Here is a 288,358-nt window from a genome sequence, read left to right as displayed (position 1 = left end):
AACGCGCCATTTGAAAGCAGACATCGCGCTGAACTGACAGAGACTGTTCATGGATCCGTAGCTGCCTGGGAAGGGTGTTGGCGATGACGTCAAAGTAGACCCAACATTTCCATTGTTGACAGAGTGTTTGGGAGAATGGCTCTCCTGAGACTTCTGCTTTACATACAGACATAATTTAAACGGTTTTAGAAACTTTAGAGTTTTCTATTCAATAATAATTTTTATATGCATATATTAGCAATTTTGGGTAAAAATATTTTCAGTTTACTATGGGTACGCACTTTCTCCAACAGGAGCAGTATAGAGCAGGAGTTCTAAGAGGTTATTAAGGACTGCCGCTCACCATTCTCAGTTCGAGTTAAGGGAGAAGGAAAAATGTTGCTTTTGAAACTTTAACTAAGATATAACCACAAGTCAGGCCTGACATTTTAGATTGCATGAAAAATATGCAATCTCGAAAGCTGCACTGAAGTCTAACAAAACAGCCTCCACAATATTTGTATCGGTAATTTCTGTAAGTACTGTGCTTGTTGAATGTCCTCCCCTATAAGCGTGCTGAAAGTCTGTTGTCAATTTGATACTGCAAAATAGCATTGTATCTGGTCAAACACAATTTTTTCCAAAAGTTTACATAGGGTTGGTAACATGCTGATTGGTAGGTTATTTGAGCCAGTAAATGGGGCTTTACTATTCTTAGGTAGGGGAATAACGTTTGCTTCCCTCCAGGCCTGAGGGCACACCCTTTCTAGTAGGCTTAAATTGAAGAAATGGCAAATAGGAGTGGAAATATCATCTGCTATTATCCTCAGTAATTTTCCATCCAAGTTCCACACTCACTTTACAGAATTCAAAATCACAATTTTTATCTTTCATAATTTGATCAGTTAAACTTGTATATGTAGTGTTAGCTTTTGTTGCTGGCATATCATGCATACATTTGCTAATCTTGCCAAAGATTCATTAAAGTCATTGGCCATGTCAGTGGGTTTTGTAATGAATGAGCCATGTGATTCAATGAAGCATGGAGCTGAGTTTGCCTTGTTGACAAACATTTCATTTAAGGTGCTCCAAAGCTTTTTACTATCATTCTTTATCGGTTGTGCAGCCAGACTTATTTGCCATTCCTTTAGCCTCATCCTTCTCAACCATGCAATTTTTCAATTCCTCATCAATCCATAGCGATTTAAATATTTTTGCAATCCTTTTCTTAATGGGTGCATGCTTATTAGTAACTGGAATAAGCAATTTCATAAATGTGTCACGTGCAGCGTCTGGTTCCTCCTTATTACACACTAGGGACCAACAAATATTATTTACATCAACAACATAGGAATCACTACAAAATGTATTGTATGAGCTCTTATACACAGCCTTTGGAACTTTGGTTTTCCTAGAAATGGCTACTATATTGTGATCACTGCACCCAATGGATTTGGATACTGCTTTCAAGCAAATTTCTGCAGCATTAGTAAAGATGTGATCAATACATGTTGATGATTTAATTCCTGTGCTGTTTGTAACTACCCTGGTAGGTTGACTAATATCCTAAACCAGGTTGCAGGCACTGCTTAAAGTTTGAAGCTTTTTCTTGAGTGGGCAGCTTGATGAAAACCAGTCAATATTTAATTTGTCCAGAAAATCTAACTCTCTGTTGATATCACATACCAAGTATTTCACACGTTATCCATATACTGACTGTTTGCACTTGGTGGGGTATAGCAGCCTCCCACAGGAATGGGCTTTAGGTGAGTAAGATAAACCTTTAGCCATATTACTTCAACAGTATTTAACATGACATCCTCTCTAAGCTTTACAGGAATGCCGTTTTGAATATAAAACAGCAACACCTCTACCATTGGCATTTCTGTATTTTCTGTAGATGTTATAACCATGTATTGCTACCACTGTATCAAAGGTATTATCTAAGTGAGTTTCAGAGATGAATGAATGTAATCTATTAATAGCAAGTTATTGATTTCATGAACCTTGTTTCTTAAGCTACAGATGTTAACGTGGGCTATTGTATGCAGTAATCATGTGCCTATGAACCAGAGTTATACTGTTAGCACTGAAGCGGTGAGCCCTACAAGGAAGAATCGAGAATCTGTGGAAAGAACTGAAAACTGCTGTTCACAAATGCTCTCCATCCAACCTCACTGAGCTCGAGCTGTTTTGCAAGGAGGAATGGGAAAAAAAATCAGTCTCTCGATGTGCAAAACTTGGGCGTGCAAAAGGTACCCCAAGCGACTTACAGCTGTAATCGCAGCAAAAGGTGGCGCTACAAAGTATTAACTTAAGGGGGCTGAATAATTTTGCACGCCCAATTTTTCAGTTTTTGATTTGTTAAAAAAGTTTGAAATATCCAATAAATGTTGTTCCACTTCATGATTGTGTCCCACTTGTTGTTGATTCTTCACAAAAAATACAGTTTTATATCTTTATGTTTGAAGCCTGAAATGTGGCAAAAGGTCGCAAAGTTCAAGGGTGCCGAATACTTTCGCAATGCACTGTATGTTAGTGCAGGGTGAGTTGTACACAGTGGTCTTCCTTGTAGGGCTCACCGCTTCAGTGCTAACAGTATAACTCTGGTTCATAGGCACATGATTACTGCATACAATAGCTTTCTGATCAGCATAGGCATTCAGGGCAGTTAGAGGGACATAAATTAGGTTACTTACAGTGGGGCTAAAAAGTATTTAGTCAGCCATCAATTGTGCAAGTTCTCCTGCTTAAAAAGATGAGAGGCCTGTAATTTTCATCATAGGTACACTTCAACTATGACAGACAAAATGAGAAAAAAAAATCCAGAAAATCACATTGTAGGATTTTTAATTTATTTATTTGCAAATTATGGTGGAAAATAAGTCTTTGGTCAATAACAAAAGTTTATCTCAATACTTTGTTAAATACCCTTGACAGAGGTCAAACGTTTTCTGTAAGTCTTCACAAGGTTTTCACACACTGTTGCTGGTATTTTGGCCCATTCCTCCATGCAGATCTCCTCTAGAGCAGTGATGTTTTGGGGCTGTTGCTGGGCAACACGGACTTTCAACTCCCTCCAAAGATTTTCTATGGGGTTGAGATCTGGAGACTGGTTAGATTTGATGCAGAATCCGCTTGCCTGACCACTCTGCCTGTTCTGACCTCGAGCCTGCCTATCCCCTGGTACTGTTTGGACCTGTTTTATGAACTCTGTCCCCGACCTGCCTTTTGCCTACCCCTTTTGGTGTAATAAATATCGGAGCTCAACCATCTGCCTCCTGTGTCTGCATTTGGGTCTCACCTCTATGCCCTTATAGTTTACCCCCTGCATATAGCATTGCTATTGTTATTTTACTGCTGCTCTTAATTATTTGTTACTATATTTCAAAAATATTATTTTTTAAACTGTTTTTATTGATATTGAAATTTTGTAATGTTTTTTTCATTTGTATGGGGGGTGTTTTTCTTAACTGCATTGTTGATTAAGGGCTTGTAAAAGTAAGCATTTGGCGCATGTGACATTTTTTTTTTTTGATAGGCTGACGCTTAACTTTGTTCCAGGACATAATCACTGTCATCTGGTGATGTTAGCATAGGGCTAACGTGTGCCAGGTTATCTGATGGGACCAACTACAACGTTCTATTACATGCAAGCATATTGACGATTTTCATTTGCTGATGTGCATTTTGAGCCAGAGCAACTGTTTGAATTAAAACTGATTCTTATGTTCGCAAGTATGGCCCTACAGTATTTAATGAGGAACCTGTAAGACCTAACCAACTCTGCAGATGAGTTTCATGTGAATGCTGAATGGCCTTAGTGTCTCTCTGGTGCTCCTGAGTGGAAACAAAAATAATGTGTCATCGCTTCACCGTCGGTTGGGACATGTTGACATTCAGACAGCTTCCCGTTTATTTTCCGTGTCAGAACACTACCCCCCCTCCACTTGCTTTGAACCCCAAGAGTTCACCTCAATGGAACCTCAATACTGTAACCCAAGCCCTGTCGCCCACAGTTTACTCTCACGGAAATAAATACATATAACTTTTTTTTTTTACTTTTTTTTTTTTTTTTACATCTACTCAGCGGCAGTGAGCATCTCCCACTGGAAAGACTTGGCTAGTGCAGTGCAACATTCTGTAATGAACAAGGCCATGTTTTCATAGACAAAAGGTTTTCTTTCCTCTCCAAACTCATAAAACCAACAGACCTTCAGCGAGCCATTCATTCTCTGAAATTAGGAATATTTGTTGACAGAGCAATCACAGCATTTAGGGCCTTCCACTGGAGCTGAGTCATAGCATCAAAAAATGTGTTTAATGTACACCCATTTGTTTTTTCAATGGTGAAAGAGGCTATAAAACCAACATTCAGTTGGGGGAGTTTCATAAACAGACAAAAATTCACACCAACCACTTTGTTTCAAATTAAACACTAATACTGTTTTGTACAGCTTTTCTCCCCTCCTGATGTATTTCTTGATATTGATTAAGTTGTGCTGATTTTTCTTAGCTAAGAAAAGAAACATTGGAAATCTTAGGCGTTTGCGATGAAAATCAGTTGAAGGAAGCTTTTTCATGCTTGCTTAAGTTTTTTTCAATCACCTTGGTGCATATTTCACAAGTATGTGGTACATTTTCTCAACTCTTAGTAAAAAACTCAAAACTGGTCAAAAAGGCAGGTTTTTCAAGTCTAGGCACATTTTCAAGTGACAATTACAACACACCTACTCATTCAAGGGTATTTCTTAATTTTGTACTATTTTTCTAAATTGTAGAGTAATATTGAATAGATCAAAACTACGGAATAATGTAGTAATCAAAAAAGTTTTAAACAAATCAAAATGTGAGATACTTCAAAGTAGCCACCCTTTGCCTTGATGGCAGCTTTGCACACTTTGGCATTCTCTCAACCAGCTTCATGAGGTAGTCACCTGGAATGCATTTTAATTAACAGGTGTGCCTTGTTAAAAGTTCATTTGTGGAAGTTCTTTCCTTCTTACTGCATTTGAGCCAATCAGTTGTGTTGTGACAAGGTATGGGTGGTATACAGATTATAACCCTATTTGGTGAAAGACCAAGTCCATATTATGGCAAGAACAGCTCAAAAAGAGAACTGACAGTCCATCATTACTTTAAGACATGAAGGTCAGTCAATGCGAAACATTTCAAGAACCATCAAGCTCTATGATGAAACTGCCTCTCATGAGGACCGCCACAGGAAAGGAAGACCCAAAGTTACCTCTGCTGCACCTCAGATTGCAGTCAAAATAAATGCTTCACAGAGTTCAAGTAACCGACACATCTCAACATCAACTGCTCAGAAGAGACTGTGTGAATCAGGCCTTCATGGTTGAATTGCTACGAAGAAACCACTACTAAAGGACACCAATAATAAGAAGATACTTGCCTGGGCCAAGAAATATGAGCAATGGACATTAGACCGGTGGAAATCTGTCCTTTGGTCTGATGAGTCCAAATTTGAGATTTTTGGTTCCTACCGCCGTGTCTTTGTGAGACGCAGACTAGATGAACGGATGATCTCCGCATGTGTGGTTCCCACCCTGAGGCATGGAAGATGAGGTGTGATGGTGTGGGGGTGCGTTGCTGGTGACACTGTCTGTGATTTATTTAGAATTCAAGGCACATTTAACCAGCATGGCTACAACAGCATTCTGCAACGATACACCATCCCATCTGGGTTGTGCTTAGTGGGGCTATCATTTGTTTTTCAACAGGACAATGACCCAGCACACCTCCAGGCTGTGTAAGGGCTATTTGACTAAGAAGGAGAGTGATGGAGTGCTGCATCAGATGACCTGACCTCAACCCAATTCAGATGGTTTGGGATGAGTTGGACCACAGAGTGACGGAAAAGCAGCCATCAAGTAAGTGCTCAGCATATGTGGGAACTCCTTCAAGACTGTTGGAAAAGCATTCCAGGTGATTCTGGTTAAGAGAATGCCAAGTGTGTGCAAAGCTGTCATCAAGGCAAAGGGTGGCTACTTTGAAGAATCTAAAATCTAAAATGATTACATGTGTTTTGATGTCTTCACTATTATTCTACAATGTAGAAAATAGTAAAAAATAAAGAAAAAAACTTGAATGAGTAGGTGTGTCCAAACTTTTGACTGGTACTGATTGATTGCATTTCAAATAAATAAAAATAAATCATGTTGACAAGATCAAATCAATTGGTCGTGTACACAGATTAGCAGATGTTACAATAGCTGCGCCGAAATGCTTGTGTTTCTAGCTCCTACAGTGCAGTAATATAATATTAATACAATAACAATACCCAAATGATCCAGAAAGTCCAAGAAACATCTAAGAAATCCATCCCCTATACAGTAAACATGTATCCAAAATGAAGTTGCCGGGCTGTTTTTGATGGGGTGGGGAGTCACACTTCTTTACTTAAAATGTATTGGCCAATAAAGTACTGTAATATATGCTATTTACGTAGCCGACTCTTTCATCCAAATGAACAACAGCGAGTCCACACATTTGTGTGACTAAAACTCTGGTGTTGCTCGTGCTTAAGAAACGAGCCACGTACAGGACCACTACAATACACAAGTACAATACTACACTGTAAAATACAATACATTGTATGATTGCCATCCCCATGAGAGTACCACCCTCCTTCAAGCCATTGATAAGGAATGCAATGACATGAATCCGGATTCGCCATGCCAAAAGGTTTTTCCCGAGGTGCATGAACAATGAGGACATTTACTGCGATGTTGATGAGAACATATGACCAAATGTGACTTGTTTCAGGAAACTAGGAGTATGTCGCATGTAACTACTTCAGAGGAGTGGCATTTGAACATAAAAAATAAATGTTTATCAAAATGCGCTTTTGGCAGAAATACCTTCTGGAACATGTGAACTTTCATGTTACTTAAAACCTTTTGTAACTAGGGGGCAGTATTTTCATTTTTGGATAAAAAACGTTCCCGTTTTAAACGGGATATTTTGTCATGACAAGATGCTCGACAGCTTTGGATAGAAAACACTCTGACGTTTCCAAAACTGCAAAGATATTGTCTGTGAGTGTAACAGAACTGATGTTACAGGCGAAACCCAGATAAAAATCCAACCAGGAAGTGCCCCATATTTTGAAAGCCCTGCATGCCAATGACTCCTTCTATGGCTGTGAATGGGCTACTAATGAGCTTACACTTTCTACGTATTCCCCAGGGTGTCTACAGCATTGTGACGTCTTTTTACGCATTTATGTTGAAGAATAGCCGTAAGGGACCACATTGAGCAAGTGGTCACATGATGGCTCCCACAGAAAATCTTGCGTAAAGTACCCAAGTAGCCATTTTTCCAATCGCTTCTTATGAGAAACCAATTGTCCCGGTGGATATTTTATCGAATAGATATGTGAAAAACACCTTGAGGATTGATTCTAAACAACGTTTGCCATGTTTCTGTCGATATTATGGTGCTAATTTGGAAAAAGATTTGGCATTGTAGTGACCGCATTTTCCGGTTGATTTCTCAGCCAAACGTGAAGAACAAACGGAGCTATTTCGCATACAAAAATAATATTTTTGGAAAAAAGGAACATTTGCTATCTAACTGGGAGTCTCCTGAGTGAAAACATCCGATGTTCTTCAAAGGTAAATGATTTAATTTGATTGCTTTTCTTATTTTCGTGAAAATGTTGCCTGCTGGTAGCAGAGCCTAGAATAGCATTATGCCATGATAAACTTACACAAATGCTTGTCTAGCGTTGTCTGTAAAGCATATTTTGAAAATCTGAGATGACAGTGTGATTAACAAAAGGCTAAGCTGTGTCTCAATATATTTAATTTGTGATTTTCATGAATAGGAAAATTTTCTTGGGATATATATGGCATGTCTAAACAAAAGACTCCACTTTCACTGGATTATTACATGACCCGTCAAATTAGCCAGGTGTGTCTGGGGGGGGATTATGGCCATCTATTCTATTTCATGAACATATGTACATGTCTAAACAATAGTGATCCATCCACTTAGCTAGATGTTTATAAATATTTCTAAAATATTTTTATCTGGACACTTTCTGTTTTTGATATTGCTACAATCAAGTAACCATTTACACATTCAGTATCCTGTGCATGTGACAAATAAACGGCCTCACATGTGAATCCTTAAAGAGATGGGTGGGGCTAAGGCTTAAGAGGGTGTGAACGATGTTGAATGGGTGTTGATAAAGAATTGCTCTCCAGTAGGAATACTTAATGGCTGGTAAAAGTGTATTGCCTAATGTGAAAACAGTGTAATGTACTGTAATTTACAGTACATAGGCATATGAAATTCAAAAGGCAATTTTGAAACATGTATCTTGCAGTTTTTGCTATTGGATTAACTAGTCGTTAAAATAACTACATTGAGAAGATATCATTATTTTGTGGTTTGGTGATTAAACCAATGTACCAATGGTGATTCAATATTTCACAGTAAACGTATACACTGAGTGTAAAAAAAAACATTTGGATCACCTTCCGAATATTGAGTTGCACCCCGTTTTGCCTTCAGAACAGCCTCAATTCGTCAGGGCATGGACACCACAAGTTGAGGAAAGCCTTCCACACAGACAGGTTGAATTGGCCTGCTTGACAGAGCTGCTAACCTTAGATAGCTAGCTAGCTAAGATGCTAGCCATCAAGCTAATGAAGTTACTACCAGATGAGTTTTGCAATGGAGCCCTCTTTGTCTGGAGAAGTAAATAAATGGTTCCAGCGCTGTAGGAGCTGTATCTATTAGGCATTGTTTTGGGACCAACTGGATCACTCAGAGTTCCAAAGCGGCAATTGTTTGCTTGCCGAGGATTATAGGATTGATGTGGCTTCCTTGATCAAGCGGGTCGCAAGCCTACGTAAGAAACTGGGGAAAACGTAATGGAATGTTTTCCTTTTCTACGCCGGTGGCTGGACGCTTGTTGGATGTATCTCCATCTTGTCATTTGTCACTGTCCGACTGGCCGGTGTTTCCCGGAGTTTGTTCGCCAGGGGAGCCATCTCCTGCCTCTCCTCCCCCATCTGATAGCGGAGTCAAAGGAGCACAGCAAGAGGAGCATGCAAATCAACGACGGTCGCAATTCACGAGCCATGGAAGCTGAAGACTGTGGCCTCCTGCAAAGCAGGCTACACTCCCAACGAGAGGCCCGGAGCGGATACAAACAATGAATAGTTTTGCCGCCCTGGACCCTAATCTTCCTGCACCTTCGTCGCTGGGGGTACCTTTTGTCTGCGGCCGCTGTTCCTACTCCTTCCCCTACAATTTCGAAGTTGGTGTCGGCAACTTTCCGTCCCTGCTCTGGATCAAGCAAGGCTTCTCCATCTGTCGGAGGCCTGCACCAGGCCTACACGGGCTCAAGTTATCATGCCTCTTGTCCACCCTTAAAAGTTTCCCCGAAGTGTGGAAGTGGGCAGATTTCCTCATCCTTCTCGCCAGCAGTGATTTTCGGCAGCTCCATGATAAGAAATGTGACTGTTCCTGGTGGTGCAAAAACAATGTCCTATCTTGAATAAATTATATTACTAAGCTGCTCCCGAATGTTCTAAACCAGGATATGGAAATTGATTCTATTGTAGTCCATGTGGGTTTAATGACATTCTGAAGGGCAGCTCTGAACAGTTGAAACATAATTTTAAAGAGCTGATTGATTCTCTACTAGACACTAATAAAATAACCATATCTGACCCTGTGCCCTCTCTGAATCCTGGCATTGAATGCTTTAGCAGGATTATTTCTCTTCAAACCTGGCTACGTGATTATTGTAGCTCAATGGTTGTAACTTTTGTTGACAATTTTGACACCTTTTGGAAACAAAACACGTTTTATAAGGAGGATGGGATCCACCCAAATAATTTGGGTTCCTGGATCCTTTTCACAACATTATAAGGCTATGTTGAGACAATGACTTATCAATGACTCAAGCCCAGCTCGGTTAATTCCTACCATTGTGTCGCTGAGTTGTCATAATGCTTCAGCAAATGGGTGTTGGTAGACACAATATACAGTGGGGTAAAAAAGAATTCAGTCAGCCACCAATTGTGCAAGTTCTCCCACTTAAAAAGATGAGAGAGGCCTGTAATTTTCATCATAGGTACACTTCGACTATGACGGACAAAATGAGAAGAAAAATTCCAGAAAATCACATTGTAGGATTTTTAATGAATTTATTTGCAAATTATGGTGGAAAATACGTATTTGGTCACCTACAAACAAGCAAGATTTCTGGCTCTCACAGACCTGTAACTTCTTCTTTAATGTGTTTGAGCCAATCAGTTGTGTTGTGACAAGGTAGGGTTGGTATACAGAAGATAGCCCTATTTAGTAAAATACCAAGTCCATTTTATGGCAAGAAAAGCTCAAATAAGCAAAGAGAAACGACAGTCCAGTCAGTCAATGCGGAACTTTTCAAGAACTTTGAATGTTGAAACTGGCTCTCATGAGGACCGCCACAGGAAAGGAAGACCCAGAGTTACCTCTGCTGCAGAGGATAAGTTCATTAGAGTTAACTGCACCTCAGACTGCAGCCCAAATAAATGCTTCAGAGATTAAGTCAACAGTTCAGGGGACACTGCGTGAATCAGGCCTTCATGGTCGAATTGTTGCAAAGAAACCACTACTAAAAGGACACCAACAAGAAGAAGAGAATACAAGATTTAAGAGGAATAGCCGAGGCAGCGGAGAGGCCAGGTGCGTAATTACGCAACAAAACAATGAAGACAGACAGGCTCGAGACGTGTAGCCTAAGTTAAAAGACTAAGTATTTTAGTCCATATTTCATTAGCTCAATTTTAGGCTTAATACTGAGGTGAATATATATCCAGTGAAATTACACCTCAAAATAACAAAACTTAGAGACATCACAAAATCACCGGTAGCCTACAAAAAGCAATATTACCTAGATGTTTAGGCTATACTTATGTACAAAGTTGTATATCCATTTTTATAATCATCTACTTTGTCACGTTTTTCTTAAAATAAAAACCTTGCCCTGAGGGAGATTAGAAATCCCGGCCATCATACCTTGCCGTCTTAGTGGAACACGCCACCAATTAGTGATAGCAGTAAGGGTACATTACAGCTACAGTGGGGCAAAAAAAGTATTTAGTCAGCCACCAATTGTGCATGTTCTCCCACTTAAAAAGATGAGAGGCCTGTAATTTTCATCATAGGTACACTTCAACTATGACAGACAAAATGAGAAAAAAAATCCAGAAAATCACATTGTAGGATTTTTTATGAATTTATTTGCAAATTTATGGTGGAAAATAAGCATTTAGTCAATAACAAAAGTTTCTCAATACTGTTATATAAGTTTTGTTGGCAATGACAGAGGTCAAACATTTTCTGTAAGTCTTCACAAGATTTTCACACACTGTTGCTGGTATTTTGGCCCATTCCTCCATGCAGATCTCCTCTAGAGCAGTGATGTTTTGGGGCTGTTGCTGGGCAACACGGACTATCAACTCCCTCCAAAGATTTTCTATGGGGTTGAGATCTGGAGACTGGCTAGGCCACTCCAGGACCTTGAAATGCTTCTTACGAAGCCACTCCTTCGTTGCCCGGGCGGTGTGTTTGGGATCATTGTCATGCTGAAAGACCCAGCCACGTTTCATCTTCAATGCCTTTGCTGATGGTAGGCTTTGTTACTTTGGTCCCAGCTCTCTGCAGGTCATTCACTAGGTCCCCCCGTGTGGTTCTGGGATTTTTGCTCACCGCTCTTGTGATCATTTTGACCCCACGGGGTGAGATCTTGCGTGGAGCCCCAGATCGAGGGGGATTATAAGTGGTCTTGTATGTCTTCCATTTCCTAATAATTGCTCCCACAGTTGATTTCTTCAAACCAAGCTGCTTACCTATTGCAGATTCAGTCTTACCAGCCTGGTGCAGGTCTACAATTTTGTTTCTGGTATCCTTTGACAGCTCTTTGGTCTTGGCCATAGTGGAGTTTGGAGTGTGACTGTTTGAGGTTGTGGACAGGTGTCTTTTATACTGATAACAAGTTCAAACAGGTGCCATTAATACAGGTAACGAGTGGAGGACAGAGGAGCCTCTTAATAAGAAGGAAAGAACTTCCACAAAATAACTTTTAACAAGGCACAACTGTTAATTGAAATGCTTTCCAGGTGAATAACAAGTGTGCAAAGCTGTCATCAAGGCGAAGGGTGAATACTTTTTTGTTGTTGTTACTACATGATCCCATTTGCATTATTTCATAGTGTTGATGTCTTCACTGAATGCACAGCTCTGAAATGTCACAATCTTTTATTTTTGCACTTTGACAGGTAAATATTTTCAGCCCTAATATTTACCTTCTTACTTACTGGCTTTCTTTGTGTTGTGCTGTATTTTAAATTGTATCTGATTGATTTTGTCCTATTAATTGTATATGCAGGTCTCCCCTGTGAAAGAGACGGGGAGTCTCAATGGTGACTCCCTGTTTATATAGAGGAAGCCTAGCTTGATTTTTAGCCCTTTACAAAGTTCGTCAATATGCATTTTAAAAGACAGCTCATCATCCAATCATATCCCTAAGTATTAATATGCAGAGACCTGATTAATTCGAGAACCATCTAAGCTCATAAGTGCAAGTGTATTTTCAACCAACTTTTTGAACCTATTAAAAACATAAAATGTGTTTTCTTTACATTTAAAACAAGTTTCAGCTGGATAAAAGACCCTTGTAATATCTTAATCTGTCTCCAATAGTGATAATGCTTGGTCAGCCATTGAAGCGATAGAGTACATGACAGTGTCATCAGCATATAAATGAATTTGACACTTTCTTATCTCATCACCGATATTGTTTATGTAGAGAGTGAACAGTAATGGACCAAATATAGAACCTTGTGGGATCCCTTATATAAAAATGTAATATAAAGAGTGGCAATATTCAATATTATCCTCAGTCATTTTCCATCCAAGTTGGCTCGTCATTGTTCTTCCACACACACTTTACAAAATTCAAAAGTACAGTGCTGGTCTTTCATAATTTGGTCAGATATACTTGAATGTGTAGTGTCAGTGTTTGTTGCTGGCATGTCATATGCGTAAGGTTGCTCATCTTGCCAATTAAAAAAAATCATATCAGTCCGCTTTGAGAGCTGAGTTTGCCTTTTTTCCCCAAAATGTAATTTAAGGTGCTCCAAATCTTTTTACTATTAATCTTTAACTTCATATGGCTGCAGGGTCAGTATTGAGTAGCTTGGATGAAAAGGTGCGCATTGTAAATGGCCAGCTCCTCAGTCTCAGTTGCTAATATATGCATATTATTAGTATTGCATAGAAAACACTCTAAAGTTTCCAAAACTGTCAAAATATTGCCTGTGAGTATAACAGAACTGATATTGCAGGCGAAACCCTGAGGAAAATCAAAACAGGAAGTGGCTTCTATTTTGAAAACTCCATGTTCCATAGCCTCCCTTTGCTGGATTTAAAGGGATATTAACCAGATTCCTTTTTCTATCGCTTCCTCAAGGTGTCAACAGTCTTCAGACATAGTTTCAGGCTTTTATTTTGAAAAATGAGCCAGAACGATGACATCGCGTCAAGTGGTCACATGAGTTTTGCTTGCGCAACAGAATTTGGACAGCCATTGTTTTCCCCTCTCCTACTGTGAAAGACATTTGCGGTTGATATATTATCGATTATATATTTTAAAAACAACCTGAGGATTGATAAAAAAACGTTTGACATGTTTCTGTGGACATTATGGAAACTATTTGGAATTTTCGTCTGCGTTGTCGTGACCGCTCTTTCCTGTGATTTTCTGAACATAACGCGACAAACAAACTAAGGTATTTTGGATATAAAAATCATCCTTATCATCAACAGTAATATAAAAAATCATCTTTATCATCAAACGGAACATTTGTTGTGTAACTGGGAGACACGTGAGTGAAAACATCCGAAGATCATCAAAGGTAAAGGATTAATTTGATTGCTTTTCTGATTTTCGTGACCGAGCTACCTGATGCTAAGAGTACTTAATGTTTTATCGTGCGATCGATAAACTTACACAAACGTTTGGATTGCTTTTGCTGTAAAGCATCATTTCAAAATCTGACACGACAGGTGGATTAACAAAAGGCTAAGCAGTGTTTTCCTATATTGCACTTGTGATTTCATGAATATACATATTTATTGTATGATGTATTGTATCATGTCCAGAAAACTCGATTGAACACTGTCTTCTGTCCTTTAAATAACTTTCAAACCAGTCTGTTCCAGGCCAATTGATTAAAGCCTCTGAAAAAGTGATCCACTGTGTCAAAGGCTTTTGACAGGTCAATAAAAGGTTCTGCACAATGTTTCCTTTTCTCCAAACAATTTAGAACATCATTTAAAACCAAAGACGTAGCAAAGCTAAGACCACACTCAACAAGCTGTATAAGGCCATAAGCAAACAAGAAAATGCTCACCCAGATGTGACGCTCCTAGTGGCCAACGATTTTAATGCAGGGAAACTGAAATCTGTTTTACCTCATTTCCGCCAGCACATCTCCTGTGCAACTAGAAAAAAACTCTAGATCACCTCTATTCTAAATGCATGGATGCATACAAAGCTCTCCCTCACCCTCCATTTGGCAAATCTAACCATAACTCCATCCTGTTAATTACTGGTTACAAGCAAAAACTCAAACGGGAAGTACCAGTGATGCGCTCAATATGGAACTGGTCCAATGAAGTGGACGCTAAGCTACAGGACTGTTTCACTAGCACAGATTGGAACATGTTCCGGGATCATCCGATGGCATTGAGAAGTTTCCCACATCAGTCACCAGCTTCAGTAAAAGTGCATTGGCGATATAGTCACCACGAACATATCCTAACCAGAAAGTATGGATTACAGGCAACTCCTTTCAAGGAGCGGGACACAAATCATCAAACAGGCGGCAAAGCGTCAATACGGGACTAAAATGGAATCCTACTACACCGTCTCAGATGCTCGTCGGATACGGCACGGCTTACAAACTATCGCGAGCCTACCAGACGAGCTAAATGCCTTCTATGCTCGTTTCGAGGCAAGCAACACTGAAACATGCATGAGAGCACCAGCTGTTCTGAACGGCTGTGTGATTACACTCTCCGTAGTCGATGTGAGTAAGACCTTTAAATAGGTTCACATTCACAAGGCTGCAGGGCCGTACGGATTACCAGGACGCGTACTCAGGACATGCACTGACCAGCTAGAAAGTGTATTTTACTGACATTGTTCAACCTCTCACTGCCCAAGTCTGTAATACCCACATGCTTCAATTAGACCTGTCTACATGACTACTGCCCTGTAGCACTCACATCTGCAGCCATGAAATACTTTGAAAGGCTGGTCATGGCTCACATCAACACCTTCATTCCAGACATCCTGGACCCACTCCAATTAGCATATCGCCCCAACAGATATCTCTTGCAATCCACACTGGACAAAAGTAACCACTTAAGTGAGAATGCTGTTCATTGACTAAAGCTCAGCGTTCAACACCATAGTGCCCTCAAAGCTCATTTCTAAGCTAAGAACCCTGGGACTGAACACCTCCCTCTGCAACTGGATCCTGGACTTCTTGACGGGCCACCCCCTGGTGGTGAGGGCAGGCAACAACACATCCGCCATGCTGACTCTCAACACGGTGGCCCCTCAGGGGTGTGCTCTTAGTCCCCTCCTGTACACCCTGTTCACCGACAACAATGACACTGCCTATAGGGAGTTCACTGCCAGGACAACAACAACCTTTCCCTCAATGTCAGCAAGACTATGGGGCTGATCGTGGACGACAGGAAATGGAGGCCGAGCACACCCCCATTCACATCGACGGGGCTGTAGGAGATGGTCGAGAGCTTCAAGTTCCTCAGTGTCCACATCACTAAGGACCATTCGTGGTCCAAACACACCAACAGAGTCGTGAAGAGGGCATGACACTGCCACTTTCCCCACAAGGAGGCTGAAAAGATTTGGCATGGGCCCTCGGATAATCAAAATGTTATATAGCTTCACCATTGAGGGCTTCTTGACTGACTGCATCACCACTTGGTATGGCAACTGCATGGCATCCGAGCTCAAGGCACAACAGAGGGTACTGTGTGTGACCCAGTACATCACTGGGGCCGAGCTCCTTGCCATGCAGGACCTCGAAACCAGGCGGTGTCAGAGGAAGGCCCGAAAAATTGGCAATGACTCCAGCCACCCAAGTCACAGTCTATAAAACTCTGCTACTGTACGGCAAGCGGTACCGAAGTGCCAAGTCTGGGACAAAAAGGCTCTTGAATAGTTTCCACCCCAAAGCCATAAGACTGCTGAACAAGGAATACACAGACTTTCTGCTTTTCAACCCCTACCTACGTGTACATAGTACTTCAATCAATCAATCAATCAATCACCTAACCAAACCTACATGTACATATTACCTCAATTAATCACCCCAACTATCTCGTATCCCAGTACACTAACTCGGTACCGTTACTCCTTGTACTTGTATATGTGACCAACCGCCTTTATTCGGTCTTATGTTGCAAAATTTGAAATTGTGTTTTTTACATTGGATAAAATCAGAGACACAGAGCTACACTGCATTTGAGGAACAATGGGAAAGTAAATCTGATTTGAAAGTTGATAAACTTGAAACCTCACTTTTGAGAAAATGGCCTTTGAAAGTTTTGGTACCTACTGGAGAGCTCTTTTTTGTCTACACCCATTCAGCATTGTTCACACCCTCTTATGCTATAGCCCGACCCATCTCTTTAAGGGTTGATCCAAGCGTTCTCCCCAAACAGCAGTCAAGCACCCAAGCTAACTGGCTAATGTTGTCCAGACACAAATGAGAGAACAGCTCACTGAACATTTTCCCCACCCTAGCAGAGGGTATTAGGCTGTTTTTATGTTATCCAGAGCGTTGGTGACTGCAACTGTGCTGCTGGCAACAATTTGTGCTTTTCGCCAACGTTTACTGACACCGGCCATATTCAACGGGTGTTGAACATTCATAGATTCATCAGTTGTTTTGCGCTCTGGCACAGTCAGATGAGAGTTCTCTGAAATCAGAATGGAAAGCCAGTGCGAATTTACCAGCTTACGTCTATCAACAGTTGTCGCAGTGACATTCTATTGAAATGGTTACTTGCATAGTGGAGTCTTATGCTAAGACGTCTAGCTAGCTAAACAATTAACCATGATCCCTACTAATGACGTTAGTAGCCTGCATGAATCTGCAGGTAGTTAACCAACCAGGTTCAATGTTAGCTAGATAACATCAGGCTTTAAAGCTAGCAAAGCAAATGGCTCTAAGATACGAATAATAAGATCATACAAGTAACGTTAGCTAGCGAGCCAGACAGCTAATGTTTGCTAGCTAGCTAACAGTACACTTTAACTTTAAATGAAAACGACTTTCTGACAAAATTAGAAACATGTAACATCTGAAAATGTAGCTAGCTAGACTATCTTACCCATATACAGTACCAGTCCAAAGTTTGGACACACCTACTTATTCAAGGATTTTGTTTATTATATTTTTTTACTATTTTCTACGTTGTAGAATAATAGTGAAGACATAAACTATGGAATCATGTAGTAACCAAAAAAGTGTTAAACAAATCAAACTATATTTTATATTTGAAATTCTTCAAATTAGCCACCCTTTGCCTCGATGACAGCTTTGCACACTCTTGGCATTCTCTCAACCAGCTTCATGAAGCTGGAATGAATTTAAATTAACAGGTGTGCCTTGTTTAAAGGTAATTACTTTTATTGGCCAGTCTGAGATAAGGCTTTTTCTTTGCAACTCTGCCTTGAAGGCCAGCATCCCAGAGTCACCTCTTCACTGTTGACGTTGAGACTGGTGTTTTGCGGGTACTATTTAATGAAGCTGCCAGTTGAGGACTTGTGAGGCATCTGTTTCTTAAACTAGACACTCTAATGTACTTGTCCTCTTGCTCAGTTGTACACCGGGGCCTCCCACTCAACTTTCTATTCTGGTTAGAGCCAGTTTGTGCTGTTCTGTGAAGGGAGTAGTACACAGCATTGTACAAGAGCTTCAGTTTCTTGGCAATTTCTCACATGGAATAGCCTTAATTTCTCAGAACAAGAATAGAATGACGAGTTTCAGAAGAAAGTTCTTTGTTTGAGCCTGTAATCGAACCCACAAATGCGGATGCTCCAGATACTCAACTAAAGAAGAACAGTTTTATTGCTTTAATCAGAACAACAGTTTTCAGCTGTGCTAACATAATTGTAAAAGGGTTTTCTAATGATCAATTAGCTAATCCAAGATTATCATTTTAAAAAGCTAACACAACCATTGGAAAACAGGAGCAATGGTTGCTGATAATGGGCCTTTGTACGATATTCAATTAAAAACCATCCGTTTCCAGCTAAAATAGTCATTTACAACATTAACAATGTCTACACTGTATTTCTGATCAATTTAATGTTATTTTAATGGACCAAAAAGTGCTTTTCTTTCAAAAACAAGGACATTTCTAAGTGACCCCAAACTTTTGAACGGTAGTGTATATGAAATGAGTAAAGCAGTATGTAAACATTAAAGTGACTAGTGTTCCATTATGAATGTGACCAGTAATTCCATGTCTATGTATATTTTGCAGCACCCTCTAAGGTGCAGGGTTGAGTAACCTGGTGGTAGCCGGCTAGTGGTGGCTACTTAACAGTCTGATGGCCTTGAGATAGAATCTGTTTTTCAGTCTCTTGGTCCCAGCTTTGATCCACCTGTACTGACCTCACCTTCTGGACGGCAGCGGGGTGAACAGGCCGTGGCTCGGGTGGGTGATGTCCTTGATGATCTTTATCGCCCCTAGTGATGAAGGACGTGTTGGAAGTTGGGGATCACGTGTCTTAATGACGCATAATTCAAATCATCGGCAACGATAAAAGCAGGGTGTTCGTTAAGTGCCAGTTTATTGTTGCATGGCGTGTTTGTGGACACACAATTGGGTGAAAATCACATACAGCATGTAGTTTGTACATTGACACACACACAAGCTGTGTGAGCGGGGAAATCGATCAGTTGGTTTAATACACTGGTTGTTACGAATCCCTTTTTTCCCGACAGTCTAGGGGGGATGGTAATGAGACCCGTAACATAACTCATGCAAATGATTATTGTGACAAAGTAAAAGTGTGCACGAAATAACCACAACAACAGAAATCTACCGTCAAACTCTAGGTTTATTTATAAACACACGGTAATGGGGGGAGCAGGAAAAGGGGCTGAGCTGGACCCAAGGAAAGAAACAATAAGCATCCAAAACACCCCTAAGCTAGACTAGCCTACTTTAACAACAGCTAACTAACTAACCAAAAAAATACAGTGGGTGGTCCGCCCAGTTCTAACTAGTGTATTTAACAAAGTTCACCTACGGGTAGTGTATGCCCATGGGCGACTTGTCTTGGTTTACCCCTTTTCCCACCAGCAACAAACAAACACCATAACCAAAAACAATACTCACAGGTGATGACAAAGTGCTATGAGGTGCTTAAACAAAAGAGAGGTTAAGACACAAAGCGAGAGTGAAACACAGAGACCTACAGACATGGCATTTACAGAGAGATTGAGCTAGAGATTGCTCTAGAGCAAACAAATGATGGGGTTTTTAAACCATGGGGAAGGAACTGTGATAGGGTAGGAAATAGGAGGAGGTGTGTCTTCTGATTGATGATTGATTGTTGACTGATTGGGGAGTGATGGTTTTCACCTGTGAGGGGAGAAGGAGAGAAAAGAAACACACACAGGATACACACACACACAGGATAACTGTATCCGTAACACTCCCACCCTTAAAAGAAGCAACCCTAGGGATTGCGACCACAGTATTACAATGAATACTCACAACAATAAAGTCAACCTTGCCAAAACATACAACAATCATTACACACGAGACAAAGCATCTGCCAATACATTCTCGTCTCCTGTACACAACTCTTGGGACAAGAACTGTTCTTTAAGGATTTTCATTGGTCCTCTCACTGTGTGACCAAACACTAGTTCAGCCGGGCTGAAACCTAGGGACTCCTGCACAGTTTCACGAGCAGCAAACAAAACTAGAGGAACTCCCTCATCCCAATCTTTCTCAGATTCCAAACAATATTTACGTAGCATAGACTTCAGTGTCTGATGCCATCTTTCAAGTGCACCCTGAGTGATAGGCGCTTGACACACGGTGCGTAATTGACAAGGATTTTAACACCTGCCTGAAGAGCTTGGATAGGAAATTGGTACCTTGATCGCTTTGTACCACCCTAGGTAACCCGAATGTCGTGAAGAATTTTATTAAGGCTTTACTCACTACCGGGGCTGTAATCCTTCTCAGAGGAATGGCCTCGGGGTATCTTGTAGCCATACACATTATCGTTAACAAAAACTGGTTACCCGATTTTGTCTTCGGTAACGGTCCGACACAATCAACCACCACATGCTCGAATGGTTCACCTATGGCAGGTATGGGACAAAGAGGAGCGGGAGGAATAACCTGATTTGGTTTTCCTGTTATCTGACAGGTGTGGCATGTCCGACAGAACTGAGCCACATCTTGTTTTAAACCCGGCCAAAAGAAATGTCGAAGGATCCGATCATAAGTTTTTGTGATTCCTAAATGACCAGACCACTGGTGATCATGAGCAAGGGATAACACATTTTGTCGAAAGGCTGTAGGAATCACTATTTGGTAAACAGCATTCCAATCTCCATCCGCGTCAACATGGGATTTCCATTTACGCATGAGGAGATTACCATCAATGAAGTAAGCCACGTTCTTCTTCTTCACATCTTCCAATGAGACAACACTAGAAAAACATTTAGCAAGCTTGTTGTCAACCTTTTGGTTAGTAATCAGCTGCTCATGAGTGACTGGTAACTGTATTGCATCAGCAATAAGTTCAACGTTCTTTGATTCTTTCCTGGGCTGTTTGTCAGAGGTGATCAGCTTCTCAGAGGTATCACACAATCCATCTTCTTGATCAACCTCTTTGAACAGAACAGTGTTTGACAAATCTATCACGTCACCCTCTTGTCGTGCCTGAGCACGAGTGACAGCACAAGCGGGGAACACATGTGGATAACTCTGTGCCAGCTCATTCGAGAGAGAGTGGTCACTTTTATCCAATACTTCCAATACGGGTACTACCTTTCCTCCGGCAATATCGTTACCCATTATAAAGGTCACACCTTTCACTGGCAACATAGGACGTACCCCCACTCTGAATATTCCACTGATTAACTCAGAGTGTACTTTCACAAAGTGCAATAGCACTGGGACAAAACCCATTTCAATACCCTGCACTAACACACTGGAACCACAGTATGTATCGTCAGATAAGGGCAACACATCAGACAATATAAATGACTGCGCCGCACCAGTATCTCTAAGGATTTTAACCGGTCGTTGAGACGCTTCGTCATTCGTTAGGGACACAAACCCCTCGAAAATGAATGGTTCATAACTGCGGTCGGGGACTGAGACTTTCAAACTACAGTTACCCTGAGGCACCTGTTTTGTTGCAGACCTCACAACCGTACGAATTAGAGCAACACCTGTTGGTGGCTTGGCACGAAGAGGCATCCCTTGTTTGCGTTTAAGCAGGAAGCAATCATTAATCATATGTCCTACTTTATGACAATAGAAACAGGGACGCTCATTCTTCTGGCGTGCTTGATATACTACTGCTGGCCGACTAGGGCTAAAGGTAGGAAACTCAGTAGCTCTACTCTCAGTTTGAGCCGAAAACACGCTTGTGCGTCAACACAAACTCGTCTGCCAACACAGACGCTTCTGCCAGGGAGGATACTTTCTGTTCGTTTAGGTAAACTACAATGCGTTCGGGTAAGCAATTTTTAAACTCTTCCAACAAGATTAACTCCCGGAGAGAGTTGAAATCAGTTACCTTACTAGCAGCATGCCATTTATCAAACAGATTTCCCTTGTCTCTAGCAAATTCCACATAAGTCTTACTAGAAGACTTTCTATGAGACCTAAATCTCTGTCGGTATGCCTCAGGCACAAGCTCATAGGCACGAAGAACAGTAGCTTTGACCACTTCGTAATTCAAACTGTCCTCCAGAGGTAGCGCTGACAAAACCTCTTGGGCTTTACCAGTTAATTTACACTGAAGTAATAGGCACCATACCTCTTCAGGCCATTTCAATGCTACGGCTATACGCTCAAATACACAAAAATAGGAGTCAACCTCTGACTCTCTGAACAAAGGTACTAAGGCAATCTGCCTACTAATGTCAAACGTGTTTGAGGACACAGCAGATGAGGACGCCTCACAAACAGGCACAGTAGGACCGGAGGCTAGCCTCGCTGTCTGCCTCCAGTTCCATCTGGCGCATTTTGAACTCCAACTGCCTTTGTTCTCTGTCTGCCTCAATTTTACACATCTCCAAATGCCGTTGTTCTCGTTCTTTTTCTGCCTCTATTTTGCACATCTCCAACTGGAGAGTCTCGCCTAATTTGGGCTCGCTCTTCCACCTCCAGTTGGAACTGTGCTAAATGGACATCCCTCCTGGCATCACCATTTGACAGTGGGGAGAGTGGATCAAAACGGGACAATGTGGCTGGTGTTTTAGCCTCTCCCTCATTATCAGACACCAATGGGCTCACAGGAGCAGCAACATCCCCTACAGGGGTAGTAGACTCAGGCAGCGGTAACACAAGCACCTGCTCTTCCAACAATACATTTAATACTAGTTGTTTAACCTCCGCCTTAACTAAACTCTGCTGAATCGATACTGAATAATGGTCAGCCAAGGTCACTAAATCAACTCTACGACATTTGTCAAAAACCTCCCACGAAGGGTTATCCAAAAAGGATCTCAAATCAAAAGTAGTCATTTTACACTACTTCACAAGTGCCAAAGAAAATAGCAAACACTAATGCTACTTCAGCTATGACGCTCAACACTGAACTATACCACTACAACAATCTACATGAGCGGCATGGGTGTCAGTTATGACAGATCCCGGATGAGCCCCCACTTATGTTACGAATCCCTTTTGGCCCGACAGTCTAGGGGGGATGGTAATGAGACCCGTAACATAACTCATGCAAATTATTATTGTGACAAAGTAAAAGTGTGCACGAAATAACCACAACAGAAATCTACCGTCAAACTCTAGGTTTATTTATAAACACACGGTAATGGGGGGAGCAGGAAAAGGGGCTGAGCTGGACCCAAGGAAAGAAACAATAAGCATCCAAAACACCCCTAAGCTAGACTAGCCTACTTTAACAACAGCTAACTAACTAACCAAAAAAATACAGTGGGTGGTCCGCCCAGTTCTAACTAGTGTATTTAACAAAGTTCACCTACGGGTAGTGTATGCCCATGGGCGACTTGTCTTGGTTTACCCCTTTTCCCACCAGCAACAAACAAACACCATAACCAAAAACAATACTCACAGGTGATGACAAAGTGCTATGAGGTGCTTAAACAAAAGAGAGGTTAAGACACAAAGCGAGAGTGAAACACAGAGACCTACAGACATGGCATTTACAGAGAGATTGAGCTAGAGATTGAGCTAGAGATTGCTCTAGAGCAAACAAATGATGGGGTTTTTAAACCATGGGGAAGGAACTGTGATAGGGTAGGAAATAGGAGGAGGTGTGTCTTCTGATTGTTGACTGATTGGGGAGTGATGGTTTTCACCTGTGAGGGGAGAAGGAGAGAAAAGAAACACACACAGGATACACACACACACACAGGATAACTGTATCCGTAACACTGGTGCTGTTGCACTAATCCCGCTCTCTTTCCAGGCTAAGACAACAGGCCTCCTGGCCCAATCTGTCAGTGTTGATGAGGGGTCAGGGAGGGGAGACTTCCCATGTGTCAGCTGGACAATTACATTAGCTCTGGGTTGATTTAACATACAGGACCATTATTTTATGCTCAGCTGAACTGCAGAAAAAAACAGCATTTTCCCAACATCCATCAAGTCTATGTCTAACAGAGCGCTGGTGGCTCATGGTGTGGGTATTCCGTTTGGGTATTTAGGGGGTGGGGGGTTTAGTGTCAATGTTTTCCAAGTTGTTGGAATGACACTTGGATGATAATGAAGTGTGAGGAAAGAATATAGTGTTGCATCCAGTGAGTAATTTAAATAGCTTTACTTGCAGTCCTACATCCAGGCACATTGCTGATCCAAAAGTCCTACCCATACTGTGATAAGGCCATCACAGGCCATTTGAAGTTGGATTAGTGCAAGTAAAACTTGTGCATTGCAGCTTCTACATTACAACAGTAATTTGTGAAAGTGAGTGAAATGAAAAATGTCCCTTCCTAAACCCTATGGCCTGCCCCCCTGATACCCCCCTTCTCCTCTTGCCCCCCCTCCCCCAAGGCCTCTCATGTTTTATTTTCCTGTTGACGAGGGGGTATCTGTGACATAACAGCCTGTACCAGTTACCCTGGCGTGTCTAGGCCATAGGGGGAATAAACCTGTAGGGAACAAGCAACACTAGAGTGCTGGCTGATAAATGTGGATATACTGAAACTCAAGCCCTGGGGCAGGGGGTCGTATATAGAAGGGGAAATGATTACGATCATAGCCCCATAGCACGGCTCAAAGAGGATGTAAATTATAGCCTGTGCATCATTTTCAGGGTCAAAGCGAAGGGATGCACACAGCATGTGATAATTGTGCTTTCTTTAGAGTATATGGTTGAAGTCAAGTCTTGTGGAAGGCGACCAGGGATGTTGCTTGAGTAAGTGGGTGGACTCCGGGGCCTGTATTCATAAAGTAGGATTCTCATAGTAGGAGTGCTGATCTGGGAGCAGGTCCTCTATGTCCATTCATTATAAAATAGAAGGCATTAGGGCGGTCTAGTGCCTAGTTTTTTGAGCGTTGGGCCAGTAACCGAACGGTCGAATCCCCAAGCTGACAAGGTAAAAATCTGTCGTTCTGCCCCTGAACAAGTCAATTAACCTACTGTTCCTAGGCCGTCATTGTAAATGAGAATTTGTTCTTAACTGACTTTAAATTTAAACACATGTGTTTGTCTGATTTGAAGTACCTTGGGCTTTCTGAGTTGGGGTTTTGTTTGTCCATGTCTGAAATGAAATTCATGGAACATATGTATTAAACATGTTGTATTTAACATTTTATTTAAGAGGTTTGCTGGGGGGGGCTGATGTCAAGTTCTACAGCGACAGATTATCCCAGTGCAGAAAAAAAGACTGGCACCTTGCAATTCTCTCCACCTACTACGGAAGTTGGTCGAAGCCTGTTGACATATCAGTGTACAAAGTTTAATGAAAAGATGTTGATATCTGGGTGCATTTAAAAATATAAAGGAGTGCCGCACACTCGAGGAGCTCAGATGCAAAAATATTTATGTCCAACGTTTCGACAGACAAGCTGTCTTCATCAGGGTATAATTACATTTATATAGGGTCAAAAGACACACACACACACAGGTGTCTGTAATCATTGCCAGTTGTGGTTAATTATCATTCAGATCAAAGTCTACGTTGAGACCGAAGGGAGCAAGGGTCTTTAAATTAAAGATCCAGGCAGCCTCTCGTTTTAACAATAAATTGTCGAGGTCACCCCCTCTCCTAGGGAGGGTGACATGTTCGATGCCAATATAAAGTAGAGACGAAATCGAGTGGTTTTCTTCCAAAACGTGGGCCGCGACTGGGTAAGTCATGTTTTTGCACCTAATGGTGCAACGATGCTCCGAGGTACGTAATTTTAATTTGCGCTTTGTTTTACCCACATCATTTTTTACCACAAGGACAAGTTATAAGATAAATAACTTAGTGGAGCATGTGATAACATCTTTGATTGGGATCTGTTTCCCTGTTTGGGGGTGTTTTAAGGATCTACATTTATAAGTGTCATTGCATTGAGCACAGCTGTTACATTTGTAGTTTCGATCCAGTAGGGGCACAAATAGACGTTGTCCAGGGATACGTTGGGGTGGTAAATCAGAGTTTACCGATTGATCTATGAGGTTTGTGCCCCGCAAGATATCTGGGTGCATGACACGCGCCTGGATATTTTGGTTCTCACAGAGAATTTGCTCGATCCCGGATAAGGACATTGATATTGCTGATTACAACATATTCAAGTGTGACCGACTGAAATCAACTGTTGTGGCATCATGTTCTCTAAATAGCACTAAGTCCCAAAGATAAATGTGTATTTTGGCATATGGCCACAATACAAATGTATCTGTTGTAGGGATTTACCACACTGGCGCAAGCTGTCGGTACGGAGTATTTTAAACCTTTGTCATCTGAATGAGTTGTTTTAGGGGATTTTGACTTACATTGGCTTACCCCGGCCTCAGACCATTTGAAAGAAATTTGTCTTGACTTCACCTGAATCACTTTATTGTAAAACCCCCACCGATTAATGTAAAATAAATCCAGCAAACTCCTCACTGACTGTAACGAGTGCACTGAGAGTTGGGAAGCAAGGTCAGGGAGTGAGTGTTTTAATAAATAAACAGAAAACTGACCATGACACACAAGCACCGACATGAAAACAGAATAAATAACACCTGAGGAAAGAGCCATGGGGAGTGACAGATATAGGTAAGATAATCAAGGAGGTAATGGAGTCCAGGTGAGTGTCATGAGGCGCAGGTGCACTAGACGATGGTGACAGGTGTGCAGGATAATACGTGACACTGACAAGTAGTCCTGCGGTGTCTTTGCTTATGATGTATTGCATGTATTAGAGATACCAAACATATTAACACTGATCCTCGTATCATTGTGAAGAGATTTTTTTTTTATCCCCCAGAAGCTTGTCTTCATGACAGTGCCTTCAGAAAGTATTCATACCCATTGTCTTATTCCACATTTTGCTGTGTTACAGCCTGAATTCAAAATTGATTAAATATACAGTACCAGTCAAAAGTTAGGACACACCTATTCATTCAAGGGTTTTTCTTTATTTTTACTATTTTCTACATTGTGAAATATTAGTGAAGACATAAAAAATATGAAATAGCACATCATGTAGTAACCAAGAAAAACAAATCAAAATATGTTTTAGATTTTAGATTAGTAGCCACCCTTTGCATTGACGACAGCTTTGCACACTCTTGGTATTCTCTTAACCAGTTTCACCTGTAATGCTTTTCCAACAGCCTTGAAGGAGCTCTCACATATGCTGAGCACTTGTTGGCTGCTTTTCCTTTACTCTGCGATCCAACTCATCCCAAACCATCTCAATTGGGTTGAGGTCCGGTGACTGTGGCCAGGTTATCTGATGCAGCACTCCATCACTCTCCTTGGTCAAATAGCCCTTACACAGCATGCAGGTGTGTTTTAGGTCATTGCCTTGCTGAAAGACAAATGATAGTCCCACTAAGCACTAACCAGATGGGATGGTGTATCCCTGCAGAATGCTGTTGTAGCCATGCTGGTCAAGTGTGCCTTGAATTCTAAATAAATCACTGACAGTGTCACCATCACACCTCCTCCTCTATGCTTTATGGTGGGAAGAAAGTCTCTTCTTATTGGTGTCCTTTAATAGTGGTTTATTCGCAGCAATTTGACCATGAAAGCCTGATTCACACAGTCTCCTCTGAACAGATGATGTTGAGATGTGTCTGTTGCTTGAACTCTGTGAAGCATTTATTTGGACTGCAATTTCTGAGGCTGGTAAACTCTAATGAACTTACCTTCTGCAGCAGAGGTAAACCTGGGTCTTCCTTTCCCGTGGCGGTCCTCATGAGAGCCAGTTTCATCATAGCTCTTGATGATTTTTGAGAGTTCTTGAAATTTCCCGTATTGACTAACCTTAATGTCTTTAAGTAATGATGGACTGTCATTTCTCTGTGTTTATTTGAGCTGTTCTTGCCATAATATGGACTTGCCAAATATGGCTATGGTCTGTGTACCACACAACTGATTGGCTGAAACGCATTAAGAAAGAAAGAAATTCCACAAATTAACTTTTAAGATGGCACACCTGTTAATTGAAATGCATTCCAGGTGACTACCTCGTGAAGCTGGTTGTGAGAATGCCAAGAGTGTGCAAAGCTGCCATCAAGGCAAAGGGTAGCTACTTTGAATAATTTGCTTTACACTTTTAGTACATCATTCCATATGTGTAATTTCGTAGTTTTGATGTATTCACTATTATTCTAAAAAGTATATATTCAGACATATCTCATTTACATCAGTATTCACACCCCTGAGTCAACACATGTTAGAATCACCTGGCAGTGATTACACTGGTGAGTTATTTTGGGTACGTCTGTAAGAGCTTTGCACACCTGAATTGTACAATATTTGCCCAATATTCTTTTTTTTTAATTCTTCAAGCTCTGTCAAGTTGGTTGGTGATCATTGCCAGACAGCCATTTTCAAGTCAAGCCATAGATTTAAGACAATTTAAGTCAAAGCTGTAACTAAGCCACTCCTGAACATTCAATGTCACCCTTGGTGAACAACTCCAGTATATATTTGGCCTTGTATTTTAGGTTATTGTCCTGCTGAAAGGTGAATTTGTCTCCCAATGTCTGGAAAGCAGACTGAACCATTTTTTTCATGTAGGATTTTGCCTGTGCTTTTCTCTATTCTGTTTCTTTTTATTAAAAAAACACCCTGATCCTTGGCGAAGACAAGCATACCAATAACATGATGCAGTCACCGCCATGTATGAAAATGTAAAGAGTTGTACTCAGTGATGTGTTTTTGGATTTGCCACAAACATAACGCTTTGTATTCAGGACATTGAGTAAACATTTTTACCGCAGGGTCAAAGGGTGTGATTACTTTGAATATTTTTCATCTCTGTGGCAGACAAATATAGAACAAATCAGGCTTGGGTCAAGGTTGGAAATGTGCAGCTCTTCGGGCAATTGAAAAATAGATGGAAAATCTCGCTCCTTTCTAAGTTCTTAGACTGCTGGTGATCTGTAGACATTTTGGGAAACAGTTAATGCACCCTGGCGTGGAAATTCCTTTCCTTCCCTGTCTACGCAAGTTGTTGCTTTTAATAAGCATTTTACCTATGCAGGCTTTTTATTTGAAAGAAACGGTGGTTTAATTTACCCTGGTCTGCCAGTCGACTGCTTGCCCCTCTCCCAGCCTCTAAATGACTTGATGGAAATTGTCAACTTCTAGTGAATCTTTATTTTTCCTGTAATACAACTAGCCGGTTTTATGAAGTTGGCTTTAGGTTCCCAATCTGAGCTAGCTATCTACCAAAAATCTATTTCAGGTTATCATGTTAGAGTATCTAGCTTGATTTGCCATCTTAGCTGGCTTGCCTACTGGCAAGGTTGGTAGAAAAGCAAGCAATAACTAAATAAGACTCACATTCCGTTCAATCTTTTCCCCAGATTTTAGCAGAGATGGAGAGTAGCAAATGTAGTTTATAAATAAAAAAAAACACCAATCAGGAGGATACAGACAAGGAGTATGCTTAGATATGCAGAAAAATAGACTCAATTTTTTTTATATAGAATTAAGCATAATGATTATTACTCTAGAATGCAGGAAAAAACTGTTTTGGGTGTTATAAAAATTCCAAATTCACAAATTTACAGACAATGGGTTTACAGATAATGGCTGATTTGCTTGAAGATCAAGATGTCGTTGAGACAAAGAAAAATGAACCGATTCAACATATCCCTCCCTCAGGATGTCACTGACCAATGCTTGAAAGACTGCCGGTGAGCTCGATAATCCAAAGGACATGACTAAATATTCATAGTGGCCACTAGGGGTGTTAAAGGCAGTCTTCCACTCATCTCCCTCTCAGATTCTCACCAGATTGTAAGCATTTCGTAGGTCCAGTTAGGTGAAGAATTGGGCCCCTTGGACCCACTCCAAAGTGGAGGACATCAGGGGTAGGGGGTAACCCTACCCTTTCCCACCTGGACAAAAGGAACACCTACGTGAGAATGCTATTCATTGACTACAGCTCAGTGTTCAACACCATAGTGCCCTCAAAGATCATCAATAAGCTAAGGACCCTGGGACTAAACACCTCCCTCTGCTACTGGATCCTGGACTTCCGGACGGGCCGCCCCCAGGATGTTGAAGATAGGTAGCAACACATCTGCCACGCTGATCCTCATCACTGGAGCCCCTCAGGGGTGCGTGCTCAGTTCCCTCCTGTACTCCCTGTTCACCCACAACTGCATGGCCTGGCATGACTCCAACACCATCATTAAGTTGTCAGACGACACAACAGTAGTATGCCTGATCACGAACAACGATGATACAGCCTATAGGGAGGAGGTCAGTGACCTGGATGGGTGGTGCCAGAACAACAACCTATCCCTCAGTGTAATCAAGAGAAAGGAGATGATTGTGAACTATAGCAAAAAGAGGACTGAGCACGCTCCCATTCTCATCGACAGTGGAGCAGGTTGAGAGCTTCAAGTTCCTTGGTGTTCACATCACCAACAAACTAACATGGTCCAAGTACACCATGACAGTCATGAAGTGGGCACGACAAAACCTACTCCCCCTCGGGAGACTGACATTTTGGCATGGGTCCTCAAACGGTTCTACAGCTGCCTGCCATCCAGGACCTTTAAACCAGGCTTTGTCAGAGGAAGGCCCTAAAAATTGTCAAAGACCCCAGCCACCCCTGTCATAGACTGTTCTACCTGCTACCGCATGGCTAGCGGCCAAGTCTAGGAACAAAAGGCTTCTCAACAGCTTTTACCCCCAAGCCATAAGACTCCTGAACATGTGATCAAATGGCTACCCAGACTATTTGAAGTGTGCATGTTAATTTGTTGAATGGGTACTTCGGGAATATGAACTGAACATGGCCATAAAAGGTTATCATAACCATTGCAGAAAAAAATGAATTATTGGCTACTCGAGAAATTTGTTGTTTTGAACAAAGCTAATTATTTGCTGCAACGTAATTACATATTTTCTTACCATACACTTTCTTGAAAAGGCAGCAAATGTGTGAGTATAAGTCGGCTCATTCCAACGGATATTTGAGATACTGCAATGGTTGTTGATGGCTTCACACCATCTCTTCCACAACTAGGGTTGCAAATTCCAGGAACTTTCAATAAATTCTCTTGTTTTCCAGTAATCCTGGTTGAAGGATTCTGGATTTCTGCTTATTCTCCATTGATTCTGGGATACGTCCAACTGGGATTTCGGGGAAATCTGGATTTCTTTTTGTTTTTACCTGGTCACAACATATTACTGTCACAGAAATTAATACAATGGCTCCCTTATTGCAGTTTTGTCTCTCATGGTAATTATTTACATTGACCTGAATACAAATGACCGCCTCTGTTATTAATGAAGTTGTTTGACATTGGCTCAAGTTCACTCTACTCCATTTACCAGTAGTTGTCCTGCACATGCAATTCATGGTAGATATTGAAATCGTGGATGTCATACTAACAGTAAGTATTTTAAACAGGTTGGTCATTCATGCTTTTTTCATACTTTTACCCCCTTTTTCTCCCTGATTTGGTAGTTACAGTCTTGTCCCATCGCTGCAACTCCTGTACGGACTCGGAAGAGGCGAAGGTCGAGAGCCATGCATCCTCCGAAACACGACCCTGCCAAGCCGCACCCGGGAAGCCAGCCGCACCAATTTTTATCAGAGTAAACACCATCTGGCAACCAGTCAGCTTACAGGTCCCCGGCCCGCCACAAGAAGTCGCTAGAGCGCAATGGGACAAGGAAATCCTGGCCGGCCAAACCCTCCCCTAACCCGGACAACGCTGGGACAATTGTGTGCCGCCTCATGGGTCTCCCAGTCCCGGCCGGCTGTGACACAGCCTGGGATCGAACCAGGGGCTGTAGTGATGCCTCAAGCACTGCGATACAGTGCCTTAGACCGCTGCGCAACTCAGGAGGCCTTATAAAACACTGTGTTTGTCAGAACAGTGCTCAAAAGGGAATTTACAATACTGTTTCACACTGTTGCTGTCTGAAAGTACACTACATAGCCAAAAGTATGTGGACACCTGCTCATCGAACATTTCTTTCCAAAATCATTGGCATTAATGTGGAGTTGGTCCCCCCTTTGCTGCTATAACAGCCTCCGCTCTTCCAGGAAGGCTTTCCACTAGATGTTGGAACATTGCTGTGGGGACTTGCTTCCATTCAACCACAAGTGTATGAGTGAGTTCGTGCACTGATGTTGGGCGATTAGGCCTCTCGCAGTCGGCGTTACAATTCATCCCAAAGGTGTTCAATTGGGTTGAGGCCGGGCTCTGTGCAGGCCAGTCAAGATCTTCCACACCGATCTCGATAAACCATTTCTGTATGGACCTCGTTTTATGCATGGGGGCGTTGTCATGCTGAAACAGGAAACTGTTGTCACAAAGTTGGAAGCACAGAATCGTCTAGAATGTCATTGTATGCTGTAAAGTTAAGATAACCCTTCACTGGAACTAAGGAGCCTTGCCCAAACCATGGTAAACATCCTCAGACCATTAATCCTCCTCAACAAAACTTTACAGTTGGCACTATGCATTCAGACAGGTAGTGTTCTCCTGGCATCCGCCAAACCTAGTCTGTCAGACTGCCAGGTGGTGAAGCGTGATTCATCACTCCAGAGAACGCGTTTCCACTGCTCCAGAGTCGAATGGCGGCATGCTTTACACCTCTCCAGCCGGCGCTTGGTTTTGCGCATGGTATATCTTAGGCTTGTGTGTGGCTGCTCGGCCATGGAAACCCATTACATGAAGCTCCCAATGAACAGTTCTTGTGCTGACGTTGCTTCCGGAGGACGTTTGGAACTCAGTAGTGAGTGTTGCAACTGAGGACACACGATGTACGCGCTTCAGCACTCAGCGATTCCGTTCTGTTAGCTTGTGTGGCTGTTGTTGCTCCTAGACATTTCCATGTCACAATAACATCAATGACAGTTCACCGGGGCAGCTCCATCCGGGCAGATATTTGACGAACTGACTTGTTGGAAAGGTGGCATCCTATGACGGTGCCACGTTGAAAGTCATTGAGCTCTTCAGTGAGGCCATTCTACTGCTAATGTTTGTCTATATAGGTTTCGTGGCTGTGTGCTCGATTTTATATACCTGTCAGCAACGGGTGTGGCTGAAATAGCCGAATCCAGTAATTTGAAGGCGTGTCCACATATGTTTGTATATAAAGTATAGATCTGGATAGAAATCTGTAGTGAAAACTGAGCGGTGAGGTTTGTCTTGCTTGGTTCGTTTAGATTTGACCTCCTCAGATGATGATGGATTATGGCAGGCCCGTTTTAGTTCTGTGTTGAAAAGTCAATTACGTTTCAAGACATGTATTTAAATACTGTAACAACCATAAGCCTTCCAGAGTATCCTTGAGATAAACCTGGTTTTGACATCCAGCCCCCCATAGCAAAGCATGTTCATTTCCCCCATGAAGAAGCTACATTTTGGGCAAGCGGCTCTAACATCCCCAGAGGTCATCCGGAAAGCACTGCAGTCGAGTTCCCAGCATGTCAAACTTAGCAATGCGTGTAATTGTTTTACTCTTCCGGCTGAGCATTAACAAATTGATGCTGTTCACGAAAGGCGCAAGAGAAGACAGAATCTGAAAATGACTGTTGCAAAAACAAATTAGGGCATCCAAGCTAATAATAACACCACGAAAAAGAAACAGATGAAACCAAAAGGATCACTTTTTCAGCAAGAGAGTATGTCCCCATTTCCAGTTGAGTTTGCTTCTAAATTGTGTCTAAATGCTTAATGAACCTTGGGATCCTTGAGGTGCATAGAAGATCCAAACACAATATTTTGACACGGTCTCCTCCTCACCCTATTGGGGTTGTTTGAACCGGAGGGCATTTAAATGCAAATTGCAAATTATAGAATAGAAAACTGAAGAAAGAATGGAAGCCCTGACCAGAAATATGTTGTGCTTCCCTCTATGCAGGCCCGCCAGGAAAGCGGGGAAGAAGAGGCCGGAATGGCGAACCTGGTAAGTGTGTGCACTCACAGATCTATTCCAAGTTGGCTGGACCTCCAAGTGAGATTTTTTTCTCTCTCCTGAGCTGACTCACCAACCTCAGAGCAGCCCAGGCCCAGCCTATTTGGGAGGAAACGTGTTTGTGTTGACACTCCTACAGATATGAAGTGCTAGGAAAGGATACTATTTTGAATTAGCAGGGGGAATATATAAATGATAGGCGTACATCCTCACCGCAACGCACAGGGCTAAAAGCAATAAAGGACATTGAAGCCTTGCACATTGCTATGTTGCGACTTCATGTTGGCCATGCATTGGACCAAAGGTATTGCTCTCAAAAGCAATTTGAATGGGAGGACAAAATGAGGTCCCTGTTTTTAGTAAGGTAGTGTTTAAGGTTTAGCATAAGAACCACAGAAATCTAAGGAAGACATTGGACCACAGATGCTGGTTCAATAATTCAGCCGAGTTCAATTGTAGACGATACTTCGGCATTGTTTAATGCAACCCTTCCAATAAACATCTATTAATGTCAATTTAAAATGTCAATATTGTGTGAAAGTACAACACCAACACTTTTCAGGCAAATGCTGAGAGTAACTTCCTGCAGCTAAATCTACCAGAAACAAGCTAACACGTGTAGCGCATGGTGTCCTCAGTGGCACAGCGGTCTCTAAAGAGCAGACAATGCAAAACAGGACGACAATCACTCCCATTAGGTTATGATAATAGCCTAATCCCAAAATTGCCTGTGGAGCTTGTTGTTAGGGCAGCGGGAACAAGCCAAATCTACAACACGTGGGTCACCTATGGGCAGGTTAGAGAGGACACGTTTCATTTTGCTTCCTCATCTCATCAACCACAGATGACCTCGGGGGACTGTCATTCTCTTCCAGAATCTCTGTAATGCCCACAAACCTCTAGACAGCTCGATCATCAGGGAACATTCCCATATGTCACATCTGTTTTAAGGGATTAAAGGGAATAAAGCATGTGTACTTCTCATAGATTGCTGGGATAAATCCAGGGTAAAGTAGTTCCTTGGTACAGATGTCAGAGACCTATACTGTACTGCATTATTGCCACCGAATGTAAAGCTCTGTACCACCTACTTTTTAGAACTAAATATTCCCCAGTATCAAATAACTTTCATTATTTAATCTGTGTGCACTATGCCTTATGGGGGTTGTAGAAGAAAGTAGGTATCTAAAAGCATGTTTAAGGTGTAGTTCTCCCCCCACAAATTAAATATGTGTATTTTATTTAACTAGGCAAGTCAGTTAAAGAACAAATTCTTATTTTCAATGACGGCCTAGGAACAGTGGGTTAACTGCCTGTTCAGGGGCAGAACGACAGATTTGTACCTTGTCAGCTCAGGGATTCGAACTTGCAACCTTTCGGTTACTAGTCCAACGCTCTAACCACTAGGCTACCCTGCCGTATGCATTGAAGTCAGTGATCTACAGTATCTTGACAAGTGGAACGAGCTTTCCCCCTGTTGTGTTTTTCCTAGAGATACAAGTCCATTGAATTGGGAGAACAAATTTAAAAAACGAAATTGTGTTTTGCCAAACATTACTACTAAAAGGGACACTTCGTTAGGACTTGACTGTTTGTTTATAGTGAACCTATGGAAAGGAAACTTAGACAGTTTGTGTCAAGAACTCCATGTCATTTACCAGTTTGAGACTGCAGGCAGACCTAGTGGGTGGTCAACATTGGACTGCGTTATTTAGAAGGTTTCCTTTTTTTTGTCTGTAAAATGTCACAGCTCTTTGAGAAGTTTCATAATTTATAACATTATACCTGCCCACACAGAACACTTTTTTTTTTATCACTTTGGTGCATTTTGCTATATAGTATGTGGTATATTTTCACAACTCTTCGTATAAAAATCTAAACAGGTCATCAAAATAGCTATGTTTCTAAACTCTAAGTACCTTTACCTTTAAAAACATTCACAAAGTCAATTGTTTACAGCACCAAGTCACACTTTCAATTTGCATACATATTCAATCGAATGATCTGTGTTTCACAATGCAATATTCACATTACTTTTGATATGATTTTCTTGTAATACGTTAACAATCCATTTAACTATCACTTAAATCATACTGCTCAAAACTGATAACTACTGAATCAAAATAATTCTGTAACCAATAATAGATGGATGTGGCTGTAAATACTACATAATCTTCCCCCATCAGCTAGTGTGCATCAATACAATAAGACAAAGTGTAGAGTCACTTACTCTATGTAATACCATTTGAAATTATGGAGTAGTGTACAATGCACTGCTGAAATACTTTGGTAAATTACAGTATATTCCACTCTCTGAATTTCATTGATATACTGTAAACTGATTGTTTTAGCTGATGATACTTAAACAGTTAGTCACAAGTCACATAGAAAAGTTTATCTTGTTCACTGTTGCATGGGGCAGAAATGGAAATACATACTGTACACCAGGATACACCAATACCTTTTTACTATAAGCTTCTGCTTTACAATACATGCCGCAATATCCCTATATCGGACAATTTCTTCTACGTATGTACTATATACGGATACTGAAACGGTAAGACTGACATTTTTCTCAACGTGCTCCAAACTTTACATTGGATACAAACAAATCTGTAAATAAAATTGGGTTGATGTAAACTTTAAAAAAAGGTTCATACTGGTACATAGTTAAATATTGTATGGATGATATTTATCATCTATTCCTTCTATTCAGCACTTCAAAAATATAATTGGATTAAATTGTCCTCATGCATTTTCCCAAAAAATGTATATTTTGCATGAATGTGATGTGTTCTACTCCAATGAATACTAAATCAAAGGTTCTGAACATAAGACATGGGGCATTAGAACTGTTATCAGTTTGACCTTTGTACTAGGAGTTTTGAAAATATACCACTTCTGGAAAATGTCATAAATTATTCCCCCCCCCCCCAAAAATCAAGTTTGAACAAGTTATAGAAATTAAATTATTCATCATCAATAAAAAAAAAGTGTACATTTAAATATGTTTAAAGTGGGCTAGGCCCATGCAGCTGTCATTGTAACACACTATAACCTCAGTCACTTCAGAGAGTAATAACAAATTCCCCTGTCATGTGCATAACAATGAAGCCAGCGACTGTCACATGGTGAAATACCGTTGTCAATTACAGTGTGGGGAAACACATAGAAACAAATGACAAGCATTGCCAGTTTGGAAGTGTGTGATAACAAATGGTGAATAATCATGCTGGATTGAATTGCTTTCATGATGGATTGTTTTAAGTGTTCTTAGCACCCTTGGAATATCACATGCTTCTTATGGGTTATGTATCAGTGTTCATGTGCAGGCAGATATATATATATATAGAATATATATATATATAATTTATATAGAAGCATATACAGGGGACCATAGTTAATTTGTGGTTAGTAAATGAGAGGGAATTAACCCTTCCCTTATGTTCGATTTGGCTGACATGTTACTGGTTAATTTGACCAGTACAGTAAGTACATCAATATCATAAATATATGATTTCATCCTCCCAACATGTATTTTCCAGTAGCTGAGAATGATGACTTTCATATGGAGATTACTGTACAAAAGTCATAAATATATTGAGCAAAAATATAAACGCAATGTGCAATAATTGTACAATTCATATAAGGAAATTTGTCAATTTAAATAAATTCATTAGGCCCTAATCTATGGATTTCACATAACTAGGAATACAGATACAGTGGGGCAAAAAAGTATTTAGTCAGCCACCAATTGTGCATGTTCTCCCACTTAAAAAGATGAGAGAGGCCTGTAATTTCATCATAGGTACACTTCAACTATGACAGACAAAATTAGGAAAAGAATCCAGAAAATCACATTGTAGGATTTTTTTATGAATTTATTTGCAAATTATGGTGGAAAAAAAGTATTTGGTCACCTACAAACAAGCAAGATTTCTGGCTCTCACAGACCTGTAACTTCTTCTTTAAGAAGCTCCTCTGTCCTCCACTCGTTACCTGTATTAATGGCACCTGTTTGAACTTGTTATCAGTATAAAAGACACCTGTACACAACCTCAAACAGTCACACTCCAAACTCCACTATGGCCAAGACAAAAGAGCTGTCAAAGGACACCAGAAACAAAATTGTAGACCTGCACCAGGCTGGGAAGACTGAATCTGCATTAGGTAAGCAGCTTGGTTTAACTGTGGGAGCAATTATTAGGAAATTGAAGACATACAAGACCACTGATAATCTCCCTCAATCTGGGGCTCTACGCAAGATCTCACCCTGTGGGGTCAAAATGATCACAAGAACGGTGAGCAAAAATCCCAGAACTAAATGGGGGGACCTAGTGAATGACCTGCAGAGAGCTGGGACCAAAGTAACAAAGCCTACCATCAGTAACACACTACGCCGCCAGGGACTCAAATCCTGCAGTGCCAAACGTGTCCTCCTGCTTAAGCCAGTACATGTCCAGACCCGTCTGAAGTTTGCTAGAGAGCATTTGGATGATACAGAAGAAGATTGGGAGAATGTCATATGGTCAGATGAAACCAAAATATAACTTTTTGGTAAAAACTCAACTCGTCGTGTTTGGAGGACAAAGAATGCTGAGTTGCATCCAAAGAACACCATACCTACTGTGAAGCATGGGGGTGGAAACATCATGCTTTGGGGCTGTTTTTCTGCAAAGGGACCAGGACGACTGATCCGTGTAAAGGAAAGAATGAATGGGGCCATGTATCGTGAGATTTTGAGTGAAAACCTCCTTCCTTCAGCAAGGGCATTGAAGATTAAACGTGGCTGGGTCTTTCAGCATGACAATGATCCCAAACACACCGCCCGGGCAACGAAGGAGTGGCTTCGTAAGAAGCATTTCAAGGTCCTGGAGTGGCCTAGCTAGTCTCCAGATCTCAACCCCATAGAAAATCTTTGGAGGGAGTTGAAAGTCCGTGTAGCCCAGCAACAGCCCCAAAACATCACTGCTCTAGAGGAGATCTGTATGGAGGAATGGGCCAAAATACCAGCAACAGTGTGTGAAAACCTTGTGAAGACTTACAGAAAACGTTTGACCTCTGTCATTGCCAACAAAGGGTATATAACAAAGTATTGAGATAAACTCTTGTTATTGACCAAATACTTATTTTCCACCGTAATTTGAAAATAAATTCATTAAAAATCCTACAATGTGATTTTCTGGATTTGTTTTCTCATTTTGTCTGTCATAGTTGAAGTGTACCTATGATGAAAATTACAGGCCTCATCTTTTTAAGTGGGATAACTTTCACAATTGGTGACTGACTAAATACTTTTTTGCCCCGATGTGTGTATATATATATATATATCTGTTGTTTACAGATACCTTTAAAAAAAAGATAGGGGTGTGGATCAGAAAACCATTCCGTGACCACCATTTGCCTTATGCAGCGCGACACATCTCCTTCGCATAGAGTTGATCAGGCTGTTGATTGTGGTCTGTGGAATGTTTCCAATACAGTGGCCGTAATAGTACTGTGTTTAGGTCTGAAGCCAGATTGATTACTAGAAAGAGTATTGTTAACAGTTAAAAAAGTTTGTAGTTGCCTCTAGAATATTAGCCAAATAGGAGAGCTTAGAGTTGGGCCGATAATTATCCAATTCACTACCATCACCTCCCTTGAGGAGTAGTAAAACAAAAGCTGTTTTCCAAGATTTAGGAATCTTTCCTACAACAAATGTTTGATTAAAAATATGCGTCACTACACCAGCAATAATAGGTGCCGCACACTTGAGTAAATATGGATCCAGATTGTCAGCGCCTAATGATTTCTTAGAATCTATAGCAGATAGTGCAGATAAGACCTCATCTTCTATGACTTTTTGAAAATTAAAAACCTGCTTACTGTTTTCCACATCAGCTGAAGGCCGAGGGACTGAAACAATAGACCGCTTAGTACCATGTTGGCCATTTTTTCTTTCAAAAAGAAACCCAGCAGAAATAAAATGCTTAAGTGTTATTTCAAGCATTCGTTTGGCTACAAGTCAATAGTAATCTTGTGCACATGTACCTGAATTCTTATATTAGCTCTGTAACTTTGAATCCAATCAGGAAGCCTTTTGTGGCTAACTCATCCAGTTTTATTGACTCTTGTGTGACACATTGATACTCCTACTGTTTTCAAATCTCACAGAGAGCTTGGATTGTTACATATAAATAAATGTGTGAAGCCTGATGTCTAAACTTGACTTTCTGGATGTCTGGGTGCATGACACTAACCCCGACATTCTGGTCATCTCAGAGACCTGTCTAAATAATTTGATTATGGATAAGGTTATTGCCATTTTTTGATGTTTCGAAAAAAAGGGGGAGGGCTGTCTATTTATGTAAGCTCTTCTCTTATGGCTTCATGCACTCTTCGCATCTATGTCCCCAAAATATGTGAGCTTTTGGTTATTAAAGTGGTCATTTGGGGTCACTTGAGAGGTGTCACTACAGACCCTGGTTTGATTCCAGGCTGTATCATAACCGACCGTGATTGCGAGTCCCATAGGACGGTGCACAATTGGCCCAGCATCGTTAGGGTTTGGCTGGGGTGCCATGTGAAATGCATTTTTTTTTAAATACATTTAAATCAACCTTCAGTTATATAAAGGGTTTGATACTCAGCCCACTACTGTTTACAATCTATACATATAACATTGTTAATGCTGTACAAAAATCGATATTTTCATTTGTATGCAGATGATACAGCGTTGTATTCCACGGCTCCATTAGTTGGCCAAGCTTCTTCACATTTGAAGTCAGATTTTCAAGCAATGCAGAGGTCACTATTAAATCTAAAGTTAATGCCAAATGCAAACCAATAAATATGCATGCTTTTTTCTAGGTCCTATAATCCAGATTTAAATGCATTTGTAATGACTAGTATGACGATTAGTACGACTAGTATGACGGGACAATTTTTTTCTGGAGCGGATGGTCGGTGGGCCAGAACATAATTTCAAATGATTTGTAGACTGAAAATTGACTGCAAGAAGCCCAAACAGATATAATATTTGACTAAAACATAATCATTTCAAACCTTGCTTACATTTCTATATGATCACGTGTCTCTCTATTATGCATGGGAATACTTGGAAACAGATGTATTAAATTAAAATCACTTGGAGCAGATTTCCTGGTGTTTTTACAGTCTTTTATGTTAAACAAATGAAAATTCCACACAAAATGTTTTTTGCTCAGAAAACCACCCGCGGGCCGACAGTTGGGGAACCCTGCACTAGATGCTGTTTTCCATTGTTTTCCATTACTGGTGATGCTTATAGAGCTCACCATTGTGTTTTGTATCAAAAAGTGCGTTGGACCTCTTTGAATGTAAGGAGGGAGCAGCATTTTCTTGTCTTTATCTACAAAGCATGTATGGAGACAATTCCTGTCTCTATCATCATTGATACTTTTAGACATACAAATTACCAAACCCGGTCTCAGGCTTTTTACATTTTATTTTATTTAACCTTTATTTAATCAGGTAGGCTGGTTGAGAACAAGTTCTCATTTGCAACTGCGACCTGGCCAAGATAAAGCATAGCAATTCTTGGAGAACCCTTCTGTTTCCACAGAGTTGTGTACACCATACAGAGCTCTCTGAAATTAGATGGTCCCCCTGGGTCAGTTCAGAGTCATGATCAGAGACCTCTATATGTTGATAAATGTGTATGCTTTTCTTAATATATTTTTATATTAACTTAAGGGGGCTGAATAATTTTGCACGCCCAATTTTTCAGTTTTTGATTTGTTAAAAAAGTTTGAAATATCCAATAAATGTCGTTCCACTTCATGATTGTGTCCCACTTGTTGTTGATTCTTCACAAAAAAAATCAGTTTTATATCTTTATGTTTGAAGCCTGAAATGTGGCAAAAGGTCGCAAAGTTCAAGGGGGCCGAATACTTTAGCAAGGCACTGTATATATATATATATATATATATATTAATAATTGCAGTGGTCAAAAATTGACTCCGAATATTAATGTCACAATTCCGGTATCAGGTATTACATTACGTGTTTTACAAGTTTGAGACCCACACTTGGGAAAGTAGATGGGTCATGGTGGAAAAATGACGTAAAATTGTATTTTAGTGATTTCAATCTCAGTTCCGAGTGAAATTGAATTATGTACAGCCATTGATTCATGTAGAATATGGTTATGTTTCTCATGTTCATCCCTCATTGTTGTTTGAACTGCAGACTGAACATTAATGCTGGAATTACAACCAAGAACCAAGTCAACAACTGTCACGCCCTGGTTGAAGTATAGTATGTTTGTCTTCATTTATTTGGTCAGGCCAGGGTGTGACATGGGTTTTTGTAGTGCGTTTTTGTTTTTGGGGTTTTGTGGGGTGTCTAGCATAGTCTAGCATAGCCTGAGGCAGGTCTCAATCAGAGTCAGGTGATTATCGTTGTCTCTGATTGGGAACCATATTTATGGCAGCCATATTCTTTGAGAATTTCGTGGGTGATTGTTCCTGTCTCTGTGTTTGTTTGCACCAGATAGGCTCAGTCACTTGGTTTTTTTCTTTTCAATTGTTTTGGAAGAGAAGAGAACGAGCGCCATTCTCCTTGCGGAGATGGTGCTAAATACATCAACAAGGTCGGTCCCTGGGATTGGGCTGGCCAACACGATTCGGTTTGCTTGGAAGGAAAAGGAGTTTGAGCCTTTAGGACGGGAATCCTTTGGAAGGATAATATTGATGGGGATTCTAAAGCTGACGGTGAAGGACGTGTTTTGTTTCCAAGGCAACTCGTTGGAGGGAGCATACGACGTTGCACTATATACAGAGGAAAAACACGATGATATCCTGAGAAGGGCAAGAGCAGTGGGAGGTGAGAGGCCGATGTGCCACTACGAAATAACAAGCCTGGCGAAGAATAACTTTAGGGTTGTAACTGTAAACATTTACAACCCTTACGTTAAGGACGAAGAGGTGAGGGCTTTTCTGGGGAGATACATGGATAACGTCTCCTCAGCAAGGCACCTCAAAGACTCCCTTGGGTTTTGGAATGGGAGGAGAGGCTTCCAGGCCCTCCTCAGAGAGGACCCAAGGGGACATGGTGGCTACCTCCATCCTCCTGCTATGTTCTCCCTAGGGGCTGACAGGGGACGTTTTATTATGCACGTCAGCCCCCATTTTGCAGACGCTGTATGGCCTATGGTCACATATTCGCCTCATGCAGTGCAAGAAAATGCAGATTTTGTGCATCTGAGGATCACGAGGCGAGGGATTGTGACAAGCCTAAGACGTGCCATGGGTGTGGCTCGTCAGCACACCTGTGGAGGGGGTGCCCGGCCCGTCAGAGGTCATATGCGTCTGCTGCTGGGGGAGCAGGAGCGGGGGATGGGGGAAGAAGAGGAGGGGAAGGAAGCACGCCTCATGACCAGAGATCAGGTCCAGAGGGGAAGGCCACAAGGAAGGAGGAGGAGCCAGAAGCGGCGGATGGAAGAGAGAAGGAAACGGAAGGCACGGGAGTAGGAGAACCAGAAAAAGCGGCGGAAGAAGGCAACCGAGTGGAGGAGCATGAGAGAGAAGAAAGCGAGGGAGGAGTGGTGGAGAAGGAGACGGTGGAAGAGAAAGTGGACTGGGGGAAAGTGCCATGGTGGAAGAGATGAGGGGTATGGTGGAGGAGCTGGCAGGGGGAGGGTGGTATCTCTTCACTGCCGCCATCACCAAAGAAGAGTATGAAGAGGAGGGGGCGATTGGCCGACAGTGAGGGGGAAGGGATGGCCAAGAGAGTGATGGGGGCGGGAGAAACCTCTGGGTTGCTGCTGGTTTCCCCAGGCCCTCAACTTCTGTTGGGTGGGGACACACATAACAAGACTCAGGACTGGGTACAAGAGGAGGTGGGGAGTTTTTGTTTGGGGACTCAGCCTCCCCAATTTTTTTCCAAACCAGCTGCAACACTGGGGAGGGGAGGATTGTGGGGGTAGACCCAGGGTGCAGGGCACTCCGGAGCCAAACACTATTCCTGCATCCTGGGAGGGTGTGATGGAGGAAGAGGGGGAATGTCGGGATTACGGATGGTGTTCTCACCGGTAGATATGGAGCAGGGGAGCATCGGGTGAGTCTCCTGTTTTATGTTTTTTTCTGTCTGGGTTTAGAATTTGAGTGTATTACATGTATTTATTTTTCATGGAGTCTAATTTTACTTTTGTTAGTTTAAATGTAAGGGGTTTAAGGGATTTTGTTAAGAGGAGGGCGGTTTTTAGTTATTTGGAGGGTGTGGGGTTTGATTTTGTTTTTACAGGAGGTTCACCTGAGGGATGGAGGGGATGTTATTAGGTTTAAGAGGGAGTGGGACAAGGGGGAGTCGGTTTGGGGTGTTGGGGGTGCACTCATCGGGGTAGGGATTTTGTGTGGGCACAGGGAGGTAAAAGTGGAGGATTCTTTCGTGGTAATGCAGGGGAGGGTTATAGGGGTGGATGTCACGATAAGGGATTGTAAATTTAGATTAGTGGTGGTGTATGGGCCACAGGTGGTGGCAGACAGAAGGGAGATGGTGGACTGTCTGACGCCCCTGTGTGTCACAAATAGGAAATTAGTGATAGGGGGATTTTAATACAGATTTAGGAAGAGGGGGATAGCAGTGCGGGCGCCATTGCCAGGCTAATGGCTTGCCATGGTCTGGTAGATGGTGGTCTGCACACTACTCCGAAAATGGACGGTCCTACATGGCGTAACTCCAGGGGGTTGAGCGGAGGCTCGACTATATTTTTGTACCCAGGTCTTTGGGTAAGTTGTCTGGGCGGCTGTTGCCTGTTTTCTTTTCGGATCACGACGGGGTGCTCCTGCAGGTGGGGTCGCCAGTCTGCCTCTTTGGTAGAGGGTACTGGAAGCTAGATCGGGATGTGCTGGAGGAGCAGGCTTTTGTTGACGGGTTTTATGGTTTCTTTTGGAGGCTTGAGGGCCTCCGGTCCATGTGCGAGGGGGTGTTAGAGTGGTGGGAATTAGTTAAGGTGAGGATTAGGGCTTTTATAATAGGGTATTGCAAGAGGAAAAAAAGGGAGGAGAGGAGGGAGGTGGATCGTATCCAGAGGTTAATTGAACTCGAATACGAGGCAGGCAACCTCGGCGGGTCGTTTGACTGGGAGAGATCCGCAACCCTAAAGGCGCAGCTCAGGGAGTTGCAGGAGCGGAAGGCTCGAGCTTTCCTTGAGCGAGCGCATAGTGGCTTTCTAGAACATAATGAGACTTGTTCTGCTATGTTCTTTAAGTTGGTTAGGGCAAGACAGAGTAGGAAGGTAATGCATGGTGTTATGGAAGAAAATGGTAGTATAGTTAGAGAACCAGAGGATATGGTCAGGGTGACAACTGATCATTTCAAGGTTTATTTAAGGAAAGGGAAATAGATGTAGAGCAGGGAAATGTGTTTTTAGAACACTTGTCCAGGCGGTTGCCGGAGGACATTAGAGAAGTGATGGAGGCCCAGATCTCACTAGAAGAGGTTGAGAGCGCTCTTAGGAGGATGGGAAAAGGGAAGGTGCCTGGGATAGATGGGCTGCCGGCTGAGTTTTATCTCAAGTTTTGGGGTATACTTGGACCAGTGGTCCTCGAAGTCTTGAAGGCCATCCTTGAGACGGGGGTCCCGGGGGGATCAATGGCTGTTGGTGTGCTGTCACTTTTATATAAGAAGGGGAAGTAACAGACCTTGGCAACTGGCGGCCGTTGACCATGCTGTGTGTAGATTACAAGCTACTTGCAAAGGTTTTAGCAGACCGGTTGCGCACAGCCCTTCCCTACGTCGTTCATGAGGATCAGACGTGCGGGGTAGAGGGCCGCTCTATTCGATGGAACCTACAGTTAATCAGGGACTCCATCGCTTGGGTTGAAGATAGAGGTCTGCCTTTAATGGTAGCAGCGCTAGATCAGGCGAAAGCCTTCGATCGCGTGAATAGATCCTTTTTATTCAGAGTGTTAGGTCGATTAGGATTTGGGGAGAAGTTTATAGGATGGATTCGTACATTATATGTCGGAGCGGGGTGCCGAGTTAGTGTAAATAGTCACTTGGGTGATGTTTTTGACCTCTCGTCTGGGGTCAGGCAGGGTGCCCACTCTCGGCTCTCCTCTTCGTTCTGTACATGGAGCCTCTGGGGGCTGCCATTAGGGCAGACACAGGGGTGGAAGGTTTGCTGATCCCTGGAAGTGGTGGGCTGCGTGTTAAGATGACGCAGTACGCCGACGACACTTCCTTGCTGTTGTGCAAGGACTCGTGCCTGACAAGGTCCCTTGCCATCTTTGGGGATTTCACCCGAGCGTCGGGAGCAGTTCTGAACCATGCAAAGTCTTCAGTCAAGTTTTTCGGAAGATGGCGCGGTAGAACGGATGTGCCTGGGGGGTTATCTCTCTGTGAGGGGGCCCTGAGGATTCTCGGGGTCCATTTTGAGACCTCCGGCTCAGCGACGCTAAACTGGAACATGCGTATCGCAGTGGTACAGAGGAAGCTAGCAATGTGGAAAGCTAGGTATTTGTCTTTTATGGGCAAAGTCCTGGTCCTAAAGGTGGATGTGTTGCCGTCTCTTTTGTATTTGGCATACATCTACCCATTGCCAGCTTGTCTGAGGAGGCCTCTAGTGAGGCTTGTGTTTCAGTTTATGTGGAGTGGCAGGTGCGAGTGGGTCGCCAGGGCACGCATGATCTGTCCCATCGGGGAGGGAGGTAGGGGGGTACCACATTTCCCCCTCAAGCTGGACTCAATTTTTGTTTCCTTCTTGTTAACGGAGCTTGCTCAGCCAGTGATACACCCGTCCGGTTACCTCCTGCGGGTGTTTTTCTCGTATCAGGCGAGAAGCATAATGGTGTGGTCTAACACGGGTCCTCGGGCGGAACAGCTGCCGTGGCACTTTGGTCATGTGGCCAAGTGGCTGCGTGCGCACCCTGAGGTTGAAGTTGCCCGAGTAGGTTTAGATCACAGGCACCTGTACGAGGAGGTCAGAAGGGCAGGGAGTCCGGCGCCTGTAGTGGGCATCTCGGAAGTGGTCTGGGAGGGAGTGCAGGCGCGGGGTCTGGATAACAGGCTCAAGGACCTGAATTGGTTGAGCCTTCATAAGTGTTTGCCGGTACGTTCCATCTTGTACCGGTATAATTTGGTGCAATCCCCCACCTGTCTAAGATCCTCTTGTGGCAGGGAGGAGACTGTGCGCCATGTCTTTTGGGACTGTGCCTTTGCCGGAGTAGTATGGGCTAGGGCACGGGTGTTGTTAGGTTTGGTAAAGGGGATTTTGTATTGACGTGGGCCAGGTTAGAGAGGGGGTGTAGGGAGAGCGAGAGGGACGGATAGGGACAGGTTTCTGCTCTGGCTTCTCATGAGTCTCTTTAAACGGGGGCTGTGGGAAGCAAGGCAGAACATGGTGAAGACAGGGAGAGATTGGGGGTGGAAGGGATAGTGAGGAGGGTGGAAGGAGATTTGAGGGGGAGGATGAAGAGGGAGGAGAGGAAGTGGGGGCAGCATGCTGCTCGGGAGAGGTGGAAGGGGGGTTTAGGGCTGGGTGTCATTTAGATTTGTAAGAGGATAGATTAGGGACGGGGAGATAGGGAGAGGTATTTTTGTAGGGTAACGGGGAGGGAAGATGCTCCCCTGAGGTTTTGTTTGTGGTTTATGTTTTAGTTTAATTAGTTTAAAATACCATTATTTGTGTATGTATGTAAATTATGAGTTGTAAAGAATGAATGGTATTGAAGATAATAAACTATTTTTATAAAAAAAAAAAAAAAAAAAAAAGATAGGCTGTATAGGTTTTCACATTCCGTTTGTTGTTTTTGTATTGTTCGTGTTTTTTCTTCATTAAAGATGTATCGAACTAACCACGCTGCATTTTGGTTCGACTCTCTTTCGACGGAAGAAAACCGTAACAGAATCACCCAACACACCAGGACCAAGCAGCGTGGTGACAGGCAGCGACAGCAGAAGCAGCGAAAGGAGGAATGGACATGGGAAGACGTTTTCGATGGCAAGGGTTGTTACACTTGGGAGGAGATACTGGCTGGAAGAGATCGCCTCCCATGGGAACAGGTGGAGGCACTTAGGAGAGAAGAGGCAGCCGGAGAGAGGAGCCGACGATACGAGGGAACACAGTTGGCAAGGAAGCCCGAAAGCCAGCCCCAAAAATGTATTGGGGGGTGGTTCAGGGAGAGTGTGGCAGAGTCAGGGTTCAGACCTGAGCCAACTCCCCCTGTTTATCGTGAGGAGCAGCGATCACAGGACTTCTGGACTTGGGAGGAGATATTGGACGGAAAAGGACCCTGGGCACAGCCTGGTGAATATCGACGCCCCAAAGAAGAACTGGAGGCGGCGAAAGCGGAGAGGCGCTGGTATGAAGAGGCAGCACGGCGACGTGGATGGAAGCCCGAGAGTCAGCCCCAAATATTTATTGGGGGGGGGCTCACAGGGAGTATGGCTACGCCAGGTAGGAGACCTGCGCAAACTTCCTGTGCTTACCGGGGGGCTAAAGAGACCGGGCAGGCACCGTGTTATGCTATGGAGCGCACGGTGTCTCCAGTGCGGGTGCATAGCCCGGTGCGGTACATACCAGCTCTTCGTATTGGCCGGGCTAGAGTGGGCATCGAGCCAGGTAAGGTTGGGCAGGCTCGGTGCTCAAGAGCTCCAGTTCGCCTGCACGGTCCGGTCTATCCAGTGCCACCTCCACACACCAGTCCTCCGGTGGCAGCTCCCCGCACCAGGCTTCCTGTGCGTGTCCTCGGCCCAGTACCACCAGTGCCAGCACCACGCACCAGGCCTTCAGTGCGCCTCACCTGTCTAGCGCTATCAGAGCCTTCCTCCTCTCCAGCGCTGCCGGAGTCTCCCGCCTGTTCAGCGCAGCCAGAGCCTTCCTCCTCTACAGCGCTGCTGGAGTCTCCCGCCTGTTTAGCGCAGCCAGAGCCTTCCTCCTCTCCTGTGCTGCCGGAGTCTCCCGCCTGTTCAGCGCTGCCAGAGCCTTCCTCCTCTACAGCGCTGCTGGAGTCTCCTGCCTGTTCAGCGCAGCCAGAGCTGCCAGCCTGCATGGAGCAGCCTGAGCTGCCAGCCTGCATGGAGCAGCCTGAGCTGCCAGTCTGCATGGAGCAGCCTGAGCTGTCAGTCTGCATGGAGCAGCCTGAGCTGCCAGTCTGCATGGAGCAGCCAGAGCTGCCAGTCTGCATGGAGCAGCCAAAGCTGCCAGTCTGCATGGAGCAGCCAGAGCTGCCAGTCTGCATGGAGCAGCCAGAGCTGCCAGTCTGCATGAAGCAGCCAGAGCTGCCAGTCTGCATGGAGCAGCCAGAGCAGCTAGATCCGCCAGTCAGCCAGACTCTTCCAGATCTGCCAGTCAGCCAGACTCTTCCAGATCTGCCAGTCAACCAGACTCTTCCAGATCTGCCAGTCGACCAGATTCTTCCAGATACGCCAGTCAACCAGACTCTTCCAGATCCGCCAGCCAGCCAGGATTTGCCGGATCCAACTACCTGCCTGAGCATCCTCTCAGTGCTGAGCTTCCTCTCAGTGCTGGGCTTCCTCTCAGTGCTGAGCTTCCCCTCAGTGTTGAGCTTCCCCTCAGTGTTGAGCTTCCCCTCAGTGTTGAGCTTCCCCTCAGTGCCGAGCTTCCCCTCAGTGCCGAGCTTCCCCTCAGTGCCGAGCTTCCCCTCAGTGCCGAGCTTCCCCTCAGTCCCGAGCTTCCCCTCCCTATTGTTTTGATGTACGTCCGGGAGTCCGCACCTTAGGGGGGAGGTTCTGTCACGCCCTGGTCGAAGTATAGTAGGTTTGTCTTCATTTATTTAGTCAGGCCAGGGTGTGACATGGGTTTTTGTGGTGCGTTTTTGTCTTGGGGTTTTGTGGGGTGTCTAGCATAGTCTATGGCTGCCTGAGGCGGTTCTCAATCAGAGTCAGGTGATTATCGTTGTCTCTGATTGGGAACCATATTTAGGCAGCCATATTCTTTGAGTATTTCGTGGGTGATGGTTCCTGTCTCTGTGTTAGTTGTCACCAGATAGGCTGTATAGGTTTTCACATTTCGTTTGTTGTTTTTGTATTGTTCGTGTTTTTTCTTCATTAAAGATGTATCTAACTAACCACGCTGCATTTTGGTCCGACTCTCTTTCGACGGAAGAAAACCGTAACAACAACATACCGCCTTTTACAAAAAAAGCCATAACATAAGTCGATCGATAAAACAATGTCATTGAATTGCAGCCGGAACGCTTTATACTTAACCTCAGTCACAAGGAAGACCAGTGAAAAAAGGCTTATAAAAAAAAATCCCACCGTTTTTTTTAGCTGGGCTCCCCTAATAAGAGCCGAAGACCAATAATGATTTGTAGGGTTCTGAAGTGAAGCCTGAAGTGCTATAGTGCAGATCCCTTTGAGAAGAAGTGATTTGAGAAATAAAGTATCACCTCGCAAAAAGGGGGACATTTAACAAGCTTACAAACGCTTGAAGCAATGAAATCATGAGACACCTCCAAAAGTAAGTCATGTGACCACCCAAGCCCCTGTCATTGTTGGCCCACAGTGTTGAAAGTAGATACTACGGATAAGTATTTTGTCACAGGGTTATATGCCTCGGGGAAAAATAAAGCTATGATTTTGCAGTTATGCAGAAATATAATGCCTTGATGTAGTGGGTATTGAAACTGGGTATGTCTTGTCTGTCTTTTATATTTCAACTTCCGGTATGCAGAACTTAAATTAATGTGTATATTTAAGCTATTTTGGGTTATCTGTGGAAGTGTTTCCTGTACATCTGCTTATGTACTGAGGGGATATTGCCTGGCTACCCACACTCCTTGCTCTGGCCAAACGCTATGCCATGCCCACAGACGTTAGTTTCTTAATGAGTCTGTATCTGAGTACCTCCCCGACCCTTCACTGAATGCGAACACATTCAGGGATGTCTGATTGGTCCAGAAACCGATGGGTTGAGCCAGAGCTAGAACACACATGGCGGTTTGAAAATCCGTCATTGGTTTTGATACTTTGATTGGTTAAAGACGACCCAATTGCTGATGACTTTGTTTTGTACAACGTCCCTCGTGCCCCTCTTCACCACAAACTACTTCAATGATGGCAGTCTCAGACAAAAGTATGTAGCGAACAACAGAGCAGCGGAATTTTTTTTTTTAATCGTCATGCTAGAGGGGATATGAATCTGAGTGACATTTGAATATACTGTTTATGTTGGACCTCTGAAAAATTGTATTAACTTTAGCCCTTTTGTGTTTATTCTTTTTCAGGACCTCCTGTAAGTATACATGACTTCACAGCCTCTCTGGGTTTGGTATGTATGGCTCAAAGGTACAAAACCTCTCAACAGATGCAGATCAATTGATCAAGGGAAACCATGCACTATTGCAACCTACTGTCTGTACCGTAACGCCTAAAAAACACCAGATCATTCTGGTAATGTTGATATAGTGTGTGCTATCAGAAATGCCAAATTAGAGCGAAGTACTTACATTTTATTTTCCAAGTAAAGTTATTTTGTGTTGTACCCACTGAATGGCAAATCTGACAAATCCAGCAAATTCAACCACAATTAGTGTGCGCTGTATATCAACCTTTCAGTTTTCCCAACTTATCTGACTGTATGATTAAAATCAGATTTTCATCCATACATTCCTCTAATAGGGGACATCTTGGGAAGCATGGTTTGCAATACCCCACTACCAACCCCTCTTGCTGCTAGCCCCCTGCACCCAAAATAAGTGTCTCACTTCATAATGTGCCAAGTGATCACAGAATCACTCGACCTCCACAGAAGGAAAACTCTTGTTTCTGAAGATTAAGACAATCAAATCAAACTTCATTGGTTGTGCACACAGTTTAGCAGATGTTATAGCGGGTGCAGCGAAATGCTTGTGTTACTAGTTTCTAACAATGCAGTAAAATGTCAAACAAGTACACACACAAAACAAATCAAGAAATGTCAGAACGAATCCAATTAACAACCCAAATACCACAGTAACAGTAATCCAAATGCAATCTATACGTACATACACCGGATTAATTTACACAAGATATATTAAGAATGATATGTACAGCAGTAGATATATTACAGTGAGCTATGTCAAGAATCCAGTCTATAAATAAACATGTGGTGTGTGTATAAATAGTGTAACTAAAATGCAATGTACAGTAGTAGAAATATTAGAATGAGCTATGTCGAGAACACAGTATTTAAATACACAGTACAAAATACCATGGCAAAATGGATAGAATTGCAGGAAATGAGTTAAACAGTATGAACAGTATATTAATAGAAAAGGTGTGTACAGCAGTAGTTATGTAGGATGAGCCATGACCAGAATACAGTATATACATATGAAGTGAATAAAATAGTATTTAAACATTATAAAAGTAACCAGTGTTCAATGACTATGTACATAGGGCAGCAGTCTCTAAGGTGTAGAGTACTACAGTAGTTATCCCTTTAAAAGTTGCGTCATACTGCAGCACAGCTTGCGGGGTGAGAAGGCATCTTTGAGAAGCTAAGTTATTGACATGACATGGAGCTGTAGGCCTAAGAGACTTGTTTTCTGTAGCTGTTTTAGAGGAACGTACTTATTGGCATACAGGCCAACTTCAATATACAGTATATCAATCAATCATTCATTCATTTGTGCATGTCATCACACAGCATACAAGTCATCCATGTCTTTAAATACATAAAAGTATTTTAGTTATAAAATGAAATAACAAAGAGAACCTTGAATATTTAAACAATGAATGAACCTCAACATGTCAGCTAAAGCGATTGAATTCAGGAGTGCATTTGGCTGTTTTTAATATGGGCTGTACTAGAGACTGTAAAACCTTCTTTTGTTAGAACAGACTATATGATATATATATTTTAAAAATTTGATTCATTAATTTCAATAATATTATGGTGATTCTGTTCCACGAAAAAATTAAAATGCATTTTACAGTAGCCTATGTAGTCCTCAGGGTTTCCACTAGGACAATATGGCGCTGTACGGCGTGAATGGTCGGGAGTGACTGCAAGTGAAGAGCAAAATTATCCTAACATTTCCACACCCTAATGGACCAACACCCAAATGGAGATTCAGTGAAAATAAAAATCTCATTGATTTATCAAGACCAGTTCCCATGATTGTCTCAGAGCAGCACAAAACAGTGCTGAAATAGTTGACCACACACGGGTAGGCTATTGCTTCTAATCATATTATAACAATTGGATGACTTTGGGAGTTTCAGTGAACAACAATTTGTTGCCTTCATTAGCCTACTTTATTCCAATATTTCTGTTATAGAGTGATATTTAGTCCCATAGTAATTCGTAATGGATCCATCCAGATGTGGTTAGAAAACAGTGTATTTGGTGGGCTATGCAAAAGAGATGGGAGAAGTGACATGCCTCGCAAACCCCATGAATACATTTATCGCAAACACCCATGAATACATTTAAAGTCCCTAAACCCAGCAACGGTCTATTATCCTGCTATAGCCCATCAAAGGTGAAAGGCTTATTTTGTATTCTTAAAAGAACTCCAGCACAGAGAAGGGAAAGGAGCCTTAAATAATTAAACAATGAATAAATAAACATGTCAGCTAAAGCGATTGAATTTGTGAATACATTTGACTGTTTTTAATATTGGCCATCAACCAAAAACACAGCATCTACCGTGTTAGAAATATGTTATTGAATTTGATTAAAAAAAGGCATGTTTATTAGGCTACTGTGCAGTGTATTTAAATACAATAATCCCCCTACCCTCCTTTACCCTCCTTCTTGATCTCCTTCTTGGCAAGAGTCTATTGTGCTGCTAATAGCCCATCATGGGTGGATGGCTTCTTTTGTATTCCAACGTATTGAATGAATGCAGAGTTCACACTTGTGAAAAACAATTGTTTGAAAACATGTTTTCAAAATGCCTCCAGCTGTCCATCACTACTGTAAACCAAGAACAATGAGAATAGGCAATAGAAGCAGGAACAGCATAGGGCTGAGTGACTTACTCCTTCCAGGCTTTCGTTCAAAATAAGTTACATTATTTAAATGGAGTCTGGTGCTCTCTAATGTGTGGATAGGCCACTGGGAGTAAACAGATACCAGACTGCACTCTGGTCAAAGAGTGATGACAGACACAGAAGCCCAGTCTAGGAGTTTAATGATGAACCAGAGTATACATGTCATCTGTGTACAGAGGGAAACAGGATAAAAGAAACAGAAAATGACTACAATGTAAATCCAACAAACAATATTACATTAATTAAACACTAATGTCAACAATCTCTATACACAATTGACTATAAGAGAAAAATAACACATCATAATTGCTCTCAACAGAATTAACATTACAGTTACACCAACTGGTAGGCTATTCACACAATTGTACAAAATGGTAAGAGAACTGGTGAAGAAAGTTACCCCTCTACATACACATTTACCCCTCTACCTTTACCCCTCAGTTACCCCTCTACATACACATTTACCCCTCTACAGTTACCCCTCTACATACACATTTACCCCTCTGCATTTACCACTCAGTTACCCCTCTACATTTACCCCTCAGTTACTCCTCTACATACACATTTCTTGTATTTACATATAACAATAGCAACAAGAATATTATAAAAGTGAAATAAGTATTTGTTCTGACTTACATCTGGTCAAAAACGCACAAATATCCCTGCCAATGAAAACGGTCTGATCTCCACAAAAGCCAACCCTAAGAAATACGTTTTGTTGGTTGCCATGGTGAATAATCCAATAATAATTGGTAGGACACAAAGGAAACATCAAAGAGTTTACGTTTTATTAAAGATGATCAGAAAGGATGTTGGTACTTATTTTGATGCAAAGCCACCAATGAGTGAATCATTTAGCTTTATGCTGACAAATCTTCATTGAACTCTCTTTCATTCCGTTTCTTCTTCACATCAGAAAAGGACTATGTGTTTCAGGGGCTATCACTCTTTCACACTGTGGTAAATAAAGACTGTTTGTTAATTTGAGTTATTTATTTATGTTTTTAGAGGGAGAGAAACCAAAAGACAGACATGTCTATTTTTTGAAAATCATCAGACCACAGGTCAAGTGTAATATTACCCAAGTTCTCTCTTAACTCCAGGGGCACTGCCAGCTATTTTTTGGTTGTTGCCTGATGCAGGACTCCAGTGCCAGAGAAGAGACTCTCGGACTGAAACATTCACACCTCCATTGATTTAGGAAAATATAGCAATTTGTGCAACAGTTTAGACTACCGATAGAGCAGCGTTCTAACTCCCCCTTGTGATAGTGTGGTGCAATGAATGACACAATTTACCACAATCTGCCACCATACACTACAAACGGTCACTGTAGGTGGTAGCTGGCTAGTGACAGTGTCTAAGGTTCATAGATGCTGTTTATCAGTCTCTCAGTCCTAACTTTGACTTTGATGCACCGGTACTCTCTCCGGCTTCTAGATGGTAGCGGAGTGAATAGGCCGTCGCTCGTCTGACTGAGATTCTTGAAGATCTTCTTGATCACCAGGTGCTGTAGATCACCCTCTGGAGAGCCCTGTGGTTAATGTCATCTGACAGTACAGGGGCAGAAGTGGTAATAGGGTCAAACAGGCGTGTGCTCTGTTAAAATAATTTATGGAGTTGGGAGGGAAAGGCGATTTGAATAGGTAAAATAACATGTGCCGAACAAGCCATAAAAGTAGTAAGTTAATCCGCTGGGAAATTGACTGAGAACATATTCTAATTTACAGCAACAACCTGGGGAATTGTTACAGAGGAGAGGAGGAAGGATGATTGAGCCAATTGTAAGCTGGGGATGATTAGGTGACCATGATGGTATGAGGGCCAGATTGGGAACTTAGTCAGGACACCGGGGTTAACACCCCTACTCTTACTATAAGTGCCATGGGATCTTTAGTGACCACACAGAGTCAGGATACCCGTTTAACATCACATCCGAAAGACGGCACCCTACACAATCACTGCCCTGGGACATTATCTTTCGATTAGAGGAAATGGTGCCTCCTACTGGCCCTCCAACACCACTTCCAGCAGAATCTGGTGTCCCATCCAGGGACTGACCAGGACCAACCCTGCTTAGCTTCAGAAGCAAGCCAGCAGTGGGATGCAGGGTAGTATGCTGCTGTCAAATGTTGACAAAGTCACTATGGACAGCCGGGATTCCAGTATGGAATGGCTGGTGTCTTTGCAGTCCCATGTTTAAAGGGGATGAAAGGAGATATTTAAATTGATTTAACTTTTATTTAGACAGAAAAAGGATCTTGATGGTAAAAATCCTGCTTAGAAAATAAATATAAGTAGCAGGTTTTAAAATAATGTCATTCAGGGATCTCACGTGGTTTCTCATTCATTATGCCTACCCCTGGCTTGCAGAGAACACATCTTTATGCATATTTGATAAGCTCCCTTGAAACATTGGTTAATATGTACCCAGTGTTCTGAACAAAATGGACCCTGATGCATTCATTGCAAACCCTTCTGCCTAGCTTAAGTGTAAATCAGCACTGAATAATAGTAAGGGACCTGTAGTTTCAAATGGGTCTGTTTACTCAGAAATTGTTAGGACAGATTTCATTTATGCTGATATAAAGCATTAAAACATTGAAAAGAGATTCACTATGCTTCCCCCACTCCTCTCCTTGATTATCTACATACTGTAGATCTTGTAAGTAGATCATGGTTTATTAGGTGGTGATAGTTTATTATAGGGAATGCAAAGTAGGACATATGTTCTTGTCTTTAAGAGAGATTAGAAAAGCATTTTCTGACTCGCTCAGACAAGGAAAGAGTAGTTTGGCAGCAACCAGTTGAAACAATTGACAGAGGTTTTTGTATATAATTTTGGATGGAAGGAAACAACACCTTCACTTCGCTGATCCTCAACACAGGGGCCCCACAAGAGTGCTCAGCCCCCTCCTGTACTCCCTGTTCACCCATGCCTCCAACACATTGATAAAGTTTGCAGACGAAACAACCAACAATGATTACCAACAATGACGAGAGTCTACAGGGAGGAGGTGAGGGCTCTGGTGGAGTGGTGCCAGGAAAATAACCTCTCCCTCAATGTCAACAAAACGAAGGAGCTGATCGTGGACTTCAGGGGACAGCAGAGGGAGCACGCCCCCATCCACATCGACGGGACTGCAGTGGAGAAGGTGCTCCTCTGTGTACAAGTTCCTCTGCATACACATCACTGACAATCAAATGGTCCACCCACACAGGCAGTGTGGTGAAGAAGGCGCAACAGTGCCTTTTCAACCTTATGATGCTGAAGAAATTAGTCTTGGACTCTTAAGACCCTCACAACGTTTTACAGATGCACAATCGAGAGCATCCAGTCAGGCTGTATCATCACCTGATACGGCAACTGCACTGCCCGCAACCGCAGGGCTCTCCAGAGGGGGGTGTGGTCTGCCCAACGCATCACCGGGGCCCACTGCCTGCCCTCCAGGACACCTACAGCACTCAATGTCACAGGAAGGCCAAAAAGATAATCAAGGACATTAACCACCCGAGCCATGGCTTGTCCACCCCACTATCATCCAGAAGGCAAGGTCAGTACAGGTGCATCAAAGCTGGGACCAAGAGAAAAAGAGCTTCTGTCTCAAAGCCATCAGACTGTTAAATAGCCAACACAAGGTGGTCTCCACCCAATACCTTGCCCTGAACTTAATCACTGTCACTAGCCGGTTACTCAATCTTGCACCTTAGAGGCTACTGCCCTATGTACATAGACATGGAATCACTGGTCACTTTAATAATGTTTACATACTGTTTTACTCATTTCATAAAGATCAAATCAAATTGTATTCGTCACATGGACCAAATACAACAGCTTACTTACGAGCCCCTAACCGAGATAAAAGTAGCAAGTAATTAAAAATAACAATATATACAGGGGAGTTCCGGGACAGAGTCAATGTGCGGGGACACCGGTTAGTTGAGGTAGTATGTACATGTAGGTAGAGTTAATTAAAGTGACTATGCAAAGATGACAACAGAGAGTGGCAGTGGTGTGGAGAGGGGAGGGGGGCAATGCGAATAGTCTGGGTAGCCATTTGACTAGATGTTCAGGAGTTTTATGGCTTGGGGGTAGAAGCTGTTTAGAAGCCTCTTGGACCTAGACTTGGCACCCCGGTACCGCTTGCCGTGTGGTGGTAGCAGGAAGAACAGTCTATGACTAGGGTGGCTGGAGTCTGACCATTTTTAGGGCCTTCCTCTGACACCACCTGGTATAGAGGTCCTGGATGGCAGGAAGCTTGGCCCCAGTGACGTACTGGGCCATTCGCAGTGATGTTCTCGATGGTGCAGTTGTAGAACCTTTTGAGGATCTGAGTACCAATGACAAATCTTTTCAGTCTCCCGACGGGGAATAGGTTTTGCCCACTTTACGACTATCATGGTGTGCTTGGACCATGTTAGTTTGTTGGTGATGTGGACACCAACGAACTTGAAGTTCTCAAGCTTTTGGCAAACTCCAAGTGGGCTGTCATGTGCCTTTTACTGAGGAGTGGCTTCCATCTGGCCACTCTGCCATAAAGGCCTGTTTGGTGGAGTCCTGCAGATATGCTTGTCCTTCTGGAAGGTTCTCTCATCTCCACAGAGGAACTCTGGAGTTCTGTCAGTGACTATCGGGTTCTTGGTCACCTCCCTGACCAAGGCCCTTCTTCCCTGATTGCTCAGTTTTGCCAGGTGGCCAGCTCTAGAACATTTTCCATTTAAGAATGAAAGAAGCCACTGGGTTCTTAGGGACCTTCAATGCTGCAGAAATGTTTTGGTACCCTTCCCCAGATCTGTGCCGCGACACAAATGCTGTCTTGGAGCTCTACCGACAATTCCTTCGACCTTATGGTTTGGTTTTTGCTTTGACATGCACTGTCAACTGTGGGACCTTATATAGACAGGTGTGCCTTTACAAATCATGTCCAATCAATTGAATTTACCACAGATGGACTCAAACAGTAGAAACATCTCAAGGATGATCAATGGAAACAGGATGCACCTGAGCTCAATTTCGAGTCTCATAGTAAATGGTTTGAATACTTCTGTTTTTAATTTTATTATATATTTGCATGTTTTTTTTTTCTTTTCGCTTTCTCATTATGGGGTATTGTGTGTAAATTGTTTAAGATTGTATGTTATTTAATCCATTTTAGAATAAGGCTGTAATGTCACAAAATGTAGAAAATGTCAAGGGGTCTGAATACTTTCCGAATGCACTGTATATATACTATATTCTACTGTATTCCAGTCTAGGACACTCCGACATTGCTCGTCATTGCTAATATTTATATATTTCTTAATTCCATTATTTTACTTTGAGATATGTGTGTATTGTTGTGAATTGTTAGATACTGTTGGAGCTAGGAATGCAAGCTTTTCGTTACACCCGCTATAACATCTGCGACATATGTGACCAATTGTAACGATGTGTGTTCAGGGAGTGAGTGTTTTAATAAATAAATGAAACCAACATGTAACACAAACAACGCACAGACATGATCCAAGAACACAAACAATAACGCCTGGGGAAGGAACCAAAGGGAGTGACATATATAAGGAAGGTAATCAGGGAAGTGATGGAGTCCACGTGAGTCTGTTGATGCGCAGGTGACAGTTGTGGGCCATAACGAGCAGCCTGGTGACCTAGAGGTCGGAGAGGGAGCACACGTGACACCAATAAAATGTGCTAACATTTTTTATTTGATTTGATTGAAGTGGGTTTATCAATAAGGAATCACAGCTTTCACTTTGATTCATTTGGTCAGTCTATGTCATGGAAAGAGCAAGGTTCTTAATTTGTTGTACACTCAGTGTAATTAAGTCAACATTCAGATGGATATGGACAAAGACAGACTATGGAATAAGATTGTGAAAGGGTTTACTTAATGTGTTACTAATGTTGGATCATACATTGGGGCACTGTATCACTGTAGATCTGAGAAAAATCCTTGCAAACACATGCTGTTAAATGGTCCAACAATGTTTCTTAAAGTGAAGCCAGTAATGTCCAATCTGCTGATGAAAAGGCAGTTTTTGGGGTGGGACCAAGTCACTATTATTAGACTCACAATCTAATCACAAGGTCTGAGTCTCAAGTCGAGTCCCAAGTAGAACTGGTCGGGTCTCCAAGTCGTGCAAGTCAAGTTTTTTCAAGTCAAGTCAAGTAAAAAAAAATTTATAAATGCAATGATAAATTGTCTATTTATTGAGGCTACCAGACAGTCCTTACATTTTTTTGCCTACAACATATCTACAACATATTTTGATGATGTAGTAATTGATTTTAACAACAAATTCCAAATGCATGATTCATAAGTATGTAATTTTGATATACCACAAGCCCAGTAGGCCTATGCTAGTAATTGTTGCTAGTTGCCACATTGCTGGTGAGTTTACAAATTATTTGGAGCTGCATATTTATTTATGGCAATCCTCTCTCCTTACAATCTTATAGCCTCTCTGCACCCAATCCTATAGCTGTACAGCAAATCAGCAATCTGTTGGCTAGCTCACCAAAACTGTGTTTATGTACAGTTTGATGGTCCAATCAGAGGGCAGCGTGTGCGTTTCTCTAGCCAATCTGTTGCAAAAGAAAATTGTGCAAGTGCAATGCTGCGGCTACTGTCTCTGGATGCATGGACATTGCCACAAAATGAGTGGACAAAATGTTACTTGTTATTTAAAGTCATCAGTCTCAAGTCAAAGTCGAGTCCCGAGTCTTGATGCTCCAAGTCCAAGTCAAGTCTGAAGTCAACAAACAATTGGTCACTGACTTGAGTCAGACTCGAGTCTAAGTCATGTGACTTGATTCCAGACCTCTGTAGGTAACTCTCCAGGGTTGTTCACTGTGTTTGTACCCTTCCTGATTTTTTAAATGGTAATCTTAGAGCATCTTAAAGCATTTTAAAAGCTCACGTCACGAAGTGTGCACACCATTTAACCTATAGGCCTTGGGTTTCAAGCTTTGGTTGATTTCAAATGTAATCTTCAAGTTAATCATTAATATGTATTAAAGAATAGGACTAAATAAAGTCAAACATTATTTAAAGTGCATTTAAAATTAGATTAGATGTAGTCCTATTCTTTAACTACCATTTTTGGTTGAGATGGAGACTTCAATCCAACATATCAACTTTTAGACAAACTCAATATTGAATTGTGTTTGGTTGTCAACACAACCAAATATCAACATTTGAAGAGATGACTCTTGTATTTCGATCTGTGCCACTGACTTGGTCTGGCTTTAATTCCAGGTTTTCTATAAATTAATAATCGATATGTTGGATTCACGTCTCTATCGCAACCAAGAATCAAAGTTAAAGAATATAACTAAATCAAATCGAACTTTAAATGTACTTGAAGTAAAGTTTCATTTGATTTAGTCCTATTCTTTGACTTTGATTCTTGGTTGAGATGGAGACATGAATCCAACATATGAATTATCAATTTGTAGACAAACTGTAATTAAAGTCAGACTAAGTTACACAAATCTCCTTCAAATGTTGGTATTTGGTTGTGTTGACAACCAAACACAATTCAAGATCACTTTTGTAATACTGTAAATAGTGTAACAAGTTAACACATTATATGTTGGCGTGGCAAATAAGGGGGTCGAGTGATAAATGGCAGATATGTGAGAGCAGACCTAATAAACGGGCTCTGCCCGATCACTAAAATGGCCACCCCTGTCAGAACTACAGATCACAAAATGGCAGACCGCCAAAACTACAAGTCCCAGAAGCAAGGGGAACCCTCAGAAGGTGGAGCCGACCCACCGATAAAGGGTCAAGAAAACCCAGGAAGAGGGAGAGAGAGTGCTGGAAGGATCTATGAACAATAGAGAAAGAGACAATAGAGATTGGCTGGATTTATCGTGTATGAACTGGATTGTTTTGTACTTACCTGTTGGTGTTTGGACCTGGACCTACCGAGAACCCGATTCGTGTACTGAACCCTGCTATCCTTGACCTCGCCTACGGCCTGGGTGGACCAGGATGGAGAAACAAACACACAGGTACTGTCCTGTTCGAAAGAACTCTCATTCTTGGGTGATTTGGTGACAGTTTACCACTTAATTTGTGACAAACGCTCCTAACCTTGAAGAAGTTATGCCACAGTTGGATTCACATCTCCAAATAAACCAAAAATAAAAATTCAAGTATAGGATTAAGCCAATGGCTAAAATGAAACTATCCATGTGTTATATCCTATATGTTGATATTTGGTATTTAGTAATACAGTAAATAGCCTAAAGTTAAGGCTATCTTACAAATGATTGTAACAGTATTTATTCAACCTCAAAATGAAATGGCCACATTTTCAGGTTTGTATACTGTAACTATAAATGTCTTATGTACAATTGAAGTCGGAAGTTTACATACACTTAGGTTGGAGTCATTAAAACTCATTTCAACCACGCCAAAAATATAGTTTGTTAACAAGAAATTTGTGGAAAGTTGGTTAGGACATCTATTGTGTGCATGACAAGTAATTTTCCCAACAATTGTTTACAGACAGATTATTTCACTTATAATTCATTGTATCACAATTCCAGTGGGTCAGAAGTTTATATACACTGAGTTGACTGTGCCTTTAAACAGCTTTGACAATTCCAGAAAATTATGTCATGGCTTTAGAAGCTACTGATAGGCTAATTGACATCCTTTGAGTCAATTGGAAGTGTACCTGTGGATGTATTTCAAGGCCGACCTTCAGACTCAGTGCCTCTTTGCTTGACATCATAGGAAAATCAAAAGAAATCAGCCAAGACCACAGAAAGAAAATTGTAGACTTCCACAAGTCTGGTTCATCCTTGGGAGCAATTTCCAAACACCTGAAGGTACCATGTCCAACTGTACAAACCATAGTGCGCAAGTATAAACACCATGGGACCACGCAGCCGTCATACCACTCAGGAAGAAGACTTGTTCTGTCTCCTAGAGATGAACGTACTTTGGTGCAAAAAGTGCAAATCAATCCCAGAACAACAGCAAAGGACCTTGTGAAGATGCTGGAGGAAACCAGTACAAAAGTATCTATATCCACAGTAAAACCAGTCCTATATCAATATAACCTGAAAGGCTGCTCAGCAAGGAAAACCACTGCTCCAAAACTGCCATAGAAAAAGCCAGACTACGGTTTGCAACTGCATATGGGGACAAAGATCGTACTTTTTGGAGAAATGTCCTCTGGTCTGATGAAACAAGAATAGAACTGTTTGGCCATAATGCCCATCGTTATGTTTGGAAGAAAAGGGGGGGGGACTTGCAAGCCTAAGAACACCATCCCAACTGTGAAGCACGGGGTGGCATCATCATGTTGTGGGGGTGCTTTGCTGCAGGAAGGACTGGTGTACTTCACAAAATAGATGACATTATGAGGAAGGACAATTATGTGGATATATTGAAGCAACATCTCAAGACATCAGTCAGGAAGTTAGGTCGCAAATGGGTCTTCCAAATGGACAATGACCCCAAGCATACTTCCAAAGTTGTGGCAAAATGGCTTAAGGACAACAAAGTCAAGGTATTGGAGTAGCCATCACAAAGCCCTGACCTTAATCCTACAGGAAATTTGTGGGCAGAACTGAAAAAGCGTGTGCGAGCACGGTGGCCTACAAACCTGACTCAGTTATACCAGTTCTGTCAGGAGGAATGGGCCATGATGTCACAACGAGCCCATTTGGTAATCCATGTATGTAAAATATATTTGTAGTGTGAGGGTTAAAAGTTCAATAAATTAATGAAAATAAATGAATGTGCCACAAAACAATAATTATGTGGATTTCAACTCATCCCATTACATGTGACGTATAAATTTACGCACAGGAGATGAGGAAGTGCATCCTACTCTCAGTGCATCCAACTCTCCCTCCTCTGTGAAATTAAATTTGACTGTAGTCAACCACAGCGCACAAAATACCATGGGTACTGATAGGTGGGACAGACGGCAGACTGACAAACCATCAGTGCTTCCCCTCATCGCTCACTTTGTGATATGCATCTTCTAGTGATCTCTCGTTCATTCTAGCGAGAAAAGGCTATACAGAATTTTCTGACTAGCAAATTTGAACTTTTAATCGAAATGAAATTCAAAATATAATGTTATTCGTCACGTAAACAAAAGGTGTAGACTAACAGTGAAATGCTTACTTATAGGCCCTTCCCAGTAATGCAGAGAGAAAAATAGAGAAATAATAGAAAAGTAACAACTCATAATATTACAAGTAATAATAAATACACAATGAGTAATGATAACTTGGTAGTGTGAGGGGTACCGAGTTGATGTCCAGGGTATGAGGTAATTGAGGTAGATATACAGTATGTACATATAACTAGGAATAAATAATAAACAGTAGCAGCAGTGTATGTGATGAGTCAAAAACGTTAGTGCAAAAGGGTCAATGCAGATTGTCTGGGTTTGGTTAACACTTTTTGCATTTTTTTTGTTGCATTTTCCAATTAAGAACATTCAAAACAAAAGTGAAAAGATATTAGACAACAATTTGACAAAGTGACTAACAGACAAGCGTAATAAATTTAAAAAATACAAATAATATATACAAATGTACATAAAAGTTATGATAAGTTAAATAAAAAATGAGACATTGGATCATATGGTCATCTGCCGTAGGCTACATATTATACATTACGTGTGAAACATTATGTGAAGATTATATTGAGATTCAATCAATGTGATGTGAGTGGAGATTCTCCACATAGTTGTCACGTTCGTCGTATGGAGGATACCAAGGCGCAGCGTAAGATAAATACATAATTTTAATAAAGACGAAGAACACTTAACAAACTATACAAAACAACAACCCAACCGCTATAATAATACTAGTGCAGACACAGGCAACTAGACATAGACAATAACCCACAAAATACCCAAAGAGGATGGCTGCCTAAATATGGCTCCCAATTAGAGACAACGATAAACAGCTGCCTCTAATTGAGAACCAATCTAGGCAACCATAGACATGCATAAACACCTAGATAGTAAACGACCCCATAAACCTACAAAACCCCTAGACAGTACGAAAACACATACATCACTCACACCCTGCTCTAACCAAAACAATAAAGAAAACAAAGAATACTAAGGTCAGGGTGTGACAATAGTCAATAAAAGGTTGCCAAATTCTGTAAAATGTCTAACCTATTCCTCAAGCAGTAAGTGATTTTCTCCAGTGGGAAACAACTTAACTTTCAATAGCCACATTGCAACTGGCAGGGGGAATCCGATTTCCATTTCAAGGCAATACATTTCTTGGCAATCGCTAGCAATATTTCTGTTAGCTTTATAGTATGGCTTTGCCTGAGATTGGAGTTTTAAAAAGTTACCCAGTAGACAGACCTCCGGGTCTAAAGGGAATGCAACCCCGTGAATTGAGAATATGGTATCACGTACCCCTTCCAGAAACCGTGTAGTTTTGAACACTGCCAAGTGGAATGGTGGAATGCTCCTTCATCTGAGCCACATCTAAAACATAGGGAGGAGATATCAGGGTTGAACTTGTGCAGTCGACATGGGGTGATTTTGAGCTGATGGAGGAAATTAAACTGGATCAGTCTGTATCTGGAGTTCAATGTGGAAGTAACACCATAGGTCTTACTTCCATAGACCCTCATCAAGATTAATACCCAGATCGTTTTCCCATCTAAGTCGGGGTTTATCTAGCTCAGGCAGTGTTAGTCGTGACATAAGATCATCGTAAACAAGGGAAATGGTCTTGAACAGTGGTTCGTCTGCGTGGCAAAGTTGTTCAATAGGTGACATCTTAGGTAGGTTCCATTGTCCCTTGAGAGTCACCCTAATAAATTGTAGTAGTTGTAGGTAGCTAAAGAAGTCCCTGTTAGGCAAGTGGTATTTCTGTTTCAGCTGATCAAAAGACATAACTCCCTCCTCATAACATTTACATTTTACATTTAAGTCATTTAGCAGACGCTCTTATCCAGAGCGACTTATGTTCCAGAAGAGCGATACCCTTATCGGTCTAAAGTTACTATTCTGGAAAAACATAGGAATCAATATATTGTTCCATAAAGGAGTTTTAGGGGAAATAAATCCCTCTCGTCTGAACAGCTCATGTAGTTTGCACCATGCCAGGACAGAATGTATGATTAAAGGGTTGTCTGTGATGGTTTTTATACAATTTCTGTCCAATTTTTTAAAACAATTCTGCCCCAGTGTCATCATTTACCTCAAACTTTTCAATGTTCAACCATGAGGGAGAGGGACCATTGTCAAACCTCTGAGCCAGAAACCTAGACTCTGCAGCCCAGTAGTACATTCTAAAATTGGGGAGGTTTAAGCCCCCTTGACCGTAATCGAGGGTCAGTTTAGCCAGGCCAACCCTAGGGGTTTTGCCGTGCCAGATAAACCATCTGGTCAGCTTGTCAAGAGAGGAAAATAATCCTGCGGGCACAGAGATAGGGAGAGATTGAAACAAATATAGAAATCTGGGCAGGACATTCATTTTAATGACATTATTCTACCCAGTAGAGTGAGAGGCATGTCCATTCATTTACACAGGTCACCCTCCACCTTTTGCAACAAGCTGGCCAGATTGAGTTTACAGAGGTTCTTCAGGTTACCATCCACCATTATGCCCAAATATGTGAAGCCCATAGGCAACCATCTGAAAGGAAACTTGTGCTTGATGGTATGGTGGTCAAAGACGGACAACGGTAAGATTTCGCTTATCAAAATTGACCTTATATCCAGAGAAAGAACTATAACACTGTAGTAGGATCTGCAAGTGAGAGAGGGAATGTTCTGTGTTCGTTAGAAATAAGATAGTCCTCCACAAAGAGTGATAATTTATGGGAATGGGGGCCCACCTAAAAGCCTATGTATGTCAGGGCACGTTCTAATAGCCTCAGCCAACTGTTCGATGGCGAGGGCAAAGAGGTGGTGGCTAATTGGGCAACCTTGTCTGTTCCCCCTATAGAGAAGGAAAGGGGAGGAAGTAATCCCATTGGTAGCAATCATAGCTTTAGGAGATTTGTTGAGTGATTTTATCAAATTTACAAACACGGTACCTAAACCAAACTTTTCCAAGACGCGAAAGAGGTATGGCCATTCAACCCTATCAAAGGGCTTTTCAGCGTCGAGGGAGACTGCGACACTAGGTATTTTGTTTTTGTTAGCAAGGTGAATTATATCAAAGAACCTTCTGAGATTATTGGAGGACAATCTATTAATTATGAAGCCAATCTGATCTGGTTTGACCATGACTCCATGACTCCAGTCTCTTAGATAGCATCTTGGTGACCAGTTTACAATCTGTGTTAAGGAGAGAGATTGGTCTATAGAAGGCGCACTTTAGCTGGTTTTTCCCTTTCTTGTGGATTACAGAAATCACTGCTTGAGAGAAAGACTCTGGAAAGCAGTTGTCCTCCCCGGCTTTTTTAAGTACCTCCAACCGCTCCCTAAATTCTTTATAGAACTGGAGGGAAGCCATCCTCCCCAGGAGATTTATTAGAAGGTAGGGATTTAATGGCCTCCAACAATTCAGGAACTGAGAACTGTTCACTCAGGTGCTCTCTGTCTTCCTCTGACTGAGAAAGGAGTTGATCTCTGATAGATCATCGCCTGATTGGGAAGTGTAGAGGTCTTCGTAGTATTTCTTAAAAGTATCATTAATTTCAGTAGGGTTGAAAGATAGCTCATTAGTAAGAGTTTCTATAGCATTAATTGTCTTCTTACTTTCCTGTGCTTTCAGTTGCCATGCCAATACTTTGTGTGCTTTCTCTCCAAGCTCATAGTAACACTGTTTTGATTTAGTGATGGACCTCTCAGCTTGATATGTGTTCAGAGTATTATATTTCAGTTTTTTATTTACCAAAAGCCTGTATAGATCTTTAGTCTGGCCTTTTGTCGAGATTTCAGATTCATCGACATTCAGTTCCGCACCGTGCTTTCTCTTCAACCCTTTAGTATAGGAAATGATCTGTCCCCTCAGATAGGCTTTCAATGTGTCCCAAAGAATGAAACTGTCAGGAGCGGAGGGTTTGTTTGTCAAAGTAAAAATGTTGATCTGCTCTTTGATGAATTCACAAAATTCAGGTTGCTTCAGGAGTGTAGAATTTCGTTCTTATCTATATGCTCCATTTACCTTGGTAGGAATGGAGATTGATAATACCAGAGGAGAATGGTCACTAAGCAATCTGGGGAGATACTCGATATCTAACACTCTATGAAACAGTTGGGTCGATAGTAAAAAGTTATCTATGCGTGTGTGTGTGTGTTGTGTGGGTCTGAATAAAAAGAGTAGTCCCTATCCTGTGGGTGTACCTGTCTCCAGATGTCTAGCAAATTAAGATCTTTCATGAATGACATGGTGAGCTTACCGGCTTTGGTAAGAAGTGAGGGTTTATCAGAAGACCTATCAAGAACTGTTTCTAAACAAACGTTTAAATCTCCTCCAGCCAGTAGCCATCCTGGTGGTGCTTGAGTGACCTGATGGAAGATATTCGGGAATAAACATATGGTCATCGAAGTTAGGAGCATAAATATTCAATAGGGTCCAAGACTCCAAAAACATATGCCCCTGCACCAAAACAAACCTGCCCGAGGGATCAGAGATGGCGTTGTTGACGCAGAAGGGGATGTGTTATCAAAATTGCAGTTCCTCTTGCTTTGGAGTTAAAAGAGGACACAAAAACTTGTCCTACCCATTCTCTCTTCAATTTCTTGTGGTCACTGGCTGTAAAATCAGAAAAAAAAGTCAGCCTTTCATTTCTTAAGGCATGTTTAGACTTTTCCTCTTAATCGGGCTGTTAAGACCTTAACGTTGAATGTGACATATTTGAGTGAATTAAGCATAGGTTTGGTTTCAAATATATAACTGAAGGGAAATCTCTCATATGTAAATAGTCAGGTAATGTTTCAACTTTAGTTTGAACACTGAAGTGACCTATGTGTCTCTTTAGGAAGGAAACAACAATAAACATAGAAAAAACAATCTCAACAATCAAACATGAATACACTTGTAGAGATACGTTGTTGCTTGCTTTCCATCTTGCTCTTACTAGTTAAACCTTGGCGTAAAACTAAAACCTTTGAGCTCTCTAAGTTGAAAACAAATGTTCTGAATAGACATTTATGGCTGAATATTTACTGCCCACAGTAAGGGCTGCTTGAGTCTCTTTTCAGTAGAGGAAAAACATACATTGGGGGGAAAGCAGTGGGTCTAAGCCCAATAATTTGCTTCGCCCAGTGGATATTGACTAAACCAAAATATACTCTCCTGTAAATGTAATAGAACTCATCCCTGGGAAAAAACGGTTCGTTGAAAATGTACAAATCAATTATAGCGACCGGATAGCAGGGTAAACGGATCCAAATTCCAAGAAGATATCAGCCGTTCAGTCCCAGGACAGCACGGATAAGAAAAAACGAAACAAACTTCATCTTATCCCCCAGAGAGACCATCCTGATTCAGACGCTGTTCAGTTCTTTGAGAAAAGTGAACACTTCTCCCGGTGTGTTGAAGAGATGGCTTCGGCCTTTGTACTGAACTTTCATCCGTGCAGGGTGGATGAGGTAGCCGGTGATGTTCTTCTCCTTCAGTGCTTTGGCGGCAGGTCTGAACTGCTTGCGACGTCTCGCGAGATCCGCGCTCATATCCGGGAAAAGGCTGACCCTCTTGCCATCGATGGTGATGTCCCCTTTGACTCTTGCGAGTTGCAGTATCTTCTCTTTGTCCTGGAAACGGGGGAGCCTGATCAGGACGGCCCGTGGGGGCCCATCTGGCCGGGGTTTCAGGTGCTGATGTTCTGTGGGCGTGTTCGATTTCCAACGGCTTAGTGAAGTTAATTATGCCTAGGTCATCCGGGATCCATTGAGTGAAGAATCCATTGAGTGAAGAAACGGACCGGGTCACGCTGTCCTCTTTCAATCCCACCACACGGATATTGCTACGTCTGCTCTGGTTCTCCATCTGGACTACCTAGATTTTGAGGTTGGCATTGTCTTTCTGCAGTTGCATCAGAACCTGGTCATGTCGAGTGATGGTATCTTCAACTGTGCTAATGTGCAACTCAGCCCCAGTCGTTCTCAAAAGGAGATCATTCATCGTCAATGGAAGAATGGAGTTCAGACGATTTCTTCTCAATTTTCAGAGAAAGACCTTTATTACCATCCTGAATTTCCCAGAGGAGAGTAGCAAGCATGTCTGGAACTGTTGTCTTAGTTATGAGGGCTAATGCTAATCTAACTGTTGTGGATTACACAACAGTTAGAACAAATCTAACTGCTAACTGTAGCATTATCGTTATCTTGGGAAGCAACAACGTTTTGGTTGTCCTTCTTGCCTCTCGGCCGGAGGTCCATGGCTCTTTGGGAAGGTAAGTACTTGACAATTTATCAGCCGATGTTGGAATATTGTTTCAATGTTGTTATTTAGGTAATAATGGAATAACTTTGAAGAGCTCTGTTTGTCAACGTCTGCTCAGCTCCACGGCATCACATACTCCCCCTTGGTTAACTATGTAACTAACTATTTACCAGTCTTATGGCTTGGGGGTAGAAGTTGTTCCGGTTCCTGTTGGTTCCAGACTTATGGTACTTACGGCACTGCTTGCCGTGCAGTAGCAGAGAGAACAGTCTATGACTTGGGTGGCTGGAGTCTTTGACAATTTATAGGGCCTTCCTCTGACACCGTCTGGTATAGAGTTCTTGTGGTGTACTGGGCCGTACGCAATAGCCTCTGTAGCCCCTTGCAGACGGATGCGCAGCAGTTACCGTATCAAGTCGTGATGCAGCCAGTCAAGCTGCTCCGAATGGTGCAGCTGTAGAACATTGAGAATCTGAGGGCCCATGCTAAATCTTTTCAGCCTCCTGAGGGGGAAGAGGCATTGTCATGCCCTCTTCACGACTGTTGATGTGTGTGGACTATGATAGATCCTTAGTGATGTGGACACCGAGGAACCTGAAGCTCGACCTACTCCACTACAGCCCCGTCAATGGGAATGGCAGCATGCTTGGCCCTCTGTTTCCTGTAGTCTACGATCAACTCCTTTGTCTTGCTGACTTTGAGGGGGAGATTGCTGTCCTGTCACCACAATGTCAGGTCTCTGACCTCCTCCATAGGCTTTCTCATTGTTGTCGGTGATCAAGCCTACCATGCAGTTGTGAGTGAACAGGTGTACAGGAGGGGACTAAGCATGCACCCCTGAGGGGCCCCTGTGTTGAGGGTCAGCGTGGTGGATGTGTTGTTGCCTAACCTCACCATCTGAAGGAGGCCCATCAGGAAGTCAACGACCCAGTTGCAGAGGGAAGTGTTCAGTCCCAGGTTCCTTAGCAGAATGCAGTAACAATTGCGTCATCTGTGCATCTGTTGGGGCGGTGTGTGAATTGAAGTGGGTCCAGGGTGTCTGGGATGATGGTTGATGTGAGCCATGACCAGCCTTTCAAAGCATTTCATGGCTATGGGACAGTAGTCATTTAGACAGGTTACCTTGGCGTTCTGGGACACAGGAACTATGGTGGTCTGCTTGAAACATATATGTATTACAGACTCGGACAGGGAGACGTTTAAAATGTCAGTGAAGACACTTGCTAGTTGGTCAGCGCATGCTCGGAGTACACGTCCTGGTAATCCGTCTGGCCCTGCGACCTTGTGAATGTTGACCTGTTTAAAGGTCTTATTCACATTGGCTGCGGAGAGTGTGATCACACAGTTGTCCGGATTAGCTGGTGCTCTCATGCAATTTTCAGTGTTACTTGCCTCGAAGCTAGCATTGAATTAATTTAGCTCGTCTGGTAGGTTCGTGTCACTGGGCAGCTCTTGGCTGTGCTTGCCTTTGTAGTCTGCAATGGTTTGCAAGCCCTGCCACACCCAACGAGTGTTGGAGCCGGTGTAGTATGATGCGATCTTAGTCATGTATTGACGCTTTGCCTGTTTGATGGTTCATCGGCGGGAATAGTGGGGGTTCTTATAAGCTTCCTTGTTTGAGTTCCGCTCCTTGAAAGCGGCAGCTCTACACTTTAGCTCAGTGCGGATGTTGGGGTATTTACGTACAGTCACTGTGGAGACTATGTCATCGATGCAGTTACTGATGAAGCCAGTGACTGATGTGGTGTACTCCTCAATGCCATCAGGAAAGAATCCCAGAACATATTCCAGTCTTTGCTAGCAAAACAGTCCTGTAGCTTAGAATCTGCTTCATCTGACCACTTTTTTATTTATCTAGTCACTGGTGCTTCCAGCTTTAATTTTTGCTTGTAAGCAGGAATCAGGAGGATAGAAATTTCCTTTGCCAAATGGAGGGCGAGGGAGAGATTTGTAAGCACCTCTGTGTGTGTTTTTTCCCTCTGGTTGCACATTTTAACATGCTGGTAGAAATTAGTTAAAACAGATTTAAGTTTCCCTGCAATGAAGTCCCCGGGCCACTAGGAGCGCCGCCTCTGAATGAGCGTTTTCCTTTTTGCTTATGGCGGTATACAACTCATTGAGTGCGGTCTTAGTGCCAGCATCGGTCTGTGGTGGTATGTAGACAGCTAAAAAAAAATACAGATGAAAACTCTCTTGGTAGATAGTGTGGTCTACAGCTTATCATGAGATACTCTACCTCAGGTGAGCAAAACCTTAGATATCGTGCACCAGCTGATGTTTACAGATATACGTAGACCGTCACCCCTTGTCTTACCAGAGGCTGCTGTTCTATCCTGCCAATGCAGTGTATAACCCAACAGCTGTATGTTATTCATGTCGTCGTTCAGCCACATAAGATATTACAGTTTTTAATGTCCCGTTGGGAGGATACACATGCTTTTAGGTCGTCCAATTTATTTTCCTAGCGATTGTACGTTGGCCAGTAGTACGGATGGCAAGGGCAGATTAGCCACTCGTCGGCGGATCCTCACAAGGCACCCCGATCTCTTTCCGCAATATTTTTTCCATCTCTTTCTCCTGCGAATGACGGGGATGAGGGCCTGTTTGGGTGTCTGGAGTAAGTCCCTCTCATCTGACTCATTAAAGAGAAATTATTTGTCCAGTTCAAGGTGAGTAATCGCTGTTATTTTTGGTCATAAGAGACGGAAGCAGCAACATTATGTACAAAATAAGTTTTAAAAAATGCAAAAAAACGAAGAAAATAGCACGGTTGGTTAAAAGCCCTTGAAACGGCAGCCATTCTCTCCGGCACCATCTTATTAATGGAGTAGTCTACGGCTGCTTTTCTATGTTTCACACTTACTTCATTCTTCAATCATTCCCGTGTCTACTCATGCGTGCCTGAACATTTTAGCGTTTTTTTTAAACACATTTCCTGCAATAATTTTTTATTAGGTTTTTGACACAATAAACTAAATTGAAAGAGTAGACTAGACTAGTTTTTCGGACTAGATTACTAATCTACCACCTTCCCTCAAATTCCAACCCACAGTGATTGATTGACAGGTCTGAAACCCTACCAACTCTGTGACTCCCTGACAATCCCACCCACAGTGATTGATTGACAGGCTAAACTGTTAAAGGGCTCTGTGCAGGCCAGTCACATTCACCCAAATTACAAAATGACCCAAAGTATTCCTTACCCTTAGTGTACACAGCCACAGAGCCAATAAAATACAGAATTTGAAGAACAAACATCAACGTGGCATATTAATATCTTGCAGTAAAACTGCAAATGTGACTTTAATCTCAAGAGAAGACAGGTTTAATGTTAAAAAGGTGTGTGTATGAGGCCTGTTTGCATGTGTGTATTGTATATGTCACAAATAATACATTTGTGGGTGTCTGTGTGTGAAAGCAGGAATATTTAGTAAATATTCTAATCACTCTAGTGTAATAAACAGTCACAAACAGACTCGCATGCCTAACAATGTATGTCCTCTGGCTGTGCTTGTCAAAATAAAGTAAACCTGTATTTGACATGACAGCATTTATTTCTGTTCACAAAGGAAGCTCTGACTTAGGAAAGCTCCCGGCAGTGTGACAACATTAAGTTTGGCCTTTAAGATGTCTGTCTGTTCTTCCCGTTGTGCCCCATAGCAGCTCTTGTTGTTCAGCAAATAATTTAATATCGACTTTGACACCATCATGCGGTTCAACCATTTGATTAGTATGGAATGGACAACCTTAATATAACACTTTACAGACCTGAAAAAGTCTCTGCGCCACTTGCCATTTCTGATATCTCAGCATGATATGGCTGAGTCTACATAATTGCATACAGTTAACACCGTATCCGTATGTATGTGGACAGTGAAGCTAACATTTTAATTTGGCTCTATTTTCCAGCATTTTGGATTTGAGACCAATGTTTCATATGAAATTACAATAGTTTCTATAGGGCAGAACATAATCCAAAACACAACCAAACCTATTTACAATTGCAAACTGCAAATGCAACAAGTTTAGAGTGACATTCTTGATGTAGTAATTGTGTGCAAGGTAAATTGGACCAAATACTAAACTTTTGGCTACTTTAATAATTGTACAAAACATTAGGAGCACCTTCCTAATATTGAGATGCACCCCCCTTTTGCCCTCAGAACAGCCTCAATTCGTTGGGGCATGGACTCTACAAGGTGTAAAAAGCATTCCACAGGGATGCTGGCCCATGTTTACTCCAATGCTTCCCACAGTTGTGTCAAGTTGGCTGGATGTCCTTTGGGTGGTGGACCATTTTTTTCACTAGATGTTGGAACATTGCTGCGGGGACTTTCTTCTGTTCAGCCACAAGAGCTTTAGAGAGGTTGGGCACTGATATTGGACGAATAGGCCTGGCTTGTTCGATGGGGTTGAGGTCAGGGCTCTCTGCAGGCCAGTCAAGTTCTTCCACAACGATCTCAAAAAACCATTTCTGTATGGACCTCGCTTTGTACACGGGGGCATTGTAATGCTGAAACAGGCAAGGGCCTTTCCAAAACTGTTTGGGGAAGGCCCTGCACAGAATTGTCTCGAATGTCATTGTATGCTGTAGCGTTAAGATTTCTAAGGGGCCTAGCCCAAACTATGAAAACTGTCCCAGACCAATATTTGTCCTCCACCAAACTTTATAGTTGGCACTATGCAGTCGGGCAGGTAGCATTCTCCTGGCATCTGCCAAACCCAGATTTGTCAGTCGGACTGTCAGCACTCAGTGGCCCCTTTCTGTGAGCTTGTGTGGCCTACCACTTCCAAGCTGAGCCTTTGTTATCTTCACAACTTACTCATCAACATGATTTTTGATGGAAAGCCTATTATCAATACAAATGCCGAGATCTTTGTAAGGGCACCATTCAATATGCATAAATCATCAGATACATTGTTTTTGTGGTTTGGAAAATTACATATACTTGGTTTTACCTGCATTAAGTACTATTTTCAGTTCAACAAAGGCAATAAATGCAGATTTAAGCTCCGAAATAGCCTGATCAGCTGTGGGGCAATAGCATACACAACAGTGCTATAATCGTGCCGGAGTAGATGGGTGTCGTTTTATGGCCTCCTAACCAACTGTGTTATTTTGCATTTTTTTTGCATTTTTTATAACTTATTTTGTACATAGTGTTGCTGCTACCATCTCTTATGACCACAAAGAGCTTCTGGATATCAGAACAGCGATTACTCAACTCGAACTGGACAAAAAAAATAATTATGAGTCAGACGCGAAGGATATACTGCTTCTCCGAGACCAGGCCCAAATCGCCGTCTCTGACAATTTTATGGGCTAGCCTCTGACACCGCATATTATAAAGGTCCTGAATGCCAGGAAGCATTACTGGGCCGTACGCACTACCCTCTGTAGCGCCTTACGGTCAGATGCCGAGCAGTTGCCATACCAGGCGGTGATGCAACCGGTCAGGATGCTCTCGATGGTGCAGCTGTAGAAGCTTTTGAGGATCTGGGGACCCATGCAAAATCTTTTCAGGCTCCTGAGGGGGAAAAGGTTTTGTCGTGCCCTCTTCACAACTGTCTTGGTATGTTTGGACCATGATCGTTCGTTGGTGATGTGGACACCAAGGAACTTGAAACTCTCGACCCTCTCCACTACAGCCCGTCGATGTTAATGGGGGCCCTGTTCGGCCTGCCTTTTCCTGTAGTCCACAATCATCTCCTTTGTCTTGCTCACATTGAGGGAGAGGTTGTTGTCCTGGCACACACGGCCAGTTCTCTGACCTCCTCCCCAAAGGCTGTCTCATCGTTGTCGGGGCGCGTCAGTAAACTTAATGATGGTGTTGGAGTCGTGTTTGGCCATGCAGTCATGGGTGAACAGGGAGTACAGGAGGGGACTAAGTATACACCCCTGAGAGGCCCCAGTGTTAAGGATCAGCATGACAGACGTGTTGTTGCCTACTTTTACCACCTGGGGGCGGCCTTTCAGGAAGTCCACAAACCAGTTGCAGAGGGAGGTGTTTAACTCCCGATTCAACTCTCTTTGTATATGTGTATTGACATGTTGCACCGAGCTGTCTGTCTAAACTACAGGTACACAGCTAGGTCACCCATGCATACCCCACAAGACATGCCAGAAGAGGTCTCTTCACAGTCCCCAAGTCCAGCACAGACTATGGGAGGCACACAATACTACATAGAGCCATGACTACATGGAACTCTATTCCACATCAAGTAATTGATGCAAGCAGTAAAATTACATTTTATAAAATCGATTATAAAACACCTTATGGAACACAAACATAGGCACAGACACATGCATACACACACACACACGATAACATATGCACTATACACATGGATTTAGTACTGTAAATATGTGGTAGGGGTGCAGTCGGGGCCTGAGGGCACAGTGTGTTGTGAAATCTGTGAATGATTGTAATGTTTTTAAAATGATATAAACTGCCTTAATTTTGCTGCACCCCAGGAAGAGTAGTTGCTGCCTTGGCAGCAGCTAATGGGGATCCATAATAAATACAAATTTAAAGGACCCTGAGCACCTGGAAAAGTGCTACATCCAGTTTATTATCATTATTACCTTTATTAGAAAAGCACATAATAATGGCAATTGTTACGCTTGTACAATTCCTGTAGCTACAGTGAACAACAATAGGCAGAAGTTGAATTGAGCCCATCCACTTAATATTTCTATAGAATATTTGCTCTTAAATATGATACTGTATAATGCTGTAAAATGAGTACCGACACTTCAAGCACCAGCAGAGGCGGTCGAATTGAAATTAAAAGGCAAATATTATACACAGGGGCTGATTAACACTCATGAGTAAAGGCATAATCAGATCATGAGAGTACAGAAATTGTTGATCAGATAATATCTGAGGTGAGCTGGTCATGTGTGGCTCAGTTGGTAGAGCATGGTCCTTGCAATGCCAAGGTTGTGGGTTTGATTCCCACTTGGGTCAGTATGAAAAAAATATGAATATCTATGCACTCTAAAATGAGAATTGCATTTTGAGCCTCAATGCAAGGCTTTCAATGTACCCCCAGAGCTGACTGGAACAACTCCAGTGGATGTCTGCCTGTCCAAGCGATGTGCAAAGCAGTGCAGTATAAGGTGCTGACCGTGTCAGCAGAACCATTTCAACATGCGTTGCTTCTAAATGGAAGTCAACTATTCACACTCAACATCAACAAAACTAAGGAGATGATTGTGGACTTCAGGAAACAGCAGAGGGAGCACCCCCCTATCCACGTCGATGGGACAGTAGTGGCGAGGGTAGTAAGTTTTAAGTTCCTCGGCGTACACATCACAGACAAACTGAATTGGTCCACCCACACAGACCGCATCGTGAAGAAGGCGCAGCAGGAGCTGAAGAAATTCGGCTTGTCACCAAAAGCACTCACAAAGTTCTACAGATGCACAATCGAGAGCATCCTGTCGGGCTGTATCACCGCCTGGTACGGCAACACCTCCACCCACAACCGTAAGGCTCTCCAGAGGGTAGTGAGGTCTGCACAACACATCACCGGGGGCAAACTACCTGCCCTCCAAGACACCTACACCACCCGACGTCACAGGAAGGCCATAAAGATCATCAAGGACAACAACCACCCGAGCCACTGCCTGTTCACCCCGCTATCTCCCAGAAGGCGAGGTCAGTACAGGTGCATCAAAGCAGGGACCGAGAGACTGAAAAACAGCTTCTATCTCAAGGCCATCAGACTGTTAAACAGCCACCACTAACGTTGAGTGGCTGCTGCCAACACACTGACTCAACTCCAGCCACTTTAATAATGGGAATTGATGTAAAATATATCACTAGCCACTTCAAACAATGCTACTTAATATAATGTTTACATACCCTACATTATTCATCTCATATGTATATGTATATACTGTACTCTATCATCTACTGCATCTTTATGTAATACATGTATCACTAGCCACTTTAAACTATGCCACTTTGTTTACATACCCTACATTACTCATCTCATATATATATATATATACTGTACTTGTACCATCTACTGCATCTTGCCTATGCCGTTCTGTACCATCACTCATTCATATCTTTATTTACATATTCTTTATCACTTTACACTTGTGTGTATAAGGTAGTAGTTTTGGAATTGTTAGGTTAGATTACTCGTTGGTTATTACTGCATTGTCGGAACTAGAAGCACAAGCATTTCGCTACACTCGCATTAACATCTGCTAACCAAGTGTATGTGACAAATACATTTGATTTGATTTGTAATGCTTGAAAGTGTGTGACACGTATCACCATATGATGTGATTCAACATAGTTTAGAGAGAAATTAACATCCATGAATGGGCAACTTTTGATAAGCTTAGAAGGCTCCTATGATAGCAGATAAAGTAAATCTCTATTTTAGAGAACTAATGAATGGCACTAAAAGCAGAAATGAAATTAATTGCTCAATATTATATATTTTTTTCATTCTGTCAAATTCAATCAGTTAGATATTTGTCTATTAAGCATTACTGTAAATGCAGAGTTCCCTTACTACATTTACTATAAAACATTTAATCTTGTGGGTTGTTTCATGTGTGTTACTATTGTAAAACATTCATGTTAGGTTGTGTAATCCACAAAGACTATTAGGCTTGTCAAGGCGTTTAAAGATTGCTGTCTTAGTGTGAATGTGTTCAGACTGAAAACTGCCAGTGACCTAACCAAAGCCAGCAGGTGTGTGGCCAACAATGCTGAAAAAAATGATTTACTAACACATTCACTACATTAAAAAAGGATGTGGACAACTGCTCTTCGAACATCTCATTCCAAAATCATAGGCATTAATATGGAGTTGGTCCCCCCTTTGCTGCTATAACAGCCTCAACTCTTCTGGGAAGGCTGTCCAGTAGATAATGGAACATTGCTGAGGGGACTTTTTTTCATTCAGCTACAAGAACATTAGTGAGGTTGGGCACTGATGTTGGGCTATTAGGCCTGGCTCACATTCGGTGTTCCAATTCATCCCAAAGGTGTTTGATGGGGTTGAGGTCAGGCCTCTGGGCAGGCCATGTTCTTCCACACTGATCTCGACAAACCATTTCTGTATGGATCTCACTTTGTGCACGGGGGCATTGTCATGCTGAAACAGGAAAGGGCCTTCCCCAAACGGTTGCCACAAAATTGGAATCACAGAATTATCTAGAATCTCATTGTATGCTGTAGCGGTAAAATATCCCTTCACTAGAACTAAGGGGGTCTTAGCCCGAACCATGAAAAACATCCCCAGACCATTATTCCTCCTCCACCAAACTTTACAATTTGCACTATGCATTCGGGCATGCTCCTGGCATCCGTTAACCCAGATTCATCTGTCGGACCTCCAGAGAACACATTTCCACTGCTCCAGAGTCCAGTTGCCGAGAGCTTCACCACTCCAGCCGACGCTTGGCATTGCACATGGTGATCTTAATCTTGTGTGGCTGGAAACCCACTTCATAAAAATCCAGACAAACAATTATTGTGCTGACGTTGCTTCCAGAGGCAGTTTGGAACTCGGTAGTGAGTGTTGTAGCCGAGGACAGACTATTTTTATGCGCTATGCGCTTCAGCATTTAGCTGTCATCTGCTGTGAGCTTGTGTGGCTTACCACTTTGCGACTGAGGTGTTGTTGCTCCAAGACATTTCCACTTCACAATAACAGGGGCAGAAATGTATTGTATGTCTGGCTTGAGGGTCTACAGTACACCAGTGTTTCCCACTGTTTCCCCAGGGGATAAACGTGCTCGATGTTGCAATGGCAATTATTTTAATTGAGCACATAGACCATCTGCATTATTCTGCCTTGAGATTTGAATACTGAATGTTGTATTTTCTTAAATCTGACATCAATAAATGACTGAATTACTCATAGTTGGATGCACAGATCTCACGTCAGAATACCTACCCATGTTCCCTGTATATTATGCCTCTTTGAGGGGCCAGAAAAGGAAGCATGAATGTATAATTGCAGTGCTTGTCAGTGGCCAACAACTTGACTTTGAGCCAGCAGAGAGCATGAACCCCCATGTAGAGGAGCCAACAAAAAAGGCGGGCATTTTCTCTGTACATCCATAGATGAACCAGTCACACTTCATATGCAATGTAGGCTATTGTATGGTAGCTAGCTAAGTGTAACGTAAACTCACCCCATTCCGTACAAATGTGCGCAACCGCGACGTTCAAACAAGGCTGCAAATAAAACTAATGGGACTGAAGCAACTGTGTTGACTTCAAAATCTAGGGTGTGAACTATGTTTCTATTCAAGCGTTGATCGACATGGTAATGGCTCTATAGTTTTGGAGAAAAGTAGAGAACTGACCCTCCGTTACATCGTGACGTGTCATGCCGTAACGTACAGCACGCGTAAAGCAACTATTTCTGTCTTACAATCTCTCCACCAGGTGTAGCACTCCTCTCATCGTTTAAAAACAAGAAATGGACAGTGACTGGGTCATTTTTTTGCGTCGTCACTGCAAGCGATCATCACTCTCAAAAGACAATTTTTACTTCTGAAGATCACTTTAGCACCGCCCTAAAAACCCGATTCAAATTCAACACAAACCTTCAAATAGGTATGTAATGACACATTATATAAACTTTTTTTTTAGGCAATAATGTGATAAGTTGGACAGATCAAGTGAAAAAAAGCAATGCTTCCACATGATATCTCTCCTTCTCACTATCACGCATTAGTTTCTCTTCCCCACCCGCCATTTAAAAAAAGACCAGACAGGGCTCATTGCCTTGAATCATACAGAAACGGGCAGCTTGGAGGGCATGTCATTGACTTTGTTGGAAAGGGGAGAAATTGCGCTTTACAATGGTATTGACATTACAGTTGATCTGAAAGTATTACGTTTTTGGGGTGCTAAAATAAGGTCAATTGTACGGACCAAGGCGATGTACAAAAGTGAGTGAGTTTACGTTACAGACACAATGCATGAAACACTAAATAGTTATTCCAAGCTAGCTAACCACTCTAGCTAGTATTGACATAATTAAATCACAATGTATTATCTAATTTCCATGAAACAGCTGCCTGTGTTAGCTGCCGAGTTAGTGCATGTCCTTAGCTAGCTAACTAGATAGCTGCGTTGTGCTAGCTTGTGAATATGCTAACGTTAGCTAGTATGGGATAATGGAGAGTGAATTAAATTGTTTCTTTGTAATCTCGTTAGATAGTAATTTCACTGTCACCCTTCTGGTTAGTATTAACCTCTAGCGTCGAGCAATCCCGTATCCGGGAGCGTAATCATAGCCTCAAGCTCATTACCATAACGCAACGTTTCCTATTCATGAAAATCGCAAATGAAATAAATATATTCAAACACAAGCTTAGCATTTTGTTAACAACACTGTCATCTCAGATTTTCAAAATATGCTTTTCAACCAAAGCTACAGAAGCATTTGTGTAAGAGTATTGATAGCCTAGCATAGCATTAAGCCTAGCATTCAGCAGGCAACATTTTCACAAAAACAAGAAAAGCATTCAAATAAAATTAACCTTTGAAGAACTTCGGATGTTTTCAATGACGAGATTCTTAGTTAGATAGCAAATGTTCATTTTTTCCAAAAAGATTATTTGTGTAGACGAAATAGCTCTGTTTTGTTCATCACGTTTGGCTAAGAAAAAGACCGGAAAATGCAGTCACTTACAACGCCGAACTTTTTTCCAAATTAGCTCCATAATATCGACAGAAACATGGCAAACGTTGTTTAGAATCAATCCTCAAGGTGTTTTTCACATATCTATTCGATAATCTATCAGTGGTGGCAGTTGGCTTCTCATCAGAAGCAAACGGAAAAATACTGCAGCTGGAGATTACGCAATAATTCCAGGACACCAAGCGACCACCTGGTAGATGTAGTCTCTTATGGTCAATCTTCCAATGATATGCCTACAAATACGTCACAATGCTGTAGACACCTTGGGGGAAACGTGGAAAACGTAAGCTGACTCCTAGCTCCTTCACAGCCATATAAGGAGTCATTGGGATGAGGCAGTTTAAAAAAAATGCGGCACTTCCTGATTGGATTTTTATCTGGGTTTCGCCTGTAACATCAGTTCTGTGGCACTCACAGACAATATCTTTGCAGTTTTGGAAACGTCAGTGTTTTCTTTCCAAAGCTGTCATTTATATGCATAGTCGAGCATCTTTTCGTGACAAAATATCTTGTTTAAAACGGGAACGTTTTTCATCCAAAAATTAAAATAGCGCCCCCTATATCCAAGAAGTTTTAACAAGGGCTTTCTACAAATAGCAACATAAGTGCAGATAGCTTGGAATCGAGACCATAAGCAATACACACATTACATCTGCATTGCCAAACAACGCTACTGCCACCTTTTGGTTAGGAGTAGCTGACGACTTCCATGGTTTTTGCTGTGTGAACACAAAAAGAGTGACTGCCGACATTCTGTTCAGAGGTGCCAAGTAAACATTTGACAATCCTACTGGTGTGTCTTAGCTATAAAGTTTTGGGCTAGGAAAACTACAGGTGAGAAAAACTACAGTTCCCCTGAGCCGGCACCTCCCTCTCAATACCATTGGGGATTAATCCGATTGGTGCTGCCACTAACCCAAAATGACTGGGACGACTGTACTCAAAGAGTGGGCCCTGCATACAACAGAACGGTGTGGAAGGGCTGAAAGGGTGAAGACCCTGTTTGAGCTCTATTTCCTTAGCACAGTGTTGGTTGAAGAGAAAGGCTGCTGATATATCTCTGGATCACTTTCATTCCAGACTGTTTGATTGGTGCGATTAATGTACCACCACAAAGTCTGTGTCTGTTGGCTTGCTATTCTGGGCCAGTGAGAACACAAACACAGGTCAACATTTTTATACAATCAATCTACAGATTATTACAGTCAGTGCACAACCAGTCATATTTTTTCGGAAGTTTATACTTAAGCTGAAGATCTTGCCATGTCTGGACAAAATCCATTAGTGCTTGCGAACATGCAGCTTTGATGATTTGGTATTATGGAACAGTTCACTGGTCATGATTTTCTTGAAGCTGCCTTAATTTTAAACCACAAACATACTTATTTGACGACAAAATCACATCAATCCTTTAACTCAACCAATGTTCTTGAGCCAGATAAAATGTTCAACATGTGCATTCCACTACAACAGTCAGCCGACCTGGGTTCAAATACTTTTGAAAATTATAAATTCCACCCATCTTGTGGAAGGCTAGATCAAACAATAAAAGTACTTATAGTGTTTGATCTAGCCTTCCATCAGAAGGGTGGGATTTATCATTTTGGGACTATTCTATTAGTCCATTAAGCCACACAAGCTCAATCAAGCACTGACCAATGGGCTGACGATAAATGACATGGACTGCATTAGAACAGTGTTTCTCAACCTCCGGTAGGTACAATGTTGCTGACCGGTTGGTCAGTTAGTGAGCTGACACTGATTTTATTAGAGTTTAAATGCCAGTTTTACTGTACGTGGTGCTCAAAGGAGGGAAACCCCAGCATGCCAGTTCCTGGAAACAAAACCGGTTGAAAAACACTGGGTGACCTCATTAGGTCTATTCCTGAGAATACGAAGGCATCCTGTTCACCCATTACCTTTTACAGGGCCCACCCAGGAGCTTTTCATACATTGAATGACTGACTTTGGAATGTAGAACTTACCTTTCAAAGCAATTGTGTAAAAAGTAAGTGTTCCCATTGTGAAGAGCATATATAGTTTCTCTATACCACTTGTCAGAACTTTGTTGGATATTGCTGGATTTATGCACATTGCCTTGTTCTGCATTGAGGTTGCATGCTTTGGCTGTACATTTTTGTAATGCTATGAATATGTATGTATAAAATGTTTTACTTTTTTAATTTAATGTTTTTCTGCCCAATAGGGTCCTCCTGGTCTTCAGGGTGACAAGGTAGGTAAACAAATGTGTATAGCTATGTTTTATTCATATGTTAAATGCATAATTAATGTATTAATTCCCAAGGGCTAACTTTCTTTGATTTCTCTGGCAGTGGATGGACATGATCTAAATTCCTTGGCTTCCCACCCTTTTACAATACATTTTGGGGTCAAAAGCATTAACGTATGACTTTACTTTATTCCCTAATCAAATGTGTCCATAAATAATGTAGTTTTGTATGGTATTCTAAAGTTCCCATTAAAAATTGAAGTCCTACCTACCTCAAGTCTTAGTTGTGAATATTTAAATATTCACATCGTTTACAAATCCACTGACTTAATTACTTAACACCAGGGCCCGAACTGAAGTGCTTAAATGCTTCGCTGAACATCCCTCCATAAAATGGCAGCCGACCATGAGAAATAACCACACTATCTTTATAAGTCTGTTGAACTTGGGGACCAATATGTACCCATGCGCCTTGTTTTGGAATATTAAAGCCATGAAAATGGTTGAGGTTCCATGCTTAATTCACACACAATGGAAATAGGCTGCTCTGGTTTTCCTCTGTCTTACTCGATTAGCAGGCATTGCAAAGCATCCGTGTGGCTCTAACAGGGCGTATATATTATTTTCTTTTTTGAGATAGTTAACTGACAGTTGCTGGTATTCATGTTTAGTGAAAGTTCTGTTTACTATCAATCCTTTCTGTTCAGTCAGACCCCTCTAATAACTCAATGTACCTCATCAACAAATAGTTTGTCGATCATTTTTATTTAAGCTTTATTTAACTAGGCAAGTCAGTTAAGAACAAATACTTATTTACAATGATGGCCTACCCCGGCCAAACCCTCCCCTAAGCCGGACGACGCTGAGCCAATTGTGCGCCGCCCTATGGGATCAGGGCACAACACTTACAGTAAATAACAGAAATGCAGAATGGGTCATTCAAAAGTTGAGGTTTATACTAGTGTAGCTAACTGACAGTTGGTAATTGGATACACTTGCATTTTGTTTGGCCTCGTTCAACTTCAGCCTATTTCTGTTCAATGTTGAAACAGCAACTGTGTTAAATCACCCACCCAAGTTGAATTAAAGTACACCGTCTGAGGATGTGCCAGTCAAAAATTTGACTAAGAATTGGCAACGTCTTAAATGTGTGGTGAGGTATAAAGAGATTGGTCATGTATTAATTTTACTCTATGATCAATGAACACTCCCCCTTCCCCTATTCACGTCAGTCTGTGTTATCATAAGTGATTTTACTATCAACCATAATATTTGAGGCTGACTATATTATTTTTTCTTTGTGTGTGTGTCTGGTTGATGTATTTCAAGACCAATTCTTTCTGCCCCTTTGCAGGGGGATCAAGGCGACCAAGGACCGCGGGTATGTGGTTTGCTCCTTCTTGTCATTTTCTGATTGGCTGTTGAATGTGACTTTGTGTTGAATGTGACTTTGTGTGACTGTATTTCTCCCTCGCCGAAGTAGTGGGCAAAATATATGAGATTCCAGGAATACGGTTTTTGCATGGGATTCCAAGGGTAGTTTTAACACTTTTTTTGCAAAGACAACCAGAGCAACATACTGTATACTGTAGCAGGGAGTTCCAATATGATCAAAACCAAAGACGGGTTATGTTATATAGGTTGCTGAAAACGACTGTCCATCATTTTTTGTATTATTCATCTCAGGGAGCCTACTTGAAAACATGACAGAGAAGCAATTTCCCATTTTGCTCATCACTAAACAGTCAATAGACATTAAGTCATAGAATTACACTAAAACTGTGTAGGACACCACTTAATTCTTCAAAATAACAACCCAAATGTTAAAAGTGGTGGAGTTGTCCTTTAACACATGTTTAACCTGAAGGTGGTTTCTGGTTCCATCCATAGGGTCTAGAATGCGGCCCATATACTCCCCCTTCATAAAGGTGGTGACCTAAATAATTATCGCCACATTTTCAAACTCTTGCTAAAATCTTAGAATTATTGGTAAATACTCAACTTAGATCATTTTTAAAAACTAAATTTAGTCTAACTGTTCATCATGGTCATAGCACCATGTCTGCTACCTCTATGGATTTAAACAACATTATTAATTGTATGGAAAGGAATAAATACTGTGCTGCCCTTTTTTATAAAGCTGTCTAAGGCTATTGACACTGTGGAAAACTCATCACTTATTCAGTGGCTTTCTTCAATTGGCGTGTAGCTGATTTGAAAATGATTTAACGGACAGAGTGCAGTGTGTATTTACTGATGGTGTTAAATCATTTTTTTTGGACACCCTTTGATACAGTGATTGATTCTTTGTCTGGATCTTTTTACGTTAACAATATTGTTTTATCTGTAAAAAAAAAAGTAACTTTCACTTGTACTGTTGCAGATGGTACTACTGTGTATGCTATTGCCCCCACAGCTGACCAGGCTATTTCAAAGCTTCAGTCTGGCTTTATTGCCTTGCAGAAAGCCTTTGTTGAACTGACATTGGTAGTTAATGCAGGTAAAACCAAGTATATGTTATTTTGCAAATCACATACAAATGTATCTGATGATTTATGCATACATACATTGGATGGTGTCCACAGTGATCATTTCCCAGCTTATAAATATCTAGGATTCTGGATTGATGATAGGCTTTCCTTCAAAAAGCATGTTGATAAGTTAAGATGTTAATAATTAAAATTGGCTTATGTTACAGGAATAGGTCATGCCTTTCATTAAATAGCAGAAAACAAATCATTCAGTTGATATTCATTCTGGTCTTCGACTATGATATCCAGGGGTGTCATGCACCCCAAAAATCTGAGGGGCACAAAGTACATGAGGATTACTGGGGGGTTGGAGAATTTTGAATTTTTCAAAGACCTGAAACAGTTTTTTAATGCAATCTAGAGCCATAATGATTGCTTAATTCTATGTAAAAAAAAAAAATTGAAGCATAACTCTTAAGCTGCCTGTATCCTCCTGACTGGTGGTTCTTGTTTTAAAGAAACAAAATATGGTTATCTGCATCTCTGCTATAATCTGGGTAAAAGATTGAAAGGAATTTGAGTCTTATTTCGTTTCTGCTTGCTTTTCTAAAGTCTACCAACCTTGCCAGCTGACATGCCAGCTAAGATAATTAGACAATCTAGCTACTTGATTGATAGCCTGAAATGGTTTATTTTTTTGTTAGTTATGAGGGTGGGAGATTGGGAACCTATCTGGGCTAGCTAAAGCCTACTTCATCAAATTGCTAGGTGGTAGTAGTATTATAGAGAAAAAATATATATTTTTACTTTCAACGTGGCAGTCATAGGATGCCACCTTTCCAACAAGTCAGTTCATCAAATGTCTGCCCTGCTAGAGCTGCCCCAGTTAACTGTGCTGTTATTGTGAAGTGGAAATGTCTAGGAGCAACAACGGCTCAGCTGCGAAGTGGTAGGCCACACAAGCGCACAGAATTGACCGCTGTCCCATTTGCAACACACTCAAACTGCCTCCAGAAGCAACGTCAGCACAACTGTTCACGTAAGAACACCGTGCGCAATTCCAAGCGTCGGCTGGAGTGGTGTTTCCATCCTAGTGATCTTAGGTTTGTGTGTGGTTGCATTTCATGGAGTTTCCAACAAACAGTTATTGTGCTGATGTTGCTTCCAGAGGCAGTTTGAAACTCGGTAGATTCAGATTCAAGAGAGGAGTCCGTAATTTGCTTCCAGTAGACAGCTGGAAGTTGTTGAGGCTATTTTGGGAATGTGTCTAGAGATACGGGATTAAAAAACTTGAGTGTCTCCATTGATCCTAAATCCTGGCAGTTGTGTGCAGACTTAGGACAACTGAGTTTTGGATAAATAATTTGTGGTAATTTGCTTTCTAATGATAATGACCTTTTCGGCGAAGAAGTTCATGAATTCATCACTGCTGAGGTGAAGGCCATCCTCACTTGGGGAATGCTGCTTTGCAACAATATCAAAAATACATTTTTTTATTTTTTATTCTCCTCAATCAGGTTTAAAAAGTAGGCTGATCGAGCAGCAGTGAGGGCACTTCGATACTGCACTGCCCTGTCTTTCCAAGCTAGTTGGAAGACTTTCAGGTTGGTGGAGGGCCATTTCCGTTCCAATTTCACTGGAAGCTTGCTTCAGGGCTCGGGTATTTTCTGTAAATAAATATTTTCAATATTTATTCTATGGGACCAAACTAGATCCAGGCTATGACCGTGGCAATGCGTAGGTCAGGAGACATGTTTGTTCAAAAGCCACTGAGTCAATGATGCCTTCGAAAGCCTTTTTGAGTGGTCTGTGGACTTTTCCATGTGAATATTGAAGTCACCAGAAATGTTAAAATTATCTGCCATGACTACGAGGTCCGATAGGAATTCAGGGAAATCATTGAGGAACTCTGTATAAGGGCCTGGAGGCCTGTAAACAGTATCTATAAAAAGTGATTGATTAGGCTGCATTGATTTCATGACTAGATGCTCCAAAGACAAAAATGCTGTCATTTCTTTCGTTAATTGAAATTTGCTGTCCTAAATCTTATCAACACCTCCACCTTTGTGGGATGCGCAAGGGATATGGACACTAGTCTAACCAAGAGGAGAGGCCTCATTTAACACAGTACATTTCCAGTCAGGCCAATTACATCAAGGTTATAATCAGTGATTAGTTCATTGAATATGACTACCTTGGAAGTAGAGGGATCTAACATTACGTCGTCTTATTTTGAGATGTGAGATATTATGACAGTTTCTTTCAATAATGACAGGAATGGAGGAGGTCTTTTATTCCAGTGAGATTGCTAAGGTGAACACCGCTATGTTTAGTTTTGCCTGACCTAGATCGAGGCACAGACATGGTCTGAATAGGGATAGCTGAGCTGACTACACTGACTGTCATAGTGGCAGACACCTCTAAACTAGCAGGCTGGCTAACAGCCTGCTGTCTGCACCCATCTCATTGTGGAGATAATTCTCTCCATATCAGTTATTTTGCTTACTACAACTGCAATCATCCTGCTGTAGGCAAATACATGGTAATGTTACTCTACGAAATATTCAACATCCTATTCAGAGAGAAATACAAAAAGTGATTAGCAAATGGTTGGGAATATCAGTCAACCACCAATGTCATTACCATTGTCACAAATATCCATGAATGCAGTCACAGTACAATGTGGCGAGTGCACTGTCCCACATATAATGTGAGTGGATTTGATGCATTGAAGAAAATTGCAGTTTTTGGCTGACTCTGAAGTCAGATGATGATTTATTGTCCCACAACAAGGAGACTTGGTTTGAACACAGATAGTGTCAATGAGCTTGACAGTGCTAGACTCTGGCCAAGTCAGCAGTGTATAATGAGAGCTTACACAGACCTTTGGCATCACGTAAAAGGTGGGGGATCAATGCTAAGTCCCACTGTCTCCCGGCAAATGTATCGAATCATTCATGAATCTAAGATACTCTAGCCCAAAGAGGCAGCACAAGTGAAGCATGTCATATCTTCATTGTTCACTTTTCAAGATTGTGTCAGAGCTGTTATGAAGCAAAGCAATTTGGTTTGAATATTTGATTGAATTTCCATAGAAAGTATTTTTTCCCCTTTGATACAAACACTCTTAACAACTTAATGTTTTGCTTTGCTGGCATTCCCAACCTATGTCTTAGGTGTGTTACTGATCCAACTAGAGAAAGAGAAACAAGCCACATTGAACCCTTTGCGTACATTTGGAATCAAGTGATTATATAGGTTACATTTGGATTCCATGATATGGTAAATAAAAATTAAATATGGTATAATTAAAAAAGGTTCAATATGGTAAAATAAAAAATATTTGGTTTGAAAAAAGACCTGGACTTTGTCCATTGACAAATCATTTTGGGTGGCAATTGCATTGACAGGTGTTTGGCACTCAATAAAGACAATCATTAAAGTTAATTGCTTCAAAATAACATTTGATGTTGTTGGCATGTAGTACAAATCCTTACAGTGTAATTAAAATATCCTCAAACTGGTTTTCAGTGTCTTACAGAGATAAATGAAACATTTAAGTCCATTATTACATTTTTTTAAATATTGGGGAGACAAAACAATTAGCCATTAACTTTTTCATGGTCTGTTGAAGTCAGTGAAATGTGGAACAGATAACTTGACTACTCCGCTGTTATGGATGTTTTCATAACTTTGATTGTGTTGTGTCTGGAGCTCTATGTTTTGTCTGTGTTGAGCAATCTTGTGCTGTATGTCCTTTTAGGGATTGCCTGGTCTCCGTACACTGGCTGCTTTGCACAGCAATCAGATCCTGACTGTCAAGGTTTGTTGGTGTGGCCTAGCTGCTCAGTCTGACCCCTGGATGACACACACTGAGAAAGAATGAGCCTTTACTTCTGGCCCCAATGACAGACCAGGGCCAGGCACAGTAGTTAATCAGGGCCATAATCGTCCACTCAGTGCCACCAAGTCCCGAGGGGATTCTTTTTCATGCAAAATGCCAGGGCCCCATTTGAAATCCAAGGTAGCTTTTTATAACCCAGTAATGTGTAGTTGATTACGACCAGAATTGTACTTTTTCTAACCAAGACATGGTCTTGCTAATGTCCATTGATGCTGAATGAATGGAAGGAACTTAGCAAGGAACATTCAACAATAAACCAAAGTGGCAAAATGTTTTTAAATCCCATACCCATGGTTCACCCCAAATCTCTAAATGCAAGGTATAATTTTCAGTGGGCTATTTAGTGCTTAATATACTGTATCTCCTCAACTGTATGATTTCCATATTTCAATCACACAAGTTCAACTCCAATATATTTAGGTATTTCTAGTAATGGATCATTTGAGATAATACCAATGGACAGCGCCAGAGATACTTGCCCAACTTAAAAAACACTGCGTAAAAAATGTACCTTCAGAAGGTCAACCATGCAGCTTTTCGGTGTGTCCACCTCCGGGGGTCTGGCTTGGCACTGAGCACTACTGTCAGCACCTCCGCAGAGGAGGAATCCCCATTTTTCCAGGATCTGCGAGCCCAGTGTGGCGTCCCAGCATCCCTGAGGTGGTAATTATGTGCTCTGGCTCCAAAATTAAGTCCAGACTTCCAAAGCCACTGTGGTGGAAAAGTGTGGATTTCTCCCCATTTATGAAGGCGCTTAGTTGGGTCTTGTGACGCAACATCTAATCAAAATCTATGTTTTGCCCTTTGACTCTTTCCTCTTTTTCTTCTGGGACCTCATCCTCCTCCAACCTCACTTACCTCTGAACTTCGACTTCTTGACCTCACACACCTGCTCGCTCAGATGGTCTTCCCTAAGATCAATCATGGCTTTCTTTCTGCTGACCAGCAGCTCATAAAGCGGCGGCTTATTAAGGTAGTGGCTGTCCTTGCTCGTCTTTATCTTTCCTCCGAAGGGGTTTATCACCTGACAACTTCTCCTTGTTCATTCCTCAGTTTGCATGCCAGCATTTAGTTGGACCTATCAGAAGCACCCATTCTGTCATATTAGAGGAAATTCTAGAAGCATACATTTAGTAATGATCTTCATACATTGCCACTTGTAACTAAAGAATGAATTTTCAGAATGTTTTAGATTCATCTTAATGAAAATTTGACACTTACTATTGCTGTTTGTCAAAGCTTAGTGTAGTCAAATGTGTTAATTGAACTGGGAAATTCTAATTGGGAATACTCCAAGTAGCAATTATTTTAAACAACATTTCAGATATAGACCAGTTAGAAAATGTTAGTACATTTATTTATTAATTTCTAAAGTACTACTCCAGTGTTATTAACTTAACATCTGATACACTAAAGTAAGAGTTTCAAACTTCCCTTCATGTTCCCTATGGAGGTTTTCCATGTCCAACCGACTACTCATTTCACTATTATTTCTAATGATTGCTCTACTGATGTCTTCATTTTTTATCTAAAGGTTTGAAGCCATTTAATGTAATGATTTGACTTGTTGCATTGCTCTATAGGGAGATCAGGGTTCGGCAGGTCCACCAGGGCCTCCTGGACCCCCAGGTCCCCCTGGCCCCCGAGGGCCACCAGGGGACACAGGCAAGGATGGGCCCCGGGGAGTGCCAGGTCTGCCGGTGAGTACAGTATTGTATGGGTACAGTACAGTACAGTCCTTGGCCTGTGAAATGGCATAAAGGGGAAACCCCTTTAATGAATGTAACACAAACGAAATTGCTTCTGATTGCCCATATATCAGAGGAAAGTGGAAGATGCATTTTTAAAACAAAATGATGAATGAAAAACAATAAGCAGTCTTTTTATTAATAACTTCATGTTTCTTAACGGGCTTTCTACAGTCACTGACATGTTTTATTCAATGGGCATCGCACATAATCTTTCACAGAAGCTGGACAAAAAATTATCCAATATAAATGTTGACTGTTTTGCTGCTCCAAAAGTTTATATTTGAATAAAACATTGGTGATAGGCTACTGATTTGGCTACTGTGCTCTTCCGCTGGCAAAAGCAATGCCATAACCAACTGCCTTGCCACTAAGATCAGCTTTTGGTTGGTCTTAAATATGAAATTGACATGTCTTTAAAGGGATAGTTAGCCAAAATTACAGACTTACATTTTGTTTTCCTTACCGTGTAAGCAGTCTATGGGCAAGGTATGACAGTAATCCATGCTTTGGTTTAGTTTCCCTGACACTGTTCCCAAATAGTAATATTTTAGAATTTGTGGCACAAATCCCATTCAAGTCATGTGACCGAAATTTGCATTTTTCACACGCTACCGCATAATTCTGTAGCACGTCATTAAATTCTCAGCCATTTTTTCTGTTACTGCAAGTTATTGCTAGTTTGACCACCAGAGGGCATCTTTGAGAAGCATTTGATAGTATTCCGTATTGGCATTACCAGAGAATTTTTAAAACCTTTTTTGTAATAACATAGTATATGGGATTGATTTTAAGAAATTTGGCTTAATTAAGTTGATTCATATTATGGTGTTTCTATTCAGAGAAAAACAAAATACAAAACCCTTAGCGTTTCCGTTAGGATGGATTGGAAAAGATGGCAATGTACAACATGATTGTTGGGAGTAGGCTACAGGATCCGAAGATTCTAAATTGTTTGCCTTCATTAGACAACTTTGTTCCAATATTTCTGTAAATCAGTGATATTTATTCCCATAGTAATTCGTTATGAATCCATAACTAAATCAACTTCTGCATTTTTAAAGAGTATTTTTTTATCATAATTTTATTAACTAAATGTGTTTATTTGTTTATTAGGCTACTGTGCAGTCTACAATACATACTGTAATAAACATGGGAAAGTGCCTAATTCCTTACATAAGGGAGAGCAGGCCATGTCTGTACGACAGAATGCGGGGCACGCGGGAGACTGGGTTCAAATCCTCATTGGGAAGGAAGAAGTAGGCTGTCCTTGTGAATAGGAATTTGTTCTTAACTGATGTTTTCACTATTGTTCTACAATATAGAAAATAGTAAAAATATAGAAAAATCTTCGAATGAGTAGGTGTGTCCAAACTTTTGACTGGTACTTGCTTAATTCATTTGATTAATATTATGGTGTTTCTATTCCATGAAAAACAAAAAACCCTTCCTAAATAAAACATGCCAGTGTTTCTTGACCGCATCTCCCACTTTTCGCTAGTTCAAAATATATATAGTTGTAAACATTAGAGAGTGTTTTTTAGCTTTAGCGGATATTTTTTTGTAGCAGTTCATATTTTCCCCAGTGCCAATTTAAGAACTTCATCCACACATTGGATGAATAGCCTCTTTTTAGAAACCTATTGCGCATTTCGGCTGCTTTTTATGGATAGTCCTGAAAATGGGGGGGTCACACCTAGCTCGGCTATTAGACAATTCTTTAGTAAAGGTTGAATAGTCTATTGTTCAGCTAATAGCCATCCTGCTATGCTGGTGAAAAACTAATAATAATACTTTTCCCCCTTTCCACGTTGAAGATCCCAATTGATAAAGTGTTTTTAGCCACAATCGGCCCCAACCCAAATTAATAGATTTGGGCACAGTCGATAGCGTGTTGGACTTCGGGCTAGAATTTGAGGGTTCGAAACCTGCTCCCTGCTTGCTACAATGAATTAGTTTGATACACCTGGTATTGGATATGGCTGAAGTATCGATTTTCATAAATTAACTTTATGACAAAAAAAAAAGCACAATCGTTTGTCTCTACATGAACTAACATATTCCTCTAACATATTCCTCTTCCCCGTAATGTTTTGTCAGCCATCTTTGCTGAAGTCACTAGGGACGGATGGCCAGCGTCAAATTGGTCATTGGAACCACTCAAAATGATTGGTCATATAAAAACCTTGGGACCCAAATGCATAATGGGTGCTCTAACTACCCCTTGTGGTGGTCTGGAGCAATGACCTCTAAGTCTGGGTACCTGTTATCCCGCGGTGTAAGCTCGCAACTTTTATAGGAGGAACCACTGTAATATCGGTCCCATGACTGGAATGAGATTTGCCCCACAAATGCCAATTCATCAACTAACTCCATAGATATGTACCACAAAACCTACCATTTCAGATGGGCCTTGGGTTGGTCTATAGCGCCCCCTAAAGTTTAATGGTGAAGATACATTTTACCTGCATGTATGTTTTAGGTAATGGCTTCCCCTGTGTTGGGTCTACATGGCCAAAACCATATGGCCTTTGTTTATTGCCTTTATGATCGCAACAATTATGAAAAACCAAATCAAATGTATTTATATAGCCCTTCGTACATCAGCTGATATCTCAAAGTGCTGTACAGAAACCCAGCCTAAAACCCCAAACAGCAAGCAATGCAGGTGTAGAAGCACGGTGGCTAGGAAAAACTCCCTAGAAAGGCCAAAACCTAGGAAGAATGTTCATAAATGACCAGTATGGTCGAATAATAATAAGGCAGAACAGTTGAAACTGGAGCAGCAGCACAGTCAGGTGGAAGTTGAAACTAGAGCAGCAGCATGGACAGGTGGACTGGGGACAGCAAGGAGTCATCATGTCAGGTAGTCCTGGGGCATGGTCCTAGGGCTCAGGTCAGTTGAAACTGGAACAGCAGCATGGCCAGGTGGACTGGGGACAGCAAGGAGTCATCATGTCAGGTAGTCCTGGGGCATGGTCCTAGGGCTCAGGTCCTCCGAGAGAGAGAAAGAACGAGAGAAGGAGAGAATTAGAGAACGCACACTTAGATTCACACAGGACACCGAATAGGACAGGAGAAGTACTCCAGATATAACAAACTGACCCCAGCTCCCGACACATAAACTACTGCAGCATAAATACTGGAGGCTGAGACAGGGGGGGTCAGGAGACACTGTGGCCCCATCCGAGGACACCCCCGGACAGGGCCAAACAGGAAGGATATCAGAAACCATCAGAAATCGAGAAATTGTGATATTTTATTCAGTGGTGTTTTAAATATAAAGTTATCTTTTACACTCTAAAAAGTTATGTAAGTTCTACCTGAAGTCTACTGATTCCAATGATATATATATACTATGACATTTTATACTTTGTCACTTTTAAGAACTTTTACAAAAATCCAGAATATGTCTAAATAAAGATGTTTAGCTGTAGTGCCATTGCAGATTGAACCTATTACACTCTAGGGCACCAGTTTTCCACAATGGCCACCAACCAGCTACATAGGGCCGAATCGGACAGATGTCACATGGCCGTACCTACATAAAGCCCAGAACTGCACCAATAAAGAACTATTCATTTGAATCAATTGCTATTCACAGTAGAGTCCACCAGATGCAAAAGGAAGAATGGACACCTAATTAGGATGTGGATTGTTTATTTTTATCTAGAAACTGTATCATTGATAAACTGATGAATTTGCCTCTGTATTGAACACTAACATCCATCTGCATAACCCACATTTCAAATCCAAATCTTCATAACCAAATGTCTTAAAATGTATTAAAAAAATATAAATAATTTAATGTTCCAAATCCAATCCAATTATTTATCACCAACTGTAATTTCAAGTCATTGAAGTAGAACAAATCTCCCCATTTATCTGTGCTTTACTAATTGGGCATTTTATATTTGTACAGGGAGATCCTGGGACCCCAGGAGAGCTAGGACTAATGGTAAGTAGGTCATTATGTTATGACATCCACTTCTTCCAATGCTGTTTACCCAATACCTCAATACCTTGTGTTGTGCTTATTTAGAGTTTAGCCTACATTGAACTGATTCTGTGAAATGGACCCGGAGATGCTAAAATTATTCCTATTGCCACAGCGTTTTTGTGACTAATTGTTAAATAATGATGTTGAGGTTATATTTAAGTTTCTGTTTCCAAAATAATAATATAAAATATTGCCATGTTGAGGATCTAGTTGACGGAGTAGCTGTGTTGATTTCTTCAGGAAATTGTACCAAGACGACATGTTGCCCCTTGGGAAAATTATGCCTCTTTACGTTACTGTGCTAAAATGGTTTGCCAGTTAGATTCATAGGCCCAGCACTGTGGCATATTTGAAGCCTATTTTATTAATAGACTTTTCTCGCTCACAATTTTTTTTGGTCTAAGCACAGATGCAACCACTTAAGGAAGCTGCATCTTATTTAGAACATCCATACTTGCATTACATTTTTACCATAATTTAAATAACTGATTTTGTTGATCCATGGTGAATGGCTACAGCATTTTTATGAAACCCTGTTAAAATATATGTATATATTTTCACACAAGAAAGTCATTATAGAGGCAAACTGTTCAAATGAACAGCAATCACATACTGTTTTTAATAATTTAGCTATTTAATGAAAGGTCCCTCATAAAAATGCATAGAATAAGTCAACCCAGCCTGTATCGTCTGATGACAAAGAAGTGAGGACAGAAAATGGGACAAACAAGCACACTGTGTGATTGGAATGTTCACAAGTTCATGAGGTGCCAGAGAAACAGAGTTCTCTCCAGTGATGTTCTCTCTGATTCCATCATCACTAGCTTTTTGTTGCAGTGGAAAGAAAGGGTCAGGCATTTGAAGGAGAAAAAGATAGGGTGGGATGGGATGGTGCAATGGAGAAAAAGATTGAAAGAGAAAGAGAGAGAGAGAGGAAGGAATGGAGAAATAAATAGAGAAATAGAATATGGGTACAAATGTACTATTTAACCCACCCTTTTGCTGTCTTTTCACCTTTCTTTAACCAGGTAAGCAAGTTGAGAACAAGTTCTCATTTACAATTACGACCTGGCCAAGATAAAGCAAAGCAGTTCGACACATACAACGACACAGAGTTACACATGGAGTAAAACAAACATACAGTCAATAATACAGTATAAACAAGTCTATATATGATGTGAGCAAATGAGGTGAGATAAGGGAAGTAAAGGCAAAAAAAAGGCCATGGTGGCAAAGTAAATACAATATAGCAAGTAAAACACTGGAATGGTAGATTTGCAGTGGAAGAATGTGCAAAGTAGAAATAAAAATAATGGGGTGCAAAGGAGCAAAATAAACAAATTAAATACAGTAGGGAAAGAGGTAGTTGTTTGGGCTAATTTATATGTGGGCTATGTACAGGTGCAGTAATTTGTGAGCTGCTCTGACAGTTGGTGCTTAAAGCTAGTGAGGGAGATAAGTGTTTCCATTTTCAGCGATTTTTGTAGTTCGTTCCAGTCATTGGTAGCAGAGAACTGGAAGGAGAGGCGGCCAAAGAAATAATTGGTTTTGGGGGTGACTAGAGAGATATACCTGCTGGAGCGTGTGCTACAGGTGGGAGATGCTATGGTGACCAGCGAGCTGAGATAGGGGGGACTTTACCTAGCAGGGTCTTGTAGATGACATGGAGCCAGTGGGTTTGGCGACGAGTATGAAGCGAGGGCCAGCCAACGAGAGCGTACAGGTCGCAATGGTGGGTAGTATATGGGGCTTTGGTGACAAAACGGATTGCACTGTGATAGACTGCATCCAATTTGTTGAGTAGGGTATTGGAGGCTATTTTGTAAATGACATCGCCAAAGTCGAGGATTGGTAGGATGGTCAGTTTTACAAGGGTATGTTTGGCAGCATGAGTGAAGGATGCTTTGTTGCGAAATAGGAAGCCAATTCTAGATTTAACTTTGGATTGGAGATGTTTGATATGGGTCTGGAAGGAGAGTTTACAGTCTAACCAGACACCTAAGTATTTGTAGTTGTCCACATATTCTAAGTCAGAGCCGTCCAGAGTAGTGATGTTGGACAGGCGGGTAGGTGCAGGTAGCGATCGGTTGAAGAGCATGCATTTAGTTTTACTTGTATTTAAGAGCAATTGGAGGCCACGGAAGGAGAGTTGTATGGCATTGAAGCTAGCCTGGAGGGTTGTTAACACAGTGTCCAAAGAAGGGCCGGAAGTATACAGAATGGTGTTGTCTGCGTAGAGGTGGATCAGAGACTCACCAGCAGCAAGAGCGACCTCATTGATGTATACAGAGAAGAGAGTCGGTCCAAGAATTGAACCCTGTGGCACCCCCATAGAGACTGCCAGAGGTCCGGACAGCAGACCCTCCGATTTGACACACTGAACTCTATCAGAGAAGTAGTTGGTGAACCAGGCGAGGCAATCATTTGAGAAACCAAGGCTGCCGAGTCTGCCGATGAGGATGTGGTGATTGACAGAGTCGAAAGCCTTGGCCAGATCAATGAATACGGCTGCACAGTAATGTTTCTTATCGATGGCGGTTAAGATATCGTTTAGGACCTTGAGCGTGGCTGAGGTGCACCCATGACCAGCTCTGAAACCAGATTGCATAGCAGAGAAGGTATGGTGAGATTCGAAATGGTTGGTAATCTGTTTGTTGACTTGGCTTTCGAAGACCTTAGAAAGGCATGGTAGGATAGATATAGGTCTGTAGCAGTTTGGGTCAAGAGTGTCCCCCCCTTTGAAGAGGGGGATGACCGCAGCTGCTTTCCAATCTTTGGGAATCTCAGACGACACGAAAGAGAGGTTGAACAGGCTAGTAATAGGGGTGGCAACCATTTCGGCAGATAATTTTAGAAAGAAAGGGTCCAGATTGTCTAGCCCGGCTGATTTGTAGGGGTCCAGATTTTGCAGCTCTTTCAGAACATCAGCTGAATGGATTTGGGAGAAGGAGAAATGGGTAAGGCTTGGGCGAGTTGCTGTTGGGGGTGCAGTGCTGTTGACCGGGGTAGGAGTAGCCAGGTGGAAAGCATGGCCAGCCGTAGAAAAATGCTTATTGAAATTCTCAATTATGGTGGATTTATCAGTGGTGACAGTGTTTCCTATCTTCAGTGCAGTGGGCAGCTGGGAGGAGATGTTCTTATTCTCCATGGACTTTACAGTGTCCCAGAACTTTTTTGAGTTAGTGTTGCAGGAAGCAAATTTCTGCTTGAAAAAGCTAGCCTTGGCTTTTCTAACTGCCTGTGTATAATGGTTTCTAGCTTCCCTGAACAGCTGCATATCACGGGGGCTGTTCGATGCTAATGCAGAACGCCATATGATGTTTTTGTGTTGGTTAAGGGCAGTCAGGTCTGGGGAGAACCAAGGGCTATATCTGTTCCTGGTTCTAAATTTCTTAAATGGGGCATGTTTATTTAAGATGGTTAGGAAGGCATTTTTTTTAAATATCCAGGCATCCTCTACTGACGGGATGAGATCAATATCCTTCCAGGATACCCCGGCCAGGTCGATTAGAAAGGCCTGCTCGCTGAAGTGTTTCAGGGAGCGTTTTACAGTGATGAGTGGAGGTCGTTTGACCGCTGACCCATTACGGATGCAGGCAATGAGGCAGTGATCGCTGAGATCTTGGTTGAAGACAGCAGAGGTGTATTTAGAGAGGAAGTTGGTTAGGATGATATCTATGAGGGTGCCCGTGTTTAAGGCTTTGGGGTGGTACCTGGTAGGTTCATTGATCATTTGTGTGAGATTGAGGGCATCAAGTTTAGATTGTAGGATGGCTGGGGTGTTAAGCATGTTCCAGTTTAGGTCGCCTAGCAGCACGAGCTCTGAAGATAGATGGGGGGCAATCAGTTCACATATGGTGTCCAGAGCACAGCTGGAGGCAGAGGGTGGTCTATAGCAGGCGGCAACGGTGAGAGACTTGTTTTTAGAGGTGGATTTTTAAAAGTAGAAGTTCAAATTGTTTGGGTACAGACCTGGATAGTAGGACAGAACTCTGCAGGCTATCTTTGCAGTAGATTGCAACACCGCCCCCTTTGGCAGTTCTGTCTTGTCTGAAAATGTTGTAGTTTGGAATTAAAATTTCTGAATTTTTGGTGGTCTTCCTAAGCCAGGATTCAGACACAGCTAGAACATCCGGGTTGGCAGAGTGTGCTAAAGCAGTGAATAGAACAAACTTAGGGAGGAGGCTTCTAATGTTAACATGCATGAAACCAAGGCTATTACGGTTACAGAAGTCGTCAAAAGAGAGTGCCTTGGGAATAGGAGTGGAGCTAGGCACTGCAGGGCCTGGATTCACCTCTACATCGCCAGAGGAACATAGGAGGAGTAGAATAAGGGTGCGGCTAAAAGCAATAAGAATTGGTCGTCTAGAACGTCTGGAACAGAGAGTAAAAGGAGGTTTCTGGGGGCGATAAAATAGCATCAAGGTTTAATGTACAGACAAAGGTATGGTAGGATGTGAATACAGTGGAGGTAAACCTAGGTATTGAGTGATGAAGAGAGAGATATTGTCTCTAGAAACATCATTGAAACCAGGAGATGTCATTGCATGTGTGGGTGGTGGAACTAATAGGTTGGATAAGGTATAGTGAGCAGGACTAGAGGCTCTACAATGAAATAAGCCAATAAACACTAACCAGAACAGCAATGGACAAGACATATTGACATTAAGGAGAGGCATGCTTAGTCGATTGATCAAAAGGGTCCAGTGAGTGGCAAGGTTGGTTGGGGGTCACGGCGATTTAGACAGCTAGCCAGGCCATCGGTAGCAAGCTAGCATAGGATGGAGGTCTGTTGTTAGCCACCTCTTGCATTCCGTCAGTAGATTAGTGGGGTTCCGTGTGGTAGAAGGGATTAATCCAAATCACACAACAACAACAAAAACAAAAACAATAGATATAGTTATAGAGGCCCAAGAAGAAAACATAATAATAAAAATAAATAAATTGTCCGATTGTCTATTCAGATTGCAGCCGGTAAGACAGCTAATGGTTAGCAGGCCGCAGATGGGCGTTCAGGTAACGTCGCGACGGAGGAGCCAGCCGGATCTCCTTCGGGTAGATAACGTCGGCAGTCCAGTTGTGAAGGCCCGGTGGGGGCTCTGCGTAGGCAGTAAAAGGGGTCCGGATAGGTGACTGCAGCCTAGGAGTGATTGATGGAACTCAGGAGTGATTGGACGGAGCTGGCTAGCTCCGGAATAATTGATGTTTGCTCCGGAATCGACGAAAGCCGATAGTCACACGGATAGCAGCTAGCTAGCTGTGAGATCCGGGTATGAATGTCCAGAGAGCAGTTGAAATCCAGGGACATGGAGAGAAAAATTGGTCCGGTATGTTCCGTTCCGAGCCGCGCTGCGCCGTACAAAACTGGCGATAGATTTTCGAGCTAAAGGATAGCTGATGACCACAAACCGTGGTTAGCTGAATACTAACGATTTGCCAGTAAAGAAGCTAACTAGCTTCTGGATTAGCTTCTGGGCTAGCTCCTGGCTAGCTCCTGGCTAGCTTCTGGCTAGTTTCTGGCTAGCTTCTTGGAGGATTACAGATTTGAGGTAAATAATACTTTTTTATAAATATAAATTGGTGAGGCGGGTTGCAGGAGAGTGTTTTGAAGATGAGTTGATGGAAAATAAAATAAAATGTATGTGAAAAAAGTTGTAAATATATATATATATATATAAATATAAACAGGACACGACAAGACGAGGACAAAAGACGTCTGAACTGCTATGCCATCTTGGTTTAACCAAATGAAGATATACTTTAAAAAATTTGGTAGCCTTGATATTAAGTTTCCTTTAATCGGTAAATAGCAAAAGAGTTATCCTATGCCTCTTACGCGGGATATTTGGTAAAATACTGTAGCTTTTTCCTTTAAAAAATATATCTGGTGATTTGCTGAATAAGCACATTAGCTCTTTGGCATTGAGCTGAAGCAGTGCACTGCCAAGAAAATGCCTTTTTAAATGCAATTTCCCTGATGTTTGCAGATAGCTTTCACGGTAAAGGCTACGGATGTCAACTCAAGTGTTAATTGTCTTTACAAGTCAAGTGCTGTGGACTTGTCGACAATGCGCCTTTGATTTAATCCTGGCCACAGTTTCCCAGGGCTGTACTCTGACGAAGCTTTTCAACTTCTTCTACAGTTGGCATAGGTTCTACTCTAGAGTGTGGGAATAAAGACAGTTCACTGGCAATGGAGTCAGTCATTTCCTAGTCATGAATTTAATGCATGACCCAGTCATTGTAGATTGTGTATTTGTAGATGGAAGCAAACTCACATAATCACAATGGACATTTTTCTGGTAATTTTTTTTATTTTATTTTTTTACACCTTATTTTCTCCCCAATTTCATGGTATCCAATTGGTAGTAGTTTCAGTGAAACGTCAGAATAATAGTAGAGAGAATGATTTATTTCAGCTTTTATTTCTTTCATCACATTTCCAGTGGGTCAGAAGTTTACATACACTTAATTAGTATTTGGTAGCATTGGCTTTAAATTGTTTAACTTGGGTCAAACGTTTCAGGAGGTCTTCCACAAGCTTCACACAATAAGTTGGGTGAATTTTGGCCCATTCCTCCTGACATAGCTGGTGTAATTGATTCAGGTTTGTTGGCCTCCTTGCTCGCACACGCTTTTTCAGTTCTGCCACAAATGTTATATGGGATTGAGGTCAGGGCTTTGTGATGACCACTCCAATACCTTGACTTTGTTGTCCTTATGCCACAACTTTGGAAGTATGCTTGTGGTCATTGTCCATTTGGAAGACCCATTTGCGATAATTGTCCTGCCTCATGATGCCATCTATTTCGTGAAGTGCACCAGTCCCTCCTGCAGCAAAGCACCCCCACAACATGATGCTTCCACCCCCGTGCTTCACAGTTGGGATGGTGTTCTTCAGCTTGCAAGCCTCCCCCTTTTTCCTCCAAACTTAATGATGGTCATTATGGCCAAACAGTTCTATTTTTGTTTCATCAAACCAGAAGACATTTCTCCAAAAAGTACAGTCTTTGTCCCCATATGCAGTTGCAAACCGTAGTCTGGCTTTTTTATGGCGGTTTTGGAGCAGTGGCTTCTTCCTTGCTGAGCGGCCTTTCTGGTTATGTCGACATAGGACTCTTTTTACTGTACCTGTGTCCTCCAGGGATTTATAAGTGAAATAATCTGTCTGTAAACCATTCTTGGAAAAATGACTGGGGATTGATCTGAAGAGCCTCCTGGCTACATCCCAATTTGGAGGACAGTACAATGAGGCAAATCACAGCTTCCAGGGAACCAACTGTGCAATAATTTTTGGCAAACAATAAGTGTCACAACTAATGGCCACCCAGACTATTTACATTGACCCCCCCCCCCTGTTATGTTTTCATACTGGTGCTATTTGCTGTTTATTGTCTATGCGTAGTGTCTTTACAAATTACCATGACCAACCTGTACCCCTGCACATTGACTACCGTATATTTCATTTAACATTTAAGTCATTTAGCAGACGCTCTTATCCAGAGCGACTTACAAATTGGTGCATTCACCTTATGACCTCCAGTGGAACAGTAGTGCATCTAAATCTTTTCAGGGGGAGGGGGGGTGAGAGGGATTACTTTATCCTATCCTAGGTATTCCTTAAAGAGGTGGGGTTTCAGGTGTCTCCGGAAGGTGGTGATTGACTCCGCTGTCCTGGCGTCGTGAGGGAGTTTGTTCCACCATTGGGGGGCCAGAGCAGCGAACAGTTTTGACTGGGCTGAGCGGGAACTGTACTTCCTCAGTGGTAGGGAGGCGAGCAGGCCAGAGGTGGATGAACGCAGTGCCCTTGTTTGGGTGTAGGGCCTGATCAGAGCCTGGAGGTACTGAGGTGCCGTTCCCCTCACAGCTCCGTAGGCAAGCACCATGGTCTTGTAGCGGATGCGAGCTTCAACTGGAAGCCAGTGGAGGGAGCGGAGGAGCGGGGTGACGTGAGAGAACTTGGGAAGGTTGAACACCAGACGGGCTGCGGCGTTCTGGATGAGTTGTAGGGGTTTAATGGCACAGGCAGGGAGCCCAGCCAACAGCGAGTTGCAGTAATCCAGACGGGAGATGACAAGTGCCTGGTTTAGGACCTGCGCCGCTTCCTGTGTGAGGCAGGGTCGTACTCTGCGGATGTTGTAGAGCATGAACCTACAGGAACGGGCCACCGCCTTGATGTTAGTTGAGAACGACAGGGTGTTGTCCAGGATCACGCCAAGGTTCTTAGCGCTCTGGGAGGAGGACACAATGGAGTTGTCAACCGTGATGGCGAGATCATGGAACGGGCAGTCCTTCCCGGGAGGAAGAGCAGCTCCGTCTTGCCGAGGTTCAGCTTGAGGTGGTGATCCGTCATCCACACGGATATGTCTGCCAGACATGCAGAGATGCGATTCGCCACCTGGTCATCAGAAGGGGAAAGGAGAAGATTAATTGTGTGTCGTCTGCATAGCAATGATAGGAGAGACCATGTGAGGCTATGACAGAGCCAAGTGACTTGGTGTATAGCGAGAATAGGAGAGGGCCTAGAACAGAGCCCTGGGGACACCAGTGGTGAGAGCACGTGGTGTGGAGACGGATTCTCGCCACGCCACCTGGTAGGAGCGACCTGTCAGGTAGGACGCAATCCAAGCGTGGGCCGCGCCGGAGATGCCCAACTCGGAGAGGGTGGAGAGGAGGATCTGATGGTTCACAGTATCGAAGGCAGCCGATAGGTCTAGAAGGATGAGAGCAGAGGAGAGAGAGTTAGCTTTAGCAGTGCGGAGCGCCTCCGTGATACAGAGAAGAGCAGTCTCAGTTGAATGACTAGTCTTGAAACCTGACTGATTTGGATCAAGAAGGTCATTCTGAGAGAGATAGCGGGAGAGCTGGCCAAGGACGGCACGTTCAAGAGTTTTGGAGAGAAAAGAAAGAAGGGATACTGGTCTGTAGTTGTTGACATCGGAGGGATCGAGTGTAGGTTTTTTCAGAAGGGGTGCAACTCTCGCTCTCTTGAAGACGGAAGGGACGTAGCCAGCGGTCAGGGATGAGTTGATGAGCGAGGTGAGGTAAGGGAGGAGGTCTCCGGAAATGGTCTGGAGAAGAGAGGAGGGGATAGGGTCAAGCGGGCAGGTTGTAGGGCGGCCGGCCGTCACAAGACGCGAGATTTCATCTGGAGAGAGAGGGAGAAAGAGGTCAGAGCACAGGGTAGGGCAGTGTGAGCAGAACCAGCGGTGTCGTTTGACTTAGCAAACGAGGATCGGATGTCGTCGACCTTCTTTTCAAAATGGTTGACGAAGTCATCTGCAGAGAGGGAGGAGGGGGGGAGGGGGAGGAGGATTCAGGAGGGAGGAGAAGGTTGCAAAGAGCTTCCTAGGGTTAGAGGCAGATGCTTGGAATTTAGAGTGGTAGAAAGTGGCTTTAGCAGCAGAGAGAGAAGAGGAAAATGTAGAGAGGAGGGAGTGAAAGGATGTCAGGTCCGCAGGGAGGCGAGTTTTCCTCCATTTCCGCTCGGCTGCCCGGAGCCCTGTTCTGTGAGCTCGCAATGAGTCGTCGAGCCACGGAGCGGGAGGGGAGGACCGAGCCGGCCTGGAGGATAGGGGACATAGAGAGTCAAAGGATGCAGAAAGGGAGGAGAGGAGGGTTGAGGAGGCAGAATCAGGAGATAGGTTGGAGAAGGTTTGAGCAGAGGGAAGAGATGATAGGATGGAAGAGGAGAGAGTAGCGGGGGAGAGAGAGCGAAGGTTGGGACGGCGCGATACCATCCGAGTAGGGGCAGTGTGGGAAGTGTTGGATGAGAGCGAGAGGGAAAAGGATACAAGGTAGTGGTCGGAGACTTGGAGGGGAGTTGCAACGAGGTTAGTGGAAGAACATCATCTAGTAAAGATGAGGTCGAGCGTATTTCCTGCCTTGTGAGTAGGGGGAAGGTGAGAGGGTGAGGTCAAAAGAGGAGAGGAGTGGAAAGAAGGAGGCAGAGAGGAATGAGTCAAAGGTAGGCGTGGGGAGGTTAAAGTCGCCCAGAACTGTGAGAGGTGAGCCGTCCTCAGGAAAGGAGCTTATCAAGGCATCAAGCTCATTGATGAACTCTCCGAGGGAACCTGGAGGGCGATAAATGATAAGGATGTTAAGCTTGAAAGGGCTGGTAACTGTGACAGCATGGAATTCAAAGGAGGCGATAGACAGATGGGTAAGGGGAGAAAGAGAGAATGACCACTTGGGAGAGATAAGGATCCCGGTGCCACCACCCCGCTGACCAGAAGCTCTCGGGGTGTGCGAGAACACGTGGGCAGACGAAGAGAGAGCAGTAGGAGTAGCAGTGTTGTCTGTGGTGATCCATGTTTCCGTCAGTGCCAAGAAGTCGAGGGACTGGAGGGAGACATAGGCGGAGATGAACTCTGCCTTGTTGGCCGCAGATCGGCAGTTCCAGAGGCTACCGGAGACCTGGAACTCCACGTGGGTCGTGCGCGCTGGGACCACCAGATTAGGGTGGCCGCGGCCACGCGGTGTGGAGCGTTTGTATGGTCTGTGCAGAGAGGAGAGAACAGGGATAGACAGACACATAGTTGACAGGCTACACAAGAGGCTACGCTAATGCAAAGGAGATTGGAATGACAAGTGGACTACACGTCACGAGTGTTCAGAGAGTTAAGCTTACGTAGCAAGAATCTTATTGACTAAAATGATTAAAATGATACAGTACTGCTGAAGTAGGCTAGCTGGCAGAGGCTGCGTTGTTGACTAAGTAGGCTAGTTGGCATTGGCTGCGTTGTTGACACTACACTAATCAAGTCGTTCCGTTGAGTGTAATAGTTTCTACTGTGCTGCTATTCGGGGCTAGCTGGCTAGCTAGCAGTGTTGATTACGTTACGTTGCGTTGAAAGAACGACAATAGCTGGCTAGCTAACCTAGGAAATCGCTCTAGACTACACAATTATCTTTGATACAAAGACGGCTATGTAGCTAGCTATGTAGCTAGCTACGATCAAACAAATCAAGCCGTTGTACTGTAATGAAATGAAATGAAAAATGTGATACTACCTGTGGAGCGAAGCGAAATGCGACCGGATTGTTGAGTGCAGAAGTTCTGTTCGGTAGACGTTGGCTAGCTGTTGGCTAGCTAGCAGAGTCTCCTATGTTAAGGACGACATAAAACTACACACTCTAAACTACACAATTATCTTGGGTACGAAGACAGCAAAGACAACTATGTAGCTAGCTAACACTACACTAATCAAGTCGTTCAGTTGAGTGTAATAGTTGTGCTGCTAATCGGTAGACGGTGGACTAGCTAACGGTGGACGTTAGCTAGCTGGCTAGCTGCAGGGCAGTGTAGACTGCGTTAGGACGACGAAATACGATAATTACGCAATTATCTATGATACAAAGACGGCTGTGTAGCTAGCTAAGAAGAAATTGCTAAGATTAGACAAATCAAACCGTTGTACTATAATGAAATGTAATGAAATGTAATACTACCTGCGGACCGAGTGCAGATGCGACCGCTCGCTCCAACCCGGAAGTGCGTCAATTTCCTCATTATTGTTATGTAATTATAAAAAATAAAAATAAATGTTATTTTGTAAATGTTTTCTTAACTCTGTTTCTGAACTGCATTGTTGGTTAAGGGCTTGTAAGTAAGCATTTCACGGTAAGGTCTGTCTGTAAACAATTGTTGGAACAATTACTTGTGTCATGCAAAAAGTAGATGTCCTAACCAACTTGCCAAAACTATAGTTTGTTAACAAGACATTTGTGGAGTGGTTGAAAAACAAGTTTTGAATGAAATGGGGCTTTTAAGGTAAGTAGGACGATGTTCAGCTATAATTATTTCGAAAATCTGTAAATAGATGACAACATAAACATAAATGACACAATCGACATGATCACTTTCATAGTATTGCCTTTTCAATATGACCCCACCCGTGATTTGAACTCACAATCTCTGGATTTGGAAGTTATGATCTTCCTGCTACCCCACAAAGCCTGTAGATTTCCCTGAAGGCCCCTACACGTTTTCCCTATAATACATCTCTGCGCTTTGCAAAAGGCATGCCATCGGCACAGCTATTTCAGTTATAAAATAATCTGACTATTCTCTCATTATTTATTTGATTTACTTATTTGAGGGTTTTCTGTATAGTTGTCTAATGTTGGTGGGGCTTACTAATCTGTTGATGTTACTCCTGAATCACTATGATAAATAAAATAGTTTAGTAGAACTGAGATTTACTTTGAAGTGCAAAGTGTTGCAATGAAGAAGTCATTGACACAGACATTGTGGTGTTGCAGGAATATCGGAATGTCGTGAACCAAAATATTGAGTTCAATTCCCAGGTGAGGACTTGTTGAATAATAATGACTGCATAAATGAACATGCACAATGTAATCATGTACTGTGTCAAATATGTAAGTTGAAATCACTGTGGGCTCTATTTTAAAAAAAATAACGCAATGGTAAATCACAGCGGTAACAATAAAAATGTTATTTTATTTAACTAGGCAAGTCAGTTAAGAACAAATTCTTATTTCCAATGACAGCCTAGAAATAGTGGGTTAACTACCTTGTTCAGGGGCAGAACAACAGATCTTTATCGTGTCAGCTCGGGGATTCGATCTAGCAACCTTTCTGTTACTGGCGCAATGCTCTAACCGCCTGCCACCCCATAATAACAATAATAATAATAAATGGGATTAATATAGCGCTTTTCAAGAACCCAAAGTTGCTTTACAATTGTAGAAATGAAAAGAAAAACAAAACAGTAGTCAACACATCAGACTAAACAAAAACATGAATAAAGAGAGGGGTGGACTCAAAGAAGGGGAAGAGCGTGATGTATCAGTGTGTGGTGAGAGTAGGGTTGGCATTTGGATACGAACCCGGTTTAGGGTAAGGGGCGGGATTGGGGTTAGGATACGAACCGGTTAGGTAAGGGTTTGGGTTTGGGTTAGGTGCTGCTCCGTATGGCGAAGAGAGGTGTGTCTTTGTAGTGCATTTCTTTGCTTGTATGTACATTATACTGTATATACAAAATATGTGGACGCCCCTTCAAATGAGTGGTTTCAACTATTTCAGCCACACCCGTTGCTGACAGGTGTATAAAATTGAGCACACAGCCATGCAATCTCCATAGACAAACATTGGCAGTAGAATGGCCTTACTGAAGAGCTCAGTGACTTTCAACTTGGCACCGTCATAGGATGGTATCTTTCCAACAAGTCATTCAACTGTAAGTGTTGGTATTGTGAAGTGGAAACGTCTAGGAGCAACAACGGCTCAGAAGCTCACAGAACGGGATCGGCAAGTGCTGAAGTGTGAAGCGTGCAACACTCACTACCGAGTTCCAAACAGCCTTTGGTAGCAACGTCAGCACAATAAGTGTTCGTCAGGAGCTTCATGAAATGGGTTTCCATGGCCAAGCAGCCGCACACAAGCCCAAGATCAACATGCACAATGCCAAGCGTCAGATGGAGTGGTGTGAAGCTCGCCACCATTGGACTCTGGAGCAGTGGAAATGGGTTCTCTGGAGTGATGAATCACGTTTCACCATCTGGCAGTGTGACGGATGAGTTTGGCGGACGCCAGGAGAACGCTACTTGCCCCAATGCCTAGTGCCAAATGTAAAGTTTGGTGGAGGAGGAATGATGGTCTGGGGCTGTTTTTCATGGGTCGGGCTAGGCCCCTTAGTTCAAGTGAAGGGAAATATTAACACTACAGCATACTCTGACTTTCTAGACGATTCTGTGTTTCCAACTTTGTGGCAACAGTTTGGGGAAGTCCCTTTCCTGTTTCAGCATGACAATGCCCCTGTGCAAAGTGAGGTCCGTACAGAAATGGCTTGTCGAGATCGGTGTGGAAGAACATGACTGGTCGACTGCGAGTCAGGCTTAATCGCCCAACATCAGTGCCCGACCTCACTAATACTCTTGTGGCTGAATGGAAACAAGTCCCCATAGCAATGTTTCCAGAAGAGTGAGGGGGAGGTAAAAACTCCATATTAATGCCCATGATTTTGGAATGAGATATTTGACGAGCAGGTGTCAACATACACTACATTACCAAGAGTGTGTGTGTGTGTGTGTGTGTGGAGGGGGGAGGCTTATGGGTAGGCCATCAGAGTAACGGATGGCTGGAGGGAGGGAGTTCCAGAGCCTAGAAGCAACCCTGGAGAAGGCCCTATCGCTGAAGCGCTGGAGCTTCGACCTGGGGATGACAAGGTGGCCTGCTGTGGTGTAACGTAGTGCACGTGTGGGTTGGTAGGGGAGAAGAAGGTCTGAGAGGTAAGGGGGCAAGGTGGTGAAGGGCTTTGTAGGTCAGAAGGAGGATCTTGTAATTAATGTGTTGGGAGACAGGGAGAGTGTGGAGTTCAGAGGATGGGGGGGGGGGTGCTGCTAGGACTTATTGTGGGTGAAGAGTCAGGCTACAGAGTTTTGAACTATTTGGAGCTTATGAAGAGAACTTGAGTTGATGCCGGAGAGTAGTGAGTTGTAGTAGTCGAGACGGGAGGAGATGAATGCATGTATGAGGGTTTCAGGACGGGAGAGGGAGGACCTGACTTTGGCAATGTTGCGGAGGTGGAAGAAGGAGGATTTGACTGTCTGTTTTATGTGGTGGTCAAAGGAGAGGGTGGAATCGAGTATGACCCAAAGGTTGCATGCATGAAGGGAGGGTGAGACGGTGGTGTCATCAATGGTGAGGGTGAGGTTGCCAGCTTTGGTGAGGGGGGAATTTGGTACCTATGAGGAATGGTTCCATTTTATCACTGTTGAGTTTGAGGAAGTTTTGTTGCATCCATGTTTTTATTGCAGAGGGGTCAGAATTCAATGTGGGTCAGAGGTGGGATTTGGTGCTGAGGTAGATCTGGGTGTCATCATCATAGCAGTGGGAGGTATGGCAGAATATATTTAACCACACCTTTGTTTTATCACAAAACCGGAGAGCAACATCTATCCGGTGAAGTCCACAAAACGTATTGAATATAACAAACAGTTACATGACCTACAGCATGTTCAAGCAAGTTAATGTTTCCGAACATTTCAGACTACTAAACAACTATTGACGTAGAACCACGAAGAGTTACCGCAAGTTGCAAAGAAAACAAGCACTGCCCTCCACTATTCCAGCACCATTTCAACATCTAATCACTTCCGCACCTAAAAGATACAAAAAAAATACTGGTCCAATCAACCTAAGCTAAAGATGATGTGGCTGTCCATGGTACTGATTTGTGTGTGTGTGTGTGTGTGTGTGTGTAAAAAACATGTTGACTCAGCATACTTGTAGAGAAGTGCCAATTGCCATCCTCTTTCATGTTGCCTAAATGGTCTATGACTCTGTCATGCTTGCTTTTAGTTTGTTGTCCAAGGCTACGTGGAGAAAATGCTTGCTCGCTAGCCTAACTTCCTTTCTTGGGCAACAATATGCCAGGCCAGCTAGTTAACATTAGATTAAGGTTACTACATCTAGCAACAGGTTGAACTTCCATCCTCTCAGGGTCAGAGGCACAATGTATTAATTTATGGTTGGATCAGAATCGCTGTTATAATCATTGGCCAGTACAGAGAATTAGGTAAAACCACAAGTCCCTATCGCCATCTATTACTAATTTAGGAAAGGTATAATTTTAGCTAGCTAACCACCGGAGGACAACGACACAACGAGATGCAACAATTCAAGTTCTGTCAATGATGTTTGGCTTCTAATGTGATTGGTGTGAAACCAAATCCAAACTGGCTTCCCTTAACACTTTTTTTGGTGCACCAGGAGCATTCACAGCTGAGCACACTTAGCTCATTTAAAATAAAAAAAGAGTCAGATCTCAAAACATTTATATTATGGACTGTTTTTATCAAGGGAGGCCCAATGCTTGCTGGCTTTCCTTGCATTCAATGCTACGGGCAGCAACAATGTCATACTCTTTTTCACCAGACAGCATAGATGGGCTACACATATATTGAAGGAAATTAATTAAACACAGAGAGACAAAAGATGAATAATTTTGTATGTAAAAAAAATATCTTGGTCATTTTTTGGGGAAAGCCTGTCTTCCCTTGGCATCCATGAATACACTCCACTGCCAACAGATACTTTCACCCCCGGAAATGGCATCACAATGATCGCAAAAGGTCTTGGGTTTTGATGAATAAATGGTTGTATGTATGGGATGTGCATGGTGTACATCGTCCAACTAAATGCTTACTTGCAGGTTCTTTCGACAATAAGAAATAATAATACGAACATAAAGTAAATGGCTCACCAGAATGGAATAAACATTTCAGTATAAGTATAATACACTGAAGGCACATTTTATAGTGCAATATTTACAATTGTATTGTGGGATGGGGCAGTGTATAAACTGAGCAGTATAATAAGAGTCTGGTAGCAAGTAGTTGTGATGTGTGTGTTTAGCATGAATATGTGTTTGGGAGTGAGTAAGTGCATGTGTGCTAAGGTACAGAGAATCAGAGCAGGTGGTCAAGTCCAGTTCAATTGTTCTGTTCAGCAGTCTGATGGCTTGTAGATATAAACTGTCTCTGAGCCTGTTGATATCAGACCTCATGTTCAGACCCAGGTCTCTGAGCTTGGTGTTGAGCTTGGAGGGAACAATAATGTTGAATGTAGTCGATGAACAGCATTCTCACATAGTTGTTCCTCTTGTTCAGATGTGTTACGGCCGTGTAGATAGCGATGTAAATGGCATCTTCCGTGGATCTGTTGGAGCGGTAGGCAAATTGGAGTGGTCCAGTGTACCTGGCATGCTGGCCTTGATGTTGACCATGACCAGCCTCTTGAAGCACTTCATGATGACCGAAGTGAGCGTGACGGTACGATAGTAATTTGGGCATGTCACCTTGTTTTTCCTGGGCAATGGGATGATGATGGTCTCCTTGAAGCAGGTGGGGACTACAGCCTGGGGCAGGTTGAAGATGTCCGAGAGATGCCCGCCAGCTGATCAGCAAACACTCAGAGGACGCTGCTGGGGATGCCATCTGGGCCTGCGGCTTTATGAGTATTCCACACGTCAGCCTCAGAGAGCGAAAGCACCTGGTCGCCCGGAGCTGTGAGAGTCTTCCTGAATGGCTCAGTATTGTCTGCCTCGAAGTGAACATAGAATGTGTTTAGCTCGTCTGGGGGTTGAAGAGTCGGTGGGCACCGCACAGCTGGATTTGCCTTTGTAGTCTGTGATAGTATGTAGTCCTTGCCACGTGCAAGTCTGAGTTGTCGAACATCAATTCAAGTTCAATTCGAATGTTAGTCCGTTATAGCCTAGATTTTTAAATAGCCTACAGAATCAAAAGAAAATATAGGCCTATCCCACATTTGCTAAATATGTTGAACATGTTTTCAGTCCACATTGTTCTAAGAAATTGCATGGCTTCAATGTGGTAATATATTGTTAAACATAGCATTAGCACTGATAAATACCTACTGTAAAGTGCATTATGTCAGCCATGGACATGCCAAATGTTGTCAATACGCAATATTAAAATTTCACAAGACTGAATAATTCTAATCAAATGAAACAAAATGTTTTAAATACCCTGTCTAAATACAGTTACGGGCACCATAGTCACTCCCTGTGTGTCACGCCCTGGCCATAGAGAGGCTTTTTATTCTCTATTTTGGTTAGGCCAGGGTGTGATTAGGGTGGGCGTTCTATGTTCTTTTTTTCTATGTTTTTGTATTTCTGTGTATTTGGCCGGGTATGGTTCTCAATCAGGGACAGCTGTCTGTCGTTGATTGAGAATACTTAGGCAGCCTGTTTTCCCAGTATGGTTTGTGGGTAGTTGTTTTCTGTTTTGTGTTGCTGCACCTTACAGGACTGTTTTGTTTTCTCTTTATTATTTTGTTTAGTGTTTCTGTTCTAATAAATATAACATGAACACTCACCACGCTGCACCTTGGTCCTCACCTTCTTCCACCAACGGCCAATACAGAACTACCCACCACCAAAGGACCAAACAGCGTGGTAACCAGGAGAAGAGGATTCTGGACTCCTGGACTTGGTGAAGCGCACGGTGTCGCCAGTGCGCACTCATAGCCCGGAGCGCTATAGGCTAGCCCCCCGCAAGTGCCATGCGAGAGTGTGCATCCAGCCAGGGTGTGTTGTGCTAGCTCAGCGTGTTTGGTCTCCGGCACGCCATTTCGGCCCAGGGTAGCTGGTGCTGCGTGCTGTGTCTCCGGGGCGCTGGGAGGGTACAGTTCTCCCTATGCCTGCGCTCCGCCCGTGCCAGGCGAATGTGGGCATGGAGCCTAAGGGAGAGGTGCGAGTTTTCCAGTGCTCCCCCACAGCCCCGTTCAACCTGTGCCTGCACTCTGGAGGGTCCGGGCTAAAGTTGTCATCCAGCCTGGAGGAGTGGTGCCAACACACCAGGCGGTCTCTCCATCTCCTACCTCCAGGTTCTCCCTCCTGTCCGGAGCCGCCAGAGTCTCCCTCCTGTCCGGAGCCGCCAGAGTCTCCCTTCACTCCAGAGCCGCCAGAATCGCAGCCCCTCAGTCCAGAGGCGCCCTCTACGAGGGTCTTCAGTCCGGGGCCCGCTGCGAGGGTCTATCTTATGAAAACCCAAATCTCACATTTTAGAAGCTAAAATCACATTTCATCCCATCACAAATAATTTCATATTCAAACATTTAAATTGAACAACAATTCCATGTGAACATGATAACTCTGTGTAGACTTTCCACTGTAGAGTTTGTCATCTTATCGTTGATGAGAATGTCTCCGATGACAACTGAACTGACATCATATTCATTAAGGCAGATATATAAAAACATTGAATTGTGGAAAAACCTTTTGGAACGCAAATGGCTAATGCTGTAAAGCAGGGGTGAGGGACATCTGGCCTCCAGATGACCTACGAGATGACATACGGATGACATACGGCCTACAAGACCATTTGATCAGGCCCCCGAGCCAATTCATAAATAAAAAAGCTCTAGACATTGTTTTCCACAAAAATAACATTTAAAATCCATGAATGAGTTGCAAGGACAACTCGTGTGGATAAAGTAATTGCTCTTCAGCGGGGTTTGGGTGCCCAACAAGCCGCCTTTAACCTCTTGCTTCTACTCGGGACGCTTGCGTCCCAACTAGAGCTCTGGAAATGCAAATGCGCTACGCTAAATGCTATAGTATTAGTTAAAACTCAAACGTTCATTAAAATACACATGCAGGGTATTGAATTAAAGCTACACTTGTTGTGAATCCAGGCAACAAGTCAGATTTTTAAAATGCTTTTCGGCGAAAGCATGAGAAGCTATTATCTGATAGCATGTAACACCACAAAAGACCCGCAGGGGACGTAAACAAAATAATTAGCATATTCGGCGCTACACAAAAACCGCACAATAAAATAGAAAACATTCATTACCTTTGACCATCTTCTTTGTTGGCACTCCTAGATGTCCCATAAACACTATTGGGTCTTTTTTTCGATTAAATCGGTCCATATATAGCCTAGATATCGTTCTATGTAGACTGTGTGATAAACGAAAAAAACAGCGTTTCATAACGTAACGTCATTTTTTTTAAATTCAAAAAGTCGACGATAAACTTTCACAAAACACTTCGAAATACTTTTGTAATGCAACTTTAGGTATTAGTAAACGTTAATAAGCGATAAAATTCATCAGGAGGCGATGTAAAAATCATTAGCTGTCCGTCTGGAAAAATGTCCGGCTAGAAACTCAACCAAAATATCCGGTCCTAGACCTGAAGAAATGCGCTGCCTTGCATGTGTTTGACCAAGAAACAACTCGTAGGCAAATGACAAGACTCTAGACACCGTGTGGAAGCTGTAGGTACTGCAACCTCAGCCTCATTAATTGTGGTTCACCTTTATCAATGGGTTCAAGTAGCGCAGCAATATATTTTTCCATTTTCAGTGATCAGTTTTTCCTGCGCTTTCCGATGAAACGCACGTTATGTTATAGCCACAGCCGTGATTTAACCAGTTTTATAAACGTCTGAGTGTTTTCTATCCACACATACTAATCATATGCAAATACTATATTCCTGGCATGAGTAGCAGGAATGTTGCGCGATTTTTAACAGAATGTTCAAAAAAGTAGAGGGTAGAAGCAAGAGGTTAAGAAACCTCGTTTGGATGGGGAAAATGTTATGCAAGCAAGTTTTTGTGGTGAGCGAGTTTATCGCAAAGAAACTGAAGCCTCATTTGGAAGGAGAATTTGTAAAAGCGTGTCTTCTTGCCACTGCAGAGTAGCTAGCACCAGACAAAGTTAAATTGTTCCACAAAGTGTCAGTATGTCTCGGAAAATTGTCACGGAGCAGATAACTGACATGGCACAAGATAACGAAAAAAATGGAAGGACTCCACAATAAATGTTTAGTTTTTCTCTTTGTCATGTGATGAAACAACTGACATAACAAATACCGCCCAATAAGCCATTTTTGTGCGTGGGATTACCGCTGAGTTTGACACAAGGAATTGCTGTTTTTTGAAGCCATACATGGCACCACCAGAGGTGAGTACTTGTTTGGGAGACTTGTCTTGAGTATGAGTAAATTTGAGCTACTGTTTGAAAAATGAAGTGGCCTTACTACAGATGGAGCCCCGGCCATGGTTGGCTCGAAAAAGGGTTTAACCGCATTAGTGAAAAAAGAAATTAGTTGTCTCAGTCTTGATCCAAGTGATTTAATTGTATGCAACTGCATCATACATCAAGAAAGTGTGTGTGAACAGTCCCTGACTTGAACGTCAAGCTCCAAGGGGCAAACCAGGATCTCAGCGATTTGCTGTCAAATGTGAAATCGCTCAAAGCAGAATTAAAGCTGTGGCAAGTCCAACTAGAAAGGGGTAACGTTAACACAGTGCATTTTCATACTCTACAAGGACAAGAGCCTGAGATTATGTTGGAATATGCCAGTGAGTGTGGAAAGCTCGCGAAATACATTTTGTGAGCGGTTTAAGGATGTGAAAAGTAAACAACTGGAGTTGAACATATTTGCAACCCCATTTAACATCGAACCAGCGGATGTGGCGGATGGCCTAGAACACGAAGTTATTGAGCTGCAAAGTAACGACAAGCTCAAAGCCAGGTACAACAACCTCCCTCTCCTTGAGTTCTACAAATGTACAGTTGAAGTCGGAAGTTTACATACACTTAGGTTGGAGTCATTAAAAGTAATTTTTCAACCGCTGCACACATTTCTTATTAACAAACTATAGTTTTGGCAAGAACGGTTAGGACATCTACTTTGTCATTTTTCAAACATTTGTTTTATAGACAGATTATTTCACTTATAATTCACTGTATCACAATTCCAGTGGGTCAGAAGTTTACATGCACGAAGTTGACTGTGCTTTTAAACAGCTGGGAAAATTCAAAAAAATATGTCATGGCTTTAGAAGCTTCTGTTAGGCTAATTGACATCATTTCAGTCAATCTGAGGTGTACCTGTGGATGTATTGCAACGCCTACCTTCAAACTCAGTGTCTCTTTGCTTGAAATCATGGGGGGAAAAACACCAAAGACCTCAGATAAACATTTGTAGACCTCCACAAGTCTGGATCATCCTTGGGAGCAATTTCCAAATGCCTGAAGGTACCACGTTCATCTGTACAAACAATAGTACCAAGTATAAACACCATGGGACCATGCAGCTGTCATACCACTCAGGAAGGAGACACATTCTGGCTCCTAGAGATGAAAGTACTTTGGTGTGAAAAGTGCAAATCAATACCAGAACAGCAAAGGACCTTGTGAAGATGCTGGAGGAAACAGGTACAAAAGTATCTATATCCACAGTAAAACCAGTCTTATATTGACATAACCTGAAAGGCCGCTCCGCAAGGAAGAAGCCAAAACCAAAACCAAAAAAAAGCCAAAACCGCCATAAAAAAACTCAGGCTACGATTTGCAACTGCAGAAAGATCCTACGTTTTGGAGAAATGTCCTCTGGTCTGAAAAAACAAAAATAGAACTGTTTGGCCATAATGACCATCGTTATGTTTGGATGAAAAGGGGGAGGCTTGCAAGCCGAAGAACACCATCCCAACAGTGAAGCACGGGGGTGGCAGCATCATGTTGTGGGGGTGCTTTGCTGCAGGAAGGACTGGTGTACTTCACGAAATAAATGGCATCATGAGGCAGGACAATTATGTGGATATATTGAAGCAACATCTCAAGACATCAGTCAGGAAGTTAAAGCTTGGTCTCAAACGGGTCTTCCAAATGGACAATGACCCCAAGCATATTTCCAAAGTTGTGGCTAATTGGCTTAAGGACAACAAAGTCAGGGTAATGGAGTGGCCATCACGAAGCCCTGACCTCAATCCTATAGACAATTTGTGGGCAGAACTGAAAAAGCGCGTGCGAGCAAGGACGCCTACAAACCTGACTCAGTTACACCAGCTCTGTCAGGAGGGATGGGACAAAATTCACCCAACTTATTGTGGGAAGCTTGTGGAATGCTACCTGAAACATTTGACCCAAGTTAAACAATTTAAAGGCAATGTTACCGAATACTAATTGAGTGTATGTAAACTTCTGACCCACTGGGAATGTAATGAAAGATATAAAAGCTGAAATAATTCATTCTCTCTACTATTATTCTGACATTTCACATTCTTAAAATAAAGTGGTGATCCTAACTGACCTAAAACAGGGATTTTTTCCCAGGGATTAAATGTCAGGAATTGTGAAAAACTGAGTTTAAATGTATTTGGCTAAGGTGTATGTAAACTTCTGACTTCAACCTTACGTTAGCGCTGAGCATTTTCCTGTTCTGAGGAGACATGCACTTCAATTTGCATCGGAGTTCGGGATGACCTACTGCTGTGAGCAGTTTTTTTCCAAACTGACTCTTGGAAAGACTTGATTCCGCTCAAGACTGTCTAACACAACCTGGAAAACCAGCTGCGAGTAGCTCCATCTTCACTGCCAGCAGACATCAAACGGCTCGTCAAAGATAAGCAGTTTCAGCCATGAGCATTAGATGTGATTTTGAACAAGTAATCATAATAACAACAACAACATTATTTACAATAGTAATATTTATTGAAATAGGACTAGCACTATTTTTAAATACTCAAGAACACAAGAAACATCATAAAAGTCATATTTAAACTATACAACCAATGCCGGTGATTAACGTCACATTAACACAGGAATAAAGTAGAAAATAGCTCATTTTAATAATATGGCCCCCGAATTCATTTATAAATATTCAAATGTCCCTTGACAGCAAAAAGGTTCCCCTCCCCTGCTGCGAAGAGATGACAATGAAAGACTTTTAGTTATCAAAATTCTTAATTTAATTTGGTGAACAGTAGCATATCTTTTTGGCACCAGTGGAGAACATCCGCCATATCCCCTGGGAGTGTGCAAATTCACTGTCTTTATCATTGGGTCAGTGCCACTTTTGCTTGTTTTTGGACAATCATTTCCTCTTCCAGGTTAGATGGACGTCATATTGTATTTGTGCCTCCCCTTTTCGTAGGCCGATTAAATGGACCAGACAACATCGTTTTTATTGATCTGTTTGTCAGTGTCAGCAGAGTAGGCCGCCCTGTTATTTTTGTTGTATTAAAAAAAATTGGGTGTCCCGTACCGGTAAGAAATTTAATTTACTTTCACCCCTGATTAAAATGTATGCATGTGTAGAGTGCGTGTGCTAGCTTGTGTGTGATTATGCTTGTGTGTGTGTGTGTGTAACTCTTCACAGTCCATGTTGTTCCATAAGGTGTCGTTTCATCTGTTTTGTAAATCTGGTTATACTGCTTACATTATTTACTTGATGTGGAATAGAGTTCCATGTAGTGATTGCTTTGTGTAGTACTGTGCGTTTCTCTGAGTCTGTTCTGTACATGGGAACTGTGAAGAGACCCCTGGTGGCATGTCTTGTGGGGTATGCATGGGTTGCTGATCTGTGTGCTAGTCATTTGAACAGCTTGGTGCTTTCAACATTTCAATACCACTCACAAAGTCATCAGCATACATAGACACACAGGCTCATGCCAGTGGCAGGTCATTAGTAAAGATTGAAGAAAGTAAGGGGCCTAGACAACTGCCTTGGGAAATGCCCGAACCTACCTGGATTATGTTGGAGAGGCTTTCATTGAAGCCCCTCCCTATATTCATGCTGAAAGTCTGTTGTTAATTTCTTTACTGTGAAATAGCATTGTATCTGGTCAAACACAATGTTTTCCAAAAGTTTACTAAGAGTTTGTAGCAGGTCGACTGTTTGAGGCAGTAAAGGGTGATTTGCTATTCTTGGGTAGCGGAATGACTTTTGCTTCCCTCAACGCCCTCACTTTCTTGTAGGCTTAGATTGAAGAGATGGCAAATAGGAGTGGCAATATAGTCGGCTATCATCCTCAATATTCTTCATCCAAGTTGTCAGAACCAGGTGGCTTGTCATCAACCTCTTCACCTCTTCCAACCCACTTTTTGGAATTCCAAATTGCAAAGCTTGTCTTTCATAATTCGGTCCGTTATGAATGGATGTGTAGATTTGGAGTTTGTTTTTGGTTTAGAGTTTGCTTATCTTGTCAATGAAAAAATAATGTAATTAGCCATATCAGTCGGTTTTGTGATGAATTAGCCATCTGACTCAATGAAGGAGCTGAGTTCACCTTTTTGCCCAAGATTTCATTTAATGCCCAAGCATTTTACTATCTTTCTTTATATAATATTTGTTTCACAGTACTGTTTATTCTTCTTTTTGTTTAGTCACATGATTTCTCAGTTTATAGTAAGTTTACAGTAGGTTTAACAGCTGATCAGCTGTGCAGCCAGACTTATTTGCCATTTATTTTGCCTCGTCCGTCTCAACCATAAAATGTTTCAATCCCTCATCAATCCACAGGGATTTAACAGTTTTAACAGTACTTTTCTTAATGGGTGCATGCTTATTAGAAACTGTAATAAACCATTTCAGAAATGTGTCAACTGCAGTGTCTGGTTGCTCCTCATTACACACTACAGAGCAGCAAATAGTATTTACATGTTCAACATAGGAATCACAGCAAAATCTTTGGAACTTTGGTTTTCCTAGATATTGCTAAAATATCATGATCACTACATCTGATGGATGTGGATGCTACAGATTTCTGCAGCATTAGTAAAGATGTGAAAAAAGATGTTGTAACCATGTATTGCTCCAACTGTATAATTGAAGGTATTATTGGTAACACTTTACATTAAGGTTCCATTTGTAAATGCATTATAATCCTTAATAAAAGGTTATATCACATTGGCCAAAATAGTGCAATAACTGGTAAATGTTTGCCAAATAGTGAGCCAATATTTACCTCCAGTAATTAACCATTTATAAATGCACTTACAAACGCTTATAAGATGACCCCTTATGTTTCATCGTTCAACCTTATTTTCAATAGTTGCACAGTTGAATAATAATACATTTCTCACTTTTGGGTGTGATGCATTGGTGCTCTGTCCCAGGAAGATAAGAGGCTGGTTTTCATGATGTGTCTTGACGCACCTTTGAAACCCTGATGGCCTGGCCAAATTTACATCCAGGACATTATTCAATCATCATTCCTAACATATTACCCGTTACCAGATGATATCACCACACTTACCACTTCTGTGTGATAGTCCAAGTATGGTGAACGCTCTGGTGTTAAATGTTAACCATAATACCCTTGCTTGGTGAAACCGTGGAGGAGGTATCCTCTCACAACATGTTGGTCTTCATACCCACCCTTCATTGACTGAAAATGTTTAACAAAGTGTTGAATCTGCTCTCATGATTGTAGTGATGAGTACCCAATACTGCCTGTAAGTATGTCTAAAGTCTGAGTGAACTCTCAAATCATCTGTAATTGATTTACCCACGTGTATAACTCCTAAAAGTATACCTTATTTTAAAGTGACAGACCGATAAACATTTAAAACTGAGATATCATAATTTATAAAACAGCTAAAAGTATACCTTATTTTAAAATGACAGGCACTATGGACATTTATAAGCGAGTTATCTACATTTATAACTGCTAAAATGATAGCTTATTTTAAAGTGGCAATCCACTGAACATTAACAAATGAGTTACCAAAATGTATAATTTATAGCTTAAAATAAAGTGGAACCCTTCTGGCCATTTATTAATGAGTTGCAAATACTTAGAAGAGCATATAATCTCCTCAAACATGCAATACATAGTCAGAACAAAATTTAATATAAGTATACATTGGGGAAAAACTTTAATTGCAGTGACTAAAATCTAAATCTGTAGCCTATAATTGGTATAGCTAATTCAAATAAACATGGTGTGTCTTTTTCTGCCCTTTTTAATATTACAAGTCAGAATAGAAATTGACAACAGATTAACTATTTAAAATACAACAGGGTCTCATGGTCCCCATCTGAATCTTCATCTGTTTCTTTCTTGTTAAGCATTTCCCATCCTGGAGTCTGAGACCTTATGGGAATATGTGGGAGAGAAGATGAATTTAGCATAGACACTATAGCCATAACTCTACTATCATCATTATCATGATTTATACCATTTAGGCTTCACTAGTTATGTTATGCTCTGCTATCTAAAAATAGCAGCTAGCTATTCTTTAACATTACTTGCTAACACTAATAGCTACCTACCATAGATTAAAGGGTTATATAGTTATCAACATTTTTGCTAATACACAATGTAGCTAGCTAGATTGTAAGGTAGTCTTAAAATTGGAACCACTAGTGTGCTGACAAAGGATGCTAACTAGCTAACTTACCAGCTACCTAGCTACAGACAGTACCTGAGTTCAAAGTTTAAATAACTAGCTAGTGTGCTAATCCAAAAAAGCTAGCTAAACAAATTGCATGGAAATTCTGTCATGTGGCAATCCACTGACCATTAACAAATTAGTTACCAAAATGTATAATTTATAGTTTATTTGTGTGAAAAATAGTCATTTTCCCACACATCTCTCCTTCTCACTATCACGCATTAGTTTAATTTCCCCACCCGCCCTTTTTAAAAAGACCCGACGTAGCTCATCGCCTTCTTGAATTATGCAGAAACGGGCAGCATGGATGTCATGTCATTCATTTTGTTGGAAAGGGGAGAAATTGTGCTTTACAATGGTATTGACATTACAGTTGATTACAGTTGATTATTATTACGTTTTTGGGGTGCTAAAATAAGGTGAAAAGACCCCTGGTGGCATGTCTGGCGACTATACAAAATATTTGGAATTTCCAGCAGATTGTTTCTTATAAAAACAAGAAGTGATGCTGTCGGTTAGTATATGAAAGTTATATATTACTAGTGTTAGGTTCTAATTCTCAGAGTAAAAAACTCAACGGACATTTATGAAAGCTTAACCAAGTTATTCTACCCAGAGGGTCAATACAGCTGCATTCAGACAAAACATGTTTCCACACCACTGTATATATACTCCAATTTAGGCAATCCTCCTTCTCTCCAATCCTTACATATATTATGGTTCGACAGGAAGACGAAGTAATAGGGTAATTAACCATAATTTCTCCCTTAAGGGGATCTGACCTGACCTCAACCCCTCATTTGCCTAATCCACAGATGTCCACCCGTATCCCCCATAGCAATCCTGTGACTTTCTCCCGTCCACCCAGCACATTCCAAAGCCATCTGGATCCTACTGATAACCATGAACTTCTGATGTAAAAATCTGTCTCTATCACTCCTTAGATACTGTACTTCTGAGTATAACAATGTTCCAAGTTTAACCCAGAATCTAACACTAGCAAGTTATTAATTTCATGAACCTTGTTTATATGTTCATGTGGACAATTTTTTTGCGCTCTTCTGTGATTCTTGATTGTTTCAAAGTGAAAGTTAAACAAACAAACAAACCTGATAAAGTACGACTAGAATTTATATACTGTATAAATGCCTGAAATATTTCAATTTTGGAGAATCTCTTATAAAAGTTAAAGTTACGTAAAGGTGTAAAACAGTAAATAATGGCTACTTCTCAGAAAGTATTAAACTACCAAGAAGAGTAAAACAAGGTTGTTCACTCTTGGCATATCTATTTATTATGGCTAACGAAATGTTAGCAATTAAAATCAGATCAAATAATCATATCAAGGGGCTAGATATCCTGGGCTTAAAAATTAAGGTGTCATTGTATGCTGTTGATTCATGTTCTATTTTAAGCCCATAATTTGGATCACTTCACAGCTAATTGTTGAAGATAATTGTTCTAACCTCTCTGGATTCCAACCAAATTAGTTGTGTACTATACTACGTATTGGATAACTTTACTTTTACATTACCGTGTAGTTAACCAATAAAATGGTCTGATGGTGAATTAGATATAATTGGTATTCATATCCCGAAATAAAGAAATGATCTCACTTCAATACATTTTAATAGAAAGTTAGCAAAAGTAGATAAGATATCGCTACCTTGGAAAGAAAGATACCCGTCTATTTGTTGAAAAATCACCCTGATTAACTCTTAAGTCATATCCCAGTTTACCTATATGCTTATGGCCTTGCCTACACCTAACTTGTTTTTTAAATTATATGAGCAAAAAATATTCAATTTCATTTGGAACGGTAAGCCAGACAAAATTAAATGGGCCTATTTATATAATGATATGAATTTGGTGGGCAGAATAATTAAATAAGTATTAGGCCTCTCATTAAAGGCTTCAGTCATACAAAAGTTATACTTAAATCTAAACCGGTTCTCTAGCAGATTAGTAGAAATGGCTCAACCCAAATTCAAGAATGGTCTTTTTCTTTTTATTCAGATTACAAGCTCATTATATTATATGAAAATGAAATATGGTTAACAAAATTGAAGATTTCTGCCCATATCAGATATGTCTATGTCCTGGGAAATGTTCTGTTCTGTCGGTATCGACAATCTAAGAGTTTAACCACGTGGGATGGTTAAAAGATTCAGCAGTCTGGTCTGCAACCTTTGTCCTCTCGTAATTGAGGGAAACATGGTCTGTTGAGAAATTCTCAAAGTGGGGGTTTTATTCGGGAGTTGCAGAAAAGGGCCTGTCCCAGGATCCTCTGATTTAGTTCATCTTCATTAAACAGTCCAAAATCCCATTACACAATTGTACAAATAGTATCATCCTCACTCATTCATCGTATACAACAATTAGATGAAAACCTCATATCTGAGGCTATTATATAAACAGCCTTATGGTAATGTGGTCGTATTGTCTCCCATGAGTTTCACAAAATTGTACCAAACGGGCCAGATCGTAGCTGGATTCTTCACTGATCTTTTATACCTTCTCCAGAACATAAATGTTGTTCGGACCTCAAGTTCTGTGTGGTGGAAGAAATTCCTTTGTTCTCTATGAAAATTCACTCTTGTCTCTATACTGTGGCCATGAGTAGATGATCTCCTCCAGGAATTTACGACCTCTCTCTGACCACAGCAGCCTGTGTGTAGGAGACATGGAGAGGGGGATTGGGCTTGCTGTACCCAAAGAGGGCAACGTCATGACAATATCCTTGCTTCATTCAGGTCTTGAGCTACAGGCAATTAGATTTGGGTGTCATTTTTAGCTAAAATTTAGAAAATAAATTGTCAGATCTTTTAAACTCAAATATTCTAATTGATTAAAAAAAGTATTCTTTGGGGGAAAAAAATGCTAAAAACAATATAGTCTTTGTAAATGATATAAGTCGGACTGGTGGAGTTATGTCACACATGCTGCTAACAAAAAAATATGTGGAATTGTCTGCTCTACTCAAAATTACAAACAACTAATTGCAGCATCACCGCAAAAATTGAAGAGGGGAGAAAGTAGGCACTTCTTCAGGCCCTGCATGAAGAAAATTGTGATAAATAAAAAAAGTATACCAGTTTCATTTAAGGACCAAAAAATGTACAGCAGTGCCATATAGATTGCAAAATAGATGGGAAGAGATGTTCGATGTACCGATTGATTGGCACATGGTTTATGAACCAATACACAAAACAATGCTGGATTCAAAACTTTGAGTTTTTCAATGTAAATTGTTATACAGAATTCTGGCAACCAATATAATGTTATACATATGGGGGATACATCCATCCCAGCTCTGCAGATTTTGCAGTGAAGAGACAGAATCATTATATAATTTGTTTTGGTACTGTCCATGTGTAGCTTGGTTTTGGCCGCAGGTTCCGGAATGGCTGAAGAATTGCAACATATACCTGGAGCTAACTCTGCAAATAGCACTGTTCGGTGATTTGGAAAAGTCTTAGTCAATCGATCAATAATACACTGCTCAAAAAAATAAAGGGAACACTAAAATAACACATCCTAGATCTGAATGAATGAAATATTCTTATGAAATACTTTTTTCTTTACATAGGTGAATCTGCTGACAACAAAATCACACAAAAATTATCAATGGAAATCAAATGTATCAACCCATGGAGGTCTGGATTTGGAGTCACACTCAAAATTAAAGTGGAAAACCACACTACAGCCTGATCCAACTTTGATGTAATGTCCTTAAAACAAGTCACAATGAGGCTCAGTAGTGTGTGTGGCCTCCACGTGCCTGTATGACCTCCCTACAACGCCTGGGCATGCTCCTGATGAGGTGGCGGATGGTCTCCTGAGGGATCTTCTCCCAGACCTGGACTAAAGCATCCGCCAACTCCTGGACAGTCTGTGGTGCAACGTGGCGTTGGTGGATGGAGCGAGACATGATGTCCCAGATGTGCTCAATTGGATTCAGGTCTGGGGAACGTGCGGGCCAGTCCAAAGCATCAATGCCTTCCTCTTACAGGAACTGCTGACACACTCCAGCCACATGAGGTCTAGCATTGTCTTGCATTAGGAGGAACCCAGGGCCAACGTCACCAGCATATGGCCTCACAAGGGGTCTGAGGATCTCATCTCATTACCTAATGGCAGTCAGGCTACCTCTGGTGAGCACATGGAGGACTGTGCGGCCCCCCAAAGAAATGCCACCCCACACCATTACTGACCCACCGCCAAACCGGTCATGCTGGAGGATGTTGCAGGCAGCAGAACGTTCTCCACGGCGTCTCCAGACTGTCACGTCTGTAACATGTGCCCAGTGTGCACCTGCTTTCATCTGTGAAGAGCACAGGGCGCCAGTGGCAAATTTTTCAATCTTGGTGTTCTCTGGCAAATGCCAAACGTCCTGTACAGTGGTGGGCTGTACGCACAACTGCCAACTGTGGGCGTCGGGCCCTCATAGGGCTCTGGCAGTGCTCCTCCTGCTCCTTCTTGCACAAAGGCGGAGGTAGCGGTCCTGCTGCTGGGTTGTGGCCCTCCTACGGCCTCCTCCATGTCTCCTGACGTACTGGCCTGTCTCCTCCTAGTGCCTCCATTCTCTGGACACTATGCTGACAGACACAGCAAACCTTCTTGCCACAGCTCGCATTGATGTGCCATTCTGGATGAGCTGCACTACCTGAGCCACTTGTGTGGGTTGTAGACTCCGTCTCATGCTACCACTAGAGTGAAAGCACTGCCAGCATTCAAAAGTGACCAAAACATCAGCCAGGAAGCATAGGAACTGAGAAGTGGTCTGTGGTCACCACCTGCAGAACCACTCCTTTATTGGGGGTGTCTTGCTAATTGCCTGTGTTTTATCTTTAATTTAGAAACGAGTTAGTTAGCACAGTATCCAAGGAAGGGCCAGAAGTATACAGAATGGTGTCGTCTGCGTAGAGGTGGATCTGGGAATCGGCCGCAGCAAGAGCGGCATCATTGATATATATCTTCTCATAGAAGAGTCAGCCCGAGAATTGAACCCTGTGGTACCCCCATAGAGACTGCCAGAGGTCCGGACAACATGCCCTCCGATTTGACACACTGAACTCTGTCTGCAAAGCAGTTGGTGAACCAGGCGAGTCAGTCGTCAGAAAAAAACAATCTGTTGGCCAGGGTTGGGGCCAGGAGGAAGGCATGGCCAGCCATTGAGAAATGTTTATTGAAATTTTGGATTATTATGGATTTATCAGTGGTGACCATGTTACCTAGCCTCAGTGCAGTGCAGTGGACAGCTGGGAGGAGGTGCTCTTGTTCTCCATGGACTTTACAGTGTCCCAAAACATTTTGGAGTTAGAGCTACAGGATGTGAATTTCTGCTTGAAAAAGCTAGCCTTTGCTTTCCTGACTGACTGCATGTATTGGTTCCTGACCTCCCTCAACAGTTGCATATCGTGGGGACTATTCGATGCAATGGCAGTCCGCCACAGGATGTTTTTGTGCTGGTCAAGAAAGGTTCCTAACTTTTGTGAAAAATCACAGAAAAAATATATAGCAATATATAGCAGAAATATATAGCAAAAATAAATCAAAACTGGGGCCTCCCGAGTGGCGCAGCGGTCTAAGGCACTGCATCGCAGTGCAGAGGCACCACTACAGTTCGATCCCAGTCAGGCTGTGACCGGGAGACCCATGGGGAGGCACACAATATGCATCGTCCGGTTTAGGGAAGAGTTTGGCCTGCCGGGATTTCCTTGTGTCATCGTTCACCGAAACATTAGTGTGGCTTGCTTCCGGGTTAAGCGAGCAGTGTGTCAAGAAGCAGTGCGGCTTTGCAGGGTCGTGTTTTGGAGAACGCATGCTCTCAACCTTCTGTAGGGGAGTTGCAGCGATGAGACAAGATCGTAACTGAAATTAGGGAGAAACTGGATGGTGTTCAGATATACAGTACCAGTCCAAAGTTCGGACACACCTAATCATTCAAGGGTTTTTCTTTATTTTTACTATTTTCTATATTTTAAAAAATAGTGAATATATCCAACTATGAAATAATACTTATGGAATTATGTAGTGTGTTTAACAAAAGTGTTTAACAAATCAATATATTTGAGATTCTTCAAAGTAGCCACCCTTTGACATGATGACAGCTTTGCAAATTATTGGCAATCTCTCAACCGGCTTCATGAGGTAGTCACCTGGAATGCATTTCAATTAACATGTGTGCTTTTAACATTGTTAAAAGTTAATTTGTTGAATTTATTTCCTTCTTAATGATTTTCAGCCAGTCGGTTGTGTTGAGTGGTAAAAATAATATTTAAAAAATACAGAATATAGTCATATTTGGTTATCAACAAGTCCATATTATGGCAAGAACAGCTAACATAAGCACAGAGAAACAACAGATCATCATTACTTTAAGATATGAAGGTCAGTCAATACGGAAAATGTAAAGAACTTTTAACGTTTCTTCAAGTGCAGTCACAAAATCCATCAAGCACTATGATGAAACTGGCTCTCATGAAGACCGCCACAGGAAACGCAGACCCTAGCCCTCACCCTCCGATGCAACAGATCCTAGACGTGCTCAATTGGATTGAGATCTGGCCTCTTCGCTGGCCATGGCAGAACCTGACAATCCTGTCTTGCAAGATATCAGGCACAGAACGAGCAGTATGGCTGGTGGCATTGTCATGCTGGAGGGTCATGTCAGGACAACAAGCTCAGTCCGATGATGACAACAAGCTCAATGACAACAAGCTCAGTCCGATGATGCTGTTACATACCACCCCAGACCATGACGGACCCTCCACCTCCAAAATGATCCCACTCCAGAGTACAGGACTTGGTGTAACTCTCATTTCTTTCACGGTAAACACAAATCCGACCATCACCCTGGTGAGACAAAACTGTGACTCATCTGTGAAGAGCACTTTTTGCCAGTCCTGTCTGGTTCAGCAACGGTGGGTTTGTGCCCATAGGCGACGCTGTTGCCGGTGATGTCTGGTGAGGACCTGCCTTACAACAGGCCTACAAGCCCTCAGTCCAGCCTCTCTCAGCCTATTGCAGACAGTCTGAGTACTAATGGAGGGATTGTGCGTTCCTGGTGTAACTTGGACAGTTGTTGTTGCCGTTCTGTACCTGTCCCGCAGGTGTGATTTTCGGATGTACCGATCCTGTGCAAGAGTTGTTACACGTGGTATGCCACTGCGAGGATGATCAGCTGTCCGTCCGGTCTCCCTGTAGCGCCGTTTTAGGCGTCTCACAGTACGGACATTGCAATTTATTGCCCTGGCCAAATCTGCAGTCCTCGTGCCTCCTTGCAGCATGCCTAAGGTATGTTCACGCAGGTGAGCAGGGACTCTGGGCATCTTTCTTTTGGCATTTTTCAGAGTCAGTAGAAAGGCCTCTTTAGTGCTCTTTAGTGAGTTTTCATAACTGTGACCTTAATTGCCTACAGTCTGTAAGATTTTGGTGTCTTAACGACTGTTCCACAGATGCATGTTCGTTAATTGTTTATGGTTCATTGAACAAGCATGGGAAACTTTACAATGAAGATCTGTGAAGTTATTTGTATTTTTACGTATTATATCTGAAAGACAGGGTCCTGAAAAAGGGACGTTTCTTTTTTTGCTGAGTTTAGATCATTATTTTGTAAGAGCATAGTATATGGGATTGATTTTAAGAAATGTAGCTTAATTAATTTGATTAATATTATGGTGTTTCTATTCCAAGAAAAACAAAACGCTCAGGTTTTCCGGTCAGGAGTAAGGATTATTAGGACTGGTCGGGAGTAAGGATTATTTTTACTAAGAGCAAAACTAAGAGCAAAATAATCCTAACACCCAAATAGAGATTCAGTGAAAATGATCAGATCAGTCCCCATGCTTGTCTCAGAGCAGCGCGAAGCGGTGCTCAAATAGTTCACCACACTATTGCTTGAAATCATATTGCTTCTATCCTCAATATGCTTTAAATGCCACAATGTCACACACTATTATTAAAACTCTGAGAAGGGTAATAGGACTACTCTCTCTCTCTCTCTCTCTCTCTCTCTCTCTCTCGCACACGCACTTGCTGTCTTGACCGCTGAGTGCTCGGCTATGAAAAGCCAACAGGCATTTACTCTTAAGGTGCTGATCGGTTGCACACTCTAAGTACTGTTTATATTATTTGACCCTGCTGGTCATCTATGAATGTTTGAACAGCTTGAAAAATGATCGAGCCTTTAGGTCCATGTACTCTTATAGTCTCCAACCAGTTCGGATTTAAGTATGACTGATGCCGCCGACTTCATATTCATTCTATAAATAGGCCCATATCCACCTTCATCAGATGAACCACGACATGTCAGCTAAAGCGATTAATTCATGAATGCATAAAATCAACCAATGTCAGCCTTTAAATGCTTTATTATCCAAATGTTTAAGGTGCGTGTGGGCGAAGAAGTGAATGCATTTGACTGTTAGCACTTTCAGGAGAAATAGAAAATTGCGTGTCAATTCATATACCATGTGCCATCGCAAATCTCTTTCCAACTATTTTGCAATCTATATGGCTTTCCTCTAATAATTACATTTAGAGGATTGGAGGATTCTAAATTAATATCTAAGGTGTTTTTTTCATTAGGGAAGATCTGGAAAATAACATGCGCAAGAGACGGTGGTAATATTTTAGAGACATGGCATATAATACATGGCATCCAGGTCAGGATAACCAAAACATTTCTTCATTAAAGACTATCAGAAGAATGTTGGTCCAAAGCCATGAATGAATGAGTCACTCAGCTTTATGTAGGTGCCGAGGCTATATTATATTATTATACCTTTATTTCAACAAGGAAGACAGACCAAGGTCTCTTTTACAGCTGGGCCTTGCGTATACATGTTTACACATACAGTTTAGTTACAATGATTAAGAAACTACACAAGTCAAAACGATCACAGATAACACAAAAATAAATACAGGAGGAAATGTTTACATTTACGCACAGGTTATTCCCCTAACAGCACAAGAACGTCCATTACCCAAAGCAGTTACAAGCAATACAAAAATAAAATCCTCCAGGCTATTCCATAAGCAAGGAGCGTAACAGGAAAAGGCAGCCATACCCAACTCTGTGGAGATCGCAGGGGCCTCAAGTGTAATCCATGCTTGAGACCTGGTTTTATGAATTATAATTTTAATGTTGATGAGTGATGATAAATAAGAAGGTAGTTTATTCAGAAGTGCTTTAAAGACAAACACGAGAGCATGTTATTCTCGTCTCATGGACAGCAAAGTCCAACCCACATTTTGATATAAAACACAGTGGTGGGTTCTGTAGCTAGCACCTATAAGTGCATAATGATAAGTAGCGTCCAGCGATTTTAAGTGTGGATGCCATAGCATGCATGTAGATAATATCCCCATAATCTATAACCGACGTAAAGGTAGCCTGCACAATTTGTCTTCTATTTGTAGAGGACAAACATGTCCTGTTTCTATAGAGGAAGCCTAGTTTGATTTTTAGCCGTTTACAAAGTTTGTCAACGTGCATTTTAAAAGACAGTTTATCATCCAACCATATCCCTAAGTATTTATATGTAGAGACCTGGTTAATTCGAGAGCCATCTAAGCTCGTAAGTGCAAGTGTATTTTCAACCAACTTTTTGGACCTATTAAATATCATTAAATGTGCATTGAAAACAAGTTTCAGCTGTAAAAAATAATCAAATCAAATGCATTTATATAGCCCTTCGTACATCAGCTGATATCTCAAAGTGCTGTACAGAAACCCAGCCTAAAACCCCAAACAGCAAGCAATGCAGGTGTAGAAGCACGGTGGCTAGGAAAAACTCCCTAGAAAGGCCAAAACCTAGGAAGAAACCTAGAGAGGAACCAGGCTATGTGGGGTGGCCAGTTCTCTTCTGGCTGTGCCGGGTGGAGATTATAATAGAACATGGCCAAGATGTTCAAATGTTCATAAATGACCATGGTCAAATAATAATAATCACAGGCAGTTGAAACTGGAGCAGCAGCACGGCCAGGTGGACTGGGGACAGCAAGGAGTCATCATGCCAGGTAGTCCTGACGCATGGTCCTAGGGCTCAGGTCCTCCGAGAGAGAGAAAGAGAGAGAGAATTAAAGAGAGCATACTTAAATTCACACAGGACACCGGATAGGACAGGAAAAGTACTCCAGATATAACAAACTGACCCTAGCCCCCCAACACAAACTACTGCAGCATAAATACTGGAGGCTGAGACAGGAAGGGTCAGGAGACACTGTGGCCCCATCCGATGATACCCCCGGACAGGGCCAAACAGGAAGGATATAACCCCACCCACTTTGCCAAAGCACAGCTCAGTTGTTGGCAATTGGAACATCCAGGGATGAGTATGGTTATTAATCTGAGTCGTTAGCTAGCAACGCTAACTAGCTTTGGTGTGGGGATATGCCCAAATCGAGCTAATATGCTAGCCAGCGTTTAGGCGCTACCGGGGAGTTTTTCATATGACTGCACCATCAACTTGATTATTTAGCTGACATCACTTGCTTATATTCAGTCAACACATATATTTTAAGAATATCATGGAATATAATCGAAAACATTAGCTTCTCTAAGCCTTAGTGTAACAACAGTTTTAGCAAGTAATATGCTACAGTCCAGTTACAGCTTCTTTTGACCAAGTATAAACCAAGTCTTTTTTCAGATGTGCGTGCAGAACAGAGCAATTCTTACACTATTGTTCTAAATTCAATCACCTTCTTCATAATCATCATTCAGTTAATTGAAATTCAATTTTGAAGTTGTGCACAATTATCAGTTTCTATTTGTTTTATATCGCCCATTCATTGTCAGGTAGAAACACATTAGGCCTTGGGACCCAAAAGCATAATCAGTGCTCTAACACCCCTTTGCAGTGGTCTGGAGCAATGAAGCAGTGACGCAGAGTAACATACTAAACCACAAATTACCTCTAAATCCCGCAGCATAATCTCAAAACGTTTAATTGAGGAACTACTGTACACATCTCAACATCAACTGTTCAGAGGAGACTGCGTAAATCAGGCCTTCATTGTCGAATTTCTGCAAAGAAACCACTACTAAAGGACACTAATAATAAGAAGAGACTTGCTTGGGCCAAGAAACACGAGCAATGGACATTAGACCGGAGGAAATCTGTCCTTTGGTTCCAACCGCTGTGTCTTTGTGAGACGCAGAATAGGTGAACGGATGATCTCCGCGTGTGTGGTTCCCACCGTATAGTAGGTGTGTCCTAACTTTTGACTGGTACTGTGTATATATATTTACTACACATGGGGGATCAGAAATTATGCAGTTAATTACATTGATAGAAGCCACAATCTATCTGCAATATTAAGCTGATCAACCCCCCCCCCAAAAAAAAAAATTCTATAAATAATACAAAAAAAATAAAAAACTAACAGTGTGGTTTCTCAAAAGCATTTTAAGGCTAAGTTCATTATAACCATTGAGCTGGGGAGGCCACTGAACAAAGCAGTTAACCCACTGTTCACCGGTAGGCCGTCATTGTAAATAAGAATTTGTTCTTAACTGACTTGCCGAGTTAAATAAAAGTTACATTTTTTTTAAATGACCCAGTCTAATAGCCTACAAGCTGATTCAGCACCATGGACAGGGACCAATTTGACAGAGGAAAGTGGAAGATGCATTTTTTTATAAAATTATAAACTGAAAACATTAAGAAGTCCTTTTAAATAATTTGATGTTCCTCAACAGGCAATACAGAGGCTGGACAAAAATAATGTGCAATATAAATTTAATAAAAGGGGAATGTATGTTGACTGCAAAATCAATACCGTACCAATTGCATTATGCTAAGACCAGTTTTTGGTCGGTCTTTATTCAGTGGCGTGTATTCATATAGATGCCAAGGGAAGCCTGGCTTTGACCAATTGACCAAGAAGAAAGTACAAAAACATAAAATAATTGGTCTTTCTTCTCTCTGGGTTTCATAATTTTCCATACATTTTCAAGAGGTTGAATGTATTTCACAGGAGAAGGCATCCGAGCGAGCGAAACAGCGCCCCTTTGTCTCTCTCTGTGTAGGCAATCTATCTGATACTGTCTGGTCCAAACGAGTATGACATTGTTGCCGCCCACAGCATTGAAGGCAAAGGAAGCCAGCAAGCATCTGGCCTCCCTTGACCATTTTTTTTTTTAATGTGCCAACCAGCGTTGAGCTAAACTGAGCGAACTCAACTGTGAATGGTCCTGGCGCACTAAAAAAAGTGTCAAGGGAAGCCAGTTTGGATTTGGCATCACTCATATCAAATCTCATTGAGAGCTTACGTCATTGACAGAAAAACTTCAATTTTTGCATCTCGTTGTGTTGTTGTCCTCCAGGGGCTAGCTAGCTAGCCAGCTAGCTAAAATGGGCCTTTTCCTAAATTAGCCATGGATGGAGATAGGAATTTGGACTTGTGGTTTTACTTCATTCTCTGTACTGGCCAATGAATATTACGTTGATTCTGATCCAACCATTAATTCATACATTGTCGTGCTCCTGGCCTGAGAGGATAGAAGTTCAATATGTAGCTAAGTGTCAAAGGCTAATGTGAACTAGCTAACGTTGCCCATGAACAGAGTTAGGCTAGCAAGCAAGCGTTTTAGCCAGGTAGCCTAGGACAACAAAAAAATAAAAGAATGTACTGTATGACAGAGTGATAGACTGTTTCGTCAACATGAAAGAGAGGAGGATGGCATTGGTGTTTCTCTACAAGTAGGGTGCGTCAACATGTTTTTATGCTTGAACGAATGTACACACACACACCAGAAATCAGAACCATCATATTTAGCTTACGTTGATTGTTGATTGGACTAAATGGATTTTGGTATCTTTTAGTTGTCACTGTATTAGACTAAGCAGAGGTGATTTGATGATGTTGAAATGATGCTGGAATAGTGGAGGCAGCACCTGTTTTCTTTGCGACTCTGTTCTAAATTAATACCTGTGAACAAGTCAGAAACAGACCATTCTGTAGGTCATGTAACTGTCTGTTACTGTACATGCAATATGCTTTGTTGTCCACTGGACAGAAGTTGCTATCCGGTTTTGTAATAAAACAAAGGTGTGGTTGAATTTATTATGCCACTGTGTTCTTATTGTCTCTGCCTTTAGGCCTATAGTCGCAAGGCATATGAATGAACAGTTTATAGACTAAATCGGAACCATGGACAGTGTCTTCTTTATGGGCTCCTTAGTGGCACAGTGGTCTAAAGGCACTGCATCTCAGTGCTTGAGGCGTCACTACAAACACCCTTGTTTGGATCCAGGCTGTATCACATATGGCCGGGATTGTGAGTCCCATAGGGTGGTGCACAATTGGCCTAGCGTTCGGGTTTTTCATTGTAAATAAGAATTTGTTCTTAAGTCAAATTTATTTATAAAGCCCTTCTTACATCAGCTGAAATCTCAATGTGCTGTACAGAAACCCAGCCTAAGACCCTAAACAGGAAGCAATGCAAGTGTAGAAGCATGGTGGCTAGGAAAAACTCCCTAAAAAGGCCAGAACCTAGGAAGAAACCTAGAGAGGAACCAGGCTATGAGGAGTGGCCAATCCTCTTCTGGCTGTGCCGGTTGGAGGTTATAACAGAACATGGCCAAGATGTTCAAATGTTCATAGATGACCAGCAGGGTCAAATAATAATAATCACAGTGGTTGTCGAGGGTGCAACAGGTCAGCACCTCAGGAGTAAATGTCAGTTGGCTTTTCATAGCCGATCATTGAGAGGATCTCTACCGCTCCGGCTGTCTCTAGAGAGTTGAAAACAGCAGGTCAGGGACAGGTAGCACGTCCGGTGAACAGGTCAGGGTTCCATAGCCGCAGGCAGAACAGTTGAAACTGGAGCAGCAGCACAGCCAAGTGGACTGGGGACAGCAAGGAGTCATCATGCCAGGTAGTCCTGAGGCATGGTCTTAGGGCTCAGGTCCTCCGAGAGAGAGAGAGAGAAAGAAAGAGATAATTAGAGAGAGCATACTTAAATTCACACATGACACCAGATAAGAAAAGAGAAATACTCCAGATATAACAGACTGATCCTAGCCCCCGACACATAAACTACAGCAGCATAAATACTGGGAGACACTGTGGCCCCGTCAGACGATACCCCCGGACAGGGCCAAACAGGCAGGATATAACCCCACCAACTGTGCCAAAGCACAGCCCCCACACCACTAGAGGAATATCTTCAACCACCAACTTACCATCCTGAGACAAGGCCGAGTATAGCCACGGCACAACCCAAGTGGGGGCGCCAACCCAAACAGAAAGATCACGTCAACCCACTCAAGTTTTTTTCTTTTTTTCTACTGTGACTTGTTTATTGTTTACACCATGTGTAACTCTGTGTTGCTGTCTGTTCACACTGCTATGCTTTATCTTGGCCAGGTCGCAGTTGTAAATGAGAACTTGTTCTCAACTAGCCTACCTGGTTAAATAAAGGTGAAATAAAATAAATAAAATTAAAATAAATAATAGTGACGCACCCCTCCTAACTGACTTCCCTAGTTAAATAAAGGTAAAAACAAATTGTCTTGTCCTTTAGGCCTATATTTCACAGTCACAAGGCCTTTGAATTATCAGGTTATAGAGCAAACAACGCAATTATCACAACACATAGGTTGTCATATGTTGTAATATGGGGGTGGGCTTGGCATCCCTGACCTTGTCAACAGACAAAGAGCTGTGGATCAGTGGGCTCGTTAACAGTAACAAGGGGTGATGTACAATGAAACGAGGATGCGAGAGCCCAGGTAGTTGGGTAGAACATTTATCCAAAAAACATGTTTCTTTTGGAACATCAGGTGACATTCTGATGACTGATACACCGAATGTCCTGAAAATGTACTAAAAACATCTCAATGACTTCCCAGGATCATAGGGAGGACTAGATAAAGGTATCATAGAGACGTTCCCTTGTTATCATAATACAATGTCCCAATGAAAGGAAATTATGCTTTGGGATCTTGACAAAAACTTCCATGGGACCATCCTTAGGGACGTCCCTGAAACAAACTGGGAACTAGACAAAAACTCCACAGGATCATGACAGAACGTTCCGAGAACATCCTAAAATCATCATCAGGGACGTTCACGGAACAAACCGGGATCTAGACAAAACCTCCACAAGACCATGATACAATACCCTGTTGACTTTTGGCAAACATTTCATGTTGTTCTGGGGACATCCTAAGAACTTATTTTTGTTTGCAGGGAATGAAATCCCACTATTTGCAGGGCGAGTCTCTCCCTTGTGACCCTGTTACATATTATTATATCTAACATCTTTCTTTCTAGGGACCTGAGGGGCCACCAGGACAAAAGGTAGAGTTGATTTCATCTCCTGTATTCAATATTAAACCAGTTTCTCGCTTAGGTAAATCAGATAGCTTCTGAATCATATAACAAAAACTTTTGAGGTTGTTTTTTATTTATAATTATTCTTGTTTTTTTGTAATGTACCTGTGAGACCTGTCCTTTATTTCCTTTTTGTGAGAAAATGTTTGTACTCAGGGCACTACATTGAAGAGGGCCCAAAGTCACGACGAATAGCCTAGGTTAGGCTGGGTGGTATGCCATATTTTACGATATACCAGTATTGATGCACAGACCGGTTTGGGTTTTTACTATACCTTCTATAACGATATTTGAATGTTTTGTTTGTTATACACTGTTTATTATGTCCCTGAGTGCAGGAAATGCAGAAATTGATGAAAATTCTGAAAAATATTTTTTGGGTTGAAGTTGAATTGAACAGTTTAAAAACAATAGAGAAAGACCAATCGAAAACACTTAGAATGTATGTGTTACCACTGTAGGGTCACACACTACTCAAAGCAAATTTAGAACTTTTATTTTTCAAAAACATAAATTCTAAAAATGGTGATATGATATTTTGGCCATATTTCCCAGCCCTATGTCCTAAGTAGCCCAGTGTCAGCTACTGTTAATAGTTATCCTCTACAATATTACATCTCATCCATATCCCCTCATGAGACCTAGACAGACTGTTGGGAGACTAATCCTGGGCTCACATACTCAGGAAACAAAATACATTCTCAACATCTTACACTCAAAATAACCATTATGCCCACTCTACAGTCCACTGAGTGGGGTGCAAGGTGTGTTAACTCAACCCATTCAGCTCTACTATTAAACACCCTAATAATGCATGGCAGCCATTATGCACCAGATTGTTCACCACACATTGCAGTGGAGAGCTGAGGACTATCACATACACATACTGTAAAGGTACATTTTGCAGTTTATATCTGTCCCATTCAGATAGAATGTAAGAGGGGGAGAAGAGAGAGAGGGGAGAGAGAGAGAGCACCTTCGAACCATCAAAATGTAAGTCCATGACATTCTCCAGTTAGAGGATTCCATCAAAGCTGGACCTGTACTCTGATGATCGCCAGCTAGCCACAACATCCTCAGAGTCACAATAGACAGCAAACTGTCATGGTCCAAACACCTCTCTAATATCTCCATCAGAGCAGCTCAGAAACCGGGAGCACTGAGGAGAGTAACACCAAGAGCCGAGCCATCATCTACAAGGCACATGTCTGCAGTGTCACTTCACTGAGCTGGATGAGTGCCCCATCTACTCCCCTCAGCCTGCTTGACAACATCCAGTGTGGAACAGGACACCGCCCCTACACAACTCACCATCCCCAGCCTTCACAGAGACGACAGGTTGCTGTTGCTTCAGCCCTGTACAAAATGCACCCCACCACTGCCATATGGACCTCAAAGCTATGCTCCCCCCACCATATACCAGACGCCGTGCTACCTACATATGCACAGCCATGCCAGACCTTGCTCTCACCCTTCCAGTCAACGGAGCATGCTCCCTAGACAGAAGCTTCCATTAGCACTGCTTTGGGAGTAACCTTTCTGCCGAACTACGTCCCCGTGCCCTTATGTCCTCATACTGATGGAATTCCCTTTGGAAGTAAATTAGGCGACATTCTGTGAATAAATAATGCATTGCCTTAAATCAGTGTTGTTGTTGCTATTAACTTTTATGAATTACATAGAAAAGGTTGTCATATTTATTTTTATTACCAAAACAGACTGTTATTTTAGCACAATTACAGTATTCTGTCAAATGAAAATAGACATTTTTCCCTTAAATAATGTGCAGATTTTTCCTAAGGTACAATCTACATTAGTACTAAAAAGCTGATTTACCATAATTTGATTTCAGTATCATTTAGTTTTTAGAAATTTAAGAAAATGTACATTTTGACATTTACAGTGGGGAGAACAAGTATTTGATACACTACCGATTTTGCAGGTTTTCCTACTTACAAAGCATGTAGAGGTCTGTAATTTTTTTCATAGGTACACTTCAACTGTGAGAGACGGAATTTAAAACAAAAATCCAGAAAATCACATTGTATAATTTTAAGTAATTCATTTGCATTTTATTGCATGACATAAGTATTTGATCAACTACCAACCAGTAAGAATTCCGGCTCTCACAGACCTGTTAGTTTCTGCAGAATCGGGCAGTGTGTCAAATACTTGTTCTCCCCACTGTATGTGGTGTACCGGGGTGGTACACCAAAATGTGAAATAAAAATCATTGCATTGACAAAAAGTGATTCAGCCAATTGATCCTGAGAGACAATGACCAAAAATATGGCTAAGATTTCTGTACTTTCTAAACCCCCAGCCAGCATTAGCATCGCTGCTAGTGAAACAATGGGAGTGTTAGGGCCTACTGTAGAATGATTAAAAAAGCATGCCTAAATCATCAAAGTAACTTCAAATTAAATGGTATAGAAACCCAAATACCATAACAAGTTGCACATATAGAGTATTGGAGGATTATTATATAAAATTTCCTGTAAAAAATGGGGGGGGGGATAAACTCTACTGTATGTGTACATATAGAGAGAGGGTAGCTGGTTTCTGTATAAAAATATATATTTTACAAATGTTACCTTTATATACAAAAAATGTTTTTGTTTATTTTTATTTTTTTATTTCACCTTTTATTTGACCAGGTAGGCCAGTTGAGGACAAGTTCTCATTTACAACTGTGACCTGGTCAAGATAAAGCAAAACAGTGCGACAAAAACAACAACACAGAGTTACACATGGGATAAACAAGCGTACAGTCAATAACACAATAGAAAAATCTGTATACAGTGTGTGCAAATGAAGTAAGGAGGTAAGGCAATAAATTGGCCATAGTGGCGAAGTAATCGCAATTTAGCAATTTTCACTGAAGTTATATATGTGCAGATGAGGATGTACAAGTAGAAATACTGGTGTGCAAAAGAGCAGAAAAACAAAAACAAATATGGGGATGAGGTATGTAGTTGTATTATACACATTATACCCACACATAAACACATTAAAATACAAAAACGCAGTCATGGAAAACACAAATAGAACATTAAAAATCAAACAGTCCTCCACAAATAAGTCCCCAATCATTATGTTAAATTGCTCGAGTGGCACCAGAACAACAAGATTAAATGTATTTGGATAGTTGTTCCAGCAATACTGTGCATTAAAACTAAAAGCAGATTTACCTAACTTGGTGGAGACCCTTGGAACTTTAAGAGTTAACCATCCCTGTGAACGGGTTAGGCAACTCAGGTGTCTATACTTCAACAGCAAAGTTAGATAAGACGGAAGTTTATGAAATAGGGCCTTGTAAACAAAAAGAGAGTAATGTAGAGATCGACAGCCAACATTTTGATACAGGATGCAGTAATGAGTATCAAAAGGTTTAAGAGTAATAGCAGCTGCACTTTTATTAATAATATCACTATAATCAAGAGCAGATTAAAAGGTTGACTGAATAATCTGCTTCCAACTGCTTAGAGAAAGGCAAGATCTGTTTCAGTAGAAAAAGCCAACTTTAATTCTTAGCTTCTTAACCAGCTCATCTACTGTATATGTTTTTTAAACATCAATTCCATATCAATCCAAACGTCTAAGTATTTATGTGTGGGAACACGTTTGATTGGAAAACCAGTTTTGACACAGCCAGATCAAAAGTCGGGGCAACAGCATACAAACTAATAGTATCATTCGCATATAGATGAAGTTTAAACATTTTAACAGACTGACCAATGGTGTTTATATAAATAGCGAAGAGAATAGGTCCCAAAATCAACCCCTGTGGTACACTTTTATGTACTTCAAGAAATTCAGACCTAACCCCATCAATCACGATGGCCTAAGTTCTAGCCCTAAGATAATCATGAAACCATGAACAGGCATATCAGAGTTCAGGCATATCTTATTCAAAAAAATATCATAATCAACAGTATCAAGTGTCATGTGTCATGTCTGACTATGATTAAATTAGATGACATGCTATTTTATCAAGTCGATTACCAAACATTTAATTGATTACGTGATTGAATTAAACCATGCAACAATTAAAGCATTAATAAACTGGGGCACCACGGAAGCATTAATTTATATAGAGCGGTTATCTCCTGAATCCACTCTCTTAAAGATGAAGATCTGTTATATCAATAGCAGTCAATTATTGTCACCTCGATCGGTAGGTCTCATTCTGATTGTCGTAAGTACTTGGTTATCTGCACGAACCCTAGTTATTAAGTTGAATCAGCAATACACAAATTGGCTTAATTATTTATTTACTAAAATACCTAAATAATCACACAGAATTACATATACACATGATGAGTAATCGATGTGTGATCTATCCTGTGTACATTTATATATATCTATACTGTGTATATACATATATGACATGATGAGTAATCGATGTGTGATCTATCCTGTGTACATTTATATATATCTATCCTGTGTATATACATATATATGACATGATGAGTAATCAATGTGTGATCTAGCCTGTGTATATATATATATATATATATATATATCATGTCATAAAAAGCCCCTAGTGGGCTAACCCAATATGACAGCTGATTACACAAAGGATGGGGGTTGGGTTTGAATGAAAGAGCGGGAAGACTGAGGGAAAAGGGATTGGGTCTCTATCGAATCTTGAGAAACTATGCTACCGTAAATACAGAATCTTATGAATTCTAATAACCGCCCATTCGTAAAAGGAAAATAAAAAGAGCAAAGTTGTACATTTACCAACGATTCAAGAATCTTAGCTAGACAAGGATGGCTTGAAATGAGGTGATCATTTTTAAGATCACTACTGTCCCTGCCCTTATGGAGTAGCAGCACAAGAGCTAATTTCCATACTTTAGGAATATTTCCTGATAACAATGTTCAATTACAAATGTGGGTGATTGAGTCAACAATGATGGGCGCTGCACACTTAAGAGGACCAGGATCCAATTGGTCGGCCCCTGTGGATTTCTTGTTGTCCTGGATGCTAGCTAAGCATCCAGGACTTATTTTTCTGTAAATAGCCTAAAATAATAATTTCTCTGATCATTCAGCAAGTTTCCCCTATCGGCATCCAGCCCAATATCATTGTGAATAGGCTTAGAAGTTATTTCAAAGAGAGAACCACTGAAATAAATGTTGACTAAATGCATCAATGATGCCATTTTTATCTGTAATGAGGCTAGTGTCTGAATTTTTTTGGGGGTGGCAGAGAGGAGGAAGTAGTACCCATCAGGGTTCGACAGTTTTCCAGAATTTAGACGGTTCCCATTACAGTCCGAAAGAGTGGATACATACTAATCAGATTTAACCTGTCTGATTTGTCTTACACAATAACTCCTCAGTCATATAAAGTGGCATTGTTTAAAGTGGCTAGTGATACATTTATTACTTCAATTTTTCCATTATTAAAGTGGCTAGAGTTGAGTCAGTATGTTGGCAGCAGCCACTCAATGTTAGTGATGGCTGTTTAACAGTCTGATGGCCTTGAGATAGAAGCTGTTTTTCAATCTCTCGGTCCCTGCTTTGATGCAACTGTACTGACCTCACCTTCTGGATGATAGCGGGGTGAACAGGCAGTGGCTCGGGTGGTTGTTGTCCTTGATGATCTTTTTGGCCTTCCTGTGACATCGGGTGGTGTAGGTGTCCTGGAGGGCAGGTATTTTACACCCGGTGATGCGTTGTGCAGACCTCACTACCCTCTGGAGAGCCTTACGGTTATGAGCGGAGCAGCTGCCGTACCAGGTGGTGATAGCCCGACACGATGCTCTCGATTGTGCATCTGTAAAAGTTTGTGAGTGTTTTTGGTGACAAGCCGAATTTCTTCAGCCTCCTGAGGTTGAAGAGACCGTGTAAAGAGTAGGAGATCATTAATCCTCACTTGTAATGTCTACAGAGTCTAAATTGCTGTGTCTAGAAAATAACAAGGAGAACGTGGAAACATAACAGAGCGCTGTCTCCTTTTTTTTTACTTCACATTGACTAAGCTTCTCAGTGTGGCTATTACCAAATTCATGTGCCTTATGTCATTCTAATCTCACAAGTCTTGAAATTTCACATGAGACGTTTACCCTGGATGGTATTTTAAGGTAATCAAACCCTCTAAGACCCGAAGAGGAGCAGAGATATCAAAGGTTGTCTCAGCTTGTTTTTCTCCCATTTTCTCCTTGTCTGTTCGCAGCGCTGTGTCTCGCAAGGACTGGCGCTGGAGGTTTTGTAGCTGGGTATTACCGCCACACCAGCGGTCACGAGTCATGACGGCAGTCAAATTTCAGATGACTATTTAGTCACAGTAATTAGGCTTCTCCAAGCTCTGATGCTGCTGATGGTCATTAGTAGCCTACCAAACTTGTTAACTGCCTGGTACTCAGCACTCTATTGTCCCTCTAATCATTCTGACATCAATTGTAAATGTATTCGAAAAGCTAATCAAACACTTCATAAGAGCCCATGAGCAAGATAGCTCCGACAGAGGGGGCCACCTCTCGTCTAGTCCGTAGGAAACTTGTTTTTTTAATGTATACTTTCTTACATTGTTATCCCAGAAAATGTTATGTGTTATAACATACAGCCGGGAAGAACTATTGGATATCAGAGTGGCGGTGACTCACCAGCAACACCAGCATTACGACCAGGAATACGACTTTCTCAAAGCGGATCCTTTGTTCGCACCTCCCAAGGCATTTGAACTGATTCCAGAGGCCAATTCAAAACAAAGCCACTGGAGGAGAGGAATTCGGAGTGGTCTTCTAGTCAGACTTCGGAGCGCGCACACCACCCACTGCTTTCAAGTATATTACTCACTAAACGTTCAGTCTCTAGATAACAAAGTTGACGACATCAGAGCAAGGGTTGCTTTCCAGAGAGACATCAGGGATTGTAACATACTGTGTTTCACGGAAACATGGCTCTTTCGGGATAAACTGTCGGAATCTGTCCAGCCATCTGGATTCTCAGTGCATCGCACCGACACGAATAAACATCTCTCCAGGAAGAAGAAAGGCAGGGGTGTATGTTTCATGATTAACGACTCATGGTGTAATTGTAATAACATACAGGAACTCAAGTCCTTTTTGTTCACCTGACCTAGAATACCTCACAAATGCCGACCGTATTATTTCCCAAGAGAACTCTCTTCGGTTATTGTCACAGCCGTGTAAATCCCCCCTCAAGCTGATACCTTGGCGGCCCTCAAGGAACTTCACTGGACTTTGTGCAAACTGGAAACCACATATCCTTAGGATGCCTTTATTGTAGCTGGGGATTTTAACAAAGCAAATTTTAGAAAAAGGCTACCTTGATTCTATCAGCATATCAACTGCAGCACTAATGCTGGAAAAACACTAAACCATTGTTACTCTAACTTCCGGTATGCATACAAGGCCCTCCCAAGCCCTCCTTTTGGCAAATCTGACCACAACTTCATTTTGCTCCTCCCTTCATATAGGCAGAAATTCAAACAGGAAGCACCCATGCTAAGGACTATTCAACGCTGGTCTGACCAATCAGAATCCACACTTCAAGATTGTTTTGATCACCGGACTGGAAAATGTTCAGGTAGCTTCTGAGAATAATATGAATGCGTACACTGAGACAATTACTGAGTTTAACTAGAGGTGCATAGGAGATGTTATACCTACTGTGACTATTAAAACCTACCCTAACCAGAAGCCGTGGATAGATGGCAGCATTCGCGCAAAACTGAATGCACGAGCCACCGCATTTAACCATGGCAAGGTGATGGGGATTATGGCCGAATACAGACAGAGTAGTTATTCCCTCCGCAAGGCAATCAAACAGGCAAAACATCAGTATTGAGACAAAGTGGAGTTGCAATTCAACGGCTCAGACACAAGATGTATTTGGCAGGGTCTACAGACAATCACGGACTACAAAAGGAAAACCACCGTGACGTGGCTGGTTTTCCTTTTGTAGTCCGTGATTGTCTGTAGACCCTGCCAAATACATCTTGTGTCTGAGCCGTTGAATTGCAACTCCACTTTGTCTCAATACTGATGTTTTGCCTGTTTGATTGCCTTGCGGAGGGAATAACTACTCTGTCTGTATTCGGCCATAATCCCCATCACCTTGCCATGGTTAAATGCGGTGGCTCGTGCATTCAGTTTTGCGCGAATGCTGCCATCTATCCACGTCTAGCTTCCGGACAAGGTTCTTCGTCCGCTTTCAGGATAACACAATGCCACCGACGCGGCGAGCTTCCAAGGACTGTGGGCTCTCCTGCTCCGTGGCCGACATGAGTAAGACATTTAAACGTGTTAACCCTCGCAAGGCTGCCGGCCCAGACAGCATCCCTAACCGCGTCCTCAGAGCATGCGCAGACCAGCTGGCTGATTTGTTTACGGACATATTCCATCTCTCCCTATCCCAGTCTGCCGTCCCCACATGCTTCAAGATGGCCACCATTTTTCTGTACCCAAGAATGCAAAGGTAACTGAACTAAATAACTCACTTCTGTCATCATGAAGTGCTTTGAGAGACTAGTCAAGGCTCATATCACCACCAACTTACATGTCACCCTAGACCCACTTCAATGTGCTTACCGCCCCAATATGTCCACAGACAATGCAATCACCATCACACTGCACACTACCCTATCCCATCTGGACAAGAGGAATACCTATGTAAGAGTGCTGTTCATTGACTATAGCTCAGCATTCAACACCATAGTACCCTCCAAGCTAATCATTAAGCTCAAGGCCCTGGGTCTGAACCCCACCCTGTGCAATTGGATCCTGGACTTCCTGATGGGCTGCCCCCAGGTGGTGAAGGTAGGAAACAACATCTCCACTTCGCTGATCCTCAACACTGGGGCCCCGCAAGGGTGCATACTCAGCCTCCTCCTGTACTCCCTGTTCATCCATTGACGGTGTGGCTAAGCACGCCTCCAACTCACTCATCAAGTTTACAGACGACACAACAGTAGTAGGCTTGATTACCAACAACGACGAGACAGCCTAACAGGGAGGAGGTGAGTGCTCTGTGAGTGTGGTGTCAGGAAAATAACCTCTCACTCAACGTCAACAAAACAAAGTAGATGGCCATGGACTTCAGGAAACAGCAGAGGGAGCACCCCCTATCCACATCGATGGGACAGAAGTTTAAGTTCCTCTGGGTACATATCTCTGACAAATTGAAATGGTCCGCCTCTTAAACCTCAGGAGGCTGAAGAAATGTGGCTTGTCACCTAAAACCCTCACAAACTTTTACAGATGCACAATTTAGAGCATCCTGTCAGGCTGTATCACCACCTGGTAGGGCACCTAGAGGTCGACTGATTATGATTTTTCAACACCGATACCGCTACCGATCATTAGATGACCAAAAAAAGCCGATGCCGATTTTTTAAAATTTATTTTATATATATTTGTAATAATTAAAATTACAACAATACTGAATGAACAATGAACACTTCTATTTTAACTTAATATAATACATAAATAAAATCCATTTAGTCTCAAATAAATAATGAAACATGTTCAATTTGGTTTAAATAATGCAAAAACAGTGTTGAAGAAAGTAAAAGTGCAATATGTGCCATGTAAAAAAGCTAATGTTTATGTTCCTTGCTCAGAACATGAGAACATATGAAAGCAGGTGGTTCCTTTTATTAACATGAGTCTTCAATATTCCCAGTTAATACGTTTTAGGTTGGAGTTATTATAGGAATTATGACATGTTAACTATTTCTCTCTATACCATTTGTGTTTCATATACCTTTGACTATTGGATGTTCTTATAGGCACTTTAGTATTGCCAGCCTAATCTCAGAAGTTCATAGGCTTGAAGTCATTAACAGCGCTGTGCTTCAAGCATTGCTAAGAGCTGCTGGCAAACACAGTAAAGTGCAGTTTGAATGAATTCTTACAAGCCTGCTGTTGCCTACCACCGCACAGTCAGACTGCTCTATCAAATATCAAATCATAGACTTAATTATAATAAACACACAGAAATACGAGCCTTTGGTCATTAATATGGTCAAATCCGTAAACTATCATTTCGAAAACAAAACGTTTATTCTTTCAGTGAAATACGGAACCTTTCCTTATTTTATCGAACGGTCGGCAACCCTAAGTCTAAGTATTGCTTCTACATTGACCAACCTTCAATGTTATATCATAATTATGTAAAATTCTGGCAAATTAATTACGGTCTTTGTTAGGAAGAAATGGTCTTCACACAGTTCGCAACGAGCCATGCGGCCAAAACTTACCCTGACTTTGCTTGCACTGAACGCAAGAGAAGTGACACAATTTCCCTCGTTAATATTGCCTGCTAACATGCATTTCTTTTAACAAAATATTCAGGTAAAAAAAATATACTTCTGTGTATTTATTTTAATGATGGCATTGATGTTTATGGTTAGGATCGTTTGTGCTTTTTTCACAAATGTGCTTTTGTTAAATCATCACCCGTTCGGCGAAGTTGAAGTAGGCTGGGATTCGATGATAAATTAACAGGCACCACGTTGATTATATGCAACGCAGGGCAAGCTAGTTAACCTAGTAATATCATCAACCATGTGTAGTTAATTAGTGATTATGTGAAGATTGATTGTTTTTTATAAGATAAGTTTAATGTTAGCTAGCAACTTACCTTGGCTCCTGGCAGCCACAAGGTCCTTTTGATGCTACACTCGCATAACAGATGGTCAGCCTGCCACGCAGTCTCCTCGTGAATTGCAATGTAATCGGCCATAATCAGCGTCCAAAAAGGCTGATTACCGATTGTTATGAAAACATGAAATTGGCCCTGATTTATCGGTCGACCTCTAACGGCAAACTTGCACCACCCACATCCGCAGGTTTCTCCAGAGGGTGGTGCGCTCTGTCCAACACATCACTGGGGGCAAACTACCTGCCCTCATCAAGGACAACAACCACTGCTTGTTCACCCCGCTATCATCCAGAAGGCGAAGTCAGTACAGGTGCATCAAAGCTGGGACCGAGAGACTGAAAAACAGCTTCTTTCTCAGGCCATCAGACTGTTAAATAGCCATCACTAGCACAGAGAGGCTGCTGCCAACATACAGACTTGAAATCATTGGCCAGTTTAATAAATTGAACACTAGTCACTTTATTAATTTCACTTTCATAGTGTTTACATATCTTGCGTTACTCATCTCATATGTACAGTGGGGCAAAAAAGTATTTAGTCAGCCACCAATTATGCAAGTTCTCCCACTTAAAAAGATGAGAGAGGCCTCATAGGTACACTTCAACTATGACAGACGAAATGAGAAAAAAAATCCAGAAAATCACATTGTAGATTTTTAATGAATTTATTTGGAATATTTGTTTCTCACACAGAATAGAATAGGTCATTTTTTGTACTATGGGGGATGGTAGATTGACATAGGCTAGTGCTTTTGCTGTTCGTTAGGCCTACTCGTCTTGTTGGCAGATGAAATGTAAAAGGATAGTTCTTCCAATATCTTCAATATGCGCCTCGGAATTGGATAAGGACACTCACAGTTGCACATCCAGGAGATATTATATTCAGACCAAGGGCACAATGGCCACTGGCCGCAAAATACATGGATTTTTTAGGGGGCATTACAGCCACACAAAGGGGAGGCATTATCAAGTGCTTGTCAAATTGTGAATGAGAGACTGATGAAGTGTGTACAGCTTGCGCAAAACGCAAAGCAGAGTTCATGCAACTTTCATGCAACTTTTTTCAAGTGATCAATAGAGTCGCATTTTTAAAGAGCTGTAAATTATACATATAGGAGTACCTGTTTCTTTGTTGACCGCTCAACAAAGAATAGCCACAGGTGTGCACTCCCTCCAATTGTATTCTACATACTATAAAATAACATAAAATAATGCCATGGAATTCTAAGCAAATCTTGTCTGCTAAATGAACTAGTGTTGCCTACAACCATATGGCATAGCCAGATCAGGGCCTATCATAAGGACAACTCAGAGTATGCTATTATGTTCTTCTGAAATCGACAAAAAAAATAATGTCATGTTTCCCTAGACCTGTCTAAAATAAATAAGGGATTTATTGTGATAGGCTAGCCTATATTACATGGATTTATTTTACTTTTTAAAATGTATATGTTCCAAAGGTCTGCATCAGTGGCTTGTATGCTTTGTGTGGATGCCAGGAGATGCTAAATGTGTTTGTTAATTAACGGTCAATTACTGGGAGACGGGCAGTTATTTGCTTGACAATCACCGGATGACAAAATGTCATGACCACCACAGCCCTAGTCATGCTTTAGGCATTTGTCAAATAGATTTGAAGGTGAGCCACAGAAAGTCGGAGTTGAGCACAAGGGGTTTTAGTGGCAGCCATAGAACTGTCAAATAATCAGTCAACACTGAGAAGTTATGTCACTCTGCATATGACACCTTTCATTAAATCATGATACAACTAGTCTTAACAGGGAAAAACACAAAGACATATACTTAAAACAGCACATCATAGTCACCTTCCCGAAGACACATGCAAGCATACTATATGTTATATAAAAAATGGAATGTCTTAGAAGTGTTTTTTTTTTATTTTTTACAGGGTTCCCTCGGGCCTCCTGGCATCCCAGGTGTTGATGGGCTAAAGGTAAGATCATTGTTATAGAGGAAGACCTGATAGATGTGACATAAGTAGATGACATATTTCAATAGCTTTATTTGCAGATTACCTAACCTCATCCCCAAGCTGATGCATAGAGCCTGGTACAGTGTGAGACTGTTTGGAACGTAGATTTACTGAGTGACATGCTAATGAATTCAAATTCTGAGTGAATCACACGACTATGAGACATTCCAACAACTTTGTCAATATGGCTTGACCATGGTAATTGACCACCCAATGTACCCTAGGAGTTTAGCTTCTTCAACTTGCTCAATGGTCACACCCTTTATACACAACTCCAGCTGAGGTTTAGGTCAGAGCCAAGAATGGGATGTTTCCTCAACAAAGACTATCCTGAAGCTGTGTGCCAGAAGAGGAAACAAATTATCCCAGTCATGAAAGCTGCCAGAGTGCATCAGGACATTGCTTATGTCCGCTATGACAGGCCCATGGTCCACCCTCCCTCCCAAAAGCCTGGAAGGGATGAGAGAGCCATGCCTGTGGGTTCGTAGTGTCAGCCCCGCAGGACACGCACACTTACACACACACTTGATGGACTGCTCTCTCTTTGTTTCTCTCAGCTGATTGGTTGACATACTGTAAATTGAGAAATGTTGTGACTAAACTTAACAAAAAGAAGAAGAAATTACATTACCAAACCAAGATAAATGACATAAAACACAATGAACATAATTATATAATAACAAATTGGAAGCTGTTTTTTTCTGGATCAAACGCGCCAAATAAATGGACATTTTGGATATATATGGACGGAATTAATCGAACAAAAGGACCAATTGTGATGTTTATGGGACATATTGGAGTGCCAACAAAAGAAGCTCGTCAAAGGTAGGGCATGATTTATATTTTAATTCTGCGTTTTGGGTAGCACCTGCAGAGTTGAAATATGCTACTCTCTTTGTTTACTGTAGTGCTATCATCAGATAATAGCTTCTTATGCTTTCGCCGAAAAGCCTTTTAAAAATCTGACACGTTGGCTGGATTCACAACGAGTGTAGCTTTAATTTAGTATCCTACATGTGTGATTTAATGAAAGTTTGATTTTTATATCATTTTATTTGAATTTGCCACACTGCATTTTCCCTGGCTTTTGGCAAAGTGGGACGCGAGCGTCCCCTATCCTAGAGAGGTTAAACCCTATGTAACTATTTACTCAATGTTTGATTTGAACATGGCGAAACCTGAAGATGTTTGGAACAGTGCGTCACTCGTATTCATGTTAATACTGCTTGGACTTCCAAATAAACATGGTTTATTAAACCTTTTAACCAGAGATTGCCTCACCTTGTAGACTTACCTTAAGTTATCCAACTCCATGCAGCTTCCAAGTGATTTTAGGACAAATAGTTGCTTGTTTGAAGGGTTAATGTTGTTATGGGGCTAAAATATAAATGGGCTAATTGTTTCTGGTAAACAGATGGAGTCAGGGTTGTTTCTCAATTAGAGACGATCTGCCTCAAGAGGTCAATGGTTGCCTGTATGGATGTATTTTAGAACACCTCAGATAATATCAATCAAATCTAAGTGACTAATGTACATAAAGTGCCACCCTGTGAAAAACCATGGCCCGTAGATACAGTACCAGTCAAAAGTTTGGACACACAGACTCATTCAAGGATTTGTCTTTATTTGTACTATTTCTACATTGTAGAATAATAGTGAACACATCAAAACAACATATATGGAATTATGTAACCAAAAAAGTGTTTTATTGTACATTTGAGATTCTTCAAAGTAGCCACCCTTTGCCTTGACAGCTTTGCATTCTCTCAGTGAGGAATGCTTTTCCAACAGTCTTGAAGGATCTCCCACATATGCTGAGCACTTGTTGGTGGCCTTTCCTTCACTCTGCAGTCCAACTCATCCCAAACCATCTCAATTGGGTTGAGGTTGGATGATTGTGGAGGCTAGGTCATCTGATGCAGCACTCCATCACTCTCCTTGGTCAAATAGCCCTTACACAGCCTGGAGGTGTGTTGGGTCATTGTCCTGTTGAAAAACAAATGATAGTCCCACTAAGCCTGGTCCTCCCCTCCTGCTCCGTGGCTCGACGACTCATTGCGAGCTCACAGAACAGGGCTCCGGGCAGCCGAGCGGAAATGGAGGAAAACTCGCCTCCCTGCGGACCTGGCATCCTTTCACTCCCTCCTCTCTACATTTTCCTCTTCTGTCTCTGCTGCTAAAGCCACTTTCTACCACTCTAAAGTCCAAGCATCTGCCTCTAACCCTAGGAAGCTCTTTGCCACCTTCTCCTCCCTCCTGAATCCTCCTCCCCCTCCCCCCCCTCCTCCCTCTCTGCCGATGACTCCGTCAACCATTTTGAAAAGAAGGTCGACGACATCCGATCCTCGTTTGCTAAGTCAAACGACACCGCTGGTTCTGCGCACACTGCCCTACCCTGTGCTCTGACCTCTTTCTCCCCTCTCTCTCCAGATGAAATCTCGCGTCTTGTGACGGCCGGCCGCCCAACAACCTGCCCGCTTGACCCTATTCCCTCCTCTCTTCTCCAGACCATTTCCGGAGACTTTCTCCCTTACCTCACCTCGCTCTTCAACTCATCCCTGACCGCTGGCTACGTCCCTTCTGTCTTCAAGAGAGCGAGAGTTGCACCCCTTCTGAAAAAACCTACACTCGATCCCTCCGATGTCAACAACTACAGACCAGTATCCCTTCTTTCTTTTCTCTCCAAAACTCTTGAACGTGCCGTCCTTGGCCAGCTCTCCCGCTATCTCTCTCAGAATGACCTTCTTGATCCAAATCAGTCAGGTTTCAAGACTAGTCATTCAACTGAGACTGCTCTTCTCTGTATCACGGAGGCCCTCCGCACTGCTAAAGCTAACTCTCTCTCCTCTGCTCTCATCCTTCTAGACCTATCGGCTGCCTTCGATACTGTGAACCATCAGATCCTCCTCTCCACCCTCTCCGAGTTGGGCATCTCCGGCGCGGCCCACGCTTGGATTGCGTCCTACCTGACAGGTCGCTCCTACCAGGTGGCGTGGCGAGAATCTGTCTCCTCACCACGCGCTCTCACCACTGGCGTCCCCAGGGCTCTGTTCTAGGCCCTCTCCTATTCTCGCTATACACCAAGTCACTTGGCTCTGTCATAACCTCACATGGTCTCTCCTATCATTGCTATGCAGACGACACACAATTAATCTTCTCCTTTCCCCCTTCTGATGACCAGGTGGCGAATCGCATCTCTGCATGTCTGGCAGACATATCAGTGTGGATGACGGATCACCACCTCAAGCTGAACCTCGGCAAGACGGAGCTGCTCTTCCTCCCGGGAAGGACTGCCCGTTCCATGATCTCGCCATCACGGTTGACAACTCCATTGTGTCCTCCTCCCAGAGCGCTAAGAACCTTGGCGTGATCCTGGACAACACCCTGTCGTTCTCAACTAACATCAAGGCGGTGGCCCGTTCTTGTAGGTTCATGCTCTACAACATCCGCAGAGTAAGACCCTGCCTCACACAGGAAGCGGCGCAGGTCCTAATCCAGGCACTTGTCATCTCCCGTCTGGATTACTGCAACTCGCTGTTGGCTGGGCTCCCTGCCTGTGCCATTAAACCCCTACAACTCATCCAGAACGCCGCAGCCCGTCTGGTGTTCAACCTTCCCAAGTTCTCTCACGTCACCCCGCTCCTCCGCTCTCTCCACTGGCTTCCAGTTGAAGCTCGCATCCGCTACAAGACCATGGTGCTTGCCTACGGAGCTGTGAGGGGAACGGCACCTCAGTACCTCCAGGCTCTGATCAGGCCCTACACCCAAACAAGGGCACTGCGTTCATCCACCTCTGGCCTGCTCGCCTCCCTACCACTGAGGAAGTACAGTTCCCGCGCAGCCCAGTCAAAACTGTTCGCTGCTCTGGCCCCCCAATGGTGGAACAAACTCCCTCACGACGCCAGGACAGCGGAGTCAATCACCACCTTCCGGAGACACCTGAAACCCCACCTCTTTCAGGAATACCTAGGATAGGATAAAGTAATCCTTCTCACCCCCCCTTAAAAGATTTAGATGCACTATTGTAAAGTGGCTGTTCCACTGGATGTCTTAAGGTGAATGCACCAATTTGTAAGTCGCTCTGGATAAGAGCGTCTGCTAAATGACTTAAATGTAAATGTAAATGTAAGCGCTCACAAGATGGGATGGCGTATCGCTGCAGAATGCTGTAGTAGCCATGCTGGTTAAGTGTGCCTTGAATTCTAAATAAATCACAGAGAGTGTCACCTTCATGCTTCACGGTGTGAACCACCCATGCGAAGATCATCTGTTCACCTACTCTGTGTCTTATAAAGACACGGTGTTTGGAACCAAAGATATCCCATTTGGACTCATCAGACCAAAGGACAGATTTCCACAGGTCTATTGTCCATTGCTCGTGTTTCTTGTCCCAAGCAAATCTCTTATTATTATTTGTTTCCTATTATAGTAGGGGTTTCTTTGCAGAAATTCGACCATGAAGGCCTGATTCACGCAGTCTCCTACTGTCTATTACTTGAACGATGTGAAGCATTTATTTGGGCTGCAATTTCTGAGGCTGGTAACTCTAATGATTTTATCCTCTGCAGCATTGGTAACTCTGGGTCTTCCTTTCCCGTGGCAGTCCTTATGAGAGCCAGCACTTGATGGTTTTTGCGACTGCAATTGAAGACACTTTCAAAGTTTTTGAAATTTTCCAGAATGACTGACCTTCATGTCTTAAAGTAATGATGGACTGTCGTTTCTCTTTGTTTATTTGAGCTGTTCTTGACATAATACGGACTTGATCTTTTACCTAATAGGGCTTTCTTTTGTATACCACCACTACCTTGTCACAACAACTGATTGGCTCAAATGCATTAAGAAGAAAATAAATTCCACAGATTAACTTAACAAGGCACAACTGTTAATTGAAGTACATTTCAGGTGACTACCTCAAGAAGTTGGTTGAAAGAATGTGCAAAGCTGTCATCAAAGCAAAGGTTGGCTACTTTGAATAATCTCAAATATAAAATATATGTTGATTTGTTTAACACTTTTTTGGTTACTACGTGATTCCATGTGTTATTTCATAGTCTTTCCTTTTTAGATTTTAGATTTATTTTTTGAAAGTTATTTTTTTGATTTCACTATACCAATTTGGACTGTTTTGTGTATGTCCATTACATGAAATGCAACAAAATAGGAAAAACGCCAAGGGGGATGAATCCTTTTCAAGGCACTGTAAGTATGTCTGTCAGAGCGATGTACAGTGGGGCAAAGAAATTTTTAGTCAGCCACCAATTGTGCAAGTTCTCCCACTTAAAAAGATGAGAGAGGCCTGTCATTTTCATCATAGGTACACTTCAACTATGACAGACAAAATGAGAAGAATTTTTTTTTTAATGAATTTATTTGCAAATTATGGTGGAAAATAAGTATTTGGTAAATAACAAAGTTTATCTTAATACTTTATACCCTTTGTTGGCAATGACAGAGGTCAAACGTTTTCTGTAAGTCTTCACAAGGTTTTCACACACTGTTGCTGGTATTTTGGCCCATTCCTCCATGCAGTGATGTTTTGGGGCTGTTGCTGGGCAACACGGACTTTCAACTCCCTCCAAAGATTTTCTATGGGGTTGAGATCCGGAGACTGGCTAGGCCACTCCAGGACCTTGAAATGCTTCTTACGAAGCCACTCCTTCGTTGCCCGGGCGGTGTGTTTGGGATCATTGTCATGCTGAAAGACCCAGCCACGTTTAATCTTCAATGCCCTTGCTGATGGAAGGAGGTTTTCACTCAAAATATCCCACGATACATGGCCCCATTCATTCTTTCCTTTACACGGATCAGTTGTCCTGGTCCCTTTGCATAAAAACAGCCCCAAAGCATGATGTTTCCACCCCCATACTTCACAGTAGGTATGGTGTTCTTTGGATGCAACTCAGCATTCTTTGTCCTCCAAACACGACGAGTTGAGTTTTTACCAAAAAGTTATATTTTGGTTTCATCTGACCATATGACATTCTCCCAATCTTCTTCTGGATCATCCAAATGCCCTCTAGCAAACTTCAGACAGGCCTGGACATGCACTGGCTTAAGCAGGGGGACACGTCTGACACTGCAGGATTTGAGTCCCTGGCTGCGTAGTGTGTTACTGATTGTAGGCTTTGTTACTTTGGTCCCAGCTCTCTGCAGGTCATTCACTAGGTCCCCCCGTGTGGTTCTGGGATTTTTGCTCACTGTTCTTGTGATCATTTTGACCCCACGGGGTGAGATCTTGCGTGGATCGAGGGAGATTATCAGTGGTCTTGTATGTCTTCCATTTCCTAATAATTGCTCCCACAGTTGATTTCTTCAAACCAAGCTGCTTACCTATTGCAGATTCAGTCTTCCCAGCCTGGTGCAGGTCTACAATTTTGTTTCTGGTGTCCTTTGACAGCTCTTTGGTCTTGGCCATAGTGGAGTTTGGAGTGTGACTGTTTGAGGTTGTGGACAAGGTGTCTTTTATACTGATAACAAGTTCAAACAGGTGCCATTAATACAGGTAACGAGTGGAGGACAGAGGAGCCTCTTAAAGAAGAAGTTACAGGTCTGTGAGAGCCAGAAATCTTGCTTGTTTGTAGGTGACCAAATACTTATTTTCCACCATAATTTGCAAATAATTCATTAAAAATCCTACAATGTGATTTTCTGGATTTTTGTTTCTAATTTTGTCTGTCATAGTTGAAGTGTACCTATGATGAAAATTACAGGCCTCTCATCTTTTTAAGTGGGAGAACTTGCACAATTGGTGGCTGACTAAATACGTTTTTTGCCCCACTGTAAGATTGATTATACAGACAATTTGGAATTTTCAACACTAATATTTCTCTTTTTTTTCTTTTTTTTTATAACCGTCATTTAACTAGGCAAGTCGGTTGAGAACAAATAATAATTTACAATGACGGCAGACCCCGGCCAAACCCGGGCGACGCTGGGCCAATTGTGCGCCGCCCTATGGGACATAAAACAAGAAGCAATGCAGTCAATATTTCTATTAGCCCTTTGGTTACAGTGACAAGCAAGACGTACTGCTCTGTTCTGGGCCAGCTGCAGATTTCCTAGGTCGTTTTTTCAGCACCTGACCGTATAACCGGGCAAGATGTGACAAAACCAGAGCCTGCAGGACTTGCTTGGTAGAATGTGATGTTAAAAATGCAGAGCCCCTCTTTCTTGCAGACAGACTTCTACCCATCTTTACAATAATAGAGTCAATATGCCTTCACAATGACAGTTTATGGTAACACAAAGAAGTTTAGTTGCCTCTACTTTCATAACAGCCACATCATTCATTACCAGATTCAGCTAACGTCTAGTACTCATGGAATGATTTGTACAATATTATAGTGGACAATATTGCCACTCCTATTTGCCATATCTTCAATTTAAGCCTACTAGAAAGTGTGTGCCCTCAGTGCTGGAGGGAAGCAAAAGTAATTCCGCTACCCAAGAATGGTAAAGCCCCCTTTACTGGTTCAAATAGCCAACCAATCAGCCTGTTACCAACCCTGAGTAAACTTTTGAAAAAATTGTGTTTGACCAGTTCCAGTATTATTTTACAGTAAACAAATTGACAACAGACTTTCAGCACTCTTTGAGTTAGGCCAGTGTGTCTATGTATGTGGATGTCTCAACACTATACAGGTCAGCTACTACAGCGACTGAAATGATTGCAACACTTAACAAAAAGTTGCTGTTCGTTTCAGAATGGGTGGCAAGAAATAAGTTAGTCCTAAATATTTCAAAAACTAAAAGCATTGTATTTGGGACAAATCATTCACTAAACCCTAAACCTCAACTAGATCTTGTAATGGATAATGTGGAAATTGAGCAAGTTGAGGTGATTAAACTGCTTGGTAGCTAAGATGGGGAGAAGTCTTTCCATAATAAAGCGGTGCTCTGCCTTAACAACACGATCAACAAGGCAGGTCCTACAGGTCCTAGTTTTGTCGCACCTGGACTACTGTTCAGTAGTGTGGTCAGGTGCCACAAAGAGGGACTTAGGAAAATTACAGTTGGCTCAGAACAGGGCAGCACAGCTGGCCCTTAAAAATACACGGGAGCTAACATGAATGATATTCATGTCAATCTCTCATGGCTCAAAGTGGAAGAAAGATTGAATTCATCACTACTTGTGTTGACAAGCTGAATGACAAGCTGAATGTACCGAGCTTTAAACTACTAGCACACAGCTTGGACACCCATGCATACATCACAGACATGTCACCAGAGGTCTCGTCACAATCCCCAAGTCCAGAAGAGACTATGGGAGCCGCACAGTACTACATAGAGCCATGACTACATGGAACTCTACTCCACATCAGGTAACTGATGCAAGCAGTAGAATCACATTTAAAAAGCAGGTAGATATACACCTTATGGAACAACGGGAACTGTGAAGACACACACTAGGTCAACACACGCATATATGCACACAAGTGTTAGCACACGCAATCTACACACATGTACATTGAAATATTGTATAATACCACCACATAACATTTTGTATTGTAGATATGTAGTGGTGTAATAATGTTATATGATGTAATGTTTTATCTTATGTTTGATATGTAATGTAAGTGCCTTAATGTGTTTGGACCCGAGGAAGAAGCAGCAGCTAACGGTGATCCCTAAAAATAAACTCAGCAAAAAAAGAAACGTCCCCTTTTCATGACCCTGTCTTTCAAAGATAAATTGTAAAAATCCAAATAACTTCACAGATCTTCATTGTAAAGGGTTTAAACACTTTCACATGCTTGTTCAACCAAAAACTATTAATGAACATGCACCTGTGGAATGGTCGTTAAAACACTAGCAGCTTACAGACGGTAGGCAATTAAGGTCACAGTTATGAAAACTTAGGACACTAAAGAGGCCTTTCTACTGACTCTGAAAAACACCAAAAGAACGATGGCTAGGGTCCCTGCTCATCTGTGTGAACGTGCCTTAAGCATGCTGTAAGGAGGCATGAGGGCTGCTGATGTGGCCAAGGCAAAATATTGCAATATCCGTACCTTGAAACGCCTAAGACAGCGCTACAGTTAGTGCTACAGCTAGTTATTTCACTAGCTGTCGATGCTGACATATATAGTGTTGAATCATCTGTATACTTTGTTTTTCTGGCTTGTGGTAGATCATTAGAAAAATTGAAAGAGTCCAAGACAGCTCTCTTGGAGAATACCACACTTTACATGTTTTACGTTAAAGAAAGCCCTTCATGTTCTATTCGATAAATCATTTTTCAAAAACAAATGATGGTCAATAATATCAAAGGCTGCACTAAAATCTAACAACACAGCTCCCACAATCTTCTTATTATACATGTCTTTCAGCCAAACATTAGACATTTGCATCAGTGCAGTACATGTCAAGTACAATGTTTTTAACATGTTGCTAAGAACTAGCAGCGGATTGATTGGCTGTTACCATTCTTGGGTAGCGGAATCACAAGTGATTGTCCAGGCTCAGATTGAAGATGTGGCAAATAGGAGTGGTGATGTAGTCTGCTACCATCCTCAGTAATTTCCCATCTAGGTTGTCAATACCAGGTGGTTTCTCGTTATTGATTTCTCTTTTTCCACCTCTCCCATATGAACTTTACCCAATTCTAAATTACAATGCCTTTTTATCAGTATTAGGTTTTTTATGCATGAATGGCTCACAGTTTGTTGTTGGCACATCATGCCAAAGTTTGCCCATGTTGCCAATGTTGTTGTTTAAATCATTGGCATTGGCAAAAGGTTTTGTGATAAATGAGCCATCTGGTTCTATGAAAAAAAATCAGTTTAATTGGTCTTTCTACCCATAATGTCATTTAAAGTACTCCAAAGCTTTTTTCCATCATACTTTATTTCAGCTATCTTAGTTTCACAACACAATTCATTCTTCTATTTTGTTCAATTTAGTCACACAATTTCTCAATTTACAATATGTCTACCAATCACATGAGCAGCCAGACTTATTTGCAACTCCCTTTTCCTAATTTCTCTCCAATGGTTGTGGACACTGCTTTATAAGTCCTACACCAGGTGTAAAAAAAAATAATGCACCTGGATGATTTTGTTCCTGTACTATTTGTAAACAATCTGGTAGGTTGATTGATAACCTGAACCATATTACAGGCACTGGTTACAGTGAGAAGCTTCCTCTTCAGTGGCCAGCTTGATGAAAACTAGTCTATATCTTGTTTGCGATAGGGGGCAGCATTTTCTCTTTTGGATGAATAGCATGCCCAGAGTGAACTGCCTCCTACTCAGTCCCAGATGCTAATATATGCATATATATTATTATTAGTATTGGATAGAAAACACTCTGAAGTTTCTAAAACGGTTTGAATGATGTCTGTGAGTATAACAAAACTCATATGGCAGGCAAAAACCTGAGAAAAAATCCAAACAGGAAGTGGGAAATCTGTGGTTTGTAGTTTTTGAACTCACCCCTATCAAATACACAGTGGGATATGGGTTATTTTGCACTTCCTACGGCTTCCACTAGATGTCAACCGTCTTTAAAACGTTGTTTCAGGCTGCTCATGTAAATGGGGGCCGGATGGGTGCTGTTTGACTAAGGGGTCTGCCTACAGCCTCGTTCTCAGTCACGCGCTTTCACTTGAGAGGTAGCTCTCGTTCCATTGCTTTTCTACAGACAATGGAATTCTCCGGTTGGAACATATTGAACTTTTGTGATAAAAACATCCTAAAGATTGATTCTATACTTAGTTTGACAAGTTTCTTCGACCTGTAATATAACTTTTTGAACGTTTCGTCTGAATGGACCATATCTCGCTTTTGGATTTGTTTACCAAACGCCCTAACAAAAGAAGCTATTGGACATAAATTATGGACATTATCGAAAAAAACAAGCATTTATTGTGGAACTGCGATTCCTGGGAGTGCATTCTGATGAAGATCATCAAAGGTAAGTGAATATTTATAATGCTATGTATGAATAATGTTGACTACCCAACATGGAGGATATTTCTCTGGCTGGTTTGGTCTCTGAGCGCCGTTCTCAGATAATGCTTTTTCCGTAAAGTTTTTTAAAAAATCGGACACAGCGGTTGCATTAAGGAGAAGTGCATCTAAAGTTCCATGTATAATAGTTGTATTTTCATCAACATTTATTATGAGTATTTCTGTGAATTCATGTGGCTCTCTGCAATATCACTGCATGTTTTGGAACTACTGAACGTAACACGCCAATGTAAAATAAGATTTTTGGATATAAATATGAACTTTACCGAACAAAACATACATGTATTGTGTAACATGAAGTCCTATAAGTGTCATCTGATGAAGATCATCAAAGGTTACTGATTCATTTTATCTCTATTTGTGCTTTTTATGACTCCTCTCTTTGGCTGGAAAAATGGCTGGGTTTTTCTGTGACTTGGTGGTGACATAACATAATCGTTTGTGGAGCTTTCGCTGTAAAGCATTTTTTAAATCAGACACTGTCGCTGGATTAATTAGAATGTTATCTTTAAAATGGTGCCTAATACTTGTATGTTTGAGAAATTAGATTTATGAGATTTCTGTTGATTTGTACTTGGCGCCCTGCAATTTCATTGGCTGTTGGCGAGGGGTTCCGCTAGCGCAACGGAACCCCAGTCCTAGACAGGTTAATTGATGAAAACTAGTCTATACTCAGGTCAGCCAGAAAATATACCTATCTCTTAACATCACACACATTATCAAGCATTGCACACATATTATCCAGATACTGACTGTTAGCACTTGGCACTATAGCAGCACCCCAAAATAAGAGGCTTTAGATGAGGTAGGTGAACTTGCAACCGCAACACTTCGACAGTATTAGACACGAAATCCTTTACACGAATATGGCTCTTAGCATTGTGATATCCTGGGAGTTCTACCCGGGGGGTTGGTGATAGAGTGGAGGTACGTGCCGTGACATTGACTCCCTCTGCTGGGAGTACCCGGGCTGGCCATGCCGACGCTGATCGCACCAATTCGGGGCCAACCAGCTGTGCAGGCCACAAATGGAGGACTGTGGCACACCGCAGGAGGAAAAAGGAGAGGCAGGGAGTGAGCCTACAGATGGGAACAAAGCTCCTGGGGCACGGATGCGAAAATAAATAAAACAAAATGTTATGTTTATTTTTATATTGCCCAGTAAAGGTGAATTTTCTGACTAGAACCTCCTTGTCTTTGTGTCCTGTATTGCTACTGCTGTATCAAAGGAACTATGCAAGTGAGTCTCAGTGATGGCCGAATGTCTGATGTTAGCACGTTATTGAACAATGTTCTTTTCATGCTTTGTTTTTTTCTCTCCATAATATGTCTCTTCGATAAGCTACCCAGGAAAGGGCTAAAAATAGCCCATACTAATGCTCTTTCCTGGGTAGGTTATCAGGGATAACAACGGAAGAAAATAACATTGACTGACTCTATTAGTCAGATAATCAGGCACTTGTGAGTGTCAGTTAGTGAGTGTGTGTTAAGAGATCTGGGGCTGAAGCTATTGACCCGGAAACTAGGCTTAATCATTCCTCCCAAGCTTTTGGGGGGGAGGATGGACAATTAATGGATGTAAGCAATGTCCCCACTCTCTCTGGTAGTTTTCATGGCTGGGATAAGTTATTTTCGCCTCTGGTGCACAGCTTCCGAATAGACCTCATTGAAGAAGATGTTGGTTCCTCTAAAGTTCCTGGCTCTCTCCAGAGCAGCCATCTTGTCCTTGAACCTTAGGAACTTGCCCACTATTGGCCTTGGTCTGTCACCTGAGCTGGTTACAGGTTATCCAGTCCTGTGGTAGCCTCCAATTCAATCTTCCTATGATCCATCTGCAGCTTTTCTGTGATAGGTTTTCTCACTTTCTCCTCAGACTCAGTACAGTTCTCATGTGGAGACTCTGGTACGACATCCACAACAATGTTATTACATCTGGATTGTCCCTCAAGAAAATCTGTTTTCCCAGTTAATGATGATTCAGACAGTGCTCCTGTCATCTCTTGTTTGTTGTCATCCTGCTGCAAGTCCCTTTCAGGACATCCCAAGGAGAACTGCAAGCTTTCTTAAGGTCGTGGACCTCTCTGGTCAGATCATCCATTATTTTGTTTGTTAAATCCACCATTATTTGGACAAATCTCTTGAAACTATTTTCCTGTTGCTGTAACAACTGCTTGTAGACATATTTTTGTTGATTTAAAAGATCATGCCCAGTGTTGGAGAAACAGTGCCCTCTCCATTAGCTTTGGTAGCAGCATAGGCTAACACTGGTACTCCATACAGTTCCAGCCGGGACAGGTCGCAGGCTATATGGAAAACAGCAACAAACAGAAGAGATTTACACAGCCACAAGCCCGAGACAAGCCCGCGGTCCCAGTCTCAAAGGTTACAGAGTTGCAGACTGTGTTCAAGCTGTCAAGGAAGCTATGCTAGCAGACCAAGCAGCTTCAGACTTGTTGTCAGATAGTAGAGGTCCCAGCAACTGAGGCCAACCACGTCGCGGTGATCTTGGATGCTCCAAACAATTTAATGGAGCTCTACATTTTGGTAAATAGGTCTTCATCTGGGTTCTCTTTCATGGAGAAACCTACAGGTGATGAAGTTTTCCTTTTTTATGAATCCTGTTTGGAACCATGAGTGCATATACCTATAGTAAATAATTAAATAAGAGCTAAAAATGGTCATAACAATCAACAATGTCACCAGGGTCAGGCTGGTTGGCGGCTCTGGCAGCTTCTGGCCGACTGGTGGCTCTGGCCGACTGGCGGCTCTGGCGGATCCTGGCCGACTGGTGGCTCTGGCGGATCCTGGCCGACTGGCGGCTCCTGGCAGACTGGCGGCTCCTTGCAGACTGGCGGCTCTGGACAGGCGGGAGACTCTTGCGCCTCTGGACAGGCGGGAGACTCTAGCGCCTCTGGACAGGCGGGAGACTCTAGCGCCTCTGGACAGGCGGGAGACTCTAGCGCCTCTGGACAGGCGAGGTGCACTGTAGGCCTGGTACGTGGTGCCGGCACTGGTGGTACTGGGCCAAGGACACGCACCTCAGGGCGAGTGCGGGGAGGAGAAACTCCTTGCAGACTGGCGCCTCTGCCGGCTCCTTGCAGATTGGCGGCTCATGACAGACGGGAGACTCTAGCGGCTCTGGACAGGCGGGAGACTCTAGCGGCTCTGGACAGGCGGGAGACTCTAGCGGCTCTGGACAGGCGGGAGACTCTAGCGGCTCTGGACAGGTGGGAGACTCTAGCGGCTCTGGACAGGCGGGAGACTCCAGCGGCTCTGGACAGGCGGGAGACTCTAGCAGTTCTGGACAGGCGGGAGACTCTAGCGCCTCTGGACAGGCGGCAGACTCTAGCGCCTCTGGACAGGCGGGAGACTCTAGCGCCTCTGGACAGGCGAGGTGCACTGTAGGCCTGGTACGTGGTGCCGGCACTGGTGGTACTGGGCCGAGGACACGCACCTCAGGGCGAGTGCGGGGAGGAGAAACTCCTTGCAGACTGGCGGCTCTGGCGGCTCCTTGCAGATTGGAGGCTCTGGCGGCTCATGACAGACGGGAGACTCTAGCGGCTCTGGACAGGCGGGAGACTGTCTAGCTCTTCCCAAGTTGTATAGTCCAGATTCTGCTCCCATGTCCAGAAATCCTGACATCGCTGCCTCTCCTGCTCCTGCCCATTACCACGCTGCTTGGTCCTGTTGTGGTGGGTGGTTCTGTAACGGATTTCTTCCGTCGAAGGAGAGGGGACCAAAATGCATCATGGTTAGAGTTCATGGTTTTAAATAAGAGAAACTAAACACGTGGCAAAACACGAAACAGTCCTATCTGGTGCAGAGAACACAAAGACAGGAAACAACCACCCACAAACCCCAACACAAAACAAGCTACCTAAATATGGTTCCCAATCAGAGACAATGACTAACACCTGCCTCTGATTGAGAACCATATCGGGCCATACATAGAAACGGACAAACTAGACACACAACATAGAATGCCCACCCAGCTCACGTCCTGACCAACACTAAAACAAGGAAAACACAAAAGAACTATGGTCAGAATGTGACATCTTGTAAAGATGAGGTTAAGTCAAATTAAATCAAATCAAATATATTTATATAGCCCTTCTTATATCATCTGATACCACAAAGTGCTGTACAGAAACCCAGCCTAAAACCCCAAACAGCAAGCAATGCAGTTGTAGAAGCACAGTGGCTAGGAAAAACTCCCTATTAAGGCCAAAACCTAGGAAGAAACCTAGAGAGGTACCAGTCTATGAGGGGTGGCCAGTCCTCTTCTGGCTGTGCCGGGTGGAGATTATAACAGAACATGGCCTAGATGTTCAAATGTTCATAAATGACCAACATGGTCAAATAATAATAATCACAGGTCAGCACCTCAGGAGTAAATGTCAATTGGCTTTTCATAGCCGATCATTGAGAGTATCTCTACCGCTCCTGCTGTCTCTAGAGAGTTGAAAACACCAGGTCTGGGACAGGTAGCACGTCCGGTGAACAGGTCAGGGTTCCATATCCGCAGGCAGAACAGTTGAAACTGGAGCAGCAGCATGGCCAGGTGGACTGGGGACAGTAAGGAGTCATCATGCCAGGTAGTCCTGAGGCATGGTCCTAGGGCTCAGGTCCTCTGAGAGAGAGAAAGAAAAAGAGAATTAGAGAGAGCATACTTAAATTCACACAGGACACCGGATAAGACAAGAGAAATACTCCAGATATAACAGACTGACCCTAGCCCCCCGACACATAAACTACAGCAGCATAAATACTGGAGACTGAGACAGGAGGAGTCAGGAGACACTGTGGCCCTAGTCGATGATATCCTGCCTGTTTGGCCCTGTCCGGGGGTATAACCCCACCCACTTTGCCAAAGCACAGGCCCCACACCACTAGAGGGTTATCTTCAAACACCAACAAGTGTATTGCCTGCCTTGTGAGTGGGAGGAGACTGGGAAAGGTCAAACGAGGCAAGGAGGGAAAAGAAAGTGTTGGAAATAAATTAATCGAAGGCAGATGTCGGGAGGTTGAAGTCGCCAAGTATGAAGAGTCATCGTCAGGAAATTAGTTTATCAAGGTTAAGCTCATTGAGGAACTCTAAGGGGACCTTTTGGGTGATAGATGACAACATTCTTAAACTTGAGTGACATTATGAAATTCAAATGAGGAGATGGACAGGTGAGTGAGGGAGAAAAGAGAAAATGTCCACTTAGGAGAAATAAGTACCCCTGTGCCAGCACCTCAAGAGGGTATCTAAGGCAGAGGAGGCTGGTGGGAGGAGCTATATGAGGACAGGCTCATAGCAATGGCTGGAATGGAATTAATGGGATGGAGTCAAACATGTGGTTTGCATGTTTGTGTTTGATACAATTCCATTCCAGCCATTACAACGAGCCCGTCCTCCCACCAGCCTACTCTGATCTAAGGAGGGACCAGAATTTAACCCCAGATACGATCTGGGACTGCCTGCCATAATTTTCCTTAACTCAACATTCCCACAGCCTTTGTGTGTTTAACACCAGCTGCATTCTTTTCCAATAGGGTGAAATGGGAGAGCGAGGTGAAAAGGTAAAGACTTGATTTTAATTGTCAAACTTCATGTTCAACCCACCCCTCTATGCAAAATTATATTTAGTTTCTTGGGGATATAAAATATATTATGTAATAATGTTATATGATCTTGTGTCAACAGTTTTGTTATATTGTTCTCAAGGGTTTTTAATCGTGCATGGATGTCAATTGGAGATCTGCACCGGCCGAAACTCTTCCGTTCGTCATTCTACCTGGTAGTTCATTGCACTTCCTGGTGTCCCAGGTCTGAATTAGTCCCTGATTAGAAGGAGAGAATGAAAACCAGAAGTGAACACCTAGCATGGAAACCTGGAACCAGGATTGGCCAGCCCTGGTTTAGAGTAACAGTTAACTTAGTTTAGAGTAACAGTGAACTAAACCATCCTTTGTAGTTTAGCGTAACAGTTACCTTGATTTTCCTACTTTACACTGTAGCATTATATAAGTCATGAACAGGCGTAATAACTTGACATGGTCATGACTGCCATTAAACTTACCTACAGTAATTGACTCAAAGTAAAGATAATCAGGATTAGTTTTAAACTGCTCTGTTCAATTGGAAGGCAGGTAGCCTAGTAAACAAAAGGTTTTTGGTTTGAATAGCAGAGCAGATTAGGTTAAGAATCTGGCGATGTACCCTTGAACAAGGCACCTAACCCTAATTGCTCTTGTAAGTCACTCTGGATAAGAATGTCTACTAAATGACTAAAACATGTTTTAAAATGTGCAGTGTTGTCATTTGTAATTGACCGCCTCGATTCAGTCTTGTGTAAAAATGTATATATATATATGAAATTGTGTTTTTTACATTGGTTAAAAGTAGAGACAGAGCTAGAAAATTGTGTATCATGCACTGCAGTTGAGGAACAATGGGAAAGTCATTCTGCTTTGAAAGTTGATAAACACTTTTGAGAAAATGGCCATTGAATGTTTTGGTTCACCTACTGGAGAGCTCTTCTTTGTCTACACCCATTCATCATCATTTAGCCTTAGCCCCACCCATCTCTTTTAGGATTCACATGCGAGGCCATGTGCTAAACAGAGTGAGTAGCTAAGCAAAGATTTCAAGACTAAAAGTGGTAAAGGTAATAGACTACAATAAGGAAAAAAATGTATCTAGTCCTTGGCCTACATCGTAATCTGACTTTGGTGCAGGTTGTTATTCTTCACATTTTTTGTCTCTGGTAAACACACACTATATCAAATTAAAATCTACATTTATTTGTCACATGCACAGGATACAGGATACAGAAGATGTAAACGGTACGGTGAAATGCTTACTTGCATAGTAGCAATATCAAAAACAGAAAGTGTTCACATTTCTTTAAGTACAATTTTACAATTATTAGATGATTCTTACCTGACACACTTGTCTAAATTGATGGATCATGTGAAGGAAATGCTATAACCACCCCCAGCCACATCTATATAAGTGGATTGGTCACTGTTCTCTAGACATGTACACATGTTCATGAAATACAGGAGAGGGCCGTAATCACCACCAGACACACCTGACACACCTAACTTGATGGGTCATGTAATCATCTGGCTAAGTGGAGTCTTGTTTAAAACAAAAGCTAGCTAAACAATGTACCGGGCATAATCCCAATTTATACTACTACCAATACAAACATTGTCATAGCTGTATTAATAATCTGCAGGTAGCTAAATAGCTAACCAACTACAGTGCCTTGCGAAAGTATTCGGCCCCCTTGAACTTTGCGACCTTTTGCCACATTTCAGGCTTCAAACATAAAAATATAAAACTGTATTTTTTGTGAAGAATCAACAACAAGTGGGACACAATCATGAAGTGGAACGACATTTATTGGATATTTCAAACTTTTTTAACAAATCAAAAACTGAAAAATTGGGCGTGCAAAATTATTCTGCCCCTTTACTTTCAGTGCAGCAAACTCTCTCCAGAAGTTCAGTGAGGATCTCTGAATGATCCAATGTTGACCTAAATGACTAATGATGATAAATACAATCCACCTGTGTGTAATCAAGTCTAAATGAATGCACCTGCACTGTGATAGTCTCAGAGGTCCGTTAAAAGCGCAGAGAGCATCATGAAGAACAAGGAACACACCAGGCAGGTCCGAGATACTGTTGTGAAGAAGTTTAAAGCCGGATTTGGATACAAAAAGATTTCCCAAACTTTAAACATCCCAAGGAGCACTGTGCAAGCGATAATATTGAAATGGAAGGAGTATCAGACCACTGCAAATCTACCAAGACCTGGCCGTCCCTCTAAACTTTCAGCTCATACAAGGAGAAGACTGATCAGAGATGCAGCCAAGAGGCCCATGATCACTCTGGATGAACTGCAGAGATCTACAGCTGAGGTGGGAGACTCTGTCCATAGGACAACAATCAGCAGTATATTGCACAAATCTGGCCTTTATGGAAGAGTGGCAAGAAGAAAGCCATTTCTTAAAGATATCCATAAAAAGTGTCATTTAAAGTTTGCCACAAGTCACCTGGGAGACACACCAAACATGTGGAAGAAGGTGCTCTGGTCAGATGAAACCAAAATTGAACTTTTTGGCAACAATGCAAAACGTTATGTTTGGCGTAAAAGCAACACAGCTCATCACCCTGAACACACCATCCCCACTGTCAAACATGGTGGTGGCAGCATCATGGGTTGGGCCTGCTTTTCTTCAGCAGGGACAGGGAAGATGGTTAAAATTGATGGGAAGATGGATGGAGCCAAATACAGGACCATTCTGGAAGAAAACCTGATGGAGTCTGCAAAAGACCTGAGACTGGGACGGAGATTTGTCTTCCAACAAGACAATGATCCAAAACATAAAGCAAAATCTATAATGGAATGGTTCAAAAATAAACATATCCAGGTGTTAGAATGGCCAAGTCAAAGTCCAGACCTGAATCCAATCGAGAATCTGTGGAAAGAACTGAAAACTGCCGTTTCACAAATGCTCTCCATCCAACCTCACTGAGCTCGAGCTGTTTCGCAAGGAGGAATGGGAAAAAATTTCAGTCTCTCGATGTGCAAAACTGATAGACATACCCCAAGCGACTTACAGCTGTAATCGCAGCAAAAGGTGGCGCTACAAAGTATTAATTTAAAGGGGCTGAATAATTTTGCACGCCCAATTTTTCAGTTTTTGATTTGTTAAAAAAGTTTGAAATATCCAATAAATGTCGTTCCACTTCATGATTGTGTCCCACTTGTTGTTGATTCTTCACAAAAAATACAGTTTTATTTCTTTATGTTTGAAGCCTGAAATGTGGCAAAAGGTCGCAAAGTTCAAGGGGGCCGAATACTTTCGCAAGGCACTGTAGGTTCAATGTTAGCAAGCTAACATTAGGCTGTAACTATTAAGGCAAATTGATTTTTGATTGAAATAATATTACTACACAGATTATACATGTGATGTTAGCCAGCAAGCTAATGTTTGTTAGCTAGCTAACAGTACATTTTAACTTGCACTTTCTGACACAATAAAAAATGTATAATATCTGAAAATGTAAATAGACTTTTATCCATATATATGGATGAATGGCAGACTGGAACCATTTAACTCCATTTTGTTTGTAGCTACATCTTGTTTGCTAGTGTTATGTCTAGTCACTCCGGTAGCTTGTGCAGAAAGAAGCCCATCACTTTTTCCAACTGATCTGTTGATAGCGCCTGCTAAATTCAGGGCATCAATGTTGTTGAGAAAAGTTACAAAACTTTTGTAGTTCTCGACGGCTAACGTTTATTTTTCAAAAACGGCACATACTGAGTAGCTCACGTTATAGACAGAAGCATGCTACATGGCAGACCATTAAAAACTCATCTCATGTCCAGCCCATCCATTATCTCAGCCAATCATGGCTAGTGGGAATGTTCCTGACTTTTTCTGTGACTAGACTCGTAATTGTATTTGTAGTTACAGATGGAATACAAGTTCTCATTAAATCACATTAAATTTCACATTTTCCAAAAGGCATTTCTGCCCAAAACCCCCCCCCCAAAATTATGTTAAATGGTTCTCCTGACGTGCAACATATGTCTAGTTTCGTGAAACAAGTCACATTTTATAGAAAGGTTCCATTGAATCACTTTATATCTAAACTCAAGACAAAATTGTGATGTTAGAACCAAACCGTTTTCAGACGGCATGTCACAAATCCCTCGAAGTTTCCAAACATCAGCAGAGTCAATTATGTTGAGTCATAGGACCAAGCTTGTTGCAAGGTCTTGGTGGAACCTAATCAGCCAAGATTTGGAGGCTATGCAGTGGTGATGCTGGGCAAACAAAAGTCCCAGCTCCCTCCCAGTCTAATGATTTGATTTGCTATCATTGGCTGGGTGCGAGAAGGAGGTGAAATCTCTCAACCCGTCCCCTGGGCCAGGGTAGTAGGTGGGGATGTGGTTACTCGTCAGCTCATTGGCACCATCACCCCAATCACAGAGAAGGCCTTATTTACAGTAGCATGCCCAAAGGGACGTGGCCCCTTCTCACTACCTCTCAGCGAAGTGGTACCCTTAGGTCAGGGGCAATCTGTTCAATGCTCTTGAATTTGTCAACAGTTCTGATGTTTCTCATGCTAGTCGAAACTATGGATGAGACTACAAAAACCAAGATGTGAAATCAGCACCAAGGCTCAGTGTGTTACTGAGCCTTGCCTGGTGTCAACTGCCATTTGTTAACAGCTACTATGTACTAGAACATGTGTTCTAGTCTGAATAGCCACAATTATTCTATTTTCAATGTTCTTATCTGTTTGTAAATTATGAATAAGCCATTTCAAGATACTTGGTAAATATAATTGCTTGTCTGCTGTTTTGCACACAGGGTGACATGGGAGAAGATGGGCAAAAAGGTGAAGTCGGGGAGAAGGTATGTAAATTCAACTTCACCTTCCTTCCTTTGTGTTTACTCCTGAAACTTGATAAAGAGAGAGCCTGGCTCTAGAAAGGAGCAACAGCTTAATGTGAGCCATTTGTGAAACAGTGGAAAGGAGCTGAAGTAGCTAGTGAAAGCAGAAGCCAAGAAAATAAGGCAGGCATCGTTAACACTTAACACTCTTTCTGTGTAAGTGGTCCTTATTGTTGCACTTCGGTTATTCTACATTTCCTGGTTGGATGCTTTTTGAGTTAATATGGGACAATTTAACATTAAGACAGCTCATCTAGTTATGCTCCATTCCAACAATAAAGGGGCGGGTCTTTGTAGGACGCTTTGTGTCAAACCAGCCCACTGGTTTTCCCATGCCTTTAAAAAACAAGGCATATTTTTCACTCAAACCGTTCGATTCACACAGTAATCATGATTTTCCTAATTTTTGTATTTGTCCCAGATTAGTTTACAGGTGAACAATTCTATGGGAAACATGGTAATACTTTAGAATACTGTTCAGTAATAAACCATTGATAAGGCATTTAGAAACATTTTGCTCACTATATATTAATGTAAGTAAGTTACTTATTCACACATTTTTAAACAACTTGATGAAGGACCTTATAAACCATTTACTAATCATTAGTAAAGTATTGTTGCAGTCTCTAATTTTAGGGATATTTATACTTTATAAATGTTTTGAGGGACCAGTGTAATTCCAAATGAAAATATGGACATTCCAGCAGTACTTATAGGTCTCAAAATGACCTAGAACATATCAGTGGTTACAAAATAACTACATAATACAGAGGATGTTTAAGGAAATATATAAAAAATGGTATTCAAAAACAGTCACATTGTAGTATTGTGTGTGGAATGCAGTCACTGCTTACAAAGGTCAGAAAACAAACATCTAAATACATCATTTCGCTGAATTATTCCACTATGTTTAAAGGGTTACTACATTTAAAAGGCCCAGTAAAAGTGCAGCCAAACAAAGCAATGTGAAATTAGGCTGCTGCCAAAGACTTAAAAACTAGAAATATTGAAAGGATATACTGTTTGCGTAACATTTAGACCTGCAAATACCTTGAAATGTCAATCACATGAAGGAATATAAATCCACTTGAGAAAAACTTGCCGGTCCATACAGTTGTTGTGTGTTAAATCTCCCTATTTTATGATTAGTTTGCATTCGTGAGGTTTGCAGTTCAGCAGATACTCTTATCTAAAGCAACTTACAGTATTGAGAGTAGATATTTTTTTACTTGTCCTTCTTGGGAATCAAACCCACAACCCTGGCATTGCAAGTGCCATGCTCTACCAACTGAGCCACATGGGATCATTAGAAAAACATGACATTAGAAAAACATTCGCAATACAACACTTCCTCGCATCCTTTTTACAGTTTTTGTGATTAAAATGTTATATATACAATATTTCCTTAAAGCCTGCCTTCTTAGCACCTAATTTATCACGTGATGTACATAACAAAAAGGTACATTTATATAGGCGGTGCTCCACATTAAATGGCACACCTGAGAGGGTGGGCTTTGTCTTCTCTTTTGTATTTGTTTTTATTATGGATACCCATTCGCTGCTGCCAAGGCAACAGCTACTCTTCCTGGGGTCCAGCAAAATTAAGGCAGTTATACATTTTTTTTTAAATACAATACATTCACAGCAGATTTCACAACACATTAAGAACGTGTGTGTATAGTGTGTATGTAATCGTGTGTTTGTATGCATAAGTTTGTGTTGCTTCACAGTCCCCGCTGTTCCATAAGGTGTATTTTTATCTCTTTTTGAAATCTAATTTTACTGCTTGCATGAGTTACTTGATGTGGAATAGAGTTATATGCCAGTAGTTCAAACAGCTCGGTGCATTCAACATATAAATACCTGGGCTCCCGAGTGGCACAACAGTCTAAGGCACTGTCTCTTGGGCTGTATCACAACCGGCCGTGATTGAGAGTCCCATAGGGCTGCGCACAATTGTCCCAGAGCCATCTGGGTTAGGGTTTGGCCAGGGTTAGGCCGTCTTTGTAAATAAGAATTTGTTCTTAGCTGGTTTGCCTAGTTAAATGAAGGTTAAATAAGCTAAAATATCAGAAAAAAATCATAAATAGTAGAGGCCAGTATGAACTTCTTTTCATAAATAAAGGGAATAAATAATCTCAAATGACAGTGGTCAAATGACTTGCGTACAGAAGCAAACACCAACAAGCTTCAAATTTGCATTGAGCATAGGAATTGCACTCTACAAATTAAATATCATCATTGTTACTATTATTTTTTATAATAAAGAGATACAAATACACGTGTAAAAGCTTAATTACATGAAGGAAAATCAGTGGGAATATAGCCAGAATTTAAACAAAAGAAAGGAGAATTTAATATATTTTAAATAAAAATAAAATACATTGCGATGAAGTGTGTGGATGCTATTTATTAAACATGTTGACATTTCTTACAGTGTCTATTTGGAAATATTCATTTTTTTGATGATTGGAGAAAGAAAACAAGTAGGCAGCCAGTATGGTGTAATTGTCACGATCTGACCTTTATTCCTTTGTTTTGTCTTTATTTAGTATGGTCAGGGCGTGAGTTGGGGTGGGCAGTCTGTTAGTTTTTCTATATTTTCTATTTCTGTGTTTGGCCTGATATGGTTCTCAATCAGAGACTATCGTCTATCGTTGTCCCTGATTGAGAACCATATTTAGGTAGCCTGTTTTCCTTTGTGTTTTGCGGGTGGTTATTTTCAGTCTTTGTGTGTCTGCACCAGGTAGAACTGTTTCGGTTGTCACTTTGTTGTTTTGTATAAGTGTTCAGTTTCTTATTAAAAAGATGAACACTAACCTCGCTGCGCTTTGGTCCTCTCCTTCTTCCACCGACGACAACCCTTACAGTAATATACTTGTGGGAACTATTTACAGAAAATATATTCAAAATAATACATATAGGAGCAAATCAGCCTGAATATCAGGACGCACAACTGCAATGCGTTTCGACTAGTAATTCATACTCACATTGCATCTAAAACTGTTCTTTAAAAATTGCAACCCTCCCTCCACACAAAAAGTGTGTTTAGGGCTCCATCTATTTTCATCCCAACTGGGCCTATTGACCCAGCTGTGGATACGTACTACAGACTGGTGCGTAAAGACATATCCAAGCTAGAGGCCTATGTCAGAAATAACTTGACCTGCACTGAGAAACAAGCCCTTAAATCTCCAGAATTGCACCTCTATAGTAATCCGCTGTTATTGTACAAGACTACACTTTCTATAAAACGGAAAACTCATGAAACTGAATGATCAGATGTTTTTTAAAAGACTCACTACAAACCACACAAACAGATTTTGGCTGTAATGAACAGACCGTCACCGAGGGCATGCACAATGGTGATATCATCAAAAGCAAAGACAGATTATTGGTGCGTAAAAACAGCTCCACGCCAGTGGAATATGCTCTTATTATATGCTCTTATGTACTGACACTTTTCTTTACCACAATTAGACATTAATTAAACTTCTTCCCGCTAATAAAAACAGCTCCACACAACATTATTGTTGAAATAATCCATGCACTCCTCAGACATTTTTTTGCCCAGTAGGTGGCTTTTGACTCCTGGTCGTGTGAAGTTTCTGAAATAGCCTAATCAGCCTGCGACAGCCTGTGCAGAATATTAGTGTAGTAATCGTTTCTTATTATTATTATTACTGCTACTAATGTATGAGGCTGTAAAACAGCCAAAGCAAGTTGTTCCCTGCAATGCCAGGATTTGTTTTGCAACCCATCTGTCAAATCCATCCATTACACACAGGTCTCCATCTCAAGCGCTCCTTCTCGAGGATGCTTTAAAATAAAGTTTTTTTGCTTTGCCTTATCAAGTTAATAGGTTGTTGTCTTCGGGGTATTAAAAATCTGATTGCTTCTTTATGTTTCCCTCTGGCTGGTACTTCAGAATGTCCATGGCCAAGAAGAACGTGTTCAAACATTCATTCGTTGCTTGTGCTGTTGGACTACTAAATAGTATCGGTATATGCACTTATCTATATTACCAGTGCAGTTGGGGCAGCGGTCAAATGTGAGTGAATGCAAAATCAAATCAAATTAAATTGCATTAGACACATTTCATAAATAACAGGTCTAGACTCACAGTGAAATGCTTACTTACGGGCCCTTCCCAACAATACAGAGAGAAATAAAATAGAGAAATAGTAGAGAAAAAGTCAAACATGTAATAATAAATACACAAGGAGTCACAATAACTTGGCGATGCCATTACCAAGTTGATGTGCAGGAGTACGGGGTAATTGAGGTAGATATGTACATACAGTGCATTTGGAAAGTATTGAGACCCCTTGATTTTTTTCCACATTTTGTTACGTTACAGCCTTATTCTAAAAATGGTTTAAATGTTTTTTCCCTCTTCAATCTACACACAATATCCCACAATGACAAAGTAAAAACAGCTTTTTTAGAAATGTTGGCAAATTTATTTAAAAACTAAAAAATGAATATCACATTTACATAAGTATTCAGATCCTTTACTCAGTACTTTGTTGAATCACCATTGGCAGAGATCACAGCCTTAAGTTTTCTTGGGTAAGACGCTACAAGCATGGCACACCTGTATTTGGGGAGTTTCTCCCATTATTTTTGCAGATCCTCTCAAGCTCTGTCATTTTAGATGGGGAGCGTTGCTGCACAGCTATTTTCAGGTCTCTCCAGAGATGTTAGATCGGGTTCAAGTCCGGGCTCTGGCTGGGCCACTGAAAGACATTCAGTGGATTGTCCCAAAGCCACTACTGCGTTGTCTTGGCTGTGTGCTTTTATTTTTTATCTAACCTTTATTTATACGGGTTTTTCTCAGAGACCTGGTCCAACAGCAGCAGGGGTAACAAAGTTTCAGACAAAACAACTTACATACACTAACACAACACTGAACAAAACTAAAGACACACATAGAAAACAACAATTGCATATTACGTAAGAAACACTAATGTCATAACTAAAAAACAGCTGTCCTGAAGACAATTACACTCTTCTATGATATTTGCATCAATCGTATGTTTGCTTCTTTATGTTTCTCTCTGGCTGGCAATTCAGAATGCCCATGGCCAAGAAGAACGTGTTCAAACATTAATTCGTTGCTTGTGCTGTTGGACTACTAAATTGTATTGGTATATGCACTTATCTATATTAACAGTGCAGTTGGGGCAGCGGTCAATTGTGAGTGAATGCAAAATCAAATCAAATTAAATTGCATTAGACACATTTCATAAATAACAGGTCTAGACTCACAGTGAAATGCTTACTTACGGGCCCTTCCCAACAATACAGAGAGAAATAAAATAGAGAAATTGTAGAGAAAAAGTCAAACACGTAATAATAAATACACAAGGAGTCACAATAACTTGGCGATGCCATTACCAAGTTGATGTGCAGGAGTACGGGGTAATTGAGGTAGATATGTACATACAGTGCATTTGGAAAGTATTGAGACCCCTTGATTTTTTTCCACATTTTGTTACGTTACAGCCTTATTCTAAAAATGGTTTAAGTGGATATCGCTTAGGAATCTCCCACACAGTGATGATCACTAATGTAATTTGCAAAAATACCAGAAGCATTAAAACGATGAGGAGTATTGGTTAAGATCAAATCAAAGAGTATTTCAGAGGATACTTTACATTCAACCTAGTTACACAGTTGACAATCGGAGTGAGATTACCCCACAATGACAAAGTTTTTAGAAATGTTTGCACATTTTTTTAAATGTGCATAGTTCTCGCGTGCATTTACAGAGAAAGCTTGTGGTTTCTCCCAAAATACGAGGGAGAAACAGTCATATATTTCCTCATTCACAGAGCAACGGGCTCCAAAAGTATCTCCAACACTGTAAAAGCCAGTTAGATAACAGCAAAATTAGCAACATCAGCATGTTTGTTTATTGCCCTATCAATTAACACAGCACTAAGCACATAGAAAGTGAAAAGATATGTAGCCCTCATATTAAATGAGCTACGACTTCAAATAAAAAAGTTCCTAAATAATAATAAACATAGCACCAATCACTAATCAAATAGTCCAACAGCAGATCAGTAAAAAAGTAAGCGATGTATGCGTGTGATGTAGACGAGCAAAGCTTGAGGGAGGGAGGAAGGGAGAGAGGGAGAGAGAGACACGGGGGCACCTGTACCAGACTGGGAGAGACAGACCAGGGCAGGCTGGGAGCAGTGCAGCAGGTAACAGGAGGAGGCCGAAGAGAGGCCCTCAACTAGGCAGACATCCAGGGCAACAATAGATTATAAAATAACCGTTGGGCGAAAACAAAACCATGAAAGTGATATCGCTAACCAGAACGGTAAAATGAAATGTCAAAAATCCAAACCAGAATGAATGGTCATGTAAAAGCAGGTAGCGAAATCTTTGTTGATCAGATCCAGTGTGCATGTATTAGACAGCCGTTATAGATCGTTGTCCTGTTGGAAGATGAACCTTCTGTACTTTGCTCTGTTTCACTCAATCCTGACTAGTCTCCCAGTCCCTGCCGTAAAAAACATTCCCACAGCATGATGCTGCCACCACCATGCTTCACTGTAGGGATGGTGCCAGGTTTCCTCCAGACGTGACGCCTGGCATTCAGGACAAAGAGTTCAATCTTGGTTTCATTAGACCAGAGAATCTTGTTTCTCATGGTCTGAGAGTCCTTTAGGTGCCTTTTGGCAAACTCCAAGCGGGCTGTCATGTTCCTTTTACTGAAGAGAAGCTTGTCAGGCCACTCTACACTAAAGGCATGATTGGTGGAGTGCTGCAGAGATGGTTGTACTTCTGGAAGGTTCTATCTCCACAGAGGAACTCTAGAGCTCTGTCAGAGGGACGAGATCTTGGTCACCTCCCTGTCTAAGGCCTTTCTCCTCCGATTGCTCAGTTTGGCTGGGCGGCCAGCTCTAGGAAGTGTCTTGGTGGTTCCAAACTTCTTCCATGTAAGAATAATGGAGGCCACTGTCTTCTTGGGGACCTTCAATGCTGCAGAAATGTTTTGGATTCCTTCCCCAGATCTGTGCCTCGACACAATTCTGTCTCGGAGCTCTACGGACAATTCCTTTGACCCCCATGGCTTGGTTTTTGCTCTGACATGCGCTGAGGGACCTTATATAGACAGGTGTTTGCCTTTCCAAATCATGTCTATGTAGAAACATCTCAAGGATGATCAATGGAAACAGGATGAACCTGAGCTCAATTATGAGTCTCATAGCAAAGGGGCTGAATACTTCGAAATCCTGTTTTTGCTTTGTCATTATGAGGTATTGCGTGTAGGTTGATTAGGATTTTTAAAATTTTATCCATTTCAGAATAAGGCTGTAACGTAACAAAATGTGGAAAAGGGGAAGGGGTCTAAATACTTTCCAAATGCACTGTATAACTAGGAAGAAAGTGACAGAGTTATGTTATGAGACAAAAAAGTTATTGCAAAAAGGTCAATGCAGATAGTCCGGGTAGCATCTTTGGTAAACTTTTTAACTAACTATTTAGCAGTCTTATGGTTTAGGGGTAAAGGTATTCAGCACCCAGTTGATTCCTGACGTCCAGAGAGGACAGTCTATGACTTTGGTGGCTGGAGTCTGACCATTTTTATGGCCTTCCTCTTATACCACCTGGTATAGAGGTCCTGGAAGGCAGGGAGTGAGGTACTGGATGGCAGGGAGTGAGGTACTGGGCTGTACACACTACCTTCTGTAGCGCCTTGCGGTTGGATGCCAAGAAGTTGCCATACCAAGCAGTGATGCAGCCAGTAGAGCTGTATTACTTTGAGGATCTGAGCACCCATGCCAAATCTTTTCAGCCTCCTGAGGGAGGAGAGGCGTTGTCGTGTCCTCTTAGTGATGTGGACACCAAGGAACTTGAAACTCTCGACCCACTCCACCACAGCCCGGTCAATGTGAATGGGGGCGCGCTCGGTCGTCCGTTTCCAGCTCCTTTGTCTTGCTGATGTTGAGGGAGAGGATGTGTGTTGTCGTGTCTTTGGCTATGCTGGATTAAGTGATATGACATGCTATTCTATAAAATCCTTTCTCTGTAATTAATATTGCCTGATTGAGCTAATCATGTAAATGTAATTAACTAGAAAGTCGGGGCACCACGAAAGATTGTTTATAGATCTGTTATCTTCCGAATAAACTCTTAAAGACCTAGTAATATTTTACATAAATAGCAGTCAATATTAATCATCACCTTATGTCAGTCTCATCTGAAAGTTGTAAATTCTTGGTTATCTTCACAAACTCTGGCTAACAAGTTGAATCAGCAATACAAAGTTGGGTTTAATTATTTATTTACTAAATACCTAACTAATCACACAGAATTGCATATACACAGAATGCAAATTATGTCATACAAGAAAGCGTCCCTGGTGGACGGAGCCGACATGACGGCTTGTTGCACAAAGGAAAGGGGGTTGGGTTTGAGTGAATGAGCGGGAAGAGTGAGGAACAAAGGGAGAAGCTCTATCGTAAATACTGTATCTTATGCATTCTAAAATTACCGCCCATTTGGAAAAGGGAAACGCAATAAATATTTACTCGGTAGGTTGGTCGTAGATGCTGGCCATGTTGCCCAACAGAGATCTTGCTGTCCTCGGAAGAATGTATCTGGTGGTAAATGGTATACGTTGTAGTATCGTCATTGTGTGTTAGACTGGATACGTCGTCCGTCCTTTTCTAGCCCATGTTTACAGTGGCTGCTGCTGACTCAACGGCTAGGAGGTATCACTTCTGTAGTGAATAAGAGTTCAAAGTTCATACCATTCGCAACCAAAGCTCACCCTGAGGTTGGCTTAGTTCTGTAGTTATTATGTGAATCCTTCTGACACCGGACCGTTGCCCTAATGTACCCGGAACAGAAAGTTATTTGCCCTTTTAACGCAGAGGCTGCAGGCCTCGCGTACTCGGAACAGAAGGTTACATTTTCGTCAAGGGCTTATATAGTGGAGGGAGAGAGGGTGTGTTTCATAGTTTATAACCAATGTCTCTTCACAGGGGCGGGCCACCGATTGAGCAGCCCTCTAACCCAATTCTCTCATTTGGAAGCTAAAATTACATTTAATCTTTTCACAACATTTTTAAACATTTAAATTGCACAACAATTCCATGTGAATAACTAGAATGTGTAGACTTTCCCAGATACAGTTTGTCGTCCTGTCATCAGTCATAATGTCTCAGATGACAACCGAACTGACATCATATTCATTAACCTCATAGTCCGACCCATCCCGGATCCGGTATCGTGACTACGGCTCAAGCTCATTAGCATAACGCACAATGCGAAAAAATATTGCTAAAAATATTTAACCTCCACACATTAACAAGTAAAATAGCTCAAATGAAAGATAAACAAGTTGTTTATCTACCCAGCAAGTCAGATTTCTAAAATGTTTTACGGCGAAAACATAGCACATATTTATATTAGATCACCACCGAAACAAAAGGCAAGCGGCCATTTTGTCCCAGAAAAAATAAAATTTAAAAGTAGGATTAAAAAATAAATAATTCACTAACCTTTTGAAAATCTTCATCAGATTACAGTAATATTACATGTTACACAGTACATTTATTTTTTTTTCAATAAAATGCTATATAATATCCATAAATCTCGGTTGACGACATTTAAAAAAAAAACATGCTACTCAAATGTCAGGAGAAATGATGATAGCTCCGACAGATAACGTCAGATAACAAGCAATAAACATGACTAAATATACATGTTCTACATATATTTACAAAGATACACTTCTTCTTAATGCAACCGCTGTATTACATTTATTTTTAACGTTACAGACATCGTTCACTGGGCTATACTATGAGTCGGCGCTCAGATATTAGCATATGTCTCCTCTACGTTTGGAGTCCACAGAAACCCAAAATAACCACATAAATATTCCCTTACCTTTGATGTTCTTCCATCAGAAGACGTAGAAGGAGTCATACTTACCCAATAAATCGTTTGGTTTCACGTTGCGTGTCCCTGTATTAGCAAATGCTAACTGCTTCAGCTGAAATGCATCAAAAATGACTTCTGGTCCAGCACTCTTGCGCACCAAAACTTCCAATTTACATATTATATGTCGATTAAACTGGTCAAATGATGTGCAAAATCGAGCTTTATGCTGTTGTTAGCATGTAGAACAAAGGACAGCGCTAACAGACAAACCGGCTTCAAATGCTGCATGTTGGAAAAAGACATACTCCAAATCGGCCGCGCACAATAGAGTGCCCGGTTTTGAGAGGGACACGCGCAATTTCGCGTGCCAAAGGTGCAGGGCTCGTGCGATTCTCACAGTGAACGCGCCATTTGAAAGCAGACATCGCGCTGAACAGATAGAGACTGTTCCTGGATCCGTAGCTGCCTGGGAAGGGTGTTGGCGATGACGTCAAAGTAGACTCAACTTTTCTATTGTTCACAGAGTGTTTGGGAGAATGGCTCTCCTGAGAGTTCTGCTTTACATACAGACAATTTAAACGGTTTTAGAAACTTTAGAGTGTTTTCTATTCAATAATAATTTTTATATGCATATATTAGCAATTTTGGGAAAAAATATTTTCAGTTTACTATGGGTACGCACTTTCTCCAACAGGGGCAGTATAGAGCGAGAGTTCTAAGAGGTTAAGTACCAACGCATATTTTCAACTGGTTCTATTACCGAAATATGGTTCCTTTCCCCCCACTTGTTTGATGTTCCCAGACTCTCTATGTTTAACAAAGGCTATTCAAGAGTCATTCAGTAGAGTCAGAGAGAGAGGGAAGGGAGAAAGATATTTATGGGGGGGTTCATAAACCTTACCCACAGGCCAACGTCATGACAGTGTTCTGGTACTACATTGCCAGGTCTCTGATCTCCCCCTATAGGCTGTCTCATCATCATCGGTGATCAGGCCTACCACCGGTGTGTCGTCAACTTAATGATAGTGTTGGAGTCGTGTACGGCCACACAGTCGTGTGTGAACAAGGAGTACATGAGGGGACTAAGCTACACACTCCTGATGGTGCCCCAGTGTTGAGGGTCAGCATGGCGGATGTGTTGTTGCCTACCTCGTCAAGAAGTCCAGGATTCAGTTGCAGATGGAGGTGTTCAATCCCAGGATCCTTAACTTAGTGATGAGCTTGGAGGGCACTATGCTTAGCTGTAGTCAATGAACAGCATTCTCACATAGGTGTTCCTCTTGTACAGATGGCAAGAGGCAGTGTGGAGGGAAATAGAGAGTTGCATCATCTGTTGATCTGTTGGGGCGGTATGAAGTGTGTCCAGTCTGGGATGATAGTGTTAATGTGAGCTATGACCAGCCTTTCAAAGCATTTCATGGCTATAGATGTGAGAACTATTGACATTTAGACAGGTATTTTTGGTCTGCTTGAAATATCTAGGTATTACAGACTGGGTCAGGGAGAGGTTGAAAATGTCAGTGAAGACACCTGGTCAGCGCATATGGTGAGTACGGGTCCTGGCTATGCGTCTGCAGCCTTGTGAATGTTAACCTGTTTAAAGGTCTTACTCACATCGGCTACAGAGAGCATGATCACACAGTCAGCCGGAACACCTGGTGCTCTCATGCATGGTTCAGTGTTGCTTGCCTCGAAGAGAGCATAAAAGGCATTTAGCTCCATCACTGGGCAGCTCCAGGCTGGGTTTCCCTTTGTAATCCATGATAGTTTGCTAGCCCTGCCACAAAATACGACTAGCATCAAAGCCGGTGTAGTAGGATTTGATCATAGTCCTGAAATTATGTTTAGCTTTTTTGATGGTTTGTCGAAGGGCGTAGAATGATTTCTTATAAGCGGATTAGTGTTCCACTCCTTTAAAGTGGCAACTTTAGCTTAATCCGGATGTTGCCCCTTATCCATGGCTTCTGATTTGGATATGTAATCACGGTCACTGTGGGGATGAAGCAGAAATTAGGAGGATAGAGTTATGGTTAATTGGTTGAGAGAATGCCAAGAGTGTGCAAAGCTGTCATCAAGGCAAAGGGTGGCTACTTTGAAGAATCTGAAATATAAAATTTTTGATTTGTTTATCATGTAGTAAACTTCTCCCAAAGGTTACTACATGATTACAGATGTGTTTTTCATAGTTTTGATGTCTTCACTATTATTCTACAATGTGGAAAATAGTAAAAAAAAAAAAAAAACACCTGAATGAGTAGTTGTGTCAAACTTTTGACTGGTACTGTACATTATCCATGTCCTTGTTTAGCCACGACTCAGTGAAACAAAGAATATTACAGTTCTTCAGGTCCGGTTGATAGGATAGTCTCGAACAGAGCTTGTCCAGTTTGTTCTCCAGTGATTGTACTTTCACCAATAGAATGGAGGGCAGAGGCGATTTATGTACTTGCCGACTCAGTTTCGTCAGGGTGCCTGAACGTTGGCCTCTTTTATGCCACCTTTTTCTTTTCCGTGTCTCTGGGATTAGGGCATGGTCCGGGGTAAGCCTGCGCCTCCGACTCCGACTCGTTGAAGTAGAAATCCTGTGTGTGATGTGAGAGTGTGTGATCCTTTTAATGTAAAGTGATGCCAAAGAAAAATGTCCATCCTGGATGGACAATAACGTATTATTATATTCTATTAGCCTCTTCAAAGTTTAAACGATGTGTCATCATGACATTTTATCATCTTTTCATTTTAATTTGGTGATTAAGGGCTCTATTTTAATAACAAACCTAACACAATGGTAAATCTAAGCGCATGCGGTAACGCTATAGTGTCAGGTTTGCGTAAATGGCTGTAAGGGAGTCAGGTGCAGGAGAGCAGATATTGGGTAGCCAACGGAGCCTTTTATTTAGGCGAACCAAAAGCACATGGCAAAGTGAACACGAAATAACAAATACGGGTTAACATAACCCAGCGCAAAAGACTGTGAGCATAACATGAAACAGAATAAACAATACCACACAAAGACATGATGGAAACAGAGGGTTAAATACACAACACATAATGAGAGAAATGAGAACCAGGTGTGTGGGAAAACAAGACAAGACAAATGGAAAATTAAAAATGGATCGGCGATGGCTAGAAGACCGGCGATGGCTAGAAGACTGTCGACCGCCGAGCACTGCCCGAACAAGGAGAGACATCGACAGAAGTCGTGACATATAGGTTCAGGTGTGTGTCAGAAATGTTTGTACTATTTTCAATATGTCAATTATCGGCTAAATAATCCACACAAGGGGGTGGCTTCATCTCAATGTATTTTTTCAATTTTAGGCAATCCAAAAATATATTTAATTATCCTTCCTCTTGTTTATATTATGCATATTTTTCTGTTTTTATAATGATAATATGTGCACAAATAATTTGACTGCTGCCCTTGGAGATTATTTATTCCCTTTCATTTATGAAAATAAGATGATACTGGCCTTTATTATTTGCATTTATTTCTGGTATTTTAGCTTTATTAAATATATTTATTATGATGTTTCTATTCCAAGAAAAAGGAAAATACATTTTACATTAGCCTGTTTATTGCCTACCTAAAACATCCGTTCATATATTTAAAAAGATTAGACTACAATTGCGGTGGAAATGCCTTTATACTCAAATATTGATATACAAACCATCATGCAGAGGTAACTTGGAGTTAATAATAAGTTACGTTGCAGCCTAATACCACCTCGACCTGGAAAAGCATGAAGAGTTTATAGGCTATGATTAACTTCACATGGTGGTTAATTGCATGAGTTTCATGCAAATTTCCAATAAATATCTAGGGGTATTATGTAAATGCTGGTGACATTGATTATTGGTGCTTTCCTGATTTGAAAGCTTCCTCGAGAAGGAGTGCTTGATGAAGAGGACCATGCGTAATGGATGAATTTGGCAGACTGGTTGCAAAAACGAATCCTTGCATAGCAGGTATCAACTTGATGTGGCAGGTGTATAGTCTCGTGCTGTAGTAGTAGTTGTAGTAGTAGCAGCAGTAGTAGTAATAATAATAAATTATTACAAACTTACTATTCTACCTAGGCTGACACAGACCGATTACACGGAACCCAAACCGGCTGCCCGCTTGCGCCATTGTGCATGAATTTATTTTCTCCCCCCACACCATTACATTTAATTTAAGTCATTTAGCAGACGCTCTTATCCAGAGCGACTTACAAATTGGTGCATTCACCTTATGACATCCAGTGGAACAGCCACTTTACAATAGTGCATCTAAATCTTTTAAGGGGGGGTGGGTGAGAAGGATTACTTTATCCTATCCTAGGTATTCCTTAAAGAGGTGGGGTTTCAGGTGTCTCCGGAAGGTGGTGATTGACTCCGCTGTCCTGGCGTCGTGAGGGAGTTTGTTCCACCATTGGGGGGCCAGAGCAGCGAACAGTTTTGACTGGGCTGAGCGGGAACTGTACTTCCTCAGTGGTAGGGAGGCGAGCAGGCCAGAGGTGGATGAACGCAGTGCCCTTGTTTGGGTGTAGGGCCTGATCAGAGCCTGGAGGTACTGAGGTGCCGTTCCCCTCACAGCTCCGTAGGCAAGCACCATGGTCTTGTAGCGGATGCGAGCTTCAACTGGAAGCCAGTGGAGAGAGCGGAGGAGCGGGGTGACGTGAGAGAACTTGGGAAGGTTGAACACCAGACGGGCTGCGGCGTTCTGGATGAGTTGTAGGGGTTTAATGGCACAGGCAGGAGCCCAGCCAACAGCGAGTTGCAGTAATCCAGACGGGAGATGACAAGTGCCTGGATTAGGACCTGCGCCGCTTCCTGTGTGAGGCAGGGTCGTACTCTGCGGATGTTGTAGAGCATGAACCTACAGGAACGGGCCACCGCCTTGATGTTATTTGAGAACGACAGGGTGTTGTCCAGGATCACGCCAAGGTTCTTAGCGCTCTGGGAGGAGGACACAATGGAGTTGTCAACCGTGATGGCGAGATCATGGAATGGGCAGTCCTTCCCCGGGAGGAAGAGCAGCTCCGTCTTGCCGAGGTTCAGCTTGAGGTGGTGATCCGTCATCCACACTGATATGTCTGCCAGACATGCAGAGATGCGATTCGCCACCTGGTCATCAGAAGGGGGAAAGGAGAAGATTAATTGTGTGTCGTCTGCATAGCAATGATAGGAGAGACCATGTGAGGTTATGACAGAGCCAAGTGACTTGGTGTATAGCGAGAATAGGAGAGGGCCTAGAACAGAGCCCTGGGGGACACCAGTGGTGAGAGCACGTGGTGAGGAGACAGATTCTCGCCACTCCACCTGGTAGGAGCGACCTGTCAGGTAGGACGCAATCCAAGCGTGGGCCGCGCCGGAGATGCCCAACTCGGAGAGGGTGGAGAGGAGGATCTGATGGTTCACAGTATAGAAGGCAGCCGATAGGTCTAGAAGGATGAGAGCAGAGGAGAGAGAGTTAGCTTTAGCAGTGCGGAGCGCCTCCGTGATACAGAGAAGAGCAGTCTCAGTTGAATGACTAGTCTTGAAACCTGACTGATTTGGATCAAGAAGGTCATTCTGAGAGAGATAGCGGGAGAGCTGGCCAAGGACGGCACGTTCAAGAGTTTTGGAGAGAAAAGAAAGAAGGGATACTGGTCTGTAGTTGTTGACATCGGAGGGATCGAGTGTAGGTTTTTTCAGAAGGGGTGCAACTCTCGCTCTCTTGAAGACGCAAGGGAAGTAGCCAGCGGTCAGGGATGAGTTGATGAGCGAGGTGAGGTAAGGGAGAAGGTCTCCGGAAATGGTCTGGAGAAGAGAGGAGGGGATAGGGTCAAGCGGGCAGGTTGTTGGGCGGCCGGCCGTCACAAGACGCGAGATTTCATCTGGAGAGAGAGGGGAGAAAGAGGTCAGAGCACAGGGTAGGGCAGTGTGAGCAGAACCAGCGGTGTCGTTTGACTTAGCAAACGAGGATCGGATGTCGTCGACCTTCTTTTCAAAATGGTTGACGAAGTCATCTGCAGAGAGGGAGGAGGGGGGGGGGGAGGATTCAGGAGGGAGGAGAAGGTGGCAAAGAGCTTCCTAGGGTTAGAGGCAGATGCTTAGAATTTAGAGTGGTAGAAAGTGGCTTTAGCAGCAGAGACAGAAGAGGAAAATGTAGAGAGGAGGGAGTGAAAGGATGCCAGGTCCGCAGGGAGGCGAGTTTTCCTCCATTTCCGCACCAAATGCGATCATGACACGCAGGTTAAAATATCAAAACAAACTCTGAGCTAATTACATTAATTTGGGGACAGGTCGAAAAGCATTAAACATTTATGGCAATTTAGCTAGTTAGCTTGCACTTGCTAGCTATTTTTTCCTATTTAGCTAGTTTGCTGTTGCTAGCTAGCTTGCTGTTGCTAGCTAATTTGTCCTGGGATATAAACATTGAGTTGTTATTTTACCTGAAATGCACACGGTCCTCTACTCTAACAATTAATCCACACATAAAACGGTCAACCGAATTGTTTCTAGTCATCTCTCCTCCTTCTAGGCTTTTCCTTCTCTTGACTTTATATTGCGATTAGCCACTTTCATAAATTAGGTGCATTACCGCCACTGACCTCGTTCGTCTTTCAGTCAACCACGTGGGTATTACCAATGAGAAGATGGCACATGGGTACCTACTTCTATAAACCAATGAGGAGATGGAAGAGGCAGGACTTGCAGCGCGATGGTGTGGAGTCATTTTTAGTAGCGGGAAGAGGTTTAACTAATATCTAATTGTGGGGTCTTATGTATTACTGTGAGCCTCCCATAGTCTGTTCTGGACTTGGGGATTGTGAAGAGACCTCTTGTGGCATGTCTTGTGGGGTATGCATACGTGACCAAGATGTGTGCTAGTAGTTTGTCAACAATTCTTACAAAAACAAGCTCTCTGTGTACTTTTACGGGCCAGCTGTGCTGCCCTGTTCTGAGCCAACTGTAATTTTCTAAAGTCCCTCTATGTGGCACCTGACTAGACTTCTGAACAGTAGTCTCGTTTCGTGACTCTTTTCAGGAAACTATGTGTATGTCGCACTTCACAGGAGTTTTTTTGGCAGAAATGCCTTCTCGAACATCTGAACTTTCATGTGCCTTAAAAAAGCTTAGCTGACAGTTGGCCAGCGATTCTAAAACTTTGACAAAGGCAAGATAATTTGGAGATTGGACGGTAGTTATCTAAGTCAGAAGGATCTCCTCCTTCAGATCTTAGGGAGAATACCAGAAACAATTGTACAATTAAAGATATAGGTTAACGGTTCTGCAATAAGTAGGGCAGAGAGCTGCAGTAAGATGCTTCAATAAAAAGGGATTAAGTGAATCAGCCCCTTGAATGCTCACATGCTGGAGATGCCAAGCACACAGACACAAGGAAAAAAATGTGGTAATATGAGTTACAGGGTGAAGATATGGGAGCTGCAATGTTGGAGAAAAAGAGATGGCAATGAGAATAGTCAGCTCTGAGTTTGCACGAATACAAAGTAAAATTGTTTTAACAGGTGTTCTGTGAATGTGAAGAATAAATCATTACTTCTGCACATTTTCAACATTCAAGTTTAAAGAAAAAATTAAGAGAAGTGCTGCTGGGATACAATAGTAAGACTTCTTAGGTAGAAGGCGCTATTTGGTAAAGGGGTTGAATGGTCATTAAAAAAGAGGACCAAGGCACTCTTATAATTTCTGACTGTGATTGTTTTCAATTAAAATGGTTAAAAATATACAAATATAGCTTCTTAGCGGATAAAAAGGGCAAATTCTGAAGCAAGAATTTTGCTAGGACTCTCTGGGAGGGGTCTGAATGGGGAGGGGAAAACTGAAAATATGCTGTTATTGGCAGAGAGGTTTATTGGTCTATTAATGAATTTACCGCATGGTGAACTCCATCCCACCAAAACAGGCTGACATTTAGGCTGTTTTTTCAAACAGCTCTTACACTAAAAGGGCATTATTGTCATTTTCACAATTTCACAGTATTATTCCAACCTCGTGTTGGGCCTTTAAAATGCCTTTATTGTTATTGCATGTCCAGGTACTAAGTTACTCTCTGTAACAATCTGTTAAAAACAGCATTGGTATTCATTCATTTTCATAAACCATTTGCCAAACAGGACAGTATCTGTAACATTTCAACATTCCCTCATGAGTAGGTTTAGGCTGGCAGAGCTGTGGGCTGTAGTAGTACCTCAAATTTGAGGTGAAAGCTACCTCTAGTTATTCTGGCTATGGTTCAACTGCTGGCAGTGTCCTTAGCTGGTCTCTGAGCCAATCAGAATTGACGATCCCTCACGTATACGGTTACTCAGTCATTAGAGGAAAACTAAAGCAGAGATTTAAAAACCAATTCCCCAGAAGGAAGCAGAATAACTATGGCAATAATGTTGGGTGTGATGCACATCTCTGCCATGGTGCAAATTAGTCACCACACCTCTTTGGCTTCATGGCAACTGCCTGATTCATGCAGCCTATATATGGGCTCTATGTTGAATATTTTAGCACAGCAATACATTTGAGCAAAGTGATATCCAGCTGTAACCGTTAATGCAGTTTATTGGCAACAAAAAATGCTGCAATTATACATGCATCGTAATGACTCCCATAAAAGCCGGGTCAGGCAATCCTTAGCAACTTCTAAGAGCAAGGCACATGTGAAGTAGAACCGCAAAATCTGCACCAGGCAAAGGCCCAGCCCTCATTCTGTGCCCCCTTTCCACCAATGGGAAATTCATAGAGCTATCCCGTTCCCTAAACTGTAGCCCCTGTCTCTTCTGCTAGAAAGACACTGTTAACACTTTATTGCCAAGGTAGCCTGAAGAGTATTGAGATGTAAAGTAGTATCTATAAACATGTGTATGTGGTTTCTATATCAGATAAATAATAAAAACATAAGTCATTTACAATGAATCACTACTTACCACATAATGACATAGTTATAGAATGAGGAAGTAATTATGCAGGTAGAAAGAATATGCATAAATAAATTGAATATGTATACACAAATAATGGTAAAACATTATACAGGAAATATGCATACATAATAATAAGTCAGGAATGTTTCCATAATAAGTAATGATAAACATAGTGGTTCCTCAATTAAACGTTTCACTCTTACGCCGCAACCATTTGTGGTAGATGGTGGTAAATTGCATCATTCTGTCATTGCACCATACCATCACAAGGGGGAGGTAGAACGCTGATCTATTGGTGGTCTGAACTGTGGCACAAATTGATTATCTTTTTGTAAATGAATGGAGTTGTGAATGTTTCAGTCCAACAGCCTATTACATAAACGAAGAGTGGGTGTTGTCATAGCGTTTGCTGTCATTAAATGTGAAGACCGTTATATTATCAAATCAATTCTCTGTGTAATTATTAAATTAATCACGGAATAGTAATTAACTACGAAGTCGGGGCACCATAGGAAAATGTTTATAGAGTCTCTATTTCCCGAATATAACTCTTCAGATATTTTATTATCTTATCGATTAGTCTTCAGTTAATGTATTATTACCTCATCAGTTTCCTTCCTGAATGTCGCAAACCCTTGGATATCTGCACAAACCCTAACATAAATCATGAATCAGCAATATACAAATTGGCTTAATTATTTTCTAACTAACTAATCAATCACAGAATGACAAACACACACACACACACACACACACACAATAGTAATACATTGGTTACTGACACTGAAAAGTCCCTGGTGGGCTAAGCCGATATGACGGCATGGTAGACAAAGGAATGGGGTGGGGCCAGCTCAAGAGCGGGAAACTCAGAGTGGACCCCGTACATACACTACACTCATGGAAATGCTTATACTTTGAACATGAACAACTGCTCATTCGAAAATACATTTCAATATACATATATGCCTTTGTTGTGTATGCCTTTGTTGTCCCTCTCCGTGGTCGCCTGTCCGTCTGCTGGATAGGTTGTCGACAGAAAGTCTCTGGTTTCTCCCACCAGTGATCAAAGTCTTTCGGAGTTTTAGCTTGTTATAATGGATATGTCAGAGTACCATTCGGTCTTCGACCCGTTGCGTTTACCAGATTAAAGTACTTAAACAGCTGCATCCTGAATAATTGTTATTTAGTTTGTAGATTTCTTAGCCATTTCAACGTGGGAATGATCTCCATGTTCTCTGGTCTTGTCCTTTGGTAGAGGATTGTTCTTTAAATACCCACAGACAATTCCAACTGGTTGGAATACAGAAATATTGTTATATTATTCAACCTTTTGAGGTTACCGTACTGCAAAGTCTTTCTCTGTGGTAACAAAGGGATTCTCAACCTTCATTTTGGCAGAGTGAGGAAAGGAATTTCGGTATTTACTACTGTCATAAAACAGCAGACTTCCCGCTGTAACCTGATCATTCAGATCTTCACAGAAGAGTCATGACAATGGTATCTACCACAGAGTGTGACAGTGCAGCTCAAAATTTCAGATAACATAAGGCCAGCTATTGTGAGATTTTTTTGTGGATCTTGGTGATTTACTCTAGTTCTTTAGTTGTGACATCACTGTACTGTAGCCTGTTTATGTTTATTTACCCTTGCCTTGTGGTTTCCATTTCAAACACATTTTAAAGCATCACATTCCGTTACACTCATTTACTAAAGACGGACTGGATCTTTTCCTCTTGGCCTGTCATCTCAACATCTATTATTGAGCTTCTGTTTAGTACATATAATAGTGAGTTATCACCCACTCCCTAGCTGCTAAAGATCAGTTAGGGCAGCGTTTCCCAAACTCTACCCAAATGGTGCACATTTTAGTTTTTTGCCTTAGCACAACACAGATGATTCATCATCAAGCTATGATTATTTGAATCAGCTGTGTAGTGCTAGGGCAAAATCCAAAACGCGCGCCCCTTGGGTCCCCAGGACAGAGTTTTGGAAATGCTGAGTTAGGAATTTTGCCAAGGGTATTACCCTCAGATTATATTATACTTGGTCTCATTTTAAAGAAGGTAAAGGGTTTAAGTGTAACCCTGTTTAAAGCTAGAGAGCACCTTACCTCCTAACAGTTTTGCGCATTGGACATATATGTATTGTTGTTGCTCATACTGTATCTTTATTGTTGTTGCACATAGACATGTTGTTATTATTTGTCTCTTGTAGGGTGATGCAGGCTCCTCTGCTGCAGGCATTAAGGTAAGTAGAATGGGTTAAATGCTGAAATAGTAGGTTCCATGAATAGAGTGCCTTTTATGTCCTTCAGACATTATTTGTGTAAATTCGGATAAAATAAACACAACTTTTACCAGTTGGATCACACATATTGTACATCTATGCTTAAACTAAACTATGTTAAAGGTAGACTCAGCGAGATGACATTGAATACACAAAGTAAACACAGTGGGTTAATTACAACTAAGAGCGTTAAAACGCAAGGTTAAACCTCGCCACTGTTTTGGTCTCGTAGGTATCACGTTGTAGCAGCATGAAGCTCACCAGTGCACATGCTCAGATACTCTGTGTGACTGAGTGGGAGCAAAGTCTTGCATCGTTCTCATCTCAACATCTGTGGTGCTGTTCGTTGCAACATCATCTCGCTGAGTCTACCTTTAAAAACGCCAATACCAGTGTGTTTTCAATCAAATAAGTTATTTGTTTTCTCATTTCGGCATTTCATGTTTGTCCAATTTATAGGAAGATTTTAACACACTTAACCCCAAGTTTTCACCATCATTTTAAAGCTCTATTGTATTTGTTGCTTTGGGAGAGATAATTTTAACTGGGGGATTCATTTTCATTTGTCCCTTAGGTTTAAGGTCAACCCTGTAATGTGATCTGAACTCTTGTTTTAATCTCTACTGGATTGGCGTGTCTCCCACAGGACAGTTAAGCTAACGTGCGCTAATGTGATTAGCATGATGTTTTAAGTAACAAAAAAAATTCCCAGGACACAGATATATCTGACATGGGCAGAAAGCTTAAATTCTTGTTAATCTAACCGCACTGTCCAATTTACAGTAGCTATTACAGTGAAATAATACCATGCTATTGCTTGAGGAGAGTGCACAGTTATGAACTTGAAAATGTATTAATAAACCAATTAGGCGCATTTGGGCAGTCATGATACAACATTTTGAGCAGAAATACAATAGTTCATTGGATCAGTAAAAAAACAAAAAAACTTTGCACATACACTGCTGCCATCTAGTGGCCAAAATCTACATTGTGCCTAAGCTGGAAAAATACAGCGTGGCCTTTCTCTTTTTCGCATTTCAAAGATGATTTCTTTGTATTATCTTTTTCCAGATCTAATGTGTTATATTGTCCTATAATTCATTTCACATTTCCACAAACTTCAAAGTGTTTCCTTTCAAATGGTATCAAGAATATGCATATCCTAGCTTCAAGTCCTGAGCTACAGGCAGTTAGATTTGGGTATGTCAATTTAGGCGAAAATTGGAAGGGAAAAAAATGGGTCCAATCCTCAATTAATAGGGTGAAAATCTTCCTTTAAAATAGAATTTCACTACCCAAAAGGCATATTTAGGTAAGAACCAAGTAAATAATTTAATTCATCATTATTGCTTACCTCAATGGTTAAAAAGTGAGCCCTCCTTCTGCCTTCCTACTCGTTGGATATTTCTGCATTGTCGTAACTAGAAGCACAAGCATTTCGCTACACTCGCATTAACTAACCATGTGTATGTGACAAATAACATTTGATTTGTATTACAGGGTGAACCAGGAGAGTCAGGACGTGGGGGATCAAAGGTAAAACTAGCCTGCACTAAAATCCCATGACATGTTTCCAGTGTTTCAAAATCCTCACGAGAGGAATACTTGTTACATTTCTCAGATTGATATTAGAATGTGATAAAACATAACTACAGCATTAGCTTTTAAATCACCAGGATTAACGCCTGCACCAAAAATCTAAGTTGCCCATCCCTGTTCTAGACACATAGCTGGTAAGCCACTCCCATAACATGGCATTCAAGTTGGAGGTATGGGTTTTGATACAGAGACTGGTATATTCCATCAATTGCAGATAGTGGATTTTCAGATAGCACATTCAGGAGTGTGTTGGATTTTCCCAGCAGCGTCTCTGATGGAAGGAATTGACACTTGATTTGGAAATGTGCAGTCCCTTGGCCCCATGACCTGTTCAGTTCTGCTGACAAACCTGGCTGAGCGGTCATCCACCACACGCAATCAGATTTACCATTTCTAAATCAAGTGAAACCATCCACCTGGGACAGCCTACTATGCTAATAAAACACACTTCTGAAAGGACAGTCTGGAAATCCACTACTGTATCTGCACAAATTGATTGAATACCGGCCACAGAGTACAGAGTAAAGCACCGGATCCTGACAAAAAGCAAGCCCCATACTTTTGTCTGACCTCTCTTTTCTTGCAATGACATAACCATTTGCTAGGCACAGCCAGAGCTGCTGTCAAGACTGCATCAGAATCCCATTGAATTACACCATTTACTCCCGAGAGCCACACCCCATTAATTCCCCTTTTCTTTATCCTCTCAAGCAGCCCTATCCTGCTGTGCTGCAAAATATGTCCTGCCCTACACAGTCAGATTTTTATGAAGGTTTTATGGCAGCTCACAGTTGTTCTATTTATTTCCTTTAATACGCTTTCTTACAAAGTTTAATTTCTCTTCCAGTTGCCTATTAGGGAACTGTTGGTCTCGATTAAATAATTCATTTGGGTGATAGTCAGTGGAGCTTGTGAAGTAGGATTTCCAGATGAGCGACTTTTATTCATTACATTTATAATGCTTTCAGGAGACTCAATTGTAATTTACAGGCCTCTCGCTGAGTTCTGAATGCTATTACGCTTGATCATTGTGAGCAGTGCAAAATATATATTCTCATATACCATAAATGTAAGTCTTAAATAGAGCATACAATTATTTACATAATAATTTATGTGCATTTTACATAGTTCACTCAAACCCAATTGAGTTTCCATCATTTTCTGCAAGTTCAGAATTCTTCACTTGGGAATGACATTGAAAATCTCAGTAGAAAACAATCCAAACGTACTGAATTACATCCATTTGAAGCCTTTATAGACCTCTTAACTTTATTAGTCAACATAAACAGCACCACAGTGGCCCTAACTAATGATGATTGCATGTAATACTGGTACACAACTCAAGTGCAAGTTGTAATCTTCATCAGGGCCCAGCTCACTGGAGAGCTGTTTGGGACCCAATGATAGAGAGGGTAGAGACTGCTGTTGAAGGCCCCAGGACAGAGGCTCAACTCGGCTATAACGTCACATTTTTCCTGTGTAGGGAGAGCCAGGACTTCCAGGGCTGCCTGGACTTCCCGGGATTAAGGTACATTCTGTTGTCCTCATCCCTAAGAATTCCCTGTCTTCCCTGTCCCTTGACTTCCCACCTACTAACATTCAGCTAGGTCATACATTTAGATTAATTATATGCAGCACATCACAGTTGGATGCTGTGGGCTCCAACATGAGGTACAAGTAAGGGGACAATGTGGTGTAAATCTAAGCCTATACAGATTTGTCATTGTTCATGATTCAGTGGTCAAAGGTGAAATGGAAATTATTGCTAAAATTAGAATGGAATATACAGTACAATCAGATTTGTAATTTATGTGTTGGCCAGCTGAAAAGCAGTGCTGATTGATAAATACAACCCTGGCATTGCTGCAATCAGGCATACCACTGAATGATTAGTCACCGACATTTCACTTAGTTCAGTCACACATCATCTGAAAGAGTATCTGTAATGCATTATTCAAGGTTTATAATGACGATATGTTGGGCAAAAGAGTACTTAATATTCACTTCAGTGCAGCGGTCTAAGGCACTGCATCGCTGTGCTTGAGGCATCACTACAGACCTGGGTTCTAGCCCAGGCTGTGTCACAACCGGCCATGACCGGGAGTCCCATAGGGCGGCACACAATTGACCCGGCATCAACCGTGTTAGGGGTGGGTTTGGCCGGGGGGGCTTTACTTGGCTCATCACGCTCTAGCGACTCCTTGTCGCAGGCCGGGCGCCTGTAGGCTGACTTCGGGTCGTCAGTTGAACAGTGTTTCCTCCGAAACATTGGTGCAGCTAGCTTCCGGGTAAGGCGGGCGGTTGTTAAGAAGTGTGGTTTGTTGCAGATGACGCATGACTCGACCTTCGCCTCTGCCGAGCCCGTTGGGGAGTTGCAGCGATGAGACGCTGCAACTGATGGCAATTGGATATCACAAAATTAGAGAGAAAAAAGTGTGTGAGAGGGGGGTTAATGCCTTGAAACAAACATAGGTTTAGATACGGTATACTCAATGCTCAAATCTCTCATGATGAACACAATTCACAGCATTGTACACTCAGAACAAATTATTGTATTACTGAGCTAAAACGTGTGAATGCAAGGAATGCTAAAACAGGTGTGTGATAATGTTTGTTGCTGTTTTGGTTTGTTTGCTTGTACCACTTTGGTATGCTTGTAACCTGTTGGCCTTGTAAAAATCCTTTCCACTTTATATAACCCTGGTTTTACTTTTTTTTTAAAGGGCTGAATGCTTGTGGAATCTAACAATGTTATAAACTCAGCAATAAAAGAAACGTCCTCTCACTGTCAACTGCGTTTATTTTCATCAAACTTAACTTGTGTAAATATTTGTATGAATATAAGATTCAACAACTGAGACATAAACTTAACAAGTTCTCATGATCATTGCAACTCCACGAGGTGAGATCTTTCATGGAGCCCCAGGCCGAGGGAGATTGACAGTTCTTCTGTGTTTCTTCCATTTGTGAATAATCGCACCAACTGTTGTCACCTTCTCACCAAGCTGCTTGGCGATGGTCTTGCAGCCCACTCCAGCCTTATGTAGGTCTACAATCTTGTCCCTGACATCATTGGAGCTCTTTGGTCTTGGCCATGGTGGAGAGTTTGGAATCTGATTGATTGATTGCTTCTGTGGACAGGTGTCTTTTATACAGGTAACAAACTGAGATTAGGAGCACTTGCTTTAAGAGTATGCTCCTAATCTCAGCTCGTTACCTGTATAAAAGACACCTGGGAGCCAGAAATCTTTCTGATTGAGAGGGGGTCAAATACTTATTTCCCTCATTAAAATGCAAATCAATTTTTGACACGCGTTTTTCTGGATTTTTTTGTTGTTATTCTGTCTCTCACTGTTCAAATAAACCTACCATTAAAATTATAGACGGATCATTTCTTTGTCAATGGGCAAAATCAGCAGGGGATCAAATACTGTTTTCCTTCACTGCAGGAGATAAGAAAGTTCAGGAAATATTTTCATTTTTTTGGACACATATTTAACCCCTTATTTTTGTTGGTACAAAACTACAGAACCTCCATACTTTCATTCGTTTATATGGGTTACCTTTCAAACTAGTTACCTTCAGACTAGAGCTAAACGGAGAGTGAGAATCTCCCCCTTTCCAGAGTGGTCATAATAGTTTGTAGACCAAACCATTCGGACGCTAGAGACGTTTTTGTGAGAAGATGTCTCATGGTCTGACAAACACCGATGTAGTTCAGCCACATTCCACTTCAGATGTTAACAGAAGAAAGGAAGACAAAATAAGGACAGAAGAAAAAGGAAAAGAAAAAGGACAACAAAGTGAACCCTAAAGAAACAAGTGACCATAATACAAGAAACAGCACTATAGAGAGATAGAACAACAACAACGCAGCCACTGCCAGCTAGCCTACTTCAGCAGTACTGTATCATTTGAATTATTTTAGTCAATAAGATTCCTGCTACGTAAGCTTAACTTTCTGAACATTCGAGACGTGTAGTCCATTTGTCATTCCAATCTCCTTTGCATTAGCGTAGCCTCTTCTGTAGCCTGTCAACTATGTGTCTGTCTATCCCTGTTCTCTCCTCTCTGCACAGACCATACAAACGCTCCACACCGCGTGGCCGCGGCCACTCTAATCTGGTGGTCCCAGCGCGCACGACCCACGTGGAGTTCCAGGTCTCCGGTAGCCTCTGGAACTGCCGATCTGCGGCCAACAAGGCAGAGTTCATCTCAGCCTATGCCTCCCTCCAGTCCCTCGACTTCTTGGCACTGACGGAAACATGGATCACCACAGATAACACTGCTACTCCTACTGCTCTCTCTTCGTCCGCCCACGTGTTCTCGCACACCCCGAGAGCTTCTGGTCAGCGGGGTGGTGGCACCGGGATCCTCATCTCTCCCAAGTGGTCATTCTCTCTTTCTCCCCTTACCCATCTGTCTATCGCCTCCTTTGAATTCCATGCTGTCACAGTTACCAGCCCTTTCAAGCTTAACATCCTTATCATTTATCGCCCTCCAGGTTCCCTCGGAGAGTTCATCAATGAGCTTGATGCCTTGATAAGCTCCTTTCCTGAGGATGGCTCACCTCTCACAGTTCTGGGTGACTTTAACCTCCCCACGTCTACCTTTGACTCATTCCTCTCTGCCTCCTTCTTTCCACTCCTCTCCTCTTTTGACCTCACCCTCTCACCTTCCCCCTCTACTCACAAGGCAGGCAATATGCTCGACCTCATCTTTACTAGATGCTGTTCTTCCACTAACCTCACTGCAACTCCCCTCCAAGTCTCCGACCACTACCTTGTATCCTTTTCCCTCTTGCTCTCATCCAACACTTCCCACACTGCCCCTACTCGGATGGTATCGCGCCGTCCCAATCTTCGCTCTCTCTCCCCCGCTACTCTCTCCTCTTCCATCCTATCATCTCTTCCCTCTGCTCAAACCTTCTCCAACCTATCTCCTGATTCTGCCTCCTCAACCCTCCTCTCCTCCCTTTCTGCATCCCTTGATTCTCTATCTCCCCTATCCTCCAGGCCGGCTCGGTCCTCCCCTCCTGCTCCGTGGCTCGACAACTCATTGCGAGCTCACAGAACAGGGCTCCGGGCAGCCGAGCGGAAATGGAGGAAAACTCGCCTCCCTGCGGACCTGGCATCCTTTCACTCCCTCCTCTCTACATTTTCCTCTTCTGTCTCTGCTGCTAAAGCCACTTTCTACCACTCTAAAGTCCAAGCATCTGCCTCTAACCCTAGGAAGCTCTTTGCCACCTTCTCCTCCCTCCTGAATCCTCCATCCCCCCCCCCCCCCCTCCTCCCTCTCTGCAGATGACTTCGTCAACCATTTTGAAAAGAAGGTCGACGACATCCAATCCTCGTTTGCTAAGTCAAACGACACCGCTGGTTCTGCTCACACTGCCCTACCCTGTGCTCTGACCTCTTTCTCCCCTCTCTCTCCAGATGAAATCTCGCGTCTTGTGATGGCCGGCCACCCAACAACCTGCCCGCTTGACCCTATTCCCTCCTCTCTTCTCCAGACCATTTCCCGAGACCTTCTCCCTTACCTCACCTCGCTCATCAACTCATCCCTGACCGCTGGCTACGTCCCTTCTGTCTTCAAGAGAGCGAGAGTTGCACCCCTTCTGAAAAAACCTACACTCGATCCCTCCGATGTCAACAACTACAGACCAGTATCCCTTCTTTCTTTTCTCTCCAAAACTCTTGAACGTGCCGTCCTTGGCCAGCTCTCCCGCTATCTCTCTCAGAATGACCTTCTTGATCCAAATCAGTCAGGTTTCAAGACTAGTCATTCAACTGAGACTGCTCTTCTCTGTATCACGGAGGCCCTCCGCACTGCTAAAGCTAACTCTCTCTCCTCTGCTCTCATCCTTCTAGACCTATCGGCTGCCTTCGATACTGTGAACCATCAGATCCTCCTCTCCACCCTCTCCGAGTTGGGCATCTCCGGCGCGGCCCACGCTGGATTGCGTCCTACCTGACAGGTCGCTCCTACCAGGTGGCGTGGCGAGAATCTGTCTCCTCACCACGCGCTCTCACCAATGGCGTCCCCCAGGGCTCTGTTCTAGGCCCTCTCCTATTCTCGCTATACACCAAGTCACTTGACTCTGTCATAACCTCACATGGTCTCTCCTATCATTGCTATGCAGACGACACACAATTAATCTTCTCCTTTCCCCCTTCTGATGACCAGGTGGCGAATCGCATCTCTGCATGTCTGGCAGACATATCAGTGTGGATGACGGATCACCACCTCAAGCTGAACCTCGGCAAGACGGAGCTGCTCTTCCTCCCGGGGAAGGACTGCCCGTTCCATGATCTCGCCATCACGGTTGACAACTCCATTGTGTCCTCCTCCCAGAGCGCTAAGAACCTTGGCGTGATCCTGGACAACACCCTGTCGTTCTCAACTAACATCAAGGCGGTGGCCCGTTCTTGTAGGTTCATGCTCTACAACATCCGCAGAGTACGACCCTGCCTCACACAGGAAGCAGCGCAGGTCCAAATCCAGGCACTTGTCATCTCCCGTCTGGATTACTGCAACTCGCTGTTGGCTGGGCTCCCTGCCTGTGCCATTAAACCCCTACAACTCATCCAGAACGCCGCAGCCCGTCTGGTGTTCAACCTTCCCAAGTTCTCTCACGTCACCCCTCTCCTCCGCTCTCTCCACTGGCTTCCAGTTGAAGCTCGCATCCGCTACAAGACCATGGTGCTTGCCTACGGAGCTGTGAGGGGAACGGCACCTCAGTACCTCCAGGCTCTGATCAGGCCCTACACCCAAACAAGGGCACTGCGTTCATCCACCTCTGGCCTGCTCGCCTCCCTACCACTGAGGAAGTACAGTTCCCGCGCAGCCCAGTCAAAACTGTTCGCTGCTCTGGCCCCCCAATGGTGGAACAAACTCCCTCACGACGCCAGGACAGCGGAGTCAATCACCACCTTCCGGAGACACCTGAAACCCCACCTCTTTCAGGAATACCTAGGATAGGATAAAGTAATCCTTCTCACCCCCCCTTAAAAGATTTAGATGCACTATTGTAAAGTGGCTGTTCCACTGGATGTCTTAAGGTGAACGCACCAATTTGTAAGTCGCTCTGGATAAGAGCGTCTGCTAAATGACTTAAATGTAATGTTAAATGCAGATGCAGAAGGCCGACAAGTCTGCTTGTCGTGGATGCGGTGGATTGAGACACAGCCCATCATGGGCTGATATCTATAGCTTTAACTGACAGATTTTGATGGGATATATGTTAATATGTTACTTACAGTTGAAGTCAGAAGTTTACATACACCTTAGCCAAATACAAATACATCATTTTGTACCTGTTTCCTCCAGCATCTTCACAAGGTCTTTTGCTGTTGTTCTGGGATTGATTTGCACTTTTCACACCAAAGTATGTTCATCTCTAAGAGACAGAATGCATCTCCTTCCTGAGCGGTATGATGGCCGCATGGTCCCATGGTGTTTATTCTTGCGTACTATTGTTTGTACAGATGAATGTTGTACCTTCAGGCGTTCAGGCGGAAATTGCTCCCAAGGATGAACCAGACTTGTGGAAGTCAACAATAAAAAAAAATTCTTGGCTGATTTATTTTTATTTTCCCATGATGTCAAGCAAAGTGGTACTGAGTTTGAAGGTAGGCCTTGAAATACATCCACAGGTACACCTCCAATTGACTCAAATTATATCAATTAGCCTATCAGAAGCTTCTAATGATATGACATAATTTTCTGGAATTGTCCAAGCTGTTTAAAGGCACAGTCAACTTAGTGTATGTAAACTTCTGACCCACTGGAATTGTAATACAGTGAATTATAAGTTAAAGCATCTGTCTGTAAACAATTGTTTGAAAAATGACTTGTGTCATGCACAAAGTAGATGTCCTATCCGACTTGCCAAAGATATAGTTTGTTAACAAAAAATGTGTGGAATGGTTGAAAAACTAGTTTTAATTACTCCATTATGTAAACTTCCGACTTCAACTGTACAGTATATACAGTTAAGCTAAATACACTTAAGGTAGGGCTTGCTTAGACTGCCCTTGAATTGAATTCCGAGAGGAGTGCATGTGTGTGTGTGCGCCCATGAGTACCTGTGTACCTCATTTACTCAACCCTTTACAAAATCTTCTTTGTTGAAATAAAAAATAATAACAGAGTAAATTAGCTAGTTTATGACACATCTCTTATCTCCTTCCTGATTACAGGGTGAGCCTGGATTCCTAGGACCTCAGGGAGAACCAGGGCTCCCAGGACTACCGGGAACCAAGGTACGTTTCAATTTGATCAATAACAGTCAAATATGGGTCATAAACCATGTATGCCTTGCATATACAGTAGTGTGTGAGTGGATGGCTAACACAAACAGATGGGTGAGTGTGGGTTGTTAAAAGAGGGTTATCCGAGAATGCTGTGACAAGGTAAATAAAATGACAATCACATCTATCACTGTCATTGTTAGGGTCATTTATAACTTAGTAAACTTTAGGAGACCTAACAAAAGGCCTTACCAAGAAAAACTTCCAAAAGGACTAATTTGAGGCAGTTACTCTGGCTTAACTGTACTACTGAAATAGATTTTGAGCGCCAAGCTAATGATATGTGCGCCAGGTTTGTGCAATGTGGGTATGATATGAGTGTCATTGACCAGGCCTATACCCATGCTAGAGAGACTGAATGTTAAAACCTACTCAATGGCACGAATGGAAACCAGGACAAATCAACCCATGAATGTTTTTTTTCCACGGACTACAGCCCATGCGACCGTGATCTTGCAGAGTTACTCTACCCCAAGAATTTCATTTGGCGAAAGGCTCGGCACATGCATACTCAGGCTGACAGGCTCTCGTTCAGGCAACTGAGAAATAGTTGCATTCAGTTGCATTCAGGCTATCCGGAGTTACTTTAATTCAGTTGGTGGTACAGTAACCGAAAAAGGTTGGGAACCACTGTAGTAGGAGATGCAGTATGTTGCTTGACTCAACATACATTTTTACACATGGAATCCTGAAACCTGAAGATTGGCCAACCTTCCAGTTTGGTTGACCTGTCAGACAAGTGCGTTCATCTAATGATGAGATGGGCATTCCATCCATGGGTAAAAGGGTCAGAGAGAGAGTCCTCCAGGCCCCAGTCCCTGAGAGTGTCTTTCTTCTCTTCTGTCTGTAGGGCGAGCGAGGGGAACTTGGCCCACCAGGCAAGGGAGAGCGGGGCGAGCCTGGACAGGCCGGTCAAAAGGTCAGTGCTGGGGGGGCTGGCCTGGGACACGAGAGAGAGAGACCATTCAGTGATGTGATTTGAGCAAGAGATTCAAGCAAGTGCATGTCTCATATCTAACATTCTAAGCTCTACCTTTTCGATCATTGGTACAGCATTTGATGCTCTCTAGTGGCTTTTATGTTTCCAAACATGCAAGGTGAAGCAAGCCTTGACTTCACAGAAGACTAGGAAGGTTCTGATAAACTAGAAAGAGTCAGTAAATTAAGGTTTTTACAAACTTTGATCAACGGTAGAGGCCTTCCTTATATTACACATTGATCAAGTAAGTACCACAAGTACTACAGTGGTTCTGCTTTGTATGCATTCAGAATATTGGCTTATATTGGGACAGTGACACATGTTTTGTTGTTTTGATTCTGTACTCCAGCACTTTCGAATTGAAATTATACTTTGAGGTTGAACCGTTTAGAAATTACAGCACTTTTTGAACATAGTCCCACCATTTTAGGTGTTGGGACTACAGTTCCACCATAGGCCCACCATTTTACTGTATGTGTATTAGTAGTATTTGGTCCTATATTCACAGCATGCAATGACTACACCCAAGACATGTTAACCTCTCACCATTATAATAACAGGGTAGGTTAGCATTTTTTGTATGATATATGTGCTTCTGTAACTTTCTCACTCAGTTTTCCACATTTTATTCAGGATTATCCATAATCATCAATGTTTAGAAACAATACAAACAACTCCAAAATGACACAATACATTATCTACCATTAATTTCTATTGGGCACAAAATAATCTGAAACATAATCTGAAACAATTAAATAGAAAATTCGTCCAAAATGTGTAGAGTCACAAGCTTAAACCCTCCATTTGCAGGGACTGGAGTTCAAAGAAACACATTTTGATTAGATTTCTTTTTATGCCAAAAGGCCGTTAGTTTTGATGAAGCAAACATAAAACAATTCATCAACAATACAAGTATGGTTACCCTTCCATGCCACCTTTGGTTTAATATGATATTCCTCTCTTATGTGGACTGGAAAATGTTTTAAGTCAGAGCATGTAAGATGCTTAGTCATACAAATGCCTATTTGTAGTATGGCCCTGTCTTACAATCAAAAGTGTTTGCTCATACGGAGGGGTCATGTGGTGACTTACTACTCTCCTGATGCTCCTTGTCTGTCTACCTCTCCTGCAGGGGGGGCCAGGAGAGGCAGGGAACCCAGGCCCTAGAGGTTCAAAGGTCAGAGGCCTGATTATTTGTATTTTTTATGACATATCTACAGTTCCACTATGGCTGATGATGATTAGCCAACACTGATATATTGAGGAATCACTCTTGAGAACAATTACAAAGCGCACACTGCACATTCCCAATGAGTAAATGTTCATGGGGAAAATAAAACAAATGGCATTGTCAGCAAATGGATTATGTATTATTCTACTGTTTTAAGCCACTGTAGGTCTGTTTGTGATAAATTACTGTACTCCATGCATGTTCCTACATCTTACAGCCTTTTCTTACTAACTCAGGGAGAGACAGGAGACAAGGGAGACCTGGGCTCTATGGGACCATGGGTGAGTGCACTCAACAGAATATAAAAATTTAAAAAACATAATATATCAGTAAAGTTACACTTGTTGCACTTGTTACTAGTAGGGCACTGAATACTCAATAAACACTAGAGGACATTGTTCATCCTCATATGTCATATTGAGAACATTTCTATTACACACAACATTGTATACAAAAACAATGAACAATGCACTTTTTGAGTTGCTCTTCCCCTTGTCAATGAAACTTGGTACTAAAAGCCTAGTATCCACCAGAGGGGAGTGTTGCACTAGTGGCACTATTGATATTGTACTTGTATTACATTATATACTATACCCATATCCTGCTCTGACTGATTTAACTATCAGAGGTGTCAATGTTTCGATAAAGAGTACCAAAAGATGATTTGTCATCTGTTTCTATTACTGCAGACTTAAATCCATGGGCACAAACTTGTTTGAACTATGCAATGAAAATAAACAAACTGTGGGGAAATATAATGCTAAACTCCACCATGCAAATCCTCTGAGATGAATTTCATTAAGTTGAGGAGATCAAATACATTAAAATAATCCTTTTGATATTAAATTATTACCTCTGTCAACCTAAGATGCATCCTGGTATTATCCTAAAGAAAATACAGTAATTAGGCAGGCACCTGATAACTATATAGGCCTATTGTCAAAAGCATAATACAGCTACTGTAGTCGGTAAAAGCTGTGTACTGGAAAATGTTGGTAGTGCATGAATTTAGGCCTCGTGTTGCTCATGTGAATTTCCTTGTTTGGGGGGGTTCAGAGCAGCCAAATTTCTAACTTAAAGGGATAGTTCACTCAAAACAATATGTTTTGTATTTTGTTCATATAAGTCACATATGAACAAAATATAATACAATATTAAAAATAAAAAAAATCTCCAAATAGAGCACCTTCAAAACTGTGATGATCTGTTTTTTGACATGCAAATAGTTTTGGGGATTGTATTAATGGTGGACAAATGAACTAAATATACTAAAGATTGTTTTGAGTAAACTATGCCTTTAAAATATTGTATTGGTGTTTAATTATATTGAATTTGGATTTTAATTAACATCTAAATGTTAAACACACGCAGGGACCCCCTGGGCAGAAAGGTGACCAAGGAGCCACTGAAATCATTGATTACAACGGGAACATCCAAGAAGCTTTACAGGTCAGAAACACGATGGTCTCCAGCTTAAAGGAAAGATTCACCCATTTTGAATGTTATGTTGCTTTTGTGCTTCTCTGAGCGATGTTCTACCGATTCCCGGGGTAATTTCATGTTTTCATGTGTGTATCTGAGCTATTGCCGTTCAAGCAGGCCAGTATGACATGGCATTGCAATAAAGCCGCTCTCACTACACTGGAAGTTAATAGGATTAAGACTTTTAGAACGCAATACATGTCGTCATACATGTCAAATTTAAATCTTGGCCGATGTCATTACGCGGAAGGTTGTCTTGTCTCGAATGAGGCATTGATCATATTTTTGCGATATTCCTACCTCGAGAAATATGTCATTTAAAAGAGGGTCCACCATATGTCTGCCATTTGTCTGCCTCTTCAGTCAAGGCACATCGATCTCCAGGTTGAACATAGTGATATTGTAGATCCCTATATTGATCCAACTTGTTTAGGCAATTATATTGACAATTGTATTATAGTGCCTAACTACAGTGCCTTCAGAAAGTATTCACACCGCTTGACTTTTTCCATATTTTGTTATGTTACAAAGTGGGATTAAAATACTCTGTAATGTCAGTGAAAGAAAAATTATATCATTTGTAAAAAAAAATATAATAATAATAAATAAAAAAGTTATATACACTGAGTGTACAAAACATTAGGAACACCTTTTCTTTGCATGACAGACTGACATGGTGTATCCAGTTGAAAGCTATGATCCGTTCAATCAGTGGAGATTAATGAAAAGGAGAAAGGTTAAAGAAGGATTGTTAAGCCTCGAGACAATTGAGACATGGATTGTGTATGTGTGCCATTTGTATTATTCCGGATTCCCATTAGATACTTTATATATATGTACATATAGAGAGAGGGTACCTGGTTTCTGTATTTATTATTATTATATGCGTTTATTTTAACAGGGAAAACATATTGAGACCTAGGTCTCTTTTACAATAAAATGCAAAAATACAGTCATGGGTAGCACAAATAAAACATCACAAATCACCCAGGAAAACTGTTACATTCCTCCACAAATAAGTTCCCAATCATTTCTTTAAATTGCCCGAATGGCACTAGAACATCAAGATGAAATTAATTTAGAATTTTGTTCCAGCATTAAAACTAAAAGCAGATTTATCTAGCTCCATGGAGACCTGAGGAACCTCAAGAGTTAAACAATCTTGTGAACTGTATACTTGAACAACAAAGTTAGATAAGAAGGAATTTTATGAAGTAGGGCCTTGTAAACATAAAGGGAGTAATGTAGAGATCTACAGGTCTTTAGAGAAGTCCAGCCAACCTTTGGATACAGCATGCAGTGTTGAGTATCAAAACTGTCACCTGTAACAAAACAAAGGGCTTTTGAAGTTGTAACCTGTAACACACCTTGTTTATTCTCCTCGGGACTTTGAACGGCCCCACACACTGCGGCCCCAGCTTCCGACTGGGCAGGCGGAGGGGCAGGTTTAGGGTCAAGAGCCAGACCCTGTCCCCCGGTGCAAACACGGGGGCCTCACTGCGGTGCTGGTCAGCGCTCCTCTTCTGCCGTTCTCCCGCTAACCTTAGCGATTCCTGGACGGCTTTCCAGGTGTCCTTGGAGCGCTGTACCCATTCCTCTACCGCAGGAGCCTCGGTCTGGCTCTGATGACATGGGGCCAGGACCGGCTAGTAACCTAACACACACTCAAAAGGGGACATTTTCGTTGAGGAGTGGCGGAGGGAGTTCTGAGCAAGCTCACTCCAAGGAACATACCTCCACTCACCAGGCCGGTCCCGGCAATATGACCGCAGAAACCTGCCCACATCCTGGTTTACGCGCTCCACCTGCCCATTACTCTCGGGGGGAAAACCCGAGGTTAAGCTGACCGAGACCCCCAGTCTCTCCATAAACGCCCTCCAAACTCTGGACCTGAATTGGTGGCCCTGATCAGAAACGATGTCCTCAGGCACCCGATAGTGCCGGAAGACATGGGTAAACAAGGCTTCCGCAGTCTGCAGGGCCATAGGGAGACCGGGCAACGGGATAAGACGACAGGTTTTGGTTTTGTGGGTTATTGTCTATGTGTAGTTGCATGTCAGCACTCGTTGTATTAGCTTCATGTTCGTTTTGTTATATTGTTAGTTTGTTTAGTGTTCTTCGTTAATTAAAGAAGATGTATTCATATCATGCCATATCACACCTTGGTCTCCTCACTATGACGAATGTGATAATATGGCTGTAAATGTAACAAAATGTGGAAAAAGTCAAGGGGTCTGAATACTTTCTGAAGGCACTGTACATGATGAGATGATTATGGATAAGCAGTCAAGCATCGATCATCATGTCACCAGAATAAGACCCTCCATCTTCATTGGAAAGGAACATCAAGATCACCTTAACTTATTTCATCTGTAGCGTAATAAACTGCATGGTTTCCTGAGTCATAATGTGAGAACCACACACCATATAATCGCATGACTCCAAGTTTACTTCAATATGATGGTTATTATATCAATATTTGTGCATAAAGGCATTTCACCACCATTTCTCGCATAATACATTTTATTGACAGAAAGAGATCCTACCATGTCGAACGAACACATTATATGTCGGCATTTATACAATTCTAGCGTAACGGCCTGTTTCCATCACAGCTGTCGTGATTTCTTTATTATACGTTATGACTTTACTCGCATAAAAACTGTGGATGGAAATGTGGTTACAGTAAATTATAGGAATTTGTGGTTTTGGGTGGATTTTTCCTTTAAGTTAAACATTAATGTCTGGCCAATTGTGTTGCTTGCTGTACAGTATGTCAGTTTTGAGCCTCATTCCTTTTTGAGATAGATGAGTTGTTAGATGAACTAGATGAAGTACTATTTTGATTTAGGTTAATGGTCAAATATTTTTATGTGGCCCCCACCACAATCATGTCAAATTTAAAGCATTAAAATTCCATATTCTTTAATGTTCTTGAAAATGTATAATTTTGTGCTTCAGTGGATGTCAGGCAATCTACTACTACAGTCCCCTTTTAAAGCATTATGATGACACCTTTACAACAGAGGATCTCATTCTTATCCTACTATCTGACTAATAAAATTGCTTGTGAACCTACATCTGAGTACTGTACAATGCTTTCAAATACTCCAGACAGTTCAAATTCCATCTGGCACAGTTTGTATGCTAGGTTAGTGAAGAGGGAGAACTATAGCATGCTGACAGGTTTATTTCGTGCATAACCAGTTATCTTATCTTTTGCCTCCTCCCTGGCCGACTACAGAAGATTACCACTATTACAGTGACGGTAATTCACCTCTATTCTGTTTAAGTGATGTACCATTGACCCGTCATGAACCCAACCCCACCCTGCCCTTCCCTGCTCATTATCCTCTTTTCCCAGCTAACATGTAACTCCCACACATTGTTGCTTAACACTAAGACAACGATAATTCCTAAATGACGTGTTTGTGCTTCTGTGAGATGGCGTAAGTATTTTCATGTTGGGAGTGGTCACTCAAGTGTGAAAGAAATGTATTGAAGTCCATCACAATGTCGTAAATCATTCAAATACACTAGACATTAACCCCCACAAACTATCCCAACTCTGAAGAAGTGCATGTGTGTACACCACCATGTTCACCATGATCTGGTCCCAGATCTGTTTGTACTTTTTGGAACTCCATTGCTGTCATTGTCAAGCCAAACTGTTTGGTATTATGACAGGGAATGACAAGGAGTTAGCATGATAGCACAAACAGACTGGCACTCAAGCTACCATGTATTCACCTTTCATGGCAATATGTGTAACCTAGAAAGTTCATGTGTATTAACAGATTAATATTTAATATTGTAATAATGGTGTTGAACATATTCACATTTCCTGGCTTATGGTGATCTCAGGTTCCTTGGTATCTTCTATTTATATTAAAGTATCTATAAATTAACTTTGCTATACTGTAAATAGACACTTACTTTCAGAGGATATGGAGATTGTTTTAAACATAATAAATAAGATGATCTCCTGATTATGTTAGTTGCAGTTGACCCACACTATCCTTGTGACCTTAGTGAGGGAATTGTTATGATCTCTTTCCATCATCATTGTCATGTTAATGTTCAAGTGATTTGTAACGTGTAAGGATATGTTTGTGTCCATCTACTCTATTTCAGTCAATTTGAGTTTACAAATTGTCCATTATTTTCTATTTATTTGCAGCATTGACTGAATTGGAGTGGAATTGACACCAACCATGGCCTATATTCATGTACTACATGTGTATTTTATTTTTATTTAACCTTTAACTAGGCAAGTCAGTTAAGAACAAATTCATATTTACAATGACGGCCTACCGAGGAACAGTGTGTTAACTGCCTTGTTCTGGTTACTGGCCCAACGCTCTAACCACTAGGCTACCTGTCGCCCCGTATATGATGGTAATAACAATAGAATATTTATCTTGTGAATATAGGGTCCCCCTGGGCCTCCTGGACTATCAGGACCAGCGGGAATCAAGGTAATCCATCACTCTCTGTGAGCGTTCATATGTGTGTGTGCAGCAAGCAGCGAAATCCATTGCCAAAATCCATTCTCTGTTTCAGGGAGATCAAGGCATGCCTGGCCTCCCTGGACTGGACGGTGAAAGGGTAAGTAGACCCAGATGTCTCAGTACCCAGTCATGCCTAGTAAAGATATAGGCCATCAAAAGCCATTCTTGAAGATTTACATTTTACATTGGAGTTCCTAACTAATCATTAATCAAATATGAGGGAGGAAGACATACAGTACTCCAGGAATTTAGTTTGACACCCCTGCAATACATTTTCCCATTCTGATTGTCATTCTGAATACTCTACCTCTGCCCAGGGTTTCAAAGGTTCCAAAGGAGACATGGGAATCCCTGGCACATCTGGAGATAAAGGAACTGTTGGGTTACCTGGTTTACCAGTAAGAGTCTATCGACTAATCTTAACACATATGAAATTATTCCTGACACCAATAAGTGATAGCAAATAGCTTCAGCGTTGACAATAACCACTATAACTTTCTTCTGTAGGACAGCATTTACAGATAAGATATGCTGACTGTTGATTTGTTAAGTCTTGAACACTTTGAGCAGCATTCTTTAGAATGTCATAATGAATGTTCTGTTTCTTAGGGTGTCAATGGATTGAAAGGAGATAAGGGTGATTCTGGTCTGCCTGGTCCCGAAGGGCCCTCAGTAAGTTAACTCAAAACATCTACATATGGCAATGCATTTATTCAAGATACCAAAGCATCAGGGAGGTTCCTTCACGCTTAGGTTTTCTCACTTCATTGGCCTGAAACGGTCAGCGTATGATCTTACTGTGCTATATGATGACAAAATCTATATAATTGAGATTATGTAACCATTTGAGTAATATTGGTTCAACCTGATTGGATTGTCTCCTTCTCACATGCAGATTATTGGCCAACCTGGAGCACCTGGGCCCCATGGCTCCCCAGGCCCCATGGTGAGTTGTCCCCCTAAATCAAGGTTGGGCAGTTCCAGTCCTCAAGGGCCGTATTTGTGTCACACACACATCTTATTAAACAAATTGTAATTGTGGTCTAAAGTGAAGACTATTAGTTGATTATTTGAATCAGGTGTGTTGATGTTCGGTTGGAGTAAAAGTGTGACACCCTCGAGAACTAGAGCTGCAACCCCTAGCCTAGAACATCCACTACACTCTTAGGAAAAAAAGGGTTCGAAAAGGGTTCTTCGGTCCCCATAGGGGGACCCATTTTGGTTCAAGGTAGATCCCTTTTGGGTTCCATGTAGAGCCCTCTGTGGAAAGGGTTTTACATGGAACCCAAAAGGGTTCTTACAGGGAATCAAAAAGGGTTCTTCAAAATGGGACAAAATAACCTTTTAAGGTTCTAGAGAGCACCTTTTTTCTGAGTGGTAAACAACTAAAATGCATCTCTGGCTCGTCTATGCAGTGGCCAAGAGGCATATTGCCATACAAGGAAATGTAAGTGCACCCAGACAGCCAGTCAGATTTTAGATTGCCGGTGAATTTTGGATTCAGTGTCATGGCGTTTCAGTCTAAGCTGTTATAATGTGTCATGTAGATGAAATAACAAGACCCTGAAGTTATTGTTCATGTTGATGTTATTGTTCATGCAATATGTGTCATAGTTCAAAGAGACAATATGGTACCACCTTTTTCTTAAAGCTGTACATGTCAGAAGGTGAGTGTAGCTGGTGCATGAAGTCAGGCGCAGGAGAGCAAAATGAGTGAGCAACGTACTTTACTCAACATAAAGGCACAATGTAACAAATACACTTGACCAATAACAAAACGGTAAATATTACGCACGGGTGAAAACAGCACCAGTCGAGATACCAGCCATCATGTACCGAAACAACCACACACAAAACATGGGGGAAACCGAGGGTTAAATACATTAACATTTAATTGGAGGATGAAAACCAGGTGTGTAGAAAACAAAGACAAAACCAATGGAAAATGAAAGGTGGATCATCGATGGCTAGAATGCCGGTGAAGTCGACCGCCGAACGCCGCCCGAACAAGGAGAGGGACCAACTTCGGTGGAAGTCGTGACAGTATCATGTGATGTATCATGCCTTCCCACTGTCTGGTTGATTCCTGTAGATTACCTGCCCACTCATAACAGCTGACACACTGCCACTCATTACTCAGAGGCACCCACTCAAAATACACTTAACAAAAATATAAACGCAACATGCAACAATTTCAAAGATTTTACTGAGTCATATGACTGGGTATACAAATAGGCATCTGTTGGTCAGAGATATCTTTTTTTTAAGTAGGGGTGTGGATCAGAAATGTGTGCAAATGTGTGCCACCATTTGCCTCGTGCAGCACGACACATCTCCTTTGCATATAATTGATCAGGTTGTTGATTGTGGCTTGTGGAATCTTGTCCCACTCCCCTTCAATGGTTGTGCGAAGTTGTGGTATATTGGCAGGAACTGGAACAAGCTGTTGTATACGTTGATCCAGAGCATCCAAACATGCTCAATGGGAGACATGTCTGGTTAGTATGCAGGCCACGGAAGAACTGGGAAATGTTCATCTTCCAGGAATTGTGTACAGATCCTTGCAACATGGGGCCGTGCATTATCATGCTGAAACATGAGGCAATGGCGCCAGATGAATGGCACGATAATGGGTCTCAGGATCTTGGCACGGTATCTCTGTGCATTCAAATTGCCATTGATAAAATGCAATTGTGTTCGTTGTCACCATATACCCCATAATGACAAAGCAAAACAGATTTTAGAATTTTTTGCAAATGTATTCAAAACAAAAAACAGATACCTTATTTACATAACTATTCAGACCCTTTGCTATGAGACTCGAAATTGAGCTCAGGTGCATCATGTTTCCATTGATCATCCTTGATATTTTTCTACAAATTGATTGGTGTCCACCTATGGTAAATTCAATTGATTGGACATGATTTGGAAAGGCACACACCTGTCTACATAAGGTCCCATTCTTAAATGGAAGAAGTTTGGAACCACCAAGACACCCGGCCAAACTGAGCAATCGGGGGACAAGGGCCTTGGTCAGGGAGGACCCGATGGTCACTCTGACAGAGCTCTAGAGTTCCTCTGTGGAGATGGGAGAACCTTCCAGAAGGACAACCATCTCTGCAGCACTCCACCAATTAGGCCTTTATGGTAGAGTGGCCAGATGGAAGCCACTCTTCAGTAAAAGGCACATGACAGCCCGCTTGGAGTTTGCCAAATGGCACCTAAAGACTCTCAGACCATGAGAAACAAGATTCTCTGATCTGATGAAACCAAGATTGAACTCTTTGGCCTGATTGGCAAGTGTCAAGTCTGGAGGAAACCTGGCACCAACCCTACGGTGAATCATGGTGGTGGCAGCATCATGCTGTGTCCTTGTGTGGCCCAGCCAGAGCCCGGACATGAACCCGATCGAACATATCTGGAGAACTGAAAATCACCGCTCACCATCCAACCTGACAGAGCTTGAGAGGATCTGCAGAGAAGAATGGGAGAAACTACTCAAATACACGTGTGCTAAGCTTGTGGCGTCATACCCAAGACTCAAGGCTGTAATCGCTGCCAAAGGTGCTTCAACAAAGTACTGCGGAAAGGGTTCGAGTACTTACAGTTGAAGTCAGAAGTTTACATACAACTTAGCCAAATACATTTAAACTCAGTTTTTCACAATTCTGGATGTTTAATCATAGTAAGAATTCCCTGTCTTAGGTCAGTTAGGATCACCACTTTACTTTAAGAATGTGAAATGTCAGAAAAGTAGTAGAGAGTGATTTATTTCAGCTTTTATTTATTTCGTCACATTCCCAGTGGGTCAGAAGTTTACATACACTCAATTAGTATTTGCTAGCATTGCCTTTAAATTGTTTAACTTGGGTCAAATGTTTCAGGTAGCATTCCACAAGCTTCCCACAACAAGTTGGGTGAATTTTGGCCCATTCCTCCAGAAAGAGTTGGTGTAACTGAGTCAGGTTTGTAGGCCTCCTTGCTCGCATATGCTTTTTCAGTTCTGCCCAGGTCAAGGCTTTGTGATGGCAACTCTAATACCTTGATTGTGTTGTCCTTAAGGCATTTTGCCACAACTTTGGAAGTATGCTTGGGGTCATTGTCCATTTGGAAGGCCCATTTGCGACCAAGCTTTAACTTCCTGACTGAGATGTTTTTTTTTCTTGAGATGTTGCTTCAATATATCCACATCATTTTCCTGCGTCATGATCCCATCTATTTTGTGAAGTGCACTAGTCTCTCCTGCAGCAAAGCACCCCCACAACATGATGCTGCCACCCCCACAACATGATGCTGCCACCCCCGTGCTTCACGGTTGGGATGGTGTTCTTTGGATTGCAAGCCTCCCCCTTTTTCCTCCAAATATAATGATGGTCATTATGGCCAACAGTTCTATTTTTGTTTCATCAGACCAGAGGACATTTCTCCAAAAGTTACAAACTTTGTCCCCATGTGTAGTTGCAAACCGTAATCTGGCTTTTTATGGCGGTTTTGGTGCAGTGGCTTCTTCCTTGCTGAGCGGCCTTTCAGGTTATGTCGATATAGGACTGGTTTTACTGTGGAAAAATATACTTTTGTACCTGGTTCCTCCAGCATCTTCACAAGGTCCTTTGCTGTTGTCCTGGGATTGATTTCCATGTTTTGCATCAAAGTACGTTATCTCTAGGAGACAGAACGCGTCTCCTTCCTGAGCGGTATGTCACCTGCGTGGTCCCATGGTGTTTATACTTGCGTACTATTGTTTGTACAGATGGACGTGATACCTTCAGGCGTTTGGAAATTGCTCCCAAGGATGAACCAGACTTGTGGAGGTCTACAACTTTTTTTCGGAGGTCTTGGCTGATTTCTTTTGATTTTCCCATGATGTCAAGCAAAGAGGCACTGACTTTGAAGGTAGGCCTTGAAACACATCCACAGGTCCACCTCCAATGGACTCAAATTAGGTCAATTAGCCTATCAGAAGCTTCTAAAGCCATGACATCATTTTCTGGAATTTTCCAAGCTGTTTAAAGGCACAGTCAACTTACTATATGTAAGCTTCTCACCCACTTTAATTGTGATACAGTTAATTATAAGTGAAATAATCTGTCTGTAAACAATTGTTGGAAAAATGACTTGTGTCATGCACAAAGTAGATGTCCTATTAGACTTGCCAAAAATGAACAAGAAATGTTTGGAGTGGTTGAAAAATTAGCTAACTGACTTGCCAAAACTATAGTTTGTTAACAAGACATTTGTGGAATGATTGAAAAATGAGTTTTTAATGACTACAACCTAAGTGTATGTAAACTTCTATCTTCAACTGTTTGTAAATGTGATATTTCTGTTTTATTTCAGTTTTTGTAAAATAAAAAAGATATATATCAGCAAAAATGTATAAAAAACAGTTTTTGCTTCATCATTATGGGGCATTGTGTGTAGATTGATGAGAGAAAAAAACAGGCTGTAACCTATCAAAATGTGGAAAAAAGTCAAGGGGTCTGAATACTTTCCGGAGGCACTGTAGTTGAAACCAGAATGAATCAGTGAAGAGCACACTAATCCAGTGTGCCAGTGGTCATCGAAGGTGAGAATTTGCCCGCTGAAGTCAGTTACGATGCCAAACTGCAGGTCAAAACCCTGGTGAGGACGATGAGCACGCATACGAGACGGTTTCTGACAGGTTGTCGAAGAAGCCTGAACATTGTGTTGTGTGGCAAAACTGCACATTTTTGAGTGCTGTTTTAATGTCGACAGCACAAGGTGCACCTGTGTAATGATCATGCTGTTTCATCAGCTTCTTGATATGCCACATCTGTCAGGTGGATAGATTCTCTTGGCAAATGAAAAATGCTCACTAACAGGGATGTAAATAAATTTGTGGCCAAAATTTCAGTGTCTCAAATTATGCTGAGAAATATGTTGCACACTGCAGTACCTATCATCCTTGGGCATAGACAAAAGTCATTTGTATGATTTTGTGGTTTTATATATCATAACCAGTGTGACAAAAATGTATGTGTTCTGATTGTCAAACAAACTTGTCCTATTTTTGTCCTATCTTGTCCCAGACACAGATTAAGCCTAGTCCTGGGCTAAAAATATCCAATGAGAATGTTTATTAGTCAGGGACTAGGTTTAATATGTGTCTGGGTAACTGGCCCGATAACTACTATCCAAAGCCAAGTAGTCACATTTCATGATTTTATTTATGGTCAGGACTTGTCCTATCTGGAGTGTTAAGGGATTCTTGCACCTGAAATACTATGAGTCTGCAATCCACTTTTACTTATGGAAATCCGCTTTTCCCATTATCTGCATGTTCACTCAGCGATTTAGGGCTAGTTATCTTCCCAGTGTTATTCCACAACAATGCCCACATAAACCTACTTAGATCAAACAACAGAGGTACAGTAAAAGTTTATCATGGATCCACTAATAAGATAATGTATTGAGTTTCACAACCGTAGCTTCTTCTGAAGTGAACGCTCATAGCTTGCTCCTAATGCATATTCCTGAAACTGATATTTAGTTGTAAATTACATGAATTCCATGTCAAAATGTCATCAGGTCAAATGAATTTATACAACTAATCAAAACACATGCATTTTCTTGATTCTGTTTTTCAGGGACCCCATGGCTTTCCTGGACCAAAGGTAAATCCAGATAAGAAAATTGCTTTTGCAATTTTGCAGATAAGACAGCTTGCTTTTGCTGTTATAAAATGCATGCAAAACACATTCAAATGTTAATAGTGTAACCATTAGATACATGTAATACCTTATTATACCTTTCCTTGTTAGGTACTGGCAAACTGTATACCATACTGCAAATTCCAATCTCCTGCACAGAAATCTGGGCTGTCATAGAATAGTTTGGCCCAATCCCAATGCTCTCTACTACCAAATGTTTCATGTAATTCTGCCAGGACAATTTGGCTGGAGAAAATTATATTTGGTGCATTAATAGAGCTATTAATGAATTTGACTCTGGGGCGGTAGGTAGCTCTCTAGCCCAGCACAAATGTGCTGCTTCAGCTAATCAAAGTTTTTATGAGCAGTTGATTAGTTGAATTAGGGGTGTCGATACTGAGCTGGGACAAAAGCCTGCACACCTTATAGTTATCCAGGACCAAGATCTAGGGAAATGGAGCGTGCAGCAGTATGTGTCTACTGAATTCTGTCCATCCACGTATTGCTCATCCCCTGCTCCTAAGTCAACCTCTGCCACTCCTCTTGTATTTAGGGGGAGGCTGGGAATCATGGTCTGAAGGGAGTACGCGGGGAGTCAGGGCACAAGGGAGACAGAGGACCCCTGGGTCTCCCCGTAAGTACAACACTCAGTCCTCCATCCTGAGAAATCATCTCACCACCACAACCATGTCCTCCATTTTCCACCCCAAAACCCTCTCCTCTGCTTTCAGCCCCTGGTCTGTTTCCTGCTCTTTGTGTGCATTCCTGCACAGTATATATTTATTTGTGTCTCTTTTGTGTCTGTATCTGTCTGTCTTCTCCTGCGTTTGTCTTTCTCTCTCATTCGCCTGCTTGTGCCAACAGCATTTCAACCTGTGTTTCCCTGAGGATTTCTTTCACCAGTGGTGGCAAAGTTAGCGTAGGGTGGGGGACGTGCGGTCTCAGACCAAACTTTTTACAGGCTCTCCTCTTGGCAGCAGAGACAACATTTTGCTGTTTTAAAGCAAATTTCCTGCAATTCTACACATTGTGTCATGGGGCTGAGAAACAAATTCAGTTTCAAACCTCATTTACGGCAATTCTACACATTTTGCCATTGCTTATGCCGTGTTCTTATGCTATTTGATTGACTCAAATGTCATAATAAAATCAAAATCATGCAATTTTTTTTATTTTTTATTCTCCCTGACTGTCAAGTTTTAATTTAGTTCTCAAAGATGATCTTGTTTAAAAAAAATATATATAGCTCCATTATCTTTTCTACATACTTTATACAGTTGAAGTCAGACGTTAACATACACCTTAGCCAAATACATTTAAACTAAGTTTTTCACAATGCCTGACATTTGATCCTGGTAAAAAATTCACTGTCTTAGGTCAGTTAAGATTACTACTTTATATTAAGAATGTGAAATGTCAGAATAATAGTAGAGAGAATTACTTATTTCTGTCAGCGTGTGTAAAAGAGGCGAAGTCAGGTGCAGGAGAGTAGTGTAACGATTCTCTTGTGGTGAAGGAGAGTCGGACCAAAATGCAGCGTGTAGATTGCGATCCATGTTTATTCAACAAACGTAACACGAATCTATATTAAACACTACAAAACAATAAACGTAACGAAAACCGAAACAGCCTAATACTGGTGCACATACACACAGAACAAGGACATCAAGACACTAAGGACAATCACCCACAAAACCCAACACAAAACAGGCTACCTAAATATGGTTCCCAATCAGAGACAATGACTAACACCTGCCTCTGATTGAGAACCATATCAGGGCAAACATAGAAATAGACAAACCAGACACACAACAGAATGCCCACCCAGCTCACGTTCTGACCAACACTAAAACAGGGAAAACACATACGAACGATGGTCAGACCGTGACAGAACCCCCCCCCCAAGGTGCGGACTCCGAACGCACAACCTAAACCTATAGGGGAGGGTCTGGGTGGGCATCTGTCCGCGGTGGCGGTGCGCTGGACGTGGACCCCACTCCATAGTTGTCTTAGTCCACCTCCTTAGCGTCCCTTGAGTGGCGACCCTCGCCGCTAACCTTGGCCTAGGAAACCTAACAACGGGCCCCACTGGACTGAGGGGCAGCTCCGGACTGAGGTAGATCAGGACTGAGGGGTAGCTCGGGACTGAGGGGTAGCTCGGGACTGAGGGGTAGCTCGGGAGTGAGAGGAAGCTCAGGAGTGAGAGGAAGCTCAGGAGTGAGAGGAAGCTCAGGAGTGAGAGGAAGCTCAGGCAGGTTGATGGATCTACCAGATCCTGGCTGGCTGGTGGTTTCGGCAGATCCTGGCTGACTGGCAGATCCTGGCTGACTGGCAGATCCTGGCTGACTGGCGGATCCTGGCTGACTGGCGGATCTGGCAGATCCTGGCTGACTGGCGGATCCTGGCCGACTGGCGGATCCTGGCCGACTGGCAGTTCTGGCAGAGTCTGGTTGACTGGCGGATCTGGAAGAGTCTGGTTGACTGGCAGATCTGGAAGAGTCTGGTTGACTGGCAGATCTGGAAGAGTCTGGTTGACTGGCGGATCTGGAAGAGTCTGGTTGACTAGCGGATCTGGAAGAGTCTGGTTGACTAGCGGATCTGGAAGAGTCTGGTTGACTGGCAGATCCTGGCTGACTGGCGGATCCTGGCTGACTGGCGGATCCTGGCTGAATCCTGGCTGACTGGCGGATCCTGGCTGACCCCGGCTGACTGGCGGATCTGGAGGAGTCTGGTTGACTAGCAGATCTGGAAGAGTCTGGTTGACTAGCAGATCTGGAAGAGTCTGGTTGACTGGCAGATCCTGGCTGACTGGCGGATCCTGGCTGTCTGGTGGATCCTGGCTCACCCCGGCTGACTGGCGGATCTGGAAGAGTCTGGTTGACTGGCGGATCTGGAAGAGTCTGCTTGACTGGCGGATCTGGAAGAGTCTGGTTGACTGGCAGATCTGGAAGTGTCTGGTTGACTGGCAGATCCTGGCTGACAAGGCAGATCCTGGCTGACTGGCGGATCCTGGCTGACTGGCAGATCCTGGCTGACTGGCAGATCTTGGCTGACTGGCAGATCCTGGCTGACTGGCAGATCCTGGCTGACTGGCGGATCCTGGCTGACTGGCGGATCTGGCAGATCCTGGCTGACTGGCGGATCCTGGCTGACTGGCGGATCTTGGCTGACTGGCAGATCCTGGCCGACTGGCAGTTCTGGCAGATCCCGGCTGACTGGCGGATCTGGAAGAGACTGGTTGACTGGCGGATCTGGAATAGTCTGGTTGACTGGCGGATCTGGAATAGTCTGGTTGACTGGCGGATCTGGAAGAGTCTGGTTGACTGGCAGATCTGGAAGAGTCTGGCTGACTGGCGGATCCTGGCAGACTGACGGATCTGGCTGCTCCATGCAGACTGACAGCTCTGGCTGCTTCATGCAGACTGACAGCTCTGGCTGCTCCATGCATTACATTACATTTTTACATTACATTTAAGTCATTTAGCAGACGCTCTTATCCAGAGCGACTTACAAATTGGTGCGTTCACCTTAAGACATCCAGTGGAACAGCCACTTTACAATAGTGCATCTAAATCTTTTAAGGGGGGTGAGAAGGATTACTTTATCCTATCCTAGGTATTCCTGAAAGAGGTGGGGTTTCAGGTGTCTCCGGAAGGTGGTGATTGACTCCGCTGTCCTGGCGTTGTGAGGGAGTTTGTTCCACCATTGGGGGGCCAGAGCAGCGAACAGTTTTGACTGGGCTGCGCAGGAATGCAGACTGGCAGCTCTGGCTGTTTCATGCACCTGCCTCTGATTGAGAACCATATCAGGCCAAACATAGAAATAGACAAACCAGACACACAACATAGAATGCCCATCCAGCTCACGTTCTGACCAACACTAAAACAGGGAAAACACATACGAACGATGGTCAGACCGTGACAGACAAGTAGCATGATGTAAACAGGCTCACTATATTAAAGTTCAAAAACGAGAGCAGAACATTAAAAAAATGCGCTCAAAAACACGGAGCATAACAAAAGTAAAGCGCTTAAAAAGACACCACAGCAACATGAAACAATTACACACAAAACATGATGGGAAACAGTGGGTTAAATACAAGTAGCTTAATTGGGGAAATGAAAACCAGGTGTGTAAGGAAACAACACAAAGACAAATGGATATATGAAAAATGGAGCAGCGATGGCTAGAAAGCCAGTGACGTCGATCGCCGAACGAACAAGGAGAGGAGCCGACTTCGGCGGACGCCGTGACAATTTCAGCTTCATCACATTCCCAGTGGGTCAGAAGTTTACATGCACTCAATTAGTATTTGGTAGCTTTGCCTTTAAATTGTTTAACTTGGGTCAAACGTTTTGGGTAGCCTTCCACAAGCTTCCCACAATAAGTTGGGTGAATTTTGGCCCGTTCCTCCTGACAGAGTTGGTGTAACTGAGTCAGGTTTGTAGGCCTCCTTGCTCGCACACACTTTTTCAGTTCTGCCCCCAAATTTTCTATAGGATTGAGGTCAGGGCTTTGTGATGGCCACGCCAATACCTTGACTTTGTTGTCCTTAAGCCATTTTGCCACAACTTGGGATGGTGTTCTTCGGCTTGAAAGCGCCTCCCTTAATTCCTCCAAACATAACGATGGTTATTATGGCCAAACAGTTCTATTTTTGTTTCATCAGACCAGAGGACATTTCTCCAAAAGGTACGATCTTTGTTCCCATGTGCAGTTGCAAACCGTAGTCTGGCTTTTTTTATGGCGGTTTTGGAGCAGTGGCTTCTTCCTTGCCTTTCAGGTTATGTCAATATACGATATAGATACATTTGTGTTTCCTTCAGCATCTTCACAAGGTCCTTTGTTGTTGTTCTGGGATTCATTTGCACTTTTCACACTAAAGTACATTCATCTCTAGGAGTGGTATGATTTTTTTTCTGAGGTCTTGGCTGATTTCTTTTGATTTTCCCATGATGTTTTCCCAAAGAGGCACTGAGTTTGAAGGTAAGCCTTGAAATACATCCGCAGGTACACCTCCAATTGATTCAAATGATGGCTATCATTTGAGTCAATTAACCTATCTGTCACGCCCTGGCCATAGAGAGGCTTTTATTTTCTATGTTGGTTAGGCCAGGGTGTGACTAGGGTGGGCATTCTAGTTTTGGCCGGGTATGGTTCTCAATCAGGGACAGCTGTCTATCGTTGTCTCTGATTGGGAATCATACTTGGGCAGCCTGTTTTTCCACCTTAGTTGTGGGTAGTTGACTTTGTTAGTGGCCTGTATAGCCCTAGTAAGCTTCACGTCGTGTTTGTTATTCTTTGTTTTGTTGGCAACATTTATAAATAAAAAGAATTGTTCGCTCACCACGCTGCACCTTGGTCCGGTCATTTCCCTGACGACGTTCGTGACACTATCAGAAGCTTCTAAAGCCATGACATAATTTTCAGGGAATTTTCCAAGATGTTTAAAGGCACAGTCAACTTAGTGTATATAAACTTCTGATCCACTGGAATTGTGATACAGTGAATTATAAGTGAAATAATCTGACTGTAAACACTTGTTGCAAAAATTACTTGTGTCATGCACAAAGTAGATGTCCTATTAGACTTGCCAAAAATGAACAAGAAATGTTTGGAGTGGTTGAAAAATTAGTTTTAATGACTCCAACCTAAGTGTATGTAAACTTCCGACTTCAACTGTATTTGTGCATGTACAGATTTTTTTGGGTATCTGGTTTTAGTCGTATAAGTTTACACTGAACATGAGTGTTTTCCCCCCTGTCCCAATAACAACCTTAAACAATAAGTGTTCTTTTCACTGTGTTCATCTTGTATTAATTCCGCCTTGTTCATGTCACTCATACATCCATAACGGCAAAGGGAGCCTCCGGCTTGGACAGCAAGCCTGGAATTAGGGTGAGTTTCATGTGAACCAGTGTCACCCCCTCCCCCCCACACATACTTTTCCATGAGGAAAGGTTGGGGTGGACCATATCAACATTATGGTACAGTATATGGGAATGTAGTCTGACCTGTGTTGTCTTACCTGAGGGTATTGCTTACGATTGTGTCCACCTCTCCACAGGGTATGGACGGGCCTGTTGGTTCCTCCGGTCCAGCCGGGCCAAAGGGGGACAGAGTAAGTGTGTGATAAATTATATGATGTAAGAAAGATTGCCTATGTTGTGAAAATGTGATGCCTATTTGTGCTTCTGTCAGGGTGAGAGAGGAGCTGCAGGTGAACTCGGGCCAAGGGGACCTTATGGACTTCCTGTAAGTGTGCTCTGATAAAAACAAAACCCCAGCCAACACACAATAGAGTTCTAATAACAAACACAATCTTATGTCAGTCGTACAAGTTCGTAACTAGCTTAAAACATGTAGTACAATATCTGAAAAAGCTCTTAGGTTATTCTGTGTTTACTTTCAGGGAGCGGCTGGAACACCTGGCCTTGATGTGAGTGAGGCAGTTTTGTCTGTCCCTGTCAGACCTGTGATATCTGTATCCTATATTGCATGCTGTTATTTCTTAATGTGTTCTTGAAGAGGAGTCATTTCATTTCATCATGAATGTACACTCTGTGTCAAAGTACATTCTGCAAATATACTGGATGTATAAGTCTGTCAAAATGACAGCACTAGTCTGTCTTTCTCACTGAGTACCTTCATTTCCTCCATAACGCACGTTCCCTTGTGTTCTTTTTGTATCTCTTTTATTGTCCCTCTCTCTTCCTCCTACTCTCTGTTCATCTTCTTGCCTTTCTAGGGTTGTAACATTGTCAGAGAGAGAAGTGACCCTCCTTGGATGTTCTATCTACACTGTTCCTAGATAAGGTCTTATCAGATTCACTCCCCAGGGCACCAGTACTGAACTAGTTGTATTTTGCAGGGGTTGCCAGGCTTAAGGGGAGAGAAAGGCGACCCGGGGGAAAGAGGAGAAAAGGTAGATCTAGATATGCTACCTTGGGGAATGAATGACACCCCCATAATTTTACGTAGGATTACTGGTGTCAATGGACAATGAAGGAAAGGAACTAAGCCTTTTCTTTACAAAGTGGATTCACCAATGAATATCTTTTGAAAATTGAATATCACTTTAATTGAGTGGAGTGGACATATGACAGTTGTTATGACAATGTGAAAGGAGTGGTATGGTATTTGACATAGCTGTAGTGAAATTCATTGGGTTATTGATGACATAATTCATGGGTCTCAGGATGCTTTCATAGTGCTAATGTGCTGTACAAATTGAATGAGCATTTGTATGAGTCATTATGAGGGTCATATGGCAAAGGTGCATAAAGATGTCGGAATTCAGATATGACGTTATTGTTTTACCACTGTCCACTTAGTTTATAAACTATGGCACGCGACATAGTTCAACGCGGCAATAAATAAGCACAATATAGTTTTTCGGTTTCTCAAATTGCCGGCATCTTGGAGCTAAAATTTGATTAATGTATACTTAGCTAATGACGACACAAAAAAAAAGAGTAAAGGAGAGCAATGTACAATACAGAGATGAGGCATTTGTGGTAAGTGCACAGGTCCATCTTTATGCACCTCCACTATTAGATTAAAGTCCAATTAAAGGGACATTTCAATTTTGAGCTTCATATTTATCATCTCCAGCACCACCCCAACATCAACACACTGTATTTGAAAATGGCACGTTTCTATGTTTTGTTTGAAAAAAGAGGGAAGATAAGTGTTTCCAATGACATCATCGGTGTGCATCATGTGATTTTAATCAATTATGAGTAGGCATTGCCTACTAATTGCCTACTAATTGTCTACTAATTGGTTGATGATGTCATTGGAAACAACTCTCTTCCTCTGTCTTTTTGACTACAAAACATAGAAAATTCAGACATTTCCCTTTAACTCTATATTCCATTCTCAATTCTCTCAAATGTCAACTATTGTTATTCACCATTGAATAATTTGTCATTTCATTTATCAAAATCATTTCAATCAAATCACATTTTGAAGCCTCCAAAGATTAAAATAATGGGTCTTTACTTTTTTTGTAAACACTTACATTCACGTAATAAGAATCTGAACATTATAGCAAATTAGACTAAAAGGGAATTGAGAGGTCGTCCATTGACAACAGGCAGTTGTAAATCATCTTTCTATTGGTTTTCTGCAGTTTCCATGCATGAGCATAACCCTTCTAACATCCCATGTTGTGTTCTTTTGCCTGTTGGTGACCCTGCTTGTAGACCTGGTCTTTTTAAATAGCCTGTATCATTGACCGTCTGTGTCCGTTTACTGCTTTAGTGTCCCAATGAAACTGTATTACTTATTTTGCCTACGCCAAGGAGGGGCAACTCCAGTCCTGCTTGGTGTCACACATGTTCTAAACTGAAGACCATGAATAGTTAATTATTGGAGTCAGGTGTGTTAGCTGGGGCTGGGATAAATTTGTAACACCAATCAGGCCCCCAAGGACTGGAGTTTCCCATCCCTGGCCTACACAGTGCAATCCTAGCCTAATGCGACCTATATTTTTTCACTTTAATGCTGTCACACAATCTCTGGCAAATATGAATGACTTAATTTGAATTTTCCATGTTCAATAAGCTTCTTCAGACCTAATGCATTCTGAAACCATATACAGTATATATTACGGTTTAATGTAGTCTACATCTTTTGGAAACATGGGTACCTCCATGATTCATGGTTGAGGCTTTTTCCATTGTAAATCAATTCAGGACAATTTTATTCAATACATAAATACTTCCTGAAAATACTTCTGATCAACAAATTGAATTTCAATGTACTTAATGAATAGACTCCGTGGGAATTAAACAGACCTCAACCCTGATTATGCACTTTTGCAGTGGACTCTGAAAAGGGATAGAGTATTTGCTATTTCTAGTTGGTGGAATGGGGTGTGTTCTGTGCCTCTGAAGGTGTTTTCCCTGCTACTCTTTCTCTTCCCTTGTGCCTTCTACTGTACGTCCCAAGTGATAAGCTCTTTCCTCTCCTCTGCTCCTTCCCGCCGTTCCCCCTCCTCCTATTCTGAGGAATGTTCTGGACTTCCAAATTCCTGGTCCCTAGTTCTGGTACCTCTCCTATCTAACATTGACTACAGTATGTCTTCCCTCCCTCCCTATGTAAGCAATAGCTTCACTTTTAATATATCCCCCTTAATTTGCAGTGTCTTAATGTTCTCAGCTGACAATTGTGACCACTGTGGACCATTGTGCAACTGTGTTGATTAATCTATTCAGGGCTAATTTAAACCGTGCAATAGGAACCTGTCCAAATGAGAGCTCCATGAAACATTTGAAGAAATACAGTGAGCTACAAAAGTATTGGGACAGTGACCCATTTTAGGTTGTTTTGGTTCTGTACTCCAGCACTTTGTATATGAAATAATACAGTGACTATGAGGTTAAAGTGCAGACTGTCAGATTTAATTTGAGGGTATTTTTTCATCCATATCAGGGGAACTGTTTAGAAATTACAGCAGTTTTTGTACATAGTCCCTTCATTTTAGGGGACCAAAAGCATTGGGACAAATTCCCTTCTATGTGTATTAATGTAGTCAAAAGTTTAGTATTTGGTATTTACAGTGCCGTGCGAAAGTATTCACCCCCCTTGGCATTTTTCTGATTTTGTTGCCTTACAACCTGGAATTAAAATAGATTTTTGGGGTGTTTATATCATTTGATTTACACAACATGCCTACCACTTTGAAGATGCAAAATATGTTTTATTGTGAAACAAACAAGAAATAAGACAAAAAAATGGAACTTGAGCGTGCATAATTATTCACCCCCCCCAAAGTCAATACTTTGTAGAGCAACCTTTTGCAGCAATTACAGCTGCAAGTTTCTTGGGGTATGTCTCTGTAAGCTTAGCACATCTAGCCACTGGGATTTTTGCCAATTTTTCAAGGCAAAACTGCTCCAGCTACTTCAAGTTGGATGGGTTCCTGCTGGTTGACTAGGCAATCTTTGACTAGGCCATTCCAAGACATTTAAATGTTTCCCCTTAAACCACTTGAGTGTTGCTTTAGCAGTATACTTAGGGTCATTGTTCTTGTGGAAGGTGAACCTCCATCCCAGTCTCAAACCTCTGGAAGACTGAAACAGGTTTTCCTCAAGAACCATCCATCATTCCTTCAATTCTGACCAGTTTCCCTGTTCCTGCCGATGAAAAACATCCCCACAGGGATTTTGTTCTCGGGGTGATGAGAGATGTTGGGTTTGCACTAGACATAGCATTTTCCTTGATGGCCAAAAAGCTCAATTTTAGTCTCATCTGACCAGATTACCTTCTTCCATATGTTTGGGGAGCCTTCCACACACCTTTTGGCGAACACCAAACGTGTTTGCTTATTTATTTTCTTTAAGCAATGGCTTTTTTCTAGCCACTCTTCCGTAAAGCCCAGCTCTGCCTGGTCCGTGAGTTTTGGTGAGCGGCCCTCTCTTGGCAGGTTTGTTGTGGTGCCATATTCTTTCCATTTTTTAATAATGGATTTAATGGTGCTCCATGGGATGTTCAAAGTTTCTGATATTTTTTTATAACTTCATGTTGCCCCTTGCTTGGTGGTGCCCCATGTTTCGTGGTGTTGCAGACTCTGGGGCATTTCAGAAAAGGTGTACATATACTGAGATCATGTGACAGATCATGTGACACTTATATTGCACACAGGTGGAAATTATTTAACTAATTATGTGACTTCTGAAGGTAATAGGTTGCAACATATCTTATTTAAGGGCTTTATATGAGCTTCATGCATGCACCACTTTTCTGTTTAGATTTTTATTTTATTTTTTGAAACAAGTAATTTTTTTCATTTCACTTCACCAATTTCGACAATTTTTCATGTCCATTACATGAAATCCAAATTAAAATCTATTTAAATTACCGGTTGTAATGCAACAAAATAGGAAAAACGCCAAGGGGGATGAATACTTTTGCAAGGCACTGTATGCGTCGGTAACTCATCATTAATCATGATTCATTCAGAATTATCCATAATCATTGTAGCATCCACATGAATGAAGAAATGTTTAGAAACATATTCTATTCTCATTTACAATAAAAGTGCCTTCAAAATTACACAATACCTCATTTACCATTCATTTCTATTGGGCACAAAATAATCTGAAACAAAACCAAAACTAACAGCAAATACATCCAACACGTTTGTAGAGTCACAAGCTTGATTGTGTGCTAGGAATATGGGACCAAATACTATATGTTTGACTACTTTAATACACAAAGCCAAAACAATAACATATGTGTTACTGTCCCAATACTTTTGTAGCTCACTGTAAATTAATATTTTGTCCCGTCCTTTTGTAGTACTTTATTATATGGTATAGAAATTACCAGGTATAATGACAATTGACATGGTTAAATTGTAATGACACAATAATAATCTAATAATATATTAGGTTTCTTTGGAATTTATCAAATCAAGCACCACTAGGCACTATTGGAACAGGTAATTATATGTTCCAGAAAGTACCAAATGTTACCACATAAATAGGTAAATACCAGTGGAAACAGTACCGTAGAATAAAGTGGCAACGAAAAGTTTAATCTTTAAGGAGATCTATCCTTAAATGATGCTTAAATTGGCCTTGCTCTACCCAGGGTATGACATTTCGTAAAATATGCAGTTTAGCCAACAATGTTTTGAGATTTCCAAATTGTGAATCAAATGAAGAAAAAAAAAGAAACACAAATGGTTGTTCTCGTTGGACTCAGAGAATATTCACCCTTCATCTCTGAGCGGAAAAATGATTGACCTGACTAAATTATTGTATCCACAGGGGGAGAAGGGAAAGAAGGGGAAAAAAGGGCCTAAGGGGGAGAAAGGAGAACAGGGTGCCCCTGGATTAGATGCACCCTGCCCATTGGTATGTCCAAGCTAAGAGTGATGTAAGACAGTTGGCCCCCAAAAAGGAGGAGCCGCCCTGGCCAACTTGGCACCCACCAGCCATGAAAAAGCCCCGAAAAAGCTTAAAATCACAGAAAATGATTTCTGTCCCTCATGAAATCCTATTGGCAAGTGCTATGACCTGGGCAAAGGACCAGATATCCCACTGAGTACATTATTAGTGTCTGTAGGTCACAGGGTGGCTCCTTCTTCCCCTCGATCGTATCCCCTTAGCAGGGGGATGCATGGGGTGCTCCGTCCACATCTCTCCCAGTAACACTCCCAGGTCATCTTTATGAACAGGGGTTCCGGGGCTTTAAGGGTGAAAAGGGAGAACCGGGGCAACCTGGTCTGGATGGGCTGGATGCCCCGTGCCAATTGGTACAGTATTCCTCTTTTCCTTTACCTCTCCCGTGCATGCTACTGACCTTTGCCACTGACAAATGGCCAATGCGAAGCCACCGTTTTGCTTTCCTTACCCATGCATGGCTTTAGCATGAGGATTGGAGCCACCCACCCAGCCATCCATACCCCCACCAACTCCCACTCCAAATTACAACCAGCTCACATGCTAAATCACCTCTAGGTTTTTCAGACATTTATTATCTATTTTAGTTCAAAACACACTTCTTCCTGACTAACTGTCTGACTGCAAGCAGCCCTTCTTAACTACATATTTATCAGGTACAGACCTACTGTAATCTGCAATTGAATGCCACTGTACGTAAATGTAAAGCACACAAGCAGTGGATCTGTTGATATTCTCCCTTGATATTCTCTAACTGAATCCCCCTCCCCTACTTTCTCAATAAGTGTACAGGGACGCTTTCCTATATAAAAAAAAACATAATTCCTTAAATGGACTTCCCTTCCAAAGTCCTTTAACATCCCTAGTTCCTAAACAGACTCTAACCATGGCAAGCTATAATCTAAGTTCCTTCAGTTCTCTTCTTTATTGATGCGTTTCCATGCAATGGCAACATGGACCTTACCTCTCCTACCTTTAACCCCCCCTCTACCCCTTCTGTATTTGTACCAATTGGGCACACCATGACCAAGGAGAGAAGATGTGAAATCAGTTATTGCCCCAGACCTTTCCAATGCCAACTCAAATTTGTAATTTTTGTTTGGTTTCGGGGAGAAGTGTTGTTATCTTGTGTGATTTCTGAGATGGTGTTAACGGATGTTGTGTAATGCATGGAACTGATGATTGCTTTTGTGCTAAGGGTCCTTCTTGAGTGAGTATATTAAGCTAGTTTAGATGTATGTTACTGTATAGTGGTATGCATCCACATATTATTCTTACCACAGAACAAATTACACTCCATGAGTGTAATATGTCATATGTTTGCTCTATGTTTGCAATTTCACATATCTTTAGGAGTATAGACCCTACACAATGGCACATGGATTAATCATAACTTTGGATAATTTGATCAAATGTACTAAATATAAACCTAAGGGAGGACCATATATCATTGCACGATGAGATAAATGTCACTGTATGTAACCAGCATGAGTGAGAATTCATTGAAATGTGTTAAAATATTATCAAATGTGAGCATGCCATTACATTTTGGTTGAAGACAAGACAAGCCAATTAAACATGAAACATCTAAATTACACAAGTAATTCAATAAAACATAAGTGATATGTTAAATTTACTGGCAGATCTTTTAAATGATTATATTGATTAATGTACCATTCTCAACAACAAAAAACGTCATATTATCATGTCTGTCAATGTCTGTGAAGTAGTGTACTGTATTTCCTCTCTCCCTTTTTTATTTTAATTTTATTTATTTCACCTTTATTTAACCAGGTAGGCTAGTTGAGAACAAGTTCTCATTTGCAACTGCGACCTGGCCAAGATAAAGCGTAGCAATTCGACACATAAAACAACACAGAGTTACACATGGAATAAACAAAACACACAGTCAATAATACAGTAGAACAAAAGAAAACAAAAAGTCTATATACAGGGAGTGCAAATGAGGTACGTTAAGGAAGTAAATAGGCCGTGGTGGCGAAGTAATTACAATATAGCAATTAAACACTGGAATGGTAGATCGGCAGAAGATGAATGTGCGAGTAGAGATACTGGGGTGCAAAGGAGCAAAATAAATAAATAAATACCAGTATGGGGATGAGGTAGGTAGATAGATGGGCTGTTTACAGATGGGCTATGTACAGGTGCAGTGATCTGTGAGCTGCTCTGACAGCTGGTGCTTAAAGCTAGTGAGGGAGATGTGAGTCTCCAGCTTCAGAGATTTTTGCAATTCGTTCCAGTCATGGACAGCAGAGAACTGGAAGGAAAGACGACCAAAGGAGGAATTGGTTTTGGGGTTGACCAGTGAGATGAATGCCCTGTGTCTGTCAATCAAATATCTTCTATCGCTTGGTTATATGCCGATTGCATTCCATCACAGACATGATCATATTTTTGGGAAGCTAGTCTTGAAATAACAACACTGTTTTTGTACATGGGGCTTGTGCTGGAGATATGTCGGTACACTTCTTCACAGACCTTGTACCACATAATCTGAGATAATCTCAAACAAACATTTGTGAACTAATATCAGTTCTGAGCAAAAAAAAAGCATGTTTGTTTCTGTCACCATTTTGTGGCACTAACTAGTCATTTCTTCCCTTTCTTCTCCCCTTACTAGGGCCCAGACGGACTACCAATGCCTGGTTGTTGGCAAAAGGTAAGCATTATCTCAGTAATGTAAGCTTTTTAAAATCACAGTACACACACATAGTGTGTACTGTATTTGAGCTTCACTCAGCCTTGGCCATATGCATGTTTTTTTTTGTCGGTTCACATTAGAGGTCTTCACGGATCCACCTGTACCCGAATACCTGAGACCCAATACGGGACCCAAGCGGGTCCGGATCCAGAATTCAAAATAATGTCAAGGGTCTGGTCGGATCTGATATGATTGTCACGGGTCTCGGGTATGTGTAATTTTAACTGACTTGTCCGGAATGGCCCATACAGACATACACACGACTGCTGCAGTAGAGAAAGAAATGTTATAATTTATACTGCTCCTCTTGCTTTTCAAGAGAGTGGAGCGTGGCGCGTGTAGCTTGTTGTTGATGTTAACCAATTATAAGTCATCAAGCTATAAGTCAAACAGGCTATAGTCATAGCGCCTCCATGTGTGGCAAAAGTTAGGAGATATAAATCAATAGAAGATGGAATTAAAATGACGGAATTAAAAGTTAAAGGAGAAGGATAGGCTACAACGACCAAGAGCCAACAGGTAGGCTGCTACTTAATACTGTATGTGAATGGAGTTGTTGTTATTTGTAACTGTAGGATGAGAAAGTGCATGCATTGCAGCCTCAATTGGCTTAGCTAGCTAACGTCCACCGGTTTGATTCTGTCAAGATATGTACATGTACTAGGTTATTTGATAATAAATAACCTAGCTATGGTAGCTATTACTCTACTACAGCGCGAGTCGCCTTGGTTTGGTTGCTGTCTCTCTTCCCTTCCTCCCTGCTCCCCATGTCACAAACTCACAGTACGGCCCCTCCCCTGCCTGCTAGAGCTGCACCTCTCTCTCCCTCCTCTCACACTTTATCAGCTCCAGTTAATAAAGTAGCTTAAAAAAATGACTTTTCTGCTGCTTCCCTCACTCGGATCGGATTGTACCAGGTCTTGATCCGACAAGTTCTATACGGAACGGGTCTAGTTGTCCTCGGGTCCGTTCGGAACAGGTCTCTATATTTAAAACATTTATTTATGCACATCGGGTACGGGTAGGAATGGTCCATTTCGGAACAGGTCCAATTCTTTGAACCCATGAAGACCTCTAGTTCACATAAATATTTGAGTGGTGTAAAAAATAAAAAATGTCAGGCCTAAAAACCCTTACCTAAAAATGATTTCACCCCATTTCTCTCTTACCTCATCTCACTACATCGTTCTCTCTGTTGTTTTTCTTGCAGTGATCAATCTAACCCGAAAGCATGGTTTGTAAAAAAAAATAAAACAAATAAATGTTGTTGGGGTATTTATAATTATTTTTAATGGAAAATATAAAATAAAGAATTCTATGTGTACAATGAAAAAGAGCAAAGGTCCATCACTCCTAGCTGCTTCTACTCACCTCGCTCTGTGTCACTCTCACATCCGCATCTTGGAGTCCAGATCTTTGGCAATCGGCAGAACTTGCACACACACAATGATGTTTAGTCCCAGTCCTTGCATGACCAGCGTGCTCGGGCACAGATTGGAACGTCATGGCTAATTCGGATTCAAGGGGAGTAAGGAGGTTGTGACAACAGAGGATGAGGAGAAGGAGGCGTTGGAGGGATCTGAACTGGCTCTTAACAGCTCTAGCTCTCACCATCCATTGATGCCATACTACTAGCTTAAAAGATTCCATCCCAACAAAACACCCTCCACACGCCCCAAAAGCATGATGACTGTCCTAAACTATATTTATATGTATTAATATACATATTTCATTGATGTGGTCGAATTGTATGGCTTCAGCAAAACACTATCTGGCTGTCAATCTTACCTACTCAAAAAAGAAAGCTCAACATTTTTGGTTTTATTTGTTCCTTTTTCTTTTAATGTTCCAAAGGGAGTCACGCCTTGGCTGGTGGCTTGAAAAGAATTGTTCCCCAGGAAGTAAAGTTGGGTTGATTTTCTTTATTGTGGTGAGATCTGCAATGGGTCAATAGATGCAGGTCTTCACAGATGCACTTGTCTTGAGTCCCAGGGCCCTTTCCCTGTCAACGGCCACTTGTTATTGAACTTGGAGAAGAGAATTAGAGCTCAATGCACTGTGCACAGCCAATCGGAAATGAGCTAGGCTGACAAGGACTTCGGATTGAACAGACTTGTTTGGGATCCCTTGGAGTAGGGGAGACAGTGGGCCTCGGCAGAGAGATTACAATCATCTCTCCTGCCAATCAAGGAGTGCCTGCCTGTAACAATGTTACAGTCACAACACTACAAGGTCAAGAGGGTCAATGGAATTCTGCCTTTTTAGTTGAAGTTTGTTTTTCTACTTACTTAAAAAAAAAGTTTTATGTATAATAGCCTTTGGTGCCTCAAGCTTTTGTTCATTCCTTTCCTTTTTAACCTGCTTTGAGTAATTGGAATGGTGTTTATTGCGGAATGGCAACCTCTTGTAAATTGTTGAAGTATAAAAGCACCTATTTTGCGCACTGTTAGTATGTATTAAACGTTGATATTACTGGGTGTTAATAATATGGCATGTACATTATGTATTCAAATGAACATAAGCTTCTGTGTAACAGAAAGGGAATTTCAGTTGGTAGCAAAGATGATTACACAGCATCAGCTTTTACACTGATTTGCAAACACCAAGTTTTATAATATTATAATAACACTTGTTCATTGCTGGCCATTAAGTGTAAAATACAGTCGGTGAGTTACAATGTGCTTCACTGCAAGTTTATTGTATCTTTACATTTAAATGCAGTGTTTATTTTCAGCAATATGTGTGCAACAATAAGATTTTTGAACATTATGACCTGGTAATTCAGTATGGTACATTTGCAGGTAATAATGCCTTTCGGAAAAATGTATCATTTTTTACTAGATAATTATTGTTTTTTCCAAATGTCAAACGGCAGTTTGCCTCAACTGGATCATGTCTCTACCACATGCAGCATTCTTCCTTTTCTCTCTCTCTATATATATATATTTTTTTTACACAATGTAAATGGTGTATTACATGGACAGGCTCAATAGGTAACACATTTCAGTTGAATGGCCCTGCTTCCATTTGTAACCCATAATTGTATTCATTGCCATTTACATCACATTCCATAGCAATTTGGAAAGAAAATTTGGAACAGTTATTGTATGATTAGGAATCAATTAGTACAATATGTGCCGGTTTCCCAGACACAGATTAAGCCTACTCCTGGACTAAAAAGCATTTTCGATGGAGAATCTCTATTGAGCATACTTTTTAGTCCAGGACTAGGCTTAATCTGTGTCCGGCAAACTGACCCTCTAGCCCCATTTATACCTGGTTCTAACTTGCGTCCTTTGTCCTGATCTTGTCCACATTCTGATTGTGCCCACATTTTTTAATAGGTGTAGATAATCAAAATCGTGATCCATTGTGATCAGATCATCCTGCCAACCTCTGGAGGCGTTGTGTCTGGATATCTTACAAGTGTAGACAGATCTGTACAGAGAGACCATTTAAATTGTACATTTTCCTGTAAAATCATTGACCGGTGGCACCATTGATTGATTACATCAATATGTGTCTTACAATAAATAAATACATATTATTTTTAAAGAATAACTGTGAAACAATTTTCATAAAGGAAGGGGCCAGGAAATCTGGTCACAATGCAGGCACAGTGGACGGATAACAGACACATTTTAATACAATGTGTAGACACATTTCTGAAATGTGGGCACAATCAGAACGTAGACAAGATCAGGACAAAGGACCCATGTTATTAGCACAATGTATAAATGGGGCTTATATGTAATATCGGCACATGTCCACTCTATAAAAGTTATATTTTTGTTGTTTTTGTGACAAGTTTGACCACTCCACCCCAACTGTACAGGGTTATCAGCTATGTCACAAAGTAAATAGTATGCGTGTGAACAGTAGGTCATCTGTTACAGTGTGGTGTCATTATGGTGCTATCATCTTGTTAGAAAAATCTCTAAAGAGTATTACCTATCCATGACAACCATAAGACAACAGAGGTTTCTTTATAATTTTTCATGTAACAGTTTAAAACATTTTGTGCATATACTTTTTATATTTGTCTCACTATTTTAAGTGTTACATTATTTATTTTTGTATTTTTCTTAAAGAAGGCATTTTGGTTTTTAACAGGCATTCCTTATAAAATGGGGGTATCTTTTGAAGGTCCTGATACTGTTTTTTTCAGCTTTTGTCTATTATAGTGGTGCATTGTCATTGAGATTTCACACAAGTACATTAGATGTGAAGGAAGTTTGTTGTCATTATCATCAAATTGATGTATTGGTCAGGTATTTACAATGCTAGTTCACTCAATTTTGCAGGCCTTACCTTGGCATGCAATTGTATTCATAAAACAAGAAAGTGTTGATGGGCTTGGCTAAAATGTCGTCTGTCCCTGACAAGCAGCATAAATATGATAATATTGTTCTTTCTCTATTTCTCTCTTTGCATTGAATGTAGTTTGAATGTAGTATGTATAGTGAATTATAAATGTGGAGTTTAATATCTGCTTATTTGACAAAAGTGCAATTTATACTTTGGTTGATATGTGCAGCATCAGAATGCAGATTAATAACAGTTACAGACATTTATTACCAGGACAATATGTTAGTCAATTTGTTTCCCATGAAAAGTACCACTTCACTGGCTTAGAAAAAAATACAAATGTTTTGATTGACAAGTTACATTTTTAGTTACAAACTTGTAAATATAGACTTTCTTGTTATCCATATTTTTAAGGCTTGATTTGAATTGATTTATTGTAGCCTCAATTGCTGTCCACAAATCATTTGCTCTTAAGTTGTTAGTAGCGTGATAGAAAACATATAATTTGTCTATGATTTGGTCTGTCTTTTACTTAGAATCTTCGTAAGATTTTGTACTACGATGGTGCTGTGTCTTCAGTTACCCTACAGCTGATTCTTCTTTGTATCTTTGTCCAATTATATATTATGAAGTTACACACATTTAAAGGCTGGTAGTGGATGGTCCCCACATAGTTGATACACACTTCTTTAACCCACCAAGTACCAGGCACCCACTTTTCAACACCACTTTTTTATTTATTTAGTGGCAAATTTACCAGAGCCCTTTTTTCTGACATATATACTGACATTTCTTTTAACATCCTCCTTACACTATAGCCTATTTCCCTCAGTGCAGTAATGCAACCTAATAGAAGCTGGAAAAGTAAAGATATAACTTCAATTGAACATAGTCTAAGTATTCTAAAACGTAAATGCAATAGCTAAGTCCATCTCACAGCTTTTGAATAACTTACATTTCATTTCTGTTATGTTTTTTTTCCTATTCTGCATTTGTATCACTCATTTTTTACAAGTTTGTAAATGAATACAATTTGCTTTCAGATTATAGATACTTCTGCACGCATTATTTCAAAACCATTTCATATGACTGTACTGTTGGAGCCAAATAAATGCAGTCTTTCAAATAACCTTTTACAGTCTTAATTTACAGTCCTTTTAAGTCACTCCTGACACTTCTCTGAATATTAGGGCTTCAACAGCTCTTCTTGTACGTTATTTAATTTGACCACTTTTGTTTTTTCAGAGGCCTACACTATCACAATTTTAGAGTTTTGATTATTATGAGTGCCAATTCCTCATGAAAAATTACTAGTGTCACGATCTGACCTTAGTTTAGGTTTAGGTTTTGCGGCCGGAGTCCGTACCTTTGGGGGGGGGGGGGGTGTACTGTCACGTTCTGACATTGGTTCCTTTGTTATGTCTTTGTTTTAGTATGGTCAGGGCGTGACTTGGGTGGGTTGTCAATGTTAGTTTTTCTATAATTTGGGATTTCTGTGTTCGGCCTAGTATGGTTCTCAATCAGAGGCAGCTGTCAATCGTTGTCCCTGATTGAGAATCATACTTGGGTAGCCTGGTTTCACTTTTGGGTTGTGGGTGTTTGTCTTCCATGTCAGTGTTTGTTACCACACGGGACTGTTTCGTTTATTCACGTTTTTTGTTTTGTTCCAGTGTTCTGTTGTGTTTGATTAAACATTATGGACACTTACCACGCTGCACATCCCCTTGGGAGGGGCACACGGGGAGTGTACACGGGGAGTGTAGCGAAGTCAGGTAGGAGACCTGCGCCAACTTCCCGTGCTTACCAGAGAGCGAGAGGGACCGGGCAGGCACCATGTTATGCGGTGGAGCACACGGTGTCCCCATTACGCATGCTTAGCCCGGTGCGGTACATTGCAGTGCCTCGTATCGGCCGGGCTAGAGTGGGCATCGAGCCAGGTGCCATGAAGCCGGCTCAGCGCATCTGGTCTCCAGTGCGTCTCCTCGGGCCGGTGTACATGGCACCAGCCTTGCGCATGGTGTCCCCGGTTCGCCAGCACAGCCCAGTGCAGGCTATTCCACCTCGCCACACTGGCCTGGCTACGGGGAGCATTCAACCAGGTAAGGTTGGGCAGGCTCTGTGCTCAAGAGCTCCAGTGCGCCTTCACGGTCCGGTCTATCCGGTGCCACCTCCACCCACCAGCCCTCCGGTGGCAGCCCCCTGCACCAGGCTGTCTCTCTGTCTCCTCCCTACAGGTGCTCCTGCCTGTCCGGCGCTGCCGGAGTCTCCCGCCTGTCTGGCGCTGCCGGAGTATCCCACCTGTCCGGCGCTGCTGGAATCCCCCATCCAGTCGGGGCCCATTGCTAGGGTCCCCAGTCTGAGGTCGGCGGAGAGGGTCGCCGCTCGAAAGAGGCCACGGAGGCGGTTGAGGAGGCAAACAAAGACTATGGTGGAGTGGCCCGCGCCAGAGCCGCCACCGTGGACAGACAGCCACCCAGACCTTACCCTATAGGTTTAGGTTTTGCGGCCGGAATCCGTACCTTTGGGGGGGGGGGGGGTACTGTCACGTTCTGACCTTGGTTCCTTTGTTATGTATTTGTTTTAGCATGGTCAGGGCGTGAGTTGGGTGGGTTGTCTATGTTCGTTTTTCTATCATTTGGGATTTCTGTGTTCTGCCTCGTATGGTTCTCAATCAGAGGCAGCTGTCAATCGTTGTCCCTGATTGAGAATAATACTTAGGTAGCCTGGTTTCACTTTTGGGTTGTGGGTGTTTGTCTTCCGTGTCAGTGTTTGTTACCATACGGGACTGTTTCGTTTATTCACGTTTATTGTTTTGTTCCAGTGTTCTGTTGTGTTTGATTAAACATTAGGGACACTTACCACGCTGCGCATTCCTCCGATCCTTCTCGCTACTCCTCCTCAGAAAAGGAGGACAAGATCTGTTACAACTAGTGAATTACTACTCATCACTACTACACAAGATTTACACAAAACCTACTGGTTTTATTATTACTATTATTATTATTATCATTATTATTGTTTTACTACTACTGAGAAGTCTAATTAACCAGTAGTGATGTATTTACTATAGTATTTTAAGTAGTAATGAGTGATCAATTAGGACGTTTCACTACTGGTGAACTACATATTTCCTATTCAAATCAGAACATAATTCTCCCTTAATGACTACTGTGTAACTACTGAGCTTTTGGGTATCTACTGTACTACTTAACCTACACATACCTACACAATTCCTACATGTTCACTATAGAATTACTACGTATGCCTACATTACTGCTGTATGCCTACTCAGTCCTACTGAATTACTACTGCCATTTGTGTGTAGTGTTGTTTCAATACTGATCACTACTGCCTGCTCCTGATCCTTTTTCATTACCTACATAAACCCTTTTGAATTACTATTGAAAACTGGCATATGTACTACTGTTTGCCTATTCAAATGACTATTGACATCTTGTTTCACTACTGTGTCACTACTACTAGTGCACATGTTATTTCCTCAAGTTTCTAACTGTAGTTATATCATCAAACAATAAATAAGATCATTCAAACATAATAAAAAAAAATTGTCATTAATTACATATTAAATTACATATTTACACTTTTTTTGATAATCCCTTTGAGGCCTTGTCTTCATTCAGCGTTGACTTAACTATATTCAGATGCTCTGTTTTGTTGCAGCCACATTTCCACAAGCACAAGAGACAATCTCATAAGCAATTATCAGTCATCTGCTAACAGAGGTCACATAAGCAGTGGCAATTTTAGCACATAAATATTGGTGGGGCAAACCAGCAAAGCCACTACACAACACTAAACAATACATGAATTACACGATAATGGTTACAAACTGTGCCCACAAACTGTTTGGGCTCCCGAGTGGCGCAGCGGTCTAAGACACTACATCTCAGTGCTAGAGGCGTCAAAACCGACCCTGGTTTGATTCCAGGCTGTATCACAACCGGCCGTGATTGGGAGTCCCATAGGGCGGTGCACAATTGGCCCAGCATCGGCCAGGGTAGGCCGTCATTGTGAATAAGAATTTGTTCTAAAATGACTAGCCTAGTTAAATATTGGTAAATAAATAAAACAACGTTTTGTCAACAGCAGAGTTCCAACAGCAGTCCCAACACGTTACCACTGCTCCACCTGGCTATCAGCGGAGCCTTGTCTGGCTGCCAAACAGTTCATTCAGCCTCATTTACTGTCTTATAAAAACTGTTGAAATTGCTGATTTGCTTAAAAACATGCGGTTTCTACTTACAATTGAGATGTACAAACTATGGCATGAAGGGATGACGAGCAGATAAGAGGCAATCCGTAATTTCAATCAAGACATTAGTGAGCGAGCTAGGACGGCCATAGTCAATATAACTATTTGTTCAGCACTTTTGAAATGTACAGCGACAGAATTCAGAACATGGACCATACTTAAAGTATTCTCCATGTACACCAAGTCAGAACCGTATGATAAATAAAGGTGACAATGAAAGCTCTTACAATATTCGATTATGACATTTCTCTAAAACAGGCTATAGGATACATGTGCACAACCAAGTCAGAACAGTAGGCTAAGTTATAAAGGGAAAAGGGACCAAATTATTAGGGTGAGTGAGGCATGTGCTACTAACAGCTAACACAACATACACTTAATATTACTTTCTTAGCTACAGTATACATATCTCCCTGGCATATTACATAATTTATGCAGCAGCATACAAGACATTTTTGGACTCACCTTGTTGTGCTGTGCTCACTTAAACAGGAAGGTGGCTTGGCGATCGTTCGTGGGCAAATTTTGTCATCAAAGTCTGGCATTCTCTGGATTTATAGTGCTTTCAAGACAACTGGGAAGTTGGAAAAAAACAAGGTCGAATCATGATGATGTCAATGATCTTCAGGTCGGCGCTCTAGAAAGAGGCCAGAGTTCCCGACTTGCAATTCCGAGTTGGATAACCATTCAAAACATATTCTCCCAGTCGGAGCTCTTTTTTTTCCAGAGTTCCCAATTGTCTTGAACTCACTGAAGTCTGAGATTTTCCAGTTCCGAGTTTCCAGTTGTTTTGAGCGCGGCAGAACGGATACTGGATTGACAGCATGGCCAATGTCGAAAGTTTTCCTTTTAAGCTTGGAAAAGTCACCCTTAAACCCAGACTTGGACTAAACACACACTCCCCTGAATAGCAGGCGTTGCTTTGCAATTGCTTGCAGTTAGTTACTGTTTCCTTCCAAACCACTCACTGTTGAATTTGCGATTTCCAACTTGTTGGGTAATGTTTATGTCCAAGATGAACACCGATGCATTTTATCTATAATTTCTCTTCATTATTTCTCTTCATATGACAAGGATTGAAAATGATTTGCCAGTAGATTGTTGACTTGACTCATGATGATGACTGCTAGTGTAACAGTTTAACTTTTGTTAAAAAAGCACCTCGCACTTACCCGGGCTCGAACCAGGGACCCTCTACACACATCAATAACAGTCACCCACGAAGCATCACACTACCCATCGCGCCACAAAAGCCACGGCCCTTGCAGAGCAAGGGAACAACTACTTCAGGTCTCAGAGCGAGTGACGTCACCGATTGAAACGCACCACCGCTAACTAGCTAGCAATTTAACATCGGTTACACTAGCTTGCTAGCTAAGATTTTGAAAGTATGTTGACACGATCAGTCCAATCAAAGCTACGGTAGATATAATGTGATTTGATGTTGTTTTATCTGTGGCCAATGACCTTGAACCTTCTTGGATGGGCCATTCTAATGTAACTATGGCAGCACCCAAGGGTCTTGAATTTTCGAACTCTACCCGTAGATTTTGTGGCGACGTGGTGTCCCCATGAGTGACAGAACACTGAGCCAATTATGGCGCAACTAGAGAACATTACCAACCCCTACTCTGTGTATTTTCCACTGGCTGCCCCACCACAGAAAACACTGAGCTAGGCTGAAACACCTGCATTATGGAGCTGCCTTACTCAAGAAAGCAAAATAGAGACAAAGTTTTTATGCGGCTTTATTTTTTTATATATATATTTTTTTTTAATTGCAAACTGATACGTGTCACGTATTAATGACAAAATAACATGCAAAACAGCTAAACAGGTGGGGCTCTGCCCGGAATGACGGGTTGCCACTGCACATAATACAACACAGAAAAATATTTGATATTTGATAAACAATGTTAATCTTACCAACGATGGCCATCACCTGTGTAGTAAAGCTGTAATGTTTTGACTACTTATTTACTACCGACATCAAGTAGTAAAAATCTCTACCTGTTTATTAAAACTTTTGTTTTCCTAATTAACACTACCAAACTCTACTTGTGTATCTTGAGTAGTGCATCAACTACACATTCACTACACAATCCCTACATGTCTTTTCATATTCACTACTGCACGAATAGGTTTCGTGTAGTAATTCAGTACTTTATCATGAGTTATAGGCTAATCATGCGTCACCAGCTGTGACTTGCGGTCAGTGTCCTAGCGTTGCCGTTTTCACAGCAGAAATGAAAATGTGTCTAGAGGGCAGTATTGTGCTGCAAATCCGTGTGCGTGCGTGTGCCTGCGCGGGTCCGTTGCAACGCAATTTCTGGACTGACAAAACGGAGATAAATGAGGGACAACTGATCATTTTCTCTGAATGAAAGAACGCCAGGATGTCAGCAGAAATGTTTCCTAAGGAGAAGACCATCGATCTTCGGAAAAAGCACATTGGGTAAGACATCGGTTTTTTTATGCTACTGTGTTTAATAGTCAAATGTCTTCCAAATTCTGCACTGGTTGCTGAGACTATAAGAAAGTATTTTAAATGTAATTACAATAAAGCTATATCACAGGGACTTTCTATTTCGGGAACATTGAAATAATGCCAAAAGAAATGCATGTAATTTTTATCGAATGTGTATGCTATAAGCCATGCCTGACAGAGAACGTGAGTCCTTTCTCAATTCGAGAGTTAACGTTACATGCCACACAATAACTTGAGATACGTGTCATCTCTTGTCTCAAACCAGAAGTGAAAGAACGTGGTCTAACTGAAATAAAATACTTTTTAAAGTTTCCTTATTTTCAACACAACAATTATATTTTGCGTAAAAGGTATAGGTTATCGTGACTTTATGTGTGCTATTAGCAACGATAATGATGCTCTTTTATTATATAAGCTGACAGGGAAGCCTACGGATAGTGGTTGGCTATGCATTATTTTGAGACCAATCTTATTCATTTTACTGAATTGCATTTCGAATAAAGGTTATTTTTGTTTAAGACAACAAGTCAATTTTAGTATCTTTGCCTCCTATATGTAAGTACACTTATTTCTAGTTATGCCTAGATGCCTTGCCCTTTATGGCACAGGAGGTAGTGAGTGCACATTTCCCTGCAACCAAGAACCAGGATGACCACCATGACCACCAATTGCTACAGTATCAATGTATTAAGACTCCGTTCTCTTTCAGTCCATCATGTAAGGTGTTCTTCAGCCATGATCCCATCAAGATTGTGCGGGCCAAAGGCCAGTACATGTATGACGAGAATGGTGTGCGATACTTGGACTGCATCAACAACGTTGCACACGGTGAGCGCAGGCACAAACACATTATTCACTTACATAGACAGTGACATCACACACTCACTGCAGTGATTTTAGTGTAGAACATGATATGGTCACAGGATCTGATGGAGAAACTGACAGATTTATTGCATACTAAGTTTGCTAGCTTTTGACTGACTAATATAAATATAAATAATATAATATAAAGCTGGTTGAGAGAATGCCACGTGTGGAAAGCTGTCATCAAAGCAAAGGGTGGCTACTTTGAAGAATCTCAAATATAAAATATATTTTGATTTCTTTAATACTTTGTTGTTTACTACATTATACTATATGTGTTATTTAATAGTTTTGATGTCTTCACTACTATTCTACAATGTAGAAAATAGTACAAATAAAGAAAAGCCCTTGATTTAGTAGGTATGTCCAAACTTTTGACTGGTACTGTATTTCCATGCAAGAGCAACACAATTACATTTTGTAAAGTATTACCTCTTTCCCTCATCACTACCTAATATCAGGAAGCCAACACTTCTGCAGCCCAGCGGAATGATACAAAAAAAATTGAGCGATTTCAATTATATGATTGCCATTAACTTGAAGACCAATTCTATGGTTGTGTGCTTGACTCCCCAGTGGGTCACAGTCACCCAATGGTGGTGAAGGCTGGGGCTGAACAGATGGAACTACTGAATACTAACTCACGCTTCCTGCATGATAACCTTGTCCAGTACGCCCAGAGGCTGCAGGCTACTCTACCTGAAAAGCTCTCTGTTTGCTACTTTGTCAACTCAGGGTATGTACATGGTCATTTCAGTCAATGTTTTTAAACAGTGCCTTCAGAAAGTGCTCCCGAGTGGCGCAGCGGTCTAAGGCACTGCATCTTAGTGCTTGAGGTGTCACTACAGACACCCTGGATTGAATCCAGGCTGTATCACAACCGGCCGTGATTGAGAGTCCCATAGGGTGGCACACAATTGGGCCGGTGTTGGCAGTCATTGTAAATAAGAATTTAAATAAGAACTGACTTACCTAGTTAAATAACATTATAAAAAGACTATTAACAACCCTTGCCTTTTTCCAATTGTTGTGTTACAGCCTGAATTTAAAATAGATTAAATTGCATTTTTTTTGTCACACACAATACCCCATAATGTCAAAGTGAAGCTATGTTTTTCCAAATTTTTCCAAATTAATTAAAAATTAAAAGTCAATAGGTATTTAAGCCCTTCATTATGGCAAGCCTAAATAAGTTCAGGGGTTAACATTAGCTTAATAAGTTGCATGAACTCACTCTGTGTGCAATACTATTGTTTAACAGGGTTTTTGGATGACTACCTCGCCTCTTTACCCCACACATACAATTATCTGTATGGTCCCTCAGTCGAGCAATTAATTTCAAACACAGATTAAACCACAAAGACCAGAGAGATTTTCCAATGGCTCGCAAAGAAGCCTCCTGCTTGTAATAAGTCACTAAAGTAAAACAGCAACAACAGGGGGGTTTAGGATAAAAAAGAAAAGGAATGGAGCTAAGCACAGGCAAAATCCTAGAGGAAAACCTGGTTCAGTCTGCTTTACACCAGTCACTGGGAGATGAATTCACCTTTCAGCAGGACAATAACCAAAACACAAGGCCAAATCTACACTGGAGTTGCTTACCAAGAAGACAGTGAATGTTCCGGAGTGGCCGAGTTACAGGTTTGACTTAAATCTACAACCTGAAAGTGGTTGTAAATGATTAACAACCAATTTGACAGAGCTTGAAGAATTTTGAAAATAATAATGGCAACAATTTCTAAAAACATGTTTTCACTTTGTCATTATGTGGTATTGTCTGTAGATGGGTTAGGGAAATGAAATCTATTTAATACATTTGAAATTCAAGCTGTAATACAACAAAATGTGGAATAAGTCAAGGTATATGAATACTTTCTGAAGGCAACTGTATATCTCTGCAGGTGATCTTTCTATCTGGTCAAAATCACTGATACAGATCCCCGTCCACCCTCTGGTGGTATGGATAACGTATTATTATGTCTCCAGAGAAACCTATATTCAAATAAAGGTCCTATCTATCAAATTACAAAAAAAAAAAAAATCCATATTGTGCTCCTGAGTGGCACAGTGGTTCAAGGCACTGCATCTCAGTGCAAGAGGTGTCACTACAGACCCTGGTTCAATTCCAGGCTATATCACAATCAGCTGTGATTGGGAGTCCCATAGGGTAGCGCAGAATTGGCCCAGCGTCGTCCCGGCTGGGGTAGACCGTCATTGTAAATAAGTATTTGTTCTTAACTGACTTGTCTAGTTACATTAAATAAAAAGATTGGTACAGAAACACAAAAAAATATTTAGATGAAGAACAAGTTGATTGACAAAGTCATGAAACATTTGAACAATTTAATAAACCACTATTCAGCCATGATATCAAAATGCCTCTGGGGTCAAAATGATAGTATGAGGGTGGTTTGTGAACACAAACATTGTATCTACTTCTTGTCTACAATTACCATTTTTTGCATCAAGAGCTCAGCTCAATAACAGATAAGCACTGAGCCAAAGATGGTAGAATTTGCAAACACTCACTGGCATTTTGAAATATGGCTTCTCCATTACAAAAATCAAGGTTACTCTGTCCAAAGTTACAGTAACATGTGTGTGTAAACAGGCAGATAGAGACAGACATACAGACAGACTGAAAGACAGAGTTCAGCAGGACTGAACATCACAGAGAGAGGGAAAAGGATAGAGAAGCCAACCAGTGCAGATCTTCTATGAGGTCTGGAACAGTGTCAAGTCCAAGCTATGGGCTTTGGAATGCACACACGTGCAATTTTTAGGACACCTCTCAGAACTGGTCTAGACACCGCGTCCTTACACGTGACTGGTAGGGACAACCTGTTATTCTGCAAAAATAAGACCTTTGACCTGTATTCATAACAAAGTACAGAGTAAAAGATAAAAAATACCCTTAATGCAATCAAAACTTTGAAACTGATACTTTGATGTTTTCTGATTTTAGTTTAAACAACACTCTTTTTGCTCCAAGGCAAAACCATGTTTGAATAATGCCGCGTTCATGTGCTAGTCTGAACTAGGAAACTCATACATGTCTGGTTTGCTAACTGTTTGTAGTTATACAATGTTCAACCAGTTAGCAAGTCGGAAATGTCAGTTTCTCCAGTTTTGACTAGCACGTGAATGAATCATTGGTATCCAGTTGAGTTTCTTTTACTTCTACACAGTAAATATTGCTTTATTGATTGAATGAATCTAAGCACATATCCCTAGTGATTTTTTTTTTTTTTGCTTGCTAAACTTTCACAAACTGGCTTTGACTTGGCAAAAATAGTTGAAAGTGTATAAATTGGCCCTATTCATCTCAAGAAGTACTAGATGGAGAACCAGTGCCAGAACTCTGCTACCTCATATCCACATGTAATTGCTACATAGTGATATCAATTACAGACAGCATATTTTGTAAGTCGTTTTTAAGATTAGACATTGTGGTGGACAAGGCTGCTATTTGTGTATAAATATTATGTTAAACCCAGCAACATGGTCAGAAGACCATTAGAACCCAGCTGTACAAAAAAGCTTTTGCTCTAATGATACAATGTTTCTATCTGTCATTTGTTGTAACAAAACACAATGTAAACATAAACTAGGATTTATATTACATCTATATTGTTTATATGCATCTAAAGCTGTTATGTTTTAATGTCCCATTTGATTTTCCTGTGTTTTATGTACAGTAATTTGCCATACTATGAGGTTGGAATAATACTATGAAATTTAGAAAATTATGATAATACCCTTTTAGTGTAAGAGCTGTTTGAATAGACTGCCTGAAATTTCAGCCTGTTTTGGTGGGATGGAGTTTTGGCCTGCCTGGTGACATCACCAGTTGGTAAATTAGTTTTAAAAAACAATTAGAAAGAGTGTTCCAAATCTCTCAGCCAAGATCAGCTCGTTTTCAGTTTTCCCCTCCCCACACAGACCACTCCCAGCTAAATTCTTGCTTGAGAAATTGCTCTTTGCTAAGAAGCTGTTTTTGGACATTTTTATTGAAAACAGGCATATTTTTTTGATATTGAGATAAAAGTTTGATATTACGATTTAAAAAACTCCTTCATTGGACCTTTAAGCCAATTTCCTGCAAGTCTACAATTTATCTATGTAGCTGAGAGAGTTTTTCTATTTTAAAGCCAATTTCATGAGATTTTACATATTCTGCCATGGAGCTGAGGGAAAATGTAAAAAAAAACATTTGGTCATTTAGCAGACACTCTTATCCAGAGCAATTTACAGGAGCAATTAGTGCCTTTGCTTGAGGGCACAGACCAATTTTTCACAGAGTGGGCTCAGTGATTCAAACCAGCAACCTTATCCACCACCCATGTTGCAATTTTAAAGCACATTTCCTGCAATTCTATGCATTTTGCCATGGATAATGCTGTGTTCTTATGCTCAAGCATAATAACGAAATCAAAACTGCTAAATTCATTGTTTTGGGAATTTTGAATTCTAGCTTTTATTTTGGTTGATTGTTAGTTCTCAAATATGATATTATAAAACATATATAGGTCTATTATATTTTCTACATACTTTATATCTAGTTTTAGTTTAAGTTTACACTGAAAGCGCATTTCCATCCCAAAAATGTATAAAAAAATCATATTTAAAAAATCATATTTAAAAAAAAAATGCTTAGGTGGCCCGCCCAAATATTGCAATGGCAGAAAAATCCCTGTAATGCGAAGATGGTATGGTTATCCAATATTTTGCAACAATAGATGGCCATTCTATCCCTTTATGCAGGACTGTTAAATATAAACTCTTGTTACTCTTAAACTCTTAACTGTGATATCCAGGGCCAAGTCTGTGTATTCTGTGGTGACTGTGTAACTGAAGTGAACTTTACCCTTTGAACTTCAGCTCTGAAGCCAACGACCTGGCACTCAGACTGGCCTGGGAGTACACAGGCCACAAAGACGTCATAACGTTGGACAAGTAAGTCAACACTGTGGGTGTAGGCATTTGTGTTTGCGACAAGTGAAAAGTTTGCACCTGTTATATTATAGGGAGAATAAAACATAAAAGAACAGAAGGTAAAATTAAAACCAGGATCTGATCTTAATGTAAAGAAGAAGTGTAAATACAGAGTTTAAAACGTTGTCTCTCTCCAATAATAACATCTGCATACTTTGCACAGTTGCAAATTCTTTGTAAGTTGTTCTCTCTAGAGCAGTAAAAACACTAACTAACCCAGACTCGTCTTAGATAATATGCCATCTGGTCCAAATGTTAATTATTCTGCTAATGTGATTTTTTTTATGTGTGCCCTAAATGTGCATATGTGTTAGAGAGTTCTATGATCAATGTTCACTTATAACATGTCATTAACCGAATTTACTCTAGATTTCATTGAGAATCTGGTATTTCATCTGTCACCATCAGTGTTTCCATGTTCCTCTATTTGCAGTGCCTATCACGGCCACGTGTCATCGCTCATTAACATCAGCCCTTATAAATTTCACCAGCTGGCCAATGCAGAGCAGAGCAAATCTGTTCACGTGGTAAGTATCCCGGTCCGTCTGCCACCGCAGAATGAAAACATCATGACTCAACATGCTCCATTGGATTTGACAGGGTAGTGTGTGAAACAGGCACAGTAAAGTAGGAAGCAATCCCACAGGTCATGTTCCTGTTCTTATTCTGATAAGATACATACTGTTTTAAGGCGCTGTTTCTCTTTGATGCAGCGATAAAGTGGCAGAGTATGTTCCTAAGATCAGTCACCTTGATATTATAGATGAAGTCTGATGTGGCTGGTTGTAGGATATCCTACTATAATGTTACATGCTATGTGAACTACGTCAGCCTGTCTCACCACCTTATATGGATTATGAATGTGGGTTGATATGAGAAATTGTCTCGCTAAACTGAGAACCGGAAAATCTAGCATCACTTATTTTCAACCGCAAGATAGAATATGTACATACTGTATCTCAAGTTTGTACTAATGTAATTACTTACCAACTCAAATTTGTAGCTTGCTTGTTTAACAGTAACATGCCTGGTCTCAGTTCTTTTTGAGCCATCACGTCTCACTCCTTGTCACTCATTTGTCAGGAGTTGACATCATAGCACAAACAGATCTGGAACCATGCTAATGTTTGAATAGCCTACCCAGGAGTGAAAGTAAGCCGGTCCGGTACGGGTTTACCGGAAAAATAAGTAGTGGGTGTACATCACACCGGTAAAACATGAGCATATCACAAGAATTGAAACAAAGATGGCAAGAAATCTGTAGGCTATTACACCATCATTTATCATTACCACCTATCAGTCACATGAACATTTTTAGAATGTACTTGAAAATGGGTGGTATACGCTCCAAAATGAAGTGTGGTTCAACGTGAACAATCCAATTTTGCCAAGACAGAGAGGACTGACCGGAACCGAGACGCACATAGACAGCAGTGGACGCATCAATCAATTCAGGCTACAAGTGTGCCTAATGGCAATCACCAAATGTCATTTCACTTTTTGGTGTTTTAATAGACGTCTCTTTCCATTCAGCAAATGGCAGGTGCACAGTGAACTGTTTTAGATAGTGGACTTATTTTAGAGTGGTGAATGTTCGCAGGTAGCCTACTTTTTTAAGTGATTTATTTGACAATCAGATGAAAACATCATGCCTGTTGTGTTCATGTCACATTAAAAGTTATACATTTTTACAGTTAAATGACATGTCTTTAAAAAAAAAAATCTGTACATGCACACATACAGTTCTGAAGTTTACATACACTTAGGTTACAAACACTTGTTTTTCAACCACTCCACACATTTCTTGTTAACAAACTATAGTTTTGGCAAGTCGGTTAGGACATTTAGTTTGTGCATGACACAAGTCATTTTTCCAACAATTGTTTACAGACAGATTATTTCACTTATAATTCACTGTATCACAATTCCAGTGTGTCAGAAGTTTACATATACTAAGTTGACTGTGTCTTTAAACAGCTTGGAAAATTCCAGAAACGAATGTCATGGCTTTAGAAGCTTCTGATAGGCTAATTGAAATGATTTGAGTCAATTGGAGGTGTACCTGTGGATGTATTTCAAGACCTACCTTCAGACTCAGTGCCTCTTTGCTTGACATCATGGGAAAATCTAAAATAAATCAGCCAAGACCTGATCAAGACCTGAAAATGTGTATACCTCCACAAGTTTGGTTCATCCTTGGGAGCAATTTCCAAACGCCTGAAGGTACCATGTTCATCTGTACAAACAAAGGTACGCAAGTAAACACCATGGGACCACGCAGTCATCATACCGCTCAGGAAGGAGATGCGTTCTGTCTCCTAGAAATGAACATACTTTGGTGCGAAAAGTGCAAATCAATCCAAGAACAACAGCAAAGGACCTTGCTGGAAAAGGAAACCGGTAGAAACGTATCTATATCTACAGTAAAACGAGTCCTATATCGACATAACCTGAAAGGCCGCTCAGCAAGGAAGATGCCACTGCTCCAAAACCACCATAAAAAAGAAAGCCAGACTATGGTTTGCAACTGCACATGGGGACGAAGATCCTACTTTTTGGAGAAATGTCCTCTGGTCTGATGAAACACAAATAGAACTGTTTGGCTATAATGACCATCGTTATGTTCGGAGGAAAAGGGGAACGCTTGCAAGCTGAAGAACACTATCCCAACCGTGAAGCACGGGGGTGGCAGCATTATGTTGTGGGGGTGCTTTGCTGCAGGAGGGACTGGTGCACTTCACAAAATAGATGGCATCATGACGCAGGAAAATTATGTGGATATATTGCAGCAACATCTCAAGACATCAGTCAGAAAGTTAAAGCTTGGTCACAAATGGGTCTTCCAAATGGACAATGACCCTAAGCACACTTCCAAAGTTGTGGCAAAATGGCTTAAGGACAACCAAGTCAAGGTATTGGAGTGACCATCACAAAGCCCTGACCTCAATCCTATAGAACATTTGTGGGCAGAACTGAAAAAGCGTTTGCGAGCAAGGAGGCCAAGAAACCTGACTCAGTTACACCAGCTCTGTCAGGAGGAATGGGCCAACATTCACCCAACTTATTGTGGGAAGCTTGTGGAAGGCTTCCCGAAACATTTGACCCAAGTTAAACAATTTAAAGGCAATGCTACCAAATACTGATTGAGTGTAAGTAACCTTCTGACCCACTGGGAATGTGATGAATGAAATAAATAATTCTCTCTACTATTATTCTGACATTTCACATTCTTAAAATAGATTGGTGATCCTAACTGCCCTAAAACAGGGAATTTTTACTGGGATTAAATGTCAGGAATTGTGAAAAACTGAGTTTAAATGTATTTGGCTAAACTTCCGACTTCAACTGTAGGAGTTCCAGTACCGGGAAGAAATTAAATCTACTCTCACTCCTGAGCCTACCTCAAAATTCTCATAGTGTTTGATGATGCACACTATGCTGCTGTATGCTAGATCCAAGCATCCCTAAATTCATTGCTCTTTAGACTGATTGCTCAGTTGGTTTTTCACATGCTGTGCTTTTATAAAATATGTTCCAACTGTGTTCTTTTCCCCCATTCCCCTAGGCTCTGAGCCCTGACCTCTACAGAGGCAACTATAGACAAGACCATCCAGACCCCGCCACAGCATATGCAGATGACGTCAACAATCTTATACAGAAAGCCCATGAGAAAGGACACAAGGTACAAAATAAAAATGGTGTCATATTCTGGGTTACCTAACCTAGAGTATCTGATGCCTACAAATAGGGCTGGGCGATGTCGCCTAAAAATCATTTCACAATTTGGTCAAATTTATGGGCGATTCACAATATGAATTTGAAACAATGTAACATTTTCTCTAAATAAGCTTTGATGCAAAACATTAAAGGTCAGTACACTGCATGTCAAATTATACCTAGGCTAAATATATCCTTTCCACAACAATAAGACCCACTGATAATTTAGTTATTTTATCAAAATAGTTTAACCTGCTTTTTTGCAATAATCACTGATCTAACTTTCAAGTCTGTCTATGAAAATGCCATTTCTGTTACAAATCTAACCAGAACCATGCACAATGCACTTCTTGTAAGCAGGCATTATAGAAAATGAACACAGATACCATAAACAATCTCTCAAGTACAAGCCCACGTGCTAGTCAGTAGCCAGCTAATCTTTATATTTAACGTCAACTTGTATCTATTTGCTTGCTAACAAGGTATAACAGTTGAACTGTTATGAATACACCCTCCTGTCCTCTCCAACTGTTTGAACAACATAGCCCGTTCACTTTGTTAAGATATTTGTTAAGATAAGTTGCCTACCTGGTTATCATGCTTATTTTTCAGAATGAGAACAAGTTTCCAATTCCTGATATAAATGCATCTTTAAATGCTATTGCGCATTCATAAAACACAGACTAAACAGCTAGCACATGACAGTCTGTGGCTAAAATGCTACTAGCAGTGATTATACATTTTTCACAATCATGTTCATTGATACTCTCGTTATGGTGTACCACAGTATGAGTCATTAATACCCATAAAACCTAGCGGTCAAACAGGGAAATGGTTCTAATCGTTTTTCCACCATTCATTTTTCCCATAAGGGATTTTAGAAACATTTAAAATAAGGGCTGTGTTTCGTGTAGACTTACCCTGGCGTGACATTTTGATAACTGTGTAAATCTCTCTAGGACAAGGTAAAATATCAATATATTTGCCTGTATTTACCCCCCCCCCAAATGAATTAGCTTCTAATGTAGTTATCATAAATAACTACAAATGCCACGACGATCTGGACCAGACTGCAGAATCTAGGCAAAAGCAAAAAATCTCTGGATGAACTATCTGATGTTCCCTAAATGTAGTAATTAATACATTGGCTACACTTCTTTAAATAGACAATTCTGTGAACTGTCATGTGCAAGTTTTAAATTGACACAATACTTATTAGCAAAGTTGTCAGCTAGAGATGACGTGCAGGAGCTTGCAGGGATTTGTAGTTTTGCATGATGTCTACTATGATGTTAATTAGCATTTTCAAATCTGTAAATAGAGCCAAATACCAGTATACAATGCTTTCGGAAAGTATTCAGACCCCTTGAATTTTTCCACATTTTGTTACCTTACAGCCTTATTATAAAATGGGTTAAATAAATAAAAATGCTCAGCAATCTACACACAAAACCCCATAATGACAAAGCGTAAACAGGTTTCTAGAAATGTTTGCACATTTATAAAAAAACAGAAATACCTTATTTTCATAAGGATTCAGACCCTTTGCTATGAGACTCGAAATTGAGCTCATGTGCATCCTGTTTCCATTGATCATCCTTAGAGATGTTTCTACAACTTGATTGGAGTCCACCTGTAGTAAATTGAATGATATCACATTTACATACAGTACCAGTCAAAATTTTGGACACACCTACTCAGTCCAGAGTTTCTTTATTTTTACAATGTTCTACATTGTAGAATAATAGTGAAGACATCAAAACTATGAAATAACACATATGGAATCATGTAGTAACCAAGAAAGAGTTTTATTTTATATTTGAGATTCTTCAAGTAGCCACCCTTTGTCTTGATAAATGAATCACGCTTCACCATCTGGTAGTCAGAGAGACGAATCTGGGTTTGGCGGATGCCAGGAGAACGCTACCTGCCCCAATGCATAGTGGCAACTGTAAAGTTTGGTGGAGGATAGATAATGGTTTGGGGCTTTTTTTCATGGTTCGGGCTTGGCCCCTTAGTTCCAGTGAAAGGAAGTCTTAACGCTACAGCATACATGACATTCTAGATGATTCTGTGCTTCCTACTTTGTGGCAACAGTTTGGGGAAGGCCCTTTCCTGTTTCAGCATGACAATGCCCCCGTGCACAAAGTGAGGTCCATGCAGAAATGGTTTGTCAAGATCTGTGTAATAACTTGACTGGCTTGCACAGATCCCTGACCTCAACCCCATCAAACAACTTTGGGATTAATTGAAATGCCGAGCCCCAGGCTTAATCACCCAACACCAGCAATAATTCAACATTTAGTAGAAAGCCTTCCCAGAAGAGTGGAGGCTGTTATAGCAGCAAAGAGGGGCCAACTCCATATTAATGCCCATGATTTTGGAATGAAATTCTCGACAAGCAGGTGTCCACATATTTTTGTTCATGTAGTGTATATTGATAAAAGTCACCTAGACCACGAGAGATTTACATGTTTGTCAAAACTTCACGCCAGGGTAAGCTTATACGAAATTACAGCCCTTATTTGAAGTGTTTCTAAAATTTATGGTGGAAAAACGATTAGAACAATTTCCCTGTTTGACCGCTAGGTTTTATGGGTATTATGACACCTCCACTTTGGGGCTCTATAGTAGGATCTGCTTTGTTTTACATTTTGGGAGTTGAGACATAAAAAGGGTATCGTTATAAAGGTCAAGTTCTCGTCTATTACAGTAAAATAATGTCTTAAGTGTTTCTGTGTCCGTATGACCGATTCTGTTGGACCAAACCTCAAATGCAAATATGAAGTTTAAACTGCTTGTTGTCAGAGAGGAAGATCTTTCGTCTTTGTTGTTGTGAGTGGCAGGGGGAGGGGCTTGGTGTTAGTGTGGGAAGGTGCACAGTCCAGACAGCACCGAAGGAGCGAAGGAGACGAGACCAAAAAGACAGAATGCTCATAAAAACAACAAAAAATACAAACTTTGATTCTTGCGATACAGGAATTTGGAACATTGTGCTAAAACACATTCAAATGAATCTAATTAATTATGTATATTTCCCAGCCCTACCTGCAAATCTACTGAAAATATCTCATAATTATAAACAGTAATTGCTGAACTTAAAGGCGCAATATGAAGATATCAATCCGCCATTGTCTGGTTGCTAAAATTCTAAAATGTTCGCCTAATTTCAGTTTATGTTTCCAAACAAGCAATGTTACTATTTATTTTTGTACCTTTATTTTAACAACATTTGAGACCAAGGCCTATTTTACAAGGGATACCTGCATATGCACAATTTAGAATGAATAGTGTAAAGAATCATTGTACCATATCTAAACCGCTGTGAAATATATTTTCAAAAGCCAATAATATCATATTTTCAGCTGTTTGAAGCTGGTGTACAAAACCGAAAGTAAAAATACACAAAAACGAAGCATAGAATGGATCTCTCTTATCAGACTTGCTTTCAATGAGAATGACTGATCTTTAACTCACATTTCTTTGTGAATGTGTTTGGTCATGCACAAAGCTACATTTCACCCCTTTAATATTTGTGACTCACCACATAGATTTGGTCTTATGTAGCATAATGTGAAATTGTGTTTTTTATGTTTGATAAAAGTAGAGACTAAGAGCTACAAAATGGTATATCATACACTGCATTTGAGGAACAATGGGAAAGTAATTATGCTTTGAAAGTTGATCAACTTGTAAGCTCACTTTTGAGAAAATCACCTTTGAATGTTTTGATATCTCGTGAAAAGCACTTCTTTGTCTACACCCATTCAGCATCGTTCACACCCTCTTAAGCTTTAGCCCCACCCATCTTGTTTCCCTTTCGGAGTGCACACTTGACACACTGACCGATGATTTGTTTACATCTGGATAACATGAAAACAGCCTAACCGGCACTGCTGGAAACAATTTCATTACTCTTTTTTTTACGTTTACTGATATTCAACAGGTGTTGTACACACGTCACATAACGTTAGCTAACAAGCCAGCCAGCTAACGTTAGCTAGTTAAACAACAATGAACAAAGTTCCAACAATGCCTAACATTAGGCTCTAACTAGAAAAGCAAACAGCTCTGGGAAACGAATAATAACCTCCGTGAGGGAGCCAGGCAGCTAACGTTAGCTAGCTAACTAACAGTACCGTTTAGCTTAAGACATATAGCTAGCTAGGTAAACAATGACCCAGGCTAGGTAAACAACGTTTAAGATCACAGATGTCACCTAACGTTAGCTAACAAGCCAGCCAGCTAACGTTAGCTAGTTAACTTCTTGACGCTACCCATCCCTGTCACGGAATCATTTTCGTCAGCAACTGCTGAATAGCAAATAATATTACTAAAAAATATTCATGAAATCACAAGTGCAATATTGCAAAACACAGTTTAGCCTTTTGTTAATCCACCTGTCGTCTGCTTTACAGCGAAAGCAATCCAAGAGTTTGTGTAAGTTTATCGATAGCCTAGCATAGCATTATGTACACTTAGCATCAGGAAGCTTTATCACAAAAATCAGAAAAGCAATCAAATTAACCGTTTACCTTTGATGATCTTCGGATGTTTTCACTCACGAGACTCCCAGTTACACAACAAATGTTCCTTTTGTTCCATAAAGATTATTTTTATACCCAAAATACCGACGTTTGTTTGTCGCGTTATGTTCAGAAATCCACAGGAAAGAGCGGTCACAACAACGCAGACGAAAATTCCAAATAGTCTTCATAATGTCCACAGAAACATGTCAAACGTTTCTTATAATCATTCCTCGGGTAGTTTTTAAAATATATATTTGATAATATATCAACCGAGTGTGTAGGTTTTTCAATAACAGCGGGAGGAACAATGGAGGCTTTACTCTGTAGAGCAAAAACTCACTCTGAGAGCCCCCACCTATTCACTTACGCAATGTGATCTTTCACGTTCATTTTTCAAAATAAAAGCCTGAAACTATGTCTAAAGAATGTTGACACCTTAGGGAAGCCAGAGAAAACGGGATCTGGTTGATATCGCTTTAAATGGAGGATAGACATGCATAGGAACAGAAGGGTTTCAAAATAAGAGGCACTTCCTGATTGGATTTTCCTCAGGGTTTCGCCTGCAATATCAGTTCTGTTATACTCACAGACAATATTTTGACAGTTTTGGAAACTTTAGAGTTTTCTATCCTAATCCGTCAATTATATGCATGTTCTAGCATCTGGTCCTGAGAAATAGGCCGTTTACTTTGGGAACGTTATTTTTCCAAACATAAAAATAGTGCCCCCTAGCTTCAAGAGGTGTTAAACAACAATGAACAAAGTTCCAACAATGCCTAACATTAGGCTCAAACTAGAAAAGCAAACAGCTCTGGGAAACGAATAATAACCTCCGCTAGGGAGCCAGCCAGCTAACGTTAGCTAGCTAACGAACAGTACAATTTAGCTTAAGACATATAGCTAGCTAGGTAAACAATGAACCAAGCTAGGTAAACAACGTTTATAAGATCACACGTCACCTAACGTTAGCTAACGAGCGAGCCAGCTAACGAACACAGCTAAAAAAAGCAGTGTTCAACAGGATTACCAACACAGATTGACGAGCTCAAATAGACAGAAGCCTTGAATATGGCAGACCAATTCGAACTCCTCTCTCGGTATGTCCAGCCCACTCATTATCTCAGTCAATCATGGCTAGTGGGAAGGTTGCAACTTTTTCTGTGGTTTAACCAATAAGGCTTGCAATTTAGCAATTGTATTCGTATTTACAGATGGCATACAAGTTTGTAATTCATTAAGGCACATGGAAGTTCACATGTTCCAGAAGGCATTTCTGCCAAAAAACGCATTTTCACCCAAAACATTTTTTACGTTCAAACGGCTCTCCTGTGAAGTTGTGACTTGTGACATACACCAAGTTTCCTGAATCGGGTCATATTTGTGACACACTACCTGAATCGGGTCACATTTGTGACACACTACCTGGATTCGGGCCTATGTAGCAAAATTTGAAATTGTGTTTTTTACATTGGATAAAAGTAGAGACTCCGAGCTAGAAAATGGTATATCATACACTGCAGTTGAGGAACAATGAGAAAGTAATTATTCTTTGAAAGTTGCTAAACTTGTTACCCCACTTTCGAATGTTTTGGTACACCTACTGGAGAGCTCTTCTTTGTCTACACTCATTCAGCTTTGTTCACACCCTCTCTTTAAGGATTCACAGTGTAGTAAACAACCAAAGATTTCAAGACTAAAAGTTGTGAAAGTAGTAGCAAAAATATGTACTACAAATAAACTTTATCTTGTCCTTGGCCTATATCGTAATCTGACTTTGGTGCAGGTCATGTTGTTCATCCCATTACCGTCTCTGGTAAACACACACTATATCAAATAAAATCGAAGTTTATTTGTCACATGCAAAGGATACAGAAGGTGTAAACGGTACAGTGAAATGGTTACTTGCATAGTGGAGTCTTTTCTTTAGACATGTAGCTAGCTAGCTCGCTAAAGAATGAACCATAACCTCGAATAGCGAGCCAGCCAACTAACTTTAGCTTGCTAGTTAACAGTACGCTTTAACTTGCAATTAAAACGACTTTCTGACTAAATTAGAAACGTATAATATCTGAAAATGTAGCTAGATTCTTACCTGTAAACATGGATGAACGCTCCTACCTCTGTCATGGATGCCATGATTTCCCTTAGTTTGAAGATGCAATCTGGAGACAGGTATTTTATACAACTGCCTTCTTTCTGTGTTCTCTTTGTGAACTCTCCGCATTTGGCAATCATCTCTCTGCTTCCACTGGGCATTCCACTGATTTCAAAACTCGGTCAACTTCTTCCGTGACAACGACACCGTTTCTTCCCCACCATTGTCATCAGACGACTCTACCATGTCAAATCAAATCAAATCAAAATGTATTTGTCACTTGCTCTGAATACACCTTACAGTGAAATGCTTACTTACAGGCTCCAACCAATAGTGCAAAAAAGGTATTAGGTGAACAATAAAACAACAGTAAAAAGACAGGCTATATACAGTAGCGAGGCTATAGAAGTAGCGAGGCTACATACAGACACCGGTTAGTCAGGCTGATTGAGGTAGTATGTACATGTAGATATGGTTAAAGTGACTATGCATATATGATGAACAGAGAGTAGCAGTAGTGTAAAAGAGGGGTTGGCGTGTGGTGGGTGGGACACAATGCAGATAGCCCAGTTAGCCAATGTGCGGGAGCACTGTTTGGTTGGCCCAATTGAGGTAGTATGTACATGAATGTATAGTTAAAGTGACTATGCATATATGATAAACAGAGAGTAGCAGCAGCGTAAAAAGAGGGGTTGGGGGGAGCACACAATGCAAATAGCCATTTGATTACCATTTCAGGAGTCTTATGGCTTGGGGGTAAAAACTGTTGAGAAGACTTTTGTCCTAGACTTGGCACTCCGGTACCGCTTGCCATGCGGTAGTAGAGAGAACAGTCTATGACTGGGGTGGCTGAGGTCTTCGACAATTTTTAGGGCCTTCCTCTGACACCACCTGGTGTAGAGGTCCTGGATGGCAGGCAGCTTAGCCCCAGTGATGTACTGGGCTGTACGCACTACCCTCTGTAGTGCCTTGCGGTCAGAGGCCGAGCAATTGCCGTACCAGGCAGTGATGCAACCAGTCAGAATGCTCTCGATGTTGCAGCTGTAGAACCTTTTGAGGAGCTCAGGACCCATGCCAAATATTTTTAGTTTCCTGAGGGGGAATAGACATTGTCGTGTCCTCTTCACGACTGTCTTGGTGTGTTTGGACCATTCTAGTTTGTTGATGATGTGGACACCAAGGAACTTGAAGCTCCCAACCTGCTCCACTACAGCCACATCGATGAGAATGGGGGCGTGCTCGGTCCTCCTTTTCCTGTAGTCCATAATAATCTCCTTAGTCTTGGTTACGTTGAGGGATAGGTTGTCTCTGACTTCCTCCCTATTAGGCTTAGGCTGTCTCGTCGTTGTCCGTGATCAGGCATACCACTGTTGTGTCGTCTGCAAACTTAATGATGGTGTTGGAGTCATGTGGCCATACAGTCGTGGGTGAACAGGGAGTACAGGAGGGGCCTAAGCACGCACCCCTGGGGAGCTCCAGTGTTGAGGATCAGCGTGGCAGATGTTTTGCTACCTACCCTCACCACCTGGGAGCGGCCCGTCAGGAAGTCCAGGATCCAGTTGCAGAGGGAGGTGTTTAGTCCCAGGATCCTTAGCTTAGTGATGAGCTTTGAGGGTACTATGGTGTTGAACGCTGAGCTGTAATCAATGAATAGCATTCTCACATAAGTGTTCCTTTTGTCCAGGTGGGAAAGGGCAGTGTGGAGTGCAGTAGAGATTGCATCATCTGTGGATCTGTTTGGGCGGTGTGCAAATTGGAGTGGGTCTAGGGTTTCTGGGATAATGGTGTTGATGTGAGCCATGACCAGCCTTTCAAAGCACTTCATGGCTACAGACGTGAGTGCTACAGGTCTGTAGTCATTTAGGCTGGTTGCCTTTGTGTTCTTGGGCACAAGGACTATGGTGGTCTGCTTGAAACATGTTGGTATTACAGACTCAATCAGGGACATGTTGAAAATGTCAGTGAAGACACCTGCCAGTTGCTCAGCACATGTCCGGAGCACACGTCCTGGTAATCCGTCTGGCCCCGCAGCCTTGTGTATATTTACCTGTTTAAATATGTCTGGTTCAATGAAAATGTTTTTACCTAAATCAGGGATTTACTCATTGTCTGATTCATTTTCAGAGAGAGTCAGCATGGCACGATCATCCTCCAGAAAGTAGTCCACCACAATGTTTTCCCACTGTGCTTTATTGATAGTGCTATTAACTTCAAGGCAGCAATGTTGAGAGCAGTAGCAAAACTTTTTCAGTTTTTCATGATATCTTTAAAAAAAAATCAGCGATAGACAGAATTATCCACACATACTGAGCAGCTCATGTTATAGACAGAAGCACGTTACATAGCAGACCAATCCGAACATCTCTCAGCATGTCCAGCCCATCCATTATCTCAGCCAATCATGGCTAGCGGGAGGGTTCCTGTATTTTTCCATGGCTAAACCAACTAGGCTCTTTATTTAACAATTGTATTTTGTATTTATAGATGGCATACAAGTTTGTTATTAAGGCACATAAAAGTTCACATGTTCCATAAGGCATTTCTGCCAAAAAACATATTTATATGCCTCTCCTGTGAAGTAGTGATGTGAGACATACACAGAGTTTCTTGAAACGGGTCACATTTATCTACAGTAGATGGCAGTCTGTCTAGGCTTTAGGTACTTGTACAGGATGTCTGCAAGATGTGGTCTTCAAATCTGGACTGTACTTCTAAGTTATTCTAATGTTTTGTAGTCCAGTGTTAATTTTCTTTACATGAAAGAACTATTTACCCATCACACAATGTAGAACATTTGAGGTGCTCAGTTCTGGTGAGCTCCTGCCGAAATCAAGCACTGCCCATACACAAAGGAAGTTGCCTGTTTTTGCCAGTTTTTCCCCCCCAACACAGGCAATAACAATTGTATCTTCCACCCCTCCTTCTTTTTCCCCCGTCATTCCTATCTCTTCTCTTGCTGTTTCTCCCACTCTCAGGTCAGGGACGAGAATGGGCTGCATAGAGGAACTTCACAGATCTGCCTGTCCCCTGGTTACACTGTTTTACAGGCGCTCTTGTGGGGCTTCCCAGGGCCAATGACACTGGCTGGCTTAACCCTCTGTTCCAGGAAAAACCTGGGAGATCCACAGCCAAATCCAATGGAAGGTCCCATCTTTACTTTCTGACATCAGTCATTCCCAGTTCAGTAGCAAGATGGAAGTGATGGCCGCCCTAGAAGGCAAAGAGATGGAAATGGATGGATTTACAATGCAGTTCTCCCAGAAGACAAGCCAGCCTAACGGACCTTTTTCTGTATGATGCAGTCTCATCTTATGCCTTTAACCATATCTTTTTCATCTTGTTGCTATTGTGCTTTAAGGCGTAGTGAGATTGTTTTCTTCCTGGCTGGGAGTGGCTAAATGTTAGCCAAAAAGTGAGACTCCACTGTTATGAAAAAGGGGAGAGAGGAATTCACAGGTTCATAGACCTGGGACACTACCTGGGACAAGTCTTTCCCCTATCTGTGGGTGTTGACATAAGGGGAGACATGGTGTTGGGTCTGATGTGCTCTTCTCTTGTGCAGGTTGCTGCTTTTATTGCAGAGTCGCTGCAGAGTTGTGGTGGGCAAGTCATTCCCCCTGCAGGCTACTTCCAGAAAGTGGCACAGTATGTACCAAGAGACTGCATTTACTCACTATAAGACCCCATTTACAACTGCTATTTTTGGATTGTGATTGGCCCATCGCCACACTGAAATTGGGTGTTATAAGATGCATTGTGATCTGATTGGCAATCTTATAACTTTTTGGTGGTAATTGGCTAACATTTACATTATTGTTATTTATGAAAGAGCACAAGAGGCAACTTTTAATTTGATTTATTTTTGTGTTGCAAGTAAATACATTTGTTGTTTTGTAGCTGACAAATTGCAGCAGTGTGTGTGTGCACGAGTACTTCCATACCAGTGCACTGTTCCTCTCCCCCACAGACATGTTCACCAGGCTGGTGGCCTATTCATCGCTGACGAGGTGCAGGTGGGATTTGGCCGTGTTGGCACCCACTTCTGGGCCTTCCAGCTACAGGGAGAAGACTTTGTGCCTGACATTGTCACCATGGGCAAACCCATCGGCAACGGGCACCCCATGTCATGTGTGGTCACCACAAGAGAGGTAGCAGAGGCCTTCAAGAACTCTGGCATGGAGTACTTCAACACGGTAAGAGGATTAGCAACCAAGTGGTTACATAAACTGTCAAACGTTAACTTAACTGTTCCTAATGTTTGTACACTGTATTTACAATTAGTTAGCTTCACACTTGCTACCTACCAAACACTCCTTCCTTCATGCTTGGAGGCAAGAAGGAAGGAGTGTTTTGTAGCCAGCAAAAGAGTGAAGCTAACTAATTGTAAATACACTGAGTGTATTTCTAATATATAACACATTCCTAATATTGAGTTGCTCCCCCCCTTGGCCCTCAGAACAGCCTCAATTCATTGGGGCATGGACACTACAAGGTGTCGAAAGCATTCCACAAGGATGTTGGCCCATGTTGACTCCAATGCTTCCCATAGTTGTGTCAAGTTGGCTGGTTGTCCTTTGGGTGGTGGACCATTCTTGATACACACAGGAAACTGTTAGGCGTGAAAAACCCAGCAGTGTTGCAGTTCTTGACACTACCCTGTTCAAAGGCACCTAAATATTTTGTCTTTCCCATTCACCCTCTGAATGACACACATACACAATCCATGTCTCAATTATTTCAAGGCTTAAAAATCCTTATTTGACCTTTCTCCTCCCCTTCAACAACACTGATTGAATTGGATTTAACAAGCCAATAAGGTATCATAGCTGTCACCTTGATTCACCTGGTCAGTCTATGTCATGGAAAGAGCAGGTGACCTTAATGTTTTATATACTCAGTATAAATGTAAATAGGTGAAATTTAGCAAATTTGGCCAATTCCCAGCAGATTTGTCTTCCAGTTGTACATGACCTGACTTTTTTCTGCAACTTGGATTTCCCAGTTTGGCGGTAACCCTGTGTCCTGTGCCATCGGCCTTGCTGTCCTGGACGTGATTGAGAAAGAGGATCTCCAAGGCAACGCGCTGCGAGTGGGGGGCTACCTGATGCGACTGCTGGAGCAGCAGAAAGAGAAGCATCCACTAGTGGGGGATATCAGGTACACACACACACGCACACACTGCACCGTCCATAACTGCAGGGCTTTCCAGAGGGTGTTGCGGTCAGCACAACGCATCACCACACTGCCAGCCCTGGACATCTTCGGCACCCACTGTCACAGGAAAGCCAAGAAGATCATCAAGAACATCAGCCACCTGAACCACGGCCTGACCCCTCTATCGTCCAGAAGATCAGTACAGATGCATCAAAGCTGGGACCAACGGACTGAAAAACAGCTTCTATCGCAAGGCCATCAGACTATTAAATAGCCATCACTAGCCGGCTTCCACCCAGTACCCTGCCCTGAACTTAGTCACTATCACTAGTTGGCTACCATCCGGTTACTCATCCCTGGACCTTAGAGGCTGCTGCCCTATGTATTTCAAATCAGGTGTAGACCTTAAAGTGAAATGCTTACTTACAAGCCCCTAACCAGCAATGCAGTTAAAAAAATATGAATAAGAATAAGAAATTGAAAGTAACAATTAGTTAAAGAGCAGCAGTAAAATAACAATAGCGAGACTATACAAAGAGGGTACCGGTACAGAGTTAATGTAGTCGAGGTAATATGTACATGTAGGTAGAGTTATTAAAGTGACTATGCATAGATAATAACAGAGAGTAGCATCAGTGTAAAAGGTGTGTGGGGGGTGGCAATGAAAATAGTCTGGGTAGCCATTCAATTAGATGTTCAGGAGTCTTATGCCTTGGGGGTAGAAGCTGATTTAGAAGCCTTGTGCACCTAGACTTGGTGCTCCGGTACCGCTTGCAGTGCGGTAGCAGAGAGAACAGTCTATGACTAGGGTGGCTGGAGTCTTTGATCATTTTTAGGGCCTTCCTCTGACACCGCCTGGTATAGAGGTCCTGGATGGCGGAAAGCTACCCTCTGTAGTGCCTGGCGGTCGGAGGCTGAGCAGTTGCCATACCAGGCAGTGATGCAACCAATCAGGATGCTTTCCATGGTGCAGCTGTAGAACCTTTGGAGGATCTGAGGACCCATGCCAAATCTTTTCAGTATCCTGAGGGGGAATAGGTTTTGTCATGCCCTCTTCACGGCTGTCTTGGTGTGCTTGGACCATGTTAGTTTGTTGGTGATGTGGACACCAAGGAACTTGAAGCTGTCAACCTGCTCCACTACAGCCCCGTCGATGAGAATGGGGGCATGCTTGGTCCTCCTTTTCCTGTAGTCGACAATCATCTCCTTTGTCTTGCTCACATTGAGGGAGAGGTTGCTGTCCTGGCACCACACGGCCAGGTCTCTGACCTCCTCCCTATAGGCTGTCTCCACTGTGTCATCGGCAAACTTAATGATGGTGTTTGAATCGTGCCTGGCTGTGCAGTCATGAGTGAACAGGGTGTACAGGGGGGGACTAAGCACGCACCTCTGAGGGGCCCCTGTGTTGAGGATCAGCGTGGTGGATGTGTTGTTACCTACCCTTACAACCTGGGTGCGGCTCGTCAGGAAGTCCAGGATCCAGTTTCAGAGAGGAGGTGTTTAGTCCCAGGGTCCTTATGGTCAGCCTGGTACGGCAACTGCACCGCCCTCATCCGCAAGGCTCTCCAGAGGGTAGTGCGGTCTGCACAACGCATCACCGGGCGGCAAACTACATGCCCTCCAGGACCCGATGTCACAGGAAGGACAATCATCATCAAGGACAACAACCACCCGAGCAACTGCCTGTTCACCTCGCTATCATCCAGAAGGTGAGGTCAACACAGGTGCATCAAAGCTGGGACCGAGAGACTGAAAAACAGCTTCTATCTCAAGGCCATCAGACCATTAAACAGCCATCACTAACATAGAGAGGCTGCTGCCAACATACAGACTAAAATCACTGGCCACTTTAAAAAATGGATTTAATAATGGTGTGTTTGGGATCATTGTCATGCTGAAAGACCCAGCCACGTTTCATCTTCAATGCCCTTGCTGATGGAAGCAGGTTTTCACTCAAAATCACTCAAAATCTCACGACACATGGCCCCATTCATTCATACACGGATCAGTCGTCCTGGTCCCTTTGCAGAAAAACAGCCCCAAAGCATGATGTTTCCACCCCCATGCTTCACAGTAGGTATGGTGTTCTTTGGATGCAACTCAGCATTCTTTTTTATTGTGTTTTTATTTTATTTTTTATTTTACCCCCTTTTCTCCCCAATTTCATGGTATCCAATTGTTTTTAGTAGCTACTATCTTGTCTCATCGCTACAACTCCCGTACGGGCTCGGGAGAGACTAAGGTTGAAAGTCATGCGTCCTCCGATACACAACCCAACCAAGCCGCACTGCTTCTTAACACAGCGCGCTTCCAACCCGGAAGCCAGGCGCACCAATGTGTTTGAGGAAACACTGCACCTGGCAACCTTAGTTAGCGCGCACTGCGCCCGGCCCACCACAGAAGTCGCTGGTGCGTGATGAGACAAGGACATCCCTACCGGCCAAGCCCTCCCTAACCCGGGCGACGCTAGGCCAATTGTGCGTTGCCCCACGGACCTCCCGGTCGCGGCCGGTTACGGCAGAGCCTGGGCGCGAACCTAGAGTCTCTGATGGCACAGCTGACCACTGCACCACCCGGGAGGCCCTAACTTAGCATTCTTTGTCCTCCAAACATGACGAGTTTAGTTTTTACCAAAAAGTTATATTTTGGTTTCATCTGATCATATAACATTCTCCCAATCTTCTTCTGGATCATCCAAATGCTCTCTAGCAAACTTCAGACGGGCCTGGACATGTACTGGCTTAAGCAGGGGGACACATCTGGCACTGCAGGATTTGAGTCCCTGGCGGCGTAGTGTGTTACTGATGATAGGCTTTGTTACTTTGGTCCCAGCTCTCTGCAGGTCATTCACTAGGTCCCCCTGTGTGGTTCTGGGATTTTTGCTCACCGTTCTTGTGATCATTTTGACCCCACGGGGTGAGATCTTGCGTGGAGCCCCAGATCGAGGGAAATTATCAGTGGTCTTGTATGTCTTCCATTTCCTAATAATTGCTCCCACATTTGATTTCTTCAAACAAGCTGCTTACCTATTGCAGATTCAGTCTTCACAGCCTGGTGCACGTCTACAATTTTGTTTCTGGTGTCCTTTGACAGGTCTTTGGTCTTGGCCATAGTGGAGTTTGGAGTGTGACTGTTTGAGGTTGTGGACAGGTGTCTTTTATACTGATAACAAGTTCAAACAGGTGCCATTAATACAGGTAACGAGTGGAGGACAGAGGAGCCTCTTAAAGAAGAAGTTACAGGTCTGTGAGAGCCAGACATCTTGCTTGTTTGTAGGTGACCAAATACCTATTTTCCACCATCATTTGCAAATAAATTCATTAAAAATCCTACAATGTGATTTTCTGGATTGTTTTCCCTCATTTTGTCTGTCATAGTTGAAGTGTACCTATGGTGAAAATTACAGGCCTCTCTCATCTTTTTAAGTGGGAGAACTTGCACAATTGGTGGCTGACTAAATACTTTTTTGCCCCACTGTATATACTGTATTTCATACCATCTTTTGCATCTTGCCTATGCCGCACCACCATCGCGCATCCATATATTTATATGTGCATATTCTTATTCCATCACCATACATTGTGGTAGTCGTAGTCGTTGTGAATTTGTTAGATTACTTGTTAGATATTACTGCACTGTCGGAACTAGAAGCACAAGCATTTCACTACACTCGCATTAACATCTGCTAACCATGTGTATGGTCAAATTTGATTTGATAAGTGTGCCTTGAATTTAAAACAAAGCACCCCCACACCATCACACCTCAACTTCAGAAGGCTGAAGAAATTTGTCTTTTCACCTAAACCCTCACAAACATCGACAGATACACAATTGAGAGCATCCTGTCGGGCTGTATCCCCGCCTGGTATGGCAACTGCACCGCCCTCAACCGCAAGGCTCTCCAGAGGGTAGTGCGGTCTGCACCATTTCAGTTTGTCCTTGATGTGTACGCCGAGGAACTTACACTTTCCACCTTCTCCACTACTGTTCCGTCGATGTGGATAGGGGGGTGCTCCCTCTGCTGTTTCCTGAAGTCCATGATCATCTCCTTTGTTTCGTTGAGTGAGAGAGATTACTTTCCTGACACTCCGAGGGCCCTCACCTCCTCCCCTGTAGGCTGTCTCGTTGTTTTTGGTAATCAAGCCTACCACTGTAGTGTTGTCCGCAAACTTGATGATTGAGTTGGAGGCGTGCATGACCATGCAGTCATGGGTGAACAGGGAGTACAGGAGAAGGCTGAGAACGCACCCTTGTGGGGCCCCATTCTTGAGGATCAGCGGGGTAGAGATGTTGTTTCCTAACTTCCACCTGGAGGCGGCCCGTCAGAAAGTCCAGGATCCAAATGCACAGGGCAGGGTCGAGACCCAGGGTCTCAAGCTTAATGATGAGTTTGGAGGGTACTATGGTTTTGAATGCTGAGCTGTAGTCAATGAACAGCATTCTTACATAGGTATTACTCTTGTCCAGATGGGTTAGGGCAGTTTGCAGTGTGATGGTGATTGCATCATCTGTGGACCTATTGGGGCGGTAAGCGATAAGCCATCCCACCTGGTTTGCGCTTAGTGGGACTATCATTTGTTTTTCAACAGGACAATGACCCAAAACACACCAGGAGAGTGATGGAGTGCTGCATCAGATGGCCTGGCCTCCACAATCAACCGACCTCAAACCAATTGAGATGGTTTTAGGATGAGTTGGACCGCAGGAAAAGCAGCCAACAAGTGCTCAGCATATGTGGGAACTTCAAGACTGTTGGAAAAGCATTCCTCATGAAGCTGGTTGAGAGAATGCCAAGAGTGTGCAAAGCTGTCATCAAAGCAAAAGGTGGCTACTTTGAAGAATCTAAAATCTAATAGACTGATGAGTTTCAGAAGAAAGTTCTTTGTTTCTGGCCATTTTGAGACTGTAATTGAACCCACAAATGCTAAAGAAGGCTAGTTTTAATGCTTCTTTAATCAGAACAACAGTTTTCAGCTGTGCTAAAATAATTGCAAAGGGGTTTTCTAATGATCAATTAGCCTTTTAAAACGATAAACTTGGATTAGCTAACACAATGTGCCATTGGAACACAGGAGTGATGGTTGCGGATAATGGGCCTCTGTAACGCCTATGTAGATTTTCCATAAAAAATCTGCTGTTTCCAGCTACAATAGTCATTTACAACATGAAAAATGTCAACACTGTATTTCTGATCAATTTGATATTTGTTATGTTAATGGACAAAAAATGTGCTTTCAAAAACAAGGACATTTCTAAGTGGCCCCAAACTTTTGAACGGTAGTGTATGTATTCATACTCCGGACGCCGACATTGCACGTCCTAATATTTCTCTATTTCTTAATTCCATTATTTTACTTTGTGATTTGTGTGTATTGTTAGATATTACTGCACTATTAGAGCCAGGAACACAAGCATTATACTACACCCACAATAACATATGCTACATATGTGTATGTGACCAATAACATTTGATTTGATTTGATTTGACACACACAGGGAAAAACATCCACTGGCAAGAAATATCAAGTAGGTCTACTCACTTAACTAAGGGGGAGAGAGACTTATCATCTGAGCCTGATACTGACTCCCTAATATTGCAATAGCTTAGAGCTCTACACATTGACCATTGATCATGTATTTGGGTGTCACAGTTGTGTTTCGGTATTTGCAGATATACAACATCAATAATGTTTTTAGTCAGAATTTTTCCAATATGGTATTGTAAAGTATTAGGCAAGTAATAGCTGTAAATTTACACTGAATAATTTGACTTAAGTAATTACAAAACATTTTGTGCACACTGAAGAAACCACTGATCTATATACAAATATACACAATACCAATGCTTTTACCACTAGTAGTGATGGGCACCAATATCAATAATTTGACATGGCAAGGCATATTGTGATATCGATTGATCCGTCCTGTTATCCTTCCCATTATGTAAAAATGCTAACTTGACAACTACTGCATGCACAAAACCCTTCTCACAGGCTCTCAACTTAGCATGCTGATGTGCAATCAACGGTAGATAGGCTTCCCATTGTATTCAAACGGGTTGAGTAGGTTTTAGGCTCCTTTAGGAAAAGTCCATACTTATATCAGTTGCATTTTTCTAGTTGGTGCCATTCACTCACCACTACAATATGCCAATGTACATATCCAGTGTCAAATTACCCTGAAACCTATAGAGGATTCTTAGAAATGCAGCTGGTAACGTTCAACATGACAGAGGTTCACAAAAGCTCTGTGTGTGTGTCAGGGTTCAGACTGTGATGATGTAATGTCTGATAGGGGTCGTGGCCTGTTTGTTGGGGCGGAGCTTGTGAGAGATCGGGTGAAACTGACCCCTGCTACAGCGGAAGCTCAGGACATCATTTACAAGTGAGTGACTCATTTAGGCCATTTTTAGACATTTATAAAACGTACTTAGTTTTTATACGGCATTTTAGCATATGGTCAGTTCTTAAAATGAGATTAAACACAGTTTATAAAATGTCTGCACATTTATCAAGCCGTGTAAATCACACATAGAAACATGTTTTATCAATTAGAATCATGTTAAATCAAATAGCACATTTTCAAATCAAGTATAAGGTTTTTAATTCACAATTTGCCATGGATTCCGACTTATTTTTTTAGGATCAAGTTCTGTGAGTATTTTTGAGGCCCATGTTGGTTTAGGTTTCAAACATCACATGATACCGGTGATGTGTCGTATTGTAATGATCTCAATAAAAGTTTATAAATTGAGCAATGCAGAAGCACACATGAACTAAGTGCAGTTATATGAGCATATTAAGACCAAAAATCGTTGGGCACCTCCTAGTTGTAGTGTTAACACAACGGTTATGTAAATGTTTTGGCATACTCGTCATTGACAGCCATTGTCTCAACCCCAGTGTAAACGTGGCTGTACTATAGTAACCTAAACTATAGTTCAGCACTTGGGGGTTGGCCTCAAGTGAAGAAACATATCTTCTCTTGAAAATCTTAATTGTAATTGATCCAGAAGAGACTTGTAGACCCAGAACAGATATTGCAGTATGCTTGTTTCATTAGGACAAATATGGAGTTCCAAACTATGTTTCCCCAGACTGAAGGAACAACACATCCTACTAAGTGCAGATGGTCCTCATCGCAATGTCCTCAAGTTCAAACCACCCATGTGCTTCTCTGAGGAGGACGCCGACATGGTCGTGGAAAAGATTGACCAGATTCTCACAGGTACTCTTAATGCCCCTCTGAGTTTGTGAGCTGTTGTCTGGAAAGTAGGAGAAACCACATTCTTCTTTCTCTTGTCCATTATTCAAAATGCTTGTAGTGTCATGTCACTGTGGTACCATGGCAAGAAGTTTTATTATGAGTATTATTTTTTTTTTTACAGACATTGAGAAGGCGTTGGGGTTACAAATGCCCTCCACAGTACATACAGAGAATGGAAGCAATAAGAGAAATGTAAGTCTGGCACAGGTCATATAGGCCCTAGCTCCTTCCCCTCAATCTCTTTGGCATTCACAGATCTAATTTTAGCAGTACCAGTGTGTCGCCACTGATTATGTTAATGTCTTGTGATATTGTTTTAGAACTGAGTTTCCATAGCTAGGGCTGACACTTAGGACTTGAGAAGAGCAGAACCAATGAACTCTGCATCATCAATACAGTTGCTCTGTGAGAAGGTGTTAATTGTGGAAGGTGTTAAACCATGTGCACAGTTAGCCATTGTTATTTAAATGCTGGCTGAAAAGTACTAGTGGCCTCGCCTTGGTTCCTAGTCAGAGCAAGTCATCGGAGGCCATGGCCCAGTGAGTCACTCTCTGGAGCCGGGCAGTGGAAGTGGAAATACAAAAGTCTGAGCCTTTTTAGTAAAACACCAGGGTAAATCCTCAGTGGAAATTCACCATAATGATGCATTTATATGAAGGACTTACCACACACCAGGGTGTCATGTGCTTCTAGGATTCTGCGATCGCCAATTGTTTTTCAAAATTAACAATTTCCTGCATATTATGCGAAGGCTCGCAATTTTAACCAATCACTGCCCAGTTACCACATAATTTGGTTCAATCAAGCCAAACATGAAACTTTTTCCCACGTCACCGCATTTTTGTGACAAATTGGAGAAAATTATTGCATATAATGATCAATTAGCCTTTTAAAATTATAAACTTGGATTAGCTAACACAACGTGCCGTTGAACACAGGAGATTGCTGATAATGGGCCTCTGTATGCCTATGTAGATATTCCAATTACAAATCTGCCGTTTCCAACTAAAATAATAATTTACATTTTTAACATTTAACATTTAAGTAATTTAGCAGACGCTCTTATCCAGAGCGACTTACAAATTGGTGCGTTCACCTTAAGACATCCAGTGGAACAGCCACTTTACAATAGTGCATCTAAATCTTTTAAGGGGGGTGAGAAGGATTACTTTATCCTATCCTAGGTATTCCTGAAAGAGGTGGGGTTTCAGGTGTCTCCGGAAGGTGGTGATTGACTCCGCTGTCCGGGCGTCGTGAGGGAGTTTGTTCCACCATTGGGGGGCCAGAGCAGCGAACAGTTTTGACTGGGCTGCGTGGGAATTGTACTTCCTCAGTGGTAGGGAGGCGAGCAGGCCAGAGGTGGATGAACGCAGTGCCCTTGTTTGGGTGTAGGGCCTGATCAGAGCCTGGAGGTACTGAGGTGCCGTTCCCCTCACAGCTCCGTAGGCAAGCACCATGGTCTTGTAGCGGATGCGAGCTTCAACTGGAAGCCAGTGGAGAGAGCGGAGGAGCGGGGTGACGTGAGAGAACTTGGGAAGGTTGAACACCAGACGGGCTGCGGCGTTCTGGATGAGTTGTAGGGGTTTAATGGCACAGGCAGGGAGCCCAGCCAACAGCGAGTTGCAGTAATCCAGACGGGAGATGACAAGTGCCTGGATTAGGACCTGCGCTGCTTCCTGTGTGAGGCAGGGTCGTACTCTGCGGATGTTGTAGAGCATGAACCTACAAGAACGGGCCACCGCCTTGATGTTAGTTGAGAACGACAGGGTGTTGTCCAGGATCACGCCAAGGTTCTTAGCGCTCTGGGAGGAGGACACAATGGAGTTGTCAACCGTGATGGCGAGATCATGGAACGGGCAGTCCTTCCCCGGGAGGAAGAGCAGCTCCGTCTTGCCGAGGTTCAGCTTGAGGTGGTGATCCGTCATCCACACTGATATGTCTGCCAGACATGCAGAGATGCGATTCGCCACCTGGTCATCAGAAGGGGGAAAGGAGAAGATTAATTGTGTGTCGTCTGCATTTACAACATTAACAATGTCTACACTTATTTCTGATCAATTTTATGTTAATGTAATGGACAAAAGATGTTATTTTCTTTCAAAAACAAGGACATTTCTAAGTGACCCTAAACTTTTGAATGGTAGTGTACAGTCGTGGCCAAAAGTTTTGAGAATGACACAAATATTAATTTCCACAAAGTTTGCTGCTTCAGTGTCTTTAGATATTTTTGTCAGATGTTCCTTTACAAACTGAGGCAACAGACTTTGTGAAAATTTATATTTGTGTCGTTCTCAAAACTTTTGGCCACGACTGTATATATCTATATATATTAAAAAAATATAAACGCACAAAAATATAAATGCAACATGCAACACTTTTTATGATTTTACTGAGTTACAGTTCATAGAAGAAAATCTGTCAATTTAAATATATATATTTGTCCCTAATCTATGAATTTCACGTGACTGCGCAGGGGCACCAGGCCCACCCACTGGGAGCCAGGCTCAGCCAATCAGCCACAAATGGGCTTTATATTACAACAAGAAATATTCCTCAGTTTCATCATCTTTCCGGGTGGCTGTGGTTGTGGTCAGTAGTTGTGTGTGTATGGTCGACTAAATGTGGGAAGCAGTTGTGTGGTTGTGGTCAGAAATTGTGTGGTTGTTGTCAGTAGTTGTGTGGTTTTGGTCAACAGTTGTGTGGTTGTGTTCAGATGTTGTTTAGTTGTGGTCAGTAGTTGTGGTCAGCAGTTGAGTTGTCAATAGTTGTGTGGTCAGAAGTTGTGTGGTTGTGGTCTGTAGTTGTGGACACTAGATGTGGTTAGCAGTAGTGTGTTTGTGATCAGTAGTTGTGTGGTTGTGGTTAGTAGTTGTGTGGTTGTGTCAGAAGTTGTGTGGTGTGGTTTGTAGTTGTGGTTGTTGTCAGACAATATGTGGTTGTGGTTACTAGCTAGCTACTCCCAGGACCAGCGCTGGACCAGAGCTAGTGCAGACCATAGCAGAAGTTTGTGTTTGTATTTATTATGGATCCCCATTAGCTGCTTCCAAAGCAGCAGCTACTCTTCCTAGGGTCCAGCAAAATTAAGGCAGTTTATACAATTTTAAAAACATTACAATACATTCACAGATTTCACAACACACTGTGTGCCCTTAGGCCACTACTCCACCGATACCACATATCTACTGTACTAAATCCATGTGTATGTATAGTGTGTATGTTATCGTGTGTGTGTGTGTGTATGCATGTGTCTGTGCCAATGTTTGTGTTGTTCCATAAGGTGTTTTTTTATTAATTTTTTAAATAAAATGTTAATGCTTGCGTCAGTTACTTGATGTGGAATAGAGTTCCATGTAGTCATGGCTGTGGTCAGCCATGTTGTTGTGGTCAGTAGTTGTGGTCAGCGGTTGTGTTTTTGGGATCATTAGTTGTAGTCGTTATTTTTTTGTCAGTAGCTGTGGTTAGTAGTAGTGGTCAGTAGTTGTGTGGTTGTGGTCAGTAGTTGTGATCAGCAGTTGTGTTTTTGTGGTCATTAGTTGTAGTCATTATTTTTTGTCAGTAGTTGTGGTGATTAGTTTTGTGGTTGTGGCCAAAAGTTGTGTGGTTGTGGTCAGTAGTTAGATGTGTGGACAGCAGTTGTTTATGTGGTCAGTAGTTACGTGGTTGTGATCACTAGATGTGGTCAGCAATTGTGTAGTTGTGGTCAGATATTGTGTGGATGGGGTCAGTTGTTGTGGTCAGTAGATGATTGGTCAGTGGTAGAGGTTGACCGACTAATCGGAATGGCCGGTTAATTAGGGCCGAATTCAAGTTTTCATAACAATCGGAAATCGGTATTTTTGGATGCCGTTTTTTTTTTTACACCTATATTTAACTAGGCAAGTGTGTTAAGAACACATTCTTATTTTCAATGATGGCCTAGGAACGATGGGTTAACTCCCTTGTTTTAGTATGGTCAGGGCGTGAGTTGGGGTGGGTAGTCTATGTTCTTTTCTCTATGTTGTGTTTATGTGTTTGGCCTGGTATGGTTCTCAATCAGAGGCAGGTGTCGTTCGTTGTCTCTGATTGAGAATCATACTTAGGTAGCCTTTTCCCACCTGTGTTTTGTGGGTGATTATTTTCTGTCTAGTGTTTTTCTACACTTTTCAGGACTGTTTCGGTTTTCGTTTATTTCACGTTGTTATTTTGTATTTTGTTGTTCAGTTAATAAACATCATACCACGCTGCGCATTGGTCTGACATTTCATACTCCTCGTCAGAGGAGGACGAAGAATTCCGTTACAGATTCAATCTTGCAACCTTACAGTTAACTAGTCCAATGCTCTAACCACCTCCCTCACGAGGAGGCCGCCTGTTACGCGAATGCAGTAAGAAGCCAAGGTAAGTTGCTAGCTAGCATTAAACTTATCTTATAAAAAACAATCAATCAATCATAATCACTAGTTATAACTACACATGGTTGATAATATTACTAGTTTATCTAGCGTGTCCTGCGTTGCATATAATCGATGCAGTGCGCATTCGCGAAAAAGGACTGTCGCTGCTCCAACATGTACCTAACCATAAACATCAATGCCTTTCTTAAAATCAATACACAGAAGTATGTATTTTTAATCCTGCATATTTAGCTAAAAGAAATCCAGGTTAGCAGGCTATATTAACCAGGTGAAATTGCGTCACTTCTCTTGCGTTCATTGTACTCAGAGTCAGGGTATATGCAACAGTTTGGGCCGCCTGGCTCATTGCGAAGTAATTTGCCAGAATTTTACGTAATTATGACATAACATTGAAGGTTGTGCAATGTAACAGGAATATTTAGACTTATGGATGCCACCCGTTAGATAAAATATGGAATGGTTCCATATTTCACTGAAAGAATAAATGTTTTGTTTTCGAGATGATAGTTTCCGGATTCGACCATATTAATGACCTAAGGCTCGTATTTCTGTGTGTTATTATGTTATAATTAAGTCTATGATTTGATAGAGCAGTCTGACTGAGCGATGGTAGGCACCAGCAAGCTCGTAAGCATTCATTCAAACAGCACTTTCGTGCGTTTTGCCAGCAGCTTTTCGCAATGCTTCAAACAGTGAGCTGTTTATGACTTCAAGCCTATCAACTGCCGAGATTAGGCAGGGGGGTGCGGGGTGCGCGCTAATAGCGTTTCAAACGTTACTCGCTCTGAGACTTGGAGTAGTTGTTCCCCTTGCTCTGCATGGGTAACGCTGCTTCGAGGGTTGCTGTTGTCGATGTGTTCCTGGTTCGAGCCCAGGTAGCGGCGAGGAGAGGGATGGAAGCTATACTGTTACACTGGCAATACTAAAGTGCCTAGAAGAACATCCAATAGTCAAAGGTATATGAAATACAAATCGTATAGAGAGAAATAGTCCTATAATTTCTATAATAACTACAACCTAAAACTTCTTACCTGGGAATATTGAAGACTCATGTTAAAAGGAACCACCAGCTTTCATATGTTCTCATGTTCTGAGCAAGGAACTTAAACGTTAGCTTTCTTACAAGGCACATATTGCACTTTTACTTTCTTCTCCAACACTTTGTTTTTGCGTTATTTAAACCAAATTGAACATGTTTCATTTTTATTTGAGGCTAAATTGATTTTATTGATGCATTATATTAAGTTAAAATAAGTGCTCATTCAGTATTGTTGTAATTGTCAATATTACAAATACATTTTTTTAAATATATATGCTTTTTATATATATATATATATATATATATATATTTTTTTTTTGTAATCGGCCGATTAATCTGTATTGGCTTTTTTTGGTCCTCCAATAAATCGGTATCAGCGTTGAAAAATCATAATCGGTCGACCGTGGTTGTGGTCACTTGATGGTCAGAATTGGTTGTGGTCCGTTGTGTGGTTGTGGTCAGATGTTGGTTGTTTGCAAAAAAGTTACAGAAAATGTTGTTGACACGGTTACTAAAATAGCTATATTGTTATAGATATGTACTAGATATTTCTGTTATTATTTCAGATTTGAATAACAGAAGTAGACCAATATGTCATACACTCTGTCTTTATGGAAAAGTGGTCAAAGTCGATGATTTGTGTCAAATGTATTTTTGCATTGACAGTGAATGGCAGTTGGAAATGATGATGTCACAATGGGGAGCAAAAAAGGACAAACAAATGTAGAACAGAAAAAGTAAAAGATAATCAAAACATTTTATGCAAGCAACCCGAGTGAGACCATTCTGCACATTTTAAAAGTTTGAACGGCGTTTCTAGCTGAAACAGTGTAGGAGGAGTAGCATGCTAAATAATAAGGAGTATGTTGAATATTGAAGCTGGGGTTTTGCTGTGAAAGCCCCTCAATAAGAAGTATGTCATAGACTAAAGCTGGGGCTTTTGCTGCGCAAGCCTCACAATAACCTTTGACATCAAACTTCGTACGTTGATATGTAACAGCCCAAGACCTCTGCGAAAACAGTCGGGGTATCCACATTTGTTATATTTAAAAAAAATAGCACTAGACGAGTTTACCACAGTCGGTTTCCCGATTGGGCTAACAGTAACAGGGTGGCATGTAGCCTAGTGGTTAGAGCGTTGGGCCAGTAACTGAAAGATTGCTGGCTCGAATCCCCGAGCTGACAAGGTAAAAATCGGTCGTTCTGCCCCTGAACCAGGCAGTTAACCCACTGTTACCCGGTAGGACGTCATTCTAAATAAGAATTTGTTCTCAACTAAATAAAGGTACATTTAAAGAACAGTGGAATACAAATGTGTGGTCACAAGATTATTACAGACTATGCCCCTGGAAATATGGTTATCTGTAGCAGTACGATGATAACGCTGTGAAATAGTGGGAATGAGATGAGTTACCTGAGCAGGGGTTTGGCTGTATTTGAGTCAATATTTTATAAGAGAAATTTTGCCCTTTTCATATTTGAATGCAAGCCATCCCTCTTTTAAAACTGGGGCTTCTCACAAAAGTGGTCAAAATTGTCAATGTACTCCAAATCCATTGAGAAATTGTAGCATTTAAGGCAGAAGAGATGACTAAAGCATTCCATTCCGTGACCTATTCTTGGTAGCGGCCCGGAAATGAGAACCCACTTGCCTGTCTCCTTTAACCTGCCTATCAGCCCTCTGAAGTAATCTTTTACTAACATGAATGACTACTGTGGGAGCATTCAGGTGCTTCTCCATCACCACAGGGACCTGGTATTATTATAGTATAGTATTATCTTTTCAGATCTGTGGACACAGAAGGTTTGTGGCAGCGTAAGTTTGTGGCAGCTTAATTGGGGAGAACGAGCTCGTGATAATGGCTGGAGTGTAATCAGTGGAACAATATCAAACACATGGTTTCCAGGTGTTTGATGCCATTCCATTTGATCCGTTCATTATTATGAGCCCTTCTCACCTCAGAAGCCTCCTGTGGTGGACACTGAAAGGGTGGGTGCTAGGGGAAAGAGCTAAAGGATATGAAACCAGGAGAGAGAATGAAGATACTGAGAATGCAGCAAAATGTTACACATACTCTTTGCCTTCAGATTCATCCATATTGCTCTCATCATGTTAATTTGATCACAAGGTTCAACCTGAGGAAAACGGATGTCATCATTCAAATGGAATAGGCCATAGCCGTGATACGTCTCAACAGCATGCCTCTCAGCAAAACAAAAGGCTGAGGCCTTAATGGACTTGTGGAGTTTTGCTACTGTCTTATAAGACCTGCCCTGCACACTTACATGTTTCAATGGATAAAGGAAGCATTCATTCAAACCTATAATTACTTTTTGTAAGCATTTATAATATGTTAGTTACACATTGATGTTATAATCCTAATCTCAGGTACTTTGAAATGTGATTGGAAATTTGGCCAGGCATGTATAAGGGCCTGCTGTTCCTCTGTATACAGACAAATGCAGATGAACTAGAAACCCATATTGACAGTGAGGAACAAACTTAATGTGCTAATGTCCAGGATGTCTTTAGAGTCATGCATTGATCCCTCACTGTGACTTCATATTAAATAGTAAATGACAATGATTACAAATGCTAACTTTTTCAAAGTATCATTATGAAATATAAAGAATATGCCTACTGAAAAGACTATAAAGTAGTATTGGCCATTGTCATGTTATTGCCCACATTTAGAGGTTCTTCAATGAAAGCGTTGTTCTACAAAAATGTCAAATAAACAATGCAGACAGAGGGAACGGAATTGTTTATCTTTGTGTCTAGCAGCCTCTTGTGTACATTGAAAGAAAATGCTGAGGAGCAGAGTTGGCTACACAGAAACCTTGGACAATACATGGTGCACTGCTATGCTAATTGTGGCAAGAACAAGTACCAAAAACACTTAGTTAATAGCCCAGGTGTTTATTTGCTTAAATCACGGAACACAATAGGCGCTTATTAGAGACAGGCTTCTATTTTAGCTTTTGCTCATTTGTATAGTTAATTGTTTAATACCAGCTTTTCTTGTACTAATATGTTATAATTTGCACACGGTGTCACATTTCTTTTGTCTTAGTATGCCTGTATAAAATAAAATACAACTTTTCCTTGACAGGATAATCATTGACCTCCGACTGTGCCTTTCCGGCAGTTCGTACTTTCACTACTAGAGGGCGAGCTGCCAATTTCTAGTAGTCTGTACTCCCAAAATAGTTTTTGTGCTTGCCAGTTAGCAAGCAGTTCTCAGCTCTAGCAGTGTCTTACAGCTGATAAAAATGGATGATTGCCATAATTTTTGTATATTTACTGAATTATTTAATGTTAACATATCAAACATTAAACCTCAAACAATTCATGGTAACCTTTAGATCCAGCGTTAATTTGAAACTGGTATTTATTTGCTGAAATGTGAAATTGGCTGGCTATTAAATGGGACGGGGCTATTTGAGACTCAGCAAGTTAAGTTACATCAGGTTCCTATTGCCCAATATGCTAAAGTTTGGTCAATGCAACACTGAAGTGTAGGGGATATTTGTCCTAAAATATTGTTTTTGTCTTTGGTGAAGATTCTCCCAGGGTTCTTTTTTGTTCCCACTTTTGTATATTTTACAAGTTCTTACAGACTGTAAATTAAATGTTCCTATGACAGCCCAGGTCAGCCTTCTGCAAAATGACCAGAAACACCATGGCCCAGTCCTAGATGACTTTGTCTAGTGATGTGATAGATCACATTTAGGGCCTCTTTGCACTACATAACTTTGATGACAAACTAGGTCCAGGAGAGATACTTGTGTAGTGTAAAGAGAGATAGATACAAATCTCTCTTTAAAGACATGCTCCAGAACTTTGGCAACTAGTTAGTACTTTTTAATTTCCTGCTTTGGGCTGGATGTGTCAATGTGTAGTTCATACATGTATAATGTATGAGCAGAATTACTGTTTTACCTCAATTAGCCAAGAGTGTGCAAAGTGGTCATCAAGGCAAAGGGTGGCTACTTTGAAGAATATTGAATATATTGTGATTTGTTTAACACTTTTTTGGTTGCTACATTATTCAATATGTGTTATTTCATAGTGTTGATGTCTTCACTATAATTCTACAATGTAGAATATAGTAAAACTAACTACAGTTGAATTCAGAAGTTAACATACACTTAGGTTGGAGTCATTAAAACTTGTTTTTCAACCACTCCACAAATTTCTTGTTAACAAACTATAGTTTTGGCAAGTCGGTTAGGACATTACTTTGAGCATGACACAAGTAATTTTTCCAACAATTGTTTAGATGTGTTCACTGTATCACAATTCCAGTGGTTTACATACACTAAGTTGACTGTGCCATTAAACAGCTTGGAAAATTCCAGAAAATGATGTCATGGCTTTAGGTTTTGTTAGGCTAATTTACATAATTTGAGTCAATTGGAGGTGTACCTGTGGATGTATTTCAAGGCCGACCTTCAAACTCAGTGCCTCTTTGCTTGACATCATGGGAAAATAAAAAAATATCAGCCAAGACATCAGAAAAATAAGTCTGGTTCATCCTTGGGAGCAATTTCCAAACGCCTGAAGGTACCACGTTCATCTGTTCATCTGATGTCAGCTTCAATATATCCACATAGTTTTCCTGCCTCATGATGCCATATATTTTGTGAAGTGCACCAGTCCCTCCTGCAGCAAAGCACCCCCACAACATGATGCTGCCACCCGTGCTTCACGGTTGGGATGGTGTTCTTCGGCTGGCAAGCATCCCCCTTTTTCCTCCAAACATAATGATGGTCATTATGGCCAAAAATATAGGGCTTGTTTTACTGTGGATATAGATAATTTTGTACCTGTTTCCTCCAGCATCTTCACAAGGTCCTTTGCTGTTGTTCTGGGATTGATTTGCACTTTTTGCACCAAAGCACGTTCATCTCTAGGAGACAGAATGCATCTCCGTCCTGAGCGGTATGATGGCTGCGTGGTCCCATGGTATTTATACTTGCGTACTATTGTTTGTACAGATGAACTTGGTACCTTCAGTCGTTTGGAAATTGCTCCCAAGGATGAACCAGACTTGTGGAGGTCTACAATTATTTTTCGGAGGTCTTGGCTGATTTCTTTTGATTTTCCCATGATGTCAAGCAACGAGGCACTGAGTTTGAAGGTAGCCCTTGAAATACATCCACAGGTACACCTTCAATTGACTCAAATGTCAATTAGCCTATCAGAAGCTTCTAAAGCCATGACATCATTTTCTGGAATTTTCCAAGCTGTTTAAAGTCACAGTCAACTTAGTGTATGTAAACTTCTGACCCACTGGAATTGTGATACAGTGAATTATAAGTGAAATAATCTGTCTGTAAACAATTGTTGGAAAAATGACTAGATGTAGATGTCCTAACCGACTTGCCAAAACTATAGTTTGTTAACAAGAAATTTGTGGAGTGGTTGAAAAATGAGTTTTAATGACTCCAACCTAAGTGTATGTAAACTTCTGACTTCAACAGTATCTGATCATAAATTACTGTTTCTAGCACTTTAGAAATAGACACAGGTCTAGTGGTAAATGCACTCCAAGTCACTTATTTTAATGGGTATGTCATCAAATACCAGGCCTAGATCCTATGTGTTGTTGAACTGTTACATTTAGTGGTCAATGCAACACCGCTGCTTGTTTTTATTAATACACATCATTGCGGTTGTTCACAGAATTTACTGGCTGGCACCTACGATTTTGTGCAGGGAAATCGGTTTCCAGATCTGTGTTTATATTAGTGGCAAGTTCAACACAGATCTTCTGCCCCATGCACTTCTCTCAATTTGAGCTGTGATAGGGAAAGAGCATCACCTTTTGGACATCCAGCCAAAGTGTATTATCTCCATGCACTTATTACAGAGAAATTACAGAGAAAAAAAATCATATATAGGGGGAAAAAACACAGTACCAGTCAAAAGCTGACACACCTACTTCATTTTTACTATTTTCTACATCGTGAAGACATCAAAACTATGATATAACACATATGGAATCATGTAGTAACCAAACATGTTAAAAGTTAATGTGGAATTTCTTTACCTCTTATTGTGTTTGAGCCAATCAGTTGTGTTTTGACAAGGTAGGAGTGGTATACCAAATAGGGATAAGTCAATATTATGGCAAGAACAGCTCAAATAAGCAAAGAGAAACGACAGTCCATCATTACTTGAAGACATAAAGGTCAGTAAATCCGGAAAATATCAAGAAGTTTGAACGTTTCTTCAAGTGCAGTTGCAAAAACCATCAAGCAATATGATGAAACTGGCTCTCATGAGGACCGACACGAAAATAAGACCCAGAGTTACCTCTGCTGCAGAGGATAAGTTCATTAGTTACCAGCCTCAGCCATTTAGGATCTTGAATACAAGACATGCGTCGGTGTATTGCACAAGATTTTCCCAACTCAGGAGCTCATGCTTTCTGAAGATGTAACAATGATGATGGCTATTGGGCTTCCTATCAAGCACTTTGAGAGGCTGTTTGTAGACAGACTGAATAGGTTTTAATGTTGTACAGCAAGCTTGGGCCCAAATCAAGCAGTATGTTAAGTGGGGGAGTATCATAGATTTGAAGGACAGTTTGCTACCTCGGTAGTCAAACACTTTTGTATAAATCGGAAATTAGCTAGGTTGAATTTGGTTTATCTGAATGACCTTTTTCATATGCTTTTTAAGAGGTTGGAATCAAGTATGATGCCAAGGTACTTAAAATCAGATACCACCTGGAGCTTCTCCATTGACACATAGACATCTGGCTCAGTAGCATCTGTTGCCCTCTTTGTGAAGAACATGCAAACAGTTTTTTTCAGATTGAGATGAAAACACGAGTCACTGAGCCACTTTGTGACCTGGACCATTACAGTAGTGTGTTCTTGTGCAGCTTGTTATTTGCTCTTTGCATGCTGTATCACTGTATCATCTGCATACATTTGAACATCAGACCTAGTACAGACAGAAGGTAGATCATTAATGTACAGGCTGAACAGGAGGGGCCCCAGTATTGACCCTTGGGGCACGCCCACATCACAGCTAAGTGTGGGGGACAGCTCATTATGACACACTGAGTTCTGCCTTCAAGGTATGGTTTCATCCATCTCAAGGCATCGGGGGAAAAGTTGAACTTGGACAATTTTGTGATGAAAATCTCATGGTTAACAGTATCAAAAGCCTTCCTGAGGTCCAGAAACATAGCCCCAAAAACACCCCCTTTGTCCGTCTTGTACTTCACATTTTCCAGAAGAAAGCAGTTGGCCATTTCTGTGGAGTGTTTCGCTCTGAAGCCAAACTGCATGGAGTGTAATGTGAAGGGGCTGTTGTTGAGGTGGGCAATCAGTTGTTCTGCTACACACTTTTCAACAACCTTTGACACCACAGGTAGTATACAAATGGGCCTGTAGTTACCCACATCAGCAGGTTCGCCCGATTTAAAGATGGCCGTTATTATGGCCGACTTCCATACCCTTGGAAACACCCCGATACCAATAGATGTGTTGGTGACCTTAGTAATGGGGCCAATGAGTGACACTTTGTAGTTTTTAAGAAAGGTATGTCCAGCCCAAACACATCTTTGGCTTTAGAGTTCTTTAGTGAGCTAATCACCTTGTTCACCTTTGACTCAGAAACCTCCCTTATGAAGACAGGTTGAGTGTCATTTACTAGCACTGAGCCCAAGAAACCAGTGGAGGGGTTCTGTGTCAGTACCCTGACACAGTCAATAAAGTAGGAATTGAAGGCTATTGCTATTTTGACTGCATCCTGTGTTAGCTTGTTATTCATCATGATTTCTAGTCTTTTTGCAGTGTTACTATGGTCTTTCCCTGTTAACTTTTTTAGATTCTCCCAGATCAATTTAGAATTTCCCTTTGCTTCACCAATTATGTCAATCAAAAAAGTTTGCCTTGGCCTGTCTGATTTCTTTCATCACCTTATTTCTCAACATGGTAAACCTACGTCTGTCATGCTCTAATTTGGATCTTAGGGCTATTTTCAGAGCATAATCTCATCTTTCATCAATTTCCAGATTTCTCCATTTAGCTAAGTAAGAGTGCTCTTTTGGCCAGGTTTGGATTTGATTTTCTTTAGGAAACCACTTATTGTAGTCTGGATTGTGGATAGAACAACCTGACTATCAGCTTCCACATCTGTATAGGACAAAAGATCATTCCAGTTAATTCCCTTAATTGCGTTTTCAAAATAGTTTAATTCACTCTCAGGTATTCTTAGTTGATCCAGCTTTCTAACAGTAGAGAGGTTAAACCTGCTCTTAGACAGCTTTCTGGCGATAAGTGTCAGATTATGATCAGATAGCCCAGTAACCATATTGAATGATTTAGTCACTCTGGTTTTTTACTGAACACCAAATCAATCTGTGTTTTAACTAGCTGTGTAAGGTCAAAGGTATAAGTGAGCCGTTTGACGGTTTTCCTACAAGACTTGTCTTCACAATTAATATTAAAATCTCAAATTAAGATGACCTCTTAAGGAAGATCACATCAGTAACTCAACCCACTCAAGTGACGCACCCCTCCCAGGGACGGTATGAAAGAACCCCAGTAAGCCAGTGACTCAGCCCCTGTAATAGGGTTAGAGGCAGAGAATCCCAGTGGAAAGAGGGGAACCGGCCAGGCAGAGACAGCAAGGGCGGTTCGTTGCTCCAGAGCCTTTCCGTTCACCTTCCCACTCCTGGGCCAGACTACACTCAATCATATGACCCACTGAAGAGATGAGTCTTCAGTAAAGACTTAAAGGTTGAGACCGAGTTTGCGTCTCTTACATGGGTAGGCAGACCATTCCATAAAAATGGAGCTCTATAGGAGAAAGCCCTGCCTCCAGCTGTTTGCTTAGAAATTCTAGGGACAATTAGGAGGCCTGCGTCTTGTGACCGTAGCATACGTGTAGGTATGTACGGCAGGACCAAATCAGAGAGATAGGTAGGAGCAAGCCCATGTAATGCTTTGTTGGTTAGCAGTAAAACCTTGAAATCAGCCCTTGCCTTGACAGGAAGCCAGTGTAGGGAGGCTAGCACTGGAGTAATATGATCATTTTTTTTTGTTTCAACCACTCCACAAATTTCTTGTTAACAAACTATCATTTTGGCAAGACGGTTAGGACATCTACTTTGTGCATGACACAAGTCATTTTTCCATCAATTGTTTACAGACAGATTAAGTCACTGTATCACAATTCCAGTGGGTCAGAAGTTCACATACACTAAGTTGACTGTGCCTTTAAACAGCTTGGAAAATTCCAGAAAATTATTTCATGGCTTTAGAAGCTTCTGATAGGCTAATTGACATAATTTGAGGTGTGGATGTATTTCAAGGCCTACCTTGAAACTCAGTGCCTCTTTGCTTGACATGGGAAAATCAAAAGGAATAAGCCAAAAATTGTAGACCTCCGCAAGTTTGGTTCATCCTTGGGATCAATTTCCAAACTCCTGAAGGTACTACGTTCATCTGTGCAAACAATAGTAGGCAAGTATAAACACCATGGGACCACGCAGCCGTCTTACCGCTCAGGAAGAAGACGCAGTCTGTCTCCTAGAGATGAACGTGCTTTGGTGCGAAAAGTGCAAATCAATCCCAAAATAGCAGCAAAAGGACCATGTGAAGAGGCTGGAGGAAACGGGTACAAAAGTATCTATATCCACAGTAAAACGAGTCCTATATCGACATAACTTGAAAGGCCGCTCAGCAAGGAAGAAGCCACTGCTCCAAAACCGCCATAAAAAAGCCAGACTACAGTTTGCAACTGCACATGGGGACAAAGATCGTACTTTTTGGAGAAATGTTCTCTGGTCTGATGAAACAAAAATAGAACTGTTTGGCCATAATGACCATCGTTATGTTTGGAGGAAAAAGGGGGAGGCTTGTAAACCGAAGAACACCATCCAAACTGTGAAGCACAGGGGTGGCAGCATCATGTTGTTGGGGGTGCTTTGCTGCAGGAGGGACTGGTGCACGTCACAAAATATATGGCATCATGAGGCATGAAAATGATGTGGATATATTGAAGCAACATCTCAAGACATCAGTCAAGTTAAAGCTTGGTCGCAAAATGGTCTTCCAAATGGACAATGACCCCAAGCATACTTCCAAAGTTGTGGCAAAATGGCTTAAGGACAACCAAGTCAAGGTATTGGAGTGACCATCAAAGCCCTGACCTCAATCCCATAGAAAATGTGTGGGCAGGACTGAAAAAGCGTGTGCGAGCAAGGAGGCCTACAAACCTGACAGTTACACCAGCGGTCACGAGGAATGGGCCAAAATTCACCCAACTTATTGTAGGAAGCTTGTGGAAGGCTACCCGAAACATTTGACCCAAGTTAAACAATTT

General features: G+C 41.7%; 2 protein-coding genes and 1 long non-coding RNA gene across 22 annotated transcripts in view; all 3 read left to right on the top strand.

Annotated features, from left to right (window-relative positions):
• LOC135574174 (uncharacterized) overlaps nucleotides 1-33,894 on the top strand; it is a 158,441-nt gene extending 124,547 nt beyond the window's left edge. The window contains exon 3 of the long non-coding RNA XR_010465199.1: nucleotides 33,849-33,894. This is a non-coding gene — a long non-coding RNA (uncharacterized LOC135574174). The remainder of the gene's footprint in view (nucleotides 1-33,848) is intronic.
• A 27,744-nt stretch (nucleotides 33,895-61,638) lies between these two features.
• LOC115138227 (collagen alpha-1(XXV) chain) lies at nucleotides 61,639-238,322 on the top strand. 20 transcript variants are annotated; one of them, XM_065025578.1, is made up of 35 exons: nucleotides 61,640-61,890; nucleotides 84,119-84,145; nucleotides 85,497-85,523; nucleotides 91,419-91,490; nucleotides 92,101-92,217; nucleotides 96,188-96,223; nucleotides 138,237-138,263; nucleotides 150,846-150,890; nucleotides 167,441-167,467; nucleotides 172,285-172,329; nucleotides 193,392-193,424; nucleotides 194,964-194,999; nucleotides 196,546-196,590; nucleotides 203,264-203,326; nucleotides 204,225-204,293; nucleotides 205,486-205,530; nucleotides 205,821-205,865; nucleotides 206,956-207,033; nucleotides 210,311-210,334; nucleotides 211,500-211,544; nucleotides 211,630-211,674; nucleotides 211,895-211,975; nucleotides 212,187-212,249; nucleotides 212,473-212,523; nucleotides 218,186-218,212; nucleotides 218,802-218,882; nucleotides 224,111-224,146; nucleotides 224,316-224,369; nucleotides 224,450-224,503; nucleotides 224,661-224,687; nucleotides 225,120-225,173; nucleotides 230,029-230,115; nucleotides 232,805-232,843; nucleotides 234,096-234,119; nucleotides 234,740-238,322. In XM_065025578.1, the coding sequence occupies exons 4-34, from the start codon at nucleotides 91,419-91,421 to the stop codon at nucleotides 234,096-234,098; spliced, it is 1,554 nt and encodes a 517-aa protein (XP_064881650.1). In that variant the 5' UTR covers nucleotides 61,640-61,890; nucleotides 84,119-84,145; nucleotides 85,497-85,523; the 3' UTR covers nucleotides 234,099-234,119; nucleotides 234,740-238,322. The 20 variants fall into 20 exon arrangements, with proteins under 20 accessions (XP_064881645.1, XP_064881644.1, XP_064881648.1 ...); XM_065025573.1 differs by lacking the exons at nucleotides 230,029-230,115; nucleotides 234,096-234,119 and adding an exon at nucleotides 230,439-230,516 and having other exon boundaries at nucleotides 61,639-61,890; XM_065025572.1 differs by lacking the exons at nucleotides 230,029-230,115; nucleotides 234,740-238,322 and adding an exon at nucleotides 230,439-230,516 and having other exon boundaries at nucleotides 61,639-61,890; nucleotides 232,966-234,151.
• A 5,448-nt stretch (nucleotides 238,323-243,770) lies between these two features.
• Nucleotides 243,771-280,311, top strand: etnppl (ethanolamine-phosphate phospho-lyase). The gene is made up of 13 exons (XM_029674843.2): nucleotides 243,771-243,921; nucleotides 244,664-244,782; nucleotides 245,395-245,554; nucleotides 249,700-249,774; nucleotides 250,247-250,340; nucleotides 253,379-253,495; nucleotides 263,717-263,799; nucleotides 264,122-264,347; nucleotides 265,157-265,311; nucleotides 271,603-271,692; nucleotides 272,405-272,535; nucleotides 272,696-272,766; nucleotides 280,137-280,311. The coding sequence occupies exons 1-13, from the start codon at nucleotides 243,863-243,865 to the stop codon at nucleotides 280,239-280,241; spliced, it is 1,485 nt and encodes a 494-aa protein (XP_029530703.1). The 5' UTR covers nucleotides 243,771-243,862; the 3' UTR covers nucleotides 280,242-280,311.
• The last annotated feature ends 8,047 nt before the right edge of the window (nucleotides 280,312-288,358 follow it).

Source organism: Oncorhynchus nerka, linkage group LG12, assembly GCF_034236695.1.
Source record: "Oncorhynchus nerka isolate Pitt River linkage group LG12, Oner_Uvic_2.0, whole genome shotgun sequence".
Lineage (NCBI taxonomy): Eukaryota > Metazoa > Chordata > Actinopteri > Salmoniformes > Salmonidae > Oncorhynchus > Oncorhynchus nerka.
This window is presented reverse-complemented; position numbering and strand designations above follow the sequence as displayed.

What these genes read in the sequence shown, in the direction of transcription:
- LOC115138227 (XM_065025570.1), top strand. Translation starts at nt 91,419, where the DNA reads ATGGTCTTCCCTAAGATCAATCATGGCTTTCTTTCTGCTGACCAGCAG. An exon ending in CTGGACAGGCCGGTCAAAAG is followed by an intron (nt 204,294 to 205,485) that starts GTCAGTGCTGGG and finishes CCTCTCCTGCAG; the next exon opens with GGGGGGCCAGGAGAGGCAGG. An exon ending in CAGGCCCTAGAGGTTCAAAG is followed by an intron (nt 205,531 to 205,820) that starts GTCAGAGGCCTG and finishes TTACTAACTCAG; the next exon opens with GGAGAGACAGGAGACAAGGG.
- etnppl (XM_029674843.2), top strand. Translation starts at nt 243,863, where the DNA reads ATGTCAGCAGAAATGTTTCCTAAGGAGAAGACCATCGATCTTCGGAAA. An exon ending in CATCAACAACGTTGCACACG is followed by an intron (nt 244,783 to 245,394) that starts GTGAGCGCAGGC and finishes TTGACTCCCCAG; the next exon opens with TGGGTCACAGTCACCCAATG. An exon ending in CCACTAGTGGGGGATATCAG is followed by an intron (nt 265,312 to 271,602) that starts GTACACACACAC and finishes AATGTCTGATAG; the next exon opens with GGGTCGTGGCCTGTTTGTTG.